The sequence below is a fragment of the Dermochelys coriacea genome, chromosome 14 (assembly GCF_009764565.3).
Source record: "Dermochelys coriacea isolate rDerCor1 chromosome 14, rDerCor1.pri.v4, whole genome shotgun sequence".
Taxonomy (NCBI): Eukaryota; Metazoa; Chordata; order Testudines; family Dermochelyidae; genus Dermochelys; species Dermochelys coriacea.
In genome coordinates, this window is record NC_050081.1 from 14,949,144 (window position 1) to 15,227,932 (window position 278,789).

Below are 278,789 nucleotides of genomic sequence, written 5' to 3' on the forward strand. Positions count from 1 at the left end.
GGTAGCAAGGCTTCTTCAGATAGGCCAAGATTTTCAAGTGACTAGTGATTTGGGGTGCACAACAAATGACACCTTAATGAGGCCTGATTTTCAGAAAGTGCTATGCACCCACCTTAATAAAACCAGGTGGGTGGGATTGAACCAGGGATCTCTGGAGCTTAGTGCATGAGCCTCCACAGCATGAGCTAAAAGCGAGCTGGTTGTTAGCTAAGGCTGTAGAGCAGACTCATTTTATCTCTCTAAGTGGTCTCGTTGCCACTAGATGGGACAGAACACCACACCCACAAGGTGTGTGGGTTACAATGGCTCCTTTTAGGGGAGTTGAGTGTGCTAAAAATTGAGGCAGGTGAAATTTTGGTACTTTTGAAAACCTTAGCCCAGGGCTTACTAAGGCTTTTCAGATGCAAGATGCTCCAGAAGAGTCATTTTATCTTCATAAATTTTTCCTCCCGTTACATTGATTCAGCAAAATACCAGATTCAACAAAAGAGGTCAGTTAAGTACAAGCTTGCAAGGCAGCATGGAGCAAACCACTTGACAGCAAATACAGCAAGTCAGAAGAAAGAAAGACAGGGACCAAAATCCATTTGTGAAGGCTCTTCCTGTGTAATTTACCCGCTGTATTGTTCCCAAACTCACTGTTACTTAACTCTGGTATATATTCAGTGCCTTGCAGTATGGGTTTATCATCTGGTGTCAAACATGCCAACCACACTGGGTGAAATCCTAACCCCAAGTGGCAAACCTCTTAGTGACTTCAGTGGAACCAGGATTTCACTCAATTTCCAGGTTGCATTCAACATGTCTGAACAGAGGTTGTCCAAGTCAGGAGTGGGGTGAGGTGGGGTCTGGGGGCCCTAAGGCAGGTGTCCCCTTTCAAACACAACAGATTTCTTTTCCAATAGAAGGATATCCTTCATTTTGACAACTCATTTCTGAAGAACTCTCATCCAAATGCCCAGGAGTACCAATGGGCCATATCCTCAGCTGCTATACATTTGAGTTAGTTCCATTGAAGTCAATAGACCTACACAGATTTGCACCAGCTATGGATCAGGCCCAGAATCTTTTGCTTTTCTTTCAAGTAACTGTGAACGAATATTGTGTACTGGTAAGGAGGTTGCCTTCTGCATACAAGGTGATTTTACATTTTCCACTACGGTGGTCTCTCCCTGATATTCCAGGGTTCCCTCTAATCTTGTGTGCCAGAAGTTTTATCACCAGGACAAATAGCAGAGCAAGTCATATCCTGCTGTACCACTTTGAACTGGTGGAAGCTGTCAGTGAGTGTGCTGGTGTCATCTGTTTGTGTGCTGACTAAAGAGCCTAGGAAATCTATCCTACCTTCCAGCCAATGCAAAAATTGTTCCCTATTGGACATTTAATGTTTTTGTTAAGCCAAGATTGAAATATCCCAAGTGGCAGCATTTCCAGCACCATCACATCTCTTGGGAAATTATTCCATATGCCAACCGATCTATCAAAGTATTTCCCGTTGTTCACCCTAGATTTTCCCTTTCTTAATATTAACCCATTATTCCAAGTTGTGCTCCCTTTTTACTAGCCTACACAATTTCTCTCCCTCCCTGCGGCTGGATTCTGCATTCCATTAGGCTTCTCGGCACTCATCTGGAGATATAAATGTAGCCTTAGACCTGGCCACTGGAGGATTGCTGGTTCTGCACCTAAGCTACTTGCCCACTCTGTCTTAAGTGACAGAGGTTCCTCTGAACCTGGTCAAATGCCTTCTTTAGCATCTAAAAATAGAATGGGGGCTTGAGTGAGATTCAAGGGGACTGAACAGATAGGTAAACATATCAAGTGATCAGAAGAGCTTCTTCCTCCAAAGAAGCTCACTTAGTTCCCTATCCACAGCCTCAGTGAGAAGGCCATCTTATCTCATGGCCAAAATTTGTGTTCATGTTTTTTTGCATCTATATTCAGCAGGGAAAGTCAGCCATTAGGAAGCACATTCAAGCCAGGTTTTCCTCTCTGTACTATGGTAGTAGTTCAGTTTGCCCTGCAGTCTTTGGCAATCTTCCACCAATGTGTGTCTCATTAAAAACCTCAAGAGAAATGGAGAAAACAGCATGTCACAGTTTGTTTCTTCCCAAAAGCAGTGGGTTGAATCCTTCACTCAGTGGTCCCCAGGTGGTCCCACTGACTTCAGTGGGGATTGAACTAGCGTAACTTACAGCAGAATGAAGTTCCACATCTTTTGGCTAGCTTTAAAGGCTCCTCTGTGGTCTTTGACCAATAGTCAGCTGGCCCCTGTAGTGGTTACATTAGCTTTTCACCAGACCTATGTCACCATGGTCTCCTAACAAGCACATTCAAGTTAACTTCAAAGATCTTTTGAATGTTAATTGTTCCTTGGTTGGCAGCGAGTGCAGGCAGTTTGCTTTGGATGACAGCACTGGCTGCATCCCAGTGAAGCTCTGTGGCCGTGTCCCAAGGTAGTTCTATGGCTGCTTTGCAAAGCCAGCCTGAGTTAATAGTCTCATTATCCTGGGCGTAGTCTTCAGGCACTTTAAAAGAAAATGTTCTCATTTCTCTCTGCACCCCCAGCCCACCTACCTCAGGCTATTTTGCCTCCCATTTTCACAAGCCAAGCAGGACATGGTCTAATCAGCACTTGGACGGGAGTTCCAGCACTGCAGGAAATGATGCTGGGAATTCAGTGGGCAGCATTCTGCATTGGTATTGAGCCAGTGCTTCTGCCTGGCTACAGGGGAGCCCTGTATTACTGGAGGGGGTAGTCTTTCAGGTGCAGCATTGCACCGGATAGCACTAGATACAATTGTGAGTGTTGCTTTTCTTAGTGTCCCATCTGCTGGCATCATGCGATTAGGAGAGAATCTCAGTTGACATTTTTAAATGAAAAGTAAGTTTCCAACCCTTGTCATGGAGAAAAGCTGGAAAATGTGATTTTAAGGCATGTGGAGGCTCAGAAACCAGAAAGGAAATTTGTAGTTTAAGGAGCTGTCATGATTTTTAAACCAATCATGATTTTGGGGAGCCTGACTCATGGTTTTTGAACGCTTGGGATGGGCGCAAATGCAGAGAAAACTCTCCTTCACGACATTGCTTCTACAGATCCCTCAGAGTGACGTCTGCTACTCAGTCACAAAACCCTTTCAAGTCAGTTAGAATTGCTGTATTAATTTAGATGGAATATATGGGCCTGGAAAGCCAAAAGGTGTTAACATAACCCAGTCACTGTCCAACATCCAAACAGTTTTAAACAAGGTTCAGGATTTGCAAAAAGAAAAGGAGTACTTGTGGCACCTTAGAGACTAACAAATTTATTTGAGCATAAGCTTTCGGTGAAAAATACAGTGGGGACATTTTCCACCGAATGCATCCGATGAAGTGAACTGTAGCTCTCGAAAGCTTATGCTCAAATAAATTTGTTAGTCTCTAAGGGGCCACAAGTACTCCTTTTCTTTTTGCGAATACAGACTAACACGGCTGCTACTCTGAAACCTGTTCAGGATTTGATGTACGAAGACCTCAGCCTGCTTAGTGTCATGGCAAACATCATGAAAAGTCCCTTTAACCTTTCATTAAAGATACAGAAAAGGGGAGGGAGGGGGGACGACTGTTAAAGCATTTGAAACGTAAAGTATTAAGTAAGGCTTTCATTTGAACAAGATCCCTTGTTCCCTTTAGCTGGAGGGAGTCTTTAGAAGCAAACCCCCCATATTTGATCCTCTTTTACATGATATTAAAGGTGGTAATAACTAAATGTCTTTTGGGAGAAAAGAGAAATTAGTGAAAGATGGGCTGGAGCAGTCATTGTTATTAACATCCAATCTCATTTTCTAGGAGGCAAAACAAGACACACAGAAAGGGGGAAAAAGAACAGCAAAGACAGAAAATGCCTTTCTCTCTTTGGTGTTGACTTTCACTTGCTATCTCGCTTCTGGACAAACACGGGCACAGCACGCAGAGCTGGATTACCCAATAGGCAGACTAAGCACGTGCTAAGGGCACCAGCAAAGCAGGGGGCACCAAAAAAAGTTTTTTTAAAAAAATATTTGATATTTCAAAAAAAGCATTGAAGTAGTCATCATGGGAAAAATCAGAACTTTGTTAGACTTCCTTACACTCCACTACACACTCTTCCCCCGTTTTTCTGTTCTCTTTTTATTATTTATCCCCACCTCAACCAGGGGGCGTCCTACTAACGTAGATCGAAATAATGTGAGGAAATCAGATCCTGTCATGTATGGCAATAAATTTGTTTTATTATTGATATATTCTCCTGAGTTATATGTACTTGATTAGTTTTCTTTCTTATTATATTACACACACACACACAAATAGTGTACATTGTGTAATTTCACGTATCTACTTACTATGCTATAATTGATGCACTTGAAACTCATATGAAGAGGAGAGGTGAAGTATACAAAGTAGTATCAAGTAGGTTTTCTTTTCTAAACAGTATGGACTTATCTGACTAACAATATACACAAGGTTCCCAAAAGCTAGTTGACTCGTACTCTGTTGACTTGAACATGAATCTCTGTGGAGAAGTACAGCAGTTCCACTATTATATGCACGCAAAGTTTAATGAAACAGGAAAAATGAAATTCAGTCACATTGATCTTCATGACACGATATTGAAAGACAGAATACAATGTGTATTTCCAAATGTAGAGATCACACTACGTATTTTTCTAACACTGATTACTACTAACTGCTCCACAGAATGCTCTTTTTCTCAGCTGAAAAGAATAAAAAACCCTCAGAGAACAACAGTGTGTCAGGACAGACTTGATTCACTTTCCCTATTGTGTATGGAAGCGGACATGGTTCATCGAGTCAGCTTCAATTAACTTATCCAGAATTTTGCAATCAGAAAATCTAGAAAGAAGCTATTTTAATTTCAGCGTACATGCAAGTTTTATGTCATTTTGAAAAATAAAATTAAAGTATTGTTTTTATTTTGAATTACATATGGGGGGGGCACTATAATCTTTTCAGTGCTTAGGGCCTCTAAAGGTCTTAATCCGGCCCTGATAGCATACAGTCTTGTCAGCTCGAGACCTGGCAAACTTGTACCAGCATGGGCGGTTTAGTGTATTGCTTTTAGCTGCAGGCTTACTGCAATGTTGCAAATATACAGTCTTGCCCAGCTAAGCCATACTTATTAAACAGAAGCAAAAGGAGAGACATAGGAAAAAGAAATAAGGTGGGGAAGGAAAAGAACATGAGGGAGAGCGGGGAGAGTTGGCATCCCAGAGGGCATTTGGGATTCAGCTGAAGCCAGTGGAGGTGGTGATGGCCAGAGAGAGGGACTCAGATGGCCAATCTGGTCTGGACAGCTCAGAATCAGGATGAAGAAGTCTTAAGGTTGCAAGAGATGGGTGTCGGGTGAAACTCTCTCCAGGAGCCACTTTTTCGTCACATCTTTCTTTAAGGACCCCAAAAGGGACCGAGAGGTGGAATTATTTTATCCACCACCAATTAGGCCTAATTTCCAACTGCTATAACCTATAACAAATATTGAGAGGGTATGATGACATTTTTATGAACTTTCACTCAAACTCACAATTAGGGTAAATGTGTAGGCCCAGTTATCACAACAGAAGCCAGGGATGCACACAGGTATCCTTTGTATCCAGCATTCTGTAACTTGGAATCTAGAAGCCTCCTTCCCTCCACCTATCGCTTAGTTCTTCTCTAACACCAGCTACACACATACGGAGGTGAAAAAGTGGACCTTTCATTCTGACCGCCTGTGGTTGTCAAATATCCCATGGCACTTTTGATAGGAGTACAGGTATCTTAACTAAAATTGCAACTGGGATAATTCTGCTAAGCAGTTTCATTAGGATATCTCATCCTCCACTTCCTGTCCAGAAGTGTTGTGTGGTTTTTGCTGTGCCCTGTTAAACAGCTGCCTTATTCCACCCCAGAGGGGACTGCATTTCAATGGTCGGTTGATATGATGCTTGTGTACACGCAGTTCATAAAGTGATTTTGGAATCAGAAGGATGAGGTATGATTTATTTCCTTGATTTTTTAAAAAATTAGTAATTGAACAAATTGTTTCATCACTGGTTTCCATTTCTCCAAGGAGAGTTTACTAATGTAGGCCACTGGCACAATTTCACTAGTTTCTCTCTAAAGCCATCTGTGATTAGACTACACATCAGTTCTGGAATATGCACTATCCTAAATGGGGGTTCTTCTAAGCCCCAAAGTAGTAGTTTAATCATGCCTCTTGCTAGGAGTGGTTAAGTAGGTTCAGAACAGGATTTAACAACTCTATAAATCACACACTCCTACCATATTTTAATCAGGTTGCCATCTACATGTGCACAGCAAAATGTTTAAGTAATAACTCCGTCACACACACAAATAAAGTTAGTTTAAGGTGTGATTTGTGTATAGCATTGTACAGCAGGCCCCAGTGATCATAACACAGGACTGGGAGTCAGGAGAGCTGGGTTCTATTCTTGGCTTCACCACTGACTCAGTGGGTGAGGTTGCACAAGCTAGTTGACGATAATACTTATCCACCCCAGAAAAGTGTTGTACTGTTTCATTAGCATTTGTGAAGTGCTTTGAGATCTCAGAATGGGAAGCCACCAGAGGAGGGCAGAGCATTATTACATGGTGATTTAACACTCAACCTCAAAGCTAGCCATTCCTTCAGACAACTTTACAGTTCTTCTCAGTTTACACGAGCTTGAGTGTGCATGCAGCATATTTTACACATATGGTTGTGTCAAGCTTCCTTCCCCACTCTGAACTCTAGGGTACAGATGTTGGGACCCAGATGAAAGACCCCCTAAGCTTATTTCTATCAGCTTAGGTTAAAAACTTCCCCAAGGCACAGACTCTTTGCCCTTGGACTAGGGTATGCTGCCACCACCAAGTGCTTTAACAAAGAACCAGGGAAAAGGACGACTTGGAGTTCCTCTTCCCCCAGCTATTCCCCCAAGCCCTTATACCCCCTTTCCTGGGGAGGCTTGAGAATAAACAAATTGAGCACAGACTAGCTTGGGTTTCTTAGGACCCTAAAAACCCAATCAGATTCTTAAAAAAAAAACAACCAGAACTTTATTAGAAGAACAAAACAAAGATAAAAGAAACACTCTTTAAAATTAGAATGGAAGATAATCTCACAGGCAGGCAGATTCAAAACATAGAGAATCCCTCTAGGCAAAACTTTAAGTTACAAAAAGACACAAACAGAAATACACATTCTCTCCAGCACAGCAAATTTACAAGCTAAAACAAAGAAAACCTAATGCATTTTCTAGATAGAATGCTTACTACTTTACAGGAGTTGGAGGGCTTGCATTCTTGATCTATTCCCGGCAAAGGTATCACACAGACAGACAAAAGCCTCTCCCCCCACCCTTCAAGATTTTAAAGTATCTTGTCCCCTCATTGGTCATTTTGGTCAGCTGCCAGTGAGCTTACCTTAGCTTCTTAACCCTTTACAGGTGAAAGGATTTTGCCTCTGGCCAGGAGGGATTTTATAGCACTGTATACAGAAAGGTGGTTACCCTTCCCTTTATATTTATGAAAGGTTGTATAAAATATCTTTTCATTACACACATGCTTAGAGGCAGGGTTATGGCAGAATGTTGTGAGGTGTATGACCAGACAGATTTACACACTTGTATGTTTGTGTTTTATAACATAATATCCCTCCCTCTACTGTTTAACTGGGTGTCTTCTGCTTTCTTTTTAATGTCTCTCATTCCATACCTCTCCCCTTCCTCTCCATACATTATGTTCTTTCCTCTCACAAATGTTCTCTCCATAGCTACCCTCCCCCAATCTTTCCTTCCCCTGTTCCATCAATTGCTTTCCAGCTTCCTGCAATTTCACCCTTCTCTAGCAGAAGACTTCAGTTTCTCCCTCAAGATCCTACCTGTCTTCCTCTCCCACACACTCTCCTCCCACCCCACATCCCAAGTTTCATACTCGACTCTCATTTCTAACTATCCACTTGCAGTAGACAGATGCTGAAGCACCCCACAGTCCCATATGCCTCTCCCCACATCAGCACCAGGTTTCCAAGTGTCCTGTGTAACCACATGGGTCAAGCTTCCCCTAAAACCAACTCTGCCAGAACTCTTTGCTACAGCAACTCCTGCTGGGGGAGGTTAGGACTGGAGTATTTGGGGGTGGAGTGGGGTGGGGCATCCATTGGGCATTCATGTGAGAAGGACCCTACAAAAGAAAAACTACTACATGCCACAAGGGGCCACAACAGTGGTTCCCTTAACCCACCCAGCAATATTGTTAATCTATCCAGCTATACTCTTAACCCAGCAAAAGAATCTGTCCTATCTCGGGGCCTCTCCTTCTGCCCCTACACCCCCACAAACATGACACAGTTCTGTGGTGACCTAGAATCCTATTTTCTACATCTCTGACTCAAGAAATATTTCCAACACACCTCTGAACAGCATACTAACCCACAGAGACCTTCCTACCAACACTACAAAAAGAAGGATCTGGGTAGACTTCCCCTGAAGGTTGAAACAACAGACTGGACTTCTACACAGAGTGCTTCCGCTGACGTGCACTGGCTGTAATTGTGGAAAAGCAAAATCACTTGCCCCATAACCTCAGCCGTGCAGAACACAATGCCCTCCACAGCCTCAGAAACAACTCTGACATCATAATCAAAGAGGCTGACAAAGGAGGTGCTGTCATCATCATGAATAGGTCAGAATATGAACGAGAGGCTGCTAGGCAGCTCTCCAACACCACTTTCTACGAGCCATTACCCTCTGATCCAACTGAAGGTTACCAAAAGAAACTACACCATCTGCTCAAGAAACTCCCTGAAAAAGCACAAGAACAAATCTGAACAGACACACCCTTAGAACCCCGAGAAGGGGTATTCTGTCTGCTACCCAAGATCCATAAAGCTGGAAATCCTGGACGCCCCATCATCTCAGGCATTGGCACTCTGACAGCAGGATTGTCTGGCTACATAGACTCGCTCCTCAGGCCCTGTGCTACCAGCACTCCTAGCTATCTTCGAGACACCACTGACTTCCTGAGGAAACTACAATCCATGGGCGATCTTCCTGAAAACGCCATCCTAGCCACTACGGGTGTAGAAGCCCTCTACACCAACATTCCACACAAAGATGGACTACAAGCCATCAGGAACAATATTCCCGATAATGTCACAGCAAACCTGGTGGTTGAACTTTGTGACTTTGTCCTCACCCATAACTATTTCACATTTGGGAACGATGTATACCTTCAAATCAGCGGCAGTGCTATGGGTACCCGCATGGCCCCACAGTAAGCCAACATTTTTATAGCTGACTTGGAACAATGCTTCCTCAGCTCTCGTCCCCTAATGCCCCTACTCTACTTGCGCTACATTGATGACATCATCATCATCTGGACCTGTGGAAAAGAAGCCCTTGAGGAATTCCACCATGATTTCAACAATTTCCATCCCACCATCAACCTCAGCCTGGACAAATCCACACAAGAGATCCCCTTCCTGGACACTACGGTGTTAATAAGTGATGGTCACAAACACCACCCTATACCGGAAATGTATTGACCGCTATACTTACCTACATGCCTCCAGCTTTCATCCAGACCACACCACACGATCCATTGTCTACAGCCAAGCTCTACGATACAACTGCATTTCCTCCAATCCCTCAGACAGAGACAAACACCTACAAGAGCTCTATCAAGCATTCTTACAACTACAATACCCACCTGCTGAAGTGAATAAACAGATTGACAGACCCAGAAGTTACCTACTAAAGGACAGGCCCAACAAAGAAAATAACAGAACACCACTAGCCGTCACCTTCAGCCCCCAACTAAAACCTCTCTAGTGCATCATCAAGGATCTACAACCTATCCTGAAGGATGGCCCATCACTCTCACAGATCGTGGGAGACAGGCCAGTCTTTGCTTACAGACAGCCCCTCAACCTGAAGCAAATACTCACCAGCAACCACACACCACACAACAAAAACACTAACCCAGGAACCTATTCTTGCAACAAAGCCCGTTGCCAACTCTGTCCTCATATCTATTCGGGGACACCATCATAGGGCCTAATCACATCAGCCACACTATCAGAGGCTCGTTCACCTGCACATCTGCCAATGTGATATATGCCATCATGTGCCAGCAATGCCCCTCTGCCATGTACATTGGCCAAATCGGACAGTCTCTATGTAAAAGAATAAATAGACACAAATCAGACATCAGGAATTATAACATTCAAAAACCAGTCGGAGAACACTACAATCTCTCTGGTCACTCAACTACAGACCTAAAAGTTGCAATTCTTCAACAAAAAAAACTTCAAAAACAGACTCCAACGAGAAACTGCTGAATTGGAATTAATTTGCAAACTGGACACCATTAAATTAGGCTTGAATAAAGACGGAGTGGATGTGTCATTACACAAAGTAAACTATTTCCCTGTGTTTATTCCCCCCACACACACAGTGTTCCTCGCACGTTCTTGTCAACTGCTGGAAATGGCCCGCTTTGATTATCACTACAAAAGGGTTTTTTTTCCTCTCCTGCTGGTAATAGCTCACCTTACCTGATCACTCTTGTTACAGTGTGTATGGTAACACCCATTGTTTCATGTTGTCTGTGTATATAAAATCTCCCCACTGTATTTTCCACTGCATGCCCCCGATGAAGTGAGCTGTAGCTCACGAAAGCTTATGCTCAAATAAATTTGTTTGTCTCTAAGCTGCCACAAGTACTCCTTTTCTTTTTGTGGATACAGACTAACACAGATGCTACTCCGAAACCTGTTTTGAGGAGAGGTGTCTAGTTACTGCAGCCCAGGAGCAGCCAGAAGTCATATCAGATTACACATCCAATTAGTGTTTTGTTGAGGAGTAAACAGATCAGTCCCAGGGGTGAGGACACGCAATTACAATGAATACCATGGTATCAAACTTCATCTCCCTTCAGTGCCTTTGCACTTGAGTCCAGATCCTCAAAAATATTTAGGTATCTAACTTCCATTGATTGCACAAATGATTTTAATGTGAGCTAGGCACCAAAATAGCTTTGAGGACCTGGGTCTTCGTTTCTTCCTGACTCCCACCACCCCACGCTGCAATACTCTACTCTAGGAGAAGGAGCAAGACATTTTTTTTCTACCCAGCATAAAGGTAAGCACTGGAACTAACTGTCATATGATATTATTGAAGAGTTTCAGACACATATGAATAAATTCAGCATCTTCAGCTGACAAAGTGAAATAGGCTGTCAATCCTCATGCTTCAGGGCATAAATGATTATCACCTGGGATCAGGAAGAAGTTTCTACTGATGACAGCATAGGAATTTTATATTCTCCTTTGAAACATACAGAAGCAGCTACTCTCAGAGACAGAGCACTGAAGTAGATTATCCCTTGACCAGATGCACCGTGAGGTGCAATACCATTTCATAATGGGTAGTTCATACAAATCTCACCGTGCACAGCAGAGAAAACAATATAATGAGATTGCAAAAGAGGGGACTCACCCCTGGCACCTCCTGGTTTTCCTGCTCTAGCACCCTCGGCCAGCAGTTGTTTTGGTCCTGTGAGAGTCTCTTCTCACAACTTGTTCCTCCCACCCAGTCACTTATCGTTCCACCCCCTTCTGGGGTAACAGAACATCCAACAACAAAAATCCAAAGTCCTTACATCTGGTTCTCAGCTCCAACTCTTGGCTGCATAGGCCTGCCACCCTTTCCTCAGGATTTAAATCATCCTCAGCCCTGTATTTTGGGGGGTTTCAGGCCACCTCAATGGTATGGAAACACAAACACAGGCTCTAGACTGGGTCCCAGTTCATGGATCCTAGGTTGGGCAGCTGAGATCTGCTTTCTCAGACACTGCCTCTTTGGACGCTTTCCTACTACTAGCCTTTCTTCAGTCTTTTTCCTAGCTCCTTCCTGGACTCTGTAATAAGCAGCACCTCCCAAGGCTTCGCACCAGATGTCTGGCTCTTACCCTTGTGTCAGGGTCAGCCACAGGAACATGCTCTAATCCAACATCTTCCTCCCTAGGCTTCTTCCTTTCCCTGCAGGAGCCTTTCTGTTCTCCACAGGCTGCTCTGTTACCAAAAACAGCTACAGAGTTTATCACTCTCTTCCTATAGCCCTGGTCTGCTCCAGGCTTCCTCTCTTTATAGCTGCACCCAGCTCTAACCCAGCTGGGGTTCATCTTTAATTAGGCCTGGCCCACCCTCCATGTGCAACAGATGGATTAATTGGCCCCCCAAGCCCACCTCTGTTAAGTGGACACCCCATCACAGAGGTGCTAGAGTAGGGCATTGGTTCTAATGGACTTGTTTAGAGATATAGGAGCTCTATGGAGAGTTAGAAGCCTGCGATTTGGGAAAGAGGACACCTGGATCTTCAGATCACTTTAACACCCTCTAGTGAATGTTTTTGGGGAGACAGTCTCCAAAGTTCTCACTAAACACTGTTATTCCTGCTTCAAATAATCCTGAACAGGACCTCTGAATTCACAGCTCCTGCGACTGTAGCTTGTGGTTCTGGTCCTACTAGATCCAATGAGATAGGTTGAAGAAATGTAAATAATTTGACCCCCTTCCAAGCAGATCTCAAGACTATCAAAAGATGCCTGTGAAAATCCCTACCAGATCTAGACATCCATCTCCCCCTCAGTTCCCTCAACTGGTTCTGAGAAATCCTCAACAGATCTGGACTTTTCCCACTGGATTCAGTCATCCTGCTTTGACCATCCCATTCCCCCCTAACCTGTGACACTATTGCTTGGATCTATGAACATGTCATTGGTCCAGTAGTATCTCCTGCAGATCTTGTACAACCCGTTGTGAATCAAAACAGCTCCTGATTGTTCCAGTTCACACCCTCCACTAGACGCTGTGCGAGCACATGGTGGATCTAATAATTTCCCCAAAACAGCCAATTAATTTCCACCGGATCCCATGATATTCCTGGTCGATGGAACCTTTTCCCAACAAAACAAATGCATCCGATGAAGTGAGCTGTAGCTCACGAAAGCTTACGCTCAAATAAATTTCTTAGTCTCTAAGGTGCCACAAGTCCTCCTTTTCTTTTTTTGCGAACACAGACTAACACGGCTGCTACTCTGAAACCTATCATCCCCCACTGGCTCCCATGTGGTGCCCTGTGGATCTACCCCCTTCCCCAGAGCAACTGTGATCCTGATGAGATGAAATTACTTCTCAAAACATCTAGTGTGTCCCCGCTCCCCCCCTTAGTGATACCTAGAGGCTCTAACAATTTCCCAAATCTACCCCCACTCCGCCCACAGTGGATCTAACCTTTCACCAAGAGACCCAGTGCCCCTCTACCCCCGGATGCTGTGTAATCCCCAGTGGATCCAGTCCTCCCCACTGGATGAACTCACCCGCCCCTGAACTTCCCCCTCTAGCCAGAGATGTGCCTGCCCTGAGCTGCTCCGTCGGCTTGCAACCGCCGTGCCTCCTCCCTCGCAGGGCGAAGGAGAGAAGCCAGGACGGCCCTTCCAGGAGAGGACCGCGGGAAGCAGCAGGAGAGAGCCGCGGGTGCCCTCGGAGCGCTCCCCTCCTTCGTTCTCCCCCTCCCCGGGCTCTGGGGGGGAGTCACTCCGGATGGAGGAGCCCGTGTGAACAGGTAAGCGGAGCGGGCCGGGGAGGCAGGGGGCGGCCGGCCGGCCGCGGCAGAGCTCTGGGTCCTGCACAGCCAGAGAGCGGAAGGGAGCCCGGCTCGCAGGGCTGGGCGCTCCGCGAGCGGGCGGGGATCTCACGGTGACCGTCCGGCCAACAAGCGGGCAGGGGCCCCGGCTGGGATCCCACGCCCCGGGGGGAGCCGGGCGGCTCGGCCCCAGCGCTCTGCGGCGCCTCGCTCGGGGGTGCCCGGGGCTGCGCTCAGCGACCCAGCCGGAGAGGGAAGGCGGAGGGGTCGGGGGCGGCTTGCCGGCAGTGCCACCCCCTTGCTGCCGGGCCCGGTGGGGGGGCAGGCTGGGCTCAGCCCAGGGCGCTGCTCTCCCGGGGCATCCCCCCGCAGCAGGCTGAAGGAGGGAGCCCTGTCTGCCTGCTGCCTTGGAACTGGGCCAGGGCACTGCCCCCCACGAGGTGTGGGGCAGTCAGCGGGGACTGCAGCCAGGGCTTTGGGCAGGGACTGCCTGGGTGGAGGTAAACAGCCTCCTGCCAGAGTTTGGAGCCCTCGGGTCCAAAGCCCCTGTGGGCAGAGCCCCAAACAGAGCTTCCACTGGGCTCCAAAGTCTCACCGGAAACTCTCCTCTCCCAAACCCGACCGCCCTGACCCCCTCAGCAAGGGAACCAGAAACACCCCGGCACTGGAGATCTTGAGTGGAATTGCCCAAGGGCGCCGCACCTGGTCCTCCAGCCGGGTTTGAGTAATGCCCACAAAGTGGGGGCCTCATCCCTCCTAACCAAGTCATGGACGGGGCACTCTTCTAACCATTGACCTAACATTAATGACTGCAGAGGGAAGGCTGGATCCTCGTCTGCTGACAGCCCAGCCTTCCCCGGGATAACTAAAGGCAAAAGCACTGGAACTAGCCGTCTCGACTCTGGGCTTCGCCTTACACCAAATCTTTTCCTGCCTTGTCTCTCCCTTGCCCCTTCGCACAAGGGACTCACAGAGCAAGGGACTCAAAACTTCACCCCCCATGCTGCTCTCCCCACCCCACCCCACCCCACCCCACTGTATCCCAAGGAAGTGGCAGCACTGTTCCACCATCTTCACTGCCATAAACTGCCCATCAAAGGGCCACAGCTGAGCACCTAAAAAAAGACCTCCAGCTGTGTACATAGAATTAACCCCATTTTACAGATGGGGAAACTGAGGCACAGAGACCAACTGGTAGGATCATCGGGTCAGCAAAGTGGCAGAGCTGGGCCTGGAACCCATGTCTCTTGCCATTCAGTTATGAGCACTAATGACTAGGTCCTGCTATCTCCTACCTAAGAAAATCAAGTAATGAGTGGCTCCTGTTAATGCCCCTGGCAAAACTCTCATTGACTTTAATGGGATCAGAATCAGGCTTACAGGACAAAAGAACTTTGTCAAAGAAGTGGACAATATTCTAACCACAGGGGTAAAACAATGAAGTTTGCACAAGCTTTTCAGTCATCCTTGGAGGATGTGTTAGGCAACAACACAAAAGAGCGTCTGAGAATGCAACATTCCCCACAGGGGAAGAAGCACTGGATTTCATTAGCTACAATTCCAGCCATTTTGGCTACAAAGAAAACAAGCTGTGCTCTTCTGAACTTCACTCCCTTGGGACTCTTGGCATTTGACCCTCAATTGGCTATCAATTCACCTTCCAGTCTGGCTAAGAGTTCAGTCCATTTCAGAAAAAGAGCAGACAAGGGATTGGATGGCATGGGGAATTAGCAATGGGGAGAAAGGTTCAAATTCAGTAAAGATGAGCAATCCATCCGTGACTGACAGCTGGTCTCCTCAGTAGTTTACGTGGAAGGTGTTTGCTGGATTTCAGTTCAAGCCCTAGTGGAAAGGTATCCAGAATACATTTTTAAAAATCACTAATACAGGTAACCTTGACTAGCCCAAGATTGACTCAGCCATGGAGACCAACTAGCCTCAGTAATGGTCCCAACCTTGAACCATAACTGAGAGATAATGTGAAGGAACAGCTGCCTCTGGTGTCGATGCAGAAAGGCATAGTCAATGTCCAGGACTGTTAATCCAGCATCTTCTACTCTACTAAATTCACACACTAAGAAACACCTTTAACAAAGCATGAGACTGACACACTGCTAAATCCAGATTCTGCTCTTACACAAGGCTAATAATATTACAGGGGATAGCTGCCCTTTGTGCCTCAGAGGGGCTTAAGATGAACCTCAGATGTGGTCAAAAGAGATTATCGGCACCTGCTGTAGCATGCCATAGGTGACCAGGTGAATTACAAAGGGTTTCTTGCACTTTTCTCTAATGAGACACAGACTACTGGACTAGATGGATTTCTAGTACAATTCATGTGGTCCTAATGTGCTCATACTTACTGCTGTGATCACTTAATTTCCACAGGGAGAGTTAATACCAAGCTTTGTACAGCTGCGTTTCTTTTGTTGTTCCACTTGGCAGAGCCAGGTAAATTGGCACCAGAATGACCTTGTTTCCATTTACCTTTGTTCAGGCAGAAAGCAGCTGGCATGATACTGCGATCACTGGTATTCCTTGCATTAGTCAGTATAGTATAAGCAGAATGTCTCAGCATTTATTTCAGGGAGTGGCACATGGGCAGACAAACTAGTGAATCAGATTGCTGAGGAGGGAAACTTGGCCTGTAATGATGTACAGTAGATAGAGAAAGTGGTTGAAAGCTACAGCAGGTATGCATTGTAATGAGAGATTAATTAGTAGGCAGTGAGTATAAATAGGAAACCTGGTGGAACTGGGAGTGACAGGGATCATTAGCTGGACAAAACAGTCTGAGCTGTGTAATCAAGAGCAAAGACAAGTTGAACTGCAATGTTCTGGGTTGCTGTCTTTGGGTCTGTGACTACTAGGGACAGACTTTAGGCCATGAGCCAGTTAATACAGAGCGATTAGGCCATGAGCCAGCTAATACAGAGCGATTTGATCACACCAGAGGAAAAGACCATGAACCAATCAGTAGCATCATCTCTACCCAGCCACAGTGTACAAAGAATTAAACCGTATCCATCATCCCCAGGTTTGGTTGTATGTTATGTCTCAACACCAAAGCCTTCATCTGTTTGGAGCCCAGACAGTCTAAAAGAGACTCAGAGCGAGGACTATCTGTTTGTGGACACACTACCCAGCACAACAGGGCCTGAGATTCAAGCAAGGCTTTTAGTTGCTACTGTAATATACATGTTAAATAATAGAGAGTGAACTTGCCTACCCATTATATGTACGTACACACGCGTTAATCATTCATTTATAGAATGGCTATTCTGGTACCAGCCTGGTGTTTAATATGGACTTCCAGTTAACTAAAGTAAGGGGAAGGGGGCTTTGAAATGCTGAGCTAGACTAGATTATTCCATGAACTGATATAAAAAAAGGTTATTTTACAGGAATACAAATAAATCAAAATTTTAAAACCCAGACAAATCCTCAGCCAACAGCTAAACCAGATCACTATTTATTACAAGGCGGCACTATGGGCCCATGGCTAGAACCTCAGGCTGGGAGCCGGGAGACCTACATTTACATTCCTAGTTTTGCCAATATCTCCCTGTCAGACCCAGGGTAAAGTCATACACATTCCCTCTCTTTGTCTCAGTTTCCCCAGCTGTGACATGAGGATATTGATAGTGACCATCCTTTGAACAGTGCTTTGAGATCCACAGGTGAAAAGCCCTGTATCAGTGTTCACCATTGCACTGTGCCCTGAAGGTCGGGGCCTGTGAGCCCAACAGGCAGCCAAAGAGGAGCACACTTTTTGCAGGGGAGGAGTGGTTCTCAGGTGAACGTTTCATGCTGCAGGACCCAGAGAGATCAACCCTGGGAATCACCACCAAGAGTCTCCCATAGCCAGAACAGGGTGGCATGACACGCCTCACTGAGATTACCAAATCCCAAGCTGTTAAAGACTTTAACGATCATTGTTTGCAGCTTGAATTGTACCCAGGAGCAGGCAGAGGCTGCACAGAGGTGCCTAGCGCTGCTTGTCCTACTCAGCAGCACTATATATAATTTTTATTACTGTTGGTATTTGCATGAGCTTCCTTCCCCCCTTAGCATGAGTATTTTATGACCTTAGCTATCCTCAGCAAGGGGACTCTGTGTGCTGGAAGCAGGTGAAAGGGAAAACAAGCTCTGGGAGGGAGCTGGGTAAGACCAATTCATATCTCAAAGGGAGCGTGTTCAGGACTGTACCTGAACATGTTCAGCCTCTTGTGAAATAAAAGGGAAAGGTGGCTCGTTTCCCAGGCACTTTGGTGCCAGGATCCCGTGGTGAGAGACGGGAAGGTGTTTTGAGCAGTGTAATACAAGGCTTAGGAGGCATTGGTTCTCCTGGCCAGACAGAGCAGGTGACTGTGCTGTGACTCTCCTTGCATTGCTCCAAGTGCTACCATATGACTGCTGAGGTGATTTTTCAAACAGGTTGGCTTGGAAGGAGGTAGAAGTGGAAATGTCCCAAGGAGCAGCAGCACATGGGACTTCTAACGCTCAGGACCGGGGATGGGCCTGGATGGTCTTGTTGGCCACCGTGCTGCTTCAGGGGCTAACGCTTAGCTTCCCCTCTTGCACTGGGGTCTTCTTCACAGACCTGCAGCATGAGTTCCAAGCCACCAACAGTGAGACGTCATGGTTCCCATCCATCATGACAGCAGTGCTGCACGCAGGTGGTGAGTAAGATGCCAAGTAGCTGCCTTCAGCTTCCTCTCCTAGCTAAGCCAGTATACAGGGTTCATTTAGTTAATGAGCCTTTAAAATGTCATTAAGGTAGCTATATACTGGCAGTTTGATGGCTATGGGGATGGGGACCAAACATTGGCCTGCATGAAAGGAGTCTGGTGGGTCTCTCCAGCACTATTGGCCTTTTCTGAGCATCAAAGTAGAGAGGTCACAGGTTGAATGGGACATAGATGCTGAGCTCCTGTATCTCTCCAGCTCAGCCTTGAGGCACCTTGGCAGGGTAAGCCAGGTGCCAGAGAGACAAAGGCCTAAGAATCTTCTTCTCACCCTGTCTTCTCCAGAATGGGAAAAATGCATTTCCTCTTCCATGACAGTCCCTTGAATAGCCTAAGTCTCCCTCCATGTTTAAAGGGATGCTGAGATGTTTTTGCTAGACCCATATAGTCTAGATCCTCAAATACAAAACAATGGTGTTAAAAGCAACTCTTTGGGCTGTGATGCAAAACCCAGGCAGCTGCCAGTTACATCAGGGAAAGTGTTTCATGGAGCTGGGCTGATCCAGAGCTTCACAGAACCAAAGCAGTTTGTGGTCTTCTCCAGCTCTTTCAGACTCAGTTCATAGTGGTCAGGGGACCTTTATCTCTGAATTATGCGAGCCACGCTGAGCCACAGAGATTGGGCCAGTTCATCCCTGCTCGGAAGGGAGGTATAAGGGGTGTTTGGGTATCTTTTCTAAGTGAAGGCTGCTTTAGCTTCTGCCATGTACTTCCTAGGAGCCACACCAACAGAGGCTGGAGCAGGAGGTGCTTACTGGACATGATTTCCCAGCCAGTGTTGCCCACTTTGGGGGTTCCCCTGCTGTCGGGGGGCCCTCCTAGTGGAGGGGAAATTGTGACCATCTTGTGCCACCACAGGCTGGCAGACTTTCCACGGCTAGGGGCCCAGCAGCCTGGGACGCATTAGTGGAATCCTGCATAATCCAGGGATGACCGAGCCATATATGAGAATGTGAGCTCTGGCTGATATTTAGCACCCCAGAGCCAATGCTCAGTTTTCTCTAGCTCACTCCTTAGCCCCTAAAATGCTCTTTGGTCTCAGCCTTTTGCTTTGCTGGAGCTGCTGCCTCAGTAGAGCTCCAGGGCTTGAAACCTCTGGGGACTCTGAACTCTGCCCCTGTAGCAGGGGTGCAGATTCCACTGTGGCTGTGTGTGTGACCAAATGCCTGAGCATTGTCACTGGGAGTCTTTTCCAAAACAGGGATGTGATGCTGTGAAACAATCACCAGGCAGGCAGCTCTGCCACATATAGCCCCAGTCACAACCCTCACTACTTACTTGTGCAACTCCAGGCCTGAAAGCTGATCTCCTTTGCAGGAACACGCTTTGTATTAAAATGCTTATTCCCAGGCTGTGCAAGGAGTACAGCCATCCGCACATGATCCAGGGTTGGGAGGCCAGGGAGGGTGAGGAGCCATGGGGAAAAAGAAAGCTACAAGATTAACAGTTAGCAGCACTTAACATGATCAAAGAGCTATGTGGTTAGTAATTAATTAATCCTCACAGTCCACCGGGGAGGTGAGTATTAGTAGTCCCGTTTTATCAATGGAGGAATGGAGATCCCAAAAGTTTGAGTGACTTGCCCAACATGTAGTAAGTCAGTAACAAAGCTGGGATTAGACGTCACGTGCCATTTACTGAGTGCAGGGCTAGGAGTTCTTTATTCAAGTGTAAGCTGAGGGCTAGGCTTGTTGGAGCTACATTTTATGGGGCCAGAACAATCCTCCCTCCCAAAGACTCACTTCTACCCTGACATGTACAAGAAGGGACTCAACAAAGTGACTATTATGTCTATATGTACATACTTATCCTATAACCTCTTCCCAACTATGCTGCTCACGTGCCCTCACATCTTATTGCCATGACCTCTGCCCATCTTCCTCCACCCCCAGCCTATTGTTTTGTTGCCCTTGTTACGTCATGTCTAGATACAACGGTAAGCTCTTTGGGGCAGGGACTTTGTCCTTTAAGCTGTGCTGCAAGGTACTGAGCTGACCTGTAGCCACTATAAAATAAGAAATTGTATTCTATATCCTGTATAATATAATACACACAGCTATGCCTATATCTATGTGTATCTAATTTTATCTATAATTATATAACTGATATATGTACACCCCCAGAAATACTACACAGATAAAGCTGATCTATATAGGCCATGCAAAAACAAACAACAACAAAAAAAAAAAGACACTCTCTCTCCTGGTTGAATCATGGTAACTAGGTAACTACAAGACCAAAGTTTGAGTGTTTACGATCTCATTAGCACTCTGAGGACACGTGCTAGTTTTATTCCTCTGTTTTACCTAGCTGAAGAATATCATGAGATAGCATACTAAAATCATATGCGAAACAGCCATCCATTGAGTAACAGAAAACCAGGGAAGCTTTAGATGTTTAAAAGTCAAAAATCCTTGGTCTTACTTTTGGAGTCCATCAGTGCAACATGTCTCCCTAAGGGCCTGAGGAAACTGACCTGTAAGGAGAAGCTAAAAGAACAGGCGTAGCAAGCCAATGATTCACTGGTCCGGCGCCTCCTGCTAGTAGTCTTGGGAATTAGCTCTTTCCAGCCTTCAGAGCACCCTCGCAGGTTGGTGTCTCACCTGCCGCTGGCCCCTTTGTCCCTCCCAGACCCCGGTGCCCTTTTACCTTGGGGTGCTGCCCCATGGCAGAACACCCACACTCTGGGTCTCCCCATCCAGGGGAACCCCCAACCCTCTATCCCCATCTTGCCTCAGTGGCTACTGCCAGTCACCATCTAGCCCCCCACTCACTGGGGCAGACTGCAGTCTGTAAACCACTCATCACTGGCAAGGGGGGTTTGGACCTGCTGCCTTTGCCTATTGCCAGGTTGTCCCTCTGTAGCCCCAGTACCTTTCCTGGCCTTTAGCAAGGCCTGCAGCCTGGGAGTTTTCAGGCTGGAACTCCCCAGCTCCTCTGGCCTTCCCACAGCCCTGCTCCACTCTAGGTATCCAGCTCAGCTCCCAGGCAGCCAGATCCTTCTCTCTACTGCTAGAGAGACACTCTTCCTCAGCTCCTGGCTCACAGCCCTTTTATAGGACCAGTGTGGCCCGATTGGGGAAACAGCCACATCTTGGGCCATGCCCCAATCAGCCTAGGCTTTTCTCTCAACCCCAGCCCTCTCCAAAAGCTAGCTTTTAACCTCTTCGGAGCTGGGTGACTGTCCCGCTACAACGGGGCTTGGTGTGATCCTAATGGAGTTGCACCCATAAAACATCTGCCCATTCTGGCAGATCTTGGCTACAGAAGTGACTCGGAAGATTAAATAACTCAAAGAGAAATTAAAATGGTTTACGCTGAGTCATGGATTCATAATTACATAAAAGGGTGAAATGGTGCAAGGGAAAACGTAGGCTGGATGTCAGGAAAGATTTCCCAACAGTAAGATCACAGTGACTGATCAATTCCCAGTGGCAGCCCCAGCAGCTGAACTCAAACAAAACCCTCAGGGATGTTCTGGAGGGAACAATCTGTCGCTGGAAGGGGAGTAACTCCGGTCAGCTATTAATAGGTTTTTCCATCTTACTTTTAGATTCTGGTATTAATAAAGTACACATACTTTTTCAAGAGGGGAAAGTGAGCCGTCTGATTATTTGGATTGCTCCTAGAAAGGCTTAAGTCCTGGTGGGAGAATGCTACGCCTGCAAAACACAAGTTAGGAAGGCTGGCCTAGTGGTTAAGGTGCAACCGTAGGCCTTGGAAAACCTGGGTTCAATCCCTGGCTCTGCCACTGACTCCTTGGGTGACCTTGAGACAATCACTTAGGTTTTCTGTGCCTCGGTTCCTCCCCTGTAAAACAGGGATAATAGCACTGCTCTACCTTACCAGAGTGTTGGGAGGTGCTCAGATATCTCAGCAAGGGGGCCATAAAAGTATTATAGACAGAGGAAGGGTAGGAGGCTTCCAGTAGCACAATCCTGAAGAGCTGTGCCTTACACCTCCTGTGCAGAGTATGCTCCCTGAGCGAGCTGTAGCCTCTCACGGCCAGCACTGCAACTCCCCTGCCTGTGTAACCAGAGATCAGAATAGTACAGGTGTGCAAGGAAAACCCACTCCACCACCACCCTGGCCTCTGCACACTCAGGGTGACAACTAAAATGGGATCCATCGTGTTGGATTTCAAGACTCTTATGACCAGGAGAGGGAAAGAAAAAAAAAATCCAGCTGGCTCCAGAACTCCCCTGGAATGGAGTGTGTTTTGCTCAGCTCTCTGTGTATCTCTCTCCATCTGTCTCTCCTGTGATTGTTCTGTAAACAGACTATCTGAGCTGGTACTAGGGGAAAGGAGAAGAGCATGCTGCCTAGGGTTCAACATCTGAACTGTTTTCCTGGTTACACATGCATACCACCACCCCCAGTTCTGGTTAGAGGTAACACTTACAAACAAAAACCCCACAAAACACTGAGTCATGCTGATGCCAAGCCCTCATCAGAAGCAACCAGTTGAAAATGTACATGGGGTGAAAAAATACATGGCAGCTGACAACCAGGTGAGGCATTCAAAGGAGGTTGCACCTCAGTAAAAACAGCTGGATGCAAAAAATGTAAGGCACAGGTGCAGAAGAAGCCTCATGGGAAACTATTTCATTTGAAAAGGTATTGCTATTAAAGCCCTGTGGAGATAGTCAGACCAGTTCACACTGCTCCACCTAGATTGCACTGGTATCTGTAGCAGAGTAATATGTGTACAGAGGCCTAAATATTCCAAAGCGACTAGAGATTTTGACATGAGACACATGATTTCCAGAGGACAGGTACTTAGCACTTTCTGAAAGTCAGGCCCCGTCAAAGTGTCTCACCCAAAATCACTATAGTCACTTCTAAAAATTTAGGCCATAGCATTTTAAACATCCTTGAGTGTTAGTTCTAGTTATAACATCTTAGTATAGGAAATGCCTATTAAATTACCATACGCAGAAGGTGGGTTCTTGGAAAGTGTCAAACCATGTTGGATCGTTAGCAGCAAATCTCAAAATCTTTCCTTATTAAAATTAATCCCCTTTGTGTACAATATGGCCCAGAACTAAATGATCATCCTTTGGAATAGCACTAAATAATCAAATATTCATATATCAAAAACAACCACCCTACCAGAATTAGCAGATTCCAACTAGGGTCAGTGGTTTTCAACCTTTTTTCCATTTGCAAATCCCTAAAAAATTTCAAATGGAGGTAATCTTAGACAGTCTGCAGCCACCCAGGGGTCTGCAGCCCACAGGTTGAAAACCACTAACCTAGGTAACTGATACTTTGTCCCTGCTGGGATCAGAGATATGCTAACTAAAGCCATATTTAAACATATTCGTTAGCATGCAAGCATGGTTTCCCTACCCATTGGGGATGTAGGGATTATTGATTAGAGACTCATGTTATAAAACCATGGTAAAAAATGATCTCTGGGGACAGTCTAAAAATTTAACATGTTGGAAGGTAGCAGGGACTGCATTATAATACAATTTGACCTTGTTTGTGTAGGTGTGATCAGATTGCGTTATGGAATTCTGTTATTTACAGGACAGAAACATGGTTTTACATTTCAGGCATGTTTATCCAGAGAATGCCAACCCATCTTTCAACATGGTCCCCCGACATCTTGCTGTATGGATGGAACTTTAGGTCTATCCTGGTTCTCAAAAAAATAACTGCTCTCATCAATAGTCAGTTGGTGTTAGAATGCTGCTAGCAGAAACTGCATTTGAACAAGGTTGTAGTTAGCATGGATGGGGCCTTAAGGGTCAAATGTATCATAAGACACATTTACAATGTAAATCCACGTTGTGAGGTAGATGGGACTTAACTGCCCTTATCTCTGTTCCATGTACCCAGCCAAAACGAGCCAGATTGTAACGGAGTCCAGGGGCTGACCACATTATATCCAGGTTCCCAGCATGGCTGAGGTCGGTGGGTGGAATTTTCAGCTGCCACTGAAATCTCCATCACCGACTTCAACTGGAGCAGAGCACAACCTAATTCAGAAGCCCAACCCAAACCTAAGTAGACTACAGCCAATCTCAAACCCAACCCTAGCCTGAGTGTGTAGAGTTGTTTTGTACCCAACATCCCGAAATATAATAATCCAAAATATACACACTTCAAACTAAGGGCTATCTACGTGAATAATTAGTTTGCACCAAGCTGGGCTGTAAGTCTACCCCTCACTAACCTGCCACGGTCTAGCTATCCAGTTGCATCTTTGAAACAGGACTAGATCAAAGCCTGTTAAATTGTTCATATGCGCTTCACCAGGGTGTATATGCACATGGACAGTTAGACCCTGGCAAGCTAGTGTAGGATAGTTTCTTGCCCCAACTCACCCCATACCAATTGTTCACCTAAACAAGCCCTCAGTGATAAGAGGCTACTTAACCTGAACCAAGCCTGAATATATTCTCTGCAAATTACATCTGACCGACCCCAACACTTGTAATTGGGTCCGGGGCAGGTTGCACAGCAGAAGTAGGCCAATGCTGAGTGCTTTTGAAAAAAACAAAAAACCAACCCCTCGTAACAGAGATGAGGCCAAAGAAAAGGCAAACGAGGGGCCAGAGGCATCAGGAGTTGGCAGGAGAAGCAACCCTCCGGCAGAGTTGTTCCAAAAAGAAAAGAAAGACAGGACCATAGAGCTCAAAGGTTTCTCCTGACACAGATGGATACCTTCTTCTCTCACATCTGGAAACAGCTGAGCATTCCATGCACTGCCCTCCATCTGTGCACACAGCATCTCCTGATACCAGTGGGAAAGAGCACAGGGCCCACTGGCTTTAAAAGGCTCTCTTAGACCAGGCACAGAACTAATGTCAATCTCTATCCTGATGTGCACCACGCAAGATGTTCCCAACAGGATCTGGATGGAAATACCATTGCTTTTATTTTCCCCGACTACAAACAAGTGTTTCATGGGAGCTCAGGACTACAGTGCAAAATCAGAAAGCCATCCAACTGATAAGGAAAGTCTAGCCTCATGCTAATTAAATTTACTCTCCGAAGACTAACTCTGGGGCACTTCATAGGACATTATGTAACCAGTAAATTACAAGCCAGTTGTGGTTACTCTGCATGCCAGTCAGTATTTCTCCATTTCAGCCTGGGGTCAGCTACAGTACAGAGGGACTGGCTTTTGCCTTCCTTACACTGGTGTGAAGCAAGAGTAATGCAACTGTATTCAGTGGAGTCAAAGTGGTGCGACATCAACGTGCAAAGAGAATCAGGCTCAGAGTGAGTGTGTGTGGCTTTTGTTGTGCCTTTCCACCCTTGTTGCACTGATTAAGCCCTGCTCTACCCCTACAATATAGGCCAACATGAATTCTATGCTGGTCAGTGGAGTGAAAAAGCCATACCGTGAACACCGGACCTATGCCAGTGTAACCCCCCCCCCCCCCCGACGTAGACACAGCAAGGTTGACAAAAACAGTCTTCCATCAACTTAGCTACCATTGTTTGGTGAGGCAGGGTTCCTACAGCGATGGAAAAAAAAAAAACACTTTCTGTCACTGTAGGCTGCATCTGCACTGCAGGGTTACAGCAGCATAGCTATGTTGGTATCATCCCCATAGCATAGACATAGTCTTTGAATCTCAGGGTGTCGGAGCACTTTCCAGAGATGCTCGTGAACAGCCTGGCCAACTCCGCAGCACCCCCTCGTGACCTCAGGTCACTCTGCCTCGTTTTCCCCACTTTACAGGATTCTTTCAGCTTGATTGAAAGAGAAGGAGTACTTGTGGCACCTTAGAGACGAACAAATTTATTAGAGCATAAGCTTTCGTGAGCTACAGCTCACTTCATCGGATGCATTTGGTGGAAAAAACAGAGGAGAGATTTATATACACACACAGAGAACATGAAACAATGGGTTTATCATACACACTGTAAGGAGAGTGATCACTTAAGATAAGCCATCACCAGCAGCAGGGGGGGAAAGGAGGAAAACCTTCCATGGTGACAAGCAAGGTAGGCTAATTCCAGCAGTTAACAAGAATATCAGAGGAACAATGGGGGGTGGGGTGGGAGGGAGAAATACCATGGGGAAATAGAAAAGGAGTACCCGTGGCACCTTAGAGACTAACAAATTTATTAGAGCATAAGCTTTCGTGAGCTTTGTGTAATGACTCATCCATTCCCAGTCTCTATTCAAGCCTAAGTTAATTGTATCCAGTTTGCAAATTAATTCCAATTCAGCAGTCTCTCGTTGGAGTCTGTTTTTGAAGCTTTTTTGTTGAAGGATAGCCACTCTTAGGTCTGTGATCGAGTGACCAGAGAGATTGAAGTGTTACCAGCACTCCCAGCTATCTTCGAGACACCACCGATTTCCTGAGGAAACTACAGTCCATTGGTGATCTTCCTAAAAACACCATCCTAGCCACTATGGATGTAGAAGCCCTCTACACCAACATTCTACACAAAAATGGACTACAAGCCGTCAGGAACAGTATCCCCGATACTGTCACGGCTAACCTGGTGGCTGAACTTTGTGACTTTGTCCTGACCCATAACTATTTCACATTTGGTGACAATGTATACCTTCAAATCAGCGGCACTGCGATGGGTACCCGCATGGCCCCACAGTATGCCAACATTTTTATGGCTGACTTAGAACAACGCTTCCTCAGCTCTCGTCCCCTAATGCCCCTACTCTACTTGCGCTACATTGATGACATCTTCATCATCTGGACCCATGGAAAAGAAGCCCTAGAGGAATTCCACCATGATTTCAACAATTTCCATCCCACCATCAACCTCAGCCTGGACCAGTCCACACAAGAGATCCACTTCCTGGACACTACGGTGCTAATAAGCGATGGTCACATAAACACCACCCTGTATCGGAAACCTACTGACCGCTATTCCTACCTACATGCCTCTAGCTTTCATCCAGATCATACCACTCGATCTATTGTCTACAGCCAAGCGCTACGATATAATCGCATTTGCTCCAACCCCTCAGACAGAGACAAACACCTACAAGATCTCTATCATGCATTCCTACAACTACAATACCCACCTGCTGAAGTGAAGAAACAGATTGACAGAGCCAGAAGAGTACCCAGAAGTCACCTACTACAGGACAGGCCCAACAAAGAAAACAACAGAACGCCACTAGCCATCACCTTCAGCCCCCAACTAAAACCTCTCCAACGCATCATCAAGGATCTACAACCTATCCTGAAGGACGACCCATCACTCTCACAGATCTTGGGAGACAGGCCAGTCCTTGCTTACAGACAGCCCCCCAATCTGAAGCAAATACTCACCAGCAACCACACACCACACAACAGAACCACTAACCCAGGAACCTATCCTTGCAACAAAGCCCGTTGCCAACTCTGTCCACATATCTATTCAGGGGATACCATCATAGGACCTAATCACATCAGCCACACTATCAGAGGCTCATTCACCTGCGCATCTACCAATGTGATATATGCCATCATGTGCCAGCAATGCCCCTCTGCCATGTACATTGGCCAAACTGGACAGTCTCTACGTAAAAGAATGAATGGACACAAATCAGACGTCAAGAATTATAACATTCAAAAACCAGTTGGAGAACACTTCAATCTCTCTGGTCACTCGATCACAGACCTAAGAGTGGCTATCCTTCAACAAAAAAGCTTCAAAAACAGACTCCAACGAGAGACTGCTGAATTGGAATTAATTTGCAAACTGGATACAATTAACTTAGGCTTGAATAGAGACTGGGAATAGATGAGTCATTACACAAAGTAAAACTATTTCCCCATGGTATTTCTCCCTCCCACCCCACCCCCCACTGTTCCTCTGATATTCTTGTTAACTGCTGGAATTAGCCTACCTTGCTTGTCACCATGAAAGGTTTTCCTCCTTTCCCCCCCCCGCTGCTGGTGATGGCTTATCTTAAGTGATCACTCTCCTTACAGTGTGTATGATAAACCCATTGTTTCATGTTCTCTGTGTGTGTGTGTATATAAATCTTTCCTCTGTTTTTTCCACCAAATGCATCCGATGAAGTGAGCTGTAGCTCACGAAAGCTTATGCTCTAATAAATTTGTTCGTCTCTAAGGTGCCACAAGTACTCCTTTTCTTTTTGCGAATAAAGACTAACACGGCTGCTACTCTGAAATCAATCAAGCTGCTAAAACTTTTTTTGGTTTAGCTACAACCCCTCCATGGGGCTAGATTTATTAAAACAAAATCATTCCCAAAATATAGAGTTTTAAGTTGCCCATCAAGTTCATACTCCCAGCCTTTCACTACCTTAAGCCCTTTCCCTGAAGGCTCAGCATTCTCTCCTGGGGCGTACTCCCTCCCAGAAGTCTCTATAATCCCTCACTCCCACTTCCCTCTCATTGTCTCTCTCCCCAAGCAATACCCTCCACCCAGCTTCCTGCTGCTCTTTATAGGGAGAAAATCAGCTTCTCCATACTCAGCTGATTTTACTAATTAAACCACACACCCCACCCCAGGTGCAGCAGGCAGGGCTAATTGGATAGAGCTGGTTGACTTTAGGCCTCCAGCCCTTAAAGCAGAAGGCCACCCGATTACAGTGCTTCAAGCATCTGTTACAGCTTGTTCTTTCTCCCTTCCTTGTTCTGCCCAGCTCATACTAGCGGGGGGGAAATTTACCCCGATATGTTTACTGCAAAAGAAGGAAACAAAATCATGAGGGAACTAATCGACCCCTAGATACTCCTTACCATCCACTGGCTTTGTTAAGAAAATTCATGCTCAGGAGAGTTGTATGAAATTAAGTCCTCCCCAGTAATAAATCCTCATTACCTGTTGGTCATGTCGGTTACTCCTCAGCAAACTTGCATAAGAATTTTTAACACTTACTGTATGCATTGTGACCTTCCATCAATGCCACTTCAGTAGCCACAATGGTCTTCAATGGATGACCAGATGGAAGAAGATGGAAGCAGTACAGAGGCTGCAGCTTACATAGGATGCTATGGGCTGCCATGAGCACACCACCATCGTACTGTTGCATCTTCCAAGTCTCCTAGTCCGATTCTGGTGCTGATACAAGGCCTTGATCTACAATAACATCAACAGGCAAAGACTTAGCTATATCAGTGATATCCAGCATCTCCATCCATGGCCTGCCAGGACAGCTGTGCTGCCTTGGGACAATGCAGGATGAAGTGGGTGGGAACTGATGGTAGGTTGTCCTCATTTGAGCACAGCTGTGGAATGAGCTACCAGAGGAAATTACTGATAAAAAAAATCTGACATTTTAAAACACACAGTAAGACTCACCTTTTTGATAATTTACTCACCATAACTGGAAAGATGCAAATATGCATTGGCTGAGGCTTTCAAAGCTGAACATGGAATGGGGCATCTAAGACTGCTAGGCAGCTCTGCAAAAATGCTGCTAATGTATATGCCCACAAGCAGAACATTCTAGAAACTGGGAAGAGCAGAAGACTCACTATGTTCACAACAGACCTTGCCGCACAGATCTAATTCATCCGTGCAATGCTTCCATGGACCACCAATGGGCACTATGGAAACCCCTATGGGAGAGAGATCAACAGATAAGAATATTGTTTGAGATCTCTAAAATGATCCTTCTATCAGCCAAGTTTGTCCCCATGTTTGGAAACTCTTAACAGGTTGGCCCTGCCCAGATTTGCTGTTCCTCAAGGTTTGTTGATTTAAGCAAACATTAACCTTGCCTGCACTCTGGTCTGCTCTAACCCCACTGTGGGGCTGCAGCATTCCACTGACTTCAGTAGAACTACGCCCATCAAATTATTCCAGCTTTGCCCTAATATAAGCAAAAGTAGAATTTGACTCACAGTCTCCATCAGTATTGCCCAGCACAGCAGATTGTCTTGAGCAGCCTCTATGCACCAATCACTAATCTTGTGATTTTTTTTTTTAAGTTGTTTTCTTCAAGCCCTTCCTTACTACTGAGCTCATGAGCCTTTATGAGACTCTCAGCTTTCATTTAAAAAAAATAAATAATAATAATAATAATAATCTCTAGCTTTTATGGTTGCAGAAAAAAAAAAAAAAGCTTGAAACATGAAGAAAACACATTCTAAAGGCTCAGAATCCAAAAGGCAACAACAACAAAAAACTAACATGCTTTTTTTGGTTTTAATCTCATGATTTTTAGGCAAGTCTCATGGTTTTAGGGGGCTGGATTCATTAACTCTGCATGTTTGAGGTTGGCTAATCTACACCACCATCCTGTAAGTTCCCCACTCAGAAATAAAATTCCACCCTCAGTTTGCTGACCCGACGAATGACCTTTTCAAAGGCTGATTCAGCCATGAACAGGTGAAGTTCAAGCAGATCAAAATATAGGCAGCTGCAGCCTTCATTTTAATCAAACTCAGCTGTTTGCTTGACAATTGTGGATTTTGTTTCAAATAGCAAATTGTCTTAGGTCACAAACATGAGCCAGGTTATTTTCCACTCTGATCAGATGCTGATGCTTGTGACCATTTTAGATTTGCATATGTAACGTTATATTAAAAAAAAAAACAATTGAAAATTGGGCCTCATCTTAGGAACAAAAGAGAAACTCTAGCATCTCTTCCTCTTCCACTAGAACACAGGCCCTTTAAACAAAGGAGCATGTTCCTCCCCAGCAACTTGCTGGCATGTCACTGCTATTCTTACCCAGCCCTAAAGAGAAGTGATCCAAATTTGCAATGCAAAGGGCTAGATTAGCAGTTTACCAGGAGCCTATGAGATACCCCAAAACTACATAAGTTTACATGTACTTAACTGACCACATATGCACACATCCAAACTTGCTTGTGCACAGAGGTAGCTCAAGACAATTGGCCACCCTGGGTGAAACTTCAGTGTTCTGCCCCCAGCTGACCCTCTTGGGAGTTCATGGCAGATGACCCAGTACCTCCCCTGCTGCTGTCACCCGCACTCCTGAACCTCATGCAGCCGGGTCGGAGGCTGATGGGCCAGATCCTGGCCTGAGGTTGCAGAGGTTGATGGGCACCGGTGACAGACCCCATGGGATGGGAACAGTCTGAAACCAGGGCACCGGCCGAGGGCAGCTCCTAGCTTGTAGAGCCTGGCCCCTGGATAATGAGCAGCACATATTCCACCCCACCCCACAAAAAGCCACCCAGGCTGGGGGCACTGATCCCCCTTATAAAAGGGGTGGCAGACTCCTTCCTACTGGATAGAGTGGGGGTCCCTGTATCCCCAGCCTGGCCCCACATCCAGCTCCACAGCTTGGCCCCCCCATATCACCAGGCCATCAGCCGGGCCCCTGTACCCCACCCCCTGCACTGTGCATCCCCAGCAACCCCCACACCTTTCCAGATGAGCTCCTTTTTGTTCAATATCTTCATAAATGATCTGGAGGATGGTGTGGATTGCACTCTCAGCAAATTTGCGGATGATACTAAACTGGGAGGAGTGGTAGATACGCTGGAGGGGAGGGATAGGATACAGAAGGACCTAGACAAATTGGAGGATTGGGCCAAAAGAAATCTAATGAGGTTCAATAAGGATAAATGCAGGGTCCTGCACTTAGGATGGAAGAATCCAATGCACCGCTACAGACTAGGGACCGAATGGCTCGGCAGCAGTTCTGCGGAAAAGGACCTAGGGGTGACAGTGGACGAGAAGCTGGATATGAGTCAGCAGTGTGCCCTTGTTGCCAAGAAGGCCAATGGCATTTTGGGTTGTATAAGTAGGGGCATAGCGAGCAGATCGAGGGACGTGATCGTTCCCCTCTATTCGACACTGGTGAGGCCTCATCTGGAGTACTGTGTCCAGTTTTGGGCCCCACACTACAGGAAGGATGTGGATAAATTGGAAAGAGTACAACGAAGGGCAACGAAAATGATTAGGGGTCTAGAGCACATGACTTATGAGGAGAGGCTGAGGGAGCTGGGATTGTTTAGTCTGCAGAAGAGAAGAATGAGGGGGGATTTGATAGCTGCTTTCAACTACCTGAAAGGGGGTTTCAAAGAGGATGGCTCTAGACTGTTCTCAATGGTAGCAGATGACAGAACGAGGAGTAATGGTCTCAAGTTGCAATGGGGGAGGTTTAGATTGGATATTAGGAAAAACTTTTTCACTAAGAGGGTGGTGAAACACTGGAATGCGTTACCTAGGGAGGTGGTAGAATCTCCTTCCTTAGAGGTTTTTAAGGTCAGGCTTGACAAAGCCCTAGCTGGGATGATTTAACTGGGACTTGGTCCTGCTTTGAGCAGGGGGTTGGACTAGATGACCTTCTGGGGTCCCTTCCAACCCTGATATTCTATGATTCTATGATTCTATGATTCCTTGCTATGGGGCTCATAGCCTGTGTGGTAGCAGCACCTCCAGAGCATAGACATGGTTGGGTTGAAGCAGCGGCCGACGCAGGAGCTGGGGGCTGCCTAGGCAGCAGAACCACATGGGCTGGGCACTGACTTAGGGCCAGGCATGTCGCTGCACTTATGGGGGAAGCCCTGCAGCGACACCAGAAGCAGCCCTGACTCTGAGCACTCAGTGGCTGTGGTCTTTCCATGCTAGGGGGAGGGAGCTATTGGGGAGGGGGTGGAAATGCTGCCCAAGCAGCCTGGCTGCTTCCCATTCCCCAGAGCCCCAGCTGGTAGCTGCCCCTCCCTGGGCAGCCTCATCCCCTACCACCCTTACAACTGCCTATACTGCCTAGAACTAGAGTGACCACGGCTTGTGCATTATATTTTCCCTTGCTAGATGAATAGAAATCGCTCGTTCGCAGAACTCACCAGCAATGTAAACAATAAAACCCAGCCCTCCCACTGGAGATGTACAGCAGGCATGGGCTCTGGCCTCTTTGAAGCATTATACTCTGTGACTACATCTCTCACTGTATCACTGCACCACTCAGTTTCTCCCTCCCCAAAGGGGAGCTGATGACACTTCCCCCCCCCCCGCCATTTCCCAGCGTGTTGGGACTGATGGACATAAGGAATTGCATCAGCAACACAGCATTAGTATTGTCCGGGGCAGAGCAATTGCAGGGCAGATGCACAACTCCACAGGCCATGGCTTAAATGCCTGTAAGCCTAACAGGTTTGACTTTAATGCAGACAAAAATGTGTCCCTCATTCTGTTACTACATGATCGTCTGCAAGGACACTTCCTATCTCTCTCTCCCATCCTTGACTTGTTTCAGGACTGATCTGTCTTTTCTTTAGCGCAAAATCTCAGCCCTAGGTGAATGTTGCCAGTTCTAGACTTCGGAAACATCGGATACTCTGTTACTTCGCTATAAACTGCTGAGAGCTCGGAATGCAGTTCCATCTCTTTGGCTCAGTGCCTCCGGGTTAGCCCTGCAGTTGTTTTCAGCTCCTTTCCCAGGAAGCAGAGCACTGAGCTGGCCTTAGGGATAGCTCTGGGACTACCAGGGTTTTAGAGTCACTTACTGAAATGTTTTCAAGCAGGAACCCAAAGGGATAGGAGCTGGAAGCTGCTTAGGTTCCAGTGGGACCCATCAGCAAAGCACTCACAGGGAACTGTCAGCAGGCACTGGCTCCATAACGGATGCTGAAGAAAGTGGAGCTGGAGAGAGAGGAAGGAACAGTATAAAGAGGATTTTGTTGGAGGCTCAGAGTCAGATGGGAGGTGTCATTAGATCCAGCAAGGGAAACTTCTGACCAGCTGCTGTGATCTTTTAATCAGAATTTGAACCCACGCTTCAGAGTTTGAACCCAGCTCTTAACTCTCACTAGCATTATGTACAAGCATTTTAAGGCCTCCATCCCTGCAGCATCTGGGCACTTCACATATATTAACAAATTAACCCCCACAGCATTCCTGTAAGAGAGAAAATAAGCACTATCCCCTTTTCCATGTGGGGAAACTGAGATCTCAAGCAATTAAATGACTTGCCAGGGTTACAAAAGAATTCTGTGTCAGAGCTGGGGCTCAAATCTTCCATTTCCCAGGCTGGTGCCTAATGAGCCAGTTTGGGTCTCTCAGAGTTTACAGCCAAGTGTAGTACTCTGCTGGACTTCCTGAGGCTTGAACTGGCTCTCCTTGAGCCAGCACCTCCCAGCTGTGATTGGCAGGGACTCCAGGCCAAAGTCAGCCTGGGCAAAGTGGGAAGTCTCTGGGAACTGAGCCCACTTGCACAAGAATTCATCTGTTTCTGGTTGGGTGGATTTTCTCCATATTTTGCTCCTCTTGTTTCTGTCTCTTGGGTGCTTCATTCCATTTTCTCTCTTTTTTTTATACTGGAATATCTGCCCATCCTACTCACCCCCTTCTCTTCTTCCTCCATCCCTTCTTCTTCTCCTCATATCCCCTTCACCCTAATATGTCCCTGCCCCCTGCAGTACGGGAGCCCTCCCCAGCCATTGTTCTGCTTTTATAGGGGATCAGAGTGCTGCAGGGAGCCAGCTGGAAGATCTTTGGACTTGGAGCAAACCTGGCTGTGGGAGTGGAAAGAGGGCTAGGAGTATCACTGTGGACTGCTCCAGCCCCTGTGCACCCAGGGAGCTTGTGGGGGAGCCCCGACACTGAACTGGAGGCTGAGAGATGTTTGTAAGATTTAATTGCAAAACATATAAAAAGCCACACTGTCCCATCCCCCTTCCTAGAGACCTGTAAATGGAGCTAGAGCTCTTCCCAGAATCTATTCCCAGAGGGCACAGAAATCCAGGTTATGTTCTTCTCCTCTTCCAGAATGTGCCCAGAATCTATACCACGTGCACACAGAATTCCACTTGAAGAACCTCCCCTCTGCCCCCATTCAACCCAGAATCCACCCCACAGAATAATGGAAATCCTTTTTTTTGTTCATACCCTAATGAATGGCCAGTGGATGATCAGATCAAGGGAGTCTTCTCCCTTACTGACATAAGTGAAGCAGGAGATGAGGGAGGGGTGGGGGAAAGGGGTATCAGGAGACTTGGGTGTCATTCTTGTATGACCAGGGACAATCACAGGGGAATTCCACACTAAATCATATTGTGCACTCAGAACAAGTGGAGCTTTGTTCCTGCAGCCACTAGGGTAAAACCCAAGACAGAACAACTTGTCCATCCTTGATTCCTGCCCTGATGCTTGTTTGGTTGCTTTATAGGGCCCCTCTGCAGCATTTTGGTGGAGCGATTCGGCTGCAGGTTCACTGTGATGGTGGGTGGCCTACTCAGTGGAGTGGGCATGGTTGCCAGCTCCTTCTCTAAGTCCATCAGCCAGCTCTACATAACAGCCGGCTTCATTACTGGTGAGTACCAAGTTAGGACGTGAAAAATAAATCACTGTGGTTGGTATTTGGATGTAGCTAGCGTCCAGGGAAGAATGAGTGCATAGGTTCCTTCCCTCATCTGACAAACAGGAAAGATCAGAAGAATTGCAGTGCAGTAGGATTCATATCCTGAATAGCCAGTACCCTTCTCCACCCCGAAGCAATCAGCTGAGAGCCCTAGGAACTGCTTTTCCTGTGAGCCCCACAGGGCTATGGGTCCCAAATGGGGACAATCAGTAAATAAAGACTACCACTTTTAGAAGCTGGCTGGTGATTTATTTTTGAGGAGGAGGGAGGGAGCATATATCCCATACAGTGCAACACATTTTTCGGACCCTAATTTCACTGGAACTGAAATGGGGTATGTGGGGGGAATGTTATCTAGATGGATTGTGTGCATCCATATTTCACTCCTCCCAATTTACGGAGGGATGATGACACCTTTTTTCTAAGAACAAACATAATAATGTGGTGGGGTTTTGTACAGAAGTAATAAAAATGGGAACTTGCCAGAAGCTGGGAATGAGCGACAGGGGACGGATCACTTGATGATTACCTGTTATGTTCATTCCCTCTGAAGCACCTGGCATTGGCCACTGTCAGAAGACAGGATACTGGGCTAGAGTCCAGAGAAGAGCAACACAAATTATTAAAGGTCTAGAAAACATGACCTATGAGGGAAGATTGAAAAAATTGAGTTTGTTTAGTCTGGAAAATAGAAGACAGACGGGACATGAGAACAGTTTTCAAGTACAAGTATGTGAAAGGCTGTTACAAGGAGGAGGAAGAAAAATTGTTTTTCTTAACCTCTGAGAATAGGACAAGAAGCAATGGGCTTAAATTGCAGCAAGGGAGGTTTAGATTGGACATTAGGAAGTGGTTAAGCACTGGAATAAATTGGCTAGGGAGGTTGTGGAAACTTCATCACAGGAGATTTTTAAGAGCAGGTTAGACAAACACCTGTCAGGAATGGTCTAGACAATTTGTCCTGCCACAAGTGCAGGGGACTGGACTAGATGACCTCTCAAGGTCCCCTCCAGTTCTAGGATTCTAGATGGACCTTTGGTCTGACCCAGTATGGTCATTCTTATGTTAACTTCTCCCCTTCTCAATAGCTCTTATGGAGGTGGTGTTGGACTCTTGCTCTCTTGTAACATAAAACAATGAATGTCTGCAGCCAGATCACCTTGGGATTTGATCCCATGGGATCTCACAAGCAAAGCAAGGTTAGAATTGGTCAATGCTTGGATGGGAGACCTACAAACAACTCCCTAGTACTGTTGAGGATTCAATAAGCATCACTCTTCTCTCTGAACCCCAGTGAACGAATGCCTCAAAATGGTGTTGTGTACGGCACAGAGCTGCTGCTGCTGCATGAGATGTAAAATGGAAGTCATGGTCACTTCTGGTCATTAACAATCCCATAGCAACTGAAGTAAGAATAGGGTGTCTTGTTGGACACATCTCAGTTTAGATAAGTATGCCCAGCCGAAGGCTGCCTGCAACTTCATCTAGGTACAGCATTCAACTTCACCTCCCATCCTGAACTATCAAGTAGCATTTCTGTGTGCTGCTGTAGAGCTGACATCCTGCACTGCAGAAGGAGAAGTACTTCAGTGGTGGAAGAAAGGGTGCTTGGGTCATTGAGATCTTTCCAGCAAAAAAAGCACTATATAGAAATAAGATGTTGCCTTTTTTTTTTTTTTTTTTTTTTTTTATTAAAAGGCCTAGGATCCTGTTTTGGCTTCCAGGCGGGAGTGACTGTGCTGGGCTACTACTTTGTGCGCCGACGGGCTTTGGCCAATGCCCTAGCATCCACCGGTGCCTCCATTGGCCTCACACTGTGGCCGTTGATCTCTCAGTACTTGCTGGATGAAATGGGCTGGAGAAACTCTTTCCTCATCTTTGGCGGCGTGCTGTTGAACGCTTGTGTCTGTGGGGCCGTGATGAGACCAGTCCAGCTTGGGCCTCCCAGGTCACCGCTGCAGCCCAGCCCTGGACAGAAGCCAGGCAACTCAGCTGAAGATGCACAGCTGTCCAACGGAGCCACACCTCATCAGGTGGAGCCCCCGCAGCAGGCCAGGTTTGCTGCTTGCAAGCGGACGCTGCGGAAGTACCTGGCTTTTGATATCTTCTGCAAAAATAAAGGTTACCAGATTTACACCATTGGCGTGGCCTGGATGGTGATGGGCTTTGTGCTGCCCCTCATCTACCTGGTGCCCTATGCCATCCGGAACGGGGTAGAGGAGCGCAAGGCTGCCCTCCTTATCTCCATCATCGGCTTCATTAACATCTTCATGCGCCCCATGGCTGGGCTGCTCTCAGGACTCAATATCTTCACCGGGAAGCGGATTTACCTGTTCAGCCTAGCCACACTACTCAATGGGCTCAGCAATCTCATCTGCGTCATCTCAGCCGACTTCAGCACACTTATCCTCTACTGCCTCATCTACAGCATGTCCATGAGTGGCATTGGGGCGCTGATCTTCCAGGTGCTGATGGATGTGGTGGAGATGGACAGGTTCTCAAGTGCCTTAGGTCTCTTCACCATCCTGGAGAGTGTCACCATCCTCCTTGGACCCCCACTTGCAGGTGAGAGTGCAAAAATGTTATTGGAGACCCAGTGAGAGCAGGCTGGGGAAAGGACAGGGGGTATTAGGCCTCTGATGACAGACATTGGGGAATGTAACAAGAAGGGAGTGAGGAGCTATCAAAACCCCATAGGCAATGGGGTGGGGAGCACCATTAACACGAGAGTCAGAAGGGAGTTATCAGCCCCTATTCACAGGTGGTTTAAGGGCTGAGGAGATGATGATCTGTAAGCACCTATATTGGGAATGAAAGATTAATAATAAAGGGCTCTTCAATCTAGCAGACAAAGGTGTAACAAGATCCAATGTCTGGAAATTGAAGCTAGACAAATCAGACTGGGGAATACAGTATAAATTAACAATGAAGGTAATTAACTATTGGAACAATTTACTCAGTCTCCCTCTTGATAGTCATCAGAGTTATTTGCTGTGTTATACTGAAATAGTCTATGCAGAAAGGACAAACACTGACAAAGATGCTTAGTGGTGCTGAGCCCCTCCAGTAAAGTGGCAGTTCACCCTAGGTGTCTTATCAGTATCTCTGCCCCTTCTGCGTATTGTACTGTGGTACAACCCAGCAAATAACTCAGATGGCTATCAAGAGGAACACTTGGTACTGACTGTGAATCCTTGGCTTAGGGTTTGACTCCCTGACTCAGTAGGAGCTGGGTGTGCTATGGAGAGGACACTGATATGCCCCAGGGAGTGAATTTTGTGTTGTTCTGAAGCAGCCCATGCTGGATGCACAGAAGTAGCAATAACTGATTCTGAGGACACTGATATCCTCTAATGGTGCCCTAGATACAAAGCTGCGTACAGAGTCATCAATTCAGCATGACAGCAGCCAGAACAGGCTGCTGCTTCAAGCCTGAATTTAATCTCCTGAACAGGTTGCCCCACCTGGAAGAGCCTCAAAGGGGCCCAACCAGTGGTTAAATCAGAGTAGGATCGAAGAGACTTTGAGTGGGATATGCCAGACACAGAAAAATCAAGAGGTGACAGCCAGTGCATTAATGCTACACTGGTATGAGCCTTATGCCATTCTGCCCCTTGCCTTATAACCCACCTAACGCTGATGAAATGCCAGCCTGCCTCTCCCCAGGCTTATCAGGATGCCTTTCTCTCACTGACCTCACTTCCCTCTTCCCTTTACATATATGGTACACGTCCATGCTATTTTATACTGTACCATTCCCCACTGTACAAGTGCAGCTCCAGCTGTAAATGACCGGAACACAGCATTCAAGTGTGCATTCAGCAGGGCAGGCCTGCAAACTCTGGGGCCATTCTAATAAGGTGATGATAATATCTCCTGTATGTCTCTGTCTCCCAAGAGTGTCCTGAAAATTATGGCATCCATGTTTGTTATTTGCTTTGAGATCTTCTGATGGGAGGTGCTGCAGCAGGGCACAGCCTTATTATTGTTAACAAAACAGTAGGAATATATTTACATTTGCTCTTATACCTATACACAGGGCACTTATACTGGCACTTTATACCAGTACAAGGAGAAATCCTTACAAAGGGTGCCGTTAATTAAGATGTTAGCATTTAATGCATGCAAGTAATGAACGTTACTGCAGAATTCTCCCCACCACACACACACAAGCGTATAGGAACATCTTACATACCAGCTGAGTACTGCCTGATCTAAATCTTTTTTCTTTCCATCCCTAGCTTCTGGGAAGGTTATTTGCACACAATAAATATCAACATTTTAACAATCAGTATTGCTAACAACATTTCAAGATGACTTTATATTTTTACAGCACTTTAAGAGCATTGGTTAGCTAATATCTGTTGCTCTGAAAAGTTTCCTCATCCTGACTGAGCCATTTAAAAGTGTTTTCAGCAGAGAGGCCAAAACAAGTTGATTTGTACAGACTGTTATCTTACTTGCTTTGTCCTGGGCTCAGAGTTTGCAAGGCAACATATTCCTCTATTCGGTGACTATCAGCAGCAAGGGTTATGTGGCCCCAGTTGCAGACACAAATAAATGAATTGCATGAGATGGAAACTGGGTTGCCCCCCACCTCTTCTTTAATGATGTGTCCTCTTGTGAAGCAGTCATGGCGACAGCAGAAAGCACAGCCAAACCACACAAAGAAGAACTTAATCCATGTGTGGACACTTTGAGTGTTGGCCTGGTTCAGACAGGAGACAGACCAAGCCTCTTTGGGGCTATTTCAGAGCAGTATTTGCTATAAGTGCCATTTCAGGGGGGGAAAAAAACCATACAATCTGCAGTAGCCATTTAGTTAATTTCTTCATTATTCCTCCCCCCGAAAGGTGATGTCAACACTGCGCTTGGGAGCATGACTCCCAACCCGGTCATACAGACTCTCACAGATCAGCTCAAGCTAGCGCACTAAAAAAATAGCAGAATGGCCGTTGCAGCACTGGCAGAGGCCTGGACTACGCCCCTGAGCTTGGACCCACCTGGCCCCGAGTCAGATGGCTAGCCAGAGCCTCTGCCAATCTCATGCTGCTAAATTAAGCTGAGCTGCATGAATCTGTCTAGCCAGGCTTGCTCCCAGCTGAAGTGTAGACCTACCCCCATGGACCGTGATTACATCACATCAGCATCCATATAGTCTGGCATTCTGCTCAGAAAAGATATCACCACTTTGTCCTACCATGCTGGGTAGCACTCCTGTGTGCTATTGAACAGCTGCTTTGTTCCATTTGAGAGGCAGCTGCATTTCAGTGGTGGATGAACTGAGTTCTGTGTATGTGGCAGTTTATGAACTGCACGGGTCCCTGGGGACTATATCAATGTAAGATACTATTTTTGGTATGCAACTTTGCTCTGACTGAACTCTGATTCTGTTTCCAGGTCTTCTGGTGGATATAACTGGCCAGTTCAGTTATGTCTTCTATGCCTCCAGCTTCTTCATGGTGTCAGCTGCACTCTTCATGGGTCTCAGCTTCTGTGCTTTGGACAGAAAGAACAAACTGAAAGAGGCTCTGAAGCCAACCTCCCATAGCCCCTCTAGATACCAATACACTGAAGTGCCAACTAACCCAGAGTCTGAAAAACAAGCTCCTCCTGCCGTCATTTACATCACAAGCATCTGAACGAAGAGGAACCCGGAGAATTCTGTGACCCACACAACCACAACATGTAGCGTAACCGGAGGAAGATGGGGGGAAATGTCTGTTTTCCACAATAACCCATCTGGGTCCTGCAGTGAGCATCTACTCAGCAGCGCTGCCTCAGATCCAGATGGAAGATCCAGATCAAAGGCAGAGCCCAAAGCCTTGCAACAGCCAGAAAGCCAAAGAACAAGGAGCACTTCTTATACTTGGTGCAAGCCCATAAGGCAAGGATAGTAGTTCTGTGACTTAATAAGTTACACTTCAAGCTAATAGAATTAAATTGACAGTGACTTTTTTTTTTTTTTTAAGGCTGTACATTTTTTGTATATTTTATTTTTAAGACTAGAAAGATTTATTAGGTTATGTACTACAATGATCCCTAACACAGCGTCAGTCAGTCAGTCCTGGAAGAGCTAAAATACCACTGAATCGCCTTGTCTGGACATGCCAACCTAGCAAAGACTAACTTTGCAGTAAGAAAAGAAGTACTTGTGGCACCTTAGAGACTAACAAATTTCTTTGAGCATAAGCTTTCGTGAGCTACAGCTCACTTCATCGGATGCATTTGGTGAATGCTTTGCAGTGAAATCATCTGGTTGCCTCTCACAAGGGGCAGGGAAAACCCCTTTCCCGGGGGATGCGTTGCTGCTTTCTCCCCCCCATCTCTGGATATCGTATGGAATATTACACAGGTTGTAGAACCCAGGCTAGCGCTTGCTATCAGTTGTGTCTAGGCCAAAGTTATTTTTTACAAGCTAGTAACCAAATCATTCTTGCATTTCAAGGGTATATTCAGGAAAACAAAGGTTCAGATCCAAAGCCCCAATAAAACTGGACAGACTCAAAGTGCCTACATTTTATAGCCTGTGCCATGATGTCTTAAGCTCTCTCCTCTCCACCTTCACGAAGGTGTGTTGCAAGAAAGAATGTGACAGTTCATGGCCAGTGTAAATGCACTAAGAAACAGGGAGAATGAGTGGCAAATACAGGGATGGACATTTTTTCTTTCCAGCACTAGTCCAGGACCAGTACTTTGAAAAATGTACTGGCCTGAAAGCAATTGCACTAGTCCAGACCTACGGCCAAGTTCAGAGTCAGGATAAGCTAGACTCTGTTACACTCAGAGGGCCAGATCCTCATCTTATGTAAATGGGAGTAGCTCCTCATCCAGACTCTCAGACTTAATTACACCCATTTTCCAGTATAAAAGGGAGTCTACGCTGGTGTCATTTACATACCAAAGAGTCAGAAGAAATTGGGGCAGGGAGGTTTGGGGGAAAATTTAGTTTTACTTACACACTCCCGTTAGTGATCTTTCTTTCTACATTCCTTTTTTGTGGCCTTAGCATGTGAGTTATACCAGCTTGACATCCCTTTGGTCTCTTAATGAACCAAATTCAGAGATGAGGGGTAAGCTAAATGTGGATATAAGTTACATGTTGGTAAATGGGTTGTCCCCATATAAATGGAAAGGAGTCTATAGGACATTTAAGATGGTGTAACACGGAAGAAGCTATCACTTTGCCAGCTTAGACTCTTCTCTGGATGTGGCACAAGATACCAGCTATCATAACGCACATAAATACATTTTTGCTTTTACTCTGCTTCAGTTCTGAAATGACTAACAGCAGATCTTTCCAGAACACTGGAGGTGGAGATTAATGCTTTAAACCCTTTGAAAGATGGGAGTTTAAGATGCTCTCAGAAAGTAGAAGCATTGGCTTCTAGCTTTAGTGGTTGCCAAAAAAACAGATACTGAAGTCATGTCACAATTCATAATTCTAATTCAGCTGCTAGTTAGAATGATGTAAGTATGAGGTCCCAACCTGATAAACCTAGAAACAAATGCATTAAACCACTAGAAAGCCGAGCCTCCAGGCTTTCCAGACTGTAAACGCATTCATATCTAACCATTATTGTTTGTGAGGATCCCACCATCTAGCAGTGCCTCTTTTGACAATGGTCCAACACACTTTGCCTTCCTTTGTCAAATATATCCTTAAATAAGATTACAGTTGGGAGATGATTATATGCAGCCATGTGCTTTTAAAGAAATGTCTTATCTCTAGTCATATGTATTTAGTAACTTGTGTAAAACCTAAATGGCCAGCAACCAAAAAGCAAACAGCTAGGACCATTGCCACTCAATTTGGTTATACACAAGCACTCTTTGATCCTTAAGGAAATGTGCAGTTTTCCTCCTAGATTCAGATACTAAGGTCAGAAGGGACCATTCTGATCATCTAGTCCGACCTCCTGCACAGCGCAGGCCACAGAATCTCACCCACCCACTCCTATGAAAAAGGGTGCGAATCTCAGACCTGTTCTAGCTTTTGTGAATAAGGAGCTAGGTAGCAGCATGTGTGGGGGTTTGGGGTTTTTTTACACGATCTCTAAATTTTAAATTCAGTTCAGTGGCTTGTTTCCTGCCACTCCTTCCTAACCTTTTCTTCTCGCACAGAGGTGGAGTCAACTGATCTCTACTTACCTCAAGGTCCCCTGTTGTAATGAATATCCTAGCCAAGGAGGACAGGATGTGGACCCAACAAAATTGCTCCTAAATTAGACAGAATAGTCACTTGAAGGAGCAATTGAAGGCATCTCCCTCCCTTTCAAGAACTGACTGTATTGCATCTACAGTGCTACTCGTCATGGCTCACTCAAACAAGGGAACGAACAGTATAATGCATGTTGCTCCCCACATGATAAAGAAAAAGAATTAACATTTCACAAACTCAGAAAATTGACAGATAGTGATCACTTCTTCCACTACTTGAAAGAAACTCGGGGTTGGACATTAATAGAGCATACCCCAGCAGCAATATTACACAACAGTTTAGGGCAAAGAGTGAAGATACTTGTTTCTGGATAAATGTATAGGGAACTGTGTTTTGCTACTCTACTCCTAAATTTCAAGGCCAGCACCCTAGTTTTTGTTTAGTTTGGCTTTCATACAAGTTGAGACATTTTTCTGGTAAGAAAAAAAACTGGCGTATACAGTTAAGAGATGGCATATTAAATTAATGATTGGTAACTGACTCAGCTCCTTACTGTGCTGCCATGTGAGACCAGGCTTCATGTCTCTTCTTGTTGAATTAATAAGGCCATGGATCACAGCTCCTCTTGAATTCTGGCTGATAGCTATTGCTTCACCTTTACAATCTAGCCCTTGTCCTCCTTCCCCATCATTAATCTACATTCCTTCTGCCTCTTTTCTCAACCTAGACTATAAGCTCCTCTGGGCTGGGTCCTTGTATTTATTTGTAAAGGGCCATGCACACTGATGGCGCAATAGGAATAATAATAAAATGCCCCCTTGGAGCGATACAGCAGAACAGATTAGAACTCAAGCCTTGAGGGCATTGAGGTCATAAGAAAATAAGGTAACAAAGGTTTCTTTCATTCGACTTAAAGCCACCCAATTATGCAATGCAGCTGCAGCTTAATTACCACCTCTCCCCCGAAGCACAACTGGTTTCTATTGACTTCATAAAGACAGGAAAGTGAAATCAGTTTTAATTATGTCCAAACATTATTGCCTCAGCCAGATTATAGACCACTGAGCACTGGCAGAGCAGGCAAAATTGTTCAGAAATAAATCCACACCTTCCAGCCCCCGATCCCATTGTCACTGCAGGTCTCATCCACCCTTATGGGCTAAGCACTTTTGCAATAAGCCTGTTTGTTAAATTTGATCATAATCGTGAAATATTCTTAAAACTGAACTACTGATCTGTATGTCATAGCAATAAACATTCTCATAGATATTTAAACAATGTACTCATTGCTGTGGTCCTGTAACAAAGAGTATTGCAATCAGATCCGTACAACGCAACCTGTTGAGTTTAGGCTGAATCTAAAGGCACCCATCACTGTGATATCTAAGCATCAAATTCTTAATGAGTATATGCTTATTATAACCTAAAACTCACTAAATTCCAGCTCTGGTGGCCTACCAGCAGAAACCAGTTCCACTGGTACAGATCCTCAGTTGTAAATGCCCGATTAGCAATATTATTCCAGCAGATGTTAATGACCCTGTCAACTACCTGGTACTTGACACATTTGGCCATTTAGAGAACATACCCAACAACTATAAATAAACAACCAGCACAGAGCATCAGAGTGACATGTTCACAGAGGACCACTCTGCACTAGCTGAAGCTGACAAATGGTCTTCAAGAGTAACCAAGTCAAGCTCATTGCTGTAAGCTAGCCTGAAGGTGATAAACACCTGGATTGCCCTGAAAAGGGTCCTGTCACAGAGTACTAGTGTGCTCTCACAATTGCTATGTAAACCTAGCAAGACTCACAAGCCAGGTGGACACAATTAAACCCACCTCCACACAGCTTCTCCTAATTAAATGCAAAAAACACTCCCACACCTTCTGGCCAATTTGGGTTTATGCTGAAGCAAGACTACGGCCAGAGGAAACAGAGCTAGCAGGTCTCAAAAAGAGAAGCAAAGTTAGGCTTCTCCTCCAGATATTATGGATGGTTTGTTGCCTTATTTCCCCACCAACCTTGCAGTGAATAGCATGAACTGAACAGTGTGCACCTACAGTATATACATTCAGCTTCAGCCAATGGACACAAGCCACTTCCACCATTCCTTTTCCCTGTTCCTTGGGCAAAATCAGTACGTGCCACTGGGCAATGTTCCTTCTAATTCTGTGTGCAGAATTACAGGCTGACTGAGCATAGATTTAATACTTCTGAGTGCAGCGCCTTCATCCCTATTCACCTTCTCAGCACATTTCCTCTCCATCCCCTACGTTCAGTCTAATTCTTCTTAATCACTTCCGTCTTCCCTCAATCTTTCTCGTCTCATTCATATACTGTTCCCCGCACCCCCCTTCACATTCATACACTGACTAGCTCCCTGCACTTACTGCCCCCCACCCCAACACACACTCTTTCTCCATTTACAGATGGGTAGGGCTTGAAAATACTACATCTACCACGTTAAGAACAGAAGCCTAGTGGACATTAGAAAAAGGATTGCTGGTATACTAGAATAGCAAACCCTCCTAGTAGAGATGGTGCTTATACCATCTCAAAAGAATGATTTTGCTGGTTTCCCTTATACCAGTTCCCTGAGTGAAAACCTATGCTGGCAAAAGCATGTTTATGCTGGTATAACTGCAGTGGTTATAGAGTAGGGTTTTTGCCGATATAAAAGTGTCATTTAAAAAAAAAAATCAGGCCCCTACCCAACACTGCTATGCTGACAAAAGTTTCTAGTGCAAACCTGGCCTATGCCTACAAGCACAGATAAAAATACCTGCACTTTAACACACACAACTAGCCACACTTCTATAATTTTTAAATGATTGGGTGCTGTTTAGGTGCTGCATTTAATTGTAGCAATCATCTTTCTATTTAATCAGTTCATTCCGACTCCTAGGCTAAGCCTTGTCGACTGAAGATGCACTGGTTTAACTTGAATTGGTTTAAAACTCAATTTAACTAACTGGTGTAAATCTGTGTGGACACTCATCAGTTTAAGACTGTTTGGATCAAATTTAGCTCACACCTATAACTTTACAAGTAATACAAATAAATAAAATATAAATAAGTAAATAATATAGGTGTAATAACAACATAGGTGCAAGCTAAACTCACACAAGGTTTAAGTCCATTTAAGAGTGTTCATACACAAAGTGGCACCAGTTTAAGTAAACTGGTTTAGACTCACACCTTTGGTTAAACCTGTGCAACTTTGCATTTAGACCAGGACATTGTACTCCTGGTGTAGTTATCTCCTGTCCTTTTGCTAGATGTTCCTCCCCCTCCTGGCTTCACTCCACTTCTCCTTTCCTTTTATAAAGCACATATCTTGCCATGCATGTGCTGTTCCCTCTTTTCATTCTCTTTCCCTCCACTTTGCCCTTTTCCCCTTTCTTTCCTTACTTTATTTTCTGTTCTCTATCATCTTCTGTATGTTTTCTCTCTCCTTTCTTCTCCCAAGGGTCTCAAAAACTTTATTCCCACACACTCTTATCCACTGAAGCCACAGGTATCCCATGTAATTTTCTTTTACCATTGTTTTGCAACTCAGCATGTCTAATAATTTACCAGAGTAAACAAACCCAAAAGGGGTGGATGAACAGATTCCATTTAGGTCCAGAGTAGGTATGAAATTTGTTTTCCTTGTCTACAAGAAGGCTGGCCAACACGGTTACAGCCTGGAATAAAGCTGTTTGCCGTCCTAGTAGCAGGCTGAATATAGGATACTGGGCTAGATGGACTACTGGTCTGATCACATATGGCCATTATTATGAATGCATATATTACAGCAGTTTGGGGAAGTAGGACAGGACAGGGGATTTAAAAAAATATTGTTGGAAGGAAATACAAAGATAATGAGCAAAAGACTTATGTGTGGGTAACTCTTCATCGCATGCGGAAGTTTAGGCCCTTCCTACAGCAATGAAAAGGCTCCTACCCAAGGTTCTCTACTACAGGAAGAGTTAGACATTATAGAATTTGTTTATTTTCATCTGTAATTTCAAGGGAGAGTGCTCCCTTCATTTTTCAGCATAAAATACAGGGAAGAAAACATTCCAATTAACAGTAAGAAGCCTGCTGTGAATGCCACACAGAGCAATAAATAACCAGTGGGTTGCACCCAGGGATTGGTTATTTTATGCCTAAATTAAGCTCATCAATCACTCTTAAAGATGACTTATCAGACAAAAGTTGTGGTTAAAGTCTTGTTTGGTGGTGTGCAACACTATCATGCCAAAAAGAACAGATTACAAAAATCACTTTAGATAAGATATACAATATTGTTACATTGAAGAGATCCAGAATTCTGGATACCTCACATCCTACCTGGCAATTAGCCCAGGTATATTACCACCTGTCAGTTATTTTAGCACTTATATAGCACCTTTCATCCAAGGATCTCAGAATGCATCATACAAGTGGGCAAGCATTATTACCCCACTGTACAAATAAGAAAGTTGTGGCACAGAGGGTTTTTCTTGATTAGAAAGAGTGGTCAAGTTCAGATCAGGCTTGGCTAATACAGGTTAGCAAAACCTGACTTTTTTTCCTAGGGTAGATGCAGGGTAACATCTTCTAGGCTACAATTTGACTAGCTAAATGTGTCTAAACTAGAAAAAGGGTCAAATTTAGGTTAGACTCAGCTAGCACATTAAGTCCAAACTAAACTCAAGTACTTTTCCTAGCGGAGACAACCCCAGAGAGGTTGAGTATCTTGTCCAACATCACACAAAGCAGATCACTGCAGAGCTAGGAATTGAACCCACACCTCCAGAGCCCTGATCTGACTAATAGGCCATGATGCCACCTGGTAGATATCTGAAGCCATCACTTGTGCAGATCAAGTAAGTTGAGGGAAGAAAACCACCAGCCAACATCCCTGCCAGGTTGATGGAAAGTTCACCCACTCAGTGTGAGCTGTGTGCCATGTGCAAGAGTTGTATACATATATTCTTCACTGCCGAACACAACTCCCCATCCCCACTGAAGGAGCAGGCTCCCTGGAGCAGAGCATCTCCTTCCCATCACAGCCTACGGGGAAGCTTTCCTCTCTGCCAGCTCAGCCAGCTGCTTCTGGCGTCTCTCCACCACATCTTGACGCTTCTTCTCATAGTGCTCATACTCCCTAGCACGGAGCTCCTCCACCTCAGGGAAGAAGCGGTGCCTGAGACAGAGAAAGATGTCACCATAGTGAACTGAGCATGCCCCCCCCGCATCCATCTAAGTCCCCCACAAACGCTGAGCCCCTCCCAAACCCTGCCGGCCGAGGCCCCCAGTGCCCCCCCCCCCAGCTGAGCCCGCTCAATCCCTGCCGGCCGAGGCCCCCAGTGCCCCCCCCACAGCTGAGCGCGCTCAATCCCTGCCAGCCGAGGCCCCCAGTGCCCCCCCCACAGCTGAGCCCGCTCAATCCCTGCCGGCCGAGGCCCCCAGTGCCCCCCCCCACAGCTGAGCCCGCTCAATCCCTGCCGGCCGAGGCCCCCAGTGCCCCCCCCACAGCTGAGCCCGCTCAATCCCTGCCGGCCGAGGCCCCCAGTGCCCCCCCCCACAGCTGAGCCCGCTCAATCCCTGCCGGCCGAGGCCCCCAGTGCCCCCCCCCACAGCTGAGCCCGCTCAATCCCTTCCGGCCGAGGCCCCCAGTGCCCCCCCCCACAGCTGAGCCCGCTCAATCCCTGCCGGCCGAGGCCCCCAGTGCCCCCCCCCCCACAGCTGAGCCCGCTCAATCCCTGCCGGCCGAGGCCCCCAGTGCCCCCCCCACAGCTGAGCCCGCTCAATCCCTGCCGGCCGAGGCCCCCAGTGCCCCCCCCACAGCTGAGCCCGCTCAATCCCTGCCGGCCGAGGCCCCCAGTGCCCCCCCCACAGCTGAGCCCGCTCAATCCCTGCCGGCCGAGGCCCCCAGTGCCCCCCCCACAGCTGAGCCCGCTCAATCCCTTCCGGCCGAGGCCCCCAGTGCCCCCCCCCCCACAGCTGAGCCCGCTCAATCCCTGCCGGCCGAGGCCCCCCAGCACCTCCCCATCGCTTTCTGCCGGCCGAGTCCCTCCTCCCCGCACCTGTACGCGAAGGCGGTGGCCAACGCACACAGGATACTGCCGAAGAGGAGGGGCTTTGCCAGCCGCTTCCGCGCCGACATACGGCCCACCATGGCGGGTGGCAGCGGGGCGCCGTTACGAGCGTCAGGGCCTCCCGCCCTCCACAAACGTCACGTCCGGCCGCGCGCTCAGCATTGCCGCCCTTCTGGCCGGGTTTTGCCCTCCACGTCATTTCCGCCCCGCTGCCTGGGTCGCCTTGTGTGCGGCGCTGGGAGCGCTTAGCGGCGCCACGGGGCGCTGTGCGCGTGAGGGCGGGGCCGCAGAGCCAGGGGCCTGGTAGCAGCGCAGTAGGTCCCGTCCCGGGTCCCTGCCCTCCTAGTCTGTGCCCGGGGCATGTGGGCCGCCGCAGCGCTGCTGGGCTGAGTGCTGCGCCCCACAGGCCCTGACCCGGCCCCCCACAGCTCGCGCCCCGGGCGCAGGGCCTGGGACAGCGCTGGAGACGGTGGAAGGCCCGAGCTGGATTGCAAAGCAGGTTCCCCCTGTAACCGGGTCGGGAGGCACCTGGCTGGTAACCTGGACCACGTCGCAGTGTTGCCAGCTCTTCTGATTTCCAGTGGGAGTCTTGCAATAATTGGGGGTGGTTCTTAAAGCCCCAGCTCCTGGAGTCCTGTGACGATGTGAGAATCTTTCGTTTTTGAAAAGGTCAGGTTCTGTCCCTTGTTGCGGAGAAAAGCATGAAAATGTGATCCGCTCCCAGTGCAGCTCAAAGGTTCAGAAACCTCGCAGCCAATAGAAAGAAACAAAAATGTATTATATTATTGGCAAAACTTGTGATTATTTTGTGCATCTTGACTCATAATTTTTGAATGTTTCGGATTGGCAATAGTGCATTTTAAACATAGAGGGTGCTTCTGCCCTATTCAAACTGGCCTCATCTGCTCTACGGAAATCAACATAACAAATCCACCAAAGGTTGCAATGATGGAAACTGTAGTGTAGGTGAGGATCAGGGGTTTTTACCAGCATTCATCTCATCCTACTCAGAAAAGAGTTAGAAGACACTACAGTAAAAACACTCATGGCTAGTCTTTGCTACCACTAATGGAGCTGCACCTGTGCTAGACCAAATGTGGGACAATTGTCAGTTATTCTCAGTGCAGATAAGGCATATTTAAACCCCATTGTAGCTAGCATGGTTCTGATCCAAACATGGACAGGGCCTGAGCTTGTAATCATGCCACTTGCAGTTTCCTCAGTGAGTCTGAAAGGAGGCAAAAGAAAATCAGTTGAATATTCTACACTTATTAAAATGTTTTTATTAACCTTGCAATGAAACTGGGGCCATTCAGGACATTGTTGTGAACAAAACTTAATTTTCTCTCTCTAGCACCATGTCCCAGAAGCAGCGGGATCTGCTGGAACTGGGGCGGCTTGAATACTTGCAAGCGCTGGTCACCGAGTTCCAGGTAACAGAGAGTCCAGGTAAACTTATAATCCTTTTTCTTTTTCTTAAAGTGTATTCCAAATGTCAGGATCATAACTGGCTCATCAGTTGCTGGTTGATTTTTTTTTTTTTTTCTTCAGGAATTAGACAGCCCAGCCCATCTCAGCTGCCTCTTTCTTCACCTAAATGCTGCTTATATATTGCAGAAGCCAAGGAGCAAGTACTGGCTAATCTAGCCAACTTCGCCTACGATCCCAAGAACTACGAATATCTCCGACAGCTTCAAGTCCTTGACCTGTTCCTAGATATGCTCACGGAGGATAATGAGACCCTTGTGGAGTTTGCAATTGGTAAGGAGTGGATTTAAAACTATTTGTAAAATGAACAATAGCAGTTCCAAGCACTGGTTGGATATATCGCTGCTTTGATTCTGTAGTCCTCTTGAATTTGGGAGAGAGGATCAACCACGCATGACAAACCATCTGTGGCAGATGTTGATCAAACTGCTTAATGCACTGCTGGAAGGCCCTCAGATACTATGGTGATGAGGACAGTATAAAAACCTATATAGAATAGAATAGCTGGAACAGGTGAGAGATCAGGGTAGGGGCTTAAGGTGAATTATTTCATGTTAAGGCAAGTCTCCCCTCCACTCCACTAACATGTTGCAGTGCTGAAAAATAAACAAACTTACTTTATAAGACTAGGTAAAACCTGGAATATTGGAACAAAAACTCTAGTTTAATGGTAATTTTTAATGCATGTCCCTACTATAATGATACAGTCATTGAGAACAACTAAGGTTTTTTCCATAGAGCATGAGCAGGTCCAGTATTGTGTTACTATGGCTATTTTTGACAGTTAATCCTCTAAAAGGACCGGTTCTAAATAATATAATGAAGTCTTCTGAGGAATCCCATTAGAGCCAGTCAGGGTGGATTCAATATACACTGGGAGCCAGCCATGCCAAATTGAAATCCTGAATGGTTAGATGATGTTAAATGGTTAGATAGATAAATACACATAGCCCTGTGTACTTACCACAGCTTCCACTGACAGAGCTGCATTGGGGGTGTTATCGATCAAAATGTTGCTAGTATGGCTGCACCCTAAGTGCAAAGTGTTGTTAGTACAGGATACATACTAGTATTTGCACCAATAGAAATCATATTTACAATATCTTAATTAGTATTAATAATGCTATGCTACTTCTAATAGCACCTCTCATAACTAATTAAGCCACTATAGCTCCTATGCAGTACAGAAGGTATTTCTAGGAATCTCACACTCTTCACTGGATTATAGCCACCTCAGAGGTGAAATAAGGCAGTTCCTTAACAGAAAACCAAGTCTTTTAACCAGAGGATTTTTAAATGACAAGTTCTGTTTGTGTTTAATCTCTTGTGAAAGATGTTACCTCCAACAGCATAGTGCCCCCTAATGTCATATAGGGGAATGAATGCTTTGGTTGAAAAATCACCTTGACTTTTGAGAATAAATTTAGCCCAGGAGCAAGGGAGAGATAGTTTTCCAACTACTATAAAAATTCTGGGCAGTTGATTCTATATGGGGACAAGGGTCTCAGTGAAGTGCAAACCAGTATTTTGTTTCTGGTATTGTATGTACTTTATACCAGTAATGAGCACATTAAATTGGGTGGAATTAACACCTGTAGTTAGTTCAGTGCAAGTCTATGTATGGACACACTTGTATCACAATAGGATGCTCTTGTGAACTAACTTAAGTAGGTTGTTGGGTTTTTTTTTTGTTTTTAAAGAAAACTATTTGTGTTAGACTTGCTCTGAACAAACTAAAGGCATGAACGGCAACGATCAGTTCTTAGTCACCATATAGACAAGCCCTAAGAAAGAGTTGAGGATCCTGGGTGCAGCAGTGCCACTTGAACCTCAACAGGGAGTTAGTTAGGTGTTAGTAAGAGGAGGACCTAAGGTGGTAGTAGCTGGTGCCACACTCCCTCTCTTTTTTCTATTTCAGGTGGTCTTTGTAACCTCTGCCTGGATAAGACAAACAAGGACTATATTTTGGAGGCAGATGGGGTGGCACCTGTAATAAACTGCTTATCCAGCTCAAATGAGGAGACAGTGATGTCAGCAGTGACTACTCTGATGTACTTGACCACGCCACAGTCTCGCCAGCAGACCACAGCGCTCCCGGTGGTGGAGTGCATGCTACGTTTCTCCCTCTCAACTAACAGGAGGCTAAGCAACCTGGCAAGGGTCTTCCTTGAGGATTATTGCTCTCCTATGCAGGTGGAGGAGGCCAGGAACCTGAGCAAACATACAGCTGTAGGGATCCCGCTCCCAAAGGACTGATGTTGTGCAGAGCAGAGGGAGTAGCTTGAGACTGTTATTGCGTGAGAAGAGATATTCTTGATTTCATCTTTAGAGCCCCCTCCACCTGCAGGACTGGTGAAACCTAGTGAAAGACATTCCTAAAATTCTGCCTCAGTTTGAAAGGGGCAGGTGGGGAGCCAGGACATGGGTCCAGAAGGCAGGATTAGCAACTAAACTGTTGTTAATATAAAAGATATTATGGCTGTTGGAGAGCAGGCCAAGCAGCTCCTGAACCATCATCCAAATAACCATTTCTGATGTTACCCTTCCTAGTGTGATTGTCGGGTAACTTAAACCAAACACAATTCTTTTGCATCACCTTTGCCGTAGCTGCAACTATTGCTGCCTGTCTTCTCAATGATTATAGCTTTGAAATATGTTTAAATCATATGGTCTTTATTTCTCAATAGGAGAGAACACTCCTCCTTCCCCCTACAATTTGCAATCTGATCACATACCTCAGGATTAAGTATGAGCCAGTATCCTCATACCGCAGGCACCTGGCCAGTTAATTAGGATACAGAACTAGCCCTACTGCTGTTAAATATCAATAGGAATAATATATTCACCACAATGTAGCTGGTGGGAAAGATGTAGATTAAGATTTAAAAGGGAATACTAACAGCAGACTTCAGCTCAGAAGGACAACTGGTCTTGTGGTAGCTTTTGTAAAACTTCCTCTTAATAAAACATGAACGTAAAAAGAACTTAAGTGTAACCGTTCTGGATCAGACATTCACCAATTACAGCATTTGCAACCTAAATCTTAGCAGCTCATATTAATGCAGGAGAACCAGGAAGTGAAACTATCTATCTACTTTCATTATGAGCCAAGTAGGGTAAAAAGTGGAAGGGTGCTGAAAAGCCAATCTGGCTCAGTATGTGAGATTATTAAAATGGTTAAACTGTTGAAAACAAGATTTCCTTTCCTAACATGGACTGTTTCCCTCATACTTACAGCTTCAGGTACTTGAGTGAATGGGCAGAGAGCAGAGTGCTTTCATGGAGTTTTACAGCCCTACTTCCTCTTTCTAATTTTTTCATCCTCCCTTCCTGCCAACCCAAATCATGCTATCTAGCGTTATAAGCAGCTGCTCATCTCTTGTCAAGTTTCTCCCTCCAAACGTCATTAATGACTCTCCATAAAGATTCAGTAATTTAATTGCAACAACATTTCAGAAATAGTCTAAAGAAGATACAAATCTCAAAAAAAAGAAGCTTTGTATCTTTGGCCCTTAAAACTGCCCCTACCCAAGTCAGTGCACTTTCTTTAAATGGGATTTTGTTGCCAGTTCCCGACTTATCAGTTCCCATTGGCAGTGAGACTAGCATAGCATTCTTTTTCCACATTGCTTCTGCGTTTGCTTTCCACTATCCCCCTCCAGTCATCGGCCCATGACTGCAGCCGCCTGCGTGGGGTGTGAAGTTCTAGATGCTTGTTATGGCAGCAAGTGAACAAGATGTGTTCCCAACTTGGCTTAGGCTCCGCACCTGAGAAGAGCCAGAATGGAAAGCTGAAGTTAGTCGTTCTTTTCTCCAAAAAACAGTAAATCATCTGCTGTGAAATCTCTATCTCAAGTTTCCCAAACCTTTAATGGTGTCTTTGTCATCAACCAGGAGGTCAGCTGACACAACGGTTTTATCCTGGGTCAGAATCAGTCGCTCCACAAACTTAGGACCCAAGTATTTTTCCACCCAGCTGTACTGTTAGGGGAGGAAGTAGAGCATTAGAAGAATTACACTTAGCAGCAAGTTTGACTATTTATAGTATAGCGATCTCGTGCTACAGGCCCAAATCTTTTCTAGGAGTGTTATGAACCCTGCAGTTGGGCCTTGCTGCAGGCTACTAAAAGGACTGATGTGAACTGTACTTTCAGTGCCCTTCTCTCATGACTGCATTGGGTACCTTGAAGTTACACTGGTGTAAAGCAGCATGAGAGGAAGTCAACCTAGGGCATATACTGGGCCCTTCATTATCTAACTGTAAAGTACTTGAGTAACCCCTCTCTCCCTACATTTCTGCCTGGCAGTAATCATCTCTCAATTTAGTCAGAATTTTCTCAGAGGAGGAGCCTCTGGCATGCAGTCCCCTTCTGGTGCAGTGCATCAGAAACCCCTTGGTTGCCTCTGGAGTATGCAGTGAGTCAAGCCAGCATCTAACTTGACCATATTGCATCTGTTCTTTTACCCTCCCCCACTCTTCCCATGCCATTTCTTGCTACTGTGGGTATGAGTTGCTGAAAGTTGTTTGTTTGTCTGGTTTGGTTTTTAAGTTTTATATTCTGGCTTCCATTGCGTAAGACTTAGCTGCCTTGCAAAAGGTATGACACAGTACTGCTCCTGGCCTTTTACATTTCCTCTCAGTCTGAAAAGCTGCCACTCAGATGGAGTATTTTTGCATGCTGGGCCCTGCAGACTTCAGAGGCTGCAGCTTGGCTTTGTTCACATTGGTATGGTACTTGGGCATGTACTAACAGTTGAAAGAGGCTGGATTCTGCAATAGCAGTCTTAAAGTGAGGGTAGGGGGAGATCTCCAACCTTCTCCGGGATGCAGTGCTCATACTTCATCAGGGGGCTCGTGCAAATAAAAACTTCAGTGCTAAAAAGAAACAGCCCTGATTAGTAGTCATCAAACATGGAGAATAGAAAAGAGCTGTGTACTGCAAAGTCTCCTTACTCCTGCATATGGATCATTTCCTGCATGGCTTCAATGGCTCCTGGAATCGGCTCCAACCCCAGAAAGAAGCCAGGTGACTCATAGACACTGGCTACCTTAGCCTGGAAGAGAGATGAGGAGAATTAGCAATTTTTTTTACTGTAGGTTTCTGCATAATAGCTATTTAATTTACCTGAGGGGTATTATTCAACATCAAAAGGACCTATTTTGTCTACATTTCAGAGGGAGAGCAAGTGGCTGAGATAATTGGTAATGGGTTACACAGTCTCACCTACTGGTTGCCAGGACAAATCCAGGCCAGGCAGATAATGACTGGAAGTTGTTACCATCTGGTGGCCTGTGTGAAGTGAGTTGTTGGATCTCATTCCAGTTCCCAGTAGATATACATCCACCTCATTACAAAAACAAACAAAGGTGCCACCAGACAAACACCCCGGAACACCACACTATGATAATTGACACCCTCAGCAGAGGGTCAAAGACAGACTGGGACACAGACTCAGTCATCCTCACGCTTTGCCGCTGATCCTGCCAGACCACAACTGAAGCATACTGGAGGGAGGTTTGCTGTGTTGCTCTCCATGCTGTTGTATGTGTGCTCTCTAAAGCTTCAGGCAACAAGATCAAAATGTCTAAGAGCAGATTCTGGCTTCAGTGCAACAGTTTCCCCATGGTGATAACATCAGTGCAAATTCTATGTTAAGATGTTTAAGTTAGTGGCAAAATGACCAAAAGCCAGGAAATTCAAAGCTTAGATAGTTATTTGTACTGTGAGGGTCAGCGTAGGCAATGTGAAGGCTGGGGAATTAATCTCTAGAAGGTTCAGCAATAGAGTGGGGTGTTTCTAGCAGTCCTGTGCAATTCAGTGCTAGTGACTGGAGTCATTCATCCGCAGAACCGGGTCAGCAGCGAGAGCAACTGCGCAAGCTTTGCCAACCCCACTTCCCCTGGCCCTGACAATAAAGGTGCCATTTAAAACCAATTGTGGTGGTGGGTTTTGGGAGGGGCACCTGTGCACTTGCAGAGACCCACCATAGGCCAGTCACCACCCACCTGGAACAAAGTGACTGGTTTGGATTTGAAAGACAACAGAGATGACAGGCTTTTCTGAAAGGGGGATGAGAGACAATGCCTTCTGCTGAACACAGGCTTGTCACTGACTGTGTTTCATATACCTGTAGCCAAGGGCCTGATTTTAGAGGCTGAAAGGGACCAGGCAGAACAATGATGAGTGTAGTTTTTAATATAATGCAGCCTCCTCCTGTGACTTGCTGCCACAAAGACATTTCAATAATGCAGGACATTTCCTGGTCCTTAATCCTCATTGCCCCTGCAAGGTAGATTTTATCCTGAGTGTTCCAGATAAAGAAATGGAGGTTAAAAGCACTTGTCCTTGGTCACTGCAAATTGCAGAACTGGCTCTCAGTCTGGTGAGGTCCTTGTTCCCAGTCTCATGCATAGTTGAGACCATGCTGACTTTTCTTGTCTGTTTCTGGAAGTAAATAAGGGACAGAATTATCACTGTGCTCTGGCCCCTTTGTGCTAGCTAGGTAGGCTGGAGAACAGAAGTGCTGCAAGGCAGGTAAAAGGCCGCTCTGGAGAACACCCAGCTCAGAGACTCTTACACCAGGTGCAGAGCCATCTCCAGCAGCCACAGGAGCAGGGACTGTTTTCGAACAGAGTGGAGGCAGAGTGGAGGGGGCATGAATGAAGGTCCTGGCCAGGACAGACCAGCAGCCTTGTGATCCTGCTCCCCTGCTCATTGTAGCAGGGGAACAAGTTACAACAGCCCTCATTTGCATGGGGGGACTCCACTGGCCCCCACAGCCCATTAGTATGGGAGGCACACGCTGCCTCCTCCTCAGTCCTGGTGCCTGTGTTCCAGGCACAGGGGTGAGCCTGCTTGTAATAATATAAGAGTTTTATCTGCTTCTACTCCACACTCTCTCTCCTCTGCCAGAAACAGGACACTTCTAGTCAGCTCCAAAACTGACAGTTTTCAGAGGAGGGGAAAAATTTACTGCTCATTCCTCAGCAATCGGAGCAAGACACAGTGTTTTCATGCAGCTGCCCGAGTTGTGATGACGTGGGGAGGAGGGGGGATAACATGTGACAAAGATATTTTGCAGTTGATGGAAACCAGACCTTTAAAAGGAACAGAGGAAGCTTTTGACCTACACACAGGCAGGGTTTAAAAGAGTGATCATAAGCTAGGAGAAAGTTCACTTTCAGAGGAGAATCGTTTAAGGGTATCAAGGGCCTAAAGTGAGGCAAGGGCACAGAAAAGGTGAGTTAATACAGCTGTACTGTATGGTTTGCTATATAGTTCAGAGGCACCTTTGCCCCCTACGAAGAAGCTACACTGCCTGAGGTGGGGTACAACCCTCCATTAATTTAGTTATGCGCTTCCTCCTCATTTAAAACGCAGCAAACAAAATTAAAAGGGTCATTCATGCACCTTTTAGTTGGAAATAACTGGTCTGCATCCAACTCAACTTTTTTTTTTTTGGTAATTGACTTAAGACTGGGTGGTTGATCAGTGACCTGGGTGAAATCACTTGGGGAGTCTCAGTGCTGGTTGTAGCAGAACGCTACTCACATCACAGAACCCACCACCACTCTTCAGCGTCTCGTTAGCAATCACAATAGTCTAAAGGATTGACTAGAATGTGGGGACTAAGCTCCCACTCACACTTCGGGTAGGTCTACATGGGAGCTTGGGGTGTAATTTCCAGCTCCAGGAGACATACATGCACTAGCTCGGATTGAGCTAGCATTCTAAAAATAGTAGCTATGGTGGCATGAGTGTTGGGACAGGCTAGCTGCCCCAAGTACATGCCTAAGGTTTTAGACAGGATTGTACTTGGAGTGGCTAGCCTGTCATGCCACTTGCCTGCATTGCACTCACTCTGCAGCAGCAGCTGAGCTCCTCAGGTTTGGTCCGGCAGCTCTTCAATCACCAAATTTTAGTGAGTGGTATTGCATCCTGGTGCGCCATGTCACAATACAACTCAGTTTGGGGGCCCGCAGCAAACTGCCCCCTTCTCTTGGCTTCCCCAAGTTGTTGTTTGTTGAGTTATTTATCCTTTTATTGAATCTGGCTAAGCTAGGATCCGAGTGTTGTATTGTGAACACTTGTCAATTGAGAAGCAGAACCCAGATCGTTTCACAAAGACAACTTGGCAGTCAAGTACAGTAAAGAGAAAGAAGTTAAACACAAATAACTTTTAAAAAACAAAGCATTTACAAAGTGAAATTAGGTCATCTTATATTATGACCATTAATAGAAAGGAAGCAACATTTAATATTAAAACAAGAATTAACAACTAAAACTTGGAAGTAGGCAATGGCTAAAGTTCAGAACAAATGGACAATTAATAAAATACCTATTGATTAGGCAAGGATTAAAATACCAAACACTGACATTTAAACACCAAAAAGTACTAAATGGGATTCAGTAAAGGGGCAGAGCGGATTATTTAAATATGGAACTAAGACACGTGCCTATCATCAAATAATTTAAATCAGCGTAGCAGCTAGTACCCCCAGTCATGCTCGGTAGGGTACAGACACATACAAAGACACAGTGCCTGCCCCGGGGCAGAGACAGTTTCTTCTTGCATGTACAGCACCTAGCACATTTTGAAAACAACCACAATTAAAATTAACAGCTTTCTTTCATCCTGACCTCAGCTGGATTCAAACCAGTGATCTAGAGGGTACTGGCTCTGTATCCTACTGGCAACCATGAGTTTTGGGGTCGTGGGCGGTATAGGTATGGATCAGTATGACAGACCCACAAAAAGGTCACAATCCATCTTGCCACCATGAGGTGGATTACAGACTCACCACATCATAATGTATAGACTAGCAACACAGACAAGAGCACTTAGCCTACTAGAAGAAAAACGTTTGCCCCAAAGCATTTGGATACCAGGGTCGGATTCACTCAGAGAAAAAACTATTTTCATTTCAATTGGGTTGGGATCCTATTTACTTAACGTAGGGGACAATGAAGGTGCTGAAAAGTTTCTAGTACGACATCGTGCATCAACTATGAGAAAGGGACTGAGAGACTTTTTCCATTGGACCATATGAACTGGAACCATAAACTCGCTAAACATTAAGTCTCACCAAATGAGGGTTAAATCCATCCTCATCATCGTATCCACTCATTATGCTCCACACCTGAACATAGCCATTATATGAACAACATACCCCCATATCTCAATGTCTGTACTTCGACCCATTAACCTTTTACCCCCTATCGGGGATATTGCAGATTATGTATTCCTTTCACCGTCCGATCCTAAACTGAATTTTGCACCCCTTGATAATCTGTGCCTTATTCCCTGATAACCAGAAACTTTTACGCTTAAACTCTGTACCATTTTTTTATTTTAACATTATCTTCATAAAATTATTAGTTCTGTTAAAAATAGCCACAAACTACAAGCAAGTGAATTGCCTGATCAGATTAAATCTATGAAAAATCAGACCTGAATTGAGTGATCCAAGGACCTAGTTCTGGCGACAGAGAAAAAGAGGAACTGAATAATGGTCTTTTAACTGCCAGTTACATGCATGGGTGGTTTTCTAGCCTATTTGGGACCTTAAAAATAGAAGCAGTGGATGTCTCAGGGAAGGTATCGGATGTGACTTGGTCCAGCACTCCTCTTACTATCTGTAGAGGGCATTAAATATTCTGTAAAGAAGAGAAAGCTTCAAATCCACGTTCCTAGTAGTTTTCTTCTTCTTTAATGTTTACAGTTTACTTAAAAAAAAAAACCACACAGCCACAGCTCTCCTTTTCCACTGAATGCATCCGATGAAGTGAGCTGTAGCTCACAAAGCAGATCCTCAAATAAACTTGTTAGTCTCTAAGGTGCCACAAGTCCGCCTTTTCTTCTTGCAGATACAGACTCACACGGCTCCTGTTCTGAAAACTCGCATTCAGTATCCGACATTAGGGGAATCCACCAAAGGAAGGAGTTTTGGCTACTGGAAGCTTAAAAGATCCGAGTTCATTTGCAGCTTTAACACGTCGTTTCCCGTAGCTGCTCTGTGCACGGCAGTTCCCTCCCCACTAGCCCCATCCCAGGTCTGGTGCGAGACTCAGCTAACCTCCATAGAGCGCTTAGAGATCCTTGGACGGATGGTTTCATTACCGCTGCTGTGTAGCGAGAACAGGTTGTCCGAGTGGGCGAATGAACGCAACGATAATGCTGTTGTGGACAGTTTCAGCTGGAGGACATTTTTACTGGTTGTGGCTGAGTGAGGAGGCCGGACTGTTCGTCCCGTCCCCCCGCATCTTGGGAAGGCGCTCACGCTGAGCCGATTATGCTCCAACTGAAAGTTAACAGTGGTAGCGTTCAACAATCCTCTGTGCTACAGGGTAGCCTGCATTTTACCTTCCCGGTATTATAGGAAGAGCGCATTTCCCGCTCTCCACTAAAGCGGGGAGAACTGCTCAGGTGCCCCAAGCGACGCTCACGCCGCGCTCCTTCTGGGTTTGCGCTCAAGCCGATCCGTTGAGATCGGACGGTCCCCCTGGCTCTGTGACACGCCTGCCCCGCATTACCACTCTCCCCCGGCAGCCCCTCTGCCCAGCCAGGCCACACGGCCCCCGGCCCGCCGCGCAGCGCAGCGCAGCGCAGCGCAGCGGGTGCCTTGCTGGGGGATACTTCTGCCCTGTCCCACCGCCCGCGACCCAGCTCCAGCCCCCGGCCTCTCACCGCCAGGTCCGCCCGCAGGCGGCGGTACTGCTCCCGGACCGAGAAGCCCCTCCGTTCCGCCAGCTCCACGTGGGGCTCCCCAGGGTAGCGGGCGAGGAAAGCCCGCAGCACGCCGCCCTCGAAGTCAGCCAGCACCCCGTCCATGTCCACCAGCACGCGGAGACGGGACGCGGTCGATCCAGCCATAGCGCTCGGGGCCGGCTGCCGGGTCTAGACGAGAACCCACCGGGTAGCAGCCGCCGCTGCGGAGAGCCCCCAGCGGCTATTATTCTATAGGACTGGGCGGAGCTTGGCTTTATGAATATTCATCAGCCCCCGGCGGCAGGGATCCGAGCGCTCGCGGCGGGAAAGCCCGGCCGGCGGGGCGCGGCGCCCAATGGCTGCACGGCCGGGGATGGATTCACGGAAGAGGCTGGGCTCCGGAGCAGCGAGTGGGGAAACCCTCCACCGCTGCAATCCGCTCCCGCAGATCGTGCCCAAGCTCAGCCGGGACCGCGTGCTCACCTGGGCCAGGCCCTGCTGGGGGGTTAGCACGTGGGGCTCGGGAGGTAGCAGGCTTGGCCAGATCAGTTGTATTAGTGCTTTCTTGCCCATGCCTCTCCGGAGGTCATTAAACCACCAACCAACCCTGTGCGCCCGCAGCTGCCTGAACTTTAGGCCTAACCCGTTTCAGGACTGGCTTCTAGGAGGCCTCACGCTCCGTAGACGAGAGAACTTGGAGCTTTTCACCTACAGAAACAGTTCCCAGCACTGTTTGGCCTAGCTGCACTATCCCTTCTTGGGTCCTGGGGGCCGACCGAGAATTAGGAGGAGAGCGAACACGTTTAAGTCTTTGCCCTTCCACAGCACTTGTTGAGGCCTCACCATCATTACTTGACTTTTCTCAGTCTGTCCCAAAATCAAATCAAGGCAAGCTCTGATTTTAATACTAAAGTTTGTTTTGCTCTTCCTGTGTGTAACACATGCCTATATAGGGATGGAAGAGCAGGCTTGTGCTAAATCGGACCACTGCAAAGGAACTTCAAAGTGATGAAGCTAGACAAGAAATACTAGAGCCCTTTTCTCTGCTCCATTTGAAAAAAGTAAGAGGTTAGCATATATAAAAGAGGAAAAAAATAGTCACAAAATAAGCCTTGATATGCTTGCCTCTGGACCATAGTGATTAGTATAAAGTTGGTCCATCAGGCACTTACTTCCCCTCCCCTCCCACAGAAAAATGGCTGCAGAGAAGTATTTTAGCCTGTGGAACTCATTGCCACAAGTTGTCATTTGAGTAAGATCTTAGTACCATTCTGAGAGAATTACACATCTAGTTACTTTTTAAAAGGAATGTAAGCCATTGTGCTTCAGATCATGGGCTAGCCCTAGCTGACAGGATACTGAGTAGGTAGAGCACAAGGGTGATCAGAGCTGACCTTTCTACTGTTTCTATCTGAACTCTGATGAGATGTTCCATGATTTACAACCTGCATGTGTTTTTGTTTATTTACACAGAGGGTAATTAAACTATTGCTATAACAATAGAGGGAATCATTTCAAAGGAAAGATCAGGTATGCTGTACCAGTAGTAGAGAGAACATTGAAATAAAACCCACACAGGAAACACTGCTTCAAAACTTCTATATTATTTACTTTTAAGCAACAGTCCAGCTTTGTGAAGTTACAACACACATTTTAAAAGGATGAGATTTTCACCTCATGGTCAAGCACCAGCATGATCATGCACAGCATTGAGTCATTTATAATAAAATGCCCCTGTAATTTTTACTTGAACAACCACTCTTGTATGATCCACACCTCATTCTACCTTTACTGGATTAAGTTTCTGCCGTACACCCACATCCCTCCCCAGTATTAGGACAGGCATCTCAGCCCTAAATATGGCACATGCCCCATTTCATAATGGTCCAACTCTAAGATACTCCTTGTTAAAGGCAGCATGGCATACACTAGATCACACTTCTGTACTGTTTGAGACATTTACCACATGGAAGTCAATTAAGTTTTGGATAACCAACAGTTGTGTGAGGTGAAGGGGGTCTGCTCTTGTTGATCGTTTGCTGGCCTGGTCAACTAGAATTCTAAACCCTTGTAAAGCTGACTATAAGAGGTTCTAAAAATCTCCGTACAAAAACCCTCTAAGCACACTTAGAGCCAATCTAGTCTCCTTTGAAACACATTACTATCCCTCAAAGCTTTCCCTCATGTTTACTACTAGAAAACACTCATGTCATTTCCAGTAGATCCAGGGGAGACCAAACAAATGAAAAAAACTTGTTTTTAAAAAAAAATAAAAAAAAATGGCAGTACATAAAGTGCTTCTTTTTAATGAAAGAAATTCGAGATGTACAGTCAGGCTCAAGTTGTGCAGTTCACAAGCATAGGGGAAAAGAAACAGACATGAGTTCAAAACAGTCAGAAAGGAACGGGTTTAACCGAGGACTAGGCTGGACTTTCCACCAGGTGGATTTCTCCTGGATGGTGCAGGTACTGGTGCTACCGGGCTAGGAACAGGTGCAGCAGGCAGGGTTTTTTCTTCACTCTGGCCTGGAGCAGCTTCTACATCAGCCTCAATGTTTTCTAGAAGAAAAGATTTTAGGGTGTTTGATATGGAAAAGAAGAAAGGGAAATCTCTGGCTCTCTCAGGTACTCCCCCCTCCACTAGGGTACAGCCATAGCTTCCCCCTCCCACAAGTTCTGCTTCAACATCTGCTGGCAAGACAGCATTAACTTTTTGGTGGGCAACAAGTACATCTTCTCGAGAGACTACGATCACATCTTATACTTGACTATAGTCATTTAGGAGCCAATTTAGTTCCATTGCCATCAAAACAGCACTTGCCAGCAATTCATGGCAAGAAGTAACCTGTTAGTATGATCATGCATAGGTGCTGTAACTAGGGATGCCGCTGCATGCCCAGCTGGAAGTGGATTCCATCAGATATAGGGTTTATAGTTTAGTTCAATGAATCTCAGCACCCCCACTATACAAATTGTTTCAGTGGCCCTGTGGTCATGCATGTTATGGATCATCAAACCAGTTAACGGCTTCTAGTGAAAAGTCTCAGCATGTGTAGAATACTAATGCAGGTCTGAACCTAAGTTCTGCATTTAACAGTTTTAAATGCTACATTCACAGCATAATACACAAACTGGAGCCACAGAATCTAGGCTGAGTGAGATAAAATGCCTAATCCCTTCCTAAACCTCTGTGGTCTTTGTTTACAGTTTGTCTACAAGCTTCCAATAAATTCACATTAAAGTGTGTGGGCCTGCTTGAAAAGAATGGGCCATTTCATCTAGTTCTGATGCTGTTAAAAGACCCTAAACAGGAACACACATGCCCACGCATGCAGGAACTCTACACATGTAGCACATTCATTAAAGTGCTGCTTGCTAGGGTATCAACTCTATTGAGTTTTCTAGAGTCAGTTATGCAGCTTGTCTCATTCATAGCCATTTCTGGGGAAGAGTTTTAATTAAGTGAATCTTTGTGCAAGGAGGGATGCACCTAGATCAGTTTCTGCTGCAGCCTGGGACAGATGCCATGTAGTTGTCCCAGAACAGCAGACCCTCTGCTCTCTTAGGACAATCTACATAGTTAAATTATCAGTTATTGAGATGTGTAGTCTTGATTACTTAGTTTATTTCAGTATTTTTTGGAAGTATGAAGAGGACTGTGGGCTTTGCAGTAACTAAACAGAATAGGTCAAGGTTGAGTGGCAATAAGCATCAGTGGTAGCAAAACAAAACCAACCACACCCCCCACTCCTTTTGACAAGTCAATCAAGCCTTGTTTTGATGAAAAATTCCTGTTGGACAAACGTTTATTATTAAGGTCAGTAGACTAAAAGAAAGATATTTGATCAGCAAATTTTAATCAAGAGCACAGCTTTGAGCAGGGCATTTTAAATATTTGAAGAAAACTTCACCTATATAAGACCCAGGGAAGAGAATTAATTCTTATGTCAGATGTACATAAAAAGTCCTAATGATCCAGCAAAAAGATTAAGCTTCTCTTGTATAGTAAAATCCACAGTAACAATGCATGATTTGAAACTGACTGAATAAATGGATACCACACTTTACAAAATCCCGCAGAATTACAGATTACATCCATATTCCTTTGAAGCAGCAGAAGCTTGAAACAGATTAGAAAGCCACTGTTTCAGACCAGTGCACTACATACAATAGTATGTACAGGAAAGTCAAGTGCTGTTTATTGCAATGGTGTTCAAGCTTTTCCAGTCTTGATCATATCTTAGATATAGTCTCATCAACACTCCTCTGGCAGCTGGAGCCACTGCTTGTGGATAAGTGGTTTACACTGATGCATCAGCTGGAAGAGAGATCCAGCAGCTGTCCAGGCCACTGACAGTTCACTGACCAGTTTGGAGCCACTGGCTTAAATAGACTGACAGTTTCTTCTTGACATTGTCAAAAAATAGCCCTAGTTAAAATACCAGTAAGAAATTTATTTGAAAGGGCAAATGTGGATGTTAAAGTGGAGAGAGAATCTACAATATAATGATTTACTTCCAGAGCCATTAGCTCATAGGCACATTTAAACCAGGCAGCAGACTTCTAAATTCTTTGGAAGCCTCAGGCTGACTCATGCAACCAACCTGCCAGACTACTCAGCAGAACTAAGAAATATTATGACATAGACTGCCGAATTCATGTTGAGAACTGAATGCTCTATTGTCTGCACTTGCAGCAAACAGTAAATGAATTCTATGAACCCAGTTCTAGGAGCCATGATGCAGACAGATTATACCCCTTTGAAAACATGTTTTTCCTTGAGGACCCCATTTGATTTTGTCCTGAAGATATGTATGCACCTGATCAATGTAAAACCAGGGTCTACTCTGTGTAAGCAAAAATTGAAGATTTAGCACTCATAGCAGCACTGTTCATCATAAAGCAGCTTGTCTTAATTCAGAAGAGTGAACAGAATTGTTCTGGGATGGACTAGATTTGAATATAATCCATTTTAGCGAGAGTATCCTTTGAGACACTTACCCATTAGGAATTAGCTCCTGTAGCACCACTCCAAACGGAGATGGTGAACTTTAAATGCAGAGAGAAAGCTTTCCCCTACAGAGGTGTCTAAACTCACTCCTCCATGAACCGTTCAGAAACCAAAGACAGATTATACAATAAATATCAGAACAAGACTGGAAGTATGAGCAACATGGGACATTCACCTACATGACTGATGTAACATTTCACATGATAAGAATATCAAGAGATATTGCAAGATAGCTCAGTGACACTGTTGTGCAGTTCTGACCGTACTCTATTTGCTTCGGGGTATCCACAGCAAACTGGTGGGGGGAGGAAGAAGAGGAGAAATTGAGTGATTTGCCAGGGTTCACAAGGGACTTTTCACACTCAGAGGTGCCTCCCTAGCATTTCTGCTCTTGCTTTGGAAGAGTGCAAGAACCTCTACAACTCACGTCAATGGCATTAGGTTTAAGTGTGAGTGGTTTGCCTGTGGCTTCACAATTTATTCTGGCCAGTCACAATAGTTTATTAAACCAAAACACTTTCCACTAATGTTGTGTAGGAAAACCAACTCCAGTTCACTTACCGCTTAAATAGCTGTTTACTTCACGGACATGGCCATCTACAAGAACTGAACCAAGAAGTGAGAAATTGGTTGACTGACTATCCAGTGCAATTGGAAGTAACTATTCCAGTAGCCCTGGAGTTTCAATTACAAGCAGAGCTACAACATTAATATTTTGTACTAGTCAAATTTTCTGCTAGTAATGGTGTTGGCAAAAGAGAAAGTTCATTCCTAAAAGTATTGAAACTCATGCTCTTGCCTCAATAGTTTCTAACCCTGATCTCAGAGCCCAGCACTGCAATGCTAATTAAACCACATTAGTAATGGCTCACAGGAAAACGTTAAGGAAAGCTGCATAGTTGAGTCAGGGGCATTAAATACTCTTCCCAACCAACCAACACTAGCTGTATGGCTATCAGATGTCAAGCCCAGCCCATAGCTGCTACTTAAGAACAAAGAGGAAAGATTTTTCTTCTAAAACCTTTAAGGAGAAGTCCTTTCAGGAAATGTAACTATTAACAGCTTTGCAGATCTTCATCCTGAAGCTAAAGCTTACAGGTGTGAAAAGTAGCATGGAAGGAAGTACTGGGGTAAAAAGAAATGAATATTTGCTCTAATCAGGAAATGGGCTATTTCTAGTGTAAATTTAAGAAGGTAGGAAAGGCATTAGACTTCACCTAGACCCTGGAGGAAAAAGACTATTCATGATTGAAGATATGAATGCTTTTCCATATTTACATGTACTACTTTGCTTATAAACTCCTGCTCAGCAAAGCTAGTTGGTAAAGACATTAAAAAGGACACAACTCCTCTTTATTTCAAGTGCGTGAAGAATCACTTTACAACTATACTTGTCCTGGAGTCTCCCTGCCAATGTGTTATTTTTTGGAAATCATTTCTCTGTGTTTAGAGAAATCTGTTGGTGTGAAAGGACATGGAAATGGAAACTGACTATTACCAAGTGCCATCCAATACACAAAATTTAAAATACAGAAAACTTATCAGGTTACAGAAAACACTTATTACAAGTATTGTTTAATTTGATGGTAACCATTTATGTCCAACAAGGAAAGGCAAGTTTCCTACTTGAGTACCATCTGGCTTTTTCAAAGGACATTAGGCTTGCCCAATCCTGGAGAGGTTTTGTGTAAAGCATTTAAGACTATGTCCCTGCCAAAACAATACTGAGTGAAAAGATCGATTCAGAGTTGAAGCTAAATCTACTTGGTCACCGAGGAACAGATTCAAGCTGCCAGTGCCTCTAATGACAGACCACATGGCTTTCAGTGACCTCCAGGTGGAGAAAAGACACTATAAATCAGCTTCAGGAGGAAGCATACCCTCAGTGCATGAATAGCAAGGCTATTCAGATGATAGTCCAATAAAAGTTGAATGCTAGACCAAGAGAAAAAACTATTAGCTTAACGAACTTGAAAAGTTTCATGAATACACATGAAACAAGAGCGAGCTAGGATTTCCAAGAGGCTTGTTAAAAGATTACATGAATATTAATAGCACTTTCAATTTATAATCAAATACCAATTCCACTTAACAGTCACCCTCCTCAAGGGCCACAATTAAGAGCCTTAATGGGCATGCGGTAGACACCATTGCCCTAAGGAATCATGCACAAATCCCTATTGTTATTGAGTATCCATTTGACTTAGTGAAGAAAGCTCAGCTTTGACAAAAATATGAACCTTATAAGTGCTCTGAAAGTTCCTTCTGGAAGCAGGAAACTGACTCATGTTCAAGTGTGGCTCTTTAAAGTGTTCAATTTCAAGTGTGCAAATCCTGTCTGATCAGAGAACTGTGTTAGGAGCTGCTTATTCATTCTGGAACAGAGTTGCAAGTTGCATTTTGCAGGTAGTCACTGACTACTAAACAGATGGATTTTGCTTCTTGTGATTGCTACCAACTCGGGACACTGGCAAACTAGATCACCTTCACTCTGAGACAAAGTCTCTCCATTTAGGAGACTTGCTGTAAGCAAATCCATATTGTGCACTTGGCTCAACAGCTAAAAGACCACTTTTGCCTGTATAACAGCATATACTGGACAAATAGCTACAAAGATCAGCAAGACAGTCACATTTCATCTCACTTTATTTTGAATTTACGCTAAACAAAACTAAACCCACAACTTAATATTTAGAGGGTGTCTGAACTCAGTATCTTTGAAGTGTCAACAAAATGTTCAGAAACTAAAAATCACTTACAAAGCTTCATCTACGTTGATTTTAAAATCCTAGTACTAATGATCCATTTGTGGCATCCCCGATAATTAAGGATGCTAAAGGCAAGTCTTAGAAAAATTTGATAACTCCTATAGTCACACATTAAAGATTATTTGATTTAGGTTAAATAAAATGCAAGTATTAAACTTAAAATGGTGCAGTGCAGCAGTTCATAGATCTAGGGATTATCCCTCCCCACTCCATTTCCCTTGTAATATTAGTCCCAAATGCAGACTTCTTGGCACTAACTCTACTGCTGGCAAAAGAACAGGCTGTGACCCTAAATCCAATGGGTTAAAAACAAAAACAGAGGCGTTCTGCAATTAGACTCAATCTACATCTAACCAAATATTGGAAATATTCAAGTCACCACCCTTTTGAAGGATCCAAGAGGTAACCACAGGAAGGAGATATCTAATGTAATCCAGCCAACACCTCAAATACACCAGAACTTCATTTGTTCTGGAAAGACTTCTTACAGGTTAGACACCAGAAAGGGAGAGAGTTACTCACCAAAAGTTTCACCGCTTTCCCCGTCCTACAAGAGACAACACACATTATTTCCTGTACTTTGCAACGCATTTTCAATATTAGATACAGTGTGCGGCACTGAACACCAGGCCCCATCTAGCAACGACTGCTAAACAAAGCTAGTCTAGCATGCTTCTCTATGCCTAGCAGAGCCCTCTGAGTTGTGGGAATGCAGAAACAGGAAGCAATCTTGGGATGCTGGATTTTCTAGATCAGATGTCAAGGCGGCACTGTGGACAATGCATGTATTCTGCTGATCAGAAGAAACATAGCCAGTCACACCTATAGAGGTGGTCAATGCAACCAAAGGTCTACAATGACATTTTGCCAACTTTCAGAGTAGCAGCCGTGTTAGTCTGTATTCGCAAAAACAAAAGGAGTACTTGTGGCACCTTAGAGACTAACAAATTTATTAGAGCATAAGCTTTCGTGAGCTACAGCTCACTTCATCGGATGCATTTGGTGGAAAATACAGTGGGGAGATTTATATACACACACAGAGAACATGAAACAATGGGTTTTATCATACACACTGTAAGGAGAGTGATCACTTAAGATGAGCCATCACCAGCAGCGGGGGGAGGGGGGGGACAAGGAGGAAAACCTTTCATGGTGACAAGCAAGGTGGGCCATTTCCAGCAGTTAGCAAGAACATCTGAGGAAAAGTGGGGGGTGGGGAAAAACATGGGGAAATAGTTTTACTTTGTGTAATGACTCATCCATTCCCAGTCTCTATTCAAGCCTAAATTAATTGTATCCAGTTTGCAAATTAATTCCAATTCAGCAGTCTCTCGTTGGAGTCTGTTTTTGACGTTTTTTTGTTGAAGGATAACCACCCTCAGGTCTGTAATCGAGTGACCGGAGAGATTGAAGTGTTCTCCAACTGGTTTTTGAATGTTATAATTCTTGACATCTGATTTGTGTCCATTTATTCTTTTACGTAGAGACTGTCCAGTTTGACCAATGTACATGGCATTGGCACCCTGACAGCAGGATCGTCTGGCTATGTAGACTCCCTCCTCAGGCCCTACGCTACCAGCACTCCCAGCTATCTTCGAGACACCACTGACTTCCTGAGGAAGCTACAATCCAGTAGTGATCTTCCTAAAAACACCATCCTAGCCACTCTACACCAACATCCACACAAAGATGGACTACAAGCCATCAGGAACAGTATCCCCAATAATGTCACGGCTAACCTGGTGGCTGAACTTTGTGACTTTGTCCTCACCCATAACTATTTCACATTTGGGGACAACGTATACCTTCAAATCAGCGGCACTGCGATGGGTACCTGCATGGCCCCACAGTATGCCAACATTTTTAGGGCTGACTTAGAACAACGCTTCCTCAGCTCTCGTCCCCTAATGCCCCTACTCTACTTGCGCTACATTGAGGACATCTTCATCATCTGGACCCATGGAAAAGAAGCCCTTGAGGAATTCCACCATGATTTCAACAATTTCCATCCCACCATCAACCTCAGCCTGGACCAGTCCACACAAGAGATCCACTTCCTGGACACTACGGTGCTAATACGCGATGGTCACATAAACACCACCCTGTATCGGAAACCTACTGACCGCTAGTCCTACCTACATGCCTCTAGCTTTCATCCAGATCACACCACACGATCCATTGTCTACAGCCAAGCTCTACGATACAACTGCATTTGCTCCAATCCCTCAGACAGAGACAAACGCCTACAAGAGCTCTATCATGCATTCTTACAACTACAATACCCACCTGCTGAAGTGAAGAAACAGAGTGACAGAGCCAGAAGAGTACCCAAAAGTCACCTACTACAGGACAGGCCCAACAAAGAAAATAACACAACGCCACTAGCCATCACCTTCAGCCCCCAACTAAACCCTCTCCAACGCATCATCAAGGATCTACAACCTGTCCTGAAGGACGACCCATCACTCTCACAGATCTTGGTAAACAGGCCAGTCCTTGCTTACAGACAGCCCCCCAACCTGAAGCAAATACTCACCAGCAACCACACACCACACAACAGAACCACTAACCCAGGAACCTATCCTTGCAACAAAGCCCGTTGCCAACTCTGTCCACATATCTATTCAGGGGACACCATCATAGGGCCTAATCACATCAGCCACACTATCAGAGGCTCGTTCACCTGCGCACCTACCAATATGATATATGCCATCATGTGCCAGCAATGCCCCTCTGCCATGTACATTGGTCAAACTGGACAGTCTCTACGTAAAAGAATGAATGGACACAAATCAGACGTCAAGAATTATAACATTCAAAAACCAGTTGGAGAACACTTCAATCTCTCTGGTCACTCGATCACAGACCTAAGAGTGGCTATCCTTCAACAAAAAAGCTTCAAAAACAGACTCCAACGAGAGACTGCTGAATTGGAATTAATTTGCAAACTGGATACAATTAACTTAGGCTTGAATAGAGACTGGGAATGGATGAGTCATTACACAAAGTAAAACTATTTCCCCATGTTATTTCTCCCCCCCACCCCACCCCCCACTGTTCCTCTGATATTCTTGTTAACTGCTGGAATTAGCCTACCTGCTTGTCACCATGGAAGGTTTTCCTCCTTTTCCCCCCCCTGCTGTGGGTGATGGCTTATCTTAAGTGATCACTCTCCTTACAGTGTGTATGATAAACCCATTGTTTCATGTTCTCTGTGTGTGTGTGTATATAAATCTCTCCTCGTTTTTTTCCACCAAATGCATCCGATGAAGTGAGCTGTAGCTCACGAAAGCTTATGCTCTAATAAATTTGTTAGTCTCTAAGGTGCCACAAGTACTCCTTTTCTTCCTACCTTGCTTGTCACCATGAAAGGTTTTCCTCCTTGTGCCCCCTGCTGCTGGTGATGGCTCATCTTAAGTGATCACTCTCCTTACAGTGTGTATGATAAAACCCATTGTTTCATGTTCTCTGTGTGTGTATATAAATCTCCCCACTGTATTTTCCACCAAATGCATCCGATGAAGTGAGCTGTAGCTCACAAAAGCTTATACTCAAATAAATTTGTTAGTCTCTAAGGTGCCACAAGTACTCCTTTTCTTTTTATTTAAATAGGAGTAACAGAAGGTCTCCAGACACTTATCTGTTGTCCTATCATACCTGGGGGTTATACTTTACCCAGTTTATCTTTTCTTGAAAATTACTGAATTTTTGATTGTGAGAGGACTAGTTTTTAGAATTGAATCACAGATGTGAAGTCTGCTTTAGCCTCCCCAATTTTGCTATCTGCAGAGAAGCTACTATTCTGTATCTTATTTCTCCAGGATTTGGAATCACATACTAAGCAAAAACCTGTGCTAATAGTATAATTTTTGTTGTCCCCCCCCACCCCAAGAAGCCACACCACATGCAGAGGCTAATGCATCTGCTGCTCCCTATAGAGGACAGCCATGGAACTCATTACACAAGCATCCAGGCTACTTGTTTTACACTCCAGCACAAGGCTGGCATCCCCAACACTTCCCCTCGCCGATTAAAGAGCCCTGCAGCTTGAACTTTACAAACAAAAATGCTGGTAATGATATTGAACTTCTGGCTAAGGCATGGATTTCCTCACCATTACCAGATTTTAGGATGGGACAAGCCAGAACGTTTTACTGAGCACCCAGTTTAAAAATAATCTTTAACTCTGTATTTAGTTTGATAGCCTACAGCATGTTAGAGATGCAGGGAGATTTCATATTTTCTCCAAGTAGAAAATAAGAGGCCACAATTAAGCCACCTACCTGCTTTTAGGCCCTTTTCCTACCATACAATCTTACTTGCAGTGGTTAAGCAGCCACAAGCACAGCACAAGCTTTTGATAGTCACTGACCTTTGAATCTACAAAGTCCCCACAGTTTGCATCAGAAGAGTTTTTCCTTTGGGGTCCAGATGGTTCAGAATCTTCTCCGACACCTCTGGGCATGGCCCCTGAAAGCAGAAGTTTGTCTTAGTTCAGATGTAAAGTCAGCCTACAAGAAAGCAGACTGGCACAGTTATCCAAAGCTTTATTTCCGATGAACTAACAAAATCCTAGCAGGCCAAGATTTCATCCTACGCATCTAGGCTTCTCATCACTGCAGTATTAAAATGCTTCACGAACATTAGTGAATCTATCCTCAGTGTCTCACCATCATGAAAGTAGTACTACTTTTTCCCATTAACACACAGAAACTAAGGTCCAAGTATGTGTGGAAGAGATGGGAGATTAATGCACATTGCCCAAATTCCAGGCCAGTGGTTTAACTACTGAGCCATCTTTCCTCTGTACTAGAGAGAGTCAACAGTTGCATCCACTACAGGATGCTAATGATTCTGCTCCACAGTTCAAGGGGTCACCCACAGCCTTTTCCATAAAGCATTACAAAATTAGAATAGTCACCAGAATAGACACTGAAACCAAAGTGAAGCTTTACCTGTTGAGCCATCCCTAGAAACTGGATTCTCTTCAGGAAGACCAAAGATGTTGGATGCCATTTTGTTCCTTCGCACAGGCTGCTCTTTTGGCAAATCAAAGCTCAAGTTGAAATTGGAACCTCCACCTGGAGGGCGCAATACCCTGGAGAAAGATTCAGTGTGACAATCTTACATTTCCAGAGTTTTACCACCATTGTTATTGAAGTATTATTCAAAAGGTGGTTGGGAAAGCAAAGGGATTGATGGCTCTGGGAACTGTAATATAATAGAATCACATGGGTTAAACCATTGGTTAAATTTAGCCCAGTTTCACAGTGTTCTACAAGCTACTCATAAGGCAGTTAGTTTTCATAATAAACAGGTGAATAACACTGACCAGCACTGTACTTGTTGGCACTCGGAAGCCAAGCACAGGTTACACTTGTAGTTCACTCCTGGACCTACAACATACTTCAGGACAGCACAGAGACATTTGTTCTGTCACTGCTATTCATATATTTGGTAGCTAATCAAAGGACTGTAGAGATACTACACAATTTACAACACTAAATAGTAAAGACAGCCAAACAAGGAAAAAGAGAACAGCCAGCTCCATTTATCCTTTGTCCCAGGATCAGTGAAAGATGCTACATTTTTCAAACTCAGAGCCGAAAAAGCCTTCTATTTATCTCAGGGTCCAATCTTTCAACTACTAGCCAAACAGCCAAATTCATTAGAACACCCCATCGAAATTAATCTTGAAATGAGCAATGTGGCAGAGACCAACATTTGGCTCATGAACCACTGTACTATTTGCACCACTGATCATGTCTAGATTCCAGACTATTTGTAACTGTTCCAATTTTTTTTAAACCCAAACATGCAACAAGTTCCTGAATAAGAGATGAACCAAAAAGCTTTAAAGTAAAAATTGCTTGAGTGCTATCTGTATTGAACAGGGATTATTAAGGGGCAGAGTTTAGCTGCAAAGTAAAAAAGTCCTGGCATGTCTATAGAGCTCAAAAAAAAAATAAAATAAAATAAAATAAAATAAAATCCAGCAGTGAGATCTTGATCAGGAAGTCACATGAAGAAACTTGTTTGGTACCTCCTCCTGAAAGTCAAGAAGTGAAAGCAAGAAAGCTCAACACTTATGGCTGAAGGAATTCAAAGCTTATTTTCTTCAGCATAGCATCCCTTTAGCTCATCAAAAGTAACAGCTGAGGAAACCAAAGAAATCTCAGAAGATTACCACCACTTATGAGGCTACATGAGAAACATGAACAGCGCTCAGCTGAAGTTCAAAATACAAAGTTGTTGATTCAGGGTATCAAATGAACTTGCTTTCATATAAAGTTCAGTTCCAAGCTATGAAAAATGGACAGTCTATGACTCTACAAAGTAACGTGGACAGCATCCAATCCTTTTTAGTGCAGTTTCCCAAACTTTTGGTCCTTAGCCTACAGCAGAAAGAGAGGTCTGTAGAGTCTCACTATGCAAAAATTCAAACACAGCTGGAATAGTGAACCTTTGACTCAGATATGGATGTCCACTGCCAGGAATTAATTCTGATCTTTCCAAACCTTAAGCCTACTACACTAAAGGCAGAACAAGACATCAATCACTTCTTTACCCTGCTAACCTCAAATACAGCATAAGGGCAAGCAACACAACACTTATACATTCATTTGTTTAATATCCTAGAACTGAACTGAGTTTTTAAACTTTTATAAGAAATCTTTAGCGGGGAAAACCTAACATTTGCACTGCTTCTTAGTGTATGGTGGGGGATTCTGTACAGCATCCTATTCTCCCCTACAAACTGAACATACAGTAGGGGAATCCAGAGTCTACCAAGTAGATCAAAAGCAACAGCTTTTAAGAATGCACATATACCTTTATGATTTCCTACTCCCCCTTTCTGAGGTATGTAGTTTGGTATAACTGTTCAGATAGTCCATTAAAAATCTACTGAATCTTATATTTGATAGAGAGAAATTATCCTTCTAGGGAAAGTGTTCAAATGTGAAAGCTTTCTTTATCGTCTTCCATATCATCAGTTGCCACATTTATTAGTTCTTTGAGCAGAGTGTTCAAACAAGGTCTTGTATCCACAACCCACATCTCCCCCTACTTGACAGGGGAGGGGCAATTATTTCCTCCACAGACTGATGTCAAACAGACTTAATTACAGGTTTCAGAGTAGCAGCCCTGTTAGTCTGTATTTGCAAAAAGAAAAGGAGTACTTGTGGCACCTTAGAGACTAACATTTATTTGAGCACAAGCTTTCATGAGCTACAGCTCACTTCATCGCATGCATTCGGTGGAAAATACAGTGGGAAGATTTATATAAACAGACTTAAGACATCCTGGTGAATCAAGCAGAAATACAAAAGGGTAGCCAAGCAAACTGCTAAGCGTAGCTTCAATATAAGGTCTGATATTCTATTCAGTCATCCAGCTAAGGGTGAACTGAAACGCTTTAGTCATCACCCAAATCCCAGGATTTTACATTTGCCCTGCAACAGCTGACAGCCACACTTTCAGAAAGGCACTGCTCTTTGCATGAAATCCAATTAAATGTGTAACAGGCTGAGAAACCAACCTAAGCTCCATGAAGAAAACGCTCTGGCAACAGAGAGACCTTTTAAATTCCCAAATCCTCAATAGGAAATTTCTGCACGTTTAAAACAATGATTTACCAAAAAACATCTGCCTCAGTTCTAACCCGCCCAGAATAGCATGATTTATACACTCTGCCTTGTCTTACACTGCATCACTGAAATCCATGAGTTCAATTTAGTTTGAGAGGATTCTTATGGAATGCTATGCATTAAGTTCTCTTTGTTTCTTGACAAACCATGGATTCCCTGATCTAGTAGCATGCTCTCTCTTGTCCCCTTATCCCTTTCTTTTTCTGCAGCAGTCTCATAACCCTTGTTTGCTGCCCCCTCAAAATGGCTCCCTATGTGGGAACCCCCCCCAGAATAGCCAATGCAACACTGCAGGTTTTGATCAGTGAAGAAAGGACGTGCAGTGAAGTAGTGCCATCACTTTCCCCCAGCCCTGGATCATGCTCTTTGAGATCTATCTGCTTGTAATCCGTTTGAAAAAACGGTACACAATGAGCTTAACAATATAGACACCTTAAACCCTGGTAGGATCAAATCTTCCATAAAGTTGCAGCAATTGTCTCCGAATAGGAGCAGCCTCTTGGATGAATGCGTGATGATGATGCATCCGATGAAGTGAGCTGTAGCTCACGAAAGCTTATGCTCTAATAAATGTGTTAGTCTCTAAGGTGCCACAAGTCCTCCTTTTCTTTTTGCGAATACAGACTAACACGGCTGCTACTCTGAAACCCGATGAGTTACAAGTGTACCACTGCCCCCCTGCTAAGGTTAACAGGTAGAGAGGCTACAGACAAGAGACAATAGAGCCTGCTCCAGCCCCACCCAGTATGGGAAACCCTCCCGGGACAGATACCAAGAGTAAAAGCCAAGCGGCACAAGGGACTGCAGGGAGGACGGCGCCGGGGCTTTGGGGAGGGACGGAGAGGCGAATCCGGCTGCGTGGCTGGGCAGCGAGCTTCCTTCCTTTGTTCGGCGAGGAGTCGCAGCCGCCCGCAGCAGCCCGGGGCGGGTCTGCCGCGCTCCCAGCCCTGCTGCTGCTGCTGCTGCTGCTCCTCATCCCCAGGCAACTGCGTCAGGGCTTCGCAGCGAGAAAAAGCGAATCCCATGGGCAGCACGTGCCGGCTGGGTGCGGCCGTATCCCCGCCGCCTGCCAGCCCCGGGAGAGCACTCCAAAGGCGCCGCACGGCTGGACCAGATCCCCCCCTCCCCCCCGCGGACGGGGCTTTAAAGCATCCTGCCTCCCCCTGAACCCCGGATGCACCCCATCCTTCGGGAGCCCCGAACCATTACCCCGGGGAGGGGGATCCCTCAGCGCCCGGCCCCCGCTGGCTCACTCCGACGGCCCGGCCACTGAGCTTCCTCCCCTCGGGGAAACGGTCCCAGAGGCCAGTCAGCCCCCCCCCCCCCCGAGCCCCGGGCCCCGCACCGCTCCCGGAGCCCCGCACTGACATCCCCCCCCCCGGGTCCCGAGCCCCTCTCCCCGGAGCCCCGCACTGACCCCCCCCCACCACCACCAAATCACCGACCTGGAGCTGTTCCTGCCGTTGGGGTCCACGCCCTTGTAGGTGGTGGTGGTGGTCATGGCGGGGAGAGACGGGCGAAAGCTCCGGAGCGAGAGGCCGGCAGCAGATGAATTCCACTCGCCGCCGCCCCCTGCCCCGGCAGCCGCTTTTATACCCGCAAAAAGACGGGCCCCCCCTCCAGCCATCTCATTGGACGGTTCAAACGCGATCCCATCCGCCATTGGGCGAAGAGCCGTCACTCTGTGCTTTGTCCCGCCTCAGCCTGTATTCTGAGTGGTAAGAGGCCGCCCTCTTTGCTACCCCTAAATTTGATTGGTTGAGAAATACGTTCTCTCGCGGACAATCGTCTGCCTTTGGTGCCGGGGTGCCTTTGTTGCTGAATGGAAAGATTGGCTGTCACTCACCTGATTCCGTTCTGATTGGCTCAACTACATAAGGCCAGACAAATATCTAGTCTCTCTCCACAGTTTTTCCCTTATGAGGGGGCAAAGTTGGAACTGCTGGATCCCCACACAGGGAGTGACTGGGTCTGGCCTGGCTGCACTACAGTGGGAGGTGTGGGCCCACAAATTTAATCTTTAACCCAACCACCACCGTGCACCAAATGCCTCAAAACTGTTTTCATGCTGTTGGTGCCATCTCAGAAAGTCATCACACCCTGATGTCATGATCTCATGCCATGTCATTGCCGGCAAAGGTCAAGTTCCTGTGATACAGTGCGAGGCCACCACCTCAAAACAGTTACACCACCATACCCACCCAAGACTATCATCACGCTGTAACAAAGCAATGACACCCACTGCCTCAAAAGGCTACCGTTGTGTTGCAGCAGGATGCCTCAAAACATTGTGATGAGATACAACAAGATAGCACCATCTCACACCAGGATAATCATAGTGCAGCCTCAAACAGTCACACAAGTAGCTCTACAACAAAGCTTCAAAATGTAACACATAGTACTGATTTTGTGTCAAAATATCCACATGATAATGCAGTGAACACCACTTTCTACAAGTCATTACCCTCTGATCCCACTGAGGGTTACCAAAAGAAACTACAGCATTTGCTCAAGAAACTCCCTGAAAAAGCACAAGAACAAATCCACACAGACACACCCTGGAACCCCGACCTGGGGTATTCTGTCAGCTACCCAAGATCCATAAAGCTGGAAATCCTGGACGCCCCATCATCTCAGACATTGGCACCCAGACAGCAGGATTGTCTGACTATGTAGACTCTCTCTTCAGGCCCTACGTTACCAGCACTCCCAGCTATCTTCGAGACACCACTGACTTCCTGAGGAAACTACAATCCATTAGTGATCTTCCTAAAAACACCATCCTAGCCACTCTACACCAACATCCACACAAAGATGGACTACAAGCCATCAGGAACAGTATCCCCAATAATGTCACGGCTAACCTGGTGGTTGAACTTTGTGACTTTGTCCTCACCCATAACTATTTCACATTTGGGGACAATGTATACCTTCAAATCAGCGGCACTGCGATGGGTACCCGCATGGCCCCACAGTATGCCAACATTTTTAGGGCTGACTTAGAACAACGCTTCCTCAGCTCTCGTCCCCTAATGCCCCTACTCTACTTGTGCTACATTGATGACATCTTCATCATCTGGATCCATGGAAAAAGAAACCCTTGAGGAATTCCACCATGATTTCAACAATTTCCATCCCACCATCAACCTCAGCCTGGACCAGTCCACACAAGAGATCCACTTCCTGGACACTACGGTGCAAATAAGCGATGGTCACATAAACACCACCCTATATCGGAAACCTACTGACCACTAGTCCTACCTACATGCCTCTAGCTTTCATCCAGATCACACCACACGATCCATTGTCTACAGCCAAGCTCTACGATATAACCGCATTTGCTCCAACCCCTCAGACAGAGACAAACACCTACAAGATCTCTATCATGCATTCTTACAACTACAATACCCACCTGCTGAAGTGAAGAAACAGATTGACAGAGCCAGAAGAGTACCCAGAAGTCACCTACTACAGGACAGGCCCAACAAAGAAAACAACAGAACGCCACTAGCCATCACCTTCAGCCCCCAACTAAACCCTCTCTAGTGCATCATCAGGGATCTACAACCTATCCTGAAGGACGACCCATCACTCTCACAGATCTTGGGAGACAGGCCAGTCCTTGCTTATAGACAGCCCCCCAACCTGAAGCAAATACTCACCAGCAACCACACACCACACAACAGAACCACTAACCCAGGAACCTATCCTTGCAACAAAGCCCGTTGCCAACTCTGTCCACATATCTATTCAGGGGACACCATCATAGGGCCTAATCACATCAGCCACGCTATCAGAGGCTCGTTCACCTGCGCATCTACCCATGTGATATATGCCATCATGTGCCAGCAATGCCCCTCTGCCATGTACATTGGTCAAACTGGATAGTCTCTACATAAAAGAATAAATGGACACAAATCAGACATCAAGAATTATAACATTCAAAAACCAGTCGGAGAACACTTCAATCTCTCCGGTCACTCAATTACAGACCTGAGAGTGGCTATCCTTCAAAAAAAAAAACTTAAAGAACAGACTCCAGCAAGAGACTGCTAAATTGGAATTAATTTGCAAACTGGATACAATTAACTTAGGCTTGGAGAGAGACTGGGAGTGGATGAGTCATTACACAAAGTAAAACTATTTCCCCATGTTATTTCTCTCACCCAACCCCCCACTGTTCCTCAGATGTTCTTGTTAACTGCTGGAAATGGCCCACCTTGCTTGTCACCATGAAAGGTTTTCCTCCTCCCCCTCCCCCCCCCCCCGCTGGTGATGGCTCATCTTAAGTGATCACTTTCCTTACAGTAAAAAGAAAAGGAGTACTTGTGGCACCTTAGAGACTAAAATTTATTAGAGCATAAGCTTTCGTGAGCTATGATAAAACCCATTGTTTCATGTTCTCTGTGTGTATATAAATCTCCCCACTGTATTTTCCACCAAATGCATCCGATGAAGTGAGCTGTAGCTCACAAAAGCTTATGCTCCAATAAATTTGTTAGTCTCTAGGGTGCCACAAGTACTCCTTTTCTTTTTGCAAATACAGACTAACACGGCTGCTACTCTGAAAGCTGCTATTTCAGAATCTCATTCTGTTGCAATACATTGGCACTGCATCATACCAGATTCTGTTCTATCCTGTATTGGTTCTTATACCATGCTCATCACCATAATATCTGAGCACCTTCCAAAAGTGCATTAAAAAACATGACATATCTGTCACATGTTTATTCTCTCATGACATCTCACAAAGTACCACGGACAAATGGATATCCTGGAATGACTTTGCACCTAGTAATGTGTTATTTGGAAAATGCAAATCCTGACTGGCTAGTTAGTGCTCCATCCTGGGTAAATCACTCACTATAGTTACATAGGTTAGAACTTTGTAGCTGTTTAATCTCAAGTAATAGTAATATATAGTATTTCTAAAACACCTTCCAGCCAAACATTTAAAACGCTTCATAAATATTAACTGATTAAATCTCCCAACACCCCAGGGGTGGAGATCACAAGTATTAGTCCAAATTTACAGATGGGAAAAAACAAGGACACAGAGAGACTAAATGACTTGACAAAGGTCACAAAGTAACCCACAGAATGGAAATCAGAAACCAAATTTCCAGTCCCCCTTGCTTCTCTGCTCCCCACCCCCAAAATCATGTGTCCCAACACAACTACATGGCCTCCTTATCACAGTCCCTCATTCTTCCTGTAATAACAAAACAAACAGAATGCATCTCTGGTCTGAATACACTGACTTTGGGGATTTAGTTACAGTAGAGATTAATCTGTCTGTAGTGGTGTCACACCCACCTCTTGCAAGCACCCTTTCCAGTCAAGTATGTCTGGATTCCCCCCTCCCCCTCCCGATTTCCTCTGCTCTCAGTGCCCCCCCCCAGTCATCAGGCGAGCCTTTAGTGACTCAACCCTCTACTCAAGTCACACATAGTCCATATGCAAAACTAAATAAAACAAACCCTTCCTGGGGTATACTGCCCAACCGGGCCTATCCCAAAATCTTCCAAAACGTCCTGCAGCTCTTTGGGATCAATCCCTTCACAATCCAGCAAGCCCCATCACTTTACCCCTCTATTGACAACGTCTCTGCAGCCCTCCCTGGTCCTCAGTCTGACCAGCAGGGCCTATCTGAGTACCTGACTAAGCAAGCTTATGTGCAAAGATTCCTGTTCCGAGATGGAGCAGTACCCCCGGGGCTTCCTCCCAAGTACATAAAAGGTTTGTTACAAGGAGGAAAGAGAAAAATTGTTCTCCTTAACTTCTGAGGATAGGACAAGAACAATGGGCTTAAATTGCAGCAAGGGCAGTTTAGATTAGACATTAGGAAAAACTTCCCAACTGTCAGGGTGGTTAAGCACTGAATAAATTGCCTAGGGAGGTGGTAGAATCTCCATCATTGGAGATTTTTAAGAGCAGGTTAGAAAAACATCTGTCAGGGATGGTCTATAAAATACTTAGGCCTGCCATGAGCGCAGGGGACTGGACTAGATGACCTCTCAAGACCCTTTCCAGTCATACAAGTTTATGACTCTTCACCTGACCTTTAGTCTTCTGGCCCTCTAGCTGAGTCAGTCTCATCTAGCTCCCTTCTAGGGGTGGGGTAACAGTTCTATGTTCAGTCCCTTCCCTGAGCCTGTCTAAACTCCCTTCTCTCATGGTACAGCTACTTCCTCAGTGGCTATTGTGGAGGAGAACGTAGGCCCACCCACTACTCTAGGCCCCAACCCAGAAATCCTCTAAGTAGCAGCCACATCCCTTTAAATAACTGACACTTCCCCACAGCCTTTATCTTTGTTGAGTCCCTGCAGCCATCCAGCAGCACCTTCCTTGCCCCCCTCGTTCCTAGCAGCAACTACCTGCCTTGACCCTTACAGCTCCTAAAGCCTACCAGAACCACCTCTTCCAGTCTAAGCAGACTGAACTCATGTTGGCCCTGCAGTTCCCTTTATATAGGCCTGCTGGGCCCTGATTGGCTAGTCCCTGCAGCCTCTTTCCTGATTGGCTTCATCCCACGCAGCCGCTCTAGGGAGCTTGGAGGACCCTCTCCACTGCCATTTTCTGGGGGTAGGATGTGGTAGGGAGGAGGCCTCAGGGTCTATTCCACCCCATCATGTTGTCCCACTGTAAATAAAGCACAATAATAATTACATATAGAAAAGTATTAGATTAAAACATGATTAAATGTGGAAGTAATAAAAAATATTTTAAATTGTACTTTGTTTTATTGTTCCAGAATAGCCCAACACACCAGGGGATACAGACATGTATGGAGAAGAGGCCACAATCTTGAATTCTATCTTAACAAAATCTCCCATTTTTATGTTCACTTTATATTTAAAATGTGAAGATCAAAAGATAACCATCTTCCTTTTAGCTTTGAAAACAAATAACTATATCCTTAGAAATCCACTAGTTTCTGATTGGTTGAAGCAGAGTGAGTCAATTCTCTGGGCTAATCATAAAATATCTTTTCCTGAATGGTGCAGTAATGATCACCATATAATCAGCATCCATCAGACAAAATGACAGCACTTACATTACACTGGCTAGGCCATACGAGTAATGAAGTGAAGTTACTGGAAAAGAATATTTTTGCAAAAAAAGTATCAGCTCTGAGTGTAGCTATCTTTTGCCAAAATGTTTATTTTATATCAGTATCTTAGCTTTGACTTTGTACATATTTTGAAGCATCAGAACATGCTATATTTTATTAGCATTACTTGATTTAAGCAGCTTTTTTACTTGAAAGCCAACTTGAAAGCACACTATATGCCAGTACAATCTGATATAAAAGAGATACTCTTCTTGAGGTATCTCCTTGCCCCCTAACTAATAGAAGTTATTAACTATTCAACATGTTCCATTTCAGAACATTCAGACGTCAAACAGGTCATAATACTTTGCATTTCTAGGACCCCTTTCACACGAATATCTCAAAGCATTTAACAAACATGAATCCTCAAATCACCTGTTAGGTGGATAGGTATTATCATCATACCCATTTTGCAGATGGAGAAACTAAGGCATAGAAGTTAAGACCAACATTTTCAAACTTGTGTGCCTAAGGATAAACAATTAAATCCATAATTAGAAGCCTGAATAAAACTGCCTGATCTTTAGGTATTAAGTAACCAAAGCTCCCACTGAAGTCAATGGGAATTAGACCTCAAACTCAAGCCACTTTTCTTCAGGGTCCCTATATATGGATTTAAATCTCTAATTTTAGGCACCCAAGTTTGAAAATGTTGGCATAGGTTATTTGCCCAAAGACAAGACTGCATCAGGACCCAGGAGTCCTGCTAGTGCCCTGTTTTAACTCCTAGATTACACTTTTTTATTAAGACAACAGTTATGGGGAAATAAGTCTTAGGGTGTCCAAAAATTGACATTGCATATTGTTTGGTGGGATAGCCATGATTTATGAAGGGCCAGTAAAATTAAACTGTATCTTATTCAGGATCTAATGCAGAGTCTGTTGCATTAACATTTTTGTATTGAAGGAGGTCATGTGGTCCCTATTGTACGTAGCTAATATGCATTGCCTGTAACATTTCTATCCTTTATGGGTCTATTGACTTCATATCCTCATTAAGAAAACAAATTTGGGGGCTAAACTACATGACAATCACTTGGGTATTTAGATGTTTGAGTGAAATCTCAAAATGCCCAGTCCCTTGAAGATCCCAGATGTATCATATATACGAAAGACTGCTGTCTGCACTAGGAAAAGCATCTGTTGATCAAGTCTCCTCTACCTTTCTTCAAATGGGGTTGAAAACAGTTTGGCTGCTAGTGTAAACAAGAAAAGCATTTGGATAGGGTCTGGACCTAGCAACCAAACCATTTTCATCCCTGACCCAGTTTTAACCAGTTTTTTGAAACAATGCTGAACATTTGTTCTGATCCAAATTGGTAGAAAAGCCATGTCCAGATGAACCTGTTCCTGACATCCATCATCAACAATAGGTTATTTTCCTCACACAGGCAGCACATTCAGACTGTGGGAAGCAGGACTCAACAGCAAAACCTCCAAGCTGTTTGGCAGTCTATAAAGGAAGCATCACTTAAATCAAAAGGATAGAAACTGCAAGAGCATACCAGGACAAAGATCCTAAGGATGAGGTTGTGGACTTAAAAAGGATTTGGTATGCTACCCCTGCTACATTTTATAGGTTGGAATGAATAAGTGCCTTCTATTGATCAGTTTGCAAGATTAGTTGAGAAAAAAAAAATCTCTGAAGGATTTGTGGACAATAGTTTTAGTTATCAAATGTTTTTAAGACAATAGGAGTTTGTACTCAGTCATCTTCCAGTACTACTGAAGACAGTGTTTGAGCAGACACTTTTAGGCAACATCAACTGGAGAATGAGGTACTAGACACAAAGGAATTGAAGTTAACTGATTGGGGCTTTTGTTTCAGTAACATGTTGAAATCCTTCTGCAAGGACTTGACATAAGATGAATAGAGGGCTATTCTTAAAGCTACAGCACCTGACTCATTGCTACAGAGAATTATATTTTTCCTCCCTCTTTTTACACAGGGAAACATTAGTAAATTGGATATAAACCCATTTTAAAGGTCTGGTTTCCTTGACAAACCATGCAACCCCCCCTTGATATCGATAGGAATTCAATGGACAGGTTAATGACAAATGCAACACCATTGTACTTCTGTATGAGGCTAAGGGATACCATACCACTTTTGAAAACATTTGGGTGCTCCCTGCCTGTTTTTTTTTTTTTTTTTAAACTCCTATCCCCTTAGGGAAGAAGGAACATGAATCAAAATGCAACTGGAAGTTTTCAGCCTACCTGTGGGCGCAAAAGATCAAGAAATGAAATGTAAGGAGACCTCATCCTCTATTTTAGAAGCTTAAGCAAGTTCAAACAGATCTCTTCCAGATGAACAGAGAGCTTTTTCCAAAGAAAGTCTTGGCATGATATCATCCAGATGAAAGAAACTGTAGAGATTCAGGGTGGGTTTTCAGAAATCTTGGGCTAGACAAGTCTTTCCTGGCCAGGTTGAATGGCAGAGCTTCTGAAGCTCTCTCAGAATCCCACATAGGAATCTGAAAGAGGAAACTAAGACTAAAAACAGAGTCATTGAACTATCTATTTTTTAAAAGGAATCATTTTGCTTGTGGCTCCAGCTACAGAAATATCTGTAGCAAAGAGCAATTTCATCTCTGCAGGACAGTGTAGATCAGAAGTGCAGTCCAGGACAAGTGCATGCTGAGGAAGGAAAGACTCTGCTTACTAGGACTGGGGATTCCTTAAAATTAACTGAAGTGGCCTACAACCAGAGACTAATACTCCCAATAGTTATTTGAAAAATTACCACAAAGCACAGGCACGTTCAGTAGTTTATTCTTCACAGACGTTTATGAGTCCTCTGAAGGTGGGTAACTATGTGTTACCAGGTGATCTGAGAAAACACCATTCAATCATCTAACTTTTCTAAAGCATAGAGGCCATATCATTCTACCACGCATGGAATCATTGTGAGTGAAATTATTTCATTTGCTTGGGCAGCAGGCAGAGGGATCACTCACACAATGATCAACTCTTGGGGCTATTTGTCTTCTTGCAAAAGCTGGTCATATAGGAGGAGGGCTTTACTTCCTACTTCCTTTATGCATAAAGGACCTATGACTAGCCAAAAGCCTTAGGAGATTCCTGGTGAAGAAGAACAGACTTAAACCCAAACAGGAACATTCTATACAGACAGTGAAGGGAGAAAGTAATAAGAGATCTTAGTGGTCTTTCATTAAAGTCTTGGATTACAGCTCCACCCCACTGTAGCCCTCAGATTTTGTTCTCTTCTTGATATATGACTCAGTGCTTAAATGGGGCTTGGACTCTTCCTCTTTCACCCTGTAACACAGCATAATGTTGAAGCAGGGTTTGGAACCTTCTTTACAATAACTGAATGTACCCATGGACAGAGATCAAGTTTCTGATCTATCTTCTATACTTCATGGATTCTCACCTTGATATTCCAAACATATCTCCCCTAATCCAAATTAATGTAAACTGAGCACTCTTCCTACCTCAGTTTCCCCATCTGTAAAATGGGGACTATACTTATTTGCTTACCACATAAGGTGTGTCAGCACTACAGCTGGTAGCCAACCTCCCAGCATGGGTAGACAGACTTGCACTAGCAGAGCTCAAGTTGGGTGCTTCAAAATAGCAGTGTGGATGTTGCATCTCAAGATGACCCCTTAGTCTGAGCTCTGGTAGATAGCCTGAGCCTCTGCTGGGGCTGTAACAGCCAAGCTGGTATTTTCAGGGTACTAAATCAAGCCCTGCTACTGCGAGTGTCTACCTGGTCTGAGAGGCTTGCTCCCAGCTGCAGTGTAGACATACCCATACAGGTATAGGTGTTTGAGGATTAAAATTTGTAAATTGTTGTGGAGATATAAAGAGCTACAAGTGCTAAGTATTATCACTATGCAGAAAAATAAAGAAAAACTGATTATTTTAAACAAGAAGTTTATTTAAACAACAAGACGCTTTACTTGAAGGGAAAACCATCTAGGATCAATGTTTTTTGGAGTAATTTACCCCTACTTAGACAGAGATTGCTCTACATGTAACAGCTACGTACAAAAAAGTTATAAAATCGTCCTTGGTTTTACAATGATAAAAGAAAAACATTGAAATTATCCAATCAAACAAAGTATGCAATATTTTTGTTTGTCAACAGTGAGAGCAAAATAACTTACTGGAATATAAAGATAAAAGTTGAAGGAGCATGCCACGATGGAGAAAAGGGGTATTTTCACAGAACCAGTTTTTTTTTCCCACCCCATCTCCGTTCCATGTTGATCAAAACATACCATTGGCCATTTAGTTAAAAAAAATATGCATTGTGTCTGTGCACATACACCAGTTACTTTATGTACAATAGAAGGAAGAGGGAAAAAAAGAGAAGAGAAAAAACTATACTGCAGTAGTCAGGATGTGGCTGAACCAAGTCTCATTTTTCTAATTGTGAATGTGTCATCTGTGGGAGCACAGTTCTGAAGAGGAAAGTAGCAGATTCTCTTTTTTAGTAGATTCCTCCTGTCTGCTGCTGGAACACATCAATTGTATCTTCATCCTCCATTTCCAACTGCATCAGAAAGAAAGAACTGTTTTCAACTCAGCTGATTAAATATTAGACATATGTGAAATGTTCTTAGTTTCACATCTTCACATATACCTCTAACTACAACTTAAAATCAGAACAAACTCCCAACGTAATGCATTCACCCTGCTTCATAGGAACATTAAATTTAAAGAGTGATATAAAGAACAGTGGATAACTGACTATTTAAAATAAAGTAAGATCCACGATTATAGTGATCTGCTCCTCTCCAAGAGCCTCACAAACTTTACTATTTCAGAGTAGCAGCCGTGTTAGTCTGTATTCGCAAAAAGAAAAGGAGTACTTGTGGCACCTTAGAGACTAACAAATTTATTTGAGCATAAGCTTTCGTGAGCTACAGCTCACTTCATCGGATGCATTTGGTGGAAAAAACAGAGGAGAGATTTATATACACACACACAGAGAACATGAAACAATGGGTTTATCATACACACTGTAAGGAGAGTGATCACTTAAGATAAGCCATCACCAACAGCAGGGGGGGGAAGGAGGAAAACCTTTCATGGTGACAAGCAGGTAGGCTAATTCCAGCAGTTAACAAGAATATCAGAAGAACAGTGGGGGGTGGGGTGGGAGGGAGAAATACCATGGGGAAATAGTTTTACTTTGTGTAATGACTCATCCATTCCCAGTCTCTATTCAAGCCTAAATTAATTGTATCCAGTTTGCAAATTAATTCCAATTCAGCAGTCTCTCGTTGGAGTCTGTTTTTGAAGCTTTTTTGTTGAAGGATAGCCACTCTTAGGTCTGTGATCGAGTGACCAGAGAGATTGAAGTGTTCTCCAACTGGTTTTTGAATGTTATATTTCTTGACGTCTGATTTGTGTCCATTCATTCTTTTACGTAGAGACTGTCCAGTTTGGCCAATGTACATGGCAGAGGGGCATTGCTGGCACATGATGGCATATATCACATTGGTAGATGCGCAGGTGAAGGAGCCTCTGATAGTGTGGCTGATGTGATTAGGCCCTATGATGGTATCCCCTGAATAGATATGTGGACAGAGTTGGCAACGGGCTTTGATGCAAGGATAGGTTCCTGGGTTAGTGGTTCTGTTGTGTGGTGACTCCACACAACAGACTCCAATGAGAGACTGCTGAATTGGAATTAATTTGCAAACTGGATACAATTAACTTAGGCTTGAATAGAGACTGGGAATGGATGAGTCATTACACAAAGTAAAACTATTTCCCCATGGTATTTCTCCCCCCCCACCCCACCCCCCACTGTTTCTCTGATATTCTTGTTAACTGCTGGAATTAGCCTACCTTGCTTGTCATCATGAAAGGTTTTCCTCCCCCCCCCCCCCGCCTTGCTGCTGGTGATGGCTTATCTTAAGTGATCACTCTCCGTACAGTGTGTATGATAAACCCATTGTTTCATGTTCTCTGTGTGTGTATATAAATCTCTCCTCTGTTTTTTCCACCAAATGCAGCTGATGAAGTGAGCTGTAGCTCACGAAAGCTTATGCTCTAATAAATTTGTTAGTCTCTAAGGTGCCACAAGTACTCCTTTTCTTTAGACATTACTATGTTATGTTTTAATCTTCTTGCCTGCTCCATCAGAACACTTCATCCCCGTCACTTCCCTTAGAACACCACCTCCGTCCCATTCAGTGGTTGTTCAAACGCACAGCATCTAAGTGGCTTAAGCTACAGTACTAGAAGCAAATTATTATGGCCAAAGTCCCTACATCCAATAAGTAACCAAAAAAAAAGAAAAAAAAAAGAAAAAAAAAAGGGATACCAGTTACTAAGTACGAAGAATTTGATGATAGAGACTGTTTCTAGACATTTTATATGGTAAAGTAATAAAAAATACCAGAGTACTAAACTGCAGGCCATATTACTATAGCAGTCTTTTCTATAATATAAGTCTCGCAACTGGCACTCTGGGGCCCTTACAGGTATGTTTACACTGCAAAAAAAGGCCCGTGGCAACAAGTCTAAGAGATCAGGTCTACAGTACATCAGAGCCGCTGCAGCACTTCTAGTGTAATTCTAAGGGCCAGATTCCGCATCTATCGGAAGTCCACAGGGTTTGCGGTTTTCAATAAACTGATTTAGCTTTAACATAGCATGCATAGAGAGGAGTACAAATTGCATACGATTTTAATTCTCAGCATTTCAGGCTCAATCAAAAGTTTAAATTTAAATAGCTAGAGTGGCAAAAGTCTGGAGACAACCACACTATGACAACACTGGCAAAATTGTGAAGTCCCTTATTTATCATGAAACGGCATGCTGAAAGCGTGAACTTCAAAACAGTATGCAATTTAGGGGCAACTGCTTGTATGCAACTGTAGAGAACACTCCAGAAAGACATTCTTGGGCATTCCCATCCATACTGCCACAGTGAACCTACATTACTGGACTGATTCTTGTCTTTAACTTGCATACTTCAACCAGCCCAACATTTGGTAACTTTACATTACGAGATACTAACAAACTAGAGATACTGGACAATAATTTTCACATTACAGCGTACAGTTCTACAATACAGAACCATCACCTGCCAGGCCTGTCAATATGTTAACAAACACTAAAATTATTATTTGAAGGAGAACACCAATACTTACCTGCCAGGACTATTAACCCACCACAATCATTGAACCCATAAAGTAATATCCTTACAGGGCTTAGCATCAGTAGAAGCTGTAAATCAACTTATCTGGCACTGTGGTGGTATACATTTAATATTCTAGATTCAGAATACAGTGTTATTCTATTCCCAACAGTTCAGAACTAGTTACTTGAAAAGTCTGAAGTTATACCAATGGTCAAGTTCTGTTACTTAAGCATCAAGAGTTACATGGTTGTTTCTCTTTAGCAGTAGTGTTATACACAACTATTAATTCTTGTACAAACTTTTAAGTATAATTTTTACCTGTGCAGGTGTATCTGTTTCATTGATTGGCTGCCCATCAAACCGGAATCTGATTTGCCTCATTGACAAACCCTGGCGCAAAGAGAATAAGTGACATGTTAAAACACTGTTCAGTCTTCACTCTGACTTGTAACTGGAGCTATGTTTTGATTAGGACCTGTTTTGAGTAACAAATTGCAACGTGTTTAGTTTCTGAAAGATGCATCATTGTCCCTACTAACTGGACATTAAAGTGGACTAGAAATCCCAAATCAAGTCCTGAAGGCCAGAAGCCACTGAAATAATCCCCCCCCCCAAGAATTTTAAATAATTCAGTTGGAGGAAAGTTATAAGTAGCACTTTGGGTGGTAAGTGTCACAAGGGGAATAATATCCCTGCTCAAATGTTCAGCACAGCTCAATTTCACTTTCTCTAAAAGCAGCAATATTCTATGAACGCTTTCCTTCTCTTCATGGAAAGCCCACATCAATTTGTTAGTCTGAAGTGACTCAAGAAGTAGCTGATTAATCCTGAATGGTTACTTTTGGAATTAATTTAAACTTCCAGCATCTAATGCTGATAGCAAGTCTAACTTCCTTATTGAATTTTAAAGACTCATGAGATGAAATTACAGAACCGTGATTATTTAGAACACACACAAGATGAGAAACCAGCAGAATGAACCATTTCAGAGAGCAAATGAAGTTAGGTTTTAAGGGAGTCATATACCTTCAGAGGGAGACTACCCAGGTAAGATAATAGAAATTTCTTAATTAAAATTATCACTCTCACTAAAATCATTTGGTGACCCTTTCCATCCCCCAAAGTACTGTTTCTCATTCTCACATGGGCCGATAGACTGAAAACAAACTAGCTAAATAGTAATCAGAACTCTGCACTTTGTTTTCAAAGAGCATTACAAACTAAACTTCACAGCACCCTTCTTCAGCTGGTCTATCCTCATTCTACACATAGGGAAAGATTAAGGGTTGGTCTTCATTTAAAACTTATAGCAGCATGACTATTTCAGTCAGGGTGTGAAAAAAAAAAAACAACACCACACCTCTGAGCAACATAGCTATGCTGACAAAACCCTTTGTGAAGATGCAACTATGCCAAGAGAAGAGGGCTTCTGTTGGTATAGCTAACACTGTTTAGGGAAGTGGTGTTCCTACAATAGCCTAAAACTCCTTCTGTCAGTGTCCACTATGTCTATGTAAAAAGAAAAGGAGTACTTGTGGCACCTTAGAGACTAACAAATTTATTAGAGCATAAGCTTTCGTGAGCTGTAGCTCACGAAAGCTTATGCTCTAATAAATTTGTTAGTCTCTAAGGTGCCACAAGTACTCCTTTTCTTTTTGCGAATACAGACTAACACGGCTGCTACTCTGAAACCTATGTCTATGTAGGCAGACATAGCCCAAGTGAGTCAGGAAAGGATACAGTCAATGGCAGAGCTCTGTTGTCTCAGCCTCCCAGTTCTGTCCTCCATCTAATATATACTGTCTAGTTTTCCTGTAGGAGTCCTAGGCGTTCAGCAAGATTATTTGTTTTTCAAGTGAGGTTAATGTGGTGGAAGGTGCTGGACGGACAACCCTGATGAGTTAAGTCCTCAGTTAGCCATGGAACAGATATAGGAGAGGAAACAGAAATGTTTGATTAATTACTTGTTATGGGGGGATTGTGTTGCTAGGAAAAATGTTTTAGCAAGAATATTCAGATTAGCAACATTTTACCAATTTATAGTTCATAATGAAGGAATCTCCCCACTAGGGCAACATCTCACCTTGAAGGACTGAAATAAGTCTTCAGATTCTGGTATTGTTCATCCATAAGATCATCTGAGTTTAAGATATAAGCCTGTGGCTGACCAAACAGCAAAGTGGCTCCAGAACCCTCTGCTGCACAAAGGAATTTGGTTCAAGCTCCAGTGTCAAAGGACAGAGTGCTGTATATAGGCAGCTAACTCACCCCTTGGGACGAAGCAACTGATGTTGCCAGCCTCTTCAGGAAACTAAGTCTAGTTACTAAAATAGAGTATTTGAAAGGAAGGACTAACAAGAGATAGAAACTGGAGGCTCCACTCAAGAGAAAAAGAACATACTACTTTCTCTGATGTTGTGGATCTTGTATGTTGCATTCTGAAAATGTTAAGTTATTTTGTAGTGGTTCCTGGCAATTTTGTATGGGTCCCAAGTGAGAATTAACAGAAAAATATGCATTTGAGAACTCCAATCTCACAAAGAGATGGATTTTTCCGCATTTCAATATATTGGAATAATTTCCAGTAATACATTCTTCCCAGAAACAATAATCCTCAATAGCCTTGATCTTCTGAACCTATATCTGAAGACCATTATATACACTTCATTACTTCTACTCTTTAAAGGTATCTAGTCCTCTGCATTGACTAGTTTTTGCGTCTCCTCAATATGCATGAGGTTTTTTGCTTCAACTTTACGTTTCTTAGCCAAAATTTTCAAGCTTGGGAGTCTACAGATAGGTACATAAGTTCTGGTTTTAGAAGTGCAAAGCATTCACAGTCCTCAATGACTTCAGATGGAAGTTGTGGGATCTATGAAAGCACCTATGAAAAATCTGCCCACCTGTTTAGATGCTTAAATATTTAAATGGGTATTTGTCTTTAGGCCTTCAAGTTTGAAAGTCATTAACCTTGACTTGTGAACCCTTTAAAATAGTTGCTTACCTCATTTCCTATTTTAACAGTATTTTGGATGTTACTTTATTCAAAATCTGGTTTCTGCTCATTGCAAAAATTGCTTAAATCCTAGTACTCATCCTGCCTCAGAGTGAGGGATGGGCTAGATGACCTCTTAAGGTTCCTTCCAGCCCTACATTTCTAAGATTCTGATGGATTTTTTTCTATGGGAAAGCCAGAGTTTCTTGCATGAATTTTAATTAAAGAAATATGAACTCAGCAAGCGTTTCATACTGACTAATTTGGATATGAATGATACTTTCCACACATAATTAATATCACCTTTCATCCAGAATTCTCAACACATTTTACAACAGTTTGATACATCTCACAACACACCATGAAGGAGGCGATATCCATATTTTACAATGGGGAAAACTAAGATAAAATGAGCCATTAGCAGGGCTAGAAAAAGAGAGACTCAGACTCAACCATTCACTAATTTATCCTCATAACACTTAGTGGGGTAAGGAAGGTGTATGGACAGCATTCCTTCCCTTACATACTGGGACAGAAAAGGAGAACTTGTAGCACCTTAGAGACTAACAAATTTATTTGAGCGTAAGCTTTCGTGAGCTACAGCTCACTTCATCGGATGCTGTAACTCACAAACGCTTTTCTTTTTGTGGATACAGACTAACACGGCTGCTACTCTGAATACTGGGACACGTTGCTTATAGTTCAGTAGTATTCCTAAGTGAAAGTACGCACCATTCAAAATGATCTCTGATTCTGTCAAGTGCAGTTGTCACTCAAACCAAATCCACTCTCACCATTAAGCAAGTCTGCTGAACTCCTCCTGCATAATACCTAGGTTTCCTGAGGCTCCCAAGATTAGCTCAAATCCAGACATGGAGAAAAGTACATTATAAGCACCTTTGATCATATGTTATACATTGAAATTATACAACTAAAGCAGAATAACTTAAATGAGACAATAGCTTTCATTTGATCTTATTGTATAAATCCCTTGAAATAATCCCATCTCAGCATGAGAAAGACAGAATTGCTAGATTTAGGCCTGGCCTACATAGTGCTTGTATCAATGTATCTATTTTGAGCAGGAATCTGATTTTTACTGAAATATACCGGCACAACACGCAATGTACATAGAGTTATAGAGATATAAAGGTGTTTTAACAATACCAGTATTGTTAAAGCTTGTGTGTACAGATTAAGTTAATGTGGAAAACAAGCCTTTTAGAGAAGGGGACTTTTACAAAATATATCCATGAGACACTTCTGGACCAAGTGTCACAGACAACTTTTTCCACAACTATGGCAAAAAAATAGGTGTCAGTAAATTTCCTAAAATAAGATGATATTTCAAGCTCTGAGTATTCAACTCATCAAAAAAACAGCTTCTCTGCCGTCATTCTTATTTCTGCAACCGTTTGAAAACTGCTTTCTTCCAATATCTATTTGCAACTTATACGAAGGCTCAGTTGTTTGTATGATAACAGAAGACTTGTTTACTCAGATGAGTTACTTAAACCACTAGACAACTAATCCACTAGAGCAGAGGTTCTCAAACAGTGGTCCGCAAGCTCCATTCAGATGATCCGCAGATAGTTCCCTCTAAGGTGTGTGCCGGGCGGCTGAACATGAGAGAATGAAGGGCACCCACCTAATTAGTGGAGCCATGCAGGCATGGCTCCACTAATTAGGTACCTGGACCCTGGAGAAGATGCACATGTAAGGTGAGGTGGTGGCCTTGGGGGGAATAGTGGGTAGGCGGGGGAGAGGAGAAGTGGGAGGAGAAGATGGGGTGGGGGGAATTTGGGATGTGCAGGGCTGTGGCAGCCAGAGAAAGAGGCGACTTTCCCCAGCTCCGGCGCCAGGGAGAGACGCCTCCTCTTTCCCAGCCCTAGCTCAGGGGCTGCCGCAGCGGGGGAGAGAGCACATTCATCGCATTAGAAAGGTAAGACTACTAATATTAAAGTATGAGTTGTGTGCTTTTATTTGTAGAACAAAAAACGTTGATTATTATTAAGGTTTTTTTTATATAGTGCTTTTATCCAAAGCGCTTTACAATAGTTAGCTAACAGTACAAACAACATTTGGAAAGATCATTAAATAGTCCTCTGAGACCCTCATCAATTTTCAAGTGGTCCGTGAAAAAAAAAGTTTGAGAACCACTGCACTAGAGAAAATGAAACTGATCATGAAGTCCACCTGTTCTTTCCCAGCCCACCCCCACACACTTGTACATTTCAAAGAAATCTATGACCAGCTATTGGCACTTTCTATCTCAGTACAGTAAAACTAAGGCCATAAATCAGAAGTCTGAGATAAGACCAAGAACAAACAAACAACTGTTATAGAAATACCATTATTACTGTTCAACTGCCTAGCCACACTTCCCTCTACCACACCCTCTCTATGTTTTGGAAGATAGTAACATTAAAGCTGCCTTCCAACAGGAGGGGGCTGTAAAGGAGATACAAAGATAATTTAACTTTATCCATTTCTTGAAAACTTTCTTCCAGTCTATTTAGCAACAGACCCTTGAAGCAGTACTTATTCGGCAATGTGATATGTTTTGTTAAATATGCAATACTGTGTTAAGACATTTACTGTCCTCATCCACCTTAATGAAGATGACCCCTCTTATGGACATTACTTCCTTTAATATTCACACAAGCACCTCACCTGTCGTTCACAATAAGCTTTCATTAGTTTACTAAGTGGCGTGTGCCTCTTAATCTTAAACTGCACCACAGACCCATCTTGCCCTGCCACCTTCAGATTAATGTGGTCATTGTTTTCAGTCTTCACTCCTTCCTGTTGAGGAGAAAAGAAAGAAAGGAGAGGTATAATTTAAAAAAGTATGAAATAAGTTAACATTTTACCATGTGGTAACAGGTCATTACAGAGGAGCAAAAGTACTCTCCAAGCTTCACTCTTTGAATTATGAAATAATGTTAGCATCTTTCAGTTTTCCTAATGTGAAACTCTTCCTAATTTGGAAAAGCAAAAACCCAACAGTATTGAAATTAACAAATTCTGTCAAGGTGTACTGAAATTCATTAGTACAAACAATGGTGATGGAAGATAAACTTGAAAGGAAGACAAGACACATACTAGCTGTTTAACTGCAAAAATTCTTCAAAGCTAAAGAAATAAGAATATTGTTGTCATGTGCTCATATACAACAGTACATTTTATCCTTTTAAAGAAAACTAAATTTACATTTAGGATTATAATCTCAAATATCCTATACAATCTTTCTTACTGTATTTCAACTAAACCAGTGAAGCTATTTCTGCCATTTACAGATTACAGGAAAGTTTAAATTTAACTTCAATACCACAGCTCTCAGAAGGAAACAAGTTCAGACCTTGCATCTTGTAAGACTTTCATGAGAGTCCTTTAAAGTGATTAAGTCCTGAAACTAGCAGCTCTATTCTTTTTTAAACAAGTAGAAACAAACAATTTAAGCCTTCCACTTCAGTAAAAACATATTACACGCAAATAATGCAAAAACTACTTTAGGGTTTTTATTTTCATACATTGATAGATTCTAAAGGCCTGAGGGGTCCATTGTGATCTAGTTTAGCCTCCACAAGCCATAGAATTTCTCCAAAATAATTCCTAGAGTTTATCTTTAAGAAAATAAATACCCAATCTCGATTTAAAAATTGTCAATGATAGAGACTCCACCATGACCCTTGGTAATTTGTTCCAATGGTTAATTACTCTCACCATTAAAAATTTATGCCTCATTTACAAATAATTTGGGGGCGGGATGGGGGAGGGCACTCTCTAATGCTGAAGATAAAAAACTACCCAGTGCAATAACACAACAGGAGTCAGTTCAAACTAAGATCTGTCCTTCGGATATAGACAGCTCTTTGAGGCCTTTGCGTTTAATAAAAAGGCGATACCAGAGACACTGAGCACAGGGGGCTGCGTTCCAGCTTCACCCCATGCCACCCTATTGGGCCAAGTCCTCCCAATTCCAGCCTCGCATAAGATTTCAGAACAAACAAGGTATAAACAGGGGCCAGGTCTGCGTGTGACAGATTCTCCAGCAAAAGGGGTGGGTAGAGATAACCACAGCCTGCTGCCTAGGGAGAGTCACAGTCAGAGCTCTGGAGGGGAGGGAGGATGGGTCCTTTAAATGGGAGAGGCTTTTGGCGCCTTCAAACTCCATTTAAAATGAAAACGCAGGAGCAGGGACTCACAGGCTGCTCCATGCTGCTCTCATCCCCCCTGCCAGGCCGCTCAGAGCCTCATGAGACCCGCCCAGGGCAAGGGGCGCTGGGCAGCAGAAGGCACAGAAGAGCGGGGCGGGGGAAGGGGGGTGTTGATCAGCCTCCCCAGGCCCAGAAGACCTGGGACCGCTGCGCTATTTCAGGGTCCCTCCACTCCAGGGGCGGCCTGGGCAGCGCCAGGGCTGGGCTGAGCTGCCCCGCTCTCAGAAGGGGAGGGCTGGGAACTGCCTCAGCTCAGGGTAGGTGCGGGAGCCTGCAGCCCGCCTCCCTCTGCAGAGCAAGGCCCAGGCCCACATGGGCGGGGGATCCAGCCCCTCGGGGAGGCGGGGGCCGCAGCCGCGCTTGGGCCTGCCTCCCTGGGGCAGGGGAGGAAGCACAGCCCCGGTTCGGCCCGCTGCGGCCCCCAGGGATCCCCCTGGCACGGAGCCAGGTCCTCCACCAGGGGAGGCAGCGGGGCCGGGGCGGGCGGCCCTGCCGGGGCCGGAGAGCGGAGCATGGAGGCGGCCAGGCCTGGTGCGGAGGGGGGAGGAAAATGGCGCGCAGAGCCGGCGCGGCAGAGTCAGGGCTGCTCCCCCGCCAGGCCGGGGCTGGGCCTGGCCTCTCCTTGCCCCCGGCCGGGGGTTTCTCCCTCACCTTGGGCTTTTCGTCGGCCATGGCAAGTCGGTAGGGTCCGGGCTGCTCCGAGCGCTTCACAAAGGGGGGAGAAAGACCGAGCGAGGCGGAGAGAGAGAGAGAGGGGGAGGCTGGGGTGAGCGCGCACGCACTGCCGCGGGGCCGCGCCTTACCTTGCGTGCGCGCGCCCGCGCCGCCCCCCAGCCCGGGCCCCATTGGGTCCGGCCGCCGGGAGCGCGCTGATCCGTTACATAACACGGCTGAGAGAAGGAGCGTGCGCGCGCACGGGCATCTCCCAGCCCTGCGTGCGCGCCCCCCGCCCGGCCGGGCGCAATGGGCTGTGCCGTGCCCGTGCGGAGTGTATTGTCCTCTCAAAATGGCCGCCGGTCTGCGGCTACGGCCTCCATTTGCCCCACCACACACCCCTCTACCCTCCCATAGCAGCCTTCCTCAGCCTTGGGCACTGTGCATGTCTGGCCCTAGGTGGGGCCCCTGAACTCCCCTAGATACACGCCAAGGGCCAGTCCCTCCTGGGCCACACACCTGACTCAAGTCACTCCAAGGTTCACCACGCTCCCCCCATATACGTCCCCTTCTGGGCCCCCACATGCCCCTGCTTCACATGTATCCCCAGCTGGTGTCCTAGCCACAATTGTACTGGGGCCCTCAGACACTGCCACATTCCCCATGCCCCCTTATTCAGCCCCCTTTGCACAGCAGCTGGTAGGCTCTCAATTCCCCTCTCCCCCCTTTGCTACACAGTCCTCTGTATGCCCCCTTATAAATCCACCCTTGGACTACTACGCCCCTCTGGTACACCTGCATCTCCATACATAGGAAGGTGCAGGTGAGGGTGTACATACCTATATGCCACCCATACCCACATCCACAACACCACACGGTCCCTGGCCTTTAGAGATATCGCCTCCCATCATTGCTACCCCCAGCCACCCCCTTGTGCCTCTGCCATATAACTCTCACTTAGGCCTTGTCTACACTAAAACACTACAGCTGTACCAGCTGAAATCCTCCTCCCCAAGAGCCATTAGCACTCAACAGAAGATTTTTTTCCATTGAAGGGGTGCTGGCTACAGCCAGGGTTAGGGTGGCATAGATACATTTTTCAAGAGGGTGTGGATTTTTCACACGCCTGAGAGACATAGCTATATTGCTGTAAAATACGAATGTAGACCAGGCCTTGTACACCACTTTGTGGTTGTAACGCTATCATCCTTCCCATTTACTCCTATGCTATTTCCTCACACCCACACAGTATTACCAGGTAGGGTAGCAAAGTCCCTATATAGTATCGTTACATGGATCCTCTTCAAACCTTCTTGTCCAGTGGTTCACAAATTTTTTTTTCCCCGCAGACCTCTTGAAAAGTCACTGAGGGTCTCCACAGACCACTAAATGATTTTTCCAAATGTTTGTACCATTAGCTAACTATTGTAAAGCAGTGTGGATAAAAGCACTATATAAAAAAACCCATACTTATTTTTTTGTTCTACAAATAAAAGCACACAACTCATATTTTAATATCAGTGGACTTACCTTTCTAACGTGATGGATGTGCCTTCTCCCCACTGCCACGGCAGCCCCCGAGCTAGGGCTGGGAAGGTGGGGTGTCTCTCCTGCCACAGCGGTCACAGAGCTGAGGCTGGGAAGAAGGGTTGTCTCTCCCTCGCAGCTGCAGCTCTAGAGCTGGGGAAAGTTGCCTCTTTCTCTGGCTGCCACAGTCCTGCACATCCCAAATTCCCCCCCCTTCTCACCCCACCGCCCCCTCCTATTCTCCACAAGGTCACCACCTCACCTTATATATGGATCTTCTCCAAGGTCCAGGCACCTAATTACTGGAGCCACGCCTGCATGCCTCCGCTAATTAGGTGGGTGGCCCTTCATCTCCTGTGCAGCCGCCCAGATGCACCTTAGAGGGAACTATCCATGGACCACCTGAATGGAGCTTGCAGACCACTGGTCGTCTGCTGACCATGTTTGAGAACCTCTCTTCTAGTCTCACTCTTTCTCATTGCTAGTGGAGGGTCCAGTACATTATATAAAGTGTTTATAAGGGGCTAGTTCAATTGTGAAGAACAGAACTCTCCCACCTGAAGGAATTCTGTGCTGGCTTTCCTCTCAAGAAATCGTAGGCATAAATCAAATCTGGTGAGATTAAGTCTTTCTAATTTAGTATCTTCTGCTGAAATCATGGAGCCGGTCCTGCATGTACATCGAAGGCAGAATCTGACTCCATTTCAAAGTTTATTTTTCAGATCCTTGAACTGGGTAAGAATGTGATACTTAGAAAAATCACTTGATAATAAATATACTGGGACTAACTCAGAGCATTCTATTGTGAATCCCATTGATTATTTGACCCTTTCAAGTCATTGCTGCCATGTTTAAAAATGTCCAGGGATAATCAGGTGTTTCAAATCCAACTACACATCAGGAAACCAATGTCGTCTCAGTATATTTTGCTGGATCCAAAAGACTCTCAGTGACCGTTGTCACACATGCCATCTGGAAATTCATCCAAGAATTTATCAAGATGATGGGAGACACCCATGGAATTGATGTTAGCACTTGTGAGACCTTCAGCTGATATCCAACAGCCTGAGACTAGGTTCCATCAAAGCTGTTCTTGAGTCTTTACAGTTTAGGTCTTGCTAATGGATCTGTTTTCATCATATCCAGCTGTTTTCAAGACATACTTGGGCTATGAAGCAAAAAAACAAAACAAAAAACAAAATGTGTACATTTTTAATACATAAAGTTTGTGAGAGGTGCATTTTAGGAGCAGATACATGACAAAAATTGCACAGATGAAAACATTAAAAGTTGTGCAATGTCAAATAAGAGAACTTCGATTCACCAGCAGAACAACCTTCCTTTCAGATTTCCCCAGTATTGTTTCACCATGGATGCTGCTCCCCTTTTGTATTGTCTTTTGCCATGGATTTTTCTTCTCTATTAGTAGTCCGCTTCTCAAAGCCCATCTAACTTAGTCTTACACAAGGTTGGCTGGAAACTGAATTCTCACACCCACTTGTAGGGATTGTCTAGAAATTAAATCTTCACACTAAGCTGGGTCCAAGAGTTTGAGGTAATCACAGGATATCAGACCTACAAGAGGGACTTGGCCTATTGAGTCACATACTCTGTGAATTGACTGACCACTACCTGCATCCAGTCCAGGGAACATAAATTTGCTTTGTGGAGCCGCATTATAGCCTGGCCTCCCATGTATTGTAACATTTCCACTCTATCACAGCACTGATAGTTGGAATCTAATGTCAGATACCATGCAACCTTCTGGTCTCAACATTACTCCTTTTCATGTTCAAGGGGCCCAATATGGTGCCTTTATAACATGGCTTGGATACAAACACAGGAAAGACCAAACTGTATTTGAACACTACCAATGTACTATTCATGCTGTATCCTGCTATGGAACACTGCATTCAGTTCTGGGCAACACATTCCATCAGAAAGATACTGGCTAACTGGAAAGAGTCAGAGGTTGAATTGGGAAGGGAGTGGAAGTGAGACACGCTTCCAAGCTGTATCTGCTTGAGGCACAGCAACACTCCACTCACAGTAGATTGGGCAGATCTTCCTACAATAACTGTTCTCTCTTATGTGTTATGATCAGAAGTTACAGTTATCTTTTTTGTTCCATGTTTGTATAGCAACAAGCACAATAGGATCCTGGTCCATGACTGGGGCTCTTGGGGGGATGTCTACAATACAAAAACAAAATAATCCTTATGCTTCAGTCTATACTCTATTGAGACAAGAGGGAGTTCATATCAACTATTGTTCCAGGTTTTCTGTCAAATAGTTAACATTTTGAAGATTAACTTAGTAATCAAGCACACCAGACTTGTAGGGTTTTTTTGTTTATTTTTATTAAACAAAAGATTAGATTCTGGAACACAAGATGACCAGGTCCACAAAAGGTACAGTTTGCAAAGATGCTACAAGCTGATGCAATTCAACTGCCAGAGACAGTTGAGTTTCAGGATGCCAAAAGGGTTAACATGCAAGGAATAATTTAGAGATAAAAGGGAAGGCATAATAAGAGTCCACAAATTCTCAAAGGTACCAACACTAAGGAGGGAATGAAATTCTTTAGTGATGTACAAAAGTGTATCTACCATAGAACCTCTATGAACAGAAATTCCATGCTTGAATAAAAAAAAAAAAAAAAGAGAGAGAGAGTAGAGCAGTATGAGAATACTACCAACAACCTGACCAGGATGGTGATGTGACTGTGAAATATGCAGAAAAATTAGAGAGGCTACAAAAACAGAAAACCCAGTAACAGGAGATTTCAACTATCCCTATATTGACTAGGTACACATTACCTCAGGACCGGATGCAGAGATAAAATTGAAAAACGTGACTATATTAATGACTGCTTCTTGATAGAGCTAGTCCTGGAACCCACAAAGGGAAAGGCAATTCTTGATTTGTCCCAAATGGAGAATAGGATCTGATCCAAGAAGTGAATATAGCTGAACCACTCAGTGATAGCAACCATAATACAATTAAATTTAACATTCTTGTAGAGGGGGAAATACCAAAGAAACCCACCACAGTAGACTTTTACTTCAAAAAGGGAAACTACACAAAAATGACGAAGCTAGTTAAATAGAAATTAAAAGGAACAGTCACGAGAGTGAAATGCCTACAAGACACATGGAAACTATTTAAAAACACCCCAATAAAAGCTCAGACTAAAGGTATAATCTAGATTACAGGTAAATCTAGGTTTCAGAACCCAGGATGAGTTTGCATTGTTGGTAGTTATTAAAAACTAATATGTACCTGTAAATTAATCAAATTTGACCTAGAAATCAGAGACACTAAGTGAGTCTCCTCACAATGGTATTTTTATAGGGTCACATTTCAGATGGAACCATACTTTAATGCTTCATGTGATTAGCCAAAGTGCAGCCATATTAACTTTTTAATAAGGAAATTTGAAACACTAAATAGAGACCTCTTCACAACCAGATCTCAGGATCTCTACGTCATCCTGAGTTTCCCCTGAGCTCTCAGCTGCTTTGGACGCAGTCTACCTTGCCTCCCTCCTCCAAATCTTCTCTTCCTACCTTTCTGGTTGTACCTTCAGTGACCCCTCTTACCACCCTGCTCCTAACTCCTTCCTACTCTCCATTTGAACACCATAGTTTTCATGGTCCCTTCTCTTTACACTCCTTGGGTGACCTCTTCTACCCATACAGCTCCAATTATGTTGATGACTTGAAATTCTGTCTTTCCATTTCTGACCTGACTCCCTCAATTCAATCCACACCTCAGTCTCTCTGATAGCTCTTCCTGGGTATTTCATGTCAACTTAAATCCATCCCGGTTAAAAGTGAACTAATTTTTTAATCAATACCTGTCACTATGAAAACACAAAATGAGGAATACTTGTCACCTTATAGACAAACAATTTTATTTAGCATAAGCTTTCGTGGGCTAAAACCCACTTCATCAGATGCATGGAGTGGAAAATACAGTAGGAAGATATATGCTAAATAAAATTGTTCATCTATAAGGTGCCACAAGTACTCCTCGTTGTTTTTGCCGATACAGACTAACACGGCTACCACTCTGAAACCTATGAAAACACAACCAACTTCCTTGTTACTCAGACCAGTAACTTTGGAGAGAGCAGCAGGAGAGATGCATTTTTATCTCCTTTGCTATCCCTTGACCCATACATCCATGCTGTGCCTAAATATGGCTGCTTCTTCCATAACATTTCTAATATCCTTTCTGTCCACACAGCTAAGACTCTTGTTCAGGCCCCCATCTCCAAACTTGATTCCTCCTTTCCGACCTCCCCAAAACCAACATCACCCCATTTCTCTCCGTACAAAACACAGTTGCTAAGATCATTTTCCTTACCATGGGACCTCCCCACCCACTCCCATTCCACTGCATAAGGTCAAGCTTCTTGTTCTCATCAAAACTATTCACATCTTTGCCTCTCCCTACTTATCTGCCCTTCTCTTCTGGCAATGCTGCCTTCACCTGCTCCCTGTTTGTTTCTCCTACAAACAATTTTTGCACTTTCTTCTATACCATCCCCTAACTATGAAAGAACTTGCCTGAACTGTGATGCCAGTGGTACTTGTTCCGGTGTAGCGGCTGAATCCTGCTCTTGAAAGTTAACATTTAAAGAATGATTCAAAGTTGATACCACAAATCATTAGAAACATTACATGGTCATATTCTCTTTGGGTTTCTTGGTTAGTGCTTGTGGATGACAAACAATTTTTAAAAACCAAGGACATTCACAGACAAAAAATAATGTTAACAGAGTTTAACTTGAGAGAACATAGTAGTAGTTTAAGGATAAAATATACGAGAGGGATGTGCTATAATTGTCCCAAAATCAAGCGTTATGAACTCAGGAAATCAATCTAGAGCTCGGGCTGCCAATGAGCTAGGAGCCAGGCAAGCTGCTGAGGGGTCAAGAAGTCCAGGCTCCTTTGAAGCCGCACCAGATGGGCTGCTGAGTAGCTGGTGGGTGAGGTGGCAGAAAGCCATTCAGGTATTTCTGTCAGAACCTTCCCTGAGTTCCATCAGAACTTTGTTGGAATTGAACCACCTCCATGGAACATTTTGTTTTAGATGAATCAGCAAATTCTGATGAAAAGATGTTTTGTCGGAATTTTTCCGACCAGCTCTGTTAAGGTGTGGAAATACACAGTTAGACTCAGAGGTCAGAAGGGACCATTATGATCATCTAGTCTGACCACCTGCACAATGCAGGCCACAGAATCTCACCCACCCACTCCTGCAATAAACCTCTCATCTATGTCTGAGCTATTGAAGTCCTCAAATCATGGTTTAAAAACTGCCAGTTAAGGCATCCAACAAACCTTAATTCTGCCCTCCGCTGACACCATAAAGGGAAAACTTCTAACATGTCTTTAAAAAAAAAAGTTTAATCTAATCTGGGACCACAAACAAAATACCTTAATCATAACACTAGTTATTGCAGAATGTCACTACAAGACCGAGTTAAGTTTGTTCATTTCCATATGTGGATTGTTTAGAAATTAAATGCTCTCATTTCAGTAAGGGCCATAGATATCACTCTGTCACATGCCCTTTACAAATGTGCTGTACAATCATATGCTCATCTCATCAATATCCGAGAAAGATGTTATTTTGTTTCTGCCAAACTATGTTCTAAAGGGCAACAAAAATACCCTCATCTTTCCTTAAGTGTAGTGCCCTGAACTAGACAGTACTCCAGCTGAGACATCAGTACTGAATAGGACAATACCTCTAAAAAGAAAAGGAGTACTTGTGGCACCTTAGTGACTAAAATTTATTTGAGCATAAGCTTTCGTGAGCTACAGCTCACTTCATCAGATGCAGATGGAATGCATCCAATGAAGTGAGCTGTAGCTCACGAAAGCTTATGCTCAAATAAATGTGTTAGTCGCTAAGGTGCCACAAGTACTCCTTTTCTTTTTGCGAATACAGACTAACATGGCTGCTACTCTGAAACCTACAATTACCTCTGTATCTCACATATACTCGTTAATACACCTCAATGATTAGCCTTTTTTGCACCTGCATCACATTGACTCATTCAATTTGTGATCCACTATAACTCCCAGCTTTCACTTTGCATTAATTCTAGTTCTGTGCATGAAGCAGAAAATGCCACTCCAAACCTTCACCATTCACAATCAGACCCTCCGCCCCCCCCAACTTTATGAGGTTGGTTTAGAAAGTATAAGATTTAAAAACTAAACAATCACTTAGTTTTTCAACAAACTTCCAATTTTCCAGTACACAATGCTTTTTTGCTTCTTGGCTAGGCAAGTGGTGAATTCAAGAAAGAGTTTGCTGTTTGCCACAATCCCAGATAGCTTGAAAAGCTTCAAGGTCCCCAAAAAGGGCAAGATGAAGTTTCATGCTGACCTCACAACTCCCTAGCTTGGCCTAGGTAGGCATAGAGGCTAATACCAGCACCCTCTGGCCCTGACCAGATACTGCATGAAAGGCAAGGCCTGTCTGGGCATCTGGGGCTCTTAGAGAAGTTCATTGTCAGACCAAAGGAGGGGAGAGCAGAGAACCTGAAATCCCATGCTAACTTCATGATCCCAAGTCAGCCTGGTGAGATGGGTAGAGGCTAGTAGTATTTCAAAGCACCCAGCCATCTGCTGCCCTGTTCGTCATCGTTCAAGAGCACCTGTGTAGGCACTTCAACCATTAAGAAGTTTCTCTGAGCCCCTTCGCAAGAAGAAAAATGATAACAATGACCATCATAAATGGGGAGGCATATGCCAGCTTAAGGTCCCCTGGTGTCAAGGGATGGATAACTCCACTCTCTACACCTCAACTCACGCAGATAATGATACCCATCAGTGTGCAGAATAGACTACCAGCAGCAAGGCCCAGGCTGTGGAGCAGATCAGGCAGCCCCTCCATCACACCAATTTACTCCATCCTCCCCACCTATGCAGATGGAGGGAAAGAGGCAGCTAGCAGACAGGGTTTCCGCCAGCCCTGCTGGGACAACGATCTCTCATCCCCGAGTTATTTCTGGGCTCACAGGGATGGCGAAGCACCCGCCACTCCCGGGGACCAGCAACACACCAGTGAGAACCCGTTACAGCTCCCGCCCCCCACGGGAACACACCAATACCGCCGGCCTTCCCGCTCCATCCCGAGGGGGTGCCGCTGCCCACTGGCGCGATATGAGGGCGCCCTACAGCCATCACCAGGCTCAAGGGCGACAGCTACAGCACGGGGCAACGCCCCCCCTGCGAGCAGCTCAGCTGCCCTGCCAGCGCTAGGGAGGGACAACCAGAGGCCTGACCTACGGGCAAGCCGGGATCCTGAAGAAACCCCAGCAGCTGACCCCGGAAACAGCCGCCAACTACCGCACCCAGCGCAAACCCCAACGCTGCCTGACTGACGCGCCTCCGCCGACTCTCCCGCCTATATAGCTTCGCGGGGTCCTTCCAGAGCCCGTCGCACCATCGGAGTGTCCGGTTCAGGGCCTCCCCAATCTCAACATAAAGCCCACACAGGAAGGATTTACCCCCCCCTTCTAACACACACTAGTCCCCACCCCTTCCCAGGGAGCTGATCGAGAGGGGAAGCTTGAAGCAATAAGGGCCCGGAGGAGTAGAGTTCTGCAGGCACCGCAGGACAGCCCCGAACCAGGGGCCTCTGTCTCTGCGCGGCGGCCGGCGTTGGGCGGGGCTCCCTGGGTGCGGGCCCTCTGTTGTGGCGGCGGAGCTCGTTCTCTTCCGCTGCCTGTCGCCGTCCCCGGCCTGGCGAGCCCGCTGCTGACATGGAGGAGCTGGACGTGGAGCCGCCGCTTACTGTAGGACAGAGCGAGCCCCCGTCTGCCGGGTGGGGGGGGCTGGACACCCTCTGCCAGGAACACTAGGGTGGGGGAGGGTACGGGCCAGGGGGCACGCGGGGTAGAGGGGAGCGGCTGTTGGGGCTCACTTCAGCTTTTCGCTCTCGTGCCTGTGCAATACTGGTTGTCTTCCTTCGTTAGCACAAATGAGCCCTCCCTCAAAAAGATGCAGGGATAATCAGAGCAGCACCCTGTGCCCTTCTGCAGTAGATCTCAAAGTGCTTTACAAGGGAGGGTAGTATCATTATCCCATTTTACAGATGGGAAAACTGAGGGCATGTCTCTACTGTGTCTGAGAGCAAGGGTCCCTGCACGTGTAGACAGACTTGTGCTAGTGGGGCTTGCCCTAGTGTGCTAAAAATGGCTGTATAGATGAGCCTATGGACCCAAGTTGGGAGGTTCACTCCCAGATGCAGGGTGAACATACCCTAAAAGGGGAAGAGGAATCATGTTTGCCTGTTCAATTCTCTTACAGAGCAGCTGCATTCTTGACAAACCCTCTGCCCTGTTTCCTAACAGCTGATTCCTGGGGTGGACTCCACCAGGAAGCAAATGTGTTTTGCCTGGGGACCTGGAGAGATGCTGGTGTATGAAACTTTGTTCCCAAAAGGTGGATAACTTTTTTTTTTCATTCTTGAGTGTTTATCTTGGTGGAGTTTACTAACTACTAATGCAGAGCGAACAGGGGTACGCCTAACCTCAGGTGTTCAGAAATTGTGAGTTAGGTCCCAAAATAAATTGGCTTAAAATGAGATATTTGAAAATAAATTTGGGGTTCTTTTTATTTGCCTTTCCAAGAGTTTGGGGTACTCTCAGATCATGTTCTTTCAAGTTTTATTCTGCAACATGAGAGCTAGAAACTTCTTGAGCAGTCATTTGACTCCAGGAGTTGAGGCTTCAAGAACACCATCAAATGGTGTCACAGTTGAGAATTCAGTCAGTGTTTATAAAGCATAGGTGATCAGACTTAAGAATTAATATATTGAAGAGATTTGTATTTTCATTATCATACACAAATTATTAGCATTTTTGTTGGAATTGAGTTTTACAGAGTGTTTGATATTTTATCAGTAGTTCTGGGCCTCTTGCCCTGTTTTTGTGCTGACTCTTAGACTTCTTACCAAATAAATTCCCAGTTAATAGTTTAAGAACCATTACAGTAGGCTTTAACTTTTGAAGGGTTGAGATGGATTATCTGCATTAGACACTGCAGAAGATTCATTTGGCTATTTTATGGTTTACATGCTTCATTTCAGAACATGCAGAGAAAAGGCCAGGCTGCCCCAACATTTTCATTGTTCGCAAAGATCAAGATGTGTACTCGCAGACCTTACGCAAACTCTTCAATGAATCTCATGGGATCTTTGTTGGACTCCAGAGGAGTGAGGAAGAACTGGCTGGGAAGTCAAGGAAAGCACAGTGCGTAAACAGAAATGATAGATAGTTTTGAAACAAACAGAGAACATGTCAGCTTCCCTGTCCCCCATGGAGAACTTGTCAATAGTGAGGCGCAATTCAGATAGACTGTTCTGTGCCACTTAATAGTGGAGGGTGAAGGCAGGTTGGGAAGGGTTCCCTCAGATCTGTTTCCCAAATAGTGTGGTGTCCATGCATCTCCTTAGGTTGGTAACCTTGTGAGAATTATTAAAGGTACAGTTCATACAGTACATACCTGTTCATTTTCTGAATTTATTAAAGAAACGTATCTTATCTTGATTGTTCCCTTTATTTATACCCAGTCTCCTTCACTGTTGATGGATATGAGGTAGGAGAGCAACTCCCCTATGACTGGTGTATTTGCCTTTTACAGATTGTCTTGTTAGGAAGCGAGGCAAGGTAATACAATAATAATTATGCTGTGCAGGAAAGGACCAATATGTTGCTCCCCTTCTACCAAACATATGAATCTATATCCAGTGAGGAAGATAATGAAACTGAAATTCTCTCAGCTGCTGATCCTCTGTAATATTGTGAAACTAATGTTTCCAATATCCATTTTACAAAATTAGGCCCCAATCCCGCAAGTAGACAGACCTCTTGGCTGTGTGGAGCCCCACTGACTTCAGTATAGTGCAGAAGGGGTCTGCCTCTGCAGAGAAACTTGCAGAATCGGGGCCCTATTAGCCTATAGGTACAAGCTAAAAATAAATAAATCTCTAAAGAAAGCCTTTGTATTCTTGGCAGATTGGTTCGAGTGAGTAAAAACTACCGTTCAGTCATAAGAGCCTGTATGGAGGAGATGCACCAGTTGGCTAGTAAGTTCTCCATTTAAGAAGAGACTGTATTCGAGACCATAAAAATAACATTTGCAATTTGTTATAACTGCTGTAAAAGCGTTTTCAGATTTCACTAACTGTTGAGACTGCAGTTCCACCCCCTTGGTGCCATGTCAATTTGTAAACCTAGGGAGAGACTTTGTGCATTATTTTTTAATTGAATTTTCAGAGCTTGCACTCACTTTTTAAATTCTTATTCTTTCTAATTTATTTCTCTACTCTTTGATTCTCTCCTTAATCTTTTCACCTGCTTCACAAGTCTGATGTTTTTCTTTTCTCAAGATACTTTGTAATCCCCCACTTCTAACTGCCTCAAACAGTCATTCTTATTGTCCCTCTTAGAATGCCAGGCTTCTCATTATTTATTTGTCACTCCATTAATTTAGGATTCCCTCTCATCTTCTCTGCTGGGAAATGAAGCTTCTAACTCTTAGAGTCAGAAGAGTAGGTAACCATACTGGATCATCATTACAAGTGTAATGTCCCTGTTTTATTTTCACTTTTAGGCAGAGTCTGATGACAGTTGGTGCCATCCTTGTTCTGTTAGTTAATAGGCTCTCTTGCATGTGGCACCCCATCTATAACTTTGCTCTCTTCCTTACTCCTACTCCTCTTGTACCGCTGAGCATCGTATATCATATGTAATAATGACATTTAGCAGGACAGTTACCACAATCAATCAATGTTGAAATACAGTCCAGCAACCAAAATTGTTTCTAGATATAACATCATAGAAAGTCAGGTCAGGCTATGCCTGCTACCGTAATGAGAGTAGATGGTACTACCTCATCAAATCCACTGCCTTGTGGGTAGCCCGGGGGGGTGGTGTAAGGCTAAGAGAGCAACCTCTGACAGAAAAGCCCCACTGCCTTGTGGGGGAATTCAGAAGAATGCAGGGCTATGAGAGAAAACTCGGACAGAAAATCTGGAGTGGAGCCCCAAAGGCGGTCAGGTACTAATATTTTAGTATCTTTCCAGCAACTCCTGCAGGTGATTGGGTACCAGATGTATTGGTTCTTCGTCTCCTCTGGATTTACTGGTGATGTCGAGGGGGGTGGGGAGCACCTGATGTATGGGCAACTCAGGGCCTCCATATCGTCTGTCCAGGCTTGCGTCCTGGAGAGGTACTATAGCTTCACCTCGAGCATCGACACAACACAGGAGGCAGCAGTCCACTGGTTTTAAGCTCTTACTCGATTGGCATAGATCAGGGGCTATCATTTCTCACTAGACAACCACTGCCTGCATAAAGCTGGGCAGCCCCCAGACAGTAGGGTGTTGTCCCGCCACAGTGTGCCTGATTTAATGGGTGCTTGGAGGTTAGCAAAACATCATCTTTAACTGTGACTGATATGACAAAGATTGTCTCTCTCGAGTGGGTCTCTTAAGCCACGATCACAGCTGCCATAAAATCAACTGAGTAAATTCTTTACCTCTCAGGGGTGCATACTCCTGGTCTCTCGAGACTGAAAGATGCTTACTACTATAACATCTTATGAATATTATCTTTTCACAGAGCTCTCAGAATGATGTTATGCATTCTGTCACACTTATAAAAGAGATCAGAACTTGTACAAAATTAATAAAAGGTGCTAAGTAACTAAGGAAATACCAAATAACATTTAAAAAAGTCTGATAGCGAGATTGGAGAATGACCACACATATCATTGGATCCAAATGTGAAACTGCTTCATTTCTGAGCAGTGTCACCAGAGGGCTGGAAAAATGTTTTTGGGGTGTTTTGACTTCTCTCTCTCTTCCCTCAGTTTCTACCCGGGACCCTGAGCTGCACTGCCAGCACAGCATCCAGGTAATTTAAAAAACATTGTATTGTGAAATCTAGTCACAACTGGAAATAAAAACTATTGCCAGCAAATACACTAGGCAAGTGTGTTGTGACAAAGATGTGCTCTAAATCTGCTTCCTTAGTCTTTTGCATTGGTGGTATAGGCAGCAGTATGCTCCTACTGTTGTAAGAGACAAGTTGTAGGAGTTATCTGAGAGCTCTGCTTGCTCTGATGTAATCTATGTATAGATCCAATTTTATAGATCTCAGATACTTTCACCCTCTAACAAAATCCAACCATGAACTAATACCCCAGCCCCCCTCTTAGATCCTACCTCTCTGATGTCCCACCCCAAAACTGCTGAGGCTTGTAGCGAGCCTTGAAATCATGCACTTGAAGCAATAGTGAACTATTGTCCAGGAAGAGTAAAGAATACAAGCTGTGGCATTGTCAGCATTAATGTTGCCATATTGGCCTTTTCCCTTTTATCATAACTTTTCCTTGGGTTATAAATTCAGATTTAAGTTATCTTTATAGAATCAAAATAAACATTGTAGCTTTCAATTGAGGTCTCTTAGATTCCCAAGCTTTAATGTCAGAAAGAATTCCTGTACTATCTTAGTGTTGACCAGAGATTGGAGATGTTTTATTTTAATGTGCAAGCAAAATATGGTATATTTTAATGTGCAAGCAGCATTGAAGCTTCCTAAATCAAATATGTGGCCCAGTGTCTCATTTGACTATTGATCTTCTCTGAAATGTTAGTAAAACACTTCTGTCCAAAGTAGTAAACTTATCAGAGGAGTGGATAAGAAGGAAGGCTGATATTTGACATGTTGTGGTTCAAATGTCTCTTTGGTTGCTATGTTAGGAAACTCTGGAGTGATTGTTGCATGTGAAACCTGTACTGTTGCTCCTCAGGTCTCTATTCTGTCCGCAATGGAGCTGATCTGGAACTTGTGTGAGATCCTTTTTGTTGAAGTAGTGCCAGGTGAGAATTGGAGTATAATGAAGTTAATAGGTATTTTTGTTTGCATAGGTATTTGTTCTAGAAAGGTATAATGTGCCCATCAGAACATATCTTGGCATGTCTCCAAAAGTCATACTAATGTTACCGGGAAGTGGCAACAAACCCTACCCCTAATGCTTCCTGTCTCGAACAAGAGTTCTGTCTTCTGTCTTGCACTGTGCCCTAAACTAATAGACCTCTTTCCCTTTTCTTTTCTGTTCCAGTTTTTGCCTTCCTCTGTACTACTGTGGAACTGGAGTAGGCGCACAGTACTTGAAATTAATAGAGAAGTGTGATATCAAACAATTTTTTTCTCAGGTTGTTGAATTTCAAGCATAAACAACCTCTAAGTACAAAATACTATTAAATTCATAAGCACAGACTATATATAAATGCTAAGAATCACTTACCCATTAGGGGCCACAATCTTTGGTGCAGCTCCACTGATTTTAGAGTGTCTTCACTGATGTCAGTTGAATTACACCAGGAGAGGATTTCAATCCAAGTTACTTTTTAGGCAGTCAAAATATGTAAACATACGATGCCTATTCAGTCACACACTCCAGAAGACAGGTTCTCAAACTGGACCATTTGATGGTGGTTTGTTGAGAGCAAATGAATTACCTGGTATTAGTTTTCCTCCTCGTTTCCAGCAAAGAGAAAACAGATTAGAGAGGAAAATAAAATGAAGAGTAAAACTATGTGCATCATGTGGGCAATATAAGATGTATGATAATTATTCATCTTGTTTTTGAAGTGCCTGTGATAAATGACAACAATGTTAGCTAGCAATCTTAACTAGCTTTGTTTTGTCTCTGTGTCATGGAGCAGGTTAATAGACAAAGGAGCAAATCCCCTTTCAGTTTGTAAAATTCTGAGTTTGTTAATTTGGCAGCAGCCTTCCATGGCCTTCGGTGGATTGAGCCTGGCAGATAACAATCCTATGAATGAGCCAGAGGACTAGGTAGACTTGTCCTCTGCTTTTGCCTTTGGGAAATATATTATGAAACTAATAATGTTAGAAACTTAAAACAGGGATCTGATGGAGAGATGTATTCTCTGCCTACAGCTGGTCATCTCCTGCCTCACCTCCTCGACTGGGTTCGTCTTCATGTCTGTGACGTAGACAGCATGGTCCGTGAAGTTCTGAGCAGTGAAAATCCATCAAAACATAAAGACTTCTGGAATGCTGTGAGTAAAGAAATTAGTGCTGTCTCCATCAAAGGAGTTTATACATTTGCATGCATGTTCTGTCCCTCCTTCCTCATGAGTGGTTTTGTACACTAAATTGCATCTCAGAAACTTACATTTGGCATAGTTGCTAAAGCCATCATGAAAACTGTTACCTTCACTCCTAGAGAAGATTTCAGATCAAAATAGAGGCCAGGGCCAGCACAGTATAGGGAGATGTTATAGGGCCACCCCACCTGGGGTGCCCTCCTGCAGCAGGCCCTGGCATGACAGGTCCATCCATAAAAGGAACAGTCTCTTTCAGTATCTGATTCAAAAGCCCACCGTTAGGCATAATTAATTCCTGCACATATACAGTAGTCTACAGTATAAAACCCTTTTCCCTGAAATCCCCAAATATAGCAGGTTCATAGCAGTTTTTCATGCTCCCTCCTGAGACATCATTTCCAGCTCACCCTCTTGAGGGAGTCCATCGCCAATCTTCTCTGTCTTTTCACCCTCATTCCAAGGCATCACTCTCCAGGCTATCCTCCTGAGAGCTCCCAGTGTCAAACTTTTCCCCCCCATGATGCTTCACTGTCGCTCCAAGTCTGAAAGAACTCCCTGCAGTGTTCCTCCCATGCAGGCCTCCCTGCCTGAGGGTCCTACCCATGCCCAGGGAATGTCCCTGCAGGACCAACCCCTTGTTCTGGGTGTGGTTTCCCACAGTTCTCCATTCAGGAGTATTGCAGCGGGTATTCCTGTAGTGTTTCATTCGCCCCAGTCCCCCTGCCTGTGAGTCCTGCCCTTGCTCCTGGGATCCACCCTCCAGCATCAACCTTCTTGTTTTGGGTTTGGTTTCCCCTAACCAGGGCTGGTTCCTAGAGGCCTCTGCATGAACTGTACTGTAACTTGGCAGGGGTTCCCCAGCTTTGGCTAGTCCCCACCACCAACATGCTTCACCTTCTTCCCGTTGGCTCTGTATACCAGCTCTCCTCTGCTACTTCTGTCTGCGTCTCTCCTTTCCTCTCCAGGCAATTCTCATCTCCCCCTTTCTTGTCTCTCTCAGGCCCTTTTCCTAACTGATTCCTCCACTGTCTGTCTGTCTCCATTTATATGATCCAGGTGCATTTAAAATCAACTGGGAAGCAGCTGAGGAGTCATGGACTCTCCTCCCTCTTAAAGGGGCCCTTCACCCTGTGCCAGGAGGCTTGTTCTGTGCAAGCATTTGAGTTAACAGGATCTGTAGTTTAAGCACTTTTGGTTCCTTTAACTTTTCTAAGCCACAAATTTTAATCAGTTAAAATTCACCTTTGGTCTGATACTGCATGATGCTGGTGTCTCAGCATTGCTTCTGCTTGGTGCTCACGGACTGTGGTGATTTTTGCAGGTGGACATCTTCGTGCTGCAGGGCCGGATGGATGATGCACGGCACTTGCTCTCTAAGGAAGCCAGTGCCAACCCCATGTCGATGGGCATGTGCAAAATTCTGGATGACTTGATGAAGAAGATGCCCATTCTTACTGTATGCATGCAGCAGCCTTCTCATACAGCTCCACTGGGGAATAATGCATGCAGTGGTCTGTAATGGGGGTGGCATTTGTAGTCCACTCTGTATCATCTCACCTGTGGGCTACTATAACATAACATCTTGGCCTACTGACTACAAAAATATCTGAATTCTGACACCTTCTGGCTGTAACAAACGTGTTCTATAACAACCCATAAGACCCATATGCAGGGAGAACAGTATATTATGTTAAAAGGCAACATGGCCTTGGTGGTGGTTCCTGTTCTTACTCAATGCTGGAGAGGGGGAGTCATTTTTCCAGTTCTTCAGAATGTTCCAATTGACAGCTCTTACACAACTTCCCAGAAAATTTTCCTTGTAGATGTCATCCGCACGTGCTGCAGTGATCTTTTCATGGTGAAAAGGCAGCAGATGCTTCATTGTGGTCCCCTGTGGGTTCCTGTACATTGTCACTTTGATATTTAAATGGCTGAAATGATGGAGAAACTTGGTAGCAGCACACATCAAAATCCTTGCTGGGGGCCAGTGTTTTGTTTTGCCCATGAAAGGCTTGTTTGAGAGTCACACTGAATGACCATTGTAGAGGTTGGACTTTGCATTTGCTTTATAATATGTATGTATCTTCCTGGTTCAGATTGGCAACACCCAGACACTGACTGAGATGGAACTGAAATGGCAGCACTGGCATGAAGAATGTCAGCGGTACCTCCAGGATGGGACCTTTGCTTCTAATCCCCACATGGAGTCCATCTGCAAGGTGTGTTGTGGCTGGGAAGGAAGGAGGTTGTGGTCACACATTTGAAGGCACTAGTAGCCATCCACTGAGAATTGGGAGTGCTGTGTGGACACAGGTAAGGTTGGTCTGCTGGTTAAAGCAGGAAATTTAGAGTGTTGGACTCTGCATGACTTTGGGCAAATGGCTTCCCCTTACTTCACCTCTCCATAAGTCGGGTAGCAATGCTGGTTATAGAATTGGGCTCACAGGCATGTTTCGAGGCCTGATTAACTGTTGTGAAACACTTTGAGGCTCTTTGCTGAAATCTGCTATCCTAAGTGCAAAGTTGATACCATCAGCTCAGACTGTCCCCTCAATACAATGGCGTGCTCAATGGCGTGCCCAAGAGCTGCTGTTCTTTTCCTCTTAGTTATTTGGTTTTAATTAAGTTGTTGTGGATTGCATGTCCTGTTAGGGGTGTGATGCCAAGAGAAGCAGAGCTGAGGGATTAAAAGGAAGGAAGCTAGTAATGAAGATGTGAGTCTTCTGGGGCTTATGGAGGCGTTTCTCTTTTGTGCTAGATCCTGCTGGGAGATGAGAATGCCATAATGGAGAAGAAGGAGCTCATGACTACTTGGTACCACTTTCTGGTCACCCGACTTGTCTACTCCCATCCAACTGTGAAGCCAGTGGAACTTCGCTTCTACGCACAGGTAAGTCTGGGGTTATTGCATTCAAACCACATTGGGAGGGCTGAAGTTTTACAGGGTCCAGATACTTGTGTGATTTCCTACAGAGTTTGAAAGTGGAACAGCAACCTGCAGGGAGCTCCAAACATGTGCTATGAGTGAAAAATTTGCAGCTGACCAAGAGTTTTCAGTGTGCCATGTAACTGGTTCAGTTTCTACATGAATGTTGCAAACTGCAAATACCTGTGCTAATTTCCTTAAGTCAGAGTGTTGAATCTGTTCTAGGAAAACACAGATTAATCCTGTTTGACCCTTTCAGTCACTTTTTTTGTTTATCTCTCCATCTACCCCTCCCCCCAATTTTTTTCCAAAAAGGTCTAAATAAGGCTGATGCAGCCAAATAAATTTCTTCTCCTGCACTGTCCCCAGGGCCCTTTGCATTGACTGTATCTTGTCTTTTTGGGGCTTCCACAGACTAGCCTGGACCTGTTCCTGGGAGGAGAGAGCATCCCTGAGCCTCTAGACAGCATCTTAATGGCAGCCTTTGAGTTCGAGATCCATCAAGTGATTAAAGAATGCAGGTTGAGTTTTACTAAGACTTTGACTTCTTGGTTATACAGCACTGCTTCTCTGTGCCCTCAGTCCAGCAGCAAGTTGGCATCTCTTATGGAGAGGAGTCTGCCTGCATGTGGAGATATGTGCACATAAGAAGAATAATTGAGCCTTTCTGATCTGCCTTTTAAAGACTTTGGCAAGAACACATAAGGCAGAGGGCAATTAAAATACCATTTCATTAGGTCTGTGACATATTGTCACTCGTCTGCAAGCCTGTTGGGTTAGGGCAGTGTATTGCTTCTATGACAGTTGGAAATGTTGCCAGAAAACATAACGTGTCACTTGTCAGTTACAGCAGTGTTTCTCAGACTGGGGTCCATGAGGGTACTCCAGGGGATCTGCAGGCCCCACTGATCAACTCTTTACTCTCTCCCAGCGCCTCCTGCACCCTGGGGAACAGCTGTTCAACACTGGGAGGAAGGGGGAGGAGCAGGGATGGGGTGTGCTAGTGGGAGGGGGCGGAATTATGTCTGGGACCACCAGCCTTGCTGATCAACTCCCCCCGCCTCCGTGCCTCCCACGTCGGGAACAGCTGTTCACAACAGCTGTGTGCAAGAGGTACTGGGAGGGAGAGGGAGGGACAGGGCATGCTAGGAGAGGGGGCAGAAAGAGGGGGGAAGCACAGGGGGGGAGCGGGAAGAGGTGGGATGGGGTGGGGACTCGGGGAAAGGGGTGGAGTTGGGGTGGGGCCTGGGGCTGAGCAAGGGGCTTGTCGATCTGTGAAAAATTTTAAATCAAAATAGGGGTCCTCGTCGGGTTGCTAAAGTTTGAGAACCACTGATTAACAGGCTGATATTTTCTTCCTTTGCTTTTTGTAAATGCAGTATCGCCCTGAGCAACTGGTGGTTTGTGGCTCATCTGACTGATCTGTTGGATCACTGCAAACTCCTGCAGTCTCACAATCTCTAGTAAGTGCCTCTGCATTGTTTACTCAACTGTCCAGAGGCCAGAGGTAGAAATAAGGAGTGGTGATAGAAGGATAATGTGGTATTTTCTTGGTGAAGAACCACATATCAGAGATTCAGAGAGAGGGGATGTGCTGTATAGTCCAGTGAAACCTGTGGAATAAAAAGGAAAATCCAAGTGCTGAAAGAGGTGATGTTGCAGGAGAGCATGCCAACCTGCCACACCTCTGAGTTGATACTGAACCAGCGCCTCAGAGTGATGTTAGGGTCTTCTATGCTGATGGCAGTGAAGTTTTTCCAGGTAAAATATAACTGACTGGTTATTAGAGATCCCATTGCACATTTTGAACGAAATAGGAATATTAATCCTCTTGCCTTTGCTAAATTCCAACTTGAGTAATTGCGTTCTATCTAAATTTCGCTTGCAGTTTCAGTTGGCTAAAGAATCTTCTAAATTATTTTTTTAGCTGTGGAATGCTATTCAACAGCTGTGATGTCTCTCCCAAGAGGTGGCCGATTTTCAGTGGAGTTTGTAAACCACACACAGAAACTCTAGGATGAAAAGTATTTATTAACAATAGCTTCAGCAGAGACTTTTCATTGAGATACAACCTTGCAGCTGTTAATGGGTGTGTATTGAGGGATCTCACTGCAATAAAAAACCTTGATGTGCATGTGATGTAAAAAAATAGACTTAGAGACTTCTTAAAAAAAACAAAAACAACTTGTAGCCTGGACTGTGTGAGACACTTAATAAATTAGCAAAAAGAAAAGGAGTACTTGTGGCATCTTAGAGACTAACAAATGTATTTGAGCATAAGCTTTCATGAGCTACAGCACAGTAGCTCACGAAAGCTTATGCTCAAATAAATTTGTTAGTCTCTAAGGTGCCACAAGTACTCCTTTTTGCGGATACAGACTAACAGGGCTGCCTTTATTTATTAACCTGTCATTAATAAATTAGGTAGTTGCATGGTAGTCTGAGTATATGTTAGAATTAAAATGTGTTACTTTTCTGTTGCAGTTTTGGTTCCAATATGCGTGAATTCCTCCTGTTGGAGTATGCCTCCGGGCTCTTTTCCCATCACAGGTAACAATTCCTTCCCTGCTTTCAGATACCAGACTGACATTGGGCAACAGAAGAGAAACCTTCATGTTAATGATGTGAAAGGCAGAACAATTAAGTGGCTCTTGTTATGGAAAGGGATATCGATCAAGCTGTTTGACAAAGCCTTTGGGCTTCTTCTGCTAGAACCATGAATTAAAGAGGGAAGAGATCTATTAGAGTCCATCAAGTCCCTACACCATAGTTTTAGTGCTTTCTTTTCTAGTTATAAATGTCACAACCCGAAGTGTGCAGAGTAGCTGGTGCAGGTGGCGGTATTCCAGAGCGGTTACTATAGGATCAGTACTAGATAAAAAGTAAAAGCCAATTTAAGTCTCAAAGATGAGTGTCCTAATCAGGGGTCTCCTACAGAGTGTTACTGTTCTTAATCAGGACTCAAATCCTTCTCTTGACTATAATAAAGTGCTTTAATTGAGAGTTCTCCTTAGAAGGAACATTTGACCTTTTCCTCCCCTCTTTTGTAGCCTGTGGCAGTTGGGGGTAGATTATTTTGATCATTGTCCAGAGTATGGCAAGGTTTACCTGGAGCTTCATATTGAGCGAATCCCCCTCAACACAGAGCAAAAAGCTCTCAAGGTGCTGAGGATCTGTGAGAAGAGACAGATGCACGAACAAGGTGACTGACTCTTCATGACATTTCCTTGCCTTATAGTGACCTGGGTGTAACTGCTAAAAACTGATTTTTCTCTTCTCCCCACTTCCTCCCAAAGTTCGCAGCATCTGTAAAATCATGGCCATGAGAGCTGTGCGGAACAATCGCTTAGGCTCAGCACTGTCCTGGAGCATCCGAGCCAAGGACGCAGCGTTTGCTACGCTCATATCGGACAGGTGAGTCTTTGTTGTTCTCTAGACTGAGCAGAACCTTTTAGAGACACTGCAGTAATGGTTGGGGGAGGGGACCACTGTCCTGGGAAGGCTCTTCTGAAGGCTAGTTGAGACAATCTGTTTTAGAATAGAACCTTCCTCCCCTTAGGACAAACTAGTGCAGCATCTGTGCTAGTGAATTAAATCTTTGACCCCTTTCATAGACAAAGGATTATGCAATGCTTGCAACATCCTTCTTCCTTAGCCCTTTCTCTTTTCCTTACCACTCTCCTCCCCACCTTCTGCAATCCTGAGAGGACAATAGGGAGATAAGACCTATAGATAACCTTATTTCACAGACATCCTAGTTTTGAATTGAATAAACTATTCAGCACTTAATCTTGTAGGCAGTGAGGGGGCTGTACGGGAGGAGGAACACCTTACTAGTTTGAACACAGGGCTGGGAGAAAGGAGATCTGGTTTCTATTTCTGACCTGCTCTAGGCTTCCTGTGTGATCTTTGACAAGTCGTATCATATATCTGCTTCATTTTTTACAGCTGGAGGAAATGGGGAAAGTACAAAATGGGGAAAGTACCCGTGTCTCAGCTAGGATTAAATTGTAACTTTGAGATCAGTGGGTAGAAGATGCTCTAGAACATTAGTTCCCAAACGTTTTGCTAAGGTGACCCACAAACTGCATTTTGTCTTTTTTTTTTTTTTTTTTGGTGTGTTTGTGATCCACCATTACCTATATGTGCCCTCTGCCCTGCCATCACAATCCTAATCCTGGGCAGCTGGGTGGCACTGCAACCCTTTGTGCCAGGTCACAATGCCCCAGAGCAGGGAACTGGGCCCAGCCCCTGGGACAGGAGTTGACACTGTTGGGCGAGCGTGGGGCGAGCTTGATCTCCAACCCACACTCCTCGGGGGCCACCCTGCTCTCTGGGCTAGGATAAGTGTATGTTTGCCTAGTGCCCTGCGACCCATCTAGAATCTTCCCACAACCCCCAGGACCCATTTGTTTGGGAAAAACTGCCATAGAAGCGCAAGGTATTTCACATTTCAGGGCTGAGTAACCTGAGAAAGGAGTGCTATTTTTGTCTTGTTTTAGGAGGGGGAGGGACTCTATTTACTTGAACAGAATGCGGAAGAAAACCAACACAGGAAGCCTTGCATAATGACAGGTTTCACAGTAGCAGCCATGTTAGTCTGTATTCGCATGAAGTGAGGAAAGTCAGGAAAGCTGATGCTCAAATAAATTTGTTAGTCTCTAAGGTGCCACAAGTCCTCCTTTTCTTTTTGCTAACACAGGAAGCAGGCACTGAAAGCAGCAGCATAATAAAGGCTCCACTGGAAAAACTCTTAAGACTTAATTTGCTCCTGCTGCTTATCACCTCTTCTGTGCAGTAGAAAAACAAAGCCTTTGTTATGAGCTGGCAGAGCTGTTTATGCATCTCTTTGCCTCAGGGTGGATTGCTGTGCTGCTGTTCTTCCACCTTTGCTTTTAAAAACAAATCCTGGTGACTGCAAATATCCTGAACAACAACAGAAATAAAGGGTGCGGAGATGGGTATATTAAACATACACAGTAACATCTGAATGGGCCCTGCCTCCGTGGACTGGTTTTGGCTCTTCGGGAGGGTGATTAAAACAGAGTGACACTGGGTAATTAAGCTTCTGGGAAGCGTAGGCTGAACCTGGTGAACACCAGTCTCTGACCTCCAGCGTGTGCCACTTCCCTCTAGGTTCCTGAAGGATTATTGTGAGAGGGGCAGCTTCTCAGACCTGGACCTTATCGACAACCTGGGCCCCTCCATGCTGCTCAGTGATCGGCTGACGTTTCTTGGTGAGAATCTGCTGCCTGCAGACCCTTCCTAGAACTGCTTTAGAGTGGTGTTCACCCTATAACCATTTCTCTGGAGCTGCTACTGGTTCTCTTAATTTCTTCTCCCCTTTACATCCTGAGTCCATTACAGATGTCAGGGGGAGAGGAAATTACTGTGTGTGGTTAGGGATGTTGTCCTCTTGCTGTTGTTGGCAGACTGTTTTACCTCAAACTGCATTCACAGAAGGTCTCTGATGTTCCACCCGTTTGTGCAGGTAGTAGTAGGGCTCTGGGATTTATAGATCTAAACTAAAACCTAATTCAGTAAGCATTTAGTTTTCCCATCTGTTTCCCTATCTAGTGGTGCTTCCTGTGAGGAGTTAGTGATCAGAACCTGGAAAAACGTATGTGCCAATTTTCCTAGATCCATACAAAGGCAACCCCCTTGTGCTAGTTATCTTGCCCATATGTTAGTTCTGCTCACTGCTTAGAGCTCTCCAAAGTACATCTCCAGAGCTCTATTTGTTCAGCATGGAACTCCAAGCTCACAGTGAGGAGGACTTGACTCCATACAGGAACTAGGGGGCTGGCCCTCTGCCAAATAGCACCAGAAGGGCTCCATCCGCTTCCTTTGTATATGCACAACTTCTTTCCCTTGGTGGCACCAAACTGTACGCTGTCAATACCTGCCTATCTTTTGGTGAAATCCCTTCCCTCCTCAATTAACCACTTCACTTCCTAGGTGTCAGATCTTCTCCTAACCAGGTCCTGGGGGTTCCGAGACTTGCAGGTTAACAAAGATCTAAACTTCCAATATAAGCAATCAGAAAAATCAGTGCTTTCCGGAAAGCCTTTCAAACCCTGTTATGTTCTAAACCAGGTCCTCAGGGCAGAGGCCCACTTCTTCCCTTGCAGGCTGCCTTTAAAGGAAATGGTGACTTGCAGAATGTGTTTGATTTAAAACTGTTCTCTGAGCTATTTTGGAAGATGCCGCACAGATGCTTGCTATATTGCCCTGAACAAACTGGGGTGTTGTCCTTTAAGCAGGTTCAAGTGGTAAACATCAAAAAAAGGCAGTTTTCCTTCTGTCCTCATCCGGTATTTATTAAGCTAGTTGGATGTATAAATTGTACAAGATTCCAGTGTCCCTCTTTAACCCAGACCTGCCAAAGGGCCCAGTCTTCCACCCATTTAAGTTCTGGGAGTTGTACCACAGGCTTCGTATTAGCAGGATTACCCTCTTATTTTTTTTGTAACCAAAGCCCGGGATCTTCTGACTGCAGCTAACGTTTTATTCCCCTTGCCCACCACACGCACAGGGAAGTACCGAGAATTCCATCGGCTGTATGGTGAGAAACGGTTCTCTGAAGCTGCCAAGCTGCTTCTGATGCTGATGACGGCTCGTATTGCTCCATGTTCCTTCTGGATGACCCTGTTAATTGATGCTCTTCCCCTCCTGGAGCAGAAAGAGGTGAATGTGGGGTTCTGATGCAACGGCACAACCACTATGCTTGTTGACCCACAGGCACCCCTCTTTTTCCTAACTGGAAGTAGGTGTACACAAATATGACAGGGTATCTCAGAAGTACATGTCCCCCCCCCCATAACTGACACAAGCGACTCTCCATACTTCTCATGCAAATGAGTTAGATTTGGCTGTTCAAGAAATGTGTGTCCATGTGAAAGTCATGACCAGTGGTGGCAAGGAGGATGCAGAGCACTTAGGACAAAATTAATCTCTGATGCACATCTTGTGAAATCCTTATGTTTACACTAGGATTGCAGGTGGTGAGGGATAGGGCTGTAAATCAGCATAAATTCAGCCCTCTCCTTTCAAAGTAGCAGACTCAATGCATTGTTGAGGATTTAGGCTTGCTACAGACTTGCCCAGTTGTTTTTGGTGCTTGAATTTGGGATTTTCCAGTGTGCATTCCTCTAGCTTATGGTCCATTCAGAAAATTACAGCCTCACAAGTGCAAGACCCATGATTTACCAGGTGTTAAGTGGTCCAAATGGAGTCATGGGCATGCAGGAGCATTCTCCTCTCATTGACCTATCCCTCCGGAGCCTCTCATTCTGGATCTCCTAGATAAGTGGTTAATGTTTTAAGCAAACGGTCTCTTTCCCACAGGTAATATTTTCAGCAGAGCAGACCTACGAATTGATGCGCTGCTTGGAGGACCTGACAGCTGGAAAGACAGATAACCAGAAACTCCAGGTAATGTTGGCCTGAGGTCAACTGGATGATTCAACTGGGGTAGCATGGGAAAGAGGAAGCAAATCTCCATAAAACTATTCTTGTTTCTAGGCTGATGACTTTGAGACCACCAAGGTGGAAATCCTGAGACTTGCTCTTGCACGAAACCTTGCCCGAGCTATTGTCAAGGAGGGCACATTGGAAGGATCATGAGAAGGGGCTACTGAAGTAACTCTGTGGCATACTGTACATAAAACTGACTGCTTTTCTAAGAATAAATGTCTTGTTTTGCATATTTTTAGCTGTTCTTGTGCCAGCGTTGTCTGTCTTCTCTAAATGTTGTTTTAAATGACAATGAACATGTAGGAAGTCTCCCCCCACTCCACATTCATTTAGCGATAAACTGCCCCCAACATGCATTCAATGGCCCTAGATTCCTGTGAAGGATTTGGTTGCTACAAGTCAGCTTGCAGGGGGATGCTTGCCCGGCTTACCTACATGGTTAGTCAGATAGCTAAACATGTGTAACATTTGCCTCTGATACCATTTCAGTTGTGTCGTCTCTTGTAACTAGAACTGAATTTGAATAGCCCACCTTTCAAACCTGATGAATGTAGCCGACACTACCTCCTTTGGGTTGGTGGATTGAATCTCAGGGCTTCCATAAACTGCAACCTACTCCTCAGTTTGTCACAAAGGGTGGCACGCAGAGCAAAGTAGGGAAAACAGTTTATTTAACATGCAGCAAAACAAATGCATTGGAGACATATTTACAATATGATGGCTCAGTATGAAGCTGCAACCTCAACCTATGAACAAGTAACATTCATAAATAGTTTAATTTCCAAAGCTTGTACAATACTTTTCCCCACAGTGAGACTATGGTACTTTGCCCTTTGACTATACAGCATGGGCACTGCAGTGCCGTTAACAAGGAAGATGAAGCCATTCTGCAGAAAGCACTTGGGCTCTTCTGCTTTCCTCAAAGCCACCGTGAGAGTCACTTCTAGGCATCTCAAGCAGTGAAATCTGCTTCCTAACAATACGTTACAGCACCTGGGCAGACTTAAAGAGCTAAGCGAAGCCCCTAAATGTATTGTCTACAATGCCAGTGAGGCACATGTTGAAAGCAGAAAGAATGTTCCTTGCTCACCACCTCTTTCTGTCAGTTTAAGAACACAGCTGCTGCTTTTTTTCAGAATCCAGGAGCATCTTCCACTCAAAGACAACTGAGGAGGCCACATGCCTTGGTCCTGAGTGCCAAACCAGCGCTGACACTTAGCAAGCTGAGTTTGGATTTTTACTTCTACGCTTACCTTTCAATGGCTAGTGCCCCCTTCGCATCAGGGCATCTGCCTTGTCTTTCACTTCTCCTTGTGGTTCGTATTTCTCACTACTCTGAAGAAAAACATGGAGCCACAGTGGAAAGTATAAGATGGCTAGAAAGAATTCCGAGCTTTACTTACAGTAATGGGTTTTATAACCTCCATTAAATCCAGCAGCACTTCCTCATTTTAGCTTTATTCTTATAATAGGCTGGAGTATCTTCCTGCTGTACTGAGTCTGGACAGTCAGGCTGACCATTCCCTTCACTATTTAAGATCTGTTTGCCTGTACCTTGCACTGCTAGAAATACTTTGTCTAGTGTAATTAAGTTTTCATACAGCCACTCCACATACTGTCTTCACAGGAGTGTAAGGTTACAGATTTAAAACAGGAAAAAATGCTTCTTTAAAACAATTTGCTAAAAAGTCACTGAAGGATTGTGTAGGTTTTAAATTAAGAGTGGGGGGAGAGACTGCTGGAATCAAACTTTCAGTGTATTGAACTACGTCTCCTAATTCATGTAGCTAGAGGGCTCACTCGGCTGAGCCCCATGATTTAAAATACAGTTGGTTTTCCCTTTGTGGAGACAATTGCACTTAGCCACTTAATACTGGGAACAAATAAAATAGGGTTCTAAACCCAGCAGTGCACCATTACAGCCTAGTGGATTCTGCCTTACTTTCATCAATCTGCTCACTTACCATTAGATGTCCTATAGCTCTACTATTTACATTTGTATTCCTAGTCTTTTCAAGAGAACACTCTATTCAACTTTAATAATAATACCGCCTGCACAAGGGGAACTGAGAGGCTTTTCTCCTTACCCCTGGTCCAGCCTCTGCACCTGATTAGTGGTTGCACTGAGGCTGCTGCACTATAGTTGCCATCCTTTATCAGTGTAACCTGTGCTGTCCACTCAGTCAAAGACAACTGGAGCCCTTTGGCCCTGTTGGTTTTACCTTCTCGCTACACACATTTCCTCTCCCCCATACTATGGAATGTGATGAAGGCAGAAGAATATTCAATACACGCATGTGAGTACAAAAATTAGCACAAGCTGCCTGGAAGACAGACAGTGCAGAGACAGCTGGAAGTATAAAATAAAAGAAAGCAACTAAAGAGAGTGTCTCACAATGCGCAATTACTGTCTGAATGGGCAGCACTGGCTTAGGCTGGCCCTTGGAAAGGAGAACAGGGGGCAAGAAGTGTCATTTTACTGTAAAAAAACAAAAAAAAAACCCTCCCGTCTTGGAGCCAGTGGTTACTGCACAGCATGCCTAGGAGGTTCAGTTCAGGTGTCAAGGAGACAAAAGCCTTAGGGCAGGCACAGACATGAGGGCTCTGCACCGAGGAAACTCGGGATGGCGTCATAACCCTACCAGCCTGTAGGCATCTGTGCACAACAGCAAGGGAGGAAGCTGACCAATCCCCTTCTGGGCTACAGGTCTCCCTTCCAGAACACCATAATTTCAAGTTTAATAACAAAGTGGAAGATAGAACCAGATTCACCCAGAGGCCAAGATAAAGCAGCCAGCAAAGCCTCTCTCTGGCTGCCACTCAGTTCATTCTTGGCATAGATGCCCCGGGCCCACTTCATCCCGAGGTAAAACATTCCAGACTAAAGCTACAAGCGAAGTGGTCAGGACATGTAAACAAAGCTAAACATCACCAGTGGATAGCATGTGTGCCCCTTCCACGTCACATTCATTTCAGTCCCTTTGGGATCCTTGCCTGGTCCTCTCATGGAGACTGTGGCAGACTCGCTGGGTCATAGATTACCCCATTGATCTACTGGGGGAAACTGATCCACTTCACCAACCTCTGTGCTGGGCTGGTCGCCCAAAGTGAAAGTCAGTCTGTACCTCAGCCTCACCTTCTCCTGCAAGGAAGAAGAAAAAGAAGATGTTAAAGTAGCAGCCTGCCTCGGAGCAGGAAGGCCCTGATACCAGTAGCAGCAGGGGAACAATGGCAGTGCTTCCAAATGACACACTCCACTGTAATAACATTTTAGAGCCCACACAGCTCTGTCTGGACACGCACCATATGGGGTAAGGGGCCAGCATATGTTAATGGAGCATTTCTGGATACTTAATAAGGCTGATTTATTTATTCTTTAGTTTGTAAATATGAGAGATCCGTCTCTTGGAGTGAAACAGCAGGAGAAAAGCACTTACATTGCAATACAGATTCATTGTATACACTGACCAGCATTCGTAGTTCAGCTGCTTCCCAGTGATCCTACTAAACACATGCGTTAGTAGTGTTAAAAGAGTATGAAGTCTCAAAACCAAACTATACTGCAGGATGTAGAGGAATGATAAAACCTGACAGATTCCTATTCCTTAGAGAATGACCCAGGGAAAAAGTAACCAGGGGAAGGCAGATTTTGTGGCTTTTCTAGATGTTCCACAAAGTGAGTTTATAGAAATCCAACAAAACCCCATTATCTTTGTACCTTGGGATCCAACACTTTTTAACTGTAAATGCCACTTTTACCATAATCTTCAAAAATAGTAAGTAGCAAATGTCCAGGTTATCTGGAAAATCAAAAGACTATATACTCTAGCAATGTAGGGCTGGAAGGGGCCTCAAGAGGTCATCGTATCTAGCACCCTGCACTGAGGAAGGACCTCGTAAACCTAGACCATCCCTGAGAGGTGTTTCTTCCAATCTGTTCTTAAAAACCTCCATTAATGGAGACTTCACTGCTTAGAAGCCTATTCCAAGACTTAACTGCCCTTACAGCTAGAAAGTTTTCCCTAATATCTGACCTAAATCTCTTACTGCAGATTAAGCCCATTACTTCTTGCCCTGCCTTCAGTGGACATGGAGAACATTTGATCACTGTCCTCTTTATAACAGCCCTTAACACTTCTGAAGACTTATCAGGCTCTGCCTCTCAGTTTTCTTGTCTCAAGACAAAACATGCCCAGTTTTTTAACGCTTCCTCATAGATTGGCTTTTGTAAATTTTTCGTCATTTTATTGTTCTCTGGATTCTTTCCAATTTGTCCACATCTTTCCTGCAGTGTGGCACCCAGAACTGGACGCAGTACTCCAGCTGAGGTCTCACCAGTGCCAAGTAGAGAGAAAAAATTACCTTCTGTGTCTTACATCAGTCCTGTTAATGTACCCCAGAATAATAGCAGCTTTTTTTCCACAACGGCATCACATTGTTGGCTCATATTCAAAATGTGATCCACTATAACCCCCAGATCCTTTTCAGCAGTGCTACCACCTAGCCGGTTATTCCCCATTTTGTAGCTGTGCATTTGATTTTTGCTTCTTAAGTGTAGTACTTTGCACTTGTCTTTATTTAATTTAATCTTGTTCATTTCAGACATTCTCTCAATTTGTCAAGATCGTTTTGAATTCTAAGCCTGTCCTCCTGGCAACCCCTTCCAGTTCTGTGTCATCTGCAAATTTTATAAGCATACTCTCTACTCCATTATCCAAGTTATTAATGAAAATATTGAATAGTAATGGACCCAGAACTGACCCTTGTGGGACCCCATATGTGTCCCCTCCCCAGTTTGACAGCGAACCATTAATAACTACTCTTTGAATATGGTCTTTCAAGGAGTTGTGCACCCACCTCACAGTAATTTAATCTAGACCACATTTCCCTAGTTTGCTCATGAGAATGTCATGTGGGACTGTGTTAAAAGCCTTACTAAAATTAAGATATATCATGACTAATGCTTCCCCCGCATGCACTAGGCCAGTAACCCTGTCAAAGAAGGAAATTAGGTTGGTTTGGCATGATTTGTTCTTGACAAATCCATGCTGGCTATTCTTTATAACCCTATTACCTTCTGATTGTTTAATAATTTGTTCCAGTATCTTTCCAAGTATCAAATTTAGGCTGACTCGTCTATAATTCCCTGGGGCCTTTTTGTTCCCCTTTCTAAAGGTATTATGTTTGCCCTTCTCCAGTCCTCTGGGACCTCACCCTTCTTCCATGAGTTCTCAAAGGTAATCACTAATGGCTCCAAAATTGCTTCAGCTAGTTCCTTAAGAGCCCTAGAATACATTTCATAAGGCCCTGCTGACTTGAATATATCTAACTTCTCTAAATATTCGTTAACCTATTATTTCCCTACTGTGGCTTGTGTTCCTTCCCCTTTGTTGTTTATATTAGTTGTGTTGAGTTGAGTTGGTTTTGGAACATCTTATTCAAATGGATAGCACACAACAGGGATAGCAAGGTGCTCCAGGTAAATATGATAGCTGAATGCTTCTAGTATGATGATCAGAAGAGAGGGGGTTAACTATGTTATTTAAGTGGTCATAATTAAAACTTCAGTTAATATCCCAAAGGTACGGGGAAGAAGGACCTTTCTAGGTGCTATTAGGTCAACTTAGTCTGGCTACAGACTCAATAAAACAATAATATTTCTATTATACCCAATCACTTCTTACAATTCATGTCACCCTGTAAACTATCACCATGAATGTTATCACATAAGGGGTGAGGGAAGAGTCCCTGATGGAGCCCTAACTGTTCCTTTCCACTGAAGTGTTAACATTATGGGGAATTGTACAGGAACTGATCTAGAAGGATTGCTGTGGAGCGAGGCAAAAGCACAGTCCATCTCTTCCTCCCCTGACTCCCTGTCCCTGGGGTGAGATACTGCTAATATGCCAACATACTTCTCCGCGATGATTAATCTCACTCTGCCTCAAGACAGCACTCCAGGGTAATTCATCTTTGGTGACAGACACTCACGCTTGTACAAATGTTTAGCCTAAACCCACATGGAATTTGATCCTCATCAGTTTCGTAAAACAACAAGAGAAGTCACTTTTGCTGAAGTTTTGAGCCCTTCTCACCTTCACGGGATTTGCCAGCAGCATAACTTGGGTGATGGCAGCAGGTGCCTGGATGGGGTTGAATGGAGAAAGTTCTGTACCCGAGGGTGGCTGCAACTTCACTTTCATGGACTGCAAATGTAAAACAAAAGGAATCTTCAGGTACCGTGACCTGCACTGGGGTAACAAAGGGTTTACGCACAGGCTGCACACCCGAGCTGTGTACATGAGCAAGTGTTCATTTGGGAGGAGCAGCAGACACAGATAAGCCTGGTCTATACTGAGCATATAGTCATAGGCACATACCAAAATAAATCAACATGGAGATGATGCATTGGCCGGGAAAACCATTTCTAACACAGCGGTGTCCTTGGGAAGATTTTAATACAGATTCCCTAGCCCAGTGGTTTTGGCCGGGAACTGGCCAGTGGGAGGTAGGGAGGCGATGCCTGCGAGCGAGAGTGCCTCTGCCTAGGAGCCGGACCTGCTGCTGGCTGTTTCCGGGGTGCAGCGCGGTCTGTGGTGCCAGCACAGGCAGGAAGCCTGTCTTAGCACCCCTGCTGCGCCACTGACGGGGAGCCGCCTGAGGTAAGCCCCAACCTCCTGCCCCAATCCCCAGCTCCAAGCCCCCCCAAACCCGGCATCCCCTCCTGCACCCCAAACCCCTCATCCCTGGCCCCAGCCCAGAGCCTGCACCCCCAGTCCAGAGCCCTGACCCCCTCCTGCACCCCGACCCCCTGCCTCAGCCCTGAGCCCTCCCAAACCCAAAGCCCCCTCATGCACCCCATACCCATCCCTAGCCCCATCCCACAGCTCTCAGCCCTGCACCACAACCCTCTGCCCCAACCCTGAGCCCCTCCCACACCCAAAACCCCTCATCCCCAGCTCCGCTGGGTCGCAGGCATCAACAATTTTCTTCAACTGGATTGCCAGAAAAAAAGTTTGAAAACCACTGCCTTAGCCAATGCAGACAGAATACAACCAAGTTCCGAGCTTATGTTCAAACACTATAATCAGGCATCCAAAACTAGAGAGGGGAAAAAATCAAAAGCTCACACTGAAACCTCTCCCAGGGCACAGTGCAAAATAATAATAGCCCGTGAAATTGTCTCGTTTTTGTCTCTTCCCTTTTCTAAAAACATGACCAGGAGCTACTTCCACTTCCACTATGTCTTTCAATCCCGTTCTGTAAACTGGACACCCCCACCCCATTTGCTTTATGTCTGCATTTTAGAAGCAAGCTTTCCTATTCTGTTGAACGACAACCTCTGACTTTGGTGGAGGAGGGATTTCAGAACATGGGATCATTGCCCCAGTGTGATCAGAAAAGACAAGAGGAAAAGCCTTGTTAGATCTTCTAGTTCATTTCCTGGCCAGGACAGGATTATTCCCTATTGTATATTTTCTGGTTGAATGTCCAGTTTAGTTTTAAATGTCCCTTTCAATGGGATTTAAACCCACCATTTGGGAGTTTATTCCATTCATTGATCGCGCTGTCAGGAAGCTGAGGCTTTAACCCAATTACAGGGACATGGGTAGGTCTCAGCTACACAACGGTTAGCCAAGTTTTAACAGGGTCCCTGATGTTGCTATGGTTGTGTAGGTGGAGCCAGAATGGAACATTTTTCCATGTGGCGTCAATAGGCCTTTTAAAGCTCAAACCCCTGAAGACTGAAGGATGGAGCTTAGTGTGTGTGAACAGTCCTGCCACTGAGTTAACCCCAACCCAGTGCATACACCAACATAAAGCTGAGCTGACCTTACCCTGCAGGGGGAACATGCTCCCTACCAGCAGTATCTGTTGCTGTATGTTACTTAGGATACACAGAGACCATCTCTCCTCTCTTCTAGGGCTCTTTGGAAGCAGAAAGAGTAGAGGCCCAAGAAAAGCTAGCACTGTAATGTCATGTCTGAGTCCCAGAGCTCACACCCATTGTTTCGAAGCAGGATCCCAATCTAGCTTTGAGTCTGTGTGTCCCTACCTTTGGTACTGCAGCCTGCAGTACAATGTTCTTCACAGGAAGAGGTGCTGTGTTTAACATGGACACCACCACAACCAGCACGTCTGACCTCCCCGGCGGGCACTCCTTGGCAAAGTGTAAGAGGATCCTGAACCCGTTCTTATCGTAGGCTGTCACAGGAAGAGCACGGCCTGAGGATGGAAGGAAGGGGAAAAGAAACACGAGACTATATATGTAGTAGCATTATGCAATTCGACACCGGAATCTCAATACCTGGCATTTCTCTCCTTGGCAGGAGCTTCCTCAGAGAACAAAGAAGCTTTCCATGGTTTTAAAACACACTTCAGAAAAGCAAAATGTTTTGTGCTCTGAATGCAACAGAGCTGACAGAACCACCTACTTTATCAAAAGTCCAATTGCCTGTTCAGAACAGACATGCTGCATGTCGCTTTCCTGCTTAGCCAGGGCTTGACTGGGCTTTGACATAGCCCAATGGTTTTTAGATAAAACACAATGGAGGTGTGTAATGGCAGTAGCACAGGCAAGAAGCAGAGTTGGGTGTGTGTCAAGATGACAGCACTGCTACACAGTAGGGACCCTGGCTCAAAGCTAACCACGGTTTGCAGTGTCAGGAGTGAGGCTCTTAGCACCTGGGTTGAGAGGCATGTTGCAGTGTGTTGTTTCAGAGCACTCCAGCGCTGTAAGTGGCAGCACAGTCTCAGAGGCGACTGTCAGCTCTATAGTACACATACGGCAGTGTACCAAGAACACAGGAAGGGGATTCCAAGGAGAAACAGTAATTTCAAATTAAGGGACTTAAAAACCTCTTAATTCTCTTGCTGGTTGGAAGGTGGTGGCCATAAAACCCTGGCCTGAGACCCTACAATCTTTTGCACATATTGTACTGTGGGCTGGGCAGCTCCACATGAAAGAAAGTCCATTCCATGCTTAGCTGCCAACAGCCCCATCCTTGGGAACCTGAAAGCTACAACCAGAACCTAAATGCGATCTGTATTAAGGGCTGGATTCTGCTCTCAGTTCCACCCCTGCAACCCTATAGACATGCTTCAGTGTTGTCTGGGTGCTACAGAGAGAATTTGGCCCTATACCGCTAACTGACAACGTCTGAGAGTCAGAGTATTGGAACAGCGACAGTCCAGGGTTGGGAGCAGGCTGAAAAGGGTCTGAGATACTTACTGGGTTTAATGGATTCCAGTGGAACATGGACATTGGCCAAAGAAGCATCAGGCCCTTTCAGAGGGCTGCCCTGCTGTTGGAATGAAGCTGATTGATATAGAGGGCTTCCTGAACCTGCCGTGCAGCTGCTTGGAAAAGGAATAGTAGGGGCCACTGGAGCAGCAACTGGCAATCCTGTGGTGGATATTAAAGGGGCAGAGGTGACAGTGGCTGGCAAGGTAACCCCAGGGTAGAATACCAAGGGCGCTGACTTCACTTGGGCTGAAGTCCTAGGAGGGAGACAAAAACAGAAGTGGCAAATTAAGAACTATATTGGCTAGCAGAAGTGGCAGTGATGGCACTGAGCGTGAAGCAGGCTTTCACTCCATCTCCCGCACTACCAGACACAATGGCAAATCACTAGAGTGAAACCAGTGGCCTGCAATCATACCCTCGTGTCATGACACTGTATAGTCTTGTGTGTTGAGCAGTGTTGGGCTGGGTGAATATTACACAATGTTTCAGGGAGTGGTGGTGATTTGGGAGGTGTCACTCCTCTCCAAATCAGCAATGAGCCAGTGCCTCAGCATTGTGCTGGGACCCAATATTGCTGGAAGATGAGATGAAAACAAGGGTCTTGGTAACTTATGGTCATTTAAGGATTTCAGGGCACTTTTCACAAGAGTAGGCCCTGTTAGCCCCAGTGTTCTGGTCAATTTACCAATCTGCCTACCTAAACCATTGTGTACTGTAGTGTAGTGCAGTGCAAAGCAGATGCTGTGGAGCTGGCTGCATTTCAGTGGTGTGTCAGTGACCTTTGGGTATAATTCGTATATCAGTTTGTAAAGTGCTTGAGATCCTTCAAGAGGAGAGATGCTAAATAAATGTAAGATCATCACTATCCAACAGTAAACTTCCATCAAACTAGAGCGAGAAACAGGACATCCTTATTGCCAACCTGACAGCTGTAGCAAGGGTAACTTTCAAACAGGAGAGAGGAAGCAAAATCCAGGACTATTACCCTTTGGCCTCTTCAAGAAGATGTCCCAGTGCATCCATCTTATGCAAAGCATTGTCTCCCACGGCTGAACTGAGGTACTGAACTGGCATAGTCTTTGGCGGGCCCAGAGGGGCTGCTGGTCCAGCAGAGAACAAGAACGGGGCTGCATTAGGTGCAGGGATATGAGAGGCTGTGAAAGTGGAAGGCAGAGGTGCTGATGTTCCACACACAGACTGTGACGTGTAATGAAGAAGAGGGTTCACTGCAGTATTGCAGGCGACAGTCACCAGCTTCGGACTAAAGAAGTCCAGGTCCATTTGGTCATTCTGCAACAGAGGGCACAGGTGCATGCTATTAATTCCTGCCATGCCTTAGATACCATTGTAACTCATTGAGATAGGCCTTACCCATTAGGACATGAAGGGGGAGGAAGCAAGCAGAAGAGTATGTTGCATCTGTTGGACTACATCCAATTTGTAGTTTACTTGACAGCATATGGTGCTGTGCTGGACTGGATACTACTAGTGGAAAGGAGCTAGGTGGGGAAGGGTCAGAAGTTGAGGTGGCCATGTTTATTATGGGCATTTGGATGGGGATTCCTAAGGGCAGTATCCTAACAGAAAGAAAAGGAGTACTTGTGGCACCTTAGAGACTAACAAATTTATTTGAGCATAAGCTTTCGTGAGCTACAGCTCACTTCATCGGCTGCTACTCTGAAACCTATCCTAACAGAGCAGAGAAACTTACAATAGCCTACTCCTGGGGGAATTCTGTGCCACTGTGCATGCACAGAATGATGTCCCCTACAGATTTCTTTGCTTCCATGCAGAAAAATTACTTTCTGAAAGGGAAGCAAAGGGAAGCCACAAGAGCGGTCATGCAGCCCTCCCCAGCAGTATGTTTGGGGTGCCCAGGGCAGCCAGCAGAGCGGTAAATCACATTGGGCAGGGGGCAGGACTTGGAAAGACCTGGCTGGTGGCTCCTACGCTGCACTGGGCTCAGCTACTAGTCTGGCTGTGCTGGGGAGGACGGGACTTGCAGAATTTTAAAATATTGTATGCAGAATTTTTATTTTTTTGGCACGGAATTTTTAATTTTTTGGCACAGAATGCCCTCAGGAGTAAATAGCCAGAGCAGAGAGGAAAGAAGATGGACAGTACATTTCAATGTAGCAACAACTGAAAGGTGCTAACTGTTCATTCAGCAGTCCCAGTCTCCTAGGACGATGGACTCTGCCTTTGGCCTCCGAGTGTATTCAGTCCAGAATACAGCTATTCCCTTGCAAACTGGGTGCATCCCTTGTGTTTCTATTCAGTCTAGACTTACCGACATCCTCCCCATGTGAAAGGGTAGCTTTTGTATCAAGATTTGTTAAGATACCAAAAAGCAGCACATACAAAGAAGGAAAGTGAAAGCAGAGATATCTTCTCTGTACCGGTTCAGATATCCCAGTTACACAAGGCCAGAGGCAAGACACAGGCCTTCACGTCTGGAAGTTATCATCTCTGGCCTGCATGTGAGCATTCCCGCAGGATATGGTAAAAGCACCACCACTGCAACATCGAGAGTGCTCAGAGACCTCCCACAATGACAGTCTTTCTGTCAATAAATCCCTCTCTTCATACCTGGAACATACTCCACTGGTTGTTTTTGGTTGAATCTTTCACTGTACTGGGGGCTGGGTCATTCAGGCCTGAATGCAGAAGAAAAGATTTGGATACTGGAGTAAAACTGCAAAAATTCTCAACATTAAAGTCAAGAGGCAATAAGAAAGGGAGCTAGACGGCTAGTTTTTCTAACCCTCTCCCACCTCCTATAGGGTGTTTCACCACTGTGATAAAACTGCTCAGTTCAACTCTACAGTTTGAAAGCTTGATTAAAGAGACATGCACATTCCATGTCAATGATCAGCCACAGGCTCATAGATCTCATGCAGGTATGTCCTGCACAGACAGGCAAGCTTCTCCATGCAGCACTTCCAATGTTCCTGTTTCCTGACCTGTAGCATCCCGTTATTCAGTATCAGAGTCCCAAAGGCACGTACTATGCAGGCTGCTGTATGCAGATTTGCTAATGCACTTTTCTCCTAACCATAACACCCACTGCTATTTCTGTCCTGAAACTTGTAACCAAGTGTGGTGGTGGTTTTCTGATGTGGACAAGCACCCGCAGGGATTAGACTGGGATTACAGCAAACTCACTGCATTTGTGACCTAACCCTATTTCAGGAGGAGTCTCCAGAGGTTTTAACTCTAGCCTACTGCCAAATTCCCATTCACAGGGCCACTCTGTGGAGAGAGCTTCTTAGGTGTCTATTGAATGATGACATCCAAAACAAACCAGAATAATAAACCACAGAATTGGCAATCTATGGCTAGTACTGATACACTGTTCTCTGCAGCCCAGCTCAAGAACCAAGCTCCATGATAAAACCCTTTCCCCAGAACATACCCTAGCCACACCAGCCTCTTACCTAAACACAGCAGCTCTTCATCCAGCAAGAAGAGGGAATTGGCCGTGCTGCTCTGATGTGTCAGAGGAACTTCTACTTGGCTGGAGGACCGGCTCCGCGAGTGACCAAACTTTTGGGGAGGAGGTGGGAGGATGGGAATTTCTGATGAAGCTTGTGTCGGCACTAGCGTTGGTGCTGGCGTTAGTGTTGAAGGTGGCATTGTTGGTGGCGGGGTGCTGGAGATGTCCATGCCAGCGAGGTCAATGAGTGCACTGAGATTACTGGTGGGATCGCTCCCTGCAGAGATGGGGAGAAAAATTATGAGGGACTGCAGTCAGCTGGAGCAAAGGCTCTGAACAATGTGAAGGCAATAGCCAGGGCAAAGTTATCAGAGAGATGCTCTGGGTAAGGGGGTTTCTCTTTTAATCAGAATTTTGGACTCATCAGAAGAGAGGAAACCTAGATACTTTCCACTGGAGTATTTGCTGTTAAACTGCTACTGAGCTGGACACTGTATAGTTAGGAAACTTCTATATAAAAAGAGGAGCCCAATCCAGCCGCTGCTCTCTCCACTGCATGTACCATGTGTAGTGTAGTTGGCAATCCTTTCCATGCCTGCTTAGTTCTGGCTAGAACTTGGGAGACCCAGTGTGGTGACAATAGGCAGCACAGGTTGCAGTCAATCAAGGTGTTACTAGCGAGCCAAAAAGAACTACAGGCTTTCTCTGTGTCCAGAGTCCCCTTCAAGTTCATCACAACCAAATCCTCACTCTTCCCTATGACAAGGGACACCATTCTGTACAACGATCATTTCCCTCATGTTTTTCATCCAAGAATCTTAGAGTGTTTTCCAAACAATAATTATGCCTCATGGCACCCCAGAGAAGTGGGTATTGTTAGTCCCATTTTCCAGATGGGGAAACTGAGGCAGACAGTGGCTGCATAAGGGACTTGCCTAAATTCACACACCGAGTTGCTAGCAAAGCCAGAAACAGAACCCACATCCCTCAACTCCCAGGCCCCTGCTCCAATCCCTTAGATAATGCTCCCAACCTTACATTTAAGCACAGAGAACAAGATAAACAATAAATGTATGTTAACTTCTCCCCTGATGGTATTTAATCCTTCAGGTGGGGCCAGGACGGATGAATAATCTAACTAAAAGGTTGCATTCCACATCAGCTGTTAGTAATCCAGACAGGAAAGCCAGGCTCACATGCAGGTCTGCTTAGTCAGAATGTCACACGTCATAAGGTTTCATTATTAAAAAGCGAGCCATAGAAATGGCAGAGCCTCCCAAGTCAAAGCATTGTCACCAGTGGCCAGAATTATAAACTCATCCATGAGTCCATCAATGGCTGCTGTTTGGGAGCTGATTTGCCATTCCTACCTAGGCAGATTTTAGCCCAAACAGCTGATAATACTGTCCTTTACTGCAATTAATTGCAGGTTTCAGAGTAGCAGCTGTGTTAGTCTGTATTCGCAAAAAGAAAAGGAGTACTTGTGGCACCTTAGAGACTAACAAATTTATTTGAGCATAAGCTTTCGTGAGCTACAGCTCACTTCATCAGATGCATTTGGTGGCTTATGCTCAAATAAATTTGTTAGTCTCTAAGGTGCCACAAGTACTCCTCTTTTTTTTTTTTTTTTTTTTTGCAATTAATTGGACACTCTTCACAAGAGGAAATTCAAAATGACAGGATTCAAAACCAAACAGAACAGATGGCTACTCACCTTCTGTTGCAGACAGTGTCGGGATATCCACTTCACCATTGATGACTTGACCCTCGATTATTTTTTTATAGGAATTTATTACCCAGGATAAATTGTCACTGGCCTGCAGAATTTCCCCTAGGTGTGGGAGAGAGGCAAAAACTCTAGTAGAGATTTCAGTCACTTTGCTCTCTCTACTGCTTTGGATGCTCAATAATCATCATCAACAACAACCCATTATTTAGACTGCAAGGTCTTCAGGGCAGAGGCTGTCTGTGCAGCGCCTCACACAATGGGGCCCCATTCTCAGCTGGCCCTGAGACACTGCCATAATAAATAATAAAAACTCAGTGATTAGCCCCCAAAGGGACATTTCCCCTCCTCTAAGAGCCGTATGCCCCTACCTTGTGTTCACTGAGATTGTTTCCCACACAGCCTCCCTCCCTACCAATTCTTACTGCCAGGGCCCTGCTCTAATCTAGATTGTAAGCTTTAAGGGCCTTGGGTTTTTATCTGCCTGTTAGAGGCCATTCACATCCATGGAAGCACGGAAAGAAGTAATGTAACATTAAGAGCCCCCTTGCTGTATCCCTGCACAGTTACTGGCCACACCAGCCTGGCTACAAACTCCTCCTTAAGCCACATACCCTTCCCACCAAAAAGGGAAGATGGTTGTTTTACCCAAACTGCTGTCGTTATCCTCTGTTTCACTGGCCAGTTTGAATAACGTCCGTCTTTTGGTTTCACACCTTTCGTAGAGCTCCTGGGAAGAGAGATCAGGAGAAAGGGTCTTATTAGCCAAAAGCCATCGACAGCAACAAACCCTGCTCTTGCAGTCAGCATGAAATGATTCATCTGCATGGAAGTCCCAGTATGAAGGGAGACCCAGAGTCTTTTCTTGATGTGAGTGCTGGTCCAACTGGGTGTCCAAATTCCCCTTTCCCAGTCCCATAGGGAGCTATTCACTATTTTATCAGCATAAGGAGACCAAGTCCAATCTACATTCTCAATATAATAAAGATGAATTCCAGCCAGTGGCATACTATGTACACAAGGCACACACTACATGTCCAACTGGTTGTGCATTGTCCCACTGGCAGACCGCAGGACTATTCTGTCCAGCCCCCAAGGGGGATGCCATTTTGTAAAGCTCGCTGTACTTGGAAGGTCATGCTGCATGGAGGACACCATTTGGACCACATAAGGCATGCAAGTGAGTTGTTGCATGTCTTATTACAAATAGATTCATAGATTCATAAATACTTAAGGTCAGAAGGGACCATTCTGATCATCTAGTCCGACCTCCTGCACAGCGCAGGCCACAGAATCTCACCCACCCACTCCTATGAAAAACCTCACCAAATGTCCTGGCCTGCCACTGATATCATCAGTCCTCAATGCTATCGGCATTTATGCTTAATTCTCTTTGTACTCCATATGCTGGACTATTTTAATCATCATCCCTGCTACAGTAGCTCCTTAAGACCCCAAATGAGGATGGGGTCCTATTGTGTTAGGTGCTGTACACTCCCTGCCCCAAAGAGCCTACGATCTAATTGGGAGAACGGAAGTATCATCATCCCCATTTTACAGATGGGGAACTGGGCATAAGGAAACCACATGACTTCCTCAAAGTCAGAGCTGGGAACTGAATCCAGATCTCTTTAGTCCTAGTCCAGTGCCATAACCAAAATTCCTGTCTTCAGTCCAGGGAGTGGTCCAAGAGCACACAGGTCACTACCTCCACTCTGGTGGAGATGGATTCAAGAAACGGCAAGTTTCTGAATTAATTGTGGGTTTTTTTACCATCACCTGAGGTGCTCATGTATGTATCATTTTTATTTTTTATATTATAGAGTGAAATTTGCATGTACAGCCATGGAGAACCCCTGGTGGATTAAAAATCTGTGTCTATTATAGAAATTAAACCAATCTTTACGGTCCTTTTCGGTTATTATTTTCTTGGTGGTCTCTCCATTAAATACAGTTTCTACAAGCTCTTCCCCTGAAGGGAAGGAAACGTTTTTGTTTGGATCAAAGATTTTAAGTTTATTTGAATATGGTGCTTTGAGAGATGACTTTTTCCACCACAAGCAGCATGGCCAGTGGCAGTGGGAATCAGAAAATGTGACTTCCTGATTCTGCCATTGACACACTGTGTGATCTCAGCAAGTCATGCATTCTTGGTGAGCTCATTTTCATTACCTGTAAATAGAGATAGTGCCTGCTTCTTTACAAGGAACTTTGAGTCCTTCAGCTGAAAAATGTTAAGTGCATAGTATTATCATCTCCAGCTGATCGTTCCCATAGATTGCTCTCAGCTCTGGTCGCTGCTCTTCATATCATTGACCACTTTGTTCTGCATATTTGCAACTTTGTGCAAAGGTAAAGCTCCATAAAGTCTGGAAGAAGGAAATGCTGAAGGACTCCTATGCAGAGGGATGAGTTTGTACTCACCTTCATGAGCTCCTTATCAGCTTCCGACGAGTCCTCTTTGCTGTAGTGAACCAGCATCTCATTCAGCAGCTTCACGTTGTTATTCACTTCCTCTAGAGTGTGCATACGTTTTGTCACCTTCTGGATCCGAGCCTCGTCCTTCAAGGTTTAAACAAAAAGAGGAGAGTGAATCTTCCTACAAAATCTCAACAGCAGGAGCTCAGCTGTGAGTCGCATCAGATGAAATGCTGATGCGTATTTGAAATAGAGCTGGGCAGGAACTAGATTTTCTATTTTGCTGGAAATTCTGCAATTTCAAAAAAGCCCTCCATTCTGACATAGAACAAAACCAAAAAAAATTCAAAAATTCTTGTGAAAGAAATTTAAAAACAAAATTGTTTTGGGTCAACTGAAATGTTTTGTTCCAATAAAATTGAAATGTTTTGTTCCCATTTTTACTTTTTAAAATGTTATATTACACAATATAATTTTTTTTAAAATTAAACAAAAAGGCATTTCATAATAGAAAATCAAAACATTCCGTTCCGAAGAGTTCGAATTGGAATATTGGAATGCTCCATTCTGTTTTTTCCCGAAACAAAATTTTGTTGAAATCAACACATTTCCACAAAATGATTCACTTTCAACAAATTGGCATTTTCCATTCCAAAAACAATCCGCCAGAAAATTTCTAACCCATTCTAATTAGGGATGTATGCTGTCAACGTTCCTTCCTCACTGTGAACTCTAGGGTACAGATGTGGGGACTGCATGAAAGACCCCCTAATCTTATTCTTACCAGCTTAGGTTAAAAACTTCTTCAAGGTACAAACTTTGCCTTGCCCTTGAACCCTATGCTGCCACCACCAAGCATGTTAAACAAAGAACAGGGAAAGAGCTCACTAGGAGACGTCTTCCCCCAAAATATCCCCCCAAGCCCTACACCCCCTTTCCTGGGGAAGGCTTGATAAAAATCCTCACCAATTTGCATAGGTGAACACAGACCCAAATCCTTTGATCTTAAGAACAATGAAAAAGCGATCAGGATCTTAAAAGAAGAATTTTAATTAAAGAAAAAGTAGAAGAACACCTCTGTAAAATCAGGATGGTAAATACCTTAGAGGGTAATCAGATTAAAACATAGAGAATCCCTCTAGGCAAAACCTTAAGTTACAAAAAGACACAAAAATAGGAACATACATTCTATTCTGCACAGCTTATTTAACAGCCATTTAAACAAAAGAAAATCTAACGCATTTCTAGCTAGATTACTTACTAATTTAACAGAAAGAAAAGGAGTACTTGTGGCACCTTAGAGACTAACAAATTTATTTGAGCATAAGCTTTCGTGAGCTACAGCTCACTTCATCGGATGAAGTGAGCTGTAGCTCACGAAAGCTTATGCTCTAATAAATTTGTTAGTCTCTAAGGTGTCACAAGTACTCCTTTTCTTTTTGCAAATACAGACTAACACGGCTGCTACTCTGAAACCTGTAATTTAACAGAAGTTCTGAAGAGCATTCCTGACCTGGTCCCGGCAAAAGCATCACACAGACAGACAGACCCTTTGTTTCCTCCCCCCCTCCAGCTTTTGAAAGTATCTTGTCTCTTCATTGGTCATTTTGGTCAGGTGCCAGCGAGGTTATCTTAGCTTCTTAACCCTTTACAGGTGAAAGGGTTTTGCCTCTGGCCAGGAGGGATTTTATAGTTCTGTATACAGAAAGGTGGTTACCCTTCCCTTTATATTTATGACATATGCTCTCCACCAAAGATAAGGGAGGACCCTCCAATGTGATGCCTACAGTTGCATGGGGGCAGGGTTAATTTATACAGAAAAGAGATTCCAGTGACTTGTATTCTCTCCAAATTAGAAACTGTATTTCTCCTTGCCAGAACAACATTGGGTCACTTGAACTCCATGACGCCTGGATACTGGAGTGGATGGACACATCTCAATTTCATTAATAAGTAGGGCTGGATGTATATGTGCATGTAGACAACTTGCGGTAAATGCCAGATTGACAACCCTGGAGACAGTCCTCTATATCCATAGATCAGATATTACAAAGACAGCAGCAGTTCAAGCTTCTCCTCACCAATTCCTGATTCAGAGTGCCCCCTTGAGAAGTGAGAAGGTAGTTCATTCCGCATGGTTCATTTGATCCTTGCCCTTTCTGCTATTATATTCCAACTAGGGAACCAACTATAGATGTTTTGTGATGCAAACACCTGTTAACTGGGACCCAGAGTGAGACTCACCAACAAATTCATTTCACACAGCCCCCCCCAACAGCCACTGGATGATATCAACTTTCAGTTACTACGGACTGGATGTGAACTGGCAATCCTAAAGGTGAAAGGTTCTAGACCTCATTGCTAATTCCCTTGAGTCATTCAGTCCCCAAAGCTGCAAGCACAGATGAGCAGGCCGGTTTAAATAGTTGAACTAGTGCAATACTAATGGAGAGTGAAAAAACAAATCCAGTGATTCTGCTGTTCACGAGTCACTAAAGCTATGTACCAGCTAGTGTTAAAATGTTTACAAATGACAAAGCAAGCCCCTGATAATGATCATTACTACAGGGGTTTCTTAAATAATTCTATTGCGTTTTCTTACCTCTTTTACCATTGATTTAATAAGCTTGTTTGCCTCTTGTAAGTCATCTGGGTTTTTGCTTTTTAACAGTTTGGCTAAAAGCTGTAAGAAGAGAAGAGAACTTTTTAGGAAAAAGTAGCCTCTTAATGAAGGGAGGCAGAAAGATCATGTATCCAATGGCTGCTGCACTGGAGAAAGGGAAGTGGACAGCTCAGAGAAAGCAGACTTAGGTCAAAGCTTTTTCAGCTACAGTAACTTCCTTAGGAGTCATTCAATGGATTTGCTATTTTGTTTTTTGTTAAATTATCCGATTTTCTTTCATGTACAGTACAAGCACATTGGGATCTTGGAGACTTTCTGATACTAGACAAGAGTTCCTCCTGGTGCAGAAAGGTGAAAAGCTTTTCCTCTCCTCCATTACAGAAGTTGAGGAGTGACTTAACTAGAAATGGCCAGACAGTGACAACACTGAGATGGTCTCTCACTCAGGATTTCAACTCTGAGTCTCCAAGTGGTAAGAATCAAACCCACAGTCCAAGTGAAATCAGGCCCACATACCAGCAGATTAGAGCTGAGTCAGAGCTCTTCCTTTTACTTTAAGTTGTTTTATTTTGTTGGTGGGTATCAAGATTCCAGCCTTCACTTTACCTTGGATTTCTCCTCATCATCAAACACAGGGTTTTTGGGGCGAGGTGGTGGTGAGGGGATCAGGGTTCTATCCACTGGAATTACAGGGTCACACATAACAATACCTGAGAAGAAAGAGAAACAAAGTAGGTTTGTACATGCAGTCACTCAGGATAGTGCTACTATCTGCATACAGGCAGCACAGAGAGAGTACAGAGCTGCTGTTCACATACTGGGTTCAGAGGGAACATGCAACCCAGCTCTTCGAACATTGGGATGGAAGGATATTTCAGTGAGGATTAATACAACAGCAAAATCCCTGTGCATGTTATCTGGTGAACTGAGGGATATTTTCCTTAGGGAAAGGCCAACACTCCAGGGGTTAGTTTGCCACATCCGTACAACCCACATAATCAATAGCTCTCCACTCTGGGTCTTTCTCCTTTCACATTGGCCTGGGAACCCCAACGTAAGGCCCCATGTAATCCTGCTTTATGTAAATCCAAAGCCATGTATATGTTTAGCATAAGGGAAGCAGAACAGTCAAGCAGAGAACAATAATGCAGGATGCGGTATCCACAGACTCCTAGCCACTAGTTGGAGAAAGGATCAAATTTCACAGCCAGGCCCCACCAATCCTTAATTTTGCATTATACTCATAGAGGCTTCTGAAGGCAGACTTTTTGTGCTGAAGCTATGAGCGTCTCTTCTGAGCACTTTAGGCCTTGCCTATGTGAAAAAGTTGCACCAGTTTAAAGTGCAATTTTAAAGCAATGTAGTTATGCTGGTGCATGAGGCTGTTCAGATGCTCTTATTTTGGTTTAAACCAGGCTTGTTTAGTTTAAATTAATTAGGAATCAATTTAAGCTAAATCAAGATAATCCACTCAAACTAAAATAAGAGCGTCTACACAGGGGTTTGCACTAACTAAATCAGCTTAAAAACCAATTTAAGTTAAACCAGTGTAAAATTCTCATGTAGACAATTCTACCATCTGATTGAACAAGTCCTGTCCCCAGATACAGGCTGCCTTCTTGAGTGACCCCACTTTGTGACATTCCTGCTTAAACATGTAGGGTGCAGGAATGCACGAATGAGAAGCTGCTTCCCACCTTGTCTCTTCAGCATATAGTAGGCATCTTTGATTTTGGATTCCTCTGGCAGTGCCACTGTCCAGCTGTACAGCAACTCAATAACTTTGGTTTTCACCTTCTCCGAGACTCTGTCTCCCAGGTACTGAGGGGGCAGGGGGAAGAAAGGAAAACATGTCAATCTCTCTCTCTTCTTTGTAAAAAAAACCAAAACAACAAAACAAAAAAAACCAACCCAACCACTCAATATCGGAATTCATTGTGTGCTCATTAAAGTCTGTTTTCACATTAGATGGGAGTATGAATATCCCCCTGTATCCTGTCTGTGCTGATCGGGGATACAGTTTCATAACACAGATGGCCAGGAGCACTCATCACTAACTACACTGATACAAGATGAAGTTCACCATGACAAAAACTTCCGTCACCTCTTTAAAGTAACATTTACATCGTGTTTCATGATAAAACGTCATCTTGTCTCCACCTGCCTGAGACAACATAAGCCAAATTCAGTTTGGAGTTATACCATGACTAAATGGGATGCTTTGGGCCCAATCCTGCTCCCAGTGAAATCAGTAGGAGCTTTGCCAGAGACTTCAATGGAAGAAGGATCAAACCTCCTGTTAGTATCCAGTTGCTTTTGTCATAAGAAAATGATGGTGATGATAATACTTTGCACTGACATCACCTTTCACCAAAGAATCTCAAAATGCTTTCCAAACATGAATCAAGCCCCATAAGATACCCTACAAGGTACGTAAGTATTACCCGCCTGCTACACAGAGAGGTTAAGTGACTTGCCCAAGACAACACAGCAAGTCAGTAGCAGACCCAGGAATCAAATCCAGGATCCCCAACTCCTAGATCCTTGCTCTAACCACTGAATTACAATTCCTCCCTGCTGATGATCATGTTTAAACAAAATGGGTAACACAAGTGCTCGCACCACATTAAAGAAATGAGCAATGCTAAGTATTGCACAAGCAATAAGAAACAACTGCTGCTTGCTGAGAGAACTAGTAATCACAGTGCAAAACACCCAGCAAACAAAAGCTACAGACTAATTCGCACAGTGAGCCAGATACTGTGCTGCACGCTTTGGGAGCTACTTGTGGTTTTAGAAAGGCCAGACTGTTACAAAATAGGTATAGAAAATAGCTTAAAGACTGACCTTTGGAGACACAACTTTTATTAACTCGTTTAAAAACCGAAACTTCCCTACTTCATTATGAAATCTTCTCCCACAGTTCTTCATACAAGCTTCCAGCACCTGTGTTCAAGCAACAGAAACAGGTGGTGAAATCAATACATCCCAAACCTAAATAACACAGCTGGTTTCCTCTAAGGGAGGCCCCAACAGGTAAGGGTCACATTTCATTGTGTCAGAGGAACTTCCACCCAAGGACACAAGGCTTGAACCCCACTTCTTTGACTGTGAAATTATTGAAATGGGCAGCTTCCCCAATCTCGAGAGAGCATGCTGAGGAGCCCTCTCCTGCAGAGGGGTGGCAGCGGTGGGGAAAAAAAAAACCTCCCTGAAGGTAACAAACCAAAGGACCTAGAGTGAAACTGAGTTTTTCTGGCTCCAGTGCAGTTAGTAAACCTACTCCATGCTTCAGTTACATGAGTCAAGTATCCTTCTTTCTCAGTCTTCATCCCCTTGCAGAGGAGGAGAATTAAGGAGTTGATTGTGTCAGTTTCAGTGAGCATGGGAATGATGGTACTAGATAACCCCACTGAACCCCGCCTCCCCATAAATTCCTTATTGAAGAACCCAGCTGGGCTCTGGGCTTTGAGAGAGGAGATAAGGACTACCTACTGTCAAGGCCTGGAATGCCTCCCATTCCTGGGGTGACTGGATTTTATGAGCCAGTAGTCTCACGGCTATCTGTGGACTGAAACAAACCAAGGTGCCACATTACAAATAAAACAGACACAGGGATTTTAGGACTTTCTAGACTTTCACAAAATCTTCTGATTAGACAAGTAGGGTATCACAAAATTAAAAGGAAATGCCACTTTGCCCTTCCATAGCTTTACATCTTCAAAGCACTTTAACAAAATAATCCTCACAGCATCTATGTAAACTGGGGTGTTTACACATGTAAAAGGGGAACATGGTCTAGTGCACATGGTCTGGGCACATGACTGGTAGCCAGGAATTCCTGAAATCTAATCCTGCTTTATTGAATGTTTCATGGTGTGGCCTTGAACCTTCTCTGTGCCTCACTTTGCTTTGTCTGTGGTAGAATAATACTTTCCTACTTTGCAGGAGTGCCATGACTCATGAGGGTTCGTTAGTTATTGTTTATAAAGTTTTTTAAAGATGTAAAGCTTTATATCAACTTGTGAATGGCTTAGTCAGAAAGGAGATCACTCAATATATAAAAATTGCAGCCAGGGAGGTGTAGGTTGGACATTATCCTAACTATCATGGTAGTTAAACACTGGAATAAATTGCCTTGGAAGGCTGTATACTCTATCATTGGAGGTTAAGAGCAGGTTAGACAGGTACTTGTCAGGGAGGGTCTAGATAAATACTTAGTCTTGTCTTGCGTGCAGGGGACTGGACTAGAACTCTTGAGGTCTCTTCCAGTCCTATGATTCTATGAAATATTCTATGAAAATAAATTATAAGGATTATTATCCCCATTTTACAGATTGAGAAATTGAGGCAGAGAGGTTAGGAAAGATTCCCAAGGCCAGATAAGCAGTCAATGTTAGAGGCAGGTTTAGAACTCATGTTTTCCTGGCACCCAATCTTGCACTCAGATCATGTTGTTTTTCAAAGAAAAGAGGAAGAGGTTTGCTATATGCGTCCACATTACCCTACTTCCTTTATGTTCATGTTTTCCTTGTAATAGCAGCATACTTTTCAAACATAAAACATCAACAGCTGGACATAAAATTTTGTTTCAATTGAGAATGTTAAAATACAATACTAAGTCTGACTGACTTGGAACACACACCCTTCGAGTTCTTTGTTGATCTGGTCACAGAACCCAATGATGTACTCCCAGTCTTCTTGCCTGTTAGACGGGTTGGAGGCTTTATCTTTAGTAAAAAAAACAAAAATAGACAACACATATTACCAAAACACAAGAAGCAGAATAACTGGCCTTTCTGAGGGAGAAGCACCAATTGCCACCCATCAAAATTGAGAAATGAGTTCACAATTTCCATTCCCATATATCTGTGGGTGCTCAGTCAGGAAGGTGTGTCAAAGTCAAGTCAGGCCACCCAAAATTAGCAAACACCAAACACAGTTTTCTGCAGAACCAGGCAATGAAGCTCAAGTACTTACAGATTCAGTATTTTCTAATTACTGAATAGAAGAGAACAACCTCACAGTCATACCCCAGCCAGGCAGGCTTGCACTGTTGTCTCTCTCCTCTTTGTCCATTTATAATATTAAACTACTTAGGGCCAGAGCCTTCAATCCTGTTGTATGCAAATCTCCCTTTGCAGTCACTGGCAGTTTGCATGTATACAAATTGCAGGATCTAGGGTTTAACACAGTACATATATCCTTTACCTTTGACGCCTTGTTCTTGGAATACCACAGAATTTATTAGATGCCTTTGCATTTCTTACTGGAAATGAGATTCACAATCCAGTTTGCCAATACCTTACTTTGGGATACTCCCTAGCTCATAAAGAAGCAGACTGCAGAATCCTGAAGCTATTGAGATCTATTTTTGTTAGGAATTTGGCTTCTCCGGATAGGTCAACTCAGATACAGTGGCCGAGGATCCCGCTTCAACCTAATTTTACAGCAGAGCCAACTGAGGCATGATTATAGTCGAGCAGAAATTTGTTTGTTATAGGGGCAGCTACAACATGCTGCAGTTTTGCATTACCAATCTGGACTCTCTCCCTCCCGCAATGACTAAGTTATCAACAGCAGGAATCAATACCAAGGAAGAGAAATATGTTACAAATCCAGCTGAAATACTGCAAATCAAACCATAGTGAAAGTATGTAAACGTGCATGTACTGTAGTCTTAAATGCAAATGTAAAAGAGTAAGTTTAAGTGCACACTACTCTACAAACTGTCATTAAATATCAGCATTAATTTAGAAAAACACATCCTTCCACTGGTCCACTGCCATAAATACAACAATTGTCAAACTACTGCACTGAAATGTCTGTTTTAAAGTGCATCCGAACCCTCTTGCTGTTGTATTCCTACAGTTTCAGAGTAGCAGCCGTGTTAGTCTGTATTCGCAAAAAGAAAAGGAGTACTAGTGGCACCTTAGAGACTAACAAATTTATTTGAGCATAAGCTTTTGTGAGCTACAGCTCACTTCATCGGATGCAGTGAACTGTAGCTCACGAAAGCTTATGCTCAAATAAATTTGTTAGTCTCTAAGGTGCCACTAGTATTCCTTTTCTTATTCCTACAGTGTTTGATTGGCTTTGCTTTCCCCAGAAAAATACTCCCATAATCTCACAGGCCCCAATCTTGTGAGATGCTCCACATATGTGGATCCCTGTGCCCAGGCTGAGCCCCAGTGGCTTCTATGGGACTCTGGGCAAACAAAAGGGCACACGCTACAAAGCTGCTTCCCTTAAATTCTCTTTAAATTAAGCTACCGAGCTTCGTTTTAAACTCAAGAAAGTTTATTAAAAATGTAGTGCCATGTATTTGTTAAAAAAAATAAAACCTTATTACCATGCCCTTGTTTTCTAAACACCATGACAGCAGCATGAAATACCGGGTTTACAAAACAGCCTGTTATCTTCACGTAAGCAAATCGGCATTCTGTATGGCTCTGTGTTCCAAAGCACCCTTCCATTGCTAGCGCCACCAGCTTGTGCTGCTCTTTGCACAATGCAGACTTAAGAAATATACAATGGGATGTACTATTATTACCAAAAAAACAACTAATTCCTTTCAATCAATGGACATTTGGGTGGCTGTGCAATCTGACACCAGGAGGGAGATCTGGTCTGGGCAATGAAACATAAATGACATTTCCACAGTAGTCACTAATTTTAAGGCTGCTCTGCTTTTTAACTCGAATGATCTCTCCCAACATCTCTTGGAATCTCAGAGGGTTGCATATTCTCAGTTTAGGCTTGGAGTCACCTCACAAGCCTTGTTTTATACTCAGAACTCTCATGATAGTCAATTCCAATAAAAAGAGACACATTATTAGGGGGAGATTACATTCCATATAAGGAAATCACCCCTTACAAATATCAGTGTAATATCTGCATGATATCCTACTTCATAAAAGTCAACATGCTCTATCAGAAATTCTGTCCTGGCCTGGAGAGTGAAATCCTCTGTCTACAGAGCAGGTAAAGTGCAGGGAGCAGCTTCCCCACATTGCCTCATTAAGGTGCCTCAACCATGATCTGGAAGGGTCACCTCTAGGAGGAGAGATTTACTCCTCAGTGTTCTCAGTCCTTGGCCTCTCTGTTAATACTGCCAGACAAGGATCCAACTAGCACCCGTTGTGGAAGCAGGTTTCATGTGAACACTTGGTTTACTAGGACACAAACTAAAACTTATCAACTGATTTCACATCAACCCGTGAACAGCCCTCGGTAGATCTGAATCAGCACCTAGAGGAAAGGGCTCTATAACACATTACCACAATCCCATCACCATCCAGTCTCTTGGCTTTTAGACACTGAAACATTTGATTCACATCTGATGGTATAATAATGTTGTCTCATACCTGATCTGAGTGTCAAAGCCACTCAGCATTCCTTTGCTGTTTTAAATCCTGAAATACTAATGAGGTGACACACAGCTGTAAACCAAGGGTGCCTACTTCATTTATATAACAATGCTTTGGAACCTTGGGGAACAGAGAACTTTAATTGTCTAATGAATTATTCATATTTTCACTGTTTTACTTCTCTGTTGAAAGAAGGAAAACTTACAAGCCAACATTCTAGATGCCCATTACCAGATTGAGGGCTTGAATTGGGATCCTCAGCTCCTAGCAGCTGTATGTCTGGTGTTCTCACTCTGTCTGTATCCCAGGTAGAATAAGCAGAATGTTAACTGATGATAACATGGAAATAGTTGACAGCATTTACGCACGTGAACACACACACACAGAGAGATAGTAGGTTTTATCCCTCTTTCCCCTCCCTCTTCTTAGATTATGAGCTCTTTGGGGCAGTACACAATTTATTTACTAGAAAAAAAAGGGTACTTGTGGCACCTTAGGGACTAACAAATGTATTTGAGCATAAGCTTTTCATCTGATGAAGTGAGCTGTAGCTCACGAAAGTTTATGCTCAAATAAATTTGTTAGTCTCTAAGGTGCCACAAGTACTCCTTTTCTTTTTGCGAATAAAGACTTATACGGCTGCTACTCTGAAACCTGTCAGTACATTTACTATATGTGTGGACAGTGTCTAGCACATCATGGAGGTAACTATAATATAAATAAGCTACCTTGTATGTGGGCATCAGACAGAGCAGAGAGTGTTAAGTAAAAGGATCCAGCTGTGTGGGAGCAACTGAGATTCATTTATTAACCTCCTTCAGATAAGGCTGGATGTGCAACCGCATGCAGGGAGAGAAAGAGCCCTGTCATCCCAACAGCCAAAAGTGGGAAGGGAGAGAGGATAAAGATGCTGGGTCATCACATATTGAAGCACATCTCCTGCTGCAGTGTGAGGACTGGAGGATGAGATTACTGTGACTCCCATCTGATGACAGAATGGCTCTGCCACTCAGCTGAAGAGCAAGTGCCATTGATTCAGAAAATTCCTGGTAATACAAGTCATGTTCTGTCCTTTCCTTGATGTGGGAGGTTGGTCCATACTGCTGTATGGATTTTGCCCCTTTCTTCAGTAAGGACGCAATGGGTACAAATCTTCTAGCTTAGCATCTGACACAACACTCTTTTTTATAGAAAGTTATTAGAGAAACAGTCTAAGCCAATGGTTCTCAAAGCTGGTCCGCCGCTTGTTCAGGGAAAGCCCCTGGCGGGCCAGACCGGTTTGTTTACTTGCTGCGTCCGCAGGTTCAGCCAATCGCGGCTCCCACTGGCGGCGGTTCGCCACTCCAGGCCAATGGGGGCTGTGGGAAGGGCGGCCAGCACATCCCTTGGCCCGCGCCGCTTCCCACAGCCCCCATTGGCCTGGAGCGGCAAACCGCGGCCAGTGGGAGCTGTGATCGGCCGAACCTGTGGACGCAGCAGGTAAACAAACCGGTCCGGCCCACCAGGGTCTTTCCCTGAACAAGCGACGGACCGGCTTTGAGAACCACTGGTCTAAGCAGTTCAACTTCCTAACCAAGTTTCCCACTCCCATAATCACACAATTACCATGAAGTAATGAAGAGTTATACAGTGTCACACATTCCCCTCACCTTTATCCAACAGAACGGCCAAAAGGCAACAGGTACCTTTCCTGTATATCTCCATTGTGACCTTTTTCTCCCAAAACTCCACTTCCCTGAGGGAAGGAGTGTCATTTGGCAAAGACACCCGGATTCCCCGCACTAGCCCACATACATTTCTTCAATTGCCAACGGAAAAGAAATTATCTGTGCTCCTCTACAATGGGAGGATTCTATAATCACCCCAGTATGAGTCATTGTACCAGTGATCAAGCATAAACGTATTTTTTTAAATTAGGAAGCAACATTCAAGTCTTATATCTAGGCGTGGCATATTCCATTTTCATTTTTGTTGATAATTTAGATGGATAATATGTTTATTTTTAAGCTTTTCTATTTTTATTGATTTAAATGTTTACACCTGTGGGAAATTATGCGGAGGGTCAGAAAATATGGGTCATCAGACAATAATTATTAAAAGACAGTAGACACTGCCATTCAAAAAGATAAAGCTTTAGAACTATTAAAATGCAAATTTTCAATATCACATGTCAAAATATACAAAGTATATTAAATCAAACTCTATTAAGTTCTCAAGTAGTGTTTTTCTTACTTTGCCTCTCTATACATTTCAATTATCATCCATGGAAATATTTTTGTCAGTTTGTGCATGTGAGGTGAAATCGACATTTACCAATAAAAAACAGATCATTTCAAGCCCACTTATGTCCCATGAAAAATATGCCCTGCCCTCAGCCCCCAATCAGGCTCACGGAAGTTAGTGATATGGCCTGTCTAGTTGTAAGTGATCAAGCCATAGGACATCTGGTCCCTCAACTTTCACTGTCTTAAAATTCAAACTGTTGGGAAGCTTTTCCTGCTACTCAACCTAAAATTTCCTTCATATTAGACGTATTTTTATACATGAGCTGTATTCCATTAATCAGTTCTCTTTGGGGAGAGAAAGAGAGAGAGACTGGGTGTTTCTGATTACGTCACTGGCTATAATTAATACATTGCCAGAAAGATACTGACACATTGTGAGAAGCTCACAAGATCAGCCAAAATGATCAGCAGGCAGGAAGAACTGATGTATAAGAAAAGACTAATAGCTAAAAACAACTGACATAACTACAGAGATAGATAACATTCTACACCTATTTGAATAGTGTAAACACCATGCTGGAAGAGGAATTATTTAAGCTAATGTATGGAAATACAATTAGGAGTAATAGATTTTAGATTGTAAACTCTATAGGCTCTACATTTGTACTGTATTGGACCCTGGTTGGGGCTTTTAGGCCCACTGTAACACAAATAAAGAAAGAGGTGGGATGAAATAAAGAAAGGGAAAAGTCTAGGCAGTAAGATCTAGTGGCTTGTGGAGTAGTCTCCCTAAAGGAAGTGGTGGAAGCCCCAGACCTTGGAACATTTAAAAACAAATTATTACCATTATTATTATTTATTTGTATTGCAGTAGCACCTAAGAGCCCCAGTCATGGACCAGGACCTCATTGTGCTAGACGCCATACAAACACAAGACAAAAAGACAGTCAGATTGGACAGAATAATGTACAACTGGAAACTGTTCAGCACTGGCTGGGAGATGGACTAACCAAGACTTTTTCTACCTTAAACTTCCAGGATTCTGTGAATAGAGAGTGACTTGCCCTTAAAGATATGATTCCAAATATTGAAGTCTGTAACAGTTCCTGTTATAAAATCTTTTTAAAAGACAAACTCTATTTATTTCATCTGAAGCCTGTAACTCCTACTGTGAAATGATAGCTCTGAATATGGCCTGGGTTTCCCCCTGGTGTAACATGACTGTATAACATATCAGAGAGACTCAATCGGTGAAGTTGTAGCTCCAAAGTTTCTCTCTTTCACTAACAGAAGTTGGTCCAATAAAAGATATTACCTCACCCACCTTTTTTCTCTGATATCCTAGAACCAACATGGCTACAACAACATGTGTAAGATATGACTGATTTAATGGAGAAATTCCTAGAGGTGTGGACTAAGACAAATAGCACATTGTAATTGGCCAAGTGAAGCAAGGTCTCACATTCAACTTGGTGGCATTTCTCTGTCATCTATCTATTACAATAACTTTGAATGGTGCACCTGATCTATTCCGAAATTTCAGGGAATGTTCTAAGCATCAGTGGGCAGAATCCTATTGTTTTAGGTGAAAATCAAAAAACTGGAAGAAGAAAATGGTAGGCACATGGAGCTTCTTCCAGCTAGTCAACAGACCCAGCTGCTTCAACCACCTCTGTAATTGTCTATATATCCAAGAACTAGTTGATGACACCAATTAACACTTTCCAGCAAAACTATCTCCCCCATCTCATCTCTGCCCATCCTCCCAATAGAGTTGAATATGTTGACACCCTGAATGACTTCCCATTCCCACCCAGAAAGAAATAATAATGGTGTGTCGAAGAGCATTATAAAGGAACACACAGAGCTCCTCACATAGAGGGGTAGGGGGAGCACACAGAGCATTTAGTATTGGAGGGCTGAAGGGGACATAAAGACCATGGAAATTGGAGAGCCCACAGAATCCCTGCTATAGTGGAGAAAAATGGGGGACAATGGACTGGGGGGAGGTGGGACAGACAGAGCCCCTGACATGTGGCTGAGGGGGCAATGAGGGGGGACACAGAGCTTCTGTCACTGGAGAAGAGGGCCCCAGTCCTGGGGGCAGAGGGAGCATAGGGATCTCTGGCATAGGAAGAATGGGGGAGTATGGGGACACACACAGAGCTCCTGGCAAGAGAGGGTTGCAGAGAGTCCCTGAAATAGAGGGGGTGGGAAAGCAGCACACAGGGAATCTGTGGAAGGGAATGGAATGGAGGAATGCAAGCCTACAAAAGCTACAAAATGTGTGGCCACCTAGTACAGTATACTTTGCATATGAGAATCCAACCCACAGGAAAATTTAGAGAAGAAGGGAATACTGACCTTTTACAGCCAAAGAACTGGTAGTTTGGAGGAGGTGGGGAATGAGTAAAGAATTTCCCTGGTTCACAAATGAATCACCAAACAACAGGCCAGACCTGCTGTTGTGGCCACTGCAATTGAAGCTCTGGATTTCTGCTTCACTCATGCAGTCACGAAGAGCACATTGAACACTCAGTTGGACAAGTTATTGGTGGGGATATTTTTGAGAGGAGAATCATTCCTCCAGTGTGAATACATAACAACCCGTCTCCCCTTCCCCCCCATCTGTAGCAGAGAGCCCATCTACAGAGTAAGTTCCTCCTTGGTATTACCCCATAGCAACTTTAGCAACAGGGATGGGATGCACAGTTGAGCAGAGGAGCAACAGGAAGTCAGTGGCAGGAAAGGGACAGGGAGTGAGTGACAGGGAGGCAGACAGAGAATGGGGAAGAAAGCCAGGCAGTGAGAGAGAGAACAAGCCAAAAGTGAGTGGGGTGAGTAGGTGGAGATAGCCGGCAGGCACTGGGAGAAGAGGGGACAGGCACAAGACAGGTCAAGTACGTACTCAGAAATGATCAGACTTTCAATTTAAAAGCAATGAGGAAAGACTGAGCATGACTCTAGGTGGGGGCTGGAAAGGGCAAAAGGCAGCAGAGACAGCATCAGGCTATTAGATAACCTGACAGGGACTCAGAAATGGGCAGTAAGGTCAAACAGACACATGGGATAAAACCCCAAATGCACTGGAAAACCTTATTTCAGGCAGATGCTTGGTACATTGTTTATAAAACAGCTAGCATAATAATAACTGCATACATAATCATTTCCCTTTGTGAGAGACCAGAAGGCTCTGTCCATCTACACACAGAGAAAATATCTCTATAGCCCATCATGCTGCTAAGAGTATTTTTTCATGTGAGTTGGTGGAGGTGACAGAAAGTGGGTGGAGGGGGCATGGGCACAGACCGGGAGAGGGAACTGGATATGGAGTGGGAGGGCTTGGAGTGGGCATGGGAGCATTTGGCAGAGGAGGAGACATAAGCAGAGAAGCAGGGAATGATGGATATGGGGGCAAAAGGGGCATGGACAGGACGGGGGGGCCATGGACAGGGAGACACAGAGGCATGGACAGGATGGGGGGGCATGGACAGGGCAACATAGGGGCATGGATAGGATGGGGGGACGGCACAGACAGGGGGACACAGGGGCATGGACAAGATGGGGGGACACGAACAGGGGGACACAGGGGCATGGATAGGACGGGGGACATGGACTGGGGGACACAGGGGCATGGATAGGACGGGGGACATGGACTGGGGGACACAGGGGCATGGATAGGATGGGGGGACATGGACAGAGGGACACAGGGGCATGGATAGGATGGGGGGACATGGACAGAGGGACACAAGGACATGGATAGAACAGGGGGGACACGGACAGGGGGACACGGGACATGGATAGGACAGGGTGACACAGACTGGGGAACACGGGCATGGATAGGACGGGGGACATGGACAGGGGGACACAGGGGTATGGATAGAATGGGGGGACACGGACAGGGGGACACGGGCATAGAAAGGACGGGGTGACATGGACTGGGGAACACAGGGGCATGGATAGGATGGGTGACGTGGACTGGGGGATACAGGGGCATGGATAGGACGGGGGGACACGGACAGGGGGACACAGGGGCATGAATAGGATGGGGGACACGGACTGGGGACACAGGGGCATGGATAGGATGGGGGACACGGACTGGGGACACAGGGGCATGGAGAGGACGGAGCGGCATGGACGGGGGACACAGGGGTATGGATAAGGCGGGGGACACGGACGGGGGACACAGGGGCATGGATAGGATGGGGGACACGGACTGGGGACACAGGGGCATGGATAGGATGGGGGACACGGACTGGGGGACACAGGGGCATGGATAGGACAGGGGAACACGGACTGGGGGACACAGGGGCATGGATAGGACGGGGGAACACGGACTGGGGGACACAGGGGCATGGATAGGACGGGGGACACGGACGGGGGACACAGGGGCATGGATAAGGCGGGGGACACGGACGGGGGACACGGGGACATGGATAAGGCGGGGGACACGGACGGGGGACACGGGGGCATGGGTAAGGCAGGGGACACGGACGGGGGACACGGGGGGCATGGGTAAGGCAGGGGACACGGACGGGGGACACGGGGGCATGGGTAAGGCGGGGGACACGGGGGCACGGGTGAGGCGGGGGACACGGACGGGGACACGGGGGCATGGATAGGACGGGGGACACGGACGGGGACACGGGGGCACGGGTGAGGCGGGGGACACGGACGGGGACACGGGGGCACGGGTGGGGCGGGGGGACACGGACGGGGACACGGGGGCAAGGGTGGGGCGGGGGACACGGACGGGGACACGGGGGCACGGGTGAGGCGGGGGACACGGACGGGGACACGGGGGCACGGGTGAGGCGGGGGACACGGACGGGGACACGGGGGCACGGGTGGGGCGGGGGACACGGACGGGGACACGGGGGCACGGGTGAGGCGGGGGACACGGACGGGGGCACGGGTGGGGCGGGGGACACGGACGGGGACACGGGGGCATGGATAGGACGGGGGACACGGACGGGGACACGGGGGCACGGGTGAGGCGGGGGACACGGACGGGGACACGGGGGCACGGGTGAGGCGGGGGACACGGACGGGGGACACGGGGGCACGGTGAGGCGGGGGACACGGACGGGGACACGGGGGCACGGGTAGGACGGGGGACACGGACGGGGACACGGGGGCACGGGTGAGGCGGGGGACACGGACGGGGACACGGGGGCACGGGTGAGGCGGGGGACACGGACGGGGACACGGGGGCACGGGTGGGGCGGGGGACACGGACGGGGACACGGGGGCATGGATAGGACGGGGGACACGGACGGGGACACGGGGGCACGGGTAAGGCAGGGGACACGGACGGGGGACACGGGGGCATGGGTAAGGCAGGGGACACGGACGGGGACACGGGGGCACGGGTGAGGCGGGGGACACGGACGGGGACACGGGGGCACGGGTGGGGCGGGGGACACGGACGGGGACACGGGGGCACGGGTGAGGCGGGGGACACGGACGGGGACACGGGGGCACGGGTAAGGCAGGGGACACGGACGGGGGACACGGGGGCATGGGTGAGGCGGGGGACACGGACGGGGGACACGGGGGCACGGGTGAGGCGGGGGACACGGACGGGGACACGGGGGCACGGGTGGGGCGGGGGACACGGACGGGGACACGGGGCACGGGTAAGGCAGGGGACACGGACGGGGACACGGGGGGCACGGGTGAGGCGGGGGACACGGACGGGGACACGGGGGCACGGGTGAGGCGGGGGACACGGACGGGGGCACGGGTGGGGCGGGGGACACGGACGGGGACACGGGGGCATGGATAGGACGGGGGACACGGACGGGGACACGGGGGCACGGGTGAGGCGGGGGACACGGACGGGGACACGGGGGCACGGGTGAGGCGGGGGACACGGACGGGGGACACGGGGGCACGGGTGAGGCGGGGGACACGGACGGGGGACACGGGGGGCATGGATAGGACGGGGGACACGGACGGGGACACGGGGGCATGGATAGGACGGGGGACACGGACGGGGACACGGGGGCACGGGTGAGGCGGGGGACACGGACGGGGACACGGGGGCACGGGTGAGGCGGGGGACACGGACGGGGACACGGGGGCATGGATAGGACGGGGGACACGGACGGGGACACGGGGGCACGGGTAAGGCAGGGGACACGGACGGGGACACGGGGGCACGGGTGGGGCGGGGGACACGGACGGGGACACGGGGGCACGGGTGAGGCGGGGGACACGGACGGGGACACGGGGGCACGGGTAAGGCAGGGGACACGGACGGGGGACACGGGGGCATGGGTGAGGCGGGGGACACGGACGGGGGACACGGGGGCACGGGTGAGGCGGGGGACACGGACGGGGACACGGGGGCACGGGTAAGGCAGGGGACACGGACGGGGGACACGGGGGCATGGATAGGACGGGGGACACGGACGGGGACACGGGGGCACGGGTGAGGCGGGGGACACGGACGGGGGACACGGGGGCACGGGTGAGGCGGGGGGACACGGACGGGGGACACGGGGGCATGGATAGGACGGGGACACGGACGGGGACACGGGGGCACGGGTGAGGCGGGGGACACGGACGGGGACACGGGGGCACGGGTGGGGCGGGGGACACGGACGGGGACACGGGGGCACGGGTGAGGCGGGGGACACGGACGGGGACACGGGGGGCAGGGATAGGACGGGGGACACGGACGGGGACACGGGGGCACGGGTGAGGCGGGGGACACGGACGGGGGACACGGGGGCATGGATAGGACGGGGGACACGGACGGGGACACGGGGGCACGGGTAAGGCAGGGGACACGGACGGGGGACACGGGGGCATGGATAGGACGGGGGACACGGACGGGGACACGGGGGCACGGGTGAGGCGGGGGACACGGACGGGGGACACGGGGGCACGGGTGAGGCGGGGGACACGGACGGGGGACACGGGGGCATGGATAGGACGGGGGACACGGACGGGGACACGGGGGCACGGGTGAGGCGGGGGACACGGACGGGGACACGGGGGCACGGGTGGGGCGGGGGACACGGACGGGGACACGGGGGCACGGGTGGGGGGGGGACACGGACGGGGACACGGGGGCATGGATAGGACGGGGGACACGGACGGGGACACGGGGGCACGGGTGAGGCGGGGGACACGGACGGGGGCACGGGTGAGGCGGGGGACACGGACGGGGACACGGGGGCACGGGTGGGGCGGGGGACACGGACGGGGACACGGGGGGCACGGGTAAGGCAGGGGACACGGACGGGGACACGGGGGCACGGGTGAGGCGGGGGACACGGACGGGGACACGGGGCATGGATAGGACGGGGGACACGGACGGGGACACGGGGGCACGGGTGAGGCGGGGGACACGGACGAGGACACGGGGGCACGGGTGAGGCGGGGGACACGGACGGGGACACGGGGGCACGGGTGAGGCGGGGGACACGGACGGGGACACGGGGGCACGGGTGGGGCGGGGGACACGGACGGGGACACGGGGGCATGGATAGGACGGGGGACACGGACGGGGACACGGGGGCACGGGTGGGGCGGGGGACACGGACGGGGACACGGGGGCACGGGTGAGGCGGGGGACACGGACGGGGACACGGGGGCACGGGTGAGGCGGGGGACACGGACGGGGACACGGGGGCACGGGTGAGGCGGGGGACACGGACGGGGACACGGGGGCACGGGTGGGGCGGGGGACACGGACGGGGACACGGGGGCATGGATAGGACGGGGGACACGGACGGGGACACGGGGGCACGGGTGAGGCGGGGGACACGGACGAGGACACGGGGGCACGGGTGAGGCGGGGGACACGGACGGGGACACGGGGGCACGGGTGAGGCGGGGGACACGGACGAGGACACGGGGGCACGGGTGAGGCAGGGGACACGGACGGGGACACGGGGGCACGGGTGGGGCGGGGGACACGGACGGGGACACGGGGGCACGGGTGGGGCGGGGGACACGGACGGGGACACGGGGGCACGGGTGGGGCAGTGGGTGGCAGACAGGGAGACACAGGGGCGAAGGGGTATTGATGCGGCGGAGGGCTGTAGACGGGTCACTGACGGGGTAAAGCGGGGACCTGGACAGGGGGACATGAGCTCAGAGAGCAGCAGTAAGGGGGGCACAGAGGCATGGAGGGGGCGGAGAGCAGCACAAGGGGGGGCGGCAGGCGGGTGCTGAGGGGACAGGGGCTGGGGGCCGCGGTCGGGGGAGGGGAGGGGGGGGGGTCACTCACTGAGCCAGGACTCCAGACTCTCCCCTTCCGCCTCCGCCATGTTGCCGGCCGGGCCCGAGACTCCGCCCCAGCCGCGCGAGAGCCGGGCCGGGCCGGGCTGGGGGAGGGGCGCAGGGGGGCCCCGGCGGGGGAGGGGCGGCAGCTCCGTGGTGCAGAGGAGCCGGCAGGGCGGGGGGCTGGGACCCCTCCGCGCTGTGGCCCCCGCCAGTGCTGGGGCTGTTCTCAGAGGGCTTCATGAGCCTCCCGCAGCAGGCTGGGGGGATTCTAACTCCCAAGAACAAATGGCTAGTAAAAGCCCCCCCCCCCCCCCGCAACTCCTCGCCCCAGTGGGCCTGGGGCTCAGACATCGCTGGGTGCGCACAGCGCCCCAGGCTGTGCCGGGGCTGTTCTGATTTACTCACAGTACCCAAAAAGTCCCCCATCCTATCCATGCCCCTGGGTCCCCCCCGTCCGTGTTGGGGTCTTTTCTTTTTGCGAATACAGACTAACACGGCTGCTACTCTGAAACCTGTCGCGGTACCCAGGAGCTCCCCCTACAACAGGCCCCAAAGCGTGGCAGAGGTTTTGCCATGCCAGTGCGCGTGCCCCATTGCAGCGGAGCTGACCCCTGAACTGGGTGGCAGAGCTTTTGGCAAGGGGAGCCGGCCCCAGAACTCAGGCCCCGGGGTCTAGTTTCACCTGGGTTCTCTTATCCACACCACCAGCCTAAATGACAGTACGCAGCTATGTCTGAAGTGGAGCCCGGAGCCCCTTATGTGGCTCGGTTTTATTTATTTTGTCAACCTTAACTAGCAAATAGAGACCCCTTCCTGGCAGATAGGTCCACGTATGGCTCCAATTGCAGGACCAGAGCCTGAGTTGCTACCCAATTTTGGCTCAAAATCCAGTGGATGGAAACTCCATGCATATGGAAAATGCATATTTTGGGCTTGAAATCTAAACTCTGGTCTGGTACGATGACAGTAATGTAAAAAGAAAAAGAGTACTTGTGGCACCTTAGAGACTAACAAATTTATTAGAGCATAAGCTTTCGTGAGCTACAGCTCGCTCTAATAAATTTGTTAGTCTCTAAGGTGCCACAAGTACTCCTTTTCTTTTTGCGAATACAGACTTACACGGCTGCTACTCTGAAACCAGTAATGTAAAACATGATCATAAAACAGGCTTATGTTTCATCCTACCAAGACATCACACTGGACTAAAAACACAGCTACTGGCACTTTGGGTGACATTTTCAAAAAGCCCAAGTGACTCATGGGACTTAGGCTCCTAAACATTTTTTTAAAAATGAGATTTGAGCTCCCAATTCACTTTGGTATTTTTGAAAATATTACCCTTTGCTCCTTAATGTGCAGAGCTGGTGCTGAGATATCCTGAGTGCTCCAGTCTGTCTCCACGGAGCACTATGCAGGGGTCAGGGCCCACAAGATGTCTGCCAACGCTTAGCCTAGGGTTCTCAAACTTCATTGCTCTGCATCCCCCTTCTGAGGACAAAGTTACTACATAACCCCTGGGGAGGGAGTGTGGGGGAGAAATGGAGACTGAGCCCCACTGGCCTGGTAGGGGGAAGAGGGAGCTGCAGCTGGAGCCCCGCCACCCCGGGTGGGGGTGGAACTCAGGCTTCAGCTTCAGCCCTGGGTCCCAGCAAATCTAATGCTGGCCCTGTTGGCCACCCGTTAAAATGGGGTCCCGACCCACTTTGAGGTCGTGCCCCACCGTTTGAGAACTGCCGCCAGACCGCTGGCTGAGATCAGATGCCAGTATTTGAAAGCTGTAAAGAGGGGGAAACCGAGTCACCATGCCTGATTCTGATCGCACAGGGGTGTAAATCAGGATGCACTCCACCCAAGTCAATGGAGCTGCATTGGAGTAAAACTGCAAGGAGAGGAGAAGGAGACCCACATTTCACCCTACTGCAATACACATGGCGGGGGGGGGGGGGGGACAAGATCCTGCTGCCACAGGAAAGCGGCCTGCCCCAGCCACCAGGCTGGCGCGCACCGGCCTCCTCTGCCCACGCAAGTGGCAACCGGGCGGGCAGGACGCAGCCACGCAGGCTGCGGCCGGGGCAGCCTGACGGGGTCCTGCAGCCCGGATGCAAGATGGCGGCTCCCAGGGCGGGGCGGCTGGCGGCGCTGGGCCGTCGGCTGGCCGCTCCCGCGCGGGCCTGGCTGCCCGGGTAAGGAGCGGCGGAGGCTGGGAGGGGAGCTGCCGCCCTGGGCTGGCGCCGCTGCCGGGGCAGGTTGTCAGGCGGCCCCGCTAGTCCCTGTTCTCCGGGAGGGGACAGGCCGCTCTCCCTCTCCCCCAGCTTCGGCCCTGCTGCCGGGGCAGTCGCGCCCCCCGCCCCCGACCTGGACATTCAGAGGCGCTGGAACAATTTGTATCGTGGGGGGGGGGGGGTGCTCGGCCATTGAACCCAACTAAACTCTGTATATCAGAGGTCCCCAAATTGTGGGGCGCGTCCCCCTGGGTCGGGGGGCCGTGGCTGAGACCTAGGCCAGTCCCCGTGGGGGTACCCAGCTCTGCTTCTGGTCTCATGTCCTTTCCTGTCTCAGGGCCCTGGCTGTGGCCCCAGCTTTGGCCCCCTTACTCCCATCTGCGGCCCCCCCCCCCGGAGCTGCGGCCCTGCTCCGGGCCCTGGGGGGGGCACAGAGAGGGGTAAGGCGGGGGTGAGCCTGAGAAGTTTGGGGACCGCTACTGTATATCATAGGAACCACTTTAAGCGAGTATCCCTAGTTCCAGCACACACGGGGGACAGACGTGTAAGGCCAGCTTCGGGCCCTGGGATCCTATGGAGGGAAAGGTTCATTCTAGTGATGCTTAGTAAGGCGATGGCACTTCCTACCTTCCAAGCTTTGTGCATGCACTAGCCGCGCCTCGCAGCACCCCAGGGAGGATGGCAGGTGAGCAAGTGAGTGTGTTCTGGTGGTGTTGCCCCACTGTAGTGTAAGTGCCGCTGTAGATTTTGGTCTTTTGAGTTGCCAAATCTCACTTATTATGGATTATTTTAAAATCATTTTAGAGCATCCAGGGAGTATTTTGTTGGGTGTTTAAAGAAAACGCTTGAAATCTTACTGATATTGACCTGTTTCAGAGTAGCAGCGGTGTAATGAAACCTGTCATTATGCAAGGCACTGAATTTAGCCGTATAGAGTGGAATTTTCTTAAATTTGTTAGTCTCTAAGGTGCCACAAGTACTCCTTTTCTTTTTGACATTGACCTGGCTTTGCCTATTACACCAGTGGAGTGATTTTTTTCTCAACATTTGCTCTGCTCTCAAAGCCTTTCGTCTGTGCTACCTCGCAGGCCTGGAACCAATCTCCCCTCTCCTCATTCAGATCCCTTCTTGGAACTTGCTTCTCTTTTAAAGCCCTTCCATTGCTATTCCACCAGTGAAGGATGTGGGCTAGTATAAGATGTATTGTTGCCCCTGTACTGCTAACAACTTTAAAAAAAAGTTTCACTGTTAATGTGTCAGGGGCCTGTGCTTTTGGAGCAGGAGGATCTAAGGTCTAGCCCTACTGTTTCTATGAAGTTCTGAGCAATCACGGTAGGCTGCACAAAAAACATGTTTATTTCCCACTCCCTCTTGTGGGTAGCAGTACCCTTACCATACCCTGTGGTCTGTTCTTTCACTATGTTTTTGGTCTGACTTTAGTCTCCTATCCTGCAACTGGTTTTACACAGGTGGAAATTTGCACCCATGCAGATCCAGTTGCAGGATTGGGATCTTTGATTTCAAAAAGGGTAACCAGGATCTTTGCTCTTGAGGGTAGGTACCTTGTCTCTGTATTTGTCTGTAAAGCACTGTGCCCTCTAGTGTACCTCTAACAATAAAGTGGCAGACAACTGCAGGATAATTGTGATCAAAGCAATATTACTGAATTGGAGACTCTGATTTGTAGTTAAAGCTCAGGGCTGCCACTTCTGTTTACTTCCTTGAACTTAAGTTGTATTTTTTGCTATTGCCATTCTCGTATGTACTTTTCATTACTATTATACCGTTCACAAGTGTACCCCACTTTAGATAATGAGCCGGATCCCATTTCCATTGAAGTTAAAAGGGACCAGGATTGGGATCAGAATTTTAAATTCCTCCTAGAATTGAACCCTTTCGCATTTATTATTCTGTGGATTCTATCATGGATACATTATTTGGAGAGGCTTTGGTGGTAGGATCCAGAGGTAACCATATTCTTCCTCTATCCCTCCAAAAAACCCCAGAATTCCCTGTTAACAGTAACTAAAAGGGAAAGCATCACCCTATTTAGGACCCCTGAACAAAGTACATCTATATAACTTTTGCTTTTACAGAGGAGCAGTTTATAAGAAATGCTCTCCCCCCCTCACATATCTGTCAAAAGTATTAAGAACATAAGAATGGCCATACTGGGTCAGACCAAAGCCCAGCCCAGTATCCTGTCTACCAACAGTGGCCAATGCCAGGTGCCCCAGAGGGAGTGAACCTAACAGGTAATGATCAAGTGATCTCTCTCCTGCTATCCATCTCCACTCTCTGACAAACAGAGGCTAGGGACACCATTCTTTGCCCATACTGGCTAATAGCCATTAATGGACTTAACCTCCATGAATTTATTCAGTTCTCTTTTAAACCCTGTTATAGTCCTAGCCTTCACAACCTCCTCATGCAAGGAGTTCCACAGGTTGACTGTGCGCTGAGTGAAGAAAAACTTCCTTTTATTTGTTTTAAACCTGCTACTCATTTAATTTAATTTGGTGGCCCCTAGTTCTTGTTCCCTATATTATGGGAACAAGTAAATAACTTTTCCTTATTCACTTTGTCCACACCACTATTAAAATAACATTACTCTTTAACTAAGATTTGTTTGTATTGAAGCCAGTGAGAGGTGATGGCATTTGGAACCTCACAGTTTCAGGCCTTTAATTTTTTTCAGACTTTAGGGCTTGTGGGATTAGCATCCCTGGTGCCTGCACAGAAAGGGGTTGGCAGCCTCTCAGGAGCCTTCCGTATATCCTTGCGGGGGAGAGGGCACCATTGCTGTTTGGGATTAGCTCAGGTGAGCGGTTGGCAGAGAGGGAGAGACGCATGCTGCTATCCAGGCGCTATATTCTTGTTGGCTTTATATTAATAATTAACTTTAACATTCAGCAGTTTATGGGTGACCAGAAGTTCATTATTTGCCATGTGGACATTTTTAGAACTTATTGATATTGCAGTCTCTTTCAGGAAGGGACTCTATTACAGTGTTTTTGTACAGCACCCAGCACAATGGGCCCTGATCCTGACAGGGGCCCCAGAGCAATACTAGAATACAAATCTCGCTAGTAAAGGTGGAAGGGTGCATATCCCCAGTACCAGTCTCTTTCCCTGTCTGTTCTGAGACTTGTTCCATAACACTGGAGATGGACTTGGTGAGCCAGACTGAGGAATGCTGTATATAATTATGCCAATTTACAGACCCCTTCATCCCATCTTACTCTTTGCAGGCTGACCCAGGTGAGATGGAGCCGGTATGGCCCCAGTTACCTCGAACCAGAAGTGAACAAGGAAGTGTACCACAAACCCCTAGAGGAGCTGACTGAGGAGGAGAAAACACAACAGGAGCTCAAGGCCCTCCAGCCTATAAAAGCTACCCCTTCTAATGTCACCAGCTCTGTGTTCAGTGACCCTACAATCAGGTCAGAAAGCACAGTCTCCTCTGTTACACCAGCTGTCTCCCAAGGATCATGGACAGTTGATCCTGCTCCCACTGAAATCACTGCGAGTTTTGCCACTGACTTCAATAGGAGTAGGACTGGGTTCATTGCTCAGAAGTGCTGAGCAGCCACAACCCTGGCGGATGGCTAGAGGTCAGCTCCTAATAGGATCATGTCCACAGAATTCTCTCTTCCCCTCTTCAGAATGAAGGCAGCAGATGAGTTGGATGCAGAGGTTTGTTAGTGAGCTCTCTGTACCTGGAAAGGGATTTGCTGTTTAAATTTGAATAAATAGCTCTTATTATGGAACAAAGTAATGGATGGAGTAATTGAGTGCTCTGCTTCTGAGCCTACTACTGCTGAGAAGTAAAGCCATTGCAGTGCCTCCCTGCCCCCAATCAGCCTTTGTCTACCTGGCTACCCATTGCCTTCCTGTTACTCTGTGTAATCCCTTTATTTTGATTAATCTCTTCCCATGAGGAAGATCCATTGAATAATAGTGGTTAAAGATGAGCACAGCCACCCAAAATCTAGCAGGGATAGGATTTAATCACAGGAACAACACAATTAGGGACCTCTGGTGATGGAACCAAAGTTCCAGTTATATCATGTTTTGGTTTTATGCTTGCAGTAAATTCACCAATATGATGATGAAGGGAGGAAACAAAGTGCTGGCCAGATCCATCATTACACAGGTGAGCAGACTGGACTCTCTCGTGTTTAAATATTACATGTCAAAAAACAGCATTAAAATAACCTTATTAAGCTTGCCAAGGGAATCACTCAGAAATACCAGAAGTAAGGTTGCCTGGGCAGAGTTTGTCCCCTCTGCAATCAAATCAGGTAGCTTTCTCCATGCTACGTGGGCCAAGTAGGAGGGTCATTGAGAATACAGGAGAGACGTGCTCCCTGCTTTCAGTTCTGATGCCCATCACTGGCACAGACTGCAGCAGCACAGAGCTGCAATTGCAGTGAAAGTCTTACTCTGCCTTGGGATGGAGCATGCCTAGTGCAGATGGAATCTAGCTGCTAAGCTCTAGCTAGTATCTACTGAGCATGTGCAAACTGCAGTTTTCTTCAGTGGTTTATAAATTGGCCACATTTGGGTGAATTTTCACAGGGATTGCAAAAGGCACATCCCTGACACAAAGACCACCCACCTTCCAAATTTGAAGTCCTTGTTCCAAAGCAAGGGGGCACTAGAGCTTAAATAAAAGATTGCAAGAATTTTTTAATATGTACAAAATGTTTTTTCCCTAGCCTTGCTTTCGGAACTGTTCTGGATAAAATTTTCCCCAAAAAATTCATGCTGAGGCAGACACCCAGCATGGAAAATGTCAGCCCAGAGAGTTGAAATTTGGCCAAGTTATAAGCAACTGAAAATAGTGGTTTTATGAGAAGTGTTGGGCAACACTAATAGGTGGATGCTTCCTTTCTACAATATTATTACTTAGCACTCTTTATCTGAAGATCTTTAATCTCTTCACAAAGAAGGGGAATATCATTATCCAGATTTTACCGGTGGTAGCTGTGATACAGAAAAGTCAAGTGACTTGCCTAAAATCAGACAAGACAACTGTGGCAAAGCCAGGCGTCAGAACCAGGTGTCCTGCCTCTCAGGGTATCCCCAACTCAGTTCACTGAACCAGGCTCCCTCCCTTTGGGCATTAGTTGATGTGGACCTGAAGTCTAGAAGCCTTCTCATTTCTTCAGTACTGAACTGCGCCAACTTAATGGGCTTCAGGATTCCTGATTTAGGGGGCATCCACTGGTGCTGTAAAGGGCAGTGTGTGTTGGATGGTGGATAGAAGTTGACCAGAAAATTGGTGAATGCAGCATAATCGTATGATATGTAAACTGGTGTAATTGATACGCTGAGGAGGTGGAAGTGCATCTTGGGAAAATCTAATAGGCTGTTGAAAGGTAAGAGTGAGGGCAGTAGTGCTTTATTACCTCTCTGCTACCCCCCATTTGTTGGTGATCACTGCTACGCTTCACACCCACCAACGGGCTATAAGAGGGAAAAACAGTGAGGACTGGACTCCAGCACAGGAATGTGTCTGTGTGTGGAAATCTGGGGTAAGGAGGTGAAAGGATTGAGTAAAACCTGTATTCGCAAAAAGAAAAGGAGTACTTGTGGCTCCTTAGAGACTAACATTTATTAGAGCATAAGCTTTCGTGAGCTACAGCTCACTTCATCGGATGCATTTCATGAAGTGAGCTGTAGCTCACGAAAGCTTATGCTCTAATAAATTTGTTAGTCTCTAAGGTGCCACAAGTACTCCTTTTCTTTTTGCGAATACAGACTAACACGGCTGCTACTCTAAAACCTGTAGTTGCTCAAGATCACCCTCTACTGGCCTACTAAAGGTATAGCAGGGTGGAATCCTCCATCGTCCAGATTTCTCAAGTGAAGGGGAGGGTGTGTCTGAAATTGTCCTGATTCTAACTTCGCTCTGTACACTGAGGCGCATGGGCATGTTTCCTTGTGTTTGTATTTAGACCCTAGAAACCATTAAGAGGAAGCAGATTGAGAAATACCATCAAGCCTCTGAGGAGGAGAGGGAGAGTATTGAGTGCAACCCTTACATCATCTTCCATCAGGCACTGAAAAACTGCCAGCCCATCATTGGACTATGTAACATCCAGAAAGGAGGCAAAACCTATCAGGTAAACAGGAGAAGGACCTGAAGGCCAGCACAGGATAGAAAGAATTGGACAGGGGGCAAAATTACCAGTGTCTTTCCCACCCCACCCAAAACTTGCTTGCATTTCCCTTGGAAGTACCATTTTATTATCATTCGTATTATAATGGCACAATGGGGCTCTGATCTTGGCTGGGGTCTGTAAGTGCTGATTTAAAGCCTGGACAAAGGCTGTCTCTTCAGCTTTCTTAATTAGGGAAATGCACCTAGATAACTTATGGGATTGTTAATGAAATATGGAGTGCTTCACCAACCTCCTATCCAGCCAATAAATTACTGCCCTCTGCTGGTTGATCAGAGACCTGCAGGAAATAGCTTGGTCAAGTTCCCATAGACAAGAGTCTACGTCGCAAAAAACAGTCTGTAAGTGGCAGTCTCTGCAATGAGGCCAAGAACCAAATGGAACTTCCCTCTAGTCCCAACAGGTGGCTACTGCTCTTGGGCAGGTTTGAGGCAAATGCTGCCTGCTGCCAACATGGGAAATTTTGTACTGCTATGCCTGATCTGTGGATTGATAGACACAGTTTGCTGCTGCTGGAGTCAGAGTGGAATGTTTCACCAATGCTAAACTCACTCATTCTTGGCTAGAGTTAATTTCTTCCCACCCCCTCAACAGCACTCACTTTTTTTTAATCACCTGGGAGTGTTAAACAATTGAAAAAAGGTATTTCAGCATATGGTCCTATTGTGAGGTAAGGCATTTTAACCGTGTTACTGCTTGAACGTCTGCTAGGTCCCAAGCCCCCTGAAGGACAATCGGAAACGCTTCCTGGCCATGAAGTGGTTAATTACTGAATGCAGGGAACATAAGCATCATCGGACATTCATGCATGAAAAACTATCCCAGGAACTGCTGCAGGCGTTCAACAACGAGGGCCCTGTGATCAAGAGAAAGCATGACATGCACAAGATGGCTGAGGCTAACCGGGCGTATGCCCATTATCGCTGGTGGTAGGGGACCCCGAGAGCAAGAGAGACCTTGCATTACAACAACAAGAACATTTCGTCACACTCCTATACTTGTGGAGAAGTAGCCTCCGTCTACTTTCTGGAGAGATGATGTATAGGGGAGGTTGTCTGCCAGCTTCTGTTAACTGCTTCTAGGCTGGGTCCATAAGCAGATAAAAATCAAGATGAAAAATGCACCCATAAAAGCTTCATTTCCTTTATTTTTCTGAGCAACACTATATAAAATTTCCTCTTTCCTCCATGTACCTGCTTTCTGAGAGCCTGGGAGGGGATGTCTTCAAGTCAGTCTACTCACATGATAAACAAGTTGTTGCTCTTATTAGCATTCAAGCCAAGGGTGAGCAAGCTGGAATGTATTGTGAATGTTCTTTGTGTATCAATGCTAGAGCCAGAAAAGAGCCCAGTTTGAATTTTAGATTGTTGCAGTACTGTCTGTTAGCAGAATCATTGTTTGACTGAGCACATGTGATCTGGATGTTAATGAGAAAATAAAAATGGAACCTCTATCATCCTCAGTTTGACTATCGCCATATGCTAGTGGTGGCTGTTTGTCTTAGGGTTTTGTACTGAAGCCCATCACTCTACAGAGCAGTGATATTTCTCAGCCCTCCAGCAGGTCAGCCAAAGGAAGAGTTATTCTCTAGGAGACGCCTTCCCACCTACACTCGGCTAGACAGAGTTGAAATCCTTCTCTTGTCCTGTAAAAGAGCTGCTAGCACTTCTGTACCTGTTGTGCTTTGCTAGAAAGCACAGAGCATTTTTGCTCACTGCAAAGGAAAGACCGATAGTTTGAGGAGGAGGAGGATGGGGAAGAATTCAATACCACAAACCTTTGCCTCTGTTTTGATTTAAAAATCTAATTCTGTGCTCAGAAGCAACTCTGCCACTCTGTATTAGAGGAAAACTAACACATGGCAATCTTACAGAAGAGATCTTCATGCCCTGTTTGTAGCTACCTCTATAGTAGCCCAACTCCCTAGAAATGTTACAAAGCAAGAGCTCTGTGGAGAGAGAAAACATGGTGTTCATTAGTGTAAAACTTTTATTAGAAAAAACCTCAATAGAACACATTTCCCCTTTGCCTGTCCCTTTTGTCAACAGAAATGTACAATATTGAAGTTCATTACATTGCTTTTTAGGAAAAATATTCCGTAGTGGTTACTATATAAAACTCAAAAACAGTTTCTAGCTACATGTGCTCAAGGAATTTGCTGCTATGATGTACACTGGGTGGCATGTCCTTCCTCCAGGAGCAGGTGTTGCTTCTGCTTTCCATAGGCACCCAGCCTACCAGAGGGCAGGGTTGGGAGAAATAATAATTGTATTACCCATGTAAAGGGCCATTGATTTCACAGGGAGCAAGGTGAGACTCATCCTGGAGGACTGTTTTTAAAACTTGGTTTGTGTGTCTGGCACAGATTCCATGTGGCATAAGCAGCAAAGAGGGCAGTTTTTCAAATAAGCTGCAAAAGCTTTTCCTTCCATTTGTCTTAACTCGGTTGGTGGCTGACAGAGTTGGCACACAAGAGTTGACCTCAGTATAAGCCATTGGCTATGCTTTCGTGCCTGCTACTGTAAAACGGTTTGAGAGGCATTAATTAACATGGGCCATAGATAAAGAGAATGGAAGCTCTGGCTAGGTTAAAACTGCCCTTGCCCCCAAATCAAAACTGTCCCCTGTTGCAGTCCAGCAGACACAGTACAAAGAGTCTATTGGGAGTAAACAATATAAATCCTATTTAGAAAAAGCATTAGAAAAAATGTTAACTTAAAAATATCTGAAACATATTTGTGACATTTGCTCGTGAAAGTGCCAGGGTGAAACTATTTGAGCCCCTGGGTGAGAGTTCTGGCTGTGGAAGGTTTAATCTGTGACTTCACTGTAATAGTATTTTTGAGCCGCACCTGTCATCTTCCAGTCCGCAGCCCGGAACTCTATGATCTCCAGCAACAGGAGCTGAGAGAGTGAGCTGAGCCCCTCCTCCAGGAGAAAACCATCTCGGAGAAGGGAGAAGAGCTCATCCATTGGCTGGGAGTTCATCTTCTCCAGCTGTTCACCAATGCGGTGCAACTGCAGCACCAGACAGTCCACCTTAAAAGAGGAAAGGGAAAAGGCCACCTTAAGATGGAGTGTGGGCATATGGTGTTTTTAAATAGAGCTCCTGCCCCATCACCTCTAAATTAATCCAGGCTGGTTCTTCCCACCCTGTTCCCCTGTATGTCTTTGACTCCCTCAGGGAACAGATGGCCAGGATCCCCTGGGGGACTAACATGAAAGGGAAGGGAGTCCAGGAGAGCTGGCTGTATTTCAAGGAATCCCTGTTGAGGTTACAGGGACAAACCATCCCGATGAGTCGAAAGAATAGTAAATATGGCAGGCGACCAGCTTGGCTTAATGGTGAAATCCTAGCGGATCTTAAACATAAAAAAGAAGCTTACAAGAAGTGGAAGGTTGGACATATGACCAGGGAAGAGTATAAAAATATTGCTCAGGCATGTAGGAAAGATATCAGGAGGGCCAAATCGCACCTGGAGCTGCAGCTAGCAAGAGATGTCAAGAGTAACAAGAAGGGTTTCTTCAGGTATGTTGGCAACAAGAAGAAAGCCAAGGAAAGTGTGGGCCCCTTACTGAATGAGGGAGGCAAGCTAGTGACAGAGGATGTGGAAAAAGCTAATGTACTCAATGCTTTTTTTGCCTCTGTTTTCACTAACAAGGTCAGCTCCCAGACTGCTGTGCTGGGCAACACAAAATGGGGAAGAGATGGCCAGCCCTCTGTAGAGATAGAGGTGGTTAGGGACTATTTAGAAAAGCTGGACGTGCACAAGTCCATGGGGCCGGACGAATTGCATCCGAGAGTGCTGAAGGAATTGGCGGCTGTGATTGCAGAGCCCTTGGCCATTATCTTTGAAAACTCGTGGCGAACGGGGGAAGTCCCGGATGACTGGAAAAAGGCTAATGTAGTGCCCATCTTTAAAAAAGGGAAGGAGGAGGATCCTGGGAACTACAGGCCGGTCAGCCTCACCTCAGTCCCTGGAAAAATCATGGAGCAGGTCCTCAAAGAATCAATCCTGAAGCACTTAGAGGAGAGGAAAGTGATCAGGAACAGTCAGCATGGATTCACCAAGGGAAGGTCATGCCTGACTAATCTAATCGCCTTTTATGATGAGATTACTGGTTCTGTGGATGAAGGGAAAGCAGTGGATGTATTGTTTCTTGACTTTAGCAAAGCTTTTGACACGGTCTCCCACAGCATTCTTGTCAGCAAGTTAAGGAAGTATGGGCTGGATGAATGCACTATAAGGTGGGTAGAAAGCTGGCTAGATTGTCGGGCTCAACGGGTAGTGATCAATGGCTCCATGTCTAGTTGGCAGCCGGTGTCAAGTGGAGTGCCCCAGGGGTCGGTCCTGGGGCCCGTTTTGTTCAATATCTTCATAATGATCTGGAGGATGGTGTGGATTGCACTCTCAGCAAATTTGCGGATGATACTAAACTGGGAGGAGTGGTAGATACGCTGGAGGGGAGGGATAGGATACAGAAGGACCTAGACAAATTGGAGGATTGGGCCAAAAGAAATCTAATGAGGTTCAATAAGGATAAGTGCAGGGTCCTGCACTTAGGATGGAAGAATCCAATGCACCGCTACAGACTAGGGACCGAATGGCTCGGCAGCAGTTCTGCAGAAAAGGACCTAGGGGTGACAGTGGACGAGAAGCTGGATATGAGTCAGCAGTGTGCCCTTGTTGCCAAGAAGGCCAATGGCATTTTGGGATGTATAAGTAGGGGCATAGCGAGCAGATCGAGGGACGTGATCGTTCCCCTCTATTCGACACTGGTGAGGCCTCATCTGGAGTACTGTGTCCAGTTTTGGGCCCCACACTACAGGAAGGATGTGGATAAATTGGAAAGAGTACAACGAAGGGCAACGAAAATGATTAGGGGTCTAGAGCACATGACTTATGAGGAGAGGCTGAGGGAGCTGGGATTGTTTAGTCTGCAGAAGAGAAGAATGAGGGGGGATTTGATAGCTGCTTTCAACTACCTGAAAGGGGGTTTCAAAGAGGATGGCTCTAGACTGTTCTCAATGGTAGCAGATGACAGAACGAGGAGTAATGGTCTCAAGTTGCAATGGGGGAGGTTTAGATTGGATATTAGGAAAAACTTTTTCACTAAGAGGGTGGTGAAACACTGGAATGCGTTACCTAGGGAGGTGGTAGAATCTCCTTCCTTAGAGGTTTTTAAGGTCAGGCTTGACAAAGCCCTGGCTGGGATGATTTAACTGGGACTTGGTCCTGCTTTGAGCAGGGGGTTGGACTAGATGACCTTCTGGGGTCCCTTCCAACCCTGATATTCTATGATTCTATGTCTACTACATCTACTCTTTGTTGCCATCAATCTCTGGTAGTGACTAGGAACCTGGATGTTGATAACTGCTTGGAGGGGGCTCTCCATGAGATCCCACAGCTTCACACAAGAAATTGCTGAAGAAACATGCTGGCAGCAATTCACACCATTAGACCTGCGTCAACTCATACTGAGGGTCCCAGCAGGTGGCAAAAGCTAGATCAACAGAGCTCCTTCAATGGGTGCAGTGTAAGCACCTGGACAGAAATGTCTGAACCATGCTCTGTTTCCAGGGTGATTTGGATTCTTTTGACCATATGATGGTTTCTCTCACATAAACTAACAAGGAACAGCAGCACCTGCGCTACAAGCAGGAGGCTGGTAAGGCTGAGTGTTTGAAGGGTATGTTGTGGTAGGATGCCAGGGAGAACATCAAAGCAAAAGCAAAATTCATGTCCAGTGGTTTATGAACTTTATAACAGTCCTTTGGTTGTTTCACTGCTTTTGGCATTCAGAGGCTCTGATCACTGCACAGCTACATCAGCCAGTCAGATCTGGAGCTTGAACTAAAAATGTTTGGAATGGGGGAGGAGAATGGAACCTTGGTTGCAACATAATTATGGATGCACCAGCACCTCCATAATTCCTCCACTCTGGGGCTGCAGGGAACGTCCCACCTTACAAGCCTCCCTTGTTCCCTGCCCCCACCTCACTTACAATAGGTGCGAGGGAAAAATAAATTCTGTTCGACTCTATGCCTCCCTTTTGGTCCAGACATCAGTTCAAACCTTTCTGAGCAGCCCTTACAGGACAGTATTTTTGCCAGTCACTTGGCTGTACAAACTCTCCTTGCATGTTGGCATCCCACTAGCGCTCACCTCCTCCTCCTTCTTCAGGCTATCGGGTTGTGCCAGTCGGAACAGGCATTCATAAACTGGGTTCACCAGCGCCATCATGGGCATGTTGTTCACCTGTTAATGGGACAGATGCACATATCAGCTCATGGGTAGAGGAGGAAGAGTTTTATTTTTAAAGAATTGTTCCTTCACTGTTCTCAAACGGGAGGGGAACTGCTCCCCTGGAAACCGGTCACAGTGTCACTCTGGCTCAGAGCTCCTGTTAGCAGGATTTGCCTAAGAGACCATATAGACAAGTCTCCCTTAGCTAGAGGACCAGGGATCTTTGCATGGGGCAAAGGTACCAACAGAGATGGGAAAAAAGAAAAGCAGTACTTGTGGCACCTTAGAGACTAACAAATTTATTAGAGCATAAGCTTTCGTGAGCTACAGCTCACTTCATCGGATGCATTACAAGAGATGGGAAAGTGATGCAAAAACACACATTTTCCAAAAATACTTGGTTATATTTTAAAATGAATTAGCTACACCCATGCTTTTTCCCCACATTTCAAATGTGTTCACAGTCCTTTCGCCTTCACTGCCTACCAGTATCTGAGCCCATGAGTTCTATGAGCACAAAGCTTCCAGAAAGCTAATTTCAGTATGCATGCTGGGAGGGCTTTAGCACTCGTCCAGTCAGGGAACAGGAAATACCACCATGCAACTTCCCCAACCAATTGCAATTAAGCAACCAGACTTGAATTTAGAGATCAGCTGGAGCAAAGAACTCCAAAAAGTGTGTGCCACGCGACGAATAAAGGTGTATGCACCTGTTCCAGGAGCTGTGAGGGATGCTAAATTTGTTCAAATTTGTTCTGTTTGTTAAGAATTATTTGCTCAGCTCTACATACTAACAACTCTTCCTTCATCCCCTACGTTATTGGTAAGGGGAACAGCAAGCAATGGTCTCCAATATGCAGAGGGCAACATAACAATAGTGAAGAGCCTGAACTGTAATATCAGTTACACAAAGAGTAAGGGGTTCAGAATCAAGATTTTTGGGTTTAGCCACAAAATTCAGAATTCACTCCAGGTTCCAAACTCTGGCCCCTAACCCTGGAGGGGTTTGGTTCAGATCCTCTTTAGCCATAAGGCAGCAGAAAGGGATGTCTTCTGCATAGACACCTTACCCTCAGGTAGTCAAAGATGTTACAGATGAAGGTGACATAACAGATCCATGCCTGGGGCGAGCGGGCTCGCAGCTCTTCCCGGTCCTTATATTCCTGTTGCAGTCGGTTAAGCAGACTCCGTCGGAAAATGCTCTGGCCCACCTGCTTGCTCTCTGCCTAGGACCCCAGAACAGCGAGGAAAGGGGGGGGGGGGAAGTCAATGTGGGTACCCACATTACTAGTGTCTTTACATATCACTCATCAGACTTCCATTGTTGCACAGAGAAAGATGACTGGTGGGAGTCTAACCGCACGCGGAGTTGAGCTACTGTCATGGCCTGCACATCCCTTTCCATTCTCATCCTCTATTTCACTGCTTCACTGGAGCTAGAGAATCTCCTCCCAGCATGCAGAATTCTATAGGCCAGTCTCACTCCGGATCTTATGGGAAGAAACCATTTATATATGCTGGATAAATTCCTCTGCCATGAAGCCCACTGCCCCAAGATTAGGGAACCCTCTTCCAGTTCGGCCTGAGAAACTGCACTCACACACAAGGGCAGGTTTGGATTTCTGCACATCTGTGACAGATGGGGATGGGGCAAGTGGTGGTAGCCTCCATTAAAACAGACAGAGAGCAGCTGGTCTGGTGATCAGAATGCAGCACTGGGAGAAAGGAGGTGCTGGTTGTATTCCCTGCATGACCTTTTGCAAGTCTTTCCTTCTGTGTGCCTAAATTTTCCCTTTCTTTGAAAAGGAGAGGATACTCCTCTAGAGGATGGCATTGGAAGGCTCAGTAGTGCTAGTAAAGTGCTTTGCAGATTAAAAGTTCTCTGTAAATGCTGTAGGACTGAGGCAGGCCCAGCTGAGATGCCAGCTGAGACCCACTAGCACTAGCTGTGATCCGGAAGGGCAGGCTGTGTGACTCACTAAGGATTTGCTGTCAGCATGCTGACATCCTCTCACCTGGATGATGGTGTAGCAAATGCGCCCAGCCTCCTTACTGAACACAGAGTCTTTGAGGGACTGATCCACGATGATATTAGCCACTTTCTCCAGGTCTACACTGCTGGGGTCTGCAGGGAAAGAGATGATACCATCAGCACAGCACACTTACTTCCCAACACTGCACAGATTCCCCACTTCACACCCTCCCTGCTCGTGCTTCAGACCACCAGCAAAGCAGCTAAGGTGCACATGGGAGTGTGTTGTGCTACTATGCTGTAAGAACTCAGGCTCACTCCCAGGCTTGTAGGGTCCAGAGGCAATTAACTCAGATGCTGTAGCCCCCCTACAGACTGCATCAGGGTTGACATCTTCAGAGGGTGCTTAGCTCTTTTTGGCAGAGAGACAGTCATCACAAGGGGAGGGGAAAGGGGAAAAGAGTGAGAGTAGGGGGCTAGTTTAAATTTGAGCTGAATAGGCAAGTTTTCATTATGCTTTGAATACATATGCTATAGCTGAGAAGCAGGACTAGCTTTTCCCTATGAGGCCTCCAACCCAACCCCTCCTACCTGGGCTTTTCCTTAGGACACCAAACTTCCAGAAGGGGAAAAAAATGCTGAAAAAGCATGAAAGACAAATGAATATGGCAGTGTCTGTTAAGCCCCTGATGAGGGGAGGATGCTGGTAACAGGCTGAGGAGTGACCGGAGCAAGGGTACAAGAGTCAGGACATTTGCACTTTATTCCTGCTTCTGCCACCAACTCTCTATCAGACCTTGGGCAAGTCACTTACCTTCTTTGTGCCTAAATTTCCACACCTGAAAAACAGGGACAATGTCCTGTCCTACATTTCTATGATTCTATTCTTCTCTAATTCACAGGAGGCTGCAAGAGTTAACTAGTTAATGCCTATAATTGGAAGCCACAATGGAACTTCACAGTTATCACTGTGCTGCACCATCAGGGCCACCTGAGACTACATGGTGACAATGGACACAGAATTAAGATCCTTCTGGTCAAAAGCAGAAGCCCTAGCCACTTGACCTACAAGAAAATTTGTTAGTGGCATAGAGCCTAAAACACAAATGACCAGTTCTAATTCCACCCAGCTGGGAGCAGTAGTTTGTATATACACACAAACATATTCAACAGTTATTATAGGCAGCATTCTTAGCACTGCCTATAGTTAAGTTTGCCCTACACCAGTGTCTTCAACCTTTTTACGCCCAAGATCATTTTTTGAATTTAAGGGCAACCCAGGACCTACCCCGCCCCTTCCCTGAGGCCCACCCTTTTCCCAAAGCCCCGTCCCACTCACTCCATTCCCCCCCCTTTGCTTGCTCTCCCCCACCCTCATTCATTTTCACTGGGCTAGGATTGGGGTTTGGGAGGGGGAGTGGGCTCTGGGCTGGGGCTGAGGGGTTTGCAGTGTGGGAGGGGGCTCTGGGCTGAGCCTGAGGCAGGGGTGCAGGAGGGGGTGAGGGTTACAAGCTCTGGGAGGGAGTTTGGGTGCAGGAGGGGGCTCTGGGCTGGTGCAGAGTGTTGAGGTGCAGGAGGGGGTACAGGGTGCTGGCTCTGTGAGGAGATCAGGGCTGGGGCACGGGTGCAGGAGGGGGTACAGGGTGCTGGCGCTTGGGGTGCAGGAAGGGGTTTTTGGTTTCTGGCTCTGGGAGGGGGCTCAAGGTACAGGAGGGGGTTCAGGGTGTAAGAGGGGGTATGGGGTGCTGGCTCCAGGAGGGGGCTCAGGTCAGCTGGGGGTTGGGGTGTGGCCTTCCGCCAGGCAGCACTTACCTCCAGCGGCTCCTGGTCTATGGTGCAGCATGGCTGCCACTAAGGCAGACTCCCTGCCTACCCTGGCCCCATGCCGCCCCTGGAAGGGGCTAACATGCCCCTGCAGCCCATTGGGTGGGGCACGTGGCTCTGCATGCGGCCCCTCTCTGCAAGCACCCCCCCGGCAGCTCCCGTTGGCCACAGCTCCCAGTTCCCGACCAATGGGAGCTGCGGGGGGGGTGCTTGCAGAGAGGGGCAGCGTGCGGAGGGAGACCCCTGTCCCCCTTCCCCACAAGGCCACGCTAGCCATTTCTGGGAGCGGAATGGGGCTGGGGCAGGCAGGGAGCCTGCTTTCGTGGAACCCCTGCTGCACCACTGGAGATTGCGATTGACTGGGAGATCCTCTAGGATCGACCAGTCGATCACGATTGACCGGTTGGTGACCACTGCCCTACACTTTCCATTATAAGATCTGGTTTTCAGCTGCTAGCTTTGCCAAACAAACTGTTTGGCAAGAAATTTTCTATGTTGGATGCCTGCCTCAGGCTGAAGTTTTTGAAATATTTCAGCTAAAATGGTTCAGCTGTTTCTAAGAATGAAATTAGGGGAAAACATGTTGTTTACTCATGTTAAAAAATGTCCTACAATTGTTTAGTTGAGATGCTGTAGTGTAGGGTCTCCATGCTTTGAAGCACAGACTAACACATTTGACAAGAGGGGTGGTCCTGGTGCTGGGGAGTGACATTCCACCCAAATTTGGTCAAGTTACAAGATCCAAAAAACCCTTCAGTTTACATGTTCCTTTTGTACACAGTCCCACATGACATTCTCAAAAACAAACACGGGAAATGTGGTCTAGCTTAAAATTATTATAAAATGGGTGCAAAACTGGTAGAAGGACCATAGCCAAAGAGTAGTTATCAATGGTTTGCTGCTAAACTGTGGGGATGTAATACTGCAAAAGTCAGTCCAGAACTAGTCAATATTTTAATGAATGACTTGGATAGTGGAGTGGAGAGTATGCTTATAAATAACATTTGTGGATAACACCAAAGATGAGTGGGGTTGATAGCACTTTGGAAGACAGGATAAGAATTCAAAATGATCTTGGACAAATTAGAGAATTGGTTCAGAAATCAACAAGATGAAATTCAGTAAAGACAAGGGCAAAGTTACACATTTACAAAAGGAAAAAAATCAAATTCACAACTATGACACAGGGAATAATTGGCTAGGCAAGAAAACTGCAGAAAAGGACCTGGGAGTTATAATGCATCACAAATTGAATGTGGTGCAGCTGCAAAAAAGGCTAATATTCTGGGCTGTATTAACAGCAGTATCATATGCAAGACACGGGAAGCAACTGTCTTGCTCTACTTGGCACTGGTGAGGCCTTAGCTGTAGTGCTGTGTCCAGTTCTGGTTTCCACACTCTAAGAAAGATGTGGACAAATCGGAGAAAGTCCAGAGGACAGCTACAAAACTGGTAGAAGGTTTAGAAAATCCAACCTCTGAGGAAAGGTTAAAAAAAACTGGGCTTGTCTAGTTTTGAGAAAAGACGACTAATGGAAGACCTGCTAACAGTCTTCAAATATGTAAAGGGCTGTTACAAAGAAAACGGTGATCAATTGTTCTCCATGTCCAGTGAAGATAGGACAAGAAGTAATTGGCTTAATCTGCAGCAAAGGAGATTTAGGTTAGCTATCAGGAATAACTTTCTAACTATAATGATAGTTAAGTACTGGAATAGGCTTCTAAGGGTGGTTGTGGAATCCCTATCATTGGAAGTTTTTAAGAACAGACTGGACAAACACCTGTTGGGAATGGTCTAGGTTTACTTGGTCCTGCCTGAGCGCAGGGGGCTGGACTAGATGACCTCTTGAGGTCCTTCAAGCCCTACAGTTCTATGATTCTGTGATCATTAGAAACGTGTTAGAGACTGGCGGAGAAATTCTCTGCCAATTCTGGCTGCACTGAGCATGCTTCAACCTAGGTCTGCAGGGACAGGTCAGGACTTTCCTTGCAACTGCTTCTCCTGGCTGTCAGAGGCCACAGTGGCAGCAGGCACAAGAACTGAGAGCAGGGAAAAAAAACAACGAGGAGTCCTTGTGGCACCTTAGAGGCTAACAAATTTATTTGGGCATAACGCAAATAAATTTGTTAGTCTCTAAGGTGCCACAAGGACTCCTCGTTGTTTTTGCTGATACAGACTAACATGGCTACCCCTCTGAAACCTAAGAGCAGGGAGACACTCTCCCTTGGGCTCTCAATGCTCCCCCTGCTGGTGGGCCCAGGAGAAGGAGGAAGCACCCTGACTGCAATGCAAAGGAGCGAGGAATGGAGTTGCAGGGGGGAGAAGGGAGATTGCAGGAGCAAGAGGTGGGGAGAAGCAGAAGGGGAGCAGTTGCCAGAGGGTGAGAGATGTGCAGAGGGCAGGGGAGGAGAATGGGAGAATATATAGGCACAAAGGTGGAGAGGGCAGAAGGCAAGGTAGGGGGGTTGGATAGGAGCAAAGGGAATTGGGGCAGGAGGAGAAGTGGGAGTGCAGAATCTGGGATTGGAGGATATTGATTATTTGCTGAAGGGGATGGGGAAGTAGCTAGGGATGACTCGGAGCACGGGAGAGACACACAGCAGATGGGGGGACTGGGCAGGAGCAGAGGCTGGGGTAGGAGTAAGGGGATGGGGGGATAGTAGCAGGATGGGAGAGCAGAATCTGGGATTGGGGAGAATGAATAAAAGGATGGCCGGTGGATGGGAACAGAGACAGTTTGAGGGCACAGAAACAGAAAGATTATAACCACTAGAGGACACGCCCTTCCAGAATCTGGAAGTGAACTCAGACAACTGTGCATTAAATCTCAGGGAGGAGGTGGCAGGGAGTAGAGATTGTGTGTTCCAGCACTAGCTCACCCATGGTGGGGGCCAAGCAGCAGCCTAGTGGCATTTCTGACATAGCTCTCCTATTCGGAGCCATCAGTGTTAACAAGACAAAATGACATCTGGTTGTTCAGGAATAATCTGCCAGCTAGCCTGGGCATGGAAGCCATGGCATGGGGGCTGGAAAGACAGGTGCTTGCTGACCTTTGAGAGCAGTTTTCAGTAACTGCTGCGTCTCTGTGTCGAACGACTGTATCTTATACTCTTCTTTGCCTGTGTCTCCCATGTCTGGCCTGCTCCGACAGCGCAGTTAGGGAAGTGGCCGTTAGTGGCAAAACCTGAAGAAGAGATCAAACACGGCTTAGTTAGGCAGGAAGATGGGTGAGGGTAAGTGTTGGTGTTTTTGTTGCTATTTGGGGAAACGCTGGAGTACTGTATAGTTTAACCAATTCACTAATGTAAAGAGCACTCAGTTATTTTGGGGTTGTAAGATTTTTCCAAACTGCACCCCCTAAATCCCGGGAAACCATCACTATTATTTTTTATAATCCCTTCCCTCTGCCACACTTTAACAAGGGGTTTGGGGCCAGTGGGCTCTTTTCGGTAGACCATATATTTTCTGATATAGTAACCTGTTTAAACTGTTGAGCTGCAACTTCAAAAACAAACAGCCCACCCAGAGGCAACAAAGTATGTTATTTTAAAGGGAGTAACAGCCTGAGCCTGTCACAAGGAAACGCACATAAGCGCACAGCACGGATCTGCTGATTCATTTGCTCGCATGTGGCTTTGAACCCACAATTCAGCTGATTTTGCTCAAAGACACAGGGAAGATTCAAAACATACGGATGATCATCCAGTCCACCTCCCTCCTGCACTGTCAGTTAATAGCAGAGCTGCTTTCACACAGTACCATTGACTTCAGAGGGGCTGCGCCAGAGATGAATCTTGCTCACAGTGGCAAACAGAGATAGCGAGCAAATTCTACAGCCAACAACATTATTACGTCTCTAGTCTCCTTTAGAGCTCACATTATTCTCCCTTGTACGAAATGTTCTTAGAAACTCCTGGGTTTTCCTCTGCTTAGTTATTTTGGGGGAGTAGTCATTTCACATACGCATCCAGTCTTACCTAACGTGAGACCAGCCACTGGTCGGTGCGGCATCAAACGTTTACTGCAGGGCTGCAGTGGCTTGTGTCACAAACACTGGGAGGGCAAATGTCCAAGTGGAGCATTCAATGGGTTTTGCCAGCTCATCAGAATTCCACAGTCACTGTGCAAACTGCTCAGGAAGCAGCTATCAGGGATTAGTGAGATGAAGGCCTATATAAGAGGTGTGCCAGAAGTAAGAAGGTATAGCCCTGCAGCCCAAAAGCAGCCTGTGACAGGCTGCTGTAAGTTAGAGCAAACCCTCAATGCTCTAACTGACACAAGCGCCATTTTGGTTCCTGGAGCAGCCCAGAAACTGGAGTGTGCAAAGGTGGGGTAAAGCCACCTTTGCTCCCCTCTCAGCTGCACCCAAAGCACAGCACAGAATCAGACCCAGTCATTGCAAGTTTCCTGTTTTCAAACACAGCAGAGACCTTCTAGCTCTCTCACAGCACTGTACCCGACTATATTCCAGACAGCAGAACACTCTCCTGTAGTCAAACAAACATGTTGCCTGCCTAGAGACTTGGGTTTAGATATAGTTTACACCCCCTAATGCATTTATAAGGAGATGGGACGTCCCTTTTGGTTTTACAGTAATGTTTAATTAGCAAACATTCTCTGGTTCTAAGTTATGGAAATTCACACAAGTTACAATCTCTTGCTCCCTGTCCACAAGGTGTCTCTTCCAGGTAAACTCCTCCTTGGTTTTATACGATGTACTTACTCAGATCTCTGTGTGTATTCTCAACTAAATCGTCTCCATGCCAGAACTAAAGTAATATCGTCAACAATAACCGAACTTCAGTAAGCACGATTGTGCTGTAGTTGCACACTCAGAGGAGGAAACAAACAGCCCTAAATTGCTTCTCTGATGCTTACAAAATCCTAGGACTAACTCCAAACATCAGCAAAACAAAAGTTCTCCACCAGACAGTCCCTGGTCAATCATCAGACCCAGGGAGGAAGATCTACATTGAAAAAGAAGAACTGGAAAATGTAGAATACTTTGCCTATCTTGGCAGCCATCTCTCACACAGAGCAGACATAGATATTGAGATTCAGCAATGATGATGACTCACACAGAGCTCTGTGTGCATTCTCGATTAAACTTCTCTTTCCTAATGAGGATGTGATGTCATTCCACTGCATCAGGCAGAGCTTCATGAATGGCTGGTAGGGTAAGCAGTAGTGGTAGTCCACTTTCTGATTGCTGAGTCCGGGCTGGCATTTTGACACACCCAGCGTGGTAACACTGTGCAGCACCTCCAACTTAGGTTGCAAGCTAGAAAGCTAGGAGGCTACAGGATCTGGTTCTCCCCTAGCCCTTTTCCCCTGAAGCATCCCACCATTGCTAACACAGGTACTGCTCCCGGCCAGTGGTCGCCTTAGTGTAGAGAGCCCATGGCTGCTGGCCTTTTTACCACTGCATCAACTAACCCTGCTCAAAGCAAATGCAGATGGCCTGATAGTAAAAATGCCAGTGCTGTGTCTATCGAATGATCCTACTGTGGTTAGCACTGGCGGGATGTTTGGGGAGAAAAGGGCCTTTGAAGACCAGCCATGAATGCTCAGCATAATAAACCACAAATCCCAGTTGTGTTCACTACTCCCGAGTCCCATCACGTCTCTGTTCCAAGGGACGCTGCAGCATCAATGACTCTCAGTGCAATGAAGATCATGGAACAAAGGGAAGCAGGGAATACAGCACCCAAGTCTTTAAATCAAGATTGCCTAGCTCAGCCACAACATATGGCAGCAGATGTCAAACTTTTGAGCTGAGCCCCCCCTTTGAGTTACAATTTTTGTTTGCACTCCCCAATACCTGAACCTCCCTCCCTCAGATTTTCAGAGTGGAGGAAGGTGCGTGCAATGGCGTGCAAAGAGACTGCCACCTCCACCCCCTGACTCACCTTAGTGGGCCACCCAGTCTGTGAGTCAGTGTCAACACCTCCATGCCCAGCAATGGCTCCACCCCAAAAGACCATTGCACGCACCTTCCTCCACTCTGAAAATCTGAGGGAGGGAGGTTCAGGTATTGGGGAGTGCAAACAAAAATTGTAACTCAAAGGGGGGGCTCAGCTCAAAAAGTTTGACATCTGCTGCCATATGTTGTGGCTGAGCTAGGCAATCTTGTTTTTAGAAAGTCTTTTGGGGTGGAGCCATTGCTGGGCATGGAGGTGTTGACACTGACTCACAGACTGGGTGGCCCACTAAGGTGAGTCAGGGGGTGGAGGTGGCAGTCTCTCCCCAAGCCCCGCCACCCACAGCCAAAGCCTCAAACCACTTGGTGTCACTGCTCGCACCCCCGAACGTTCCTCCGTGCACCCCTCAACATGGAAACCTCTGACATATGGGCTCTATGCAGGAATTAGTGGGTGAGTGTGTCTGGCCTCTGGCTATGCAGGGGGTCAGACTAGATCAGGGGTTCTCAAACTGGGGGTCAGGACCCCTCAAGGGATCAGGAGGTCATTACATGGTGGGGTCACGAGCTGCCAACCTCCACCCCAAACCCCGCTTGCCTCCAGCATTTATAATGGTGTTAAATATATTAAAAAGTGCATTTAATTTATTGGGGGGGGGGGTGTCGCATTCAGAGCCTTGCGATATGAAAGGGGTCACTAGTAAAAAAAAGTTGAGACTCACTTTTCATATTGGTCCCCTCGGGCCTTAAAATCTATGACTGCATTCAAGTATCTGCCACCTGGTCCCAATACCCCTCCCACTTGTTAACTTCAGCATTTGGAAGTCAGTTCAGTAGTGGCCAGCCACACACACTGTGGATATGAAGAATGGAGCTTCTATTGATTGACAACCAAACACCCCCATTATAGGTGCTGACTCCGTGGATGCTCTAAGGCTGGAGCACCCATGAAAAAAAAATTAGCGGGTGCTTTGCACCCACCGCCAGCTAAGCTCCTCCCTGCCGATCAACTGCTCTCTCTCCCTCCCGGTGCCTCCTGCATGCTACAGAACAGCATGCAGGAGACGCTGGGAGGGAGGGGGAGCAGGGATGGGGTGCACTCGGGGGAAGGGGCAGAATGGGGCAGGGAATAGGTGAGGTTGAGTGAGGGTGAGAATAGGTGGGGCCAGAGCAGGGGCAGGAAGAGGCAGAGTGGGGGTTTGGGAGAAGGGCAGGGTCTGGGGCTGAGCGGGGGTTGAGCACCCCCAGGGAAAATTAGAAGCCAGTGCCTGTGACCCGCATTGGCCTCTCAGGAATTTCAGGCCACAGCTTGAGACTACCCTTATTTTATTAAATCCTCTAAAGACTCAGTCACATTTCTCCTCTCTTGGTCCTCTCTCCCTCTGTCTCCTACCACACATCTTGGCCAGAGCACAGTCACTGCTCATTCTCCACAAAGAAGAGGATGAGAGTGTTTCAGAGGATGTGTGGTGAGAGCACCCAGAAGTCAAGTGGGTTGGCTGGAGAGAAGGCCTAGCACTCTTACTAACTGTGCAAGCACTCAGCTTCATCTGAGCCTGTTCAGGTTTCTGGAGAATAGGAGGGTCTCACCCCTCCAAATGGGGATGAGCTGCCAGCTGAGTGCAGAGTGAAGCCACTTACTACCCCCAGCATGTGGGCTGCTGCCATGGCTAGAAGCACATCACTCTGCACAATGCACCTTCATAGGTTTAATACTGCCACAAGGGGGGGGGGGTGAGCTCCTGCCTACCTTCCACACCCAAACACTGAGCTTCCCAGGCCTGGATCAGAGATCCTCAGAAGCCCAGGAGAAAATAACTCAATTTAAGGTAACAAGTGATCCCACCAGTAACATGCTTCATCTGTCCTTGGAGATCCTTTACCCACCACAGAAGAGTCATTACATGGCTGCTGGGGAGAAGCAGGATAAAACACAGGACTTGGTTCCTTTGAAACTGTCCCAAGCAACTCAGTTTGCTGCTAGTTCCTTGGCATATTTAATAACACTGCTGTGGGAGCCCCACCTCCACTACTCCCAACTATGTCCTGTCAGTCCAATACCAGCCTCCCCACATTAGAGCTCAGAGAAAGCTCCATACAAACAGTAAAAGTGAGCAACAGGATTGAGGTTCCCTCACTCAAGTGACTATTAATACCCTCCCCAAATCTTGGGGCTCATCTCCCGACATGTGGGCAGGAAAACAGTAGGGCAGCATAACAGCGCTCTCCCAACATTAAAATCTCTGATTCCAACTAAAACCACTACAAAAGAGAGGAAAGACATTCCCAGTAGTTTGGATGGTAGCCTGGGACTTGGGAGACCTGGGTTCAACTCCCTGCTCTACTACAGGCTCCCTGTGTGACCTCAGGCAAGTCACAATCTCTCTGTGCCTCAGTTCCCCAACTGTAAAATGGGGATAATAGCACTGTCCTGCCTCATAGGGATGCTGAGGATAAAAACATTAAAATTGTGAGGCGTTTAGATACTTTGGTAATGAGAGCCATGAATAAAAGATAGAACAGGGAGTCAAGGTTTTCCCCTTGCCAGGACTAGGTTATCTATAATGTGTGTGGGTGTGGCTAGTAATAATGGTGGTGGGGTTGAAGGTCCACCCTGAGAGGAGGGGTTAAATACCCAGAACTTGATGTGGTTGACTGATATACTTCATAACACAATTTTAGAAGTGTGTCTCTCTATCCATTTACCTTTTAAGAAGGAACCCCATCACCATGGTACCTAAACAGCCACCTATATATTAATTTACAGCAGGGGAACACTTTCCCATTGTTTGTCAGCAGGAGGGGGGAAGATCAGGATATCAATGTAAATTTCAAGCATAAAACAATTATGCAAGTGCCTACCCTATCACCTGTTTTTAGGAATTTATCTATCTAGGTTAGCTGGTTAAGAGAAAAAAAGTGATTTTAGGCCTCAAAAACTCCAGAAAAATTGCCTCAAATTATGGCCACCATTAAATTACAAACTCCCTCCCTGGATGAGGAAAAAACAACAAACAAAATATTTACTGAAAAAGCCTAGAACGGGATCAAGGAATTAGGTGTTTGGTTTGCTTTAAAAGCCGGACAGCAGTCGAGAAAGTCAGCAGAGAAATGTCCCGGCTTGAAAAATAATTGCTGCTCCACCCAAAAGAAGCAAAAGTTTGTTTCTGAGCAGCCCAGCCCAGACAGATTTGCAAATATCACCAACCTGTCACTCTGCCAGAGAGTTTTTTTTCAGGACTCGAGCGCTCGCATCTTTGATGCCTTCTTTGCATAGAGAAGAACCGACCCTACCCCTAATTCTTCTTGCTTTCAGGTTCGGGTTTTTGGAGATAGATCAGGAAAAAACCCAGCGCCAAGAACAGCAGCAGCAGAACCAGGAAAGGCAGCAGCTCAAGCATGGAATGCAAATGCAAGATAGGCATCCTTCATACATTCGCCCCTCCACCAGGAAAGCGCCCTGAAAGACCCCAGCCGGCAGAATCAGGCGGAAACTCCCAACTGCTCCTCTTACTTTTCAGCTTCTTTGGGGTCAGTGATTGCCACCAGACGGATTCTTTCCATTGCAAACCTGCGGGTTTCCTCTTAGGTCATTTCCTAGCAGCCAGAGCCAAGGGGAGGAGGAACTTGGGAGTGCTGAAACAGCAGCGCCACAGCCTGGAAGAACCAGGATTTACCTTCTGCATTCACCGATCCATCTCTTTCCTTGCAACCCCCTGCTCCCCCGCTCTCTTTCACCATCCTACGACTTGGGGGAGCGAGGGTCAGAGTGTGCCCGTTTCCCTCTGACTCAGACTGTTGTCTCCCAATCAGAAGAGCTCTTCATCCATAGCTGTATTCTAATATTCGGTTTTGACCATACAATCTTTTGACTTTTCTGTGAACTTAGCCCTAGCGAAAGGCTACAGCCCTCTGTTTAAAAGCAGGACAGATACAATACAGCAAAAGCAGCTGCAGTGCAGATTCCCCACACTGTCCTGCAAACGTGCCCTACTCCTGCTCTGTAGGGATCTACTTTCCAGGCATGTGAGTCCTTCCCACTCCATGGTCCACTCAACCTTTGGCCTCTATTGGCACTACCAGCATAGGGAGAGGGGGTGCGCAATTTTCACTAGCGGTTATAGAGATTAATGAAACATGAAAAACTACTCACTGGGAACTGGGCATGCCTATATCCAACAGGCCTCATGTGCCTCCCAGCGGACACCACATGGTTGTAACTTTCAGATCAGTTCATGTGCTTGAAGCTGACGGTTACTTTTCCTCTTTTCAGGTTATTCCTTTTGTACAGTAGTAGTCCATGGCTTCACATTCTCCTCTGTTAGCTTGGAAGTCTGGGGTTTGCTCATAAACAAAGAACTGAGCCTCTTATTCTTGCTTTTGTATTTTCCTTCACAGTTTCATAAGCGAACTTCAGAAGCTTGAAACTGAAATCTATTTACTCTTCTATTTTTCCTTCCCTCTCTAAGATAGGCAACCTGATGAGTATGTTGGAACAGAACTGCTCAGGTTTTGGCACTAGGGGTTTTACTTGCAAGGTAGGAAAAAACATTTGAAGAATTTAAGAATGGGGAAAATATATGAGCTCTAAAAAAAAATAAAGAGAGAGGGAATATGCCAACTCACTTTAACAAGGTCTCAAAAGAGCAGGTGCTGTAGAACACACTTTATGCTCCAAAGTTACCAAGTGCTTAATGTGTGATGAGTGCTGGTCATTACTCCTTAGCATTAGCCAATTTATACAAAGTAGAACAAAGCATACTCTTGAAGCTAGAAAGCAGTTTTAGTGAATGAAGAATTAGCAGCTTTTGATAACATTCTGCAACACTGTGTTACAGATACATATAAACTAAGTCTGAACTTGTCTACCACAGATTAGCGAAGTAGGTCAAACATCTGCTTCTTTAATTCTCACACCGTGGAATGATCAAGCTTGTGCAAATCCATTTGGACAATCACTAGTTATTGTGCAGTAATGGATATCTAAGCACTGAAGCCATCTCCTGCTTTGCAGTTGGGGCAACGGTGCCCTCTAGTGACCAAGCCCAGGAACTTTGGAATTCTAATAAAATATATGGTTACATCTGCAGTATAATTCATGAGCCTTGATCTCACTGCAGGCAACAGGAGCAAGATCAGGCCCTTGTTAGAGGGTGTTTGTACAATATGATCCAACTGCATCACCCCATCATGTACATGGTTTGAGTGTTTCAAAAAGAGATGAAAGGAAAAGCCAGACAGAAACATAATAAATATTTAATGTTTTCTTTCCTCTCTTTAGAGACAGGCACACATTAAACATATATTGTGAAAAAACACAGCTGGTCAGAAGCCTTAAGTCTACTGAATTCGCAAAAGGTCCATTCAGATGTTCGCTAGAAATGCTGCAGAGGATTAAGGCTCTGCATAACAATGGAGGCTTAAAATCAAAAGGGAAAATAACTCACTTCAGTAACCAATCCTAGAACATTGTTTTTTCTCACTGAAGCACCTAATACGGTTCTGTGTAAACATCCTGAGAGATGAATGCTACTGTACATGAGTTCAGGTAATCAGTGCTATTGGAAATAATACAAATACTATTGGAAAGTGTTCATTGCAGTATTTGCACATAGAGGATCTAATGGCCAAGGCTAGATGGCAACTGTTGTGGATTCCATTACAGCTACTGTATTATTAGTATGTTGTACTTTGCTTAGTAAAGTGCTTTGCTTTACTCAGATGATAAAAGGCACTAGGATAAAAACAAATGCAATTGCTGAGCAGCTTGTGGGGTTAATTTCAGGCAAAGCAAATCCTCACTGATAGGATTACATTAGAAGAAAACTCCAACAATCGCCACCAGTTAGACTGGGGCACAGTCTCACGAGGGAAGTGGTGCAAGCCCTATTGATTTGAGTCACTGGAAACTGGACTTAAGTCAGGTATACAGTAAAAAACAACAACCCTGCACTTGCAGGTGGGAGAAACAAGGTGACCTAATGGATCTTTTCCATCACTTAATTTAGCTAATTCTAGGAAATATAACCCCAATGTACTGATCCAGCAAAACTCAACAGTAGCAAAATAATACTCATCTTGCTAATTCTTTGTATTAAACCAGTATCTCTCTCCTTTACATAAGGGAAATCAATGCTCTTGTTTTAGCCACTTCCTCTCCTTACGATGTGACTCATGTTTAGAGACTAGTGATTGGCACATTAGAAATACTTTAAAGACAATTTGTTAGTCTCTAAGGTGCCACAAGTACTCCTTTTCTTTTTAAAGACACAGACATCAAGGATAGGAGGTGAAATGACTGTCTATCATGGTTTGTCTTTTCATTCTACTACAGAGGCCACTAAATCCCTTCCCCACCAGCTAAATGATCATATTATATAGACCCATCACATGTATGATCAACAGCCCAGTGTGCAACAAACCATGATCAGTGTGGAGTCTCTCTACCCATTCATTCCCTACTAGTGCAGATGGAGGCTCACCAGGCTGCTTCAGAAAAATTAAAAACAAACTAAAACAAACAACTCCAAACTCCTCAAGCTTCTTTGCCCTTCAGTCCCGATAAGGGACTGTGACAGGTTTGAAGATCATTAGTAAATCACCCACAGTAAAGAAGGTTTGGAAATATTTCCAGGGAGGAAGATCTGCTCCAATTCCCTGCACAGAGCAACTATGTCATTTCTTTCAGTCTCTCTCAAGCCTCAGCAACAGATTCAAAGAATTAATTTCCCAACTGCACCAGGTGCTCAGCAATTCGTTGGCTCTCTGATGACCGAAGAGTCACTAGTTTCCACAGGACTATCTTCATTATTTTAAGGTAGATTAAAAAAAAAAAAAAAAAAAGAGTCTTTATAGCAATCTGTTTAATCATGACAATCTAATAGCAAAGCAGAGCCCCAACATGTCAGTGCGAAGCAAGAACAGGTTTTGTGCATTGAGAGACCTTCCTGAGAGCAAACAGCATTAGAGCTGCAGACCTGTTTGTAAGAGCATTACACTAGCAAAATAGAACCCTAAGAAGCCCACAGCAGAACTCACAGGCAGAATAAGGGACACCTGTAAAACAAAAGTAAGCTTGCCACTTGTAGTGAGAAAGCAAATCAGGGTTGGCATAAACTTTGCTAGATGACGCTACGTTTAAGGTGGCTGAGGATGTGGAGCTGGTAAATGTCAATGACAAAGAGAAGACAGGTGTCTGCAGAATAAGGAAGGGGTTACCTGTACAGCAGGGAGATGAGAATATGCAGCAAATGGAAAGGTCCTAAGCAGAGGGCTGAATCTTTAAAGATGTGGCATCATTAGACACTAGCTGAGTGGCACTAGCTAAGTCAGATGGGTCCCTCTGCTTGAAGGATTTCATACATTTGGTCAGATGCCTCTTCAGAGCATGTTGTCAGACGGGTATTAGCATTAGGTTTTTATAAAACCCCTTCTCCCAAAGTGAATGCTGACACTATAGGAGATATGATGGAAGATGCTCAGTGTACCCCAGGACTCAGTGTCCTCAACAGAAGCTGCAGTCACCTGCTCCTTTGGTTTTGTTGCAAACAGATCTTTCCTCCAAAGCTAGTGGACATGTGTTTTCAGAGCCCTGGCAGGGAGGAGCCATTCCCCACCCCACTCCATGTGACAATGAGACGACTAGTCTTACTCCTCCACAGAATAACTGCAGCTGATGAGTTCTGCTTCTTCAGCCCTCCTGCCCCTTAGTGCTGCCAGTGTCCTTCAGGGCATACAGCAGGTTGCAGAAGAACTCATACCAAAAGAAGGTGAAGCCAGTAGAGAGAGCAGCCTTCAGCAAGCTGGGAGAGAGACCCTTAAACAATCCAACAGGCCCCTCCTCTCGCACAATCTGCCCAGCACAGTCCATTAAACCCTTATACGTCCGCACCTGGGGGGAGAAGAGTTGAGACAGTAAAGAGAGCAACAGCACAAGCTCAGCTCAGCTCACCTGGGCAGGATTCTCTCAGAAAGCTCTGTAACATATTCCACACATCCAGGAAAGGGACTCAGAGGATTTGAAAGGAAGCCAAGGGCCATTTCAAAAATGTACTCTTAATACATACAATGGAGATTCTAGGGATATTCACTATGACTAATTGGCAGCGTCAAAGAATCAGTCTGAGTGTTCACTGATTTGTAAATGCAGGCACTACAGCCACAAATTACATTTACCATTATCAGCAACAGCTTACATGCCAACTGAATGACAGGAAATCCTTTATACCACACCTCATGCACTGTTCATGCTACAGAGTTTGCAGAGCAACTGTTTCAGAATGTGTTGGTATTATTTTCCATATTAGACTCATACACTTTTAGGCCAGAAGGGACCATCATGATCATCCAGTCTGACTGACCTCCTGCACACTGCAACCCATAGAACTTTACCCATCCACTCCTTAATAGACTAATAACCTCTGGCTGAGTTACTGATGTCCTCAAAACATGATTTAAAGACTTCAAGGTGCAGAGAATCCACCAGTTACACTAGTTTAAACCTGCAAATGATCCCTGCCCCATGCTGCACAGGAAGGCAATCCCCACACCATCCCACGGGTCTCGATCAACCTGACCTGGAGGAAAATTCCTTTCCAACCCCAAATATGGCAATCAGTTGTACCCTGAGCATTTTAGCAAGGCCCAACAGCCAGACACCTGGGAAAGAATCATCTATAGTAACTCAGAGCCCTCCGTATATAGGGTCCCATCACCAGCCATTAGGGATATTTTCTATGAGCAGTCGCAGATCAGCTACATGCCATTGTACCATCTCATCATATCATCCCCACCATAAATGTCTCAAGCTCAGTCTTGAGGCCAGTAAGGTTTTTTGCCCCCACTGCTCCCCTAGGAAGGCTGTTCAGAACTTCATTCCTCTGATGGTGAGAAACCCTCATCTAATTTCAAGCCTAAACTCATTGACAGTCAGTTTATATTCATTTGTTCTTGTGTCAACATTGGTGCTTAACTTAAATAACTCGTCTCCCTCCCTAGTATTTACATCCTTTCCTCTCAGACTATATACATCTGTCATTGCTTCAAAGGTTGGGTACTACCCAATTTGCATGTCAGGCCAATATAAACTGGAAGGTACGTTTTCATATTTGGGGGAGAAAGGAAATATTTCTCCAATACAATTTTAAAATGGGTGTCTATTTCAAGGTGGTAAGGAATGCTAGAAGTATTTAATTTGTTTATATTTATACAAGTCTCTTTAGGTACCCATCATGAATTCTGAGTGCCTAGAAAAATAAAATAAATCCAAACTCCTCCACACTTTCATTCAACCCCTCTCCAAGAGCACAGTGCAAGTAAGTAAGGGCCAGATTTTTAAAAGGTATTTAGACACCTAATTCCTACTGATATCAATGTGAGTTAAGCACCTAAATACCTTTAAAAATCTGACCCTCAGTCAATAGTACAAGATAAATGCAATTTATTACATGGCCATGACTACTGTCAATCCCCTAGGCGCCTTTGAGTCTCCCAGTCTAGATCTATACATACAGATATAGTATACACCGCCCAGTTGGGTCATCTTCCTGAAAGGCAATTTATTCCACTACTGAACAGCAGTAACTGTTGATTATTTAGAACAGTACTAGCAAAAATTCTGCATTTGGTTAAGGAGTTTAACTGGGTGATAAAATATCAGAGTTCAGAACTTCAACACCAGTTTAACACAGAAATTACAAAATTAGGAAGACAGGTGATTTTTTAAAAAATCATGGTTATTTTTACTCATTACAGTATTTTATTTAATTTCAGGTCTTTTCAGAAATTTTTGTTTCTAGAAGGAAAAATAATTTCCTAATCAGGATAGCTGCTTATCTGGGATGACTGGTCCACCCCAAATGACTGTCTAATAAGAGGATTCTCTCATATATAGTATATTGTGAATAAGTCAACCAACCATGCTTTGGTAGACTCAGAGAGGAAACAAACAGAACCCTGTTCAAAATCAGATGTTATCTGGGTAATGTTTAAATGTAGACCAAGAAATAAACATATGAAAACTAGTTGATCAAAACATCTCTCACCTGCCCAAAGGCTGCCCGGGCCTGCTCAAAGCCTCCCACCTGCAACCGCTTTTTAAATAGGTCAAAAGGGTAAGTAAGGGTTTTGCTGATAACTCCGGCACAGCTGCCACACACGAGGTTTTTAACATTACCTGAAAAGCAGAGAAGTGGGAAGAAGATTGTACGGAGGAAATGGAGGATTAGAATGGAGTTCTGATTTACAAAAGCATCATGGAAAGTAAATTAGAGCCATTTATTCATAGACTGTAAGGCCAGGAAGGACCATTATGATCATCTGGTCTCACCTTCTGCATAAAACAGGCCATGGAACCTCACCCAAGAATTTTTACATCAAGTCCACAACTTCTTTGAGTGAGGGCATATCTTTTAGAAAGATATCCAGTCTTAATCTAAAGACTGATTTATTCTGCATCTTTGTAAAATGGCAATACACAAAAGAAAGAACAACAGAAGGGTTTATCATCAATAACCAGGCAAGCTTTCAAATTGCTAGGGAAAAAAAATTCTGGAGATTGGTAATAGGGTATGGAACCTTGTGCTTCCAGTTGAGGGTTCAAATCAGATTGATAGAGATCATACATTGGTACCATCTGGTGGTTGTACAGAGGTCAATGGGAAAGGAGTTTGGTAGTTTTAGTTCAGGTCCTAATTGGCAGGTGTCCACAACACAAAACTACCATCACAACCTGCTGTCTAAGACTGAAGAAACATTGAGGATGAGCTGCTCTCACAGATAGGAGGTAATCTCTCTACTTGAGAACACCCTGATGGAACAGCAACTTGCAGTGATGCTATCCATGATGTATGTGCTCTGGTGGATGGAGGTCCCATCTCCAGGGCTATCAAAGTGCCACTTTTCATGAAATTCTCTTAAACACTCAGAATAGCCAAAGAGCAGGAGATCAATATTAGAACATCTTGGGAGATTTAACCTGCACCAGATGAATCCTCTTGTACAAGCCGAAGAGGGGTAGCAACTTTAGAACACACAGTTGTTCAGAAATCCTGTACTCACTGACAATCCTATCCCCACAATATTACTGAAATTGAAAGAAATAAAGGCTGTCTCAGCAAGGTCTTTCCACTGCACAAGCCACGTGATCCAATTTGAGAAATAATATACTGGACTGGAGAGTTCATCTTCCTGTCAGTGGTACTTCTATGGGCCTCATTACCACAATATCTGAGCGCCTCACAGTCTTTAATGTATTTATCTTCACAACACCTCTATGACGTAGGGTATTTAGGCATTTTACAGGTAAGGTATTTAGGCATAGAGAAATTAAGTGACTGGCCCAGGGTCACACAGTAAGTCTGTGACAGGAGAAGAAATTGAACTCAGGCCCTAGTTCTAGACTACTGCCCTAGCCACTGGACCACCCTTCTTCTTCCTTCATGACTGAGTATTTCACAGTCCCAAGCACCCACCTGCATTCCTTCCTTCCGACGGCATCACCCATTTATACAATTGTTGCAGAAGATTGTAAAAGGAGAACTGGAGACCAGCGTATGGAAAGACAGCGATGATAGTGGGGGTCAAACCCCTGTAGAAGGTCAGAGGCCCTTCTGTTTGGTACATGGTCACCACAGCATGACGAAGATTTCGATAAACCTAAACAACAAGAAACAGTAAAGTTCTCCTGTTAGATACACTTACAATTAGCTGTTTAGAAATCGGTTACATTCCTGATACAGATCATGGGGATTCCCATCTCCCAACATATAACAGGTTGATTTTTAGCACAAACAGATTAACAAAACCATTTCACGTATCATCACATGAACACTCACTGCTGAGTCTTTGAAATCCTGATAATCATTAAAACAGACTGACAGAATAAACATGGATCTCTTCCACATGAGACTAACTGAACCAACAAACCCTCAGTTCTGCTGGACACTGAAAGGCATGGCTGGACATTGCATCCTGAAGTTGCCTGAACTTTGGCTCTGGTGGGAAGCAAGCCCCAGAGATGGGTCCCCATGACTGAGAACACCCTAATCTGAATAGCTTCAGAAAGTGACAGTAAGGGGAGACTGGCAGATCAGGACAGCTATTATGGAGCAGGTGGAAAGCTCTGGGTAACTGAGCAAAACACAGCTGAATTCACAGAGTGTCCTTCAAACTTTCTTAATTTACAAGAGTGATGTCAAATATGCCAGTCACAACTCTTTACTCAACAAGCTGAGAACATTTCTTGTCCAGTCTTCTTTGACTGGTAGCTAGAAAACACCAGTACTCAAAGACTTATCGTACTAAAAAAAAAATCTAACTACTTCATATTTTTGTAATTTTCCCAATGGCTTTAGCTCACCAGCACTTGTATTTGTATCAGACGTGTGATTCCTTCCTCACAACCTAGTTTCACCATTACTCCTGCAGTGAAGCCCTGACATTGACTACATGAGAATGGATTGCAATTCCATTACAAGTCAAGCAAAAACACAGTGAGAAAATGGCTCTGATTCAAAATTAAGTGTCTCCAGTAAGAACAGAGGGGACACAGAACTTGGTTGGGGGGGGGCAGGGGGAAGAGACAGATCCTTGTGTAAACAAGGATATAAAACTGGATTACTAGAGGACACAGTTGTTAAAAAGGATATCATCATTTTGGGGGTGTATTAACAGCAGTGTTGTATGTAAGACTAGGGAAGTAATTATCCCACTGTACTTGGCACTGGTGAGGCTTCAGCTGGACACTGTGTCCAGTTCTGGGCACCACACTTTAAGAAAGATGTGGACAAACTAGAGAGAGTCCAGAGGAGCACCATAAAAATGATGCAAGATTTAGAAACCTGACCTATGAGGAAAGGTTAAAAAAAACCCTGAAGATGTTTAGTCTTAAGAAAAGACGACTGATGGGGAAGCTGGCAACAGTCATCAAATATCTTAAGTGTTGTTGTAAAGAAGATGGTGATAGATTGTTCTCCATGTAGACTGAAGGTAGAACAAGAAGTAATGGGCTTAGTCTACACTAAGGGAGATTTAGATTAGATATTAGGAAAGATTTTTTAACTATATAGATAATTAAGCACTGGAATAGGTTCCTAAAGGGAGGTTGTGGAATCCCCATCAATGGAGGTTTTTAACAACAGGTTAGGCAAATAGCTGGTAGGGATCCTCAAGGTATACTTGGTCCTGCCTCAGTTCAGAGGGCTGGACTAGATAACCTCTCAAGGCCCTTTCCAGCCCTATATTTCTTTGATTCTTTGTTTGAGACATGTCCCCTCAGGAAAGGCCGAGAAATAAATCCCTTGTGCAGCTGAGTACCAAAACGAGAGCCAAATCAGCCCCGCCAAAAAGAAAAGTTGATCCTTCTCTCTGCCAGGACAAAATGTGTGTCAATGGACCAAAGAATAACTTTGCAGTAATGAGAATACCACCAATTAAGGGATCCAGCCTTCCCAGATCACCTGCTGGAAGTTGTGATGTTTTCTCCACACTAATTTGAATGAAACATGACTACCGGCAAAATATATAACAAAGCTAAAGGTCTCCTCCCCTAACTCATACCTTAGGCTCGCCCTGAGCAGCAAAGCGGGTGCGTAGTGTGTCAAGAGGCTGAACCGTCATGGTGGCAGTGCAAGCAGCCAGGCCGCCACACACAAAGTGCACGTTGCAGTTGCGAGTGTCGTATGATGTGGCATTGTGCACCAATTCCGTCAGGCATTCAAAGGTCACAAACTTACAGAGAAACAGAAACATACGTCACAGAGAAAACTCTTATCACCCACAATCCTCCTGGTTCTAACACATTCTAACAAAAATAAATAAATCCATCATTTGCAACCTCCTGGAGGCTATGCTCCAAGGATGCAGCCATCAAATTGGGGAATACTCTTGGCATTCAGAATCTTCAGTTCTCCCTTTAGGAGAATACAGTCTGGGATTTAAAACAAAAAGGCCTCCTAGGATGATCCCATTTTAACTCTCTCTCCTCTCCACAAATTTATTAATTAAATAATACACATTTGGCTCTTATACATCACCTTTCAATAGATGGTCTCAACAGGTTTTAGAGACATTAACGAATTAAGCTTCACAACAACCTATGAATCAGTATTATAACACTGTCATCCTCAATGAACAAAGCCAGTAAGTGAACCAGAAAGATGAGTGACACACCCAAGGACTCACAGCATGTAAGTATGTCATCTGAGACTAGAACCCACATCTGTCCTCTTGGTCCCCTGCTCTACCATCACCTAATCACACTGCCAGAGTCTTTACTTTGGCATACAAAGTACCCTATGAATGGACTAGCCCTACAGACAGCTGGGTAAGCGATGGGCAGCTATGAAAGGATGACAAAGCCACTATAGGAACTAAAAATTTCAGAACAAAGCTAGCCCTGGATGATTTCCTGACACCTTACCTGGACAGCTCCATAGCTGACTGAGAGGAGCTGAGCGGGCACATGCCCCTTCCAGAATGCTGTCAGCCCTTCCTCATGGCAGATCCGATGTGCAGTTTGCAAGATGCCATAATATTTAGCCAGTGGGTTTCTGGGGGAGAGTTGTTCAATCTGAAGCTGAAAAAGAACAAAGAAATTACTTTACTCTGATCTACTTCAAAGGCCTGAACTGATCTTTGAAACACTCAGTGGCCTACATTAACTCAGACCCCTCTCCTTGTGTGCCCTCATGGCAGCTACAACTGGCTCAGATACCACTGCTGCTGGTCCTTAAGAGTTGGGGGCAGAAGAAGAGGTATGTGCAATGCTAAAGAGCTGTGATATTCAGCAAAAATGTTAATAAAACTAAATTAGGACAGGTAGATAGGAAGGGGAAAAAAGGAAAAGCAAGAAAAACACAAGAGCTATGTACAAGAAAATAAGACGGAACAGTAAAAATACATTAATTTGTTAACAGAAAGCAGAAACAGCCAGCAAAGAGAAATAGACCCGTCTACCTTGTATAATCTGTATTTAACTCACACACAGACGCTTAATCTGGGTGTATTTGTGACACTGGCAATGATTTATTTAAATACTAGAAAAAGTTAAAAGAAAAAACATTGTTTCTTTTTATTCTCTGCATGTTCCTCTTCCAGGTGTGTCACGGTGGCTGTTGAGAAAGATACCTGAAAGCGAATCTTGATGACATCCACAGGGCTGATTAGAGCCCGAGTGACAAACCCAGATGCAGATCCTGCCACAGCCACCTCCACAGCGGAGATGGACTTCACTTCAGATTTGGGGTCATAGCCGACCATCACTAGCTGGTCCACGGGCAGCCTCCACCTGCATCAACCTCCAGGAGTGCTACAGTCCAAAGACAGAAGAGCATGAGGCGTTTTCGGTGAGAGGGCTACTTCTGACCTCTCGCAGAGGAGCAAAGAAGCCTCTGTCACACAACGAGCTAGCCTCAGGCCTGTGAATATTTTTGACCCCAAAAACGGAACCCCCGACTCCTGAAACTGCTCCCACCACCAGAACACACGGACTATTTAAACAGGATCAATAAAAAGCAAAATAAAAGGTCTTCATCCAGCCTGACAAAGGCAACAAGAAGACACCTTGGCTTGGGAAGGGGAGGATACAACTTTTGGAACAGACATGCTGGCACCAGCCCTACTGGAGGGGACGGTGGGCGGTGTGGGGCTCGGGTGGATGGGGGGCAGAAGTGACGGTTACTGGTCGGGACGTGCGGAAGGGACAGTTCCCGGGCTGGACCGGGACAGGCTAGGGGCAGAGGCGCCGGTCGCTGGTCAGGCTGGGGACGCGCCGGGAGCCCAACGGGCGGTCGCGGGTGTGGACGGGGACGCGCGGAGGTCGAGGCTGCCCGGGGTCACCGCACCTCAGAAACTCCCCCTCAGGCCTCTGCCCCGCAGCGCTCCCCCCCAGGAGACATTCACCACCACGACGCTCACCCCGTCGCTGCCCAGCGCCGCTCCCCGGCTGCTTGAGAATCCAGCCAGCGGCCTGCCCGGCTCCCGCAGGACGGAACAGACTGCGCATGCTCAGGATCATCTCAGGCGCCAGGCCTGGTGGGAGATGTAGTCACGCCAGACCTCGCCGCGTAAGGCGGGGCGGGGCGCACGTGTGCCGGGCAAGGGAACTCCCCCGCTTGCGGGGTGTAGAGGGTGCGGCTGTGTTGGTCCCTGCGCCCGTCACTGCCCGGGAGCCTGGAGTCCGGGAGCCCGTGGTGGGTGGGACCTGGGCAGCCTTAGGCCGCAGGCATTGAGAATACACAGGAGGCGCCTGGTTTTCAACCTCCCCCCCCCCCCCGCGCTCTCATCCTCCCCTAGCCCCTTGCACTGGTCCAAAGGCCAGCAGGCTTCTGGTGCCACCGTCTCCTGCTCCCTGGCTGATGGCCGCAGCGGTACAGACAAGGCACCAGCACCCACGAACCACTGCTAGGGAGAGGGAGCTTTGGACACACCCCACCCCAGAGCAAAACCATTACACAGTTATAACGTGTGGCACTGGGCCACTGTTCCCCTTAATTCCTTCCCCAAACTCAGGCTTTAGTTGGACACATTCCAGCCACCAGTGGCGACAGGGTGGAACTGAACTCCCTTTTCCCTGCCTCTCCATCCCCTCCTCCCAAGCTGTCATAGAAAAGCAGTTGGGGTGATAGGAGGAAAAAGGTCCCACATTCATCTTGGTATTTGCAACAGAGAAGAAAAAGAGGGAATGTAATAGGGTCATCTGCCCCTTTAAGAACCTGGAGCCAGCCAATCCTGGTCTCAGGCAGATACCCCCTTTCAGAACAGGTGCTTGGGCCTCCAGAGGCAATCATCACACCTAGCTCAGAAGGGGCCAGCCCTTTGCTATAGAGGATCAAAGAGCTCAACTGAGGGAAGGCCCAGGTAGATGGCCTGTAGAAGGATGGGGGAAATATATTTGTTGGGTGTTGGGTTTGTGTTCAAACCAAAGATTCCCATGGAATGGCTTTTTTTTAATTCAGCACCCCTACCACCCGCTAGCCCCCATGTAGACAGGCAAGACATAGTAAGCCATTATCAAAGGCACAGACCAGCTGTATAGACAGATCCCAGATTATGGATCAGCATGGATTCACCAAGGGAAGGTCATGCCTGACTAATCTAATCGCCTTTTATGATGAGATTACTGGTTCTGTGGATGAAGGGAAAGCAGTGGATGTATTGTTTCTTGACTTTAGCAAAGCTTTTGACATGGTCTCCCACAGCATTCTTGTCAGCAAGTTAAGGAAGTATGGGCTGGATGAATGCACTATAAGGTGGGTAGAAAGCTGGCTAGATTGTCGGGCTCAACGGGTAGTGATCAATGGCTCCATGTCTAGTTGGCAGCCGGTGTCAAGTGGAGTGCCCCAGGGGTCGGTCCTGGGGCCCGTTTTGTTCAATATCTTCATAAATGATCTGGAGGATGGTGTGGATTGCACTCTCAGCAAATTTGCGGATGATACTAAACTGGGAGGAGTGGTAGATACGCTGGAGGGGAGGGATAGGATACAGAAGGACCTAGACAAATTGGAAGATTGGGCCAAAAGAAATCTAATGAGGCTCAATAAGGATAAGTGCAGGGTCCTGCACTTAGGATGGATGAATCCAATGCACCGCTACAGACTAGGGACCGAATGGCTCGGCAGCAGTTCTGCGGAAAAGGACCTAGGGGTGACAGTGGACGAGAAGCTGGATATGAGTCAGCAGTGTGCCCTTGTTGCCAAGAAGGCCAATGGCATTTTGGGATGTATAAGTAGGGGCATAGCGAGCAGATCGAGGGACGTGATCGTTCCCCTCTATTCGACACTGGTGAGGCCTCATCTGGAGTACTGTGTCCAGTTTTGGGCCCCACACTACAAGAAGGATGTGGATAAATTGGAAAGAGTACAGCGAAGGGCAACAAAAATGATTAGGGGTCTAGAGCACATGACTTATGAGGAGAGGCTGAGGGAGCTGGGATTGTTTAGTCTGCAGAAGAGAAGAATGAGGGGGGATTTGATAGCTGCTTTCAACTACCTGAAAGGGGGTTTCAAAGAGGATGGCTCTAGACTGTTCTCAATGGTAGCAGATGACAGAACAAGGAGTAATGGTCTCAAGTTGCAATGGGGGAGGTTTAGATTGGATATTAGGAAAAACTTTTTCACTAAGAGGGTGGTGAAACACTGGAATGCGTTACCTAGGGAGGTGGTAGAATCTCCTTCCTTAGAGGTTTTTAAGGTCAGGCTTGACAAAGCCCTGGCTAGGATGATTTAACTGGGACTTGGTCCTGCTTTGAGCAGGGGGTTGGACTAGATGACCTTCTGGGGTCCCTTCCAACCCTGATATTCTATGATTCTATGATTATTATGTGGATGTTAGAGCACAGAAGCATATCAGTCTAGCCCTAAGATTACTTTCTTTTTACCTTTTCTCCCAATAGGATTTTATTACCCAACACTAATCAGTCCAGGAGAGCCACTCAAACCAAGCAGAGCATAGAATACAGCACCGGCCCACCTGCACCTGACAGAGTAACACCATTTCATTAAAAAAAGACAGGATTCCCTGACCCCCCCCTTAATTCCTTCTACCCAGCTGGTTTTCCATGGTTTTAGTTTTCTAAATTAATGGCAAGCATGATAAAGCAAATGTATGCACTGTGCAGATTGTACTTTAAATAGTCTTCAACCCTTGAAGATGGGTTATTCCCATTTCACAGCTGGAGAAATGGAAGCAGATTAAAATGACTCTCACAGGGCTATTTACGAGTTCATGGCAGAGCTGGTAGTAAAAGAAGAGTTTCTGGCTCTTCATTCTGAACATAGTGATACCCAGGCTTTGTACATACTACCATGAGAGGGAGGAGCTAAGAACTGCACCTTTAACATTATGTACTACTCACAGTAGCAAGTCATTGATTAGTCATGCTGGTTTGGCAGCAAATATTTAGTCATATCATTCACTCACCTTCTAACATGGCCAGCTCATAGGGTTTTTTTTACTTGTGTTAAAATAAAGTGAAATACTGAAATCAGACTGTTTTTCAATGCAGAATTATGATCGTGGTTTTATGTGGAAGCTGATCATTTCTTAAGAAAGTCAAAAAGTGTAAAATATATTGCTAAATATAACAGGCATCTGCTGCATTTTATTGTATGCCCCATCACATTACTTTGTTCTCTGCCTACAAATCCTGTTCAAACAATCCTTACATATAGTATCAGCAGCCGAAGCAGTTGCTGTGGTAGCAGTAGATATTAAATGGATACTTAAAAGCCTTTTATATATAAGCTGACTGCCAGGACTTGAAATTTTGGCCATATCACTTTTGCTTTGCTAATATCAGGTAGGATAACAGTGAGGTATGTAGAGATTTTTAAGCAGCTTTTTTATTTTTTCCAGTGTGGTGGGGGGAGAAGAGGAAGGAGACTTTTAATCCTAATTTTGACATTTGCATTGTCAGGGGAAGGGGGTGTATGTGTGCATCCATGGTGGTGGTTGTATGTGCATGTGGGAGAGAGAACCTTAAATATATACATGATTTACTTAGAAGGGGTTTTGACCAAAAACAAGAACCAAGTACCATCATTAATATTACACAACCATACAAAATGGCAACAAATAGGTTTTGCTTCCTTTATAAGCCATAAGGAATTTTTCTAAACTTTCAACAGAAGATAAAGACTACTGAGAATGTGAAGGTGTCCAAGTTCAACATTATAAACAATGTCCAACTCAAACTCACAAGGCAAATCATTGCAAGCTTGGTTGGGATACTGACTAACATAATTGGCACAACTCAGGAAAAACAATGAAAAATTCTCACTGGATAATTTAGATATTGCCAGAGGCAGCAGGCTCCAGAACAGATGTGGTGAAAAAATTCCTACCCACACAAGAATTTTCTTTGACAATTCAAAGGAGTTTCTATGTCAGCCTTTCAATTGTTATGCTTTAAATCCCACTATGGAGTTTGTGAACATAATCTACAAAGAGCACAGGGTTGATGCAAAGGGTTGATATTGATGCAGACAGGTTTTCAAAGGACCATTTCCACCACTGCATTCATACAGCTTATTAGCATGATCCAGGCAAGCCATTCTGGTCCCATTTGAAAGTGTTTTTGGAACCAACTCATATAATTGGGTGTAATCCATAAAGGCAGCTAGGCCGAGGTGCAAATCGAGCAGGAAAAAAAAATAAATCACTCATTTGTCAGTTGGAAATACAGTTGCTGTTCTCACAAGTCAGATTCCAGTATCCCCCCACTCTGTCCTGCAGTAAAAGAGCATCAATAAACTACTCGGAGACTATCAATCAGAAGTCAGATCGGATACACCAAAGTATCTTCCACAACTGGTTCCTTAATATGTGTCAGCAAATCATGCCCATTTATAGAGATCAATAAAAAGTTTTGAGCAAGGAACAAAAACATCTAGGCTCCACCTATTGTTCAGATAATGGACAAAGAATCCTTAATGTCTGCAAGCAGCAGACAGGACTTTTATTTGAACCCAGAAGGCCATGCATGCTAACCTATGCAATTCTCAATTTATCTATCTTGGTAGGATGAAGGACTAAGCTATCTCCTCCTTCCCACTGAGTTACAGGTTATAAATCAGTTTGACTGGCTGATGTTTTGCTCAGTTAATGGAAATAACAGACAGATGCTAAAGTGAAGAATTCATTGTATATTTATTATTCACAGTTAATTACTATCTACCAAATGCTGCTGCAGAGTTAAAGGATTAAGTACATAGGCCTTTTTATTTAAACACTGATTTTTTTTTTTAATATATGTACACACAAGACATATGTCTGCAAGGCTGTATGATATACACCAATTTCAAAATAAGGAAACAATCAAATGGTCCAGGTGTAGAATGCCATAGATTCCTTTTCCAATCATTTTAGAAAGAAGACAAAGTGAATGACAGCTAGCAAGGACTGGGAGAGAAAGTAATACTCTACAGGGTAGCTCTCTCTTTCATCTGCTGGAGAAATGAAGTGTAAGGCAGAGTCCATCTCAGGAATAAAACATTTGTAACACTTAGTACAAAAAAGGCACCCGCCAACACAGGAACATCTCCACTTGGGCAGGAGATCTCTGTTGCAGTTTTGGGGTTCATCGTTGGGGTGAAGGGGTCAGCCGCAGGGCTGCCAAGAGGAAACAATATAACTGAAGATTGGCACAAAGCTCTGCAGTTTGATTTATCTCCTTTTTGTCCACATCAACGTCAAACTGCTCTGGCAGAGGAGCTAATGGCATTAACAAATGCCACTGTGGTGAGGGAAGGGGGAATGCAATCACCACACAGCCTGCTGTGAACTGGGAGTGAAAAGTAAGAATCAACTTCTTAAATTGTGTAACACTGGCATGAGGAGGAGGAGGTAGGGAGAAAGTGGAGAACAGCGATGCCACCCTCTCTTTTCAAGAACAAGACATGATTGCAAATATTCCCTACCCCAGCCTAAAGGGAGCCAGACTCTTGATTACATGCGTACGTATAGACATTCACTAATACCTTAAAGTGTACTCAAGTACTATTTCTTGAGGTTTCCCTGTAATATAAAGCTTCCCGTCAAGAGGAACGTACATTTCGTCAGACACCTCAGCACTATTCTCTCCCATCATGGTACTTTGATAGAATATCACCCACCTTCACCCCCAAATACGTTTGCCCGTTTCCCATAATACTTAGTCCTGGCTCAGTGCAGGGGACTGGACTAGATGACCTATTGACGTCCTTTCCAATCCTACATTTTTATGATTCTATGAACAGTCCTAATGAGGCAATCCTTCTCTCCCCTTTTTCCTGAGGCTCCTGGATGCAGCTCCCCACCTCTGAGCAGCCTGTACTGCCACTTACAACACTGTATATGCCTTGTATTTTTCCTTGGAATAAAGAAAGTCAGACGGTAATACAAATATTAAAGCTCCATCTTTTTTGGAGATGTCTTTTTATATTCATTGATAAAATGACCCCTTCTCCCCCCGAAAAAAATATTTACACATATTCAGAAAAAAAACCTCTGGACTGTCCTTTTAACTTAAAAACAATAAAAAAGGAAATAAGGGAAAAGGCACTATGGAAAAAAATTATAGACTGTGCTCCACCATACACCTTTAAGAAAAAAAAGCTGTCACCAAAATAAAAGAACAGACTTTGATTGTAGTTTGGAATTTCTCAGAGCCGCTCTGACTAGTGAAAAAAAGCTCGTCTCCTCCACTCTGCTCAGAAGCTGCTGAGCCTCAGAGGGGAGAGTGGCTAAGGAGAAGGAAAAATAAAGAACACACCATTTTTTTCCCCAACCAAAAAGAGCTGAATGCTGAAGGCAAAAAGCAGTTTTATTTTTTTTAAAGGCAGGACAGTGGATTTGGTTCTTCTCTCAAGTCCCTCCATGTCAAATGAAGACTGTTTTCACAGAGAGAAAATACCAGCAGAGTTTCTCCCTTTTCCTTTATCAGCATGGCTAGGACTTTATATAGCATTAAACCTTCATGCACTGATGGACAGAGGAGGGGGGAAAAGAAAGAGTAAATGAAAGGGACAACCCAGGAGCATCTGAGGAAATCTGTTAATTTTTTTAATTTAAAGGTAAATTTTGGCATGTAAGTTGAACTCTCCCTCCCACCCCCAAAGTTCCATACTGAGAGAAGGAAGATCACTTTGTGGTAAGAAGTGATTCAGATTTTACCATCTTGTGATTTTTAGATCACTGGCTGTAGTTAGACTCTGTATGTGTATTTACTGTTTCTCTGGTTTCTTTAAATAATCTCTAATATTTATCTCTAGATGTTCCGGTTCACAGGGGTCACATAGTTGCGTGGAAACATGCCCGTCTGTCCGTGACAGGCTCCTTTCCACCAGTTGGGATCAGAATTGTCGAGGACCTGGATAAAGTCTCCACGGTGGAAGCCGAGTTCACCTTCCTCCTGGGGGTCGAAATCGAAAAGGGCCTGAACATATGTGGGTTGCTGCATGGGGAAAAAACCAACAGTGAGAGTCATTCACAGCATACAAATCTCCCACTGTCCCTGTTTCACAGGCTGCATACTATCTCTGCAACAGAGTTCAGGTGCCACTAGTAAACATTTGGGCTGTTTCATTTCTCTGCAAATTGCCTCTTTCATCAACTGTGACAAGATGCTCAAAGGATAAGTTTAGAATACACAAGGCCTTTGAAAATGGTCAAAATTAAATAAATGAGTTACAATAAAACTCTACAAGGTGGAGTCTCTTGGGCATTTTCACTGTAAGACACTCCTTTGTGACCATGTCGTATCAGAGGCCCATACAGTATATGCTACTGGGTCTCCACTAGATATTCCCTTCACCTCTGCATCCTTGTCCCTCTTCTTCATCTCCTTTCTGCGTCCCACCATCTTCATTATTCTTATTCTTCCTCAGTTTGCTTCCCACACAGATCACAACATTCAGTGAGTATTCTTAACCAACCCTATACTGTGACACTTAATTTTCCCCCTGAACAATGACCGTTGAATCACACTGAAATTTTAAATGCTTCCATTTGAAGTTTTCATTCATGTTGAGTGAAGTTTTTTTGGACAAACTTTATCCAATCTGTTTTCTGCAAATCTGTATACTGTGTTCATGAAAACGAAAGCTTCATTTTAAAAATGAGTTTATGGTGCTAGGAAGTACTTTTATTTTAATGTTTTCTGTATTTTTCAGCTATGTCTCTTTTGATATTGTTAACTTAATACTGGTCCAACAGCCCTGATGTCCTGTTTATAGACTAGGTACAGCATGGACAGAGCAGCATAAAGTATGTCTGCACTAGAGCTGGAAGGTGTAAATGCCAGCTTGAGGAGACATACACCCACACTAGCTCTGATTGTGCTAGCATGCTAAAAATAGATGTGTACCCATGGTAGGACGAGCCGTGAGAGGAGCTAGCTGCCCCAAGTCCATACCTCTGGACTCAGACAAGATCATACTTGGGGCAGCAAAATCCTCCTGCTGCTTGTGCCATTGCAGCTTCATTTTCCATTTTTAGCACGCTAGGTAATCAGAGCTATTGTGGGTATATCGCCTCAAACTGGAATTTATGCCTTCACACTCTAGTTTAGACATACCTTAAGTTTCCCCCACTCAGCCTTTCCAGCATGTCTCAAGCCTGGACTGGAGGGGCCACATCTAATGGTGAGATGGTCTTCCTGCAGAGCCCAACAGACACCAATTGCCAACTGTGATGGTATTTTGGTGTGCCTGGGAGCTGAACTAAAACCAAGAACTTCCATTAGACCATAATTTTAGTCACCACCAGTTTGGACTAGATTCAAACCAGCAACCTAGAGAAAATAAGTTCCATATACCAATATCCTTAACTATTCTCTACAGTGTGCTTCTGAAGAGGAATGTGCATTAAGATATTGAGGGTATGCAATGCACTGCTGAGGGCATTGCTGGCTAAAAACTAATTCAAACAGAAATCAAAATTCCATGAAAGTAGCAGGGGGAAGGGAATGTAACATATGTTTAGGACCATTTCTACTGGTGGGAACGAACACACGGCCTCACTATGGTGCTTTATGTATTGAAGGATAGGCATAATCCAAAATTATTCTTAAAGATGTGAACTGAATAATCAAAAAGTCATAGGGACATCCTTTGCCAGAACAAAAAGGGATTTACAAAGTTTTTCATAGTGGTACAAAGCCCATCCAAAAGAAGGCAGAAGGGCTGCATTTATTTTTCAGTACAATTAGTCTGCAGAATTCAGGACTCCGAATTGCACAAACAGACAATTCTTCATCAGAGAGGGAAAGTTAAAGGGTTAACTTCTCTCTCCCCACATCTTCCTACTGAAAATTCAAGCAAACCTTCAGACCCTGGACTGTTGACAGAAAGCTCTCCATTTTGGTTATAGTGGCAATGCTCCTCTCCCCCACCATCTTACCTGTGGCACCTGCTCAATATCCCGAAGGAATATCTGCTGGTTCCTGGAGACAGAAGTGGATCTGTGATAATCTACCAGCTCGTTCAGAGAATTGAACTTCACCACCCAAAGGAAATACTTGCCAGCCCCATCTCGGAGCACCTTGAAGTGCTGCACATCATTTCCAAACCTGGGATGTGGGAGAGGGAGAGAAGACAGACTGCATGTATCAGTCATACTGAGTCTCTCTTCCTAGAATGACATGAATGGAAACCGATTAAATCCAGGAAGACAATTCCAAGCATAACTAGCATAAAAATGTCTCCCTTCTTAATGGCTGTGAATCTAGGTCTCAAATGATTCTGGAGATATACTAACCCACTGTCATCTGTGCAGGCTAAGATTGGCGGAAAGGAGCTTTTGCACTTCCTCAGACCTTGCACAGGGAAGAAGGGATCATAGAGATGATCAGTGTCTGGGGTGTGTTTTGAAAGTATAAATACTATAAAAAAAAAGCTATTGTGACGATAGCTTTCATGAAAGAGGGAATGAAAATACTGGCTGGAGAGGCAAATAGAGTGGCAGGCAGGTGGAATGCAGACTCCTTCCATATAGCTATGCCAAGGCACTCAGTCCTGACCTAAAGCAATGGCTGCTATCCCACCTGAACAAAGACAAGAACAAGTGCTCAATTAAAATCTCCCCATACAAAGCCTATTAGTGCTAAAAGAAAAAACAAAACCCAAACACTTCTATAGACTTACACAGCAGTATCTTTAACTCAACTTTAACTACATCTTTTGATATGCGAATAGACAGAAGTTTTGATATTTAATAAAAACCTCTGTCTCTTGCTTCCAATAATTTTCTTCTGAAGGAAGAGGACATCCAAACAGGCTACTAATAGAGAGTACATGTAGACAGAATTATACCATTTTCCCTTTATAACTCTAAGAAATGAAAAATGCAGGCAGCAGTTCTCATTTGGTGTTTAGTCTTTCAATACCTGGAGATGTACAGTCTACCGTTGCTATGAGCAAATGTCAAATCTGCAGCAAGTATTTCAAGGCTAATGCTTCAAGTCTCCCTTTCTCAGTCAGTTTCTTTCCATTTCAGATCCTGCAGATAAGGTTTTAGTAAGCCTTTAGAAAAGCTAATCAGCAAAAAAATCCCCAAACTGAGAAACAGATCAGTAGGTGAGCTATCACTGAGCTACTAGGCAGGCAGAGATGATCTGTCGTCTCCCAGAATTTCAAATACATTTGTTAGTGTTGTAAAGAAATAAGCTTCTTGGAATGAAGGTTCCATTTACATCTTGTTTCTGGTAATTCATATAGCCTTTTGTGTACCCCAGCTTATCTGATTATTTTGCCAAAGGCAAAATATAAATGCACTGCTAAAACAAGCCAGCATGATGGCAAAATTCTATGCTGCCACATGTGAGGTCCAGAATGTAATCACAGAAGGAAAGGGCTGGAAACACTCCTGAGGTACTGTGCTTGATGGGTATAGAAAACTCAGTATTCTGTAGCAACCTCAGCTGGATAATCAAAATATGATGCTTAGATTCCAAAGGATATCTTCCTCAGCTCTTCCAGGCAAAGGCATGCAACTGGAAGTGGAAGGGAAGAAGGCATCAACTGCTAAAAGACAAGAGTTTGTTCATTTAAGTACATGACCCATACTGTTAAAGCTTGTAACTTTTCCATTGTATTTCACGGCAGCCACTTAGGACTCTCCCAGCTTGTGAGGGAATATGTGAGACTGACACGGGAGCTACTGTTAAAGCTATTTAAATAAGCATCTCTAGATGCTACTGTAATAAAAATATTAAATAATAGCTTGTCAAGGTTCCTTCCCCACTCTGAACTCTAGGGTACAAATGCATGAAAGACCCCCTAAGCTTATTCTTACCAGCTTAGGTTAAAAATTTTCCCAAGGTACAAACTTTGCCTCATCCTTGAACTGTATGCTGCCACCACCAAGCATTTTAAACAAAGAACAGGGAGAGAGACCACTTGGAGATGTCTTCCCCAAAAATATCCCCCCTCCCCAGCCCTACACCCCCTTTGCTGGGGAAGGCTTGATAAGAATCCTCACCAATTGGTACAGATGAACACAAACCCAAACCCTTGGATCTTAAGAACAATGAAAAATCAATCAGGTTCTTAAAAGAAGAATTTTAATTAAAGAAAAGGTAAAAAGAATCACCTCTGTAAAATCAGGATGGTAAATACCTGGGTAAAAAGATTCAAAACATAGAGAATCCCTCTAGGCAAAAACTTAAGTTACAAAAAGACACAAAAACAGGAATATACATTCCCTCCAGCACAGCTTATTTTACAAGCCATTAAACAAAAGAAAATCTAACACATTTTCTAGCTAGATTACTTACTAACTTTACAGGAGTTGTAAGGCTTGCATTCCTGATTTGTCCCCAGCAAAAGCATCACACAGACAGAAAGAACCCTTTGTCCCCCCGCCCTCCAGATTTGAAAGCATCTTGTCCCCTCATTGGTCATTTTGGGTCAGGTGCCTGCAAGGTTACCGTAGCTTCTTAACCCTTTACAGATGAAAGGGTTTTGCCTCTGGCCAGGAGGGATTTTATAGCACTGTATGCAGAAAGGTAGTTACCCTTCCCTTTATATTTATGACATAGCTCCATCTCCAAAGTGAAATTGTCAGGTCTGTGCCAACATGGAATCTACTGACAAGAGATGGGAAGCATGCTCCATTTTTACAACTCCACATCTCTATACTGGAGAACAAGGACATTCCCAAAATATGTGCCTCCCACAGAGTTATGAAAAACTGCACATTTGAAAGGCGCCAGATAGCAAGAGCAGAAGGTAGAAAGAATTAGAGCCTCAGAATTGTAAATGAGAAGAGCAGAAAGAGGGGAAAAACAGTATATCCTCATTCCTCAGAATCCACTGAGTCATGATGTCCCAGTCCCCTGCTCTCACCACTGAACCAGTACATCGTTTCACACAAAACAGGACAATATCTTGTTACCATAATCTCAGCAATGTAACTCTTAGTAGGATAGAGCACCCATATTTATTGTTACAAAAGACAGCATGGGTTCATGTCACTGGAAGAGAAGAACTGCTACTACACATGTGGGAAACAGTGTCAGAGGTGAAAAATAGGAATACTCATTTGTACTTTTATCACACAAGGGGTGTCCTAATTAGCACACTGGATGCTACAGAGCATTACTCACTTGACTGAGAGAGAGAAGTCCCCAGGAGCACTCTCACTCTCCCTGATGAGAAAGGCACCATCATGTCTCTGTTTGCCTAACATCTCCTCAGCTTTTGCTCGGGGAATCTTCCCAAAAAACCATCTGTGGAAGAAGAAAGATGAGAATTAAAGTCAATCCCCTCTCCATGGAAAAAGTCAGGATTGGATGTGTACATAGCTGTGAAGTGATTTCAAAAGAATGGTAATGGATTGAACTGCACCCTCATACTACTCTACAGAACCTTTACCGGCACAAGTAGCTTGCCCCCTCATCTTCAGAGCAATGGCTACCATGATTCCACCAGGAGGGGCTTTACACTAGCCTCTCTCTACTATACTGGGATGACTCTGTATGTCTGTAAATTAAATCATTGAAATTGCAGAATTTACAAGAGCAGCAGAAAGAGAAACTACTGTAGGAAAACGTGTAGCACTGTGCCCCACCTGGATGATGTTGAATCTGTCCAGTTACTTAGCTAAATCTAAAGGCTATAGAATGGTTCCGGAGAGTATTTTGGTAATCAGGTCCCATAATTTTATTGTTTTTGTTAGACTAAACAGCTCCCCTTTTTGGGCAAGCCAAGTGCTAATAGAAATCTTCCTGTACAACTTCAGGTGTAGAGGCCTGTGTTTCTGAAGCAGAAGATACCCAGTTCTACTTCCCCATGTTGCACATACGCAGTTTAACCAATGACTACCAAGAAATCTGCATGTATGTGGGTCAATAGAAAGTAATTTTACACGCTCTTTTATTACTTGAGTTTGCTGAGAAAAAAATGCAGTGCCTCTTACTGACTTGCAAAGCAGATACTTTGAAAGACAGATGTAATGGTTCTTGGGGTTCAGAGGACAGGTGAGTCACCTTGTCACTCCCTGCCACCAGTGAGGAGGAGTCTTGCTTGTGCTTAGGTTGGTATCAGCTCAAACACCACCAGCCGGTCAGCCCCTCAAGCACACTCTTCTGGGCAATGCCAGTCCTTCCTTTGCCTTGAAGATTAACAATAGATATATCCCAGACCTTGAGTCCCTTTGAAGCGTTCCCCTGTGATATTCATCCCGACATTGGCTACTCACAGAACTACCAGGCTTCCTGTTTCCAAAGGAACAGTATATAGACCAGTTTAAGATTCGTCTCAAGACAGTACTTAGCGTAAAACCACTGCACTGAGAGATATTTATGTGAAAACAAAAATAAGTTTATCATCAAAGCCAAGAGATTCAGGAGACAGTGAACAAAAATATTGGAAACAACGAACGGTTACACATAAAACAAAATTGTAGCATGCTCTCTAGAGATAAAACTTCCAGGTTATCCTTACTGTCAAAAGGAATTTCATCTCATCCAAACTCTTTAGCAGTGTTTTCAACCAAGGCTATCTGAGATCCTGTTTTCATGAATGGCAGCACACTGCCCATCTCCTTTCTAAGTGCAGGATGAGGTGACTTCTTTGCTTTTGACATATACCCACCCTCCCAAGTTCATTGTCTGTACTCAAAGAGGATAACCACCCATGGCCTGCTTTTCTTGTGTGCTGCTTCCCTGTTGACTTCACATCTCTTCACTAAGATCTCACATTGTACATCAATGGGCATCCGTTGCATTGGTTTACAATGCTTAATTTACATCCCAGAGAGATACATTTCTTACCTCCTTTCTCAAGGAAGACCTGTTTTTCACCTCGGCCTTGATACAGACTTTAAAACATATTTTCAGTATATATATCCCGAGTATCTGTACATACATTTCACAACTATATTAATGATCAGTGTGACTCCAGCTGTCATTTAAGACCTCACATGACATTCTTTGGTGAACTAGAACATACACACCAGAATCAGTGTATTCCTGTAACTCCCTTGCCAGTTGGCATTAAGGGGGTTTGGGGTCACAATAGAATATACTGGATTAAGCAAAGAAATCTTACGATTTTTAACAGGAAGAAACAACAACAACAACAGTCACTTTAGTAGCACTTAAAGGAAAGCAACAAGATTTCTTCCGCTATTAAATAAATTGAAATGCAGACTTCACCCACAGGTTTCTTCAAAGGCTACACTTCACAATATAGCTGTAAATAGTTGAAACAGGAGCTTTTCATGCCTTAATAGGGGCTCCGCACCACTATTGCACAAATGGAAAATGCATTTTGTGCCAAAGAACAATTTCCAGCCTGTTCTGGATCAGGTGATTATGAATAATTCATACAGAACTGCAGTGAACAAAGTGACTACATTCAGTCAGTAGCTGGCTGTTCCTGTGCCAGGGTGAAATTAAATCACAGGCCTAGTCTGTTAGGTGCTGCCCACAGCTCATTGATCACAGGTTTCTAATCCAGACTCCAGTCCAAGAATAGGAAAAAACAAACTGGGTTTGGGATGTTGGGCACGTGCTGTGTTGGGAAAACCAGAGCTATCTTCAATTAGAGACAAAATAGCTAAAATGCTGAGCGATAGGTTCTCTCAAACTGGGTCAAGAGACACTCATTGCCACAATACATGAGCATGTGGGGTATTCCTGTTTGGGGCCCATTTCATGGCTAAACCGCAAGGGCTCCATACCAAAGAACTTCCTTTCCATTACCACACCAAGGTCTCCTTTTGCAGGGAGGACACAGATCTGTAAGACTGGCCTTTATTTAGTTTACGTTTTTTGTGAAATCTTCAGAGATGGAATAATAGTTTCTGCTCTCCAGGATTAGGCATGATCTAGAGGAAGAGAGACTTCACCACACCATGAGCAGATTCTTCTGTAACTGGCAGCCCCAGCTCCTCTCACCATCTGCCTATGCTGTCTGTCTGATACAATGCACAGTATATAAATGACAGATTCATAGATACTAAGGTCAGAAGGGACCATTCTGATCATCTAGTCCGACCTCCTGCACAGCGCAGGCCACAGAATCTCACCCACCCACTCCTATGAAAAACCTCACCTATGTCTGAGCTATTGAAGTCCTTAAATCATGGTTTAAAGACTTCAAGGAGCAGAGAAGCCTCTCTCAAGTGACCCATGCCCCATGCTACAGAGGAAGGCGAAAAACCTCCAGGGCCTCTTCCAATCTGCCCTGGAGGAAAATGCCTTCCCGACCCCAAATATGGCAATCAGCTAAACCCTGAGCATATGGGCAAGATTCACCAGCCAGATACTACAGAAAAGTCTTTCCTGGGTAACTCAGATCCCATCCATCTAATATCCCATCTCAGGGGATTAGTCCTATTTACCCTGAATATTTAAAGATCAATTACTTACCAAAATTCCATTATCCCATCATACCATCTCCTCCATAAACTTATCAAGTAGAATCTTAAAACCAGACAGATCTTTTGCCCCCACTGCTTCCCTTGGAAGGCTATTCCAAAACTTCACTTCTCTGATGGTTAAAAACCTTCGTCTGATTTCAAGTCTAAACTTCCTGGTGGCCAGTTTATACCCATTTGTTCTTGTGTCCACATTGGTGATGAGCTTAAATAATTCCTCTCCCTCTCCTGTATTTATCCCTCTGATATATTAAGAGAGAGCAATCATATCTCCCCTCAACCTTCTTTTAGTTAGGCTAAACAAGCCAAGCTCCTTAAGTCTCTTTTCATAAGACAAGTTTTCCATTCCTCGGATCATCCTAGTAGCCCTTCTCTGTACCTGCTCCAGTTTGAATTCATCCTTTTTAAACATGGGAGACCAGAACTGCACACAGTATTCTAGGTGAGGTCTCACCAGTGCCTTGTATAATGGTACTAAAACCTCCTTATCCCTACTGGAAATGCCTCTCCTGATGCATCCCAAAAACGCATTAGCTTTTTTTACAGCCATATCACATTGGCAGCTCATAGTCATCCTATGATCAACCAATAGTCCAAGGTCCTTCTCCTCTTCCGTTACTTCTAATTGATGCGTCCCCAATTTATAACTAAAATTCTTGTTATTAATCCCTAAATGCATAACCTTACACTTCTCACTATTAAATTTCATCCTATTACTATTACTCCAGTTTACAAGGTCATCCAGATCCTCCTGTATAATATCCCGATCCTTCTCCGAATTGGCAATACCTCACAGCTTTGTATCATCTGCAAACTTTATTAGCACACTCCCACTTTTTGTGTCAAGGTCAGTAATAAAAAGATTAAATAAGATTGGTCCCAAAACCGATCCCTGAGGAACTCCACTGGTAACCTCCCTCCAACCTGACAGTTCGCCTTTCAGTAGGACCCGTTGCAGTCTCCCCTTTAACCAATTCCTTATCCACTTTTTGATGTTCATATTGATCCCCATCTTCTCCAATTTAACTAATAATTCCCCATGTGGCACGGTATCAAACGCCTTACTGAAATCTAGGTAAATGAGATCCAATGCATTTCCTTTATATAAAACATCTGTTACTTTTTCAAAAAAGGAGATTAGGTTGGTTTGGCACGATCTACCTTTTGTAAAACCATGCTGTATTTTGTCATCATTGATGTAAAGGACACCTGGTATGTTCACAGAGATATTTTTGCTATAGGCAGCATGTCTGAAAATTGTTTCCACCACTAAAACCTTGTGAAGAAAATTTTAACTTCACTCCAAGTAGTTCCATTTATGGAGAGTTTTCAGATTGGAGGAAACATCCTCTATTACAAATCCCAGACATTACTCATCAACTACATGTATATATTACTTTATTTGTAAGTTTTGTGTGTGTGTTATACTTTTTTTTCCCCCAAACAGGAAGGACAGGCTAATTCCCACCCCCACCCTGTATCCAATAGCAAAGGAGATATGAGAACTGAATATTGCCTTGTTTTTGCAATAACCTCATTGAAATCAGCACTTTGTTGCCACAGAGCCAGCAGAGGGAGCTCCTACCACCATCACATCAGTGTGTTGTATTTTTTTCAAAATCAGTTGTGAGAAACCGTTATCTGGGACTCCTTCAGAAATGCATCCGATGAAGTGAGCTGTAGCTCACGAAAGCTTATGCTCTAATAAATTTGTTAGTCTCTAAGGTGCCACAAGTACTCCTTTTCTTTTTGCGAATACAGACTAACACGGCTGCTACTCTGAAACTTCAGAACTCACTGTGTCAAGATATTGACAGGGGTTCTGTTTCCCACATTCTCGCTTTTTGGTCATAGGATAAAGTAAAATGTAATGCTTTACTAATACTGCACTTTGCAAGTTTTATATTAAGAATTTGAGGATTCTTTCCATAGTTTCTGCTTATGATTTTCACTATTGTGTGACTGCTTGGTTCTAATTCTCAATTACTCAGATATGATAGACATTTTATCATCATGTTAAAGTTGACCTGCAAAAGGTAAAAAACGTCTTTGTGCATTTTTTTTTTGTGCTGGTTTGAATCAGAAATATTAACATTAGTTTTCCCTAGTTTTGCTGGCTCATTAGGGATTTCAAATGTACATTAAGAAATATCTCCAGTTATTGAAGAGAAACAATTTTGAATCGAATCCTCAACACAGACATTTTCTAATTATTTCCCAGGTATCTGAGTTAAATTGGTGAAAAAAATCCTCTTTGCAATGGCTCAGCTTTGTCTCTTGTGAGGTCATAATTCTACTAGCTCTCTAGTCATCCACAGATTTCTCAGGATAGAGAAGACCTGAATTTTTAATGTAAAAGCAATCAAAAACACAATCAGGAAAACACTTTTCAGGCATTCTTCACATATAAAAAAGAAAAAAGAGTAAATTTGTATTTACGGAAACATATCTGACTGCTCAGGAGCACACATCCAAGGCACCATAAAATTTCTGGCTTTACGGAATATTGCACACAAATCTTTTCTGTAGGTTGGTTCAAAAACTAGCAAAATCCTCAGAATAGCCAAAAAATTTAAACCAAAAAAAAAAAAAAATCTACACTATTCCAATGGTTTCCACTATTTCCTTCTGAATGGTTAAATCTGTTAATTACAAAGCAAGTTGGACACAAATGTTATGTTGGGTAAAGTTTGTCCAGTCAGGACTGCAAAAACAAATCCAGATTTTACTGCTGATGTTGCAAGGCTGGAAGTGGATGCATTGATAGGTAAAATACCAAGTTCACCAGGCATACAGACTAGTTTCTTGCTTGTGCAAGCAGCAATTTGGCAGTTCTTCTGGCCTCACTCATTGCAATCATTTAGCTTGGTTGTATTTCCTCCATACATAAAAGTCACAATGTTTGTGAAGAGATATTCCAACAAGATCTGTGTGAACAACCCAGTATGCATGCACAAGCACTTAAGATGTACAGGCCAAAAGTCCAACACAAACCACACCATGAAAGCAACCCCAAAAAAGCAAGCCTTGCCAATGAAATGCGGAGCTGAGCTTAGCAGGAAGTCTCCCACCCAGAGCTTCCTACTACTCTTCATTGAGTATCTCACCTCTCTCTACTGTATTAATTGGTGTGAATTACCCTTTGTTTTAATGACAGGTTTCAGAGTAGCAGCCGTGTTAATCTGTATTCGCAAAAAGAAAAGGAGCACCCGTGGCACCTTAGAGACTAACAAATTTATTAGAGCATAAGCTTTTGTGAGCTACAGCTCACTTCATTGGATGCATTTGGTGGAAAAACTTTTTTCCACCAAATGCATCCGATGAAGTGAGCTGTAGCTCACAAAAGCTTATGCTCTAATAAATTTGTTAGTCTCTAAGGTGCCACGGGTACTCCTTTTCCTTTGTTTTAAAAGGGTTTCTGAATTTGGCAACTGGAGGACTAATTCTTTTCTTTCAGGCTTCATTTGTTAATAATTGTGAAGCAAATTGGAAGTTTTGCACCATGTGATCTGGGGAAACCACCACATTACAGTTGAAGGCTTGTTATTGGACTGTAGGGTTTAAAGCCCACCCCCTAGGACAGGTCTTAAATTGAAAATCATTCCAGGTTCTATAGATAGCTCCTTAGTTTCCAACCCCTCTTGACTGAAGTAGTCTCCATACTGTTCACCCACAACAAGCCCTTTGAGAATCTGGTCCTACAAAAGAACTTAGTACTTTCAAATCCCTGTTCAGTTGCTGTTTATACGAAGTGTTAATCAAAGGCGCTGGAACAATTTTTATAGTGGGAGTGATCAGAGCCACTGGACCCCAAATGCATCCGATGAAGCGAGCTGTAGCTCATGAAAGCTTATGCTCAAAATAAATTTGTTAGTCTCTAAGGTGCCACAAGTCCTCCTTTTCTTTTCGCGAATACAGACTTACACGGCTGCTACTCTGAAACCTGAACCACACTATACATCCTATATATATATATTACAGCAGCACCCTAGCATTCCAGCACCTACGCTGCTAATCTACTTTCACTTACAGCCCTGTACCATAGTTAAGTCTGCACTAGACTAGGAAAATTATGGGAAAGTTTTCCAGGATTGCTAATACATGTTTAGCTCTATCCATAAGCAATAAATGGGAGCCCATGGGCCACTGGCTTCTGTCAGCAATTTAAATATTCATCTAAACTTGCTCACAGGAAATATAGTTGACAGTGCTTAAAATCACTAGCAGGCCAGCTACATTAGGACTCCCAGCATTACTGACACCAGCAGAGCTGAACAAGCATTAACAGTGGAAAATTTCTACAGAATTCCCCCAGTGTAGATGAGGCTTTAAATGGTTTTAGAGACCCTTCACAGGTCTTAACTGACCTCTTATGTTTCCTACTTAGATGAATCTACCACTACTGCGATATTCCTCACCATATTCTTAGCGCACTTACTTCCTAACAGAAGGCAGGCCCCACAGAAATAATTTCTGTTCAATATTTAACTGTATTTCTTCTTTATTATTTAAATATTGAAGCCAACTATTGACAAAAGCAGCACCAACACAGTGTTTAGAAACCCCGGTGACAGCTTTTATTGGACTGCCCAGAAGATTCTTTGCTCAACAGAATTGCACTGCACAGAGCTACTGCTTTCTTGTCAAGCACTTCAACTAGCTAGAATTTCAGTATAACCCGAGAACAAGAGAAGATGCAAAAGTGTCTGAAAAGAAATGATCAAGAGGCCAGCCAGAGTCATGGAACAGTACGGTTCCCATGTGCTTGTTCTTCAGTATTTGAGGAAGGACATGTGTTGAGAGGCTACTCAAGGCAGGCTTCCCTGGAAGTGGGAGCCAAGTAACTACACTGGTACATTTAGCATGGACATTTCACATCATAAAGGTTTACCTACAAAAGTAGCTTTATTTAGGTGATATGACAGCAATTTTCACTCTTACTCTGTTAAAATCTATGTTGCAAAAGTATTGAATACATAAACGACAGAGTTAAGGTGAAACACATGGCATTTCTGATTTTTGCAGTGCTTAACCATACAACTTTGACAATCTATTAATATAGGATTGGGTTTTTAAATAGTCTCCTATTTTTACCAGAAAATATAGAAAAATACATAAGGAGCTACACTAAGACTTTGAAGCTCTTCTGGCTGCCAGATTTGACAACATCGTGAAATTTCCAGCCAATTTATTTAGTTAGATTCCACCAGGACACTTTTTCCCCTTGCTCCTCAAGAGGTACGCAGGAGAAAGTCCCACTACTACAAACTTTAGGAGCTGTGCAATTAAGATTCATCACAATAGGGCTGATTTCTGGATGCAGTCGCCAGTAGTAACCCCTTTATATCTTACTAAGTCCATAGGATTGTGCCAGTGACTAAGGTCCTGCACTCATTACAATGTGCTCAGCAGCCCTCCCTATTACTTCAAGGGCAAATGAAAACAAGGCAGAGTGAGGGAAGGGGATCAGTGATGCTCCACTTACGGATGTGGTTTCATTTCTATGTAGTTCTTGGGAATGAAGCCATCCTTCCCATTGAGTTCTGCCTTGTACCAGTTCTGATCACATTCTTCATTCAAAACCTGCAGGAAACAAAAACAAAAACCATTTACCATATTTTAGTATATAGCAGGACAGACAGAAATGTGCTTAGGAAATCAGGGTGCTCTTATGATAGACATCTGCTATGCTGCTCCAATGCACCCCATGCACTTTGAAAGCTATAGCAGGCAAGGTGAAGGAAAAGAGTCACTTGAAATCATCTGAAACTTCAGTGTTGAAGTTGGGCGGTTTAGTAGGAAAGTCATAGGCTATGGCTACACCACAGCTTAAGTAAACATAAGTTATGTCGCTCGGGGTGTGACTTAACCACCTCTCTGTGACATAACTTATGCTGATTTAAGCGCCGGAGTGGACAATGCTACGTCAGCGGGAGAGTTTCTCTCACTGACATAGCTGCCACTACTCGGTGGGGGTGGATTAAGTCAATGGGAGAGCTCTCTCTCATCGGTTTAGAGCAGCTACTCTAGACTGCTTACAGAGGCTCAGCTGCATCGGTGCAGCTGCACCACTGTATGCTCTCTAGAATAGCCAGAGCCATAGTCTGTAGGTTCTATATTTACCCTCAGCAACTTCTCTAGATCAAATTCAGTTTATAAATCCAGAGAGTATTTGGTTAATTGCCACCACTGCAAATTCAACCTGAGATCTGAGAAACAAGTTGTATTCTGTCTTTTACCACCAGTAATAGTTATTAATTCAAAATTTACTTGGCAATTCTGATGATAGTCTCTCTCTCCTGTGGTTGTATTGGATCAATAGGGTTTTAAGTAGTGCTTATACTAGGGAATTTTTTTTTGAAAATTCCCTAATGGTAGCCCAACTGTAAACAAAACTGGCACCTTCAGGTGTTTTTACCATTAATGAAAGCCCGATGAACAGGGAGCAGCAGTGGTGAATTTTTTTGGTAAAGTTCCCTAGTGTAGACAAGGCGTACATCAATAAAGTGTGTCAATGGAACTCTGGCACATTTCAAGCAGATGTAGGAACATGAAGGTTCCAATTTTTAATATGCACTTTTCTGACTATGACGACACTTTAAAACGAGTACAAGACCAGAAAGTCATAAGGGATGAAGCTGTATTAATGAAGGACAGTAGAGAGCACCAGGGACACTGTGTGTTTTAAGTACCTTTACTCCCAAATACTTTGGATCCCCATTGTTTCTTGTTTAATTTATTTCAAAGGGATTTGATGGATAAGGCAGGAAGGAGTAAGACCTAGGCACTTAGGTTGAAAGTTGATTTTTCTCCACAGGACAAAGTCCAGCTGCATTAGTATTTGACAGCACATTTACCAGCACCAACATAATTTTTACTTGGTTTTGGAAATCAGATGACCCAAGATTACTAAAAAAGACTATAATATATGTGTGTGTGTGTGTGTGTGTGTGTGTGTGTGTGTGTGTGTGTGTGTGTGAGAGAGAGAGAGAGAGAGAGAGATAATTTTACACTTTTGTTGCAAAGGTATGCTTTTTGGCCAACATCCTTATGCTTTTTTATTCCCTCCCAAATCACCTCTCTAGAGATATTTTCTCCTGGATGAGTAACTAACAAAAAGCTGTCAATCTAGAAGATTAAAAATTCAGAGATGGCTTTGGCCCTTTATAACAAAAGCATTATGGACCAGCAGGCAGCCTTGGTAGATGAAGGTGAGGAAAGGCAAAAGAAGAAACAGGACATGCTACTATTAGGCTCTAAATGTGTGAAATGTATGAAAAATAAGGTATACTGCTGCACCCACAAAGCAGTTACACAGTTCACAAGTTACATCTGTGTTGATTTACAGCCATCTCTATAATGGAGAAATCCTCTCAGGAAAAACCTGTTTTCACTAGCAATTATTTCCACTTCAGATGTTTTGGCCATCTAATTTCTTTTTTTTTTTTTTTTGGAGGGGTGGGAGGAAAAGGCCGGAGCAGAATTACACAAAGTAAAGCTATTAGCACGTGCCTCAGCAAGGCCCTTGTAGCTGATGACTGTGTGGCATTTTAATATCATAACCTATGTAACTCCAATAGCTAGGATCTGGATAAGAAGGAAACCCCACTCTGGATTAAACTGGACCCTAGCAAAGCAGACAACAGTAAAATCTGAACAACTATGACTGATTTTAGCAAATGAGTAACAGTTCTCTAATAACAATGGATGATCAGCTAATAGCCATTTCTTCCTTAATGCCAACACTACAACATAGACCAAACTACTCATTAGACAGGCATCAAGCAGCCATGGAATGTCCGCCCTCTCCAAGAGTATCACAGAAAGGGTTGTACCTTCTATGACGCAGCCTCAACAAAAATAAGAAATAACATGAAAGCGCATTCAAACAATTTAATTTTAAAGGATCTTTCTTTGGACTACCTTTTGTGCAGCTACTCCTTTGTTTTGCAAGTATTGTTTCAGTGTTTGTTAGGCTCCAGTTGCTATATATCTTGGCAGTCATTAGCAGGCTGACTTGCAGCACGTTTGCATTTGATTATATTGGTGAATTTGATAGTGTTCTGCACATGCTGAATGCCATGAGTGAATATTTACTTTGTGGGAATGTGCCGTTCCTTTTTTGTTTTTTACCACAGAATCTATGACACAGATCACACCTTTGAGAAGTTCTTGCATTAAGATCCCCTTATGCTGGATTTTTTGAAGTTTTATAGTGTGTAGCTGAGGGAACATAACTGACTCCTCTTCCCTTCTCTAGAATAAAAGTGAAGACTTATAGGTGGATCATAGCTCAGTATTAAGAAATACTTCCAAAACTGTAAGGATGCATTAAAACTTATTTGAAATTCTAATATTCAAACATACATGATTTAAATGAGCTTGATCTTCGCTCTAGAGATATGCTTAGATATGGAGATCCAAATTCTATATGCCTGTGAATACTCATTAACATTTGGCCCAGAGCCAAATGCCAGGATGGGGTCATTGCTGAGGGATGCATTAGTGATAGCAATCAAGGGACACTGGTCTTTGGCTTCTGAAGGATTGAAGACCTGTCGATCCTCTATGCAATTATATGACTCCAAAGGCCATGAGATGCAATTAAAAAAAAAAAACCCAAGCAGGAGTTACATAAAGAGTTACAAAAAGGAATATTTTAAAAATGATGGCAGTGAAACTGTCAAAGAGAGCCAGAAGCCACATAAATTAGTTCAACGGATAACAGCTCTTTTAGTAGGCCCAATATCCCACAATTCTGCAGCCATGGACTGTACCCCTTACTGCAGAAGCATGCTTCAAAATTTCAGCTTTTATCTAAAAAAACCCCACACTTAATATTCATGGAAGTGAACACAATAATAAAAATGTGAACTGACTAAACTAAAGCAGTGTTGTCTCTCCTGAGACTGCAGACAGCCTGAAACAACAGCTCTGAGGAGTAGGGACAGGCCCAATTTCAATGGGGGTGAACTTTGAAACCAAATGGTAACAAAGCGTCAGTTACCTATTTTGCTGCTGAAAATTTTCAGAGAAAAATCTGAAACCTACATATCCCATAATCCCAAGCATTATTTTTATATCCGATTTATTTAAAAAAATTTTTTTTTTAAATTTCCACTAAAACTGCCACAAGTTTTTCAGACTGTTTCACCAGAATGCTGTAAACTACAGTAACAGTGCTTCCCAACTTCAACCAATTGTACAAGATAGTAATCTGAAGGGCATAAAGAAAGAGCTAAATTCTCCAAATGAAACACCCTATAACGGAAACCTACTGACCGCTATTCCTACCTACACGCGTCTAGCTTTCATCCAGATCACACCACACGATCCATTGTCTACAGCCAAGCTCTACGATATAACCGCATTTGCTCCAAACCCTCGGACAGAGACAAACACCTACAAGATCTCTATCATGCATTCTTACAACTACAATACCCACCTGCTGAAGTGAAGAAACAGATTGACAGAGCCAGAAGAGTACCCACAAGTCACCTACTACAGGACAGGCTCAACAAAGAAAATAACAGAACGCCACTAGCCATCACCTTCAGCCCCCAACTAAAACCTCTCCAACACATCATCAAGGATCTACAACCTATCCTGAAGGACGACCCATCACTCTCACAGATCTTGGGAGACAGGCCAGTCCTTGCTTACAGACAGCCCCCCAACCTGAAGCAAATACTCACCAGCAACCACACAACACAACCACTAACCCAGGAACCTATCCTTGCAACAAAGCCCGTTGCCAACCCTGTCCACATATCTATTCAGGGGACACCATCACAGGGCCTAATCACATCAGCCACACTATCAGAGGCTCGTTCACCTGCGCATCTACCAATGCCATCATGTGCCAGCAATGCCCCTCTGCCATGTACATTTGTCAAACTGGACAGTCTCTACGTAAAAGAATAAATGGACACAAGTCAGACGTCAGGAATTATAACATTCAAAAACCAGTCGGAGAACACTTCAATCTCTCCGGTCACACAATTACAGACCTGAGAATGGCTATCCTTCAAACAAAAAAAACTTCCAAAAACAGACTCCAACAAGAGACTGCTGAATTGGAATTAATTTGCCAACTGGATACAATTAACTTAGGCTTGAATAGAGACTGGTCATTACATAAAGTAAAACTATTTCCCCATGTTATTTCTCCCCCCACCGCACCCCACCCCACCCCACCCCCTACTGTCCTCAGATGTTCTTGCTAACTGCTGGAAATGGCCCACCTTGATTATCACCACAAAAGGTTTTCCTCCTTCCCTCCCCCTTCCTGCTGGTAATAGCTCATCTTAAGTGATCACTCTCCTTTAAAAGCTTATGCTCAAACAAATTTGTTAGTCTCTAAGGTGCCACAAGTACTCCTTTTCTTTTTTGCGAATACAGACTAACACAGCTGCCACTCTGAAACCTCTCCCTATAGTGTGTATGATAAAACTCATTGTTTCATGTTCTCTCTGTGTGTGTGTGTGTGTGTGTGTGTGTGTGTGTGTGTGTGTGTGTGTGTGTAAATCTCCCCACTGTATTTTCCATCGAATGCATCAGATGAAGTGAGCTGTAGCTCACGAAAGCTTATGCTCAAATAAATTTGTTAGTCTCTAAGGTGCCACAAGTATTCCTTTTCTTTTTTAAACAAAATTTTGTAAGCTTTGCTGTTCTAGATGAAGGTGGTTTGGGGAGTCTACAGAAATGTGGAAGCCCTGTAATCCTCACTGAAATGCATTGAGCATTCCTGCTCTCAGTATGGGTTAAAAATGAACTTGAGTTTCTTTTGCAGCCAAATCCCAAATCTGCTATTGATGTCAAATGAGAAATTAAAAACTGTGTTCCTTTTACACTGGAGCATTTGTGCATGAGAGGAAGGAGGAGGAAGGATATTTTTAGCCATTACATTTAAATACAAATACTGCCATGTGATGGTCTCAGTCTGTAGTCAGCCCTGTGTTACAGTAATAGTGGCTCAAATACTACCTGTCAGTTTCCTAGTTCCATAATAGATCACTTATCAGCAAAATCCCATCTGTGCCCATGGAAACCAAGACAATGCATTGCTGAAAGGCTGCTCAGCAAGGCAGCTTTGATGAAGTTTTTGCTGCAACAGCTTGAGGAAAATATTCAAGGTATTCCCAGTCCTACACCCCGTGAATATTTCCAATAATTTAAGAAATTGTAGAAAGGAACCTGTGATACTCTGTACCCCAAAGCAACACCCTGGCACCCCATATTCACCACTGTTATATAATCACTACAAATCTTGTACAAAATAGGTCATGTGAGGGGTCAAGAGAAAAGTTGTGGTTTGCTGAATATGATTATCCTATTTGTATGCATGTATCATTTTTGTATCTGATGTTATTAATATTGACTATATCCCTGCATTTCAGATGCGTTTGCTCCTGTTGTAACTCCCACACAAAGTATATATCCAGTCTAGCCAGCACATTGTGAATGGGCTATTCAAGTTGATGGCCCATCAATGAACACAATGAGCTATGGAAGAAGCTTATGAAGTGAACTGTAGCTCACGAAAGCTTATGCTCTAATAAATTTGTTAGTCTCTAAAGTGCCACAAGTACTCCTTTTCTTTATTCTCACCTGATGGACTTTCCCGTGGATATTCTAGCCAGAATATGGGTAATGGCCCCTGGTATGACTCATCGAAGCATGCCCGGGCATGTGACTAGCTCATCTGACACTGGACTCCATCTTGTGCCTGTACTTTTCCACTGACTGTGCTGGGGGCTTTGTTTGGGACAATGAAGTTCCCTCCACAGGGCGGAAGCTATAAAAGGGGGAAGTGACATCAGTTGGCCTCATTCCCCCCACAACTCAACACCTGGAAACACCTCAAGAACAAAGACTGAACTGGCAAGGTGGTCCCAGGTAGGAAAGGAGGAATTCCAGCCTGTATATGGAAGATTGGTGGACTGTTTTTACCATGATGGTGAGACACTGCTTGATTCAAATCCTGTCCAGTTTATAGACCTTAGATTGCAATTTTGTTTTTATTTCTTAGGTAATCTATTTTGATCTGTACACTTATTATTAATCACTTAAAATCTATCTTTTTGTAGTTAATAAATCTGTTTTATATTTCACCTAAAAACAGTGTGGTTTGAGTGAAGTGCATGGGGAAGAAAAAAAAAAAAACCACACCTTAGATCAGTTAACAAAAACTTGCATGTCTTCTCCACATTGAGGGAGGAGTGGACTGGGTAATAAACTTACACGGGTCAGGCCTTTAAGGAGGGCAGGATGGTATAGCTCTGGAGTCCTATGCTGGAGAGCTATGGGGAGTTGGCTGGGGTCTCTCTATTGCTGGTTCATGAATGGCTGGCAAAAAGATGTCCCTGCCTGTAAATGCTTGTGCGAGTGCAGGATCTGGAGGGGTCTGCAGCTTGTCACAGCATCACAGTGTGAGAGGGAGCCCAGGTTGGGAAGATAAACGGTTCAGTGGTACCAGAGTTCCAGGTTGCACCACGGGGACCCATCACAGAATGTTTCTGCCAAATTGAACATTAGCCTCTTCCTGACAGTTTCAAAACACAAGCTATACGTTTTGAGATGCCTGCAGAAACCGTGAATGGGAGAACTACAACCAAACCTCTATCAACTGTAAAAATTGGAACCATCTTAATTCCCAGACTGACACCCACATTCAAATATGCTGGTTGAGGGTGGGGATACCCACAGATGTGACTATTAGAGTACAATTGCAATTTTAGCCATATTGGGGTGGCTTGTACTGATGAGTGGTGGAGGGAAAGTGTGTTAAGAATGTTTTCGTAGCTAGGTGCCACAAATGTGGAAAAAAAAAAAACCCACAAATTGCCAGCCCATTCTATTAAAGTAACTGCTGTTAAAATAATGTCGGCCACAACAGAGTGAAAAACCACAAAGGTTGATCAGTAGGCTCAGGACAAAGCTGTTTATGTACCAAATGTTTTCTGCTTTATGTATAGCTTGAGAACTGTATGTTGACTCCATCACTCACTCTTGTGGCAGTGCCTCTCTTAGAGGTAGCTCTGCAAAGTGACAGGGACTCCATGGAAGACAACAGCAGCTGCTTGAACTTCATAATGCACAGTCTTGCAGTATATTGTATTTTTGGTGTATAAAAAGACAGCCCTATGTACTCCACAACTCCGTAAGTGTAGAACTTACTCAAAATCCTCCCTAGCTGTAGCTTTTTACTTTAGAATCTCAGCTTCCTTAAAAAAAGTTAAACACCTGAGAAGAAAATCTTCCAAACTAACTGAATGCAATCACTTCCTGAATCTGCAGACAACCTGAAACAATTCTGAATGTTACAAACTGCGTAGTTCATCGTAATGAACTTTGTAACCTCATGAAAATTCTAGTGTCATCATTAACTATTGATAGCTAGAACTTCTATCCAGTTAGAGCTTCTTAGGTGCTGGAAATCCCAGGGCAGTCCCTTGCCCAACTTCTAAAACCCTTAGCTTCCCCTGTCAACTTCTCTTACAGTGTTATGAATTTTCAAAACGACATTCTGCAGCATACTGAACATTAGTTTAGAGAGAGGATAAAATTTAACATAGTTCAGGGAATATTTATTGATTATAGCATTCATTTTCATATTCAATTAACCTCATTTTAAAATTTCTTTCTAACTGCCATGGTGTCCCCAAACTGCTGCACTGGAGCTCCACAAAACACAAGACTCTTGCAACAGAGTGGCGCCTTACCCCGATGTACCCCTCTTACCTCCTTGTGTCCTCTTTGTGCAAATTAAGACAGAAAAAGCAACTGAACAGCTCTTAAATATAGCCTGTTAAATCAGCTGCTGCTGTGGTTTCCCTCATTTACAATGATGGGTTGGCTTAATTACAATGAAAACAATGCAGCGTATTGAGAATTCTTCCCTCAAGTCTCAGGCATCCAAGGAAAGCCCACAGAACTCCACAACTAGAGAATGAGAATTCTCTCAAACTCAGAAAAGCAAGCAATTGTTACAAACAATCCCAGCAACGCACAGAATGTTTTACCCAAACTACATCCTTATGTGGAACAGTGACTAGGAGGGGATTGTCACCTGACTTCTGGCTGACATCAAAAAGCACTAAGAGGCTCCAGAGACAGCCAGGTCCAACCCTCCTCAGGAGACTGACTTGATAAAGGGCCTTTAAAAAACAAAACAAAACCCCTAAAGAAGGATGATGGGATTAAAAAGGAATGGCCCCTATTCCAAAAAAACTGGACCAAATTAGCCCAAATGCAAGCAAGCACAATTCCCAATGCCTTCAATGTAAACTGAATCAGATTACAAAAGGGTTGAATCTGGTCCACTGTGTTTAATTCCAAAGAAGAAAGCAATTGTGTAATTTAGCACCACAGAATACTATGGCCTTGTCTACACTGCCATTTAACAGCGCTGCAACTTTCTCGCTCAGGGGTGTGAAAAAAACATACCCCTGAGCACTGCCAAGTTTCAGTGCTGTAAAGCGGCAGTGAGACAGTGCACCAGTGCTGGGAGCTACTCCCCTCATGGAGGCAGGTTTTTTTTTTTTTTAGGAATAGCAGTAAGAGGACATAGTGCGCAGAAGGATATGTTAAGGAAACAGCACCTTATAGCACAGGGTAACCTGTACATCAAAATAGTCAGCATTCCAATAAGAGCAAGACAAATCAGGCTATAAACCACAGAGCAAGTTCCCTTTCTCTTGGTTTATGCCCCCCATGTCATAATTTCACTGTATTTAATTCTAGCTACACCAGGTCAAATGTTAGACATTAAAGAATACAGTTAAACACCTGATAGGAGAAGGCTGTTTCAGGAATACCCAACTTTCTAAATTTCACTTTTTTGGCTTTTCTTTGCATCTCAAACAATTTATCCTCACCACACCCCATGTGTGTGTGCATGAGGGGGAAAGATAGGGAAATATCTCCATTTACAGACCAGGAGCTGATGCACTGAGCTTCTTGGACACAGTTGCGTAACAAGAAGAACTATAGGTTTCAGAGTAGCACCCGTGTTAGTCTGTATCCGCAAAAAGAAAAAGTATTTGTGGCATCTTAGAGACTAACAAATTTAGTATCTGTTATTGTTAGCAGAGCAACATCCCGACAAATGCAGAGGCTGTGAAAAATGCAGACCATCAAATGAAGGCTTGAAACAGCCATCAGATAATGAGTGTAAATACATTTCCTATAAAGCTGCAGTCAACAATCAAGTAGCATAGCTTAACATCTCAACAACTCATGTCAACTGATATGAAAAAGGTTCAAAGGTTTGTCATTTTCCACCCCAGATTTCCTGTTGCCCATACCTCCGTATAAATATTTTTCCCATCCTCATCCCTTAAAAAAAATAAAATAAAATAAAAAAAATCAGGCCCATGCAAAAGTAGCTAACAAGAGGGGCTCACATAACAACCAATCTGAAAAGTGGGCACGGGTAGCTCCGTACTTCAATGCTTCTTTCTATTAGAAGGTTTGGCTGAAGTCTTGACTTACTACTTCAACATGGCATACACACTGCTGGGTTCTCATATTGACACCATTCACTGCAGCAAGAGTCAGGAAGTTTAAACACAACTAGAGTCAAGGAGAACTGGTTTTGTCGTGAACATTCTGAAGTACTTTTATAGATTATACTGTGTTATCCCTGGACATTTTCCTCTCTCCTCAGAAGGTAACTAGCTGTTTCTCACCGTCTCTGAAGGAGGGCATTATATTGGTCAGCAGTGAAATATAAAACAAAGCTGAAAGTTACCATAAACATACAGAACAATGGAAGTCACAGAACCAGCTGTGCCAGGACCCATGATTCTCTCTTCACACTGCTTAAACAGGAGAAAGGCTCTCCCCGTGCAGGTCACACCAATTCATACCTATCATTACAGTATTGTGCTGTAGGAATGCTTACAGATATGCTAAAATAATATCCCAAAACATCAAAGAAATGATGAGAGGAAAAGATACCTTTGTAATGGATAACCTTTCTAACACACAAGTTAGAGACAAGTTGCAAGTACCATTCCATCTGTGACAGTGTGCTAAGCAGAAAACTGCTCAGCCAACCCCTCTGTCACTCCAGCTCCAATTATAGGAGGTGAATTGGAGCTGGGTAGATCACCTAGCCCTGACTGGGGAAGCTGGAACAGCTGCTGCCTCATCAGGCTGGGGCTGGATAAGAGCCCCAGTGGGAGGAAGCCAGGGAGAAGAGCTGGAAAGAGGGAAGCTGCATTAGAAGAAAGGCAGTGAGGGGAAGCAGAGACAGATAGCTTGCCCCCTCTTGCCTGCCGGTGGATTGTAAGCAGGGGACTATGTGTATGGTGGAAAGGTGGTGGGAGCACAGCCTGTAAATAAAAGCACCAGGTGAGCACTGCACCAAAAGGTCTCTGTGTGACTTTCTCAGCCCAGCAGGAGCCAGGAGGGCCCTGCAGGGATTTCTTTACACCATCATTTAAATTGCAAAACTCTGGACAGAAAAAAAAGAGTAAGAATTATGGTGGACAGGAAACCTACAGCACGGTGCCTAAACATTAGGTAGTATAAGAAATGCAGTAAGAGTGGAATAATCACAGTCAGGAACATGTCAGGCAATCAGTGCTCAAGGTCCAGTTCAAAACTGCCTTTATTTTTAAAATCCTACATGAATTTGCCCAAGCTAACCTCCCAAACTTTCCTACTATGCCCCTCCCTAGCACCAGCCTTCCATCCCTTCACTGACAGCTGGTGAGAGCCTGCACTTCTCTGTAGTTCCAACCATCTGGACTATTTTCTGAATTCATCTAAAAAGATAGATGATTCTCTTTCTCCCCAGCCTACACCTCTTGATTGTTCTCTTTGGCTTTTTTCTATCTGTATTTAGCTTTGTAAAGCAACCACCACCATAAAAGCCACTATACTAAATCAAGTTGTATAGCAGTACAAAAGACGTACTGAGTAACACTCTACAAGTTTAGCCAAAGGCCTCATCTACACTTTCACTAAAGTTTCCCACTGTTGCTACCATTGACATAGGTAAGCCTAGATCAAGTGCCAACGTTTTTACTGTTGTGTTGTCTAGACTCCCTGTAAAGGGTAGGCACAGTGATAGAAATGTGAGAGATTGCAATAGTTTCATTTATACTACTCCTCTCACTGTGACTAATGTAGGTGGAGCTGAACCACTGATAAGAAATTGTATGGAAAGGCTAGCATACATGTAGTCAGAGTGAGTGCTAGCAATACAAGTTAAAATTACTAATTTTACCACTAATAGGCCATAATAAGAATAGCTTTATGGAGTTTGAAGTAGTTGTAGCCAATACATTCTCTCTGGTTGGTGGTCCTTCCACCTTAACGACTCCCAAAAGTACCATTAACATACTGAGGAAATTCAAAAATGAGCTTCAAGACAGGCACCCCAGATAATGTTACCAAGCATAAAAACTCGCCATTTTAGTCCCTATGATTTTAGGACCAAAAGGAGCAATGACTGTTCAGTAGTCCCAGAGTGCAGTAAACACACTGCACTTTCATTACAATCCGATATGTGGTATAAAAAGATCTTTATCGTAGATCTAACTCCATAGCTTGGTTCTTATATGTATTAACTCCCATAGCTCTGCTCTCAAGAACAATTTCTTAAAAAGAGGAAGGGGAACAGTGTTTTCCTCCAAGAGATCACTAACTAGTTTACTCTGACTGAAGCCCAGGACCAGCTGCCTTTTATAACTAACTACATTGCTCAGGATGCTATTACGGAAACAGAAGATCTTCATTAATCTCAAGCCCAATCCACATTTAATTGAAGAACACAGCACTTCTCCAGTTTGGTGTTATGCAGAGTGGATTAATTTACTCAGGTCCTGCTTAGATGGCCATTTATCTAATACGTTTCCCTATGCTGAAGTTTCATTAAGTTGACAGACAAATCACCATTGTTTAAGCAGGCCCCCAAAGAGAAACTATCAATGAAGCAATTAAAAAGAACCATAAATACAAGTTTTTAGAACCTGTAGATACCTCTTCCCTAGTTCCTACTTACTCACTGAAGAGCATGGACAGGCTTCACTGAGTCTGAATACAGTACAGGTCTATCCTAGACCAAGGCTCAAGAGGACTAGACTGAGGGTTAGTCTACACTACACAGGCTCTGGCAATACAGCATTAGGTATGCCAACAGCAGCACTCCATTGGCACAGCTGTGTCTGCACTGGTGGTTTTGCTGGCATAGCTATGTCAGCTATCGATAGGCTTGGAAGGATTAGATTTTTATCAATAAATGTCAGTAAATATCGATTTCACTGTGTACACACAAACAGATGAAAAAATATTTCCATTGATGATAAAAATTTACAGAAAGGCAAAGAAAGAAAAATGCTGCTTGAGAATTTACTAGCCTCAAAATCCAGTGATTTAGACTTTTGAAATAGGCTTGTTACAGTGGACTATCAAATGAATAGCAAAACTAGATATGATTTGCTGATTTAAAAGGATACTTACTTTGTATATTGACAAGTGATGTTGACAATTTGTGTTTCAATGGTTTACAAAGCTTTAACTTTTTGAATCTCAACATTTCCTATAATTAAACAGTCTGACTTTCCCTCAATTTCCTGAAATTGTGAAAATTAATATTGATTAAAAAATTAAAAATGCTTAAAACCCATAATTTTACAACTGAAATTTAAGTGAAAATCTAAAAAAAAAAAAGCTTAAAAACAAACTCATATTAGTCACAGAAATTATTTTAAAAAAAAATCAAATTTGAATTTTTTCATACCCCGAAAAGACACAGCTATCCTGACAAAACTTCGTAGTTTAGACTTGGTCTGACTGTGATGTACCAATTAATTCTATTCATTTAGATGAGATTCATTTAACCGAACATTTAATAAATCTACAGTCACTTCTCATTTTGACACGTGTTGGATTGAATCAGAAGTAGTGTTATCTAGCAGTCAGGGTAAAGTCAGTTCTCCTGGTTCTATTCCCAGATCTGCCACTTACATCACAGTCTTAAAAGCTGCTATCCTTCCCAGTCTGCTCAAGCTGCCTCCAGCTTTCCGTTTAAGTTTAGGAGCACAGCTATTGAGCACGAAATACACGTTTGCTGTTGTATGTTTTTAGAACATTTAGACAAACACAACTCTGACCATAACTTCTCAGAGCAGCCTTTAATGAAATTGCAAGGCCTCTGTAAAAGCTCTTGGCAGAACTTCTGAGGGATGGAGGTTGAAAGTCATTGCCAGAAAATAAAAAAGGGGCTATCAAACACATTCCAGTGAGTGTGTTTTACAGTTCCTTTTAAGTTCATGGAAAAGACTTTGCAGAAGTCTAACAGTGGTCCTGTGGCATTTTTCAAGAATGTGGGATCTTCTCAATTTTGCAATTTCCATTCAGCAAAACTAATCTGTCACAAGCACCATTACTAAATGATATGTCAGAAATAGGACATCTGAAAAAAATAGTGGAGGACAGGGACATGATCAGTACATACTAACTGTTGTGACAATTCAAACTCAGAGCTTGGCCTCTTACTACACCACACTACAAATGAAGCAGGTCTGAATTAGGAAAGCTAAACCACAGATATCCTGTGGAAGAAAAAAACAAAACAAAACAAAAAAAAACACATGGTTCACAAGGCACAGCAGGGTTGTGATACTAGATTTATAACCCAGGGAGTCCGGTCCTCATTTTGCCCTGAAAAAAACTAGGAAGATTTCACTGATATACCACATTACTGTTGCTCCTCTTTTATGACCCTAGGATTTAGCATTTGTAGTACTTTATAAAGAATCCATCTTACAAAAAATGGAGGAAGAAACAAAGGTTAATGATTTGCCCAAAGTCACACAGCAAGTGGAACAGCCAGGATTAGAATTTGGAGTTCCCAACTGCTGGACACACACTCAGTTCACTAAACCACACTATTTCATGCACAGAAGTAGTCTTGCGATTAGAGGACAAATGAAATTAGAGGACTTGGCTTCCATTTTAGTGAAGAGGAACAGGATGTTAGCCTCCAAAGCAAACCTTCAAAATCTCACCCTTGGTGCCCCAAACCTCTAACGTAACACCCCCAAAAATCCTCTTCCAAGACTGAAAAACACAAAGGAATAAAGGGACGGAGATGCATTTTCTTCTTATTCCAAAGGTGTGATGGATCCAAACTACCTGACACAGGACTGAAACAAAAAGTACATTTCAAATGGATTTACCTAAAATAATCATTAGCCCTTACACACTTCACTCTCCAGGGAAAAAAAGACTGTTACTTACCTGTTTCGTAACTGTTGTCTAAAATGTGGATGTGCATGTATTCTACTCAGGTGTGCACACACCCAGTGCACCAAAGCCAGAGAAAGTCACCTGGCAGTACCCATAGGGCTGGCACTCATGCCCTTTGCCTCTTAGATCATCCCCTGGCTATACTGACAGATTCCAGGATCAGCACTGATCACACAGTAGGCATAGGGGTTCATGGCCTGTGCATTGATGCTTTACTCATATCCACAGCGGCCTTGGAATCCACAGGGCCCTCCTCATTCCTTTAGCTCCTGATCTTCAACCTACCCTAGATAAGATCTCCTAACCATGTGTGACACAACCACCCATGCTGCATAGTCAGATGAAGGATGCCACCTCAGTGCAGGTACAGCCTGAGGCCACTGTACAGTGTTGCATAAAGAGTATCCAGTGACTCAGTGTCCTTCGTCCTCCTTGCCACTGGACAATGCCATGGGACCAGATGCTTTCTCTCCAGTGCTAGTGGATTTCTGGGCACATCAAGAACTTTTTACCTAAGGCTGATGCCAACCTTCTATCCAGACTGAAGGTATGCAGGAAAACACATAAATTAGTGGCCAGTCCTTGTCCCCAAGGAGAGTAGCTCTCCTGATCAATGAGGCATTTATTGGAAATAGCCAGAACTCTGTGAAACACCCTAGCTTCTGTGGCACCTGTGGCAAAGCATATGGACAAGCATTACTGCATCGCTACTGAAGAATTTGAGTGCTTATATGCATCCTGCTCCTAACTCGCTTGTCATGACAGTGACCAATAAGAGATGATGTCAAGGGAGGAACAAATCCACACCCAAGGATAAAGATCTCATGGATCTCATGGGCAGGAATATTTATTTGACCTCCTCCTTACAAATGAGGATCACAAATCAATAGGCATTATTCTCAAAATATAACTTTCAAAATTGGGGCTCTGTGGCAAAATTCACAGAGCAGTTGCCTAATCTTTCTAGAAAGGACATCAATAAATTTGTGATGTAGAATCATCTGGTGGCCAAGCCCTGGACTTCGCCATAACTCTGGCAGCTGTATCAGCTACAGTGATTACAATGAGAAGGGGATTACGGTTACAGAATTCAGCAATGGTAACACCTATATAACAGGCTATAGAGGTCCTTCCTTTTGATGACTGAACACTCTTTTTTGACGAAACAGATGAGACCTTCCATTCATGGTTAAAATACTGACATGCTAAGCATTTATATCATGTGATCTGCAGATTCAGGAAGACTTCAATGCACCCATCAGTTCAAATTCAGTTCACATTTTTCATGTTAACTTAAAAAAAAAAAAAGCAGAGAGTTTGAAGCACAATTCTGCAGCCCTTAAAATACAAGGGACCCTTATCTAAGGCTCCAAAAATACAAATTTATGCAATCAACTTAGTAGTTCTGCTTTCTCAGGAACAGCACAGATTTTGCCCAGGTGGTGAGCTGAATGGGGCAGAGAAGTCTCTGGCTGCTCTGAGAGGACAGGGAAGCAGCAGAATGGTCCAACTGTTGCTGTTCCTCTAACAGAAAAGAGGGAATATGGTGGACGAGGTAGCAATAATTTGTGAGGGAAGGAGCAGGGAAGCAGAAAGTCATAGTTGCTGCTTTTTCTTCAAAGAGAAAGAGAAAAAGAAGGAGAACAGAGTACATGAAAGAAAGTTAGGAAGCAGATGGTTTCCTGAATGTCTAGGAGGGTGGCAACAGTGGCAGAGCCATGCAAAGAGGTAGTGGGAGCCCCAAATTAATTTACTGGTGGATGTGGAGGGGAAGAATAGAGAATTGTTTTTTACTCTTTGGAGGGGATGGAACTGATTAATCAGGGCTCCCACATACAGTTCCTCTGGGCTGACAGGCCTTAGTCCTTGGGTGACTAAATGTCAAGGCAATTTTTCAAACTCTCTATATAGACAGATGTTCAATTCAGTTCTGTCACGTTTCTGAAAATCATGACCTCTAATTGCTGAGATAGGAATAAAAGATATTTCTCAGGTCAGCCAGCCAGGCTGAGCTAAACCTTAATCCTGATCCTGGAGACAGACACTGAAGGTCTCTACAGCAAGATTGGTGAAAACACTGACTTCACACATAGGACAGCTGCAGAGTTCAGAGCCACTGAGTTCATTATAATAATGGATGATAGACTGATAAAGCCTTTTTTTTTTGCGCTTTACAATCCAAGTGACATGCCTGCCCTCAAGTCCTTAGGCAGGTTTGTTTCTCTAACCTCCTCCTCATTGGCCTTCTTTACTGTGCCTGCCAATCTACTTGATCATGCATTACAGACCCACACAAATGCAGAAAACTAAGGCTATATGTTGAAGTGGTAAAAACTAGACTTGTATTAATACAAGTGCATGAATAGTGAGATTCCAGTCAGAGAAGAGGGTTTTGATATAGCCATATAATGACGACTGCCATATCCTTTCAGGTAACATTTACATACACTACACGTAAATGTATAACATTAAAAAAGATCTATTTTTTGTTAATCCCTAGAACACACTGTATGCATGATTACATATGAAAGTAAGAAAAAGCCCACATTTCAGTACCTAGAGACAGCTCCCCCAAGTGTTGGCACTAATCAAATTACCCCAGCAGAGAACTCCAAAAATTCTGACCAATGAATTAGAAGACTGCCATTTTTTGTAAACACAAAAACAGGATTTACAGCTTTAGCACTCCATAAACACAGTTATCACAATTTCAGCTATATCCCCTGAACTGCAGAATCTCTCTAAAATCCCCGACCCCGTTGTATTTTCATCCCCTCCCAATTAAGGGAAGTAAAAACTGGCCGACATCTCAGTTTTTGATTGAGGCGAGGATGGCAAATAGCAATCGCTTCTTTTTCTTACATAATCTAAAGGGGATTTTACTTGAGATCCCCGCTGAGTGATATCCATGCACTGAACAAGGATGTAAGAAGTTCCTAAATCAAGAATTAACACTTTAGACAGAGAACCCATGATTCACCATTGCTGTCAAGAAGTACAGTAGCAATTGTATCTGCACCTTTTGGGACCACTGGAATATCTTAGGCATTCAGCCACAAGATTAACAGGAAAACTAATGGAGAGGAACAGAACACAGATGAGCACTGGGAAGAGGACAGATCTTTATTAATCTGACCTAATGCACTGGCAGCAGGGATCCTGAGTAACGAGAATTAGACTTTAAACCACAATTAACATACTGCAGAAAAAAACCTCACTGCCTCTGTTTTATGCAAAATAAATTTCTGAATAAATGACGTGGCTCTTCTGGCTGCAAAATTTGTCCTGACTGCTTTAAAAACAAGCAGTTCTGCAAATCAGTCATTACTTGCCTCCTGCTTCTTGTAAAACGAACCTCCAAACCTCCTTTTACTAGAATTTGATGGATTACTAAATCCATCATCTGCAGGGGCAGCTCCCTATCCAGACTGATTGCAAATCATCTTCTACCTCTGGAAGCAAGGCAAGACACCCGATTAAAAACTCTTCTGCAGTTTTGTATTGACTACAACATGGGTTCATCACGCTTGTTTAGATTATTTCCTCTTTTTGAGAGGCATGATTTTGACCCATTGATTTTTAGTGACACCTGTCACAGATATGGTAATGACCTGAAATGTCTTTGGGAGAGCTTACTGTATTAAGTCTATGCACCATTGTGGGCCAGGGATTGTATGTAATTTCATGGGGGAGAGTGACCACAGCCCTCAAGAACTAATAAGAGTGGGGAGTGATCAGACAAATTCACTCAGGTTGTAACACTTCCAGAGAGTCACTTGGAGAGGCTTGCATATACTAGTTCAAACTGGATTCTCCAGAAACTAACAGACAAAAAAAAAGTTTAAAGTCAGATTATTTATCGAACAGTCCTAAAATCAGGGCCTCGTTTCTGATCCAGCAAACAGACAGAATCTTTGGCCAAGAGTGGGGGGCCCCCCCAATCCTTAGGGAAGGGTTGAAAAGACTGACACCTGCCAGAAGCCCCCTGCTGGAGATGGGGCTGACCTTCATTTTTTTTTTTAGTATGTTTTATCTAATGCTTTCATTTCACCTTAATAAATGTGCTTACTTAGAAAGACCTGTTTGGTAACTCATAATTGCTGGGAATTATGTAGTTCATAGCTTTCGAAGAGTAAGTAAAAGTTCAGACATGAGCCTTTTAGGCCATCTGGTTTGTTGGGGATATCACAATGTAGGCAGGGAACTTTGCAGCCTGGAAAAAACCCAGTAAGGAGAGACACACACATGGGTCTCTATCCAAGAGAGATGACAGCTGAGGAGCCAGGAGCCTAAAAGCGGGTGCCCTTGTGAACCGTGGAGGGGGAATATTGGTATAGCTGCTTTGAACTGTGATAACACCAAAGACAATGAAACCCCTGAATCTGTTAGTCTCAGCCATCCTTTATAACTGCTTGCAGACCAAAAAAAAAAAAAACCACACATCGTTGGAGAAGTGTCTCCTGCAAACTCCCCTTCGCTCCACCCCATTTCACCCCCACCCTCCAGGGACCCCCAAAATGGAATAGACATGCTATCACTAGACTAGACCAGATCATGCAATTCTTTAGTCTTTGCAATTTCCCACTACTCAGTAAACAAATACTTCACTTATCTAAAAAAGTATATATTAAAACACTGACTGCCACACAGCTCTCAAAAGCAAAACAACCATCACCAACTAGTGTAAATGCTCAATTGAGGCAATATTTTTGGTAAGGAAACAAACACCAGTTTAGAATAATCCCTTAGAAACACAAAACAGTGAGAAAAATAATTTAAGTAATGAAAATAATGGGCTGTCCCAGTGACTACAGGAGAACCCTGTTCTGCTGTGGGGAAAACCCAATTAAATTCGTACTCTCTTGCTCCCTAGGCCAGCAGCAATAGGAATGTAGTGAGGGCAGACTGCTCAGCTGTGTTGATGAATAGCAACAAATCCTAACTAAAGAATCTCACAACCAATATGTTCCAGGGAGATAATGATGTAGGATCAACCTAGGCAAGATCATACTATATAGTTTTGTCTTCAATACCATGGGCTCGGCCTATGAGAACTGTGGAGAGAACCAGGAAAAAAAGGAGTGGTAAAAGGAAGGAAAAAAACCTTGTTCTCCTCCCTCCCACCAAGCCTGTGTGTTAAATGCCACAGGGTTGTGGGAGTTGTCCTAAAATTTAGCAGTATTTAATATTTCAGATTACATGCCTTGTGTTGGCTGCCCTCATACTGCAATAAGGTACCAGGAAAAAGACAAAGGCACTGTTCTCTCAAAAGACACGCCCAACATTCATTGATCTGGAAGTCTAGCATTATGGTACAATATAATCTCAAATGCCCCATGCATGTGTTCCAATATACGTTACAGCGAAATGCATTTTTAAAGCCATCAAGGAACCAGACTCTTACTTCTACCCACAACTACCAAGGGTAGCAGCTGCCAGCTAATCCTCATTTTATCATATTACCTTCCTTACGTACACAGGCCCAACCAAGTGAAAGAGTTTATTTCATACCTATGTCTGGGATGGTCCAGGAAGAACAGCGCTTCCTTCACAGGTTAGAGACAAAGGCCTCTTGTAAACCTGAATCCACCTGACAAAGTTTGCACTAGAAAGTGTTTACAGTAAGACTTGTTAGTCTAAGGCATATGCTAATCCTTTTTTCGGTCACAAATACAAGCACCATAATTTAACCTTCTGGAGTCAGCTAAAGCAAACCTCCCAGTAATGTCAATGTACTTCTGACCAGGAATGGAAAAAATAGGGACTGCATGCTCAAACTTCAGCCAATTTTTCCAAAACATAGAACATGTACCTATGTATCTTAAGTACCAGCATGAAACAGGTCAGGAATTGACAAGTCAGTGGATCATGGTCACATTGAAACGAGACCACAGGCCACTCCACTGTGAAGTCTGCAGGGCCTCAGAATTTTCCTCAAAGATTTGCATGAGGGTTGGTAAATTAAGTTACCATTCTACCCAAAAAACTAATCTGAAATTTCTGGTCTACCATGAACTAGTACTGGCATCTCTCCAAACTGTAAATCTCTAGGTACATCACTTATTTTAGATCTAAATTTAACTTTGTCCCACAAGGATATGATTTTCAGAAGGGGTCATATTTGATATAAATATTCTAAACCCAGAAATTAACATTATAGAAAAATGTTAGTATGTTGAAATGTTAATTTATCCCTTTAACATCCCTTAGATGTTTGCTGCACCATTTTGGGTGACAATCTTTTAGAACTCAAATGAGTAAAACTATGAATCACCCTTACATGGCCTGCTGGATAACCAGAACTTGAATAGGTTTTTCACGTCAAAATAGGAGTTTGTTTGGAAATTGAAGAGGGGAAGTAACTGCTCGCTCTAGGAGCAAACAGCACACCATGCCCCATAATTACCATTTTACACCATTTTTGTTGCTGTTGAAGAAAGGGTTAAATAGAAAGAATTTTCAAATCCAGAAGACTAAATGTAATGAGATCAGAATAATGAGATTATCTGATTCTGCCTCACACACATAGCTAGGATCAGTCCTAATCTCTTCATTTCAAGACAGATGGAGAGCATGAAATCAGAGATAACAGGAGGCCAATTTCCTAGAAAGGCAGCTTTTCAAGGTTTATTTCAGAGTAAATCAGTATTTTGCTAGATTCTTGCCTATTCTGACCACTTCCAATAGGCTGGTGGAAGCAGGTATCAACAGCACCACACCGTACATTTCTTATTAGTTGTGTTGCAGCAGAACTGGAAATTTCAAATATTGGATAATGCAAGGGGCACAGGTAGAGATTGTATTCTACTGCAGCTCTACCTGACCTCTTCCTGATGCTTTAATTGGAAACAACCAATAGGAGAAAGACAGACATGACCTCACTTTACAAAATTAGAAATTATCTGCTTATCAATTTTCACTACAAAAGTAGACATGCAGTACTAAATTACTGGTGATCACTAGTGAATTTGTATTGGTGGGGAGCAATGATGTAAGACAGTCAGATACAGCAGGTATCAATTGGTTTTCTTGCACGAATAAGCCATTTTCAGGATCTTTGCTCAACACAGGAAATAAAGAGAACGTGGTACGTAACAAACGTATCTTTTCCATGTGGAAAAGGCTGAAAGTTTTTTTTCCAGCAAAAAACTCATGTAGAATGACCTCAGGATAAAGAGTTAGCTGAGTGATCACTGAAGGTGGCCAACAGACAACCCTCACAATGGAATATATCTGGCTAAGAGTCAGTTATAGAGCACATTATAATAGAGGAAGGAGAGGTAAAGAAAAGCAAGATATTAAAGCTCTAGCAATAATCACTAGGATGGCATAAGGCTAAACAAAATTGTTCAGAGAAACCAGCGGTAAATAAGCACTTAAGCTCATTCACTGTTTATGGGCTTAAAATGAATGGGACCAATGGTTGAATAGCACTACTGGAAAAAGTTTTAAACAATGAGTTAACAAGCCACAGCTGCTTCTACGAAAAACCAAGTATTATGTAGATCAGCAAGAGAGCTATAGCCCACTTTCAATCACAGCTTGGGATGCATGTGACCTTTGTAGTTCACTCTACATTTTAAACTAGTTCTACAGAGGGATGGTGAAAAATTTAAAGAGCCCCACAAGATGTAATCTTTCTGAATGGACTGGTAAATGAACGTTGCTTTCACCACCATTTAAACAAAAATTAACGATTTACATACATGTGCTTTTAGTCAGCAACTGCACAGTATGTCACAAGACTATCTTGGCTGACAAAGAGCCTGTTCACACTATAGCTATAATCATGATTTTGTAACCGATTGCAGGATAGCCACAAGTAACGCAATTTGGTTTGTATCCATACAGCAGCTTTTCTGCCATCATAACCATATTTGCATGTCCATACCTGCTCCACGGCCTCAACATGTTTGCATCTGCATTCTAGGCCAGTGATGCTCACACCTCAGTGGTTCAGGAGCCATATTAGCAATCAACACTACCCAAACCACCATAGTGTGAATTCATTATTTCATTTACTATTTTTATGCATATTATTCTCAGAGCAGAATGACTGACCGAGTATTCTAATTTAGTATTCTTAACGGTTAATGGTTAAGAACATAGTACAAACATCCTGAATGGTTAATGACTAATTGGTTAATTAAAAATCACACCACATTTTAATATCATGGGTTGCAAAGAGCCACTTGCAGCACCTGAGCCTCAGTCTGAGGATCACTGTTCAGGAAGTTATCCCCCATTCCCTCAGTAGGGGAAGACATGCAGAGCAGTAAGTACAGCTCCTGAGGTAATGCACTTTGGGATGTTCTACCACAAGGACTGCTGGGAGAAATAAGGACTGGTCAAAGCAGTTTCACAGTCTTGGTCAGAAGATCTCGTCCACATACTTTGCTAAACTGACTGGAGGAAGATAGCCATGTACCAATTCAGGAATCTGGCAAAGGCAACCCATTGTTTGCTGTTATGATTTCCAACAGAGTCTTAATGATGCCATATGTGAACAAACCCACATTTAGAGTCAGCCACCGAATCACAGAAATGTAGGACTGGAAGGGACCTCCTTAGGTTATCTAGTATAGTCCCCTGCACTAAGGCAGGACTAAGTATTATCTAGACCATCCCTGACAGGTGTTTGTCTAATCTGTTCTTAAAAAAAACTCCAAAATGATGGAGATTCCATAACTTCCCTAGATAATTTGTTCCACTATTTAACTACCCTTACAGTTAGGAAGTTTTTCCAACGTCTAACCTAAATCTTCCTTGCTGCAATTTGAGGACAGGATAAGAATTAACAGGCTTAGAGGTTAAAGAGAACAATTTATCACCCTCTTCTTTATAACAATCTTTTACGTAATTGAAGACAGTTATGTCCCACCTCAGTCTTCTCTCCTCCAGACTAGTTAGTTACTGATTACAAAGAGAATTACAAGTTGTAGTGTAGACAGAGCTCAGGAATGAAATTCATGAAGCACTTTTTCTTTAGGTAGCCAGAGTCCTCCTGAAGTAGGACAAGTTCATGCATATTACTAACACAGCTCCTTCTCAGTGTGACACAAGAACTCAGCTTTCCAATGTGTGCTTGTGTGTAATCCATTTAAAGACATATTGAAAGTAGATGCGCCAGTGAGGAACCTCAGTTATATGCATCAGACCAGAGCTTCTTGTTTTTTTTTCCATTCTGTAAGGTAACTGTTCATAGGAGTTGCCTAAAACAGAAATAGATGGGGCATGGGATGCATATTTTATGAAACGTATAAGTGGCTACAACCAGAAAGAAGTTAGAAAGTTAACTGTACACTACCTAAATTAGTATCAGTGGCTTTTCTGCCAAGTTACACTGCATGAGGGAGCAACAAAGGGAATAAAGAAGTATTCCAATGGGGAAATATTTTTAAAGGAATCAGATGGCATGTTGCTATATTCTTGTGCCAGGGCTTTAACAGATGGGTGGAGCTACAAAGCAGCAAGCCAGTTAGTTACACTTATTTACAGGATGATGCTGGGGACACAGTAACAGTTTGAAGTTCAATGAAAGTTCACATACAGTCCATTCTTCCACACATCTCAAGCCATCGCTAGAGGCTATCATAAGAGATACACAGCATGTGCTTCATTTTACTTCGCACATTTTCACTGGCAACATTCTGCTAACAGAACAAGACCCAGCATGAGGAATACAGACTAAAATGTAATTCTTTACCTCTCGATTCTTAAGTTCGAGAACACACTCCAGGAAGAATTCTTAAGTGTTGGAAAATGTCAGCAAAGTCAAGGAATAAGACCAAGAAAGGGCACAATTAAGGATGCTAGTCAGAAGCCAGGCCTCTATGTATTTTGCAGCTAAAGAACTTATTGCAAAAATCTACCTCTTACTACAGAACTGTGCTCCAGAATCTAAATCTTTGGTACAAGATATGTTTCTAGCCCTTATTACGTCAAAAGAAAAAAGCTTGAAAACACAAACTGAGCATATGGTGATGAAGCAGTTATCTTCCTGAGTCTGCAGAAAGCCTGAAACACAAACTCAGATATGAACTGTCATTTCATCTCAATGAGATTCTTAACTCTCAACCTAAAGAGGACAATTTAAATTTCAATATTGGTAACAAAATTCAAGCCAATTTATTTATTCTTCTGAAGGTTTAGGGAATCTATGTAGAGTTTTTGAATTGTTTGATATTGGTGACTACCTGTATCCTACTCTCTAGAGCTTAATTAAACATACGTACAGAGGGCTGGGGTGTGAATTCAGCTTTATGTACAGATGTGACTGCCTCACACGCTTCCCCAATTGCCACAATCTCCAGTTTTCCTCCCCACATGGCTTCCATGATGCAGTTATGTTGTCGATTCAGATACACTAAAGGCATTTGTGAGTGGGGGGTACAGCATAAATAAATTGTAAAGATCAAAAACAAACATGGTTACTGTAGTATTCATTTTTAATATTTCATAAGAAAGTTTCCATTTTAAATTTAAATGAAGCTGTGACAGAAGTTTCTAGTTTGTTACAAGAATGTGCTGGAAAACCCTGAGATCTTGCAGCAGAATTTAAGTCTAGCTTGCTATAAAGTATACAGGGCCTCAGAAGGAGGGAATCAATCTAATCTATATAAAATAATTATACAGGCAGCAGAACACATACATGTAAATTGTAAGAAAATCACTCCTTTTTCAAGCACGTCACTGGGCTGCGATTCCATTCCTGCTGGAGAACCAATAGTGTGTACTGCAAAGCAGACATGCTTCTGTGCATATAAAAGAAAAACATGGGGTAACAGCCACCTCACTATGAACAGCAAAACCCCCACAGCTTCCAAGCAAACACAGGAGGACTCAACCTGTAAAGCATGCACCTTTCTCTGCAGCCTAGAGAGCAATAAACTTGGATCTGGATTTTCGACTGAGGCCGGAGGAGGGGGAGAAGGAGGGATGGCACAACCACAAAAAAGAAACTGACCAACAAGGATACTTAAGATTTTAGATTACTACTCTCCAAACAGCGATGAACATGGTCAACCTACAGAGGTCAACACAGTGCAAGTTTAAATACTGCATGACCTATGTCAACAGTAAAACTATGTCTACAGTACAAACTTCGGTTAACAAAGTGAGTATCACTGGTGCATGTGGATACTTGGCTGCCTGTGTCAGTGGTGCGTGTACACACCAGTAGTGCTTATGTTAATGCAAAGGGCGGTGCACCATGGCTTTGTATCCCAGTGCGTATCATGTTGCCATCTGGGAAATTTTTGTAACATGTCATGGGATAGAAATAACTCACTCAGGGTTCCCAACATGCAACTTTCTCCCTCCCACAAGGACATCCATATCCCAACACTTTTTTTTTAAATCTCAATGGAGATGATGGAGGTTCAGTTAATTTGTTAAAAGTTTGTATTGTATTTTCCTTTTTTATTTGCAAATTGGTTTGTTTACTGCTTTTGTCAGTCAATAAAATTATATTTTTTGAAAATAAATTGTTGTTTTTAGTTCACCACACATACTGGATAGCAGTATGCAAACCACCCAGTACTTGTAAGTGTACAGAGCTCATAGGTTCAAGAAAACACCCAGTCATGTGTAAATACACAGCAAGTACTGCATATTCATAGTTTCACTATCTTACAGTGAATGTACAGCAAAACAGGATAATTCATAGGTTCATTATAAGACAGTGTTATATGTATAAATGTACACCAAGCACTACAAAATTACTAACAGCCCACAAACCTTCAGGATCAGAGCACAGACAAAGACCGCACATTAACATGGCTGACCATTAAAGTTCTCTTTCATAGCCTTCTGTATCTGCATAGCTCCACATTGGGCTCCTGTAATGGCCCCTGTTTCTGGCTGTTCAAACTCAGCAGACAGCTGCCCCACTTCTACCCCAGGGGCAACTTTTTTCCTCCCTTTGCCTTACCTACTTTATAGTTGCCTATTGTGTTCTGCATATCATCACCACTCCATCCTCAGTGTTAAGCGGCCCCACTTCTTTCTTAGTTTTCTTCTTATTTATATGGCTATAGAACCTTTTACTATTGGTTTTAATTCCCTTTGCAAGGTCCAACTCTACTCGACTTTTAGCCTGTCTCACTTTATCCCTACATGTTCTGACCTCAATTAGGTAGCTAAATGGAGTTCTCCAGGGACTGCACAGGATGGCGAGTCCATGGACCTATAGATCAATAAGAACCTGCAGCATTTCTGTTTGCTGCTAGAGAAGCCCCATTGTGTCCTGGTGCAACTCCCTTTCCTTTTCCTGATGGGATTCTTGGGTTTCTCTCCTTTTCTCACATCATCTCTATCCCTCTCCATGCTGTCTGCCATGTTGGCCTGCCAGGTCCTTTGTTTGTGGTCTGATGCATCAGTGCCTTGCAGGATCTACTTGAACATATTTTCCTTAGTATGCTCCCTTCTCCTTCGCATCAGGCTCAGGCGTTCTGTAGGTGTGGAGGGGGCATCCCTCAAGGCCACAATGTCACCAGCTACACATAAAACAGACAGCTGTATCGTATTTAGTTACAACGGAAAGTGAAAGTTTCAAAACTCCATTCCTTTAGTCCCATATTTTTTTTAAAAAGACGACCAGCTTATTGACACTTCAGCTGTGGAGCGCCTCTGCCCAGCCCTAGTTATGGTGAGTATCACACACCAGAGGGTGCGGGGGGGGGAGGGAAAGGAGGGTATTAACATTTTCAGTTGCATGAAACAATTCAGTCCCCATTTCCATTGGTACAAGTATAGCGCAACAATACAGAGTACTGGCACTATGTTCCAGAAGTGGTGTGATTTTAGCTGCTCTCGCTCCTGAGGGTCACAAAAGGCACAGAGGACACAGCTGCAGCTGGCATTCCAAAGCCACCTGTGTCCATATGCCACTAGGCTGTTTACTACAATAGTGCCAGCCAAACTCATCGCAGAGTGGCATGGGAAAGCGTCACATCATAGAGGAAGAAATAAGGTGGCCATCTGTGGAAACTCTTGGGAGAGGATTGCAGAGTACCTCCATGAGAGTTTCATTGCGACCTCTCAGGAGGATACGAGGTATCCCTATGTAACCTCCCCCATCCCACTCAATCATACAGAGGAACAAAACAAAAACAAAAAAAACAAAAAAAGCAGATAGCTACCTCTGTTTGTAGTATCACTACCTCTTCTTGTACATGTAACAATGAAAAAAGTAGATACCTGTATCTTCGGTAACTTGGGATGGCCTTGATGCCATCTTTACATTTAAACATTGCAAGGGAAAAACGCATGCACACACTTACTAGAAGTCCCCTCCCCTGTGTTGGGCTTGCCTGGTGGTATTGGCTAGACTGAGGCAGAGTCTCGAAGAAGTCCTAGCTCATGGCATAGCCAGGTACCCGCCCATGCCTCTCTCCTCTTCCTCACTGTTCACAGTATGGGTCTGCGTCTCTGGCTCCACTGAAGTATCCACAGTGGCCTAAAGGGTACTGGTGGGCTCTCTGCCATGCATGGCATGCAGCTCATCGTAAAAAAGAAAGGCAGGTCTCCAGCTTTGTACCAGTTCAACTGTTGGCCTACCTGGCCTTGCGGTATGCTTGTCACAGCTCCTTCACTTTCTCGTATCACTGCTGCTGATCTCCTTCATAGATGTCCACATTTCTATAGCTGGTCTATATCTATACCCATACAAACCAAGGACATCCAATACCTCCTCTCCACTCCAGGCAGGAGCATGTCTGCAGCAGGCAACTGGCATGACTGGCTGGGCAGCTGCACACAACAAGAGAGAGCCACTAGGTGTGCTCACCAACCCGGGCAGTCAGGGAAAGGCATTTCAAAAATATGCAGGATATTTTGAGGGGGAAGGGGTGGCTGCCAGTCTGTGACACCTAACGCAGTAGAGTTCACAATTGTGCCCAGAGTGATCACTGCTGGGGGAGACATGATCCCATTACACAGAAATAACTCTGCCCATACAGCAGTACTCAGGTGTGAGCTACTTCCAGTGTCAGAATAGTTTTCCCAGTCCCTGTCCTTACCAGGAAGCAGCAAGGGCTAGAATTTCCACATGTGAACCAAGCTGGGATTTTTTTTTTTTTTAAAGTCACAATGGCGGAGGTTTACAGTAAAGGATCTTCTGAATTATGCAATGTGGGGGGAGGTGAGGCGGGCTGAAACTGGTGACACCTACACGCTAAAGCAGATGCCTCTGAAAGTTTCCACTAGGCTAAAGTTCCTCTTTCACTAAGGGTAATAAATAAAACTGGACGTGAACAAATTCTCTATAAAGAAGAAAATGTTTATATGGAATTTTCTTACACTAAGTTAATATTAAAGCAGGCAATTAACATTCAGAGCATCGACTGATGGAGCCAATAGCAATCATTGCAGCTCACTGTTATGGGGGTTGGGGAAAGACAGAAATAAAATGCTTGTATTTAGGTCACTCACCATTAGAAATGGGTATAGAAGGATATGGCATATCATAGCATATTTTTAAATTAAGAAGAGCATTCTTTCCACAAAGACAGAGAAGACTGACAGTCTATTCTGGTTTCACACATGTAGTTAATTATACTGTACCTCAAGAATTAAAAATGAATTATTTTAAGTCTCACGTTATTGATAGTACCATAAACTTTTTAAAAAAAAAGTTATTTCTTCCTTGGTCCCTAAACTCACTGAAGCGTGTGGGCAAAATCAGAATGTCCTTACATGAACAATGCAGATATGTAGGCACTAAATGCAGGAGAGCAGCAACAAGCCCCAGAACCTTAAGTCAGAGAGCTGAGGAAATATATTTTTAATGGAGAAAAAAAGATCAGGGCTAACTAAAACTCATCCCAAATTAACAGAACTGATCCAGGTCAAGAACAAATTAAACACAAGAATAGAATATTTTATAGCTGCAGTGCAATAGCTTGGAAGGGATATCATAATGCAGGTCACCGACACCCCGAGGGCATAGTTTTTGATCACAGACTAATTTTACAAAAAGAAAAGGAGTACTTGTGGCACCTTAGAGACTAACAAATTTATTAGAGCATAAGCTTTCGTGAGCTACAGCTCACTTCATCGGATGCAGTGAGCTGTAGCTCACGAAAGCTTATGCTCTAATAAATTTATTAGTCTCTAAGGTGCCACAAGTACTCCTTTTCTTTTTGCGAATACAGACTAACACGGCTGCTACTCTGAGACTAATTTTAAGCTTCCAAACACCTGATAGGAACACAATATTTCCATTGTAAATCTCTGCAACACTAAACTCTTCTCTACTGGCAGATTCCAAATCAGCAGATCAATGGGCTGACCTGTGACCCTCTCTAGGCCTTGAGGAGAGGGCTTCATAATTAATAACCCCTGCACAACAAAAATAGAAGTTGTAGACCAAGTGTCACATGGATACTTTTACAAATCATTCTCCAAATCTGTGGTGGGGTTATTTTCACAAAGATTGAACTCAAAATTCCAACAAGCACAAATTCATGCCACTAACTCACTAACATAGGGATCTGGCCATAGAGACATTAGAGATTGAAATGACACAACAGGATGCCAGCTGGCCCCAGGTGGTTTATAGCAATATTGCTAATATGCAGCCATAAACCTCCTTGGAAATATAGCTATTCAATTAAGCTAAGTTTCAAACAGCTGTTTGGACGCTGAGCTCTTCAGGCAAGGCTATAAAAGGAAGAAGAGCAGTCCTTCACCTCAGACCTCTATTTAATCACAGTGAGGAAACAGAACAAAGAGTCAAGCCCTAAGCAGAGGGCAGATTATTCCCCTAACGAGTGAGACAACTCAGAGTGGTTTCCAGCAAGTTTCAACCATCTAGGTTTCATGTGGGTTATTTGGCTATGGATCCCCTCAGATTCCTGGGCTACTCACCTCTACGTATGCACTAATTAAAAATAATGTAGCAACAGCAATTATTATAAACAAAATGTGAAGAGCTCTTTTTTACTCTTCATCATGAAAACTGCATATAAATTCATTTCACCATAGGTTGCACATTCAGGTGTGAACTGTTCCTAGAGTGACCTACAAAACTGGACAGTATGTTAAAGAACAAAAAGATTAGAATTCAGTTCTTCAGTGTTACCAGACAAAAAAACTGGAGCAGTAGCTATTATACTGACGACTTTAGGCGCTGTAGATTAATATGTGCACTCTCTTTCGTTTAAGGCCTTTCAGCTTTGAGGGAAGGAAAGATAATTCAACTACTCTCAATATATACAACAAGTCGAATCATGTAAGTGTTAATGTCCCTTAACTTTGCAGGATGTCTTATTACTATTTATAATGTAAACAACATCACAGTTGTGTATAAAGAAAAGGAGTACCCGTGGCACCTTAGAGACTAACAAATTTATTAGAGCATAAGCTTTCGTGAGCTACAGCTCACTTCATCGGATGCATATGGTGCTGTACAGTGACTGGAAACATGATCCCAACACAAAAAGAGAGATTTTGCATGACAATGCAAGAATGGAGGATGGCAAAGGGGAGAGAAGGAAGTAAAGTTATGGTGTTGCTGGTTCCTTTTTTTTTTTTTTTTTTTTAAAATATTACTTTTATTGTAATAGGTTGAGTGAAGGCAACTGCTGGAAAGATTATGGAAAAGAGTGGGCTCTGAGGGAATGTCCACTCCAGGACAAAAAATGTGGTGAGTTTGTGAGAGGCATGCTTGGCAGTGTTCAAAATTTTTCTAACAAAATTTGGAATGTAACATAACTGAAGAGATTGGATGGCTCAAAGGATCAGTAATGATAGACAGTGCATTTCCCTTCTAGATCTCTGGTATAAATAAAGCCCAGACCAGGAACGAACAAACATAATAACCTTTCTTGTTTTCTTGTGGGGACCTACATGGAGAGAGTTGAGGGTCTCAGTCCAGTTCCTAGAAGACATAAAAAAATCTAATCCTTCCAAGCCTATTTATAATCTCTAAATGTTGATTTCAACATACACATACAAACGGATGAAAAAAATATTTCCATCGATAAAAGAAATGTACAGATAGAAAAAGTAAGAAAAATGCTGCTGGAGAAGAGTCCCATCTTAATAATGTACATATAATGTATATAATGAATGTTGCATAAAGCATGTATTTACAGCTCTGCTAAAACAGACAGCTCTGGCATTAGCTGAGCTAGAGCTGCAGACAACTATGTGGCATTCATAAAGCTTAGCTTTTGGATTCTCAGTGTCAGTCCTTAAATATTGTTGAACCCCTGCTCTCCCATAATTAAAAAAAAATTGAAAAAAGCTTAAACGCAAAACATTGATACCTGCTGAAATTATAAAAATGAAAAATGAATTCTGCCAAGCCTAATTGTAAATCACAATTTGCATCCTTCTTGGCAGTCTCAGTAGGGAATAAGAACTGAATGGGCTGGGTGAGCAAGTTGTCCCCTCAAGCCAAGAAGTGGTCTTCTCCAGGACGAGGCTAAGGCATACTGGCTTTCTTTTGCAACGGAAGTAAAACCGTTTTGAAAAACAGTTTAGAATTGCATCAGACTGTTTAAACCCAGGTCAGTTGGTCAAAATAGAGAGGGCTACTGCACTTGCACTGAATTTAAAAACAGCTATCAGCTTAAACATTGTTTGACCCCGATCACTATGCCTGGCTAAATCATGTTCTGGCAAAAAAACAATTTTAGTACCACTAGAGTAGGGGCCTGAGTGGAGCAAAGTATGTGTAGCTGAAGGGGGCAAAGGGAAGCCTGCATTGGTGGTCTGTGCTGTACCTGTTCTGTGGCTGTAAGTTTCCAGCTCAGTGTGGCACTTTTCATAAGCACTAAAAAAAAAAACAAAAAAAAAAACCTATATTTAAAAGACAAAAGGAAAAGTTTCAGTTATACAACATTTACACAGAGATGTTCAGGTACTCTGACCAAACAAGGAAAGCTGATACACATTTGATTTTTTGCAAGGTGACTATTTGGATGTCAGGTTATGGAAGGTATCCGTGAGTACTTAAAAGTGAGTTTCAGCTATCAGGCCCCATTACCACTAGCACTTCCTTCCCATTTCCCTCTCTGCACTTTTCTGGCTCTTTCTTCCCTATCCATAGCTTTGGTATATGCTTGTCACTCTCTACCGTCCATCTGTTAGTCTTTCACAGAGTGCCATCAGGATGTGCTTAGACAGTGGTTTCTCCAGCAGCACTATTAAGACCAGATGAAACCGACTAGAACTGCACGATACCAGTTCTGCATGGAAACAAAGGTACAATCCCACAAGTCATTTTGTGAGATTTTTCCAGAGAAGCTATGGGGGTGGGAGGAAGAGGATATACAGGATTTCCACAATTCAATGACCAATTTTAACTCCTTTCTGATAAGTGAATAGATTTCCAGTATCAAGGCATATGTCTGGAATTTAACTACTTAGTTAATCAGATCTGAACAGCTATTTTCAGCATCTCTAATCAATAATTCTTTTACTCAACTAGACCATATTCAACTAGACCATAATCCACAAGTAAACAGCAATAACTGAAAATCAGACTGAAGTTGTTAAAATGCCAGTTTCGTATTTATCATGTCCAAGGAGTAGAACTCCCATAAGCATAACGTATCTGAAATCTGACTGTACAGAAGGATAATGGAAAAACCTACTCAACCTCAGCTAGAGTGGCATGGCTAGAATTTGATGCTGATCATGCAAACCAAAGAGCTGACTAGCTCAGACCACAAGTCATCTGCATTAGCCTAGCTGCTATTATTAGTGGAACCTGCTGGGTCATACATGGCTCATGAAGTATTCCCCCTCTCCCCAAACCCCCAGGGGAACTTTTGCATAACTGAGCAGCTTGTTTCCTCCCCCCCCCCCCCATTTAAACCTGTAAAGTTTTGGTACAAGTTAGAGCAAGACATAGTTCAGAAAACTGAAGAAAGTGTAAATTCCAGAGACAAATTATTTACATAAGAGGGTTTTAAAGAGTAACAATATAATTATAGTTCAGCTGAACTGAAAGAAATGCTTTCTGCTCTCTGCACAGAGCTCTAGCTGCTGCTGCTGCTATATGAACATGCAGTTCACAATAACACTGTGTGCATGCTGACCTGAATACACAGAAGCAAACCAAATTCAGCAGGGAAAATACATGCTTGTACCTTCCACATTTTATTTATATAGGTTAGCACTGAACTTCAGGATTATTTATAAAATTATTGCTTGATAGTCTGTTTTCTAGCCAGAGAGGGAGACCCTAAAACTTTGTACTTATTCCAGCGGTTGCCTTAACCAACTCCCCAAGTAGGTCTAAAGATGAACTGATTTGTTCTGCCTTTGAAATGGGAAGAAACATCTCTTGTTCACCAGTGCAAATTTAGAGAAAAGTTTTCATAATCTTCAATTAACATTCTTTTCTTTTTTCCTGAGTTTCATTTACCATTTATGTTTTTAGGATAACTCAAGTAGGATTTCCATTGTGCTATTTATGTCTTAGAAACTATTCACCTAGTAAAAGGAATGCAAGCAGAGGAAAATTATGAACTCTGAAATTAAAATGCAAGTGTCAGATGTATCTACAAACTAAATCAGAGTATTACAGGCTAGCTTCCCGATTTAAGATTTTTTAAAGGCTTTATAATTCCAATCACATACAATTTTGAAGACTGTCAGTACACTTCTTGTGTCCTATTGAAAGAGGTCAGTTGTACCTTTCCACATGTTTAGATTATATCCCATACAAAAATCAGTGGAGAGTTTCTTTCAAATAATTCACTGGAATTGTCTTATCTAGTTGGGCAGTTCCACCACTAACACGGTAACGAGGTCATGCTACATCAAGCATCAGTCTATTGAGCACCCACTTTCTTCCCCACTTAAGTCGTCACAACTTGCAAGATTACAAGACTGCTTCATGAAGGAACTCAGCACTTTGTGAAATCAAGCCATTAAACACGTAACAGGGCCTGTGACTGAAGCAGAAATGCTTAAAAATACAGCCTGACAAAAAGGGAGGTTGAAGCTTGGAATGCTATATTGGGATGGTCAGTACTCATTTTAAGTGGAATAGCAGCATTTAAAATAAAATGTGAAACTAGTTCTTTCAAGATTTTTTTATCTGGAGAGTAAAGAAATTGCAACTTCCTTTCTCTTCTCTCCTTCCCCCTCCCTCCCAGAAAAGTTCCTCTTCTCTCATTTTGATTCCCTCTTTCCCTAGTTTATAATGAAACTGCAAATGAACATGGCTTTATTTACTTCCTCATGTGTACACCACTCACTGATGTTAGCCCAACTTTGGCGATAACGTTTAACCACTACTACAGAGCCAGGAGACAAAACTAAAGAGCAAAAACAGTTGTGGGATAAAGCTGTAGATAAGAACTTGTGCACCACATTTAATGCAGTATCAGTTTGTTGATCTGTGAAGAAATGCATACAGCATGCAATTCATCCAGTCTGGTGTGCTGCTAAATCAATAGAACAAACTGAATATAAAATGTCAAGAGCCTGAAGTCAGATATCTTAATATAAAATCCCAGACAATTCACAAGAATTCTGAGCCCTATTAGACACCACAAGAGAGGATTACTACCCGAGATTTAGATTTATTTTTAGCTGTAAAATTATCAGGGAAAACACAAAGCTGGTTGCTGGGTCACTTTCTTATGGTGCGGGGGGGGGGGGTGCCACAAACCATGACTAGTCTTTACTGGCTAGCAGCTGAACTGCCATTTAGTAGAAATGCCACACATGGAGCCAACATGCAAATGACCCGTCTAGATATCAGTCCACAGTTACATCAACATATTCAAAAACATTAATGTGTCAATGAAGAGCTGGCTGTTCACGCTTTGAAAAGGATTCTCTGTACAAAGTCTTTCCAAGCTCAGTTCACATTGGAATCCTGAGAAGCCTCCTTTGTTTAACCTGTTATGGCTGCGACTGCTCTTCCTTCGACTAGGAGTGGCTTCCTTACACCAGAACTGCTCTATACTGAAGGTGAGATTGTGGGTAGCACTCAAGTAGCACCCGCTCATAGAATCATAGAAGAATCATAGAATACCAGGGTTGGAAGGGACCTCAGGAGATCATCTAGTCCAACCCCCTGCTCAAAGCAGAGCCAATCCCCAATTTTTGCCCCAAATCCCTAAATGGCCCCCCTCAAGGATTGAACTCACAACCCTGGGTTTAGCAAGCTAATGCTCAAACCACTGAGCTATCCCTCCCCTCTTGTCCTATTCTCTTTTAGCACACCTCCTTTGATACTTCCAATAGATGACCCGATCCGAGTGCTGCACCAGTACCTAATATCCTGCACCTCTGCTGCATGCACTACTGGACTAAAAAACACAGAAGGTTTCGTTCTACACAATTAAAACTGCAAGAACTTCACATGAACTTAAGTCATTGAGATGAACATGACCACTAGGCTAAACTTCCACCTTCTAGTCTGATGCAATGCTTATAATAAATCTCCAATCCCAGAGAGCAAATAAAGCAAAGATTATTACTATTAGAGATAGAATGCAACTTTCAGTGATGAGCAGACACTGATGGTATAATGAGGATGCTACTCTGAAAAGCACTTGTCAGAAGTCAGACTCTTTTGCAAAGGCTTGTTTTGACAGGCCACTTACACCTACCACTCTGCTCAAAACCATCTTGATTTTGGTGAAAGTCAGAAAAATTGGAGAAATTACGCTTTTCTGGTTTTCACCACAATCAAGAGGGTTTTGAGCAGAGATATGGATACATAGGGCCCTATTCCTCACCCTCAGATGACTGCCTCACCCCTGTATAGCGTGACTGCTTTTCTTCCACAAGCACCTGTGAGGTCACTGGCTCACCTCTTTATCGTGAGTGACCAAATGGTGATTTTAGTTTTCACTGAAATTGATGCCTAGAACATTCCTTGAAATTTTTGATTTTCAAAGGTTATTGCATAACAAAAGAGAGAATTGCCACAGTGTAGAGTGCAGAACCACTCTTGGCCAATGAATAAAATCACACAGACACCACCGTTTGTAGCAGCTTAACACATGTGTTGAATAAGGCATATCAGATAATTGAAAGAGCCAAAAGCTGTTCTGTGAGTGCTTATTTTTGTACTGAAAGATCAATTTAAGAAGTTGAGATGACAAACAGCTATGGGACAGGTTGGGCCTTGTAGACAAGCTAGCAGACATAGCCAAATCTAGCAGGAGCCATATGGCTGATAGATTACAGTCCAGGAATGAGTATCAGTATAAATTATAGCAGTGTACACAGTTCTGCATATTATGATGTTAAAAGCTGACTGTCACTAGTTTTCATCAGTAAGTCATCTGACACCACCTAGTCAAAAAGATAACTGGCATCGTGAATTACACAGATTTAAATCTGCTGTGTTTTGGATATAGAGCAGACCAGAAGGGAGTTAATCTGTTCTGCTTTCAGTGACAGCCCTGGAAGGAGACCTCAGCTGGCTACCAAATAAAGAAACAAAGAGGGCATTTTCAAGGAGGAATTCATTATTCCTCCTGCTCTGGATGCTGGTAAAGATTGCTTTACACCTTCAACCTGGAATATACCATACTTTAATTTCATCCTTGCTACGAAGGTTTTGAGGGAAGCAACATGAAATGTCACCTCTTCTGAGACTGTCCCCAGCAAGATCATATACGCCAGTTTTTGTACGTTACTTTTTTTTTTTTTTTTTTTGTAAAGTCACTCAAGTTTAAAAGGCCTCCTTTACTAATGCAAGTGGTCCCGTACAGGGCCAGAAACTTAAGAGTACGTTCACTAACTACTTTTTCTAGTATGTGTCCTTATGGAGGGTTGTGGGGAAGAAAAGCAATTTAAAGGACCTGGCTAACGAGACATTCATCATACCTACACCTGGTGACAATTTGAGAGTAACAATCTTTGGGAAGAAGTCCATATTAAAAATAACTATTGAGTATTCAAGGCAGTACAAGACATCAGGTTAACTTTAAAATATTGATCTACCAGTCTATTACAACAAAAACATTCTATGTCTTCAGAAGATATTTCTTCAAATGCCAACATCTCAAACCCCGCTACCCCCCACCCCCGCACATTACTACAGTTCTCAGTTTAACATCTTTACAGCTTTCAGTGGCTTGCTGACAGCTTTTCTTCCTCACATCAGATCACAAAATTGACCTATTTGGTCTCCCTACTTGAAAAACAGCAGCTATCTAAAAGGTGTTTAAGTCAAACCCCAATTTTCTCCCACAACAATCAAGCAACATACCTCAAGTACACCTACACAATGGACTTTCACACACTTAATGCAGACATCAGTTGTATCTGATTCACTCCAAACCCCACTGCTTGCAGCTCATGTCCCGTTTCTGCTTGCCAGTACAAACACCACTACATAAAGACAAACACAGGTGAGGTTACTGAAGGTGTGGGAGAAGGAAGTATAGATGGAAGACCTGCCACCCTTGCTCATCTCACCCCTCCTGTACATAAACATGTTGCGCTGCAGTCAGGCCCCAAAATGGTTTTCATGCAGGAACTGAAAATGCAATCTCAGCACTACTATTTGGAAACACTCAATCCTGTTGAAGTCTGAAGCGAAAGAGAATGAATTGGGGGGGGAGGGGAGAAGGAGGGAGGAGAGACAATCACATGAAGAGCAGGCAATTGTGGAGCCCAAATGATAGACTGATCTCACCTGTTCAGAATAGGAAGAAGCCTTGATAACTCAGTTAAAATAACCCAAGTCTCAACAGTGAAGAAGTGAGAAAAACACTAACTGTAGTTAAGTTGATTTAGGTGCAACAAAGGAGTTACTGAAAAATGTAATCGCCTGTTAAGGACTCAAGAAAAACAGCAAAGTGCAACTCAGAAGTAGAGGACTCTTAAACCTACTGTCTTGGGCATTTACATCCCATACATTTAAAATTCTTGCAATAAGCTGCCCCTGAACTATACCGACATCTACAGGGAACAGAACACTGATCTTCTGAAGGATCTCCAGACTTGTTAATCTCCCAGGCATGCCACAAAGCCCATCTTTTTTTGGGGTGGGTGTTCTTTCTGGATTCAGGAGAGGAAATGGATCAGGATGGTTAGTGCTTTTGTATTATTTTATGTGTTTTTAATATATGGAATAGACAGAGTATAGGATTTGTGCCTATGGATATTTTTATATGTTTGAAATAAAACAATTATTGCAGTAGCTGTACATTTTAAAACAGGGTGGGGGGAAGAAAAGAGCCTAGCTTTGGCTAATGGAATCTTTATACAATTTCTTCTCTCCCCACCCCACTGCCAAACCAAAAGCAAGTATCAGCACACTTTAGGTCTGGATACTTGCCAGCTGGCACACAGGCCAACAAAACCAGAAGCCACCAGAAATAAATTCCTGACAAACTGTAATGCAAGACCTAGACTCAACGAACATAGGCACAGATTGAGAGTAACTGGTCCTAATGGCACCAGACAGCATGTGAAGAGAAAGCAGAGAAGTCTAAATGCATCATGATGAACATCCAGACACAAAAGCATAAAATGGCCAGATGAGTACATTTAGAACTGGGACCCTTTTGTATCTGAATGTGGGCTCTTTTTTTTTTTTTTTTTGGGGGGGGGGGGCAGGGAACGGACAGACATGAATCTTCCGGTTTTCTTCACTTTTTTCAGAGGATGCCATTTACCAACACCCTTTTTCATACAGCAGTATCCAGAAAGTGGACAGAAAGGTGGTCTTGCATAGAGCCACAGTCAATGATTGAGAAGGAAATAATAGGGGACACTGGATGGACACTATGTGGAAATAGCACCCCTTCCTTCTTCTGGGGCAGACTGAATAAATTCCAAGCTCCACTTCCCAAAGATCAAGTCTAAAGATAGATGTCAACTTGAATCTCCTGCACAGCAATACCATGCACTGCTATAGAATCATCTGACAAAAGAGTTACAAAATCATACAAGCTTTTTATCACATGCCCACAAAGGAAAAGGCCAAGCACTTTTCCTCTTCACTCAGCTGTTTTACAGAATTGCAAGTCAAAAGTCAATTATCTTCACTCGCTTTTGGAGCATAGCCACAAGATTACTAACAAGCAGCTTAATGACTACAGTTCAAATGCTATTCAATCAAGTCCAGAATATACTGCAGTAATGGTACCATGACATTATAGGCAAGTTATCTGCTGAAATCAGATGAAGTTAGACAATATGCAGCTTTCTCTTCCCTCCTCACAGAAAGCATCATGAAAGTACAAGCAGTGGTAAGTATTTTAGATTTAGCTTCATTCCTTAACATGGTACAAACAGTTTCTAACAGTTCTCTGTACAACATTCTAAGTCACACATGCCATCAAAGGGCAATGTTCACCACTGTTTCAAAGTAGGTATCTAATTATGGCAAGTCATGGAAAGGCGTAAGAAAGAGAGTATGTATTTGCTTGCAGGATATGTAATTTTTCCTCAAAAACCTAAATTTTGTACAGCAGAGAAACGTGAAGAGTGAGAAATACCTTCTTCTGGGAGTGCATTAGATTTGCACGATGTATTACTGTTTATTCCCCTTAGAAGGTCTTACTCATTTATATGCACTTAAGATTGACCTGGTTTCAGGATAGATCGCTACTAGGCATGACAATGGGGAAAGGGGGAATTCAGCCAGGATCTGATGAGATTATCAGATCTCTCAATCAAGAGACACGTGCTAACAGACTTAGTGTGCTTAGCACAACTTAATTCCACAGCCCAGATGTACTAGTCACTCTGAATGTCCTCACTCCAGATGTGCCACAAACACTGTTCAGGTGCCAGCAGCAGTGTGAGATTGTACAAGTCACTTCACTCAGAAAATTTTTTGTTCTGAATAGTTCTGAACACCAGAACTGTCCTCACTGTGGTGCATCGAGGTGTCTACTGTCAGAAGAACTGATTGGAAGCCAGGGATCTTAGGTTCTATTCCTGGATTTGTATGTAACATGAGCAAGTCAACTTCTCTGGGCCTCAGTTTACTCTCTAAAAGAAAAGGAGTACTTGTGGCACCTTAGAGACTAATAAATTTATTAGAGCATAAGCTTTCGTGAGCTACAGCTCACTTCATCGCTCATGAAAGCTTATGCTCTAATAAATTTGTCAGTCTCTAAGGTGCCACAAGTACTCCTTTTCTTTTTGCGAATACAGACTAACACGGCTGCTACTCTGAAACCTGTCAGTTTACTCTCTGTGAATGAAAACTGTTTTCACCCCCATACAAAAGCACTGCAAGGCTAAATTTATTATAATAGTGCTGAATATTATTCATGTTCACATTTACATTCAAGTGTTGTATAAAGAAATGAACTTAAGACTAGGAAACTACAGGCAAACACTTCCTTAAAGTTATAGTCAATATCACCTTTCCAGTAACAGAATCATTAAGGTTACATCAGAAAATAAAGAGCATCTGAGCTGGAACCAGAGATACAGTTTGAGGGTTGCAAGGACTCTCTCAATGTCGGCCTTACTTATGCTAGAAAAATTAGTACCCGTATGCAGCTCGGCTGTTGCCAGAATATGTGGTAGCAAGAGTGTACATATTTCTGCCACAATCTGACAAAAATAATAATCATGAGATGGCAGTAAGAGTGCCTGAGCCCTGTATACATTAGTATAGTACTTAGTACCAATAGCAGCAGCTGCAATACAGGTACTAATTTTTCTAGTTTAGACAAAACAAAAAATCTCTACACTATGGTGCTGTTGTTACACAAGGAAGCACTTTTTGAACATGTGATAGTTCTCTCTATGCCAGTCATTTTTTCATACCCTTAACTAAACCCAAACATCTAGACAGGACCAGATTAAAATAACCAAAAGTACATTTCAAACTAAAAAAATATTTAAGTACAGTACATGTGCCCTTCAGTTTTCCTTCCTGGTCAGCATTTTCTACGAGTCTTACAGATGTTTCTACAATTTTTAACCTGAATTGTGCTGTTTCAAATATAGCATACAAAGCCAAGGCAAGATACTAAACACAAACCAACAGACTATAGCTCAGGTTAGCAAATTTAAAAATTAGGGTCAGTGTAAATATTTTAAAAAAATCTGATGCTTACACTTCCACAGTGGATCTAAAATTGATCTAAAAAGGTTAAAGCTGACACTATTCTGAGCACACAGTTGCAGCAACAATGGATGCAGCTATTGCAGTAACTCGTAGATAATGTAATTAAGGTGTATAAATCCTAATGCAATTTATGGGTAAGAGACGTGAATGTGCAGGAGCACATTTATTCATTTTAAAAATCAAAGCCATTTTGGTTTACATAACTGCAAGAGAACCACCCCAAAATGGATTTTTTTGTAACCACCATATATTTAATTGAATTGATTGGCCTCCCACCTAAAATATGTAAGAAACTAGTTTTCTAAGACACTGTAAACTAAATTTCAATTCATTTATCTAATACACTCGAGAAATCATGGTTTATGATAAAAATACTAAGGTGACTGCATAATCCATGCATTTCTTGCATGTCTATCAATTAAGTAGTCAAATTCCAGTTTTGCAAAAGAATCACACTAAAGTCTGCCTCTTCACCACTCCTTGAATAAGCTGCTATTTCTTAGGCCCCAGCTCAGAAAAAATTAAACATGTTTGTAACTTTATGAAGGTAAACAGTTCCAGTGAAGAATATTCACATGCACAAAGTTACTTATGTGCCTAAATCTTTGTGGAACTGGGGCTTTAATGAGTTTGTTTTTTAAATTATCAACCTTCTACCCGAGGTCATTTCGAAGAGTAAAGATCTGGTCTTAAACTTTTTAAAGCTAAACTGCTAAAGGCTCAATTGCTTGGAAGAAAAAAGATCTATCTTGTTTTATATTGATAACAAACATGTATAAATTAACTACAGAAAAAATAACTTATGCGAATATAAGACGACTTTTTCTTTTCTTATTTTGAAGGCAGTGTAGTTTAGAATCTTTATAAAAACCATGCACTATAATCACATTTTCTGTTTTTGTTGGATACATTCTTTGTTTGTTATTTTTGGATCCTTTTTCAGTTTTAGGCATATAAATATTTTTTAAAAGCAAACAGATAATATTATGCTGCCAAGCTGGAGGGGACTCAAAGGTCTTTGGTATATTGAGTAATCTACACACAAAACCCATCTAATCCACCCCAGGCATTCACTTACAGCTCCAGAGTTCCATTAAATACTCAATGTTGCAGTTTTATCACTGAAGTTTATCAACACAGAAGATAAAATTCAGTAACAATATTTGACAAGTGTGGGGAAAAAAGATTATCTAATTATTCTTTGATGCAAGAATTTCTGGCAGAAGGCAAAGGAAAGAAACACTAAATTGGTGTCAATTACTTTAAATGTTTATCTTGTAGAAAATAATTCGATTAATAATATATGTTCAGCACTTCACATTTATTTGATACTGTCTATGGTATAGCTAGCTCCCAGCTGTTAAACAGTATGAAAAGATGGAAGATGCTGCTGATTATAAACTGAACAAACACAAAAATTTAAAACTGTGTCCTTTGCAATCAAAGGTGTCAAAGTGGCTCTGGGGTGGAGAGATAGGAGAGGAAATGGGTTATGGGGGCAAATGGGGGGGGGGGAGTGGATGCTGCGGACCGACTGTCTCAAGAAAAGAGTGGAAAGGAGGAGGTATCGCTGATCCCTTCCCCTGCACTTACCTTGAGGACATCCCCCCGTTTGAAGCTCAGCTCATCGTCTGCAGTGGCTTTGAAATCGTATTTGGCGATGGCTTCCATGCTGGGGCTGCTCAGCATACAGCAGTGCGGGGGAGCTGGGAAGGGAGCTCTCCCTGAAGCCTCCTCTCCTCCTCCGGGGGCTCCCGGCTCAGCCCTCCCTCTGTCCGGCTGCTGCAGGGACTCCGGCTCCGTCTACCACATGCAAGGGAGAGCCAGGGACGATCTGCCCTGATGGAGAAAGAGACGGATCATTCGGGGAACTGTGGCACGGATGGATGGCAGGGGCCGCGCCCTGCGCCTCTCCCTCCTCCCGACCCAGACCCGGCTGCCGCTTCCTCTTTCTGCCGCTTCCTCCTCGGCTCCGGGCTCAGCCAGGAAGCACCGAATGACACATGCTGTGGCCAATAGCAGCCGCGACGTCTGCCGTGCAGCGGGCACAGCGCAGGCTCCCCCACTCCAACGTGCGGGGAGGACGGGGAACTAACCCAGCCCCCCAGCCCCCAGCCAGTCCCACTAGCCCAAGCCACAGCGAGAGCCAGCACTTCCCACAGCGCCCTCACGGACATGCGGCTCCATACATATGGAGGCATACGTATGGCGGCACCTCAGGCTGGAGAGAGGCTGATGGGGGAAAACACACAGAGAGCACATGGGAGGTGGGCACCCGGCCTTGATGCTCTTATCCCCCATGTGACACGAAGTCTCCCCCTTAAGAGCAGCGTGCGCGCACCCCTTTTCACCCCTCAGGCATCACTCTTACAGAGAGCAGAGCCTTCTCTGCTCAGACGAGACGGATGCAGGGTTGTAGCCATGTTGGTCCCAGGATATTAGAGAGACAGGGTGGGTGAGGCAGTATCTTTTATTTGATCAACTTTTGTCACAGATGCTGGAACTAGGGTTGCTGCTGTATCCCCGGCTTTAAGTGGTTACCATTTTTCCCCCCGCACTCCTGACTTTTGTGGTGAGAGACAAGCTTGTGAAAAGAAAAGGAGGACTGGTGGCACCTTAGAGACTAACAAATTTATTTGAGCATCAGCTTTCCTGAGCTACAGCTCACTTCATCGGATGCAAGCTTGTGAGTTACACTGAGCTCTTCTTCAGGTCTGGGAAAGGTATTTATCTGTACACTCTGGGTACAAGATCAAAAAGATATGTTAACTGCTTATGCTAAACTATTTCAAGGGACCATTCAAGGAGAAGTGCCCCATTAACACTTCTCCAGTCACGCAGGGAAGGAAAAAAGAGGCTGGGGTGGAGGGTTAAGTGGGTTACAGATTGTTGTAACGAGCCATAGATTCGTGCATCCGATGAAGCGAGCTGTAGCTCACGAAAGCTTATGCTCAAATAAATGTGTTAGTCTCTAAGGTGCCACAAGTACTCCTTTTCTTTTTGCGAATACAGATTAACACGGCTGCTACTCTGAAACATAGATTCAGTGTTTCTGTTCAGTCCATGATTTTTAGTATCTAGCAAAGTTATGAATTTACACTCCCAGGCTTATCTTTTGAAGGTGTTGTGTAAGTTTCCTTTGAGGATGAGGACTTTGAGATAAGATAGGGTGATAAATTTATGAACTGTTCACCCTTGGTGGTATAGTGTTTTTTGTCTTTTACCTTTTCCTGTGCAAGTTCATTTGAGGGGGAAAAATTATCACATGCTTAGCACCCACTGGCAGCCAGATCCCCACCTACTCCTCAGCACCTCCTGCCCACCACAGTCAGCTAATTCACAGTGTCCAGGAGGCACTGGGAGGAAGGGGAGGAGCAGAGACGGGGCACACTCAGGGGAGGGGGCAGAACTGGGTGGGAAGAGATGGGGTGGGGGCAGGGGCAAGGTCTGGGGCAGAACGGGGGGTTGAGCACCACCCCGGGCCCAAAGGAAACCGGCGCCTATGCATTCTGTGAAAACAGAAGGAGAGACAGACATGGGTGACCAGTGTATATATACCTGGGACTACACCCAAGTAGGGATGTAAAAGTTTAACTGATAACCGAAACCATTAAGACTGATGCTTAACGATTAAACTCTGCTGCCGGCCAGAGCCCAGGACTCTGCTGCCATCCCAGGGCATGGCGGCCGGTGGCCCTGCGCCTGGCATACCAGCGCACGACAGCAGGGCCCTGCATAAAACTTTTACAAAGTTACTTTTTAAAATCACTATTTACATCCCTACACCCAAGGGCATAATAATTTTCATATCACAGGGCAGAATAAAAGCAAATTAGCCTACTCCACCCTAGAAAAAGTTTGCCATTTAAAAGTATCATTAGAAAACCTGCACAGACAGCAAGATTACATGCCTAAGCAACATTTTCTATATCAGCAAAAGTTTCTAGTGCAGACCTGGCCTAAGACCTTTTGATACACCAACCCGTCAAAAAGCAAATCGAATGGACTGATGCCCCTTAAAATGTGCACACCTTTTTCTTGATCTGTGGCCCATTCGCAAATATCCCAAGAGAACCTGCTTCAATACAGAAATAAAATCCTCTTTGACTGCTCACCCCTAGTTGTCACCTACTACTCAACGATGGAACCCATATGTGGTATCAAAACTACAACCCGTAGTTTATGGGAACCCAATCTGAACAAAAATCTTTCCTGAACCCGCACTTCTGGCCTTCAACCTCCCAACTTCTCCAAAGTCAACATCAGAAACAAGCTCCCCACAGGCAAACCACACCAACTCAAAGTGGCACAAGGCCCCACCAGAACAACAGATACAAAAGCTGCACTGCTACAACGATCATCACACAAATCTTTCAAGATCCATGGATCCTATACATGCCTACTACAATATGTGGTGTACCTCATTCCATGCACTAAATGCCCAACAATTATCTGGGTGAAACCAGAAAATAACTACATTCTCGAATGAACTCACAGGAAAGACAAAAACATCTTATCACCTGTGGGTGAACACTTCTCAAAAAGCTATCAGTCCTCATTCTCAACGGAAACCTGCACAACACTTTCAAAAGACAAGCCTGGGAGGTTACACTCATAACTTTGCAAGATATTAAAAAAACATGGACTGAATAGACTGGATATATGGCTTATTAAAACAGTCTATAACCGACTAACCCCCCCTTTTTGGTCCTATGACTACAGAGGTGTTGACAGGCAGGTCTACTTTGAGTGGACATTAGGAAAAACTTCCTAACTGTCAGAGTAGTTAAGCAGTGGAATAAATTACTTAGGGAGGTTTTTGAATCTCCATCATTGGTGATTTTTAAGAGCAGGTTTGACAAATACCTGTCAGGGATGGTCTAGATCAGTGGTTCTCAAACTTTTGTACTGGTGACCCCTTTCACATAGCAAGCCTCTGAGTGCAACCCCCCTTATAAATATATAAAAAAGTGTTTTTAAATTTAACACCATTATAAATGCTGGAGGCAAAGCAGGGTTTGGGGTGGAGGCTGACAGCTCACGACCCCCCATGTAATAACCTCGCAACCTCTAAGGGGTCCCAACCCCCAGTTTGAGAACCCCTAGTCTAGATAATACTTAGGCCTGCCTTGTATGCAGGGGACTGGATTAGAAGACCTCTCGAGGTCCCTTCCAGTTCTAAGATTCTATGGTCCCTTAGCGCAGGGGTTCTCACAACAAAATTTTTGGTAGCCTCAGAAGGCAGCCACCAACTCTCACTGGTGGCAGCTATGACAATTTTTCTTAAAATACTTAACTTTAAGAAAAATAAATATGTACATATACATGTCCAAATCATAATAATTTATTTATGTAAGGGTTTGTTGGTTTGTTTTTGCAAACTCAGTCATAAAAATAATATACAGTCCTTTCTATTCTTTACTGGACCTAAAAAGATTAGAAACACAAATAAGGTGCTTTGCATGTACTTGTCTTTTTTTCAAAAAGAAAAGGAGTACTTGTGGCACCTTAGAGACTAACAAATTTATTTGAGCATAAGCTTTCGTGAGCTACAGCTCACTTCATCGGATGCATCCGATGCATCCGATGAAGTGAGCTGTAGCTCACGAAAGCTTATGCTCAAATAAATTCGTTAGTCTCTAAGGTGCCACAAGTACTCCTTTTCTTTTTGCGAATACAGACTAACACGGCTGCTACTCTGAAACTTGTCTTTTTTTGTTGCTTCTTTTGCTTTTTTGGTTGCATTTTTTTTTTTTTTAGACTTGCTATCTAGTAAGTCTGCTTCTGTGAAAAGTGATACTTGTATGTTTATTAATATCACTTTTCACAGCAGCAAATTTGTTAACTAGCTGGGAGGTAGTGAAAAGTGATATTAAAAAACATACAAATATCACTTTTCACAGTCCTGGCAAGCTAGGGACAAATTAAGCCTTCATAGACTCAGACTTTCAGGTCAGAAGGGATCATTATGACAGTCTAGTCTGACCTCCTGCACAATGCAGGCCACAGAATCTCACCCACCCACTTCTGTAACAACCCTGGATGACGAAGTGGGTAGGGAGGTAGCGGGGGCCAAAGGTGATGAGGGGGCTGGTGAACCTGGTGCTAGCGCCAGACCCCTAAGGTCAGCAGCCAAGGGATGGATCACGCCACTGTGCAGACAAAGCCCTGCAGACAGAGCCCATGGCCAGAGCCCGGCACCGCACAGCTGGAGCTTGCCACCTGCCACCCCAGGGCGGAAGCCAGAAGTCTGAGCCCCACCGCCCCTGGGAAGGTGGGGAATTCACACTGATTGTCTGCTCTTCCAGTGTTTGTGGCTCCAAAAGCGAGCAGGGCCCAACCCCTCCTGGCAGTCCCAGAGGAGGGGCCACTGCTTTGCCCATCTCCGCCCCAATCACTGCCCGGGAGGCTGTGGCCACAAGAAAAGCCCCTGGTGGCCACATCTGAGAAACACTGCCTTAGCATCACAGGTTTCAGAGTAGCAGCCGTGTTAGTCTGTATTCGCAAAAAGAAAAGGAGTACTTGTGGCACCTTAGAGACTAACAAATTTAGTAGAGCATAAGCTTTTGTGAGATACAGCTCACTTCATCGGATGCATTTGGTGGAAAAAAAACCACCAAATGCATCCAATGAAGTGAGCTGTAGCTCACGAAAGCTTATGCTCTAATAAATTTGTTAGTCTCTAAGGTGCCACAAGTACTCCTTTTCTTTTAGCATCACAGCTAAATGCAAGATGGAACAGACTGTTTAGCGTAAATAGTTAGGACATATTCAAAGGCAGCACTTCTCAACCAGGGGTATGCATACCTCTGGGAGTACACAGCTATCTACCAGGGGGTACATCAACTCATCTAGATATTGGCCTGAAAAGGGAAAAGTTGAGAACAATTGTTCTAAGGCAGTGGCTCTCAACATTCCCGACTATTGTACATCTTTCAGGAGTCTGATTTGTCTTACATACCCCCAGGTTTCACTTCACTTAAAAACTACTTGCTTAAAAATCAGACAGAAAAATACCGAAGTGTCCCAGCACACTATTACTGAAAAATTGTTTACTTTTTCCATTGCTACCATATAATTTTAAATAAATCAACTGGAATATAAATATTGTGCTTACATTTCAGTGTACAGTATATAGAGCAGTATAAACAAATCATTGTCTGCATGAAATTTTAGTTTCTACTGACTTCACTAGAGCTTTATATGTAGCCTGGTGTAAAACTAAGGAAATATCTAGATGAATTGATGTACTCCTGGAAGACCTCTACATACCCAACAGGGGTATGCGTTCCCCTGGTTCAGAGCCATTGCCTTAAAATATGCATTAACTACTTATGCTAAATGACAGGTTTCAGAGTAGCAGCCGTGTTAATCTGTATTCGCAAAAAGAAAAGGAGTACTTGTGGCACCTTAGAGACTAACAAATTTATTTGAGCATAAGCTTTCGTGAGCTGTAGCTAACCCTAACCTGTAGCTCACAAAAGCTTATGCTCAAATAAATTTGTTAGTCTCTAAGGTGCCACAAGTACTCCTTTTCTTTTTACTTATGCTAAACAATCTGTTCCATCTTGCATATAGCTGACACACTTAAGATTGCCTTTCCAAGACCTGAAAAAATAGTTCTGCATGGCTTGAAAGCTTGTCTCTCTCACCAACAGAAGTTGGTCCAATAGAAAATATTATCTCACCCACCTTGCCTATACCCTGGGACTAACACAGCTACAACTACACGGCATGTAACATACATGTTGACTGTTGTAAGGCAACACCACCTTTATTTTGAATGACAGAACTCAAATGAAAGAGGTCTCTAGGCAGCCACACTAATTAGCAATTGCTAGTTGCTACACAGAACAAGTTTTTGCTACCTAGCATTCATGACTATGGGTGAGATTTATCTGATCAGGCACCACAGCTACAAGCAAGTTACAGAAGGGTTCTATTTTATAAATTTGTATAAAGATGATTATGTAGTGAATGTCATGAGAGAGAAAAATTAGGACATGCATTGTATGTCCAAGTCACTCAAGAAACCTTTTCTCCTCACTGTTACTATCAAGTAAGGTAATGTAATTATGTATTTTGCCCAACAGAAAATGCATCACAGCATCAGCAGCCCCAGAAAACAACCAAACTGAGTGTGACCGACAGATGATTTCAATCAGGTTGAACCAGGAAAATAATTCATGAATAAAAAAAATAAACCCACCATCCCAGTCTTTGCCACACAACCAACTAAGTGTGATTGTGGGTATTTGCTTTTGACCAGGTACGGGCACCAGCAGAGATGACAGACATTTTGCAAAGACTAGAGTTTACTTTAACTCCATCAGCACAGAGAGATAAAAGTACAACCAACACAAGAATATATGTTACTAAAATTAACAGATGGCCTAATCAGAAAAGTGACGAAAATTTTACCAAAAGATTTATACCACTAAAATGTTTCTTATATCTCACCTTACTTTAGGGTAGGGCAAGAGATTTCACTCACTCTCTCAATTAAAGCCAGAGTGTTTGGGGGGCAGGAAGGAAGGCAGAGAATAGAAATAAAGGTAACTTCTTATTAGGAAGATGAATTTTAAATTTGGGTTGGAATGCAAGTATTTACAATGCACCGAGCCCATTATATCTTAGCAGCAATCAAAACTCCTATGATTCCCTCTGCTGCACTTTTGAAATACCACAAGGGAAAGTAGGATTTTTTTATGCTGCTCCTGCAGCAGCAAATAGTGCTATGAGAGCTTCCTTGGTTTTATTCCCCATTCTTGCTGTCCTAGGAAGTAGCAAGGGTAGAAACAGAAACATAGATAGCTTAGGAGGGTAGGAGAGAAGGGGGTAAAATTAGGTCTAGTGGCAGCACCTAATAATTCTGAACTGGATTTGTCCCCATATTCTGATAAACAGTAGAGGAAGTCTACTGCTAGGAAAGAAAGCATGAGTGGTGGGGAAGGTTGTGTCATCTTGGAAACACACAAAGGGAGACCTCAAACAACAGAGGTAAAATGAAACAGGTGAAAGGGGAGAGTCTGTGCATTCATCTGAGTTGCCTAAATAAGTGGGTATAACAGTATAAGCCAAGTATAGCGAGGCAGTGTGTAAGTTCAATTTTAAACCAATAAATGCACAGATATTCACAGTTAGAGATGATACCCCCATCTATAAGGGCATAAGAATGGCCATTCTGGGTCAGACAAAAAGGTCCATCTACTCCAGTATCCTGTCTTCCAACAGTGGCCAATGCCAGGTGCACAGAGGGAATGAACAGAACAGGTAATCATCAAGTGATCCATCCCCTGTCACCCATTCCCAGCTTCTGGCAAACAGAGGCTAGGACACCATCTCTGCCCATCCTAGCTAATAGCCATTGATGGACCTATCCCCCATGAATTTATCTAGTTCTTTTTTGAATCCTGTTATAGTCTTGGCCTTCACAACATCCTCTGGCAAGGAATTCCACAGGTTGACTGTGCATTGTGTGGAAAAAAAAAAAAATACTTCCTTTTGTTTGTTTCAATTCTGCCTCCTATTAATTTTATTTGGTGATCCCTAGTTCTTGTGTTATGAGAACTAAATAACACTTCCTTATTTACTTTCTCCACACCAGTCATGATTTTATAGACCTCTATCAATCAATCAATCATTCCCTAACTCTCTTCCTAACTGTATTTCAGTTCAAGGATGCTTTGTCAGAGAACTGACCACCACCAGGTTTTCAGCTTTAAATAAGCTTCCTGTTTTTTCACTGACTGCTAGAAGCTGGGACTGGACAACAGGAGGTGGATTACTCAATAAATTGCCTTATTCTCTTCATTCCCTCTGAAGCATCTGGCATGGGCCACTGTCACAGGATATCGTGTTAGATGGACCATTGGTCTAACCCAGTATGGCCATTCATATGCTCTTATATTGCTTTTCTGATAGACCCCATCAAGCATGTGATCACCTCAGTGGGTGATCCTCCCTGTCTCCAGTCACTGTGGGATGCTGGGGCTCCGCTCCAAGCAGCCCCAGTGAGCCCAGCTTCTCCTGAGAGCCCCTCTGGCTTCCGCTACAGCCCTAACAGCAGTTCTTGCAAGACTGCTCCCAGCACCAGCAGGGACTAGTGCTGTCAGGGCCACAATGCATGCACAGCCTTCCCTGCCACCTTTGGCGGGAGGGCACTTGTGCCAGGTCCTCTTTTCGACAGCTTCCTCATTTTTTCCCCATTGACATTACTTCTTAAATCAAGTGCAAAATAACTATTTAAAAATCACCTAGTATTCTAAAATGCTTTAAAACACAAGATGATGTCATCTTAAGAGACAAAATGAAAGTGATGCAATAACCACCTGTTTTGTGCAAAAATTTGAATGCCAAGAGGTTGGTTTAGAAATGAGTGAATATAGGTAGCAATTGGTTTGTAGGAGAAAGCTAGGATATTCCCCACTCCTAATCTTCCAAACTCTGCTCCCTGACTGTTAAGTGTTCAATCATTTCCTAAACAGGGGATGAATTCCCCTTCTCTATATTTTGCTCTTTATTAAGTATGTTACATTATTTACCTTACTCCATAATCGAGACCTCTGTGTGACTTCCTCCACTTCTAGGAGTTTCACAAATTACTTAAGACAAGGGATAGGACCTGCTTATTAAAATTGTATAAAAAAAACCACACCCACAGACCTCAACCAGGAACTGACAACAAAAAACCCACAACCCCTCTCCCCCACACACAAAACACCACATGGACCAAAAAAAAAAAAAAAAAAAGAGACAAATCTGAAATACCTCTCCCTACCTCCACTCCAAAGACCATATGTGAAGCATGAGTTTATGGACTCTTATCAGAAGTGGTAAATGTTCACACCTTCCAGGCCACAACCTGCCCATAACACTTTATCCTCAGAACTGGCCTGAAGTCACATGGATCCCCAACTGAATATCAAAAATTGGCCCGTGCACCCAACATAAGACAGGACAAACTACAACACTCAGCAAGCCTATAAATTGCTATAGTTGCCAATGATTTCCCTTCCAAACCAGTTCCACCCTCAGAAAAGTACTGAACTGGCAGTAGGGTTCATCTTTCCAGTAATTCACCTGGAACCAGAAAATTAAAAAAAAAAAAAAAAAAAAAAAAACAGGACAGCATTTGCATCTATTACTTGGGTTGAACCAATCCTGCTGCTTTCAATTCAGTCCCTGCTCCAATGAGAAGCTTCTAGCTGGAATTAAGTCATGATAGGAGCTGCAGAGGCATACGGCCTGCGGCTCCGGGACTAAGGAGATGAGCCACTGCGGAAATGCCCAGAGGCATGGCCCTATGCTGTCAGCCTCCCCCCTGCCCGCGCCGGGCATGGCACTGGGAATGGGTCAGCTCCCAGGGAAGAAGTGTCCGGCTCCCGAAGAGCTAAGGGCTTCAGCGGACCAGGGACAGGGCGGTCATATGCATGAGGCAACGGCCCTAGGAGCCGGGGGGGCCGCAGTAGGGTCCCTGGGGGCCACGGGACAGCGGCAGGCTCCCCGGGGTCCGGGGCCTTGACTCCTACACCCAGTCGGGGGCCGGACCCCTAGGGGCGGAGGCCCTTGGAAACGCCTGTGCCCCGATCCGAGTCCACGGCCCGGCGGGTGGCTCTGAAGATGGCGCCACTGCCCGTCCGAGCCCCCGTGTCGGCGCCCTCGGGCAGGGCCTCCCCGTCTCACTCACCGTGTGGCGCTGGGGCTCCGCTCCGAGCGGCCCCGCCGATCCCAGCCAGCTTCGCCCGAGAGCCCCTCCAGCTTCCGCTACAGCCCTCCAGGAGCTCTCGCGAGACTGCGCACGCCACCGGCAGGAGCTTGGGGCTGTCAGAGCCACAACGCATGCGCAGCCTTGCTCTCCACCCTCGGCGGGAGGGCATTTGTCCACAAGCGCGCATGCGCGCGGTTTTGCGGTTCTAGCCCTGATAGCCTTGAGGTGTGTGGGACTAGCGCAGTACCTGTCAGTGCGCAAGCGCAACATTTGCTGCGTCACTGACGCTGCTGATACCAGTACGCCTGCGCAGGACCTTGCCAGTGCCAGTGCAGTAGGCTATAGGGTCCCCAGTGAGGCAGGTTTCAGAGTAGCAGCCGTGTTAGTCTGTATTCGCAAAAAGAAAAGGAGGACTTGTGGCACCTTAGAGACTAACAAATTTATTAGAGCATAAGCTTTCGTGAGCTACAGCTCACTTCATTTGGTTTTCCACCGAATGCATCCGATGAAGTGAGCTGTAGCTCACGAAAGCTTATGCTCTAATAAATTTGTTAGTCTCTAAGGTGCCACAAGTACTCCTTTCCCAGTGAGGCAGGATCTTATTGTGCAGGACATGGTACAGACACAATCGATCCCTACCCTGACGAGCTGACAGGCCCACGAAGGGTGGGAAGAGGGATACAGTCAGACAGGTTTAATAGACATATGTATTTGCATTTTTATTACAGATTAAATGCCAGTTCTCCCCATCTGACCCTCATCTCAGACATCATCCACTGGTAGATTTCTCTCAGACATCACAGCAGAAATGGGTTGTGAGGAGAGATTTGAAGGAGGGGGGAAAAAGCAGGGGCCTTATAGAGGGCAGCACTCTGCAGGCAGAAGGGGCATCATGGAAGAAGGCACAGAGACATTCCCATGAGAAGCTGACAATAGGTGAATAAAGCTGGTGTCCTTGGCAGAAGTATGGGGAAGAGGCAAGCTGGCAGGTAGAGGTGATCAGAGGTGTAAAGGGCCTTGTTGAGGACAAGGAGCCTGAATTTTATT

General features: G+C 44.5%; 11 protein-coding genes and 5 long non-coding RNA genes across 34 annotated transcripts; 7 read left to right on the forward strand and 9 right to left on the reverse strand.

The window, feature by feature from the left end:
• Nucleotides 1-13,456: 13,456 nt before the first annotated feature.
• SLC16A5 (solute carrier family 16 member 5) lies at nt 13,457-43,091 on the forward strand. Its single transcript, XM_038371566.2, has 5 exons — nt 13,457-13,646; nt 18,105-18,349; nt 35,457-35,600; nt 37,347-38,213; nt 41,049-43,091. The coding sequence occupies exons 2-5, from the start codon at nt 18,133-18,135 to the stop codon at nt 41,288-41,290; spliced, it is 1,470 nt and encodes a 489-aa protein (XP_038227494.1). The 5' UTR covers nt 13,457-13,646; nt 18,105-18,132; the 3' UTR covers nt 41,291-43,091.
• LOC119842868 lies at nt 23,656-31,300 on the reverse strand. Of its 2 annotated transcripts, XR_005288826.2 has the most exons (4): nt 30,214-31,262; nt 29,689-29,928; nt 29,246-29,446; nt 25,638-25,890 (listed from the first exon to the last, which is right to left on the reverse strand). It is a non-coding gene; the product is annotated as an uncharacterized LOC119842868 (long non-coding RNA). The 2 variants fall into 2 exon arrangements; XR_006275761.1 differs by lacking the exons at nt 25,638-25,890; nt 29,246-29,446 and adding an exon at nt 23,656-25,160 and having other exon boundaries at nt 30,214-31,300.
• A 6,955-nt stretch (nt 43,092-50,046) lies between the features above and the next one.
• ARMC7 (armadillo repeat containing 7) lies at nt 50,047-56,461 on the forward strand. 5 transcript variants are annotated; one of them, XM_038371572.2, is made up of 4 exons: nt 50,047-50,550; nt 51,236-51,330; nt 51,499-51,642; nt 53,288-56,461. In XM_038371572.2, exons 2-4 carry the CDS (start codon nt 51,240-51,242, stop codon nt 53,623-53,625), a joined length of 573 nt encoding a protein of 190 aa, XP_038227500.1. In that variant the 5' UTR covers nt 50,047-50,550; nt 51,236-51,239; the 3' UTR covers nt 53,626-56,461. The 5 variants fall into 5 exon arrangements, with proteins under 5 accessions (XP_038227500.1, XP_038227501.1, XP_038227497.1 ...); XM_038371573.2 differs by having other exon boundaries at nt 50,047-50,525; XM_038371569.2 differs by having other exon boundaries at nt 50,075-50,550; nt 51,433-51,642; nt 53,288-54,579.
• NT5C (5', 3'-nucleotidase, cytosolic) lies at nt 54,790-62,361 on the reverse strand. Its single transcript, XM_038371568.2, has 5 exons — nt 62,059-62,361; nt 56,324-56,424; nt 56,185-56,245; nt 55,236-55,350; nt 54,790-55,137 (listed from the first exon to the last, which is right to left on the reverse strand). The coding sequence occupies exons 1-5, from the start codon at nt 62,242-62,244 to the stop codon at nt 54,950-54,952; spliced, it is 651 nt and encodes a 216-aa protein (XP_038227496.1). The 5' UTR covers nt 62,245-62,361; the 3' UTR covers nt 54,790-54,949.
• Nucleotides 62,362-64,343: 1,982 nt separating this feature from the next.
• Nucleotides 64,344-83,941, reverse strand: JPT1 (Jupiter microtubule associated homolog 1). Its single transcript, XM_038371574.2, has 6 exons — nt 83,917-83,941; nt 78,953-79,325; nt 74,814-74,956; nt 74,231-74,328; nt 70,381-70,405; nt 64,344-64,638 (listed from the first exon to the last, which is right to left on the reverse strand). Exons 2-6 carry the CDS (start codon nt 79,168-79,170, stop codon nt 64,490-64,492), a joined length of 633 nt encoding a protein of 210 aa, XP_038227502.1. The 5' UTR covers nt 79,171-79,325; nt 83,917-83,941; the 3' UTR covers nt 64,344-64,489.
• A 4,566-nt stretch (nt 83,942-88,507) lies between these two features.
• Nucleotides 88,508-99,861, reverse strand: SUMO2 (small ubiquitin like modifier 2). Its single transcript, XM_038371575.2, has 4 exons — nt 99,617-99,861; nt 97,419-97,550; nt 92,069-92,140; nt 88,508-89,146 (listed from the first exon to the last, which is right to left on the reverse strand). Exons 1-4 carry the CDS (start codon nt 99,809-99,811, stop codon nt 89,084-89,086), a joined length of 462 nt encoding a protein of 153 aa, XP_038227503.1. The 5' UTR covers nt 99,812-99,861; the 3' UTR covers nt 88,508-89,083.
• Nucleotides 92,363-96,400, reverse strand: LOC122456732. Its single transcript, XR_006275759.1, has 2 exons — nt 93,443-96,400; nt 92,363-93,253 (listed from the first exon to the last, which is right to left on the reverse strand). It is a non-coding gene; the product is annotated as an uncharacterized LOC122456732 (long non-coding RNA).
• An 8,823-nt stretch (nt 99,862-108,684) lies between the features above and the next one.
• NUP85 (nucleoporin 85) lies at nt 108,685-127,635 on the forward strand. Of its 4 annotated transcripts, XM_043497548.1 has the most exons (20): nt 108,685-108,968; nt 109,527-109,617; nt 110,264-110,426; nt 111,192-111,262; nt 113,050-113,093; nt 113,992-114,061; nt 115,149-115,270; nt 116,640-116,774; nt 117,415-117,537; nt 118,077-118,208; nt 118,659-118,765; nt 119,624-119,707; nt 120,729-120,794; nt 121,295-121,446; nt 121,541-121,658; nt 123,381-123,481; nt 124,780-124,931; nt 125,592-125,678; nt 125,769-125,903; nt 126,857-127,635. In XM_043497548.1, the coding sequence occupies exons 1-19, from the start codon at nt 108,936-108,938 to the stop codon at nt 125,868-125,870; spliced, it is 1,953 nt and encodes a 650-aa protein (XP_043353483.1). In that variant the 5' UTR covers nt 108,685-108,935; the 3' UTR covers nt 125,871-125,903; nt 126,857-127,635. The 4 variants fall into 4 exon arrangements, with proteins under 4 accessions (XP_043353483.1, XP_038227378.1, XP_038227379.1 ...); XM_038371450.2 differs by lacking the exon at nt 126,857-127,635 and having other exon boundaries at nt 125,769-125,952; XM_038371451.2 differs by lacking the exon at nt 126,857-127,635 and having other exon boundaries at nt 108,833-108,968; nt 109,483-109,617; nt 125,769-125,952.
• GGA3 (golgi associated, gamma adaptin ear containing, ARF binding protein 3) lies at nt 126,375-163,305 on the reverse strand. Of its 2 annotated transcripts, none has more exons than XM_038372013.2 (17): nt 163,011-163,305; nt 149,816-149,900; nt 148,666-148,741; nt 148,018-148,116; nt 146,868-146,991; nt 145,777-145,880; nt 145,150-145,230; nt 142,554-142,691; nt 140,778-140,859; nt 140,118-140,234; nt 138,405-138,680; nt 137,557-137,624; nt 135,953-136,257; nt 134,953-135,221; nt 133,777-133,946; nt 131,816-131,926; nt 126,375-128,862 (listed from the first exon to the last, which is right to left on the reverse strand). In XM_038372013.2, the coding sequence occupies exons 1-17, from the start codon at nt 163,048-163,050 to the stop codon at nt 128,752-128,754; spliced, it is 2,256 nt and encodes a 751-aa protein (XP_038227941.1). In that variant the 5' UTR covers nt 163,051-163,305; the 3' UTR covers nt 126,375-128,751. The 2 variants fall into 2 exon arrangements, with proteins under 2 accessions (XP_038227941.1, XP_038227940.1); XM_038372012.2 differs by lacking the exon at nt 163,011-163,305 and adding an exon at nt 157,130-157,446.
• On the forward strand, nt 130,878-156,041 carry LOC122456734. 2 transcript variants are annotated; one of them, XR_006275763.1, is made up of 3 exons: nt 130,878-131,956; nt 144,404-145,642; nt 155,637-156,041. It is a non-coding gene; the product is annotated as an uncharacterized LOC122456734 (long non-coding RNA). The 2 variants fall into 2 exon arrangements; XR_006275762.1 differs by having other exon boundaries at nt 144,426-145,642.
• A 1,654-nt stretch (nt 163,306-164,959) lies between the features above and the next one.
• Nucleotides 164,960-172,878, forward strand: MRPS7 (mitochondrial ribosomal protein S7). The gene is made up of 5 exons (XM_038371417.2): nt 164,960-165,189; nt 168,480-168,671; nt 169,321-169,384; nt 171,192-171,359; nt 172,128-172,878. Exons 1-5 carry the CDS (start codon nt 165,113-165,115, stop codon nt 172,347-172,349), a joined length of 723 nt encoding a protein of 240 aa, XP_038227345.1. The 5' UTR covers nt 164,960-165,112; the 3' UTR covers nt 172,350-172,878.
• Nucleotides 165,200-167,407, forward strand: LOC122456733. The gene is made up of 2 exons (XR_006275760.1): nt 165,200-165,913; nt 167,325-167,407. It is a non-coding gene; the product is annotated as an uncharacterized LOC122456733 (long non-coding RNA).
• Nucleotides 172,879-173,382: 504 nt separating the features above from the next.
• MIF4GD (MIF4G domain containing) lies at nt 173,383-193,600 on the reverse strand. Of its 6 annotated transcripts, none has more exons than XM_043497552.1 (7): nt 190,895-193,600; nt 185,438-185,589; nt 184,511-184,644; nt 179,680-179,789; nt 178,735-178,890; nt 177,584-177,676; nt 173,383-174,455 (listed from the first exon to the last, which is right to left on the reverse strand). In XM_043497552.1, exons 3-7 carry the CDS (start codon nt 184,590-184,592, stop codon nt 174,228-174,230), a joined length of 669 nt encoding a protein of 222 aa, XP_043353487.1. In that variant the 5' UTR covers nt 184,593-184,644; nt 185,438-185,589; nt 190,895-193,600; the 3' UTR covers nt 173,383-174,227. The 6 variants fall into 6 exon arrangements, with proteins under 6 accessions (XP_043353487.1, XP_043353486.1, XP_038227346.1 ...); XM_043497551.1 differs by lacking the exon at nt 190,895-193,600 and adding an exon at nt 190,589-190,712 and having other exon boundaries at nt 185,438-185,630; XM_038371418.2 differs by lacking the exon at nt 185,438-185,589.
• On the forward strand, nt 188,769-191,748 carry LOC122456735. Its single transcript, XR_006275764.1, has 2 exons — nt 188,769-188,849; nt 190,697-191,748. It is a non-coding gene; the product is annotated as an uncharacterized LOC122456735 (long non-coding RNA).
• A 50-nt stretch (nt 193,601-193,650) lies between the features above and the next one.
• Nucleotides 193,651-203,424, reverse strand: SLC25A19 (solute carrier family 25 member 19). 2 transcript variants are annotated; one of them, XM_038371414.2, is made up of 7 exons: nt 203,296-203,424; nt 202,507-202,687; nt 201,800-201,955; nt 200,938-201,108; nt 198,852-199,035; nt 197,424-197,554; nt 193,651-195,271 (listed from the first exon to the last, which is right to left on the reverse strand). In XM_038371414.2, the coding sequence occupies exons 2-7, from the start codon at nt 202,636-202,638 to the stop codon at nt 195,071-195,073; spliced, it is 975 nt and encodes a 324-aa protein (XP_038227342.1). In that variant the 5' UTR covers nt 202,639-202,687; nt 203,296-203,424; the 3' UTR covers nt 193,651-195,070. The 2 variants fall into 2 exon arrangements, with proteins under 2 accessions (XP_038227342.1, XP_043353485.1); XM_043497550.1 differs by lacking the exon at nt 203,296-203,424 and adding an exon at nt 203,060-203,078.
• A 4,583-nt stretch (nt 203,425-208,007) lies between these two features.
• Nucleotides 208,008-277,997, reverse strand: GRB2 (growth factor receptor bound protein 2). Of its 3 annotated transcripts, XM_038371591.2 has the most exons (7): nt 277,722-277,863; nt 267,626-267,871; nt 256,737-256,786; nt 224,225-224,322; nt 215,462-215,584; nt 212,257-212,425; nt 208,008-210,310 (listed from the first exon to the last, which is right to left on the reverse strand). In XM_038371591.2, exons 3-7 carry the CDS (start codon nt 256,779-256,781, stop codon nt 210,125-210,127), a joined length of 621 nt encoding a protein of 206 aa, XP_038227519.1. In that variant the 5' UTR covers nt 256,782-256,786; nt 267,626-267,871; nt 277,722-277,863; the 3' UTR covers nt 208,008-210,124. The 3 variants fall into 3 exon arrangements, with proteins under 3 accessions (XP_038227519.1, XP_038227516.1, XP_038227517.1); XM_038371588.2 differs by lacking the exon at nt 256,737-256,786 and having other exon boundaries at nt 267,626-267,866; nt 277,722-277,997; XM_038371589.2 differs by lacking the exon at nt 256,737-256,786 and having other exon boundaries at nt 277,722-277,984.
• Between the last annotated feature and the right edge of the window lie 792 nt (nt 277,998-278,789).

Coding starts and splice junctions, on each gene's coding strand:
- SLC16A5 (XM_038371566.2), top strand. CDS start 18,133: ATGTCCCAAGGAGCAGCAGCACATGGGACTTCTAACGCTCAGGACCGG. Junction 35,601..37,346: donor AACAGCCGGCTTCATTACTG/GTGAGTACCAAG, acceptor TTTTATTAAAAG/GCCTAGGATCCTGTTTTGGC. Junction 38,214..41,048: donor CCTTGGACCCCCACTTGCAG/GTGAGAGTGCAA, acceptor TTCTGTTTCCAG/GTCTTCTGGTGGATATAACT.
- ARMC7 (XM_038371569.2), top strand. CDS start 51,240: ATGTCCCAGAAGCAGCGGGATCTGCTGGAACTGGGGCGGCTTGAATAC. Junction 51,331..51,432: donor CCAGGTAACAGAGAGTCCAG/GTAAACTTATAA, acceptor TTTTTTCTTCAG/GAATTAGACAGCCCAGCCCA. Junction 51,643..53,287: donor CCTTGTGGAGTTTGCAATTG/GTAAGGAGTGGA, acceptor TTTCTATTTCAG/GTGGTCTTTGTAACCTCTGC.
- NT5C (XM_038371568.2), bottom strand. CDS start 62,244: ATGGCTGGATCGACCGCGTCCCGTCTCCGCGTGCTGGTGGACATGGAC. Junction 56,246..56,323: donor GAAATGATCCATATGCAGGA/GTAAGGAGACTT, acceptor GTTTCTTTTTAG/CACTGAAGTTTTTATTTGCA. Junction 55,138..55,235: donor TGACAAAGACACCATTAAAG/GTTTGGGAAACT, acceptor GGCTCTTCTCAG/GTGCGGAGCCTAAGCCAAGT.
- JPT1 (XM_038371574.2), bottom strand. CDS start 79,170: ATGGCGGATGGGATCGCGTTTGAACCGTCCAATGAGATGGCTGGAGGG. Junction 74,957..78,952: donor AACGGCAGGAACAGCTCCAG/GTCGGTGATTTG, acceptor ATCTTTCTCCAG/GGTATTGCGCCCTCCAGGTG. Junction 64,639..70,380: donor GGAAAGCGGTGAAACTTTTG/GTGAGTAACTCT, acceptor CTTTTCTTCTAG/AAAACATTGAGGCTGATGTA.
- SUMO2 (XM_038371575.2), bottom strand. CDS start 99,811: ATGGGGCCCGGGCTGGGGGGCGGCGCGGGCGCGCGCACGCAAGGTAAG. Junction 97,551..99,616: donor TGGCCGACGAAAAGCCCAAG/GTGAGGGAGAAA, acceptor TCTCCTCAACAG/GAAGGAGTGAAGACTGAAAA. Junction 89,147..92,068: donor AAACAGATACACCTGCACAG/GTAAAAATTATA, acceptor TTTCTGATGCAG/TTGGAAATGGAGGATGAAGA.
- NUP85 (XM_043497548.1), top strand. CDS start 108,936: ATGGAGGAGCTGGACGTGGAGCCGCCGCTTACT. Junction 117,538..118,076: donor ACATGGAGTCCATCTGCAAG/GTGTGTTGTGGC, acceptor CTTTTGTGCTAG/ATCCTGCTGGGAGATGAGAA. Junction 123,482..124,779: donor TGATCGGCTGACGTTTCTTG/GTGAGAATCTGC, acceptor CCACACGCACAG/GGAAGTACCGAGAATTCCAT.
- GGA3 (XM_038372012.2), bottom strand. CDS start 157,274: ATGAGTGAAGCAGAAATCCAGAGCTTCAATTGCAGTGGCCACAACAGC. Junction 145,231..145,776: donor ATGATGAGGAGAAATCCAAG/GTAAAGTGAAGG, acceptor CTCTTCTTACAG/CTTTTAGCCAAACTGTTAAA. Junction 135,222..135,952: donor CTTCTTGAAGAGGCCAAAGG/GTAATAGTCCTG, acceptor TCTCCCTCCTAG/GACTTCAGCCCAAGTGAAGT.
- MRPS7 (XM_038371417.2), top strand. CDS start 165,113: ATGGCGGCTCCCAGGGCGGGGCGGCTGGCGGCGCTGGGCCGTCGGCTG. Junction 165,190..168,479: donor GCGCGGGCCTGGCTGCCCGG/GTAAGGAGCGGC, acceptor TACTCTTTGCAG/GCTGACCCAGGTGAGATGGA. Junction 168,672..169,320: donor TTCAGTGACCCTACAATCAG/GTCAGAAAGCAC, acceptor TTATGCTTGCAG/TAAATTCACCAATATGATGA.
- MIF4GD (XM_038371418.2), bottom strand. CDS start 184,592: ATGGGAGACACAGGCAAAGAAGAGTATAAGATACAGTCGTTCGACACA. Junction 179,790..184,510: donor ACTGAAAACTGCTCTCAAAG/GTCAGCAAGCAC, acceptor CTTTCCCTGCAG/ACCCCAGCAGTGTAGACCTG. Junction 174,456..177,583: donor GCCTGAAGAAGGAGGAGGAG/GTGAGCGCTAGT, acceptor TCCTCTTTTAAG/GTGGACTGTCTGGTGCTGCA.
- SLC25A19 (XM_038371414.2), bottom strand. CDS start 202,638: ATGGTCGGCTATGACCCCAAATCTGAAGTGAAGTCCATCTCCGCTGTG. Junction 199,036..200,937: donor CTGCTCAGGGCGAGCCTAAG/GTATGAGTTAGG, acceptor CTTGTTGTTTAG/GTTTATCGAAATCTTCGTCA. Junction 197,555..198,851: donor GTCGGAAGGAAGGAATGCAG/GTGGGTGCTTGG, acceptor TCTGCTTTTCAG/GTAATGTTAAAAACCTCGTG.
- GRB2 (XM_038371588.2), bottom strand. CDS start 267,721: ATGCTGAGCAGCCCCAGCATGGAAGCCATCGCCAAATACGATTTCAAA. Junction 224,323..267,625: donor AACGGGGGGATGTCCTCAAG/GTAAGTGCAGGG, acceptor TGTTTCCTGCAG/GTTTTGAATGAAGAATGTGA. Junction 212,426..215,461: donor GACTTCTCTCTCTCAGTCAA/GTGAGTAATGCT, acceptor CCCACATCCCAG/GTTTGGAAATGATGTGCAGC.